Source organism: Mustelus asterias, chromosome 26 (assembly GCF_964213995.1).
Source record: "Mustelus asterias chromosome 26, sMusAst1.hap1.1, whole genome shotgun sequence".
Classification (NCBI taxonomy): Eukaryota; Metazoa; Chordata; class Chondrichthyes; order Carcharhiniformes; family Triakidae; genus Mustelus; species Mustelus asterias.
Genome location: NC_135826.1, coordinates 35144483 through 35384934, shown reverse-complemented (window position 1 = coordinate 35384934; position 240452 = coordinate 35144483). Strand labels below are relative to the sequence as shown.

Below are 240452 nucleotides of genomic sequence, written 5' to 3'. Positions count from 1 at the left end.
GTGAAAGGACTTGAGTATAGTGATAGGGATGTTTTGCTGCAATTGTATAGGGCGTTGGTGAGGCCACACCTGGAGTACTGTGTGCAGTTTTGGTGTCCTTATCTGAGGAAGGATGTCCTTGCTATAGAGGGAGTACAGCGAAGGTTTACCAGGCTGATTCTTGGGATAGCGGGTCTGTCATCTAAGGGGAGACTAAGTCAGTTAGAATTAAATTCACTGGAGTTTAGAAGCGTGAGAGGGGATCTCAGAGAAGCTTATAAATTTCTAACAGCGTTAGACAAGGTAGATTCAGAAAGAATGTTCCCAATGGTGGGGGAGTCCAGAACTAGGGGGCCATAGTTTGAGGATAAGGGGTAAACCTTTTAGAACTGAGGTGAGGAGAAATTTCTTCACCCAGAGGGTGGCGAATGTGTGGAATTCACTACCACAGAAAGTAGTTCAGTTCAAAACATTGTCTGATTTCAAGAAGAAATTAGATAAAGCTCTTGGGACTAAAGGGATCAAGGGTTAAGGGAGGAAGGGGGAGATCAGGATATTGAATTCGATGATCAGCCATGGTCAAGATGAATGGCGGAGCAGGTCCGATGGACCGAATGGCCTACTCCTGCTTCTAGTTTCTATGTGAGCTTATTCAGTGGGAGTTCAAGCCACACAAGGCAACAAGAAAGGAAGCAGGCAAAGAGCAGTGATGAGTTTGGGTATTTGGTGGATTGCAAAGTGAGGATACCTGTCATTGCTAGACATCAGTAATGAGGAGAAGGGTGAGAGAGGCAAAAGAGGAGCCAAGGGAAAAATAGAAGTAACAGAGTCAGATCCAGAGTGCCAGCCAATGTGTGCGTGTGAATAAATGCAAAGGGGTTTCAGGTTATACAGGTTCTGAAGAGATTAGGCAAATTATGTTGAGGAAGTAAACAGAGGATAGGAGGAAATGATATCAAACAGTCCAAAACTAAAGTTTCTTTACCTTCCTAATCTGCACGCTTGGAGACAGCAGAGAAAATGAATGCCGTCTCCCAAGGCCATTGTACTTGAGAGCAAATGAAAAAGTTTAATGGTATCAGGAAAGTTAATGTAAGTGTATTCATGGTTACTGTTCCTCCATAGAAGACGTCCATTTCCCACACAATCCCAGTGGTGGGCAGGGCCGGAAAATCCCACACAATGTACTACCCATAGAGACAGCATGCAAAGTGTCAGTTGTGATTCAGTTGGTCACACTCTTGCCTCAGAGTTAGCATGAGGTTGTGGGTTCAAATCTTATTCCAGGACTTGAGCAGCACAAAGTTGACACTCCAGTGCAGTACTAAGGGAGTGCGCCACTGTCGTAGGTCCTGCCTCTGGGCTCAGTGTGGTGAACCATCGTTGGTTACCACTGGGGGTTGTTATTATGTTACTGTTGGGCTAGGATGTTGTTACTGTGGGGGTTGTACAATGTTGTTGGGTTAGGGTGTTTACCTGTTATAAGTGTTATCATGGCACATTCCAGTGGGGCCCCGCCTCCGGTGGCGAGGTATAAGACCCTCTGCTCCGGCAGGACCCCTTCAGTCTGAACTGGTGTATTCGTGTTAGTAGTTCCATTGTTACACAATAAAAGCCTTCAATATCGAAGCCTTGGTTCCACGTGCTTGATTGTCGCGCATCAATTTTATTGTGTAACAGAAAACTCTCAGCTGTACAAAAAAAAAAGAGTATGGAACAGATCTTAAAACCAGATCGTCTGGCGCTGGACCCACGTGCGGTCGGTGCCGCTAACACCTTCGACCACTGGTGGAAGTGTTTCGAAGACTACCTGGCTGCCTCTGTAGCTATCACTACAGACAGTGACAAACTCCAAGTCCTCCACGCAAGGGTAAGCGACACGATTTATCTCGCGATTCGTGCGGCTCCCACTTACCCGAGGGCCGTCGAGCTCCTGAAGAAACGATACACGAAACCACCCAACGAGATACACGCTCGTTACCTCCTCGCTACACGACGTCGGCAGTCGGGCGAAACCATGGAGGACTACGCCAATGAGCTCCTGCAGCTTGCCAGGGGTTGCGATTGTAAAGACGTATCAGCCGAACAATATATGTACGACCTCGCCCGAGACGCGTTCGTAGCAGGGGTAGGGTCCTCGTACATCAGGCTTAAATTGCTGGAAAAGGGGAACCTCGACTTGACCCAAGCAATGGAGATGGCTGAGATGCTGGAAGTGGCGTCGAAGAGCTTGGCGCTGTACCCCGAGGACCACGTGCAGTCAACGTGGCAGGAGCAAGCTCAGCTCCCTCCTCGCCCCGCTAACCCGCGCTCCCAGATCGATCCGACGACGGCGGCAGCTCCAGGTGGCCAGCGATGCTATTTTTGTGGTGGGGCCAAGCATCCACGGCAACAGTGTCCGGCAAGAACGGCTATCTGCAGCCAGTGCGGTAAAAAAGGCCACTACGGTAAAGTCTGCAGGTCGAAGTCTAAAAATGGCAGTGCAGCTTGTAACCCTCCAGAACGGAGACAATCTCCTTCGGCGTCGCAGTACCCACGAGGTCCGACCACGTGTGAACCCAGGACGGCGCCATCGTGGCTGACGGAGGAGGAGGAAGACCACCAGGAGTCGCTGCGTTTGGCGCCCTCGCCCACGTGCGATTCATGGGGGCGGCCATCATGGTCCACGACGACTAGGAGCGACCAGCAGGGGTCCTCAGCATCAACATCGGCGGCATGCAGTGACGCCCAGGGGCCAACGGTGGCGTCGATCTCCCTGGACCAGACTAAGCACCACAGGCTTGAGAATTCCATGATGGATATAAAGGTAAATGGTCGAACTGTGAATTGTCTGTTTGACAGTGGGAGCACCGAGAGTTTCATACACCCTGAAACTGCTAAAAGGTGTGGACTCCGGGTTCTCCCTGCCAAGCAGACAATTTCCATGGCATCACGGTCCCGGTCTGTACCGATCCAAGGACGATGTATGGTAACTCTTGAGGTACAGGGCACAATTTACGAGCAATACAGGCTCCTTGTGTTACCTCACCTTTGTGCGCCAATTCTCCTCGGACTAAATTTTATGGTCCACATGAAGAGTGTGATCCTACAGTACGGTGGGCCACTCCCTTCACTGGCAGTAGGGAATCAGCCGCAGCCTCCAAATTGCCCAAAGCGCCCCGCATGCAATCTTTCCACTCTGAAAATCACTACACCATCCCTCTTTAAGAATCTGGTACCAGGCTGCAAGCCCATCGCTACTAAAAGTAGGCGTTACAGCGCTGAGGACCGGATCTTTATTAGATCTGAGGTTCAGCGGCTCCTCAAGGAAGGGATCATACAGGCCAGTGCTAGTCCGTGGAGAGCGCAGGTCGTGGTAGTCAAAAGCGGGAACAAACCTCGGATGGTCATCGACTATAGTCAGACCATTAATCGTTATACGCAGCTGGATGCGTATCCTCTCCCGCGCATTTCTGATATGGTCAATCAGATTGCGCAGTACCGAGTGTTCTCTACCATAGACCTTAAGTCCGCCTACCATCAACTCCCCATCCGCCCAGAGGACCGACAATACACGGCTTTTGAGGCGGATGGTCGTCTATACCAATTCCTCAGGGTTCCATTTGGTGTCACCAATGGGGTCTCGGTCTTCCAGCGTGCTATGGACCGAATGGTGGACCAGAACGGGTTGCGGGCTACCTTCCCGTACCTGGATAACGTCACCATCTGCGGCCATGACCAGCAGGACCACGACACGAATCTCCAACACTTTCTGCGCACTGCATCTCGCCTGAACCTGACCTATAACAGGGAGAAGTGCGTATTCCGTACGCGCAGGTTAGCCATCCTCGGATACGTGGTGGAAAACGGGGTCATTGGCCCTGATCCAGACCGTATGCGCCCCCTTACTGAACTTCCCTTGCCCGCTAGCACGAAAGCACTGAGGAGATGCCTCGGATTCTTTTCGTACTATGCGCAGTGGGTCCCCAACTACGCGGACAAAGCTCGTCCGCTCATCAAGTCCACGACCTTCCCACTTACGCCGGAGGCCCAATTGGCCTTCAAGGCTTTGAAAAGCGACATCTCGAAAGCCACGATGCACGCGGTGGATGAATCCATCCCTTTCCAGGTGGAGAGTGATGCATCTGATTTCGCCCTAGCCACCACACTAAACCAGGCAGGCAGGCCCGTCGCGTTCTTTTCCCGCACCCTTCAAGGCCCCAAAATTCGGCACTCAGTGGTGGAGAAGGAGGCTCAGGCCATTGTGGAGGCAGTCAGACACTGGCGCCATTACCTGGCGGGGAAGCGGTTCGCCCTGATCACGGATCAACGATCCGTGGCGTTTATGTTCAGCAACACGCAGAGGGGCAAGATCAAGAACGATAAGATCTTGCGGTGGAGAATTGAGCTCTCCACCTATAATTACGATATTATGTATCGTCCAGGGAAGCTCAATGAGCCCTCGGATGCCCTCTCGCGCGGAACATGCGCCATCATGCAGGAGGACCGCTTGAAGGCCCTCCACAATGATCTGTGTCATCCTGGAGTCACCAGACTCTACCATTTCGTCAAAGCCCGCAACCTGCCCTACTCGGTGGAGGATGTCAGGTCAGTGACGAGAAGCTGTCGGATTTGCGCAGAATGCAAACCACACTTTTATCGACCAGACCGGGCACAATTGGTCAAGGCCACTCGCCCTTTTGAGAGGCTGAGTGTGGATTTTAAGGGCCCCCTTCCCTCAACGGACCGGAACGTCTATTTCCTCAACATAATAGACGAGTACTCCCGGTTCCCGTTTGTTGTCCCCTGTGCGGACACGTCGACTGCCACCGTCATCAAGGCATTCAGTGAGCTTTTTACCCTGTTCGGGTACCCCTGCTACATTCATAGCGACAGGGGCTCGTCGTTCATGAGCAACGACTTGAGGCAATTCCTGCTCTCATTCGGGATTGCCTCTAGTAGAACCACGAGCTACAACCCTAGGGGTAACGGACAGGTGGAAAGGGAGAATGCTACAGTCTGGAAGGCTGTCCTACTGGCACTGAAATCCAGGGGCCTTCCAGTCTCCCGTTGGCAGGAGGTCCTTCCAAATGCGCTCCATTCTATCCGCTCCCTCCTGTGTACGGCAACCAATGCTACTCCCCACGAGAGGATGTTCTCATTCCCTCGGAAGTCGTCCTCGGGGATCTCATTGCCAGCCTGGTTGACGTACCCAGGACCCGTCCTTCTGCGGCGACATGTGAGGGCTCGCAGGTCCGACCCCTTGGTCGAACCGGTCCAACTCCTCCACGCCAACCCTCAGTATGCCTATGTGGCATATCCTGACGGGCGAGAGGACACTGTCTCCATTAGAGACCTGGCGCCCGCAGGGGACGTAGCAACTCCTGTCGCTCCTATTCCCCCAGTCACGAATCCACTACTCCTCATTGCTTCCCCAGACGTGGCGCGGTCAGCACCGGGACCAGTGCATAACAGTTTTACTCCCATGTACAGCTTGCCTGAGACTCGGAGATCGGTGCCACCACCGAAGGTTCCAGGATCCCCTGCACCATCGCCTCACCAGGGCCAACCGGCCCGGGAGTCCTTGAGGGGACAGCCGGACGTTGTTTTGGAGAGAACGCCACCGCAAGCACCTGCTCCGGTTTCGCAACCGGTGTTGAGGAGATCACAGCGTCGGTGCGGTCCTCCAGACCGTCTGGACTTGTGAATTCTGTATATATGACCTGTTTTTTTCTTGCACCCCGCCGCCTTTTGTTTTTAAAGGAGGGGTGAATGTGGTGAACCATCGTTGGTTACCACTGGGGGTTGTTATTATGTTACTGTTGGGCTAGGGTGTTGTTACTGTGGGGGTTGTACAATGTTGTTGGGTTAGGGTGTTTACCTGTTATAAGTGTTATCATGGCACATCCCAGTGGGGCCCCGCCTCCGGTGGCGAGGTATAAGACCCTCTGCTCCGGCAGGACCCCTTCAGTCTGAACTGGTGTATTCGTGTTAGTAGTTCCATTGTTACACAATAAAAGCCTTCAATATCGAAGCCTTGGTTCCACGTGCTTGATTGTCGCGCATCACTCAGATTCCAAATTCTGCAGCCCCAATCTGCTCTCATAAAAGATCCCATGACGCTATTTCAAAAAAAGAGCAGAGAATTTATCCCTGGTATCCTGGCCATTATTTACCCCTTGATCAGTATCACAAAATCAGATTATGTGCTCATTATCACATTAATGCTGTGTACAAATTGGTGGGGCATTTCCTACCATACTGGAGTAATGACATTTCAACAGTACTTCACTGGCTGTAAAGGGACATCATGAAGTCTGGAAAAGTACTATATAAATGTAAACATTTCTTCTTTAAGATCCTCCTTGCAATCCTTGCATAAAAAGAAAGGGTAGAATTACAGTGGGGCATAGAAATATACTCCCCAATGCAGTGTAGGCCAATGCGTAGAATAGAATCATAGAATCCTACAGTGCAGAAGGAGGCCATTCGGCCCATCGAGTCTGCACCAACCACAATCCCACCCCAGCTCTATTCCCCGCGCATAGTCCCCCTGACCCTAAGGGGCAATTAGCATGGCCAATCCACCTAACCCGCACATCTTTAGACTGTGGGAGTAAACTGGAGCACCCAGAGGAAACCCACACAGACACAGGGAGAATATGCAAACTCCACACAGTCACCCAAGCCGGGAATCAAACCCAGGTCTCTGTGAGGCAGTAATGCTAACCACTGTGCCACCATGCTGCCCCAAAATTGTATTAAATTGTATTGTATCAATTGCTGTTAATCATGTAACTATGTTATTCTTTCTTTCACAGTAATGAACGTAAGCTGGTTGTGACGGTTGTGGACAGAGATTGTCTCATGGTGGTAAAAAGATGGAGATATACAGAGAGGAGTTCTTGACTGAAGATTCGCCGAGGCTCATATTGAACTTTTAAAAATAAAGACAGTTTCAGCTAAAAGACATGAGCATACAAACCAGTCAGGGCAGGTCCCTGAGGTGATGATTTGCGACAGACGTTTTGTCTACAGAATCTGAACTAGACAATGGCCATACGGAATGTGAATGACCTTCTTTCTGCCCCGAGATACAGTCATCATACAATTGGCACTCAGCTGGAGGCAGCCCCTGCTGGGGGTGGGATATGATCACACAGAAGTGGCTCGGGTGGGGTTAATTTTTTAAAATGTTTTCCAGATTTACTAAAGCAACACACGGGGTGGACAGTCTCTAACCTATCTCCTTGCTTGTTCCAAAAAAACAATTTAATTCACGGTCCCCAGACAAGGGACATACCAGATCCAAGCTGACAAAAGCAGATATTAATCATGATCTTACGCTTGATCTTGCCAAAAGGCCAAGAAGTAATTTTTATTTGTTGCAAAAATATACTTTATTTGTAAAATATCTGAAAGAACATTTCAAACTTTTACAGATGCACCATAGAAAGCATTCTTTCTGGTTGTATCACAGTTTGGTATGGCTGCTGCTCTGCCCAAGACCACAAGGAACTACAAAAGGTCGTGAATGTAGCCCAATCCATCATGCAAACCATCCTCCTATCCCTTGACTCTGTCTACACTTCCCGCTGCCTCGGCAAAGCAGCCAGCATAATTAAGTACCCCACGCACCCCGGACATTCTCTCTTCCGCCTTCTTCCTTCGGGAAAAAGATACAAAAGTCTGAGGTCACGTATCAACCAACTCAAGAACAACTTCTTCCCTGCTGCTGTCAGACTTTTGAATGGACTTACCTTGCATTCAGTTGATCTTTCTCTACACCCTAGCTATGACTGTAACACTGCATTCTGCACTCTCTCGTTTCCTTCTCTATGAACGGTATGTTTTGTCTGTATGGCGCGCAAGAAACAATACTTTTCACTGTATGTTAATATATGTGACAATAATAAATCAAATCAAATCAAAGTGGCCATCACACAAAGTGCAAAAATATTCAGATTCCCTACATACATCATAGTTGCATAGGCGCAGTCAGAGAAATGTTACTGACATTTCAAAATGGTCATTAAAGTTTAAGTTTATTTATTAGGTCACAAGTAGGCTTACATTAACACGGCAGTGAAGTTACAGTGAAAATCCCCTAGTTGTCACACTCCGGTGCCTGTTCAGATACACTGAGGGAGAATTTATCCAATGCACCTAACCAGCACATCTTTCAGACTGTGAGAGGAAACCAGAACACCCGGAGGAAACCCACGCAGACACAGAGAGAACTTACAGAGAATGACTCAAGCTGGGAATCAAACCCGGGTCCCGAGCACTGTGAGGCAGCAGTGCTAACCACTGTGCCACTGTGCCACCCTGGGTACAAAGCTATTTCAGTTGTTTACATGAATTAAGTTGCAGTCTGAGGTGCTTCAATGCAATTGTGATAATGTAATATTCACTGTATACATTCGTACAATAAAAACTGTGTTTACTGTGCTTACCCCAGTCCAACGCCGGCATCTCCACATCATGAGTACATTCATACAACCCAAGGGGGTACTGAACAAAACCTTTCCGTTTGGGCACTATGAAGGCCTTAGACTCTGACCTTTCCCCATTGTGCCTTTGTGGCGGCTGCCCCAACCTTGAGTGTGTCCCTCAGCATGTAGCCTTGGGCTTTGGAATATGCCAGTCTGCAACACTCAGAATCACAGAACCCTACAGTCCAGAAGGAGGCCATTTGGCCCATCGAATCTGCACTGACCACAATCCGACACAGCCCCATCCCCAAAACCCCTTGCATTTACCCTAACTAGTCCACCTGACACTCAGGGTCAATTTAGCATGGCCAATCCACCTAACCCACACATCTTTGGACTGTGGGAGGAAACTGGAGCACCCGGAGGAAACCCACGCAGACACGGGGAGAACGTGCAAACTTAACACAGACAGTGACCCAAGCCAGGAATCGAACCCAGGTCCCTGGCGCTGTGAGGCAGCAGTGCTAACCGCTGTGCCACCGTGCTGCCCTAACTTGGTTGGGTACAATTCTTTGCACTGGAAGATCCACAAGTTTCGGGCAGGCCAAAGAGCATCTTTCACCGAGTCCAATAGCAGCTGATGTTTGAATGAGTATGCGTCCCTGGGAACAGCCCATAGAGCACAGAGTCCTGCATCACGGGGCTGCTCAGAAGAACCTTGACAAATACCACCTCATCTCTCTCCAGACCTTCTCTGCAAAGGTACATTCCACAAGGAGATGGACAGCAGTCTCTTCCCCACCACAGTCACCTCGAGGGCAACATGCAGAGGGAATGAGGCTCTGGGCATGTAGGAAGGATCAGACGGGGAGGGCCTTTCTAACCACCAGCCAAGATAGGTCTTGCTACTTGTTTGAAAGTTCTGGTGATGAGGCATTCTGCCAAATGATCTTGACGGTTTGCTCTGGGAACCATCCAACAGGATCCGCCATCTCTTTTTCCTGTAGGGTATCCAGGACATTACATGCAGACCACTGCCTGTTGGACTTGGGGTCAAAGGTATTTCTAAGCATACAATTTTCTATGAGGGACCGGAGGTACGGCACAGTCCAACTACTTGGAGCATTACGCGGCAGCGTGACCAAACCCATTCTTCGCAACAGCAGGGACAGGTAAAACCTCAGTACATAGTGAAACTTGATGTTTGCGTACTGAGGATCTACACACTGCTTGATGCAGCCACACAGAAAGGCAGCCATCAATATTAGGGTGGTGTTGGGCATGTTCTTTTCCCCCTTTATCTCGTGGTCTGTACATTGCGTCTCTTCAAATGCAGTCATTTTTGACTCACAGATGAAACGGAAAATGGCTCGGGTGAATGTCACAGCGCAGGAATGGGCCAGACCTGCACCGTGTGCAGCAACACCGAGAGTGCCTAACACCTGATGACCAGGTGCCTGAAATGGAGAGGGATCGTCGCTCCAACATACCCAGCTTTTGATTCATTATACCCACGCGCTCCTTCCAGTTTCTAACGCATGCCCTTGTCTCTCCAAACCATATGCCCAGCACCTTCAGGTTGTCTGAACTGATGGTAAAGGAGACAAGGGATCAGTCAGTCCAGTTTCCAATGAAAGTGGCCTCACTCTTACCTTGATTTACCAGGGCACTTGAGGTCAGTTTGGAATGGTCACAGATGTTGATTGGTCTGTGCACGGATAGCGAGTCCGAACAGAAGACAGTGACGTCATCCATGTGCAGGGAAGCTTTGAATTTAGTGCCTCCACAGCCTGGGATTGTCACTCCTCTTATGCCCAATTCCTTCCTGATGGACTTAGCAAAGGGTCCTATATACAACCCACATACAGGGCAGCCCTGCTGACTCCAGATTTAATTGGAAAGCTTTCTGATTCCAACCCAGTGATTGAGACTGCGCTACTGATATTTGTGTGGAGCAGTTTGATCCAATTGGGGATTCCCTCCCAAGCCCCATTTTGGAGTTCACATCCATCATGTAGGTGTGTGATATTCTGTCAAAGGCCTTCGCCTGGTCCAGACTTATGAAGCAGGTATCCACAACCCAGTCTCACACATAGCCGGTCATGTCTCTGAATAGCACAAGGCTCTCAGAGGTCTTCCTGCCAGGTACAGAGAAGACCTGACTCAATTGGCAATAACCTTGGACAGAATTTTATATTCCACATTCACCAGTGAAATGGGTCACCAATTTCTAATTTCTTCCTTTCCCCCTTCCGCTTGTAGATCAGATCATTGAATCATAGAATCCCTACAGTGCAGAAGGAGGCCATTTGGCCTGTCAAGTCTGCACCAACCACAATCCCACCCAGCCCCTATCCCCGTAGCCCCATATATTTACCCTGTTATTCCTCCTGACACTAAGTGGCAATTTAGCATAGCCAATCAACCTAACCCATACAGCTTAGGGCTGTGGGAGGAAACTGGAGCATCCGGAGGAAACCCATGCAGGCACAAGGTAAACATGCAAACTCCACACAGACAGTGACCCAAGACGGGAATCGAACTCAGGTCCCCGGTGCTGTGAGGCAGCAGTGCTAATCACTGTGCGACTATAATGATGCCTTTCCTCATGGATTCTTATATCCCCCCCAGCCAGAAGCATACTCTCATATACCTCCAGCAGACCTGGGCCAATCTAGTCCCACAGAGCCGAATACAACAGAGCTGGTAAGCCATCGCTCCCAGGAGTTTTACTCTTCTCGAAGGACTCAAGGGCCTCAGTAGTTTGTGGCATGTCCAGGTTCTCCCACTGTTATATATTCAAATGGTTGCATGATTGCTTTAAGAGCTGATCACACGATTTGATGATGATGTCATTAGGGTGTTGCACAGGCTGCTGTTTAGTTTCATTTCCTATTCTGAACAGGCAAGAGCTCCTAGAATAAATCTGTTGTTAGTTTGAACATACATGTTCACATCTTTTTTTTGTTTAAACCCCACAACCCCTAACATAGTTAGGATATTACAAAAACAAAATTGGTAAGAAGGATGGGACCGAGTCTCCGCACACAATTATGCCACTAGTGAAAATTGGGTATTAGCCATAGTTTTAGCAAAAACAGGTCCAATTTCTTACACAGTTCAAACTGAAGAAAATCAACTGTTATCATCTCAAAATTATTTCTCAGAATAATCTCCAGAATTACCAACTTCTTTAGTCCTTAGTGTTATGAATACTATTATGGAAGACTTAGTTGAATCTGAGTTGCCTGATGATTTTGTCTTAACTATTATACCACATGAAAATGATGCAGAAGTAGTTCCATGAGAATAAGTGTCTACTGAAGTTCCAAATCATATTTCTAGGATCAAGGACAGCCAAATTCCAGAATGTCATATACAACCAAAGGGGAACAGACATCCTCTTGATTGACTTTCCCATTGACTGTGTATAATGACGCATGGTGCATAGCACTGTGTTTAAAGTATTATTGATCCCATGTATTACATTGTAGTAATTTGTTGCCCTGACCACAGAAATGAAGGGGGGAGGGATGTTATACATTTAAATGGTTGCATGATTGCTTTAAGAGCTGATCACATGATTTGATGGTGATGTCACTTGTGAAATGTAGACAATATAGTTTCATTTTCTACCCTGTACAGTCAAGAGCTCCGAGAATAAATCTGTTGTTGTCAGTTTGAATCCACACGTGCAAATCACATCTTTCTTTTTATTTAAAGACCTCAACCCCTAGCATAGTTAAGACATTACTCGCTCACTGTCATCTAAGACCCCCCACCCCCCAGAGAGACTGGGAGGCCATGCTAGCCGTGGGCTTCATGTCATACAGTCAGGCATAAAAGGATTTGCTGATCCTCAAAATGTCAGACTGCAATGACTTTGTTGAGCCACCTTCTTCCTTAAGGTTGCTGATCACAGAGATCTGTCTGTGTACTTTTTGAAAGAGGAAATGTGAGCACGTCTCATTCTGCTCCACAGAGCAGGCTCTGAACCGATGTTAAGGATCTAATTGGATGTCTGATTTAAGATATTGCCTTATTTGCCAAGAGCCTGGGTCAGGAAGGTATATAATGCCTTCAAGGGTGGCACAGTGGTTAGCACTGCTGCCTCACAGCACCAGGGACCCAGGTTCGATTCCCAGCTTGGGTACACTGTCTGTGTGGAGCTTGCACATTCTTCTCGTGTCTGCGTGGGTTTCCTCCGGGTGCTCCGGTTTCCTCCCACAGTCCGAAGATGGTCGGGTTAGGTGGATTGTCCGTGCTAAATTGCCCCTTACTGTCAGGGGGACTAGCACGGTAAATACATGGGGTTATGGGGATAGGGCCTGGGTGGGATTGTGGTCGGTACAGACTCGATGGGCTGAATGGGCTCCTTCCGCACTGCAGGATTCTATGATTCTATGACATAGTTACTGCAGTCGGTAGAGTGGTCTGATCATGCTGGGAATTCTGTTGAAGGATTAACCACCTGAGACTGCCTAAGCAACCAGTCTCATTGTAAGTGTGTACAATTGCTCATAATAATAGTGTTTCACATTGAATGAAACGGTGTCCACGTTGTTGTGTGCCACTGACACCAAGAGTAGAGACAAGACCTTTTCGACCAAAAAAGAGGGTTCTACGGCAGTTCAACTTTCAAACCGCTAGCAGTTTTAAAGTTTTTAAAGTTTATTAGTGTTACAAGTAGGCTTACATTAACGTTGCAATGAAGTTACTATGAAAATCCCCTAGTCGCCACACTCTGGCACCTGTTTGAGTACACTGAGGGAGAATTTAGCATGGCCAATGCACTCTTTTGGAGTGTGGGAGGAAGCCGGAGCATCCGGAGAAAGCCCACACAGACACGGGGAGAATATGCAGACTCCACACAGACAGTGACCCAAGCTGGGAATCGATCCTGGGTCCCGATCACTCTGAGGCAACTGACCACTGTGCCACTGTGCCACAAGTGGCACAAGGCAGAAACACCAGGCTAATTAATTTGCAAAATCCTGGCTCTGGGAGGGAGGTAGTTGAAGCTTGAGGATGCGTTTGAGGTCCTTTGGTACTTATTAACATTTTCCTAATTGTGTTGCATTTGCAGGCAAAAGTTGTCCCAGCCACAGAAAGAGAACGAGGACAGACAGTGGTCCACCCATGCTTAACAGCCTCATATGCTATGAATTGAAAGCACGTACCCTTTACATCTGAGATTCTTTCTAAGGAATTAACGAGGGAAAGTTTGGAAACAGGGACTTCCATCCAGTGGGCATCTTCATAAATATAAAAGCAAAATACAGCAGACGCTGCAATCTGAAACAAAAACAAAAAATGCTGGAAAATCTCAGCAGGTCTGACAGCATTTGCAGAGAGAGAATAGAGCCAATGTTTCAAGGCTGGCTGACCCTTCGTCAGAGCTAAGAGCAAAGAAAATCAGAAAAGATTTATACTATGAGGGTGGCAGAGGCAAGGGGGGCGGGGGTGGGGGCGGCGGGCAGACAGCGGGGTCTTTGATAGGACAAAGGGAATGTAAATGAGGATGAAGAAGGCTGAGAGAGATGCTAAAAGTGTCCATTAAGTGATCAGAATGTGCAAATGGCACAACAGGGGTACAGATGGTTAAGGCAGTTGCCTTAAAGGGTGGGGGGGGGGCGGTGCAGGGAGGGGGGGTGTGTGTGGAGGGGGTGAAGAAGGAGAGCTGGAATGGAGATGTGGAAAAATGGAAGTGAGAAAGAAAGATGATAAAAATAGATGAATGAAATGAAAAGAAGAAACAGAATAAAATAAAATAAATGGAAATGGGGTGAAAGTGGAGGGGAGAGTTCATGCTCTGAAATTGTTGAACTAAATGTTCAGTCTAAAGTGCCCAATTGGACGATGAGATGCGGTTCCTCCAGTTTGTTCACTAGAACACTGCAAAAGGCTAAGGACAGACCTGTGGACAGGAGAGCAGATTGGTGTGTTGAAGTGGCAAGTGACAGGAAGGTCTGGGTCCTGCTTGCAGACCGAAGGTGTTCAACAAAGCGATGACCCAGTCTGCATTTGGTCGCTCTGATATAGAGTAGACCGCATTGGGAGCAGTGAATGCAACAGACCAGATTGAAGGAGGTGCATGTGAAACACTGCTTCACCTGAAAGGGGTGTTTAGGACCAGGGACGGTGAGCAGGGAGGAGGCAAAGGGGCAGGTGTTGCGCCTTTTACAATTCCACGGGAGGGTGTTGCGGGCAGGGGGTGAGGTTGTGGCTGTGAAGGAGGAGTGGGGCAGAGAGAATGGTTCCTGCGGAATGTTGACCGGGGGGTGAGGGGAAGATGTGTTGAGTCGTGGCATCATGCTGGAGTTGGCAGAAATGGTGTAGGATGATCCTTTGAATGCAGAGACTGGTGGGATGAAAAGTGAGGACGAGGGGGACCCTATCCCAGTTCTGAGAGGGAGGGGAGGGGTGTTTGAGCAGTGCCCCGGAGGATGAGTCAGACGTGGTCGAGAGCCCCGTCAGGCACAGTGGGTGGAAAACCCCGAATGCGGAAGGAGGAAGACATGTCGGCAGTGCTATTTTGGAAAGTGGCATCATCAGAACAGATATGGCGGAGACAAAGAACTGAGAGAATGGGATGGAGTCCTTACAGGATGTGGGGTGTGAGGAGCTGTAGTCAAGATAGCTGTGGGAGTCAGTGGACTTGTAATGGGTATTAGTGGACAGTTTGTCGCCAGAAATGGAGAGAGGAGGTCAAGGAAGGGAAGAGAAGTGTCAGATTTGGACCAGGTGAAGGTGATAGAGGGGTGAAAATTGGAAACAACATTGATAAATTTTTCCAGGTCCAGGTCTAGACAAGAGCATGAAGCGGCACCAAAATATTTGTTGATGTACCGATAAAGGAGTTATGGGAGGGGGCCGGAGTAGGCCTGGAATGGGGAATGCTCCACATAACTCATAAAGAGACAGGCATAACTGGGACCCATGCGGATGCCCATATCCACACCTTTTGTTTGGAGGGAGAGAGGATGAGTTAAAGGAGAAATTGTTGAGTGAGAGAACCAGTTAAGCCAGACGGAGGAGAGTGGTGGTGGATGGGGATTGTTCAAGCCTCTGCTCGAGGAAGAAGCAAAGAGCTTTGAGGCCATCCTGGTGGGGGAATGGAGGTGTAGAGGGATTGGACATCCGTGGGTATCGTCCATTTGTTATTATCTTTCCCACACACCCCTTCCTGCTGGAGCATCATTTACTGAACAGCTGCTTACGACAGAGGTGCTGAAATTCCATGGCTTCAATTCCAGTCTGCAAGCATAATGGAAAATCATTGGAAACCCCGAGCAGAACAGTAATAACAGACATTTTCAGATGGAGTTCCAATAGTCTGTCGCCTGGAACACTGATGCAATCAAAGGATGAAACTTGTGAGACACTGACAGTCCCAAATTTGAGAACTGCAATGCTTGGGAGATTGGAATCAGTGTGACAAAAACGAGACAGTTCGATCTTGTTTTAGCTTTGTAGGGGCTCTTTTAATTACAAATTATGAGCTGTTTTGAAAATAAAACTAGCTAACGTGAGAATCTTCTTGCAAGTTTCACAAGATTACAAGTTACTTCAGAATGAGGAAAAATATTCATAGAAATCATAGAAACCCTACAGTGCAGAAGGAGGCCATTTGGCCCATCGAGTCTGCACCGACCACAATCCCGCCCAGGCCCTACCCCCACATATTTACCCGCTAATCCCTCTAACCTACACATCCTAAGACTCTAAGGGGCAATTTTTAACCTGGCCAATCAACCTAACCCGCACATCTTTGGACTGTGGGAGGAAACCGGAGCACCCGGAGGAAACCCACGCAGACACGAGGAGAATGTGCAAACTCCACACAGACAGTCAATCCTTGTTTGTTCAGCCACTTGGGATCACTCGAGCGGACCTCCCCCTGCAGCACCCAACTGTTCCTTAAATGTATCCAACCCACCACTCTCATAAGTTCACCCTCAGCATTGATCATTTTCTGCAGGAAGGACTTCCTGTCATACCTCACAAAATGATCTTTTACTGGTTTGAAACTGCACGGTGGCATAGTGGTTAGCACTGCTGCCTCACAGGCCAGGAACCTGGGTTCAGTTCTGGTCTCGAGTGGTTTTCTGTGTGGAGTTTGCACATTCTCCTTGTGTCTACGTGGGTTTCCTCCGGGTGCTCAGGTTTCCTCCCCCACTCCAAAAATGTGCGGGTTAGGTTGATTGGCCGTGCTAAATTGCCCCTTATTGTCAGGGGGTTTAGTAGGGTAAATGCATGGGTTTACAGGGATAGGGCCTGGGTGGAATTGTTGTTGATGGAGGCCCGATGGGCCAAATGGCCTCCTTCTGTACTGTAGAGATTCGCTGCGTCCCCTCGTCTAATCTCACATTGCATTTTAAAATAATATTCTGGTTTTGTCTTTTCTTACGCTCTTGTGCACTTCTGTAAGATCACGTCTCAGATGTTTCCTTCCAAGATTGAGAACACAATTTCTTTGCAACCTTTTCTCAAAATTCAGACCCCAATACCAGGAATAAAACATGTGGCACTTTGTTGGAATATCTCCCTTGAATATCTCCCTTTCATCTTTGTGTTCAAAATGAGGTTGCAGTGCACTTTGACCATGAATTCCTCGGACTTAGAGTGGAACTTTGTTGAAGTGTCAGGGGTCTTGCCTGTTGGCCGGAGAGCCGGCGAGAGACCTGCGTTGCCTCTTTTCGGGAAGGCCTGCCAAGCCCAAGTGGTGGAAGTCTTGCCTACTGAGAGTTGTTAGTCAATCAGAAGCCGACAGATCTTGTGCTCAGCATTGCCAGAGGCAAAGTGTTGACTGTCCCAGTGCGACCCAGGCCACAGGTAAGTAATATGGGGGACCGGGGTGAGGTCACTGAGGGGTGTCGACAGCAGGATGTCGGCTCTCAATGGGGCCCCTTTTCCCGATATCCAGTCCCTCGATCACGTACTGTGTGCCTTTGATTGAGGGCCACCCCCAGAGTTGACAAGCTGGTATGTTGACAGGCTAGCTACACTGGATTAACACCAGTGACAGTGGGATGAGGCCTTTAGTAGTCAATAATTGACCACTGAAAATGTCCTTAATAGGTAGGGGACAGGAAGATAAGCCATGGGCATTCCTTTCCAGAGCTTAACCCTGACAAAGACGGAAATGCAGCAGGGTTGTGGCATGCCACTACCTCGCCTTCAAGCTCTACACCAGAGAGAGTGGAAGAATTTAGAGTCATAGAGTCATAGACGTTTACAGCATGGAAACAGGTCCTTCGGCCCAACTTGTCCATGCTGCCCCTTATTTTTTAAAACCCGAAGCTAATCCCAATTGCCTGCATTTGGCCCATATCCCTCTATACCCATCTTACCCATGTAACTGTCTAAATGCTTTTTAAAAGATAAAATTGTACCCGCCTCTACTACTACCTCTGGCAACTTGTTCCAGACACTCACCACCCTCTGTGTGAAAAAATTGCCCCTCTGGACACTTTTGTATCTCTCCCCTCTCACTTTAAACCTATGCCCTCTAGTTTTAGACTCCCCTATCTTTGAAAAAAGATGTTGACTATCTACCTTATCTATGCCCCTCATTATTTTATAGACCTCTATAAGGTCACCCCTCAGCCTCCTACGCTCCAGAGAAAAAAGTCCCAGTCTATCCAGCCTCTCCTTATAACTCAAACCATCAAGTCCCGGTAGCATCCTAGTACATCTTTTATGCACTCTTTCTAGTTTAGTAATATCCTTTCTATAATAAGGTGACCAGAACTGTACACAGTATTCCAAGTGTGGCCTTACCAATGTCTTGTAGAATTTCAACAAGACGTCCCAACTCCTGTATTCAATGTTCTGACCGATGAAACCAAGCATGCTGAATGCCACTCTCTCCACCTGTGACTTCAATTTCAAGGAGCTATGAACATGTACCCCTACATTTCTTTGCTCTGTAACTCTCCCCAACGCCCTACCATTAACTGAGTAAGTCATGCCCTGGTTCAATCTATCAAAATACATCACCTCGCATTTATCTAAATTAAACTCCATCTGCCATTCGTCAGCCCACTGGCCCAATTAATCAAGATCCCATTGCAATCAGAGATAACTTTCTTCACTATCCGCTACTCCACCAATCTTGGTGTCATCTGCAAATTTACTAACCATGCCTCCTATATTCTCATCCAAATCATTAATATAAATGACAAATAACAGTGGACCCAGCACTGATCCCTGAGGCACACCGCTGGTCACAGGCCTCCAGTTTGAAAAACAACCCTCTGCAACCACCCTCTGGCTTCTGTCAAGAAGTCAATTTTGTATCCATTTAGATACCTCACCCTGGATGCTGTGAGATTTAACCTTATGCAACAACCTACCATGCGGTACCTTGTCAAAGGCCTTGCTAAAGTCCATGTAGACAACATCAACTGCACTGCCCTCATCTACCTTCTTGATTACCCCTTCAAAAAACTCAATCAAATTTGTGAGACATGACTTTCCACTCACAAAGCCATGCTGACTGTCCCTAATCAGTCCTTGCGTCTCTAAATGCCTGTAGATCCTGTCTCTCAAAATACCTTCCAACAACTTACCCACCATAGATGTGAGGCTCACTGGCCTGTAGTTCCCAGGCTTTTCTCTGCAGCCCTTTTTAAACAAAGGCACAACATTTGCCACTCTCCAACCTTCAGGCACCTCACATGTGACTATTGATGATTCATATATCTCTGCTAGGGGACCCACAATTTCCTCCCTAGCCTCCCACAATGTCCTGGGATACACTTCATCAGGTCCTGGGAGTTATCCACCTTGATGTGCTTTAAGACTTCCAGCACCTTCTTCTCTGTAATATGTACACTCCTCAAGACATCATTATTTTTCCTTATATTCTGTTGTTTTTGCTTCATATTTACTTTTCTATTTATTTTGTGGATTGCTTAGCTAAGCTCTGACGAAGAGTCATCCAAACCCACAATGTTGGCTCTATTCTCTCCCCACAGATGCTGTCAGACCTGCTGAGATGTGTAGCAACCAGTCCAATCACATTCCTAGACTGCTTTCCACTTCATCTTCAGCTGATTCAACGTCATTCATGGTGTAGCTGCTTTACTAATGTTTTCATCCTCGCTGTGCGGTTACACTTGTCAGCAATATGTTTCATCTGCCATTTATCTGCACACAGTTATTTTGTTAAACTTAGTCTGTAATTTCTGAGCAGTTTCCACTGCTTATGCAGTGAATTTCCATCAGTGAATTTGAGAATGTTGCATTGAGTTTTTGAAATCCATGTCATGTGTGCAAATGACAAAAATGTGGCCCCCAAGACTTAACCATGAGCGTTCATTTCAATACCGTATTCCCCAATTGAATTCTGCTACTGAGTTCTCATTGTTTTCTACCCTTTAGCCAGTTTCTGATCTTGGGCGGCTACTGCAGACGATGCTGCAAGTGTGTTCCATGAAAATGCTGGGTGGCACGGTGGCACGGTGGTTAGCACTGCTGCCTCACGGCGCCTGGGAACCGGGTTCGATTCTGGCCTTGGGTGACTGTCTGTGTGGAATTTGAACGTTCTCCCTGTGTGTGTGTGGGTTTCCTCCAGGTGCTCCAGTTTCCTGCTACAGTCCAAAAGTACGCAGTGGTATCCAAGGATGTGGATTTTAGATGGATTGGCTGTGATCGATATGTGGAGTTATGCAGTCAGGGCGGGGGAGTGGGCCTAGGTAGTGCTCTTTTGGACGGCTGGGGCAGACTCAATGGGCTGTACGGCCTCCTTCTGCACTGTGGGGATTCAATGTATTTCTGTCTGGCGTTCTGGTCCATTCCATAGGTCAATTCTGATTTCCCACAGCTTTGAGTTTAATTTAAGGCCTTTCATGTTTTACTTTACCGGTTGCTTTTTGGAAGCCTAAATTCATTCGAATATAGGTTCTTCTTGAGCAATCGTGCAAAATAGGCAATAACAAACTTGCAGCATGCTTTGCACTCCCAATTTTTCTTTTTAATTGAATTCAATAGAATAAGAATTTGGGCGAAGTGTGAAGCAGGCTTTCATAAAAGAAGAAATACTCCCCCGTACATTTAAAATTCAAGCTCCTCCCAACCAACTCTTTACCACTTTAACTTCTGCTTTTAAAGGTGCTGGCTTTTTGCTCCCTGCTCCAACACCCTGCACTCTGCGCATCAATAGCACCATGGTGACAACGCCAGACAGAAACAAGCACTGCACATAGAATCCCTACAGTGCAGAGGCAGGCCATTCAACCCACCAAGTCTGCACCTCCAACAGAGCACGCTACCTAGGCTCACTCCCTCACTCTGTCCCCGTAACCCCGTACATCAATTATGGCCAATCAACCTAACTTGCATATCATAGAAATCATAGAAACCCTACAGTACAGAAAGAGGCCATTCGGCCCATCGAGTCTGCACCGACCACAATCCCACCCAGGCCCTACCCCCACATCCCTACATATTTACCCACTAATCCCTCTAACCTACGCATCTCAGGACACTAAGGGCAATTTTTAGCATGGCCAATCAACCTAACCCACACATCTTTGGACTGTAGGAGGAAACCGGAGCACCCAGAGGAAACCCATGCAGACACGAGGAGAATGTGCAAACTCCACACAGACAGTGACCCAAGCCGGGAATCGAACCCAGGTCCCTGGAGCTGTGAAGCAGCAGTGCTAACCACTGTGTTACCGTGCCGCCTTTGGAGGAAACCAGAGCACCCAGAGGAAACCTACATAGACACGGGAAGAACATACAAACTCCACACAGATGGTCACCCAAAGCCAGTATTGAACCCGTGGGTCCCCTGGCACTGTGAGGCAGCAGTGCTAACTACTGTGCCACTGTAACTACTGTGCCACTGTGCCGCCCATCATTTTCATGGAACACATTTACAGCATTGTCTGCACTAACTGCCCCAGACTTATAGGAGAGGGATATCATCCTTCCCGCGCTTAAAACCTGATCATACATGCCTCTAACTACATGGGCAAATCATAGGCCTGGCACTGTAAATTCCTAGCTGTAACGTAAACCATTATTTATCTAGAAAATTGTTGCTGAAAAAAACAGAGACTGACACTGATCTTGCTGACCAAATGTTTTTTTCTACTCTTTCCACACAGAACAGAATATAACTCAACATTTGAGGCAGTCAACTTAGATAGTTGTTACACATTCCAGTGAGCGTTTAAATTCTGCTTTTGAATGAACTCTGGAGTGAAATTTGTCCCAGAGCTGATTTTTTCCTGGTGCGGCAAGTGGCTGAGACGTTGCAATTTCGTGGAAGTTTCCTGGAAGCTGGTGTGTTTCTTTCCATGGATTCTGTCCTGATCTATTACTGACGGATACTGGGGAGTCTCGAGTGATGCATTGCAGGACAACCAGGAAGCTTCAGTGCTACACTACATATCTGTAAGTCTCGGTGAGAGATGAGAACACACAACCCAAACTTTCCAACACTTCCTCATTTTGAAGGAGATAACTTTTCATTCCTGAACAACCACCCAGATTTTTCCACATATCACTCACTATCTTATAACTCAGTTTACCAGATTTCTAAGTTCACAGATTAAATTAAGAAGTTTGTGACAAACAATTCAAAACTTCAGCGGGGTGGAAGGCGCTCCTTTGGCATTTTGCAAAAATCTTAATCTCCATAATTTGTTGCTGCTTCAGAAACCTGTCAGGCTGCTGTCGGCAGATGGCTGCAAGACTCGGGAACTCTCCCTGAGACGTGGCAGCACTGTGTTAAAACACATGGACCATTTGTTTTCATTGCTTTCAGCTTCCCAGCCAAGGAGCTGACCTTGGGTTATCTGATCAGACCTCATAGTTACTTCATGACATTACTTTGAATTGCCTAACCGAAAAGGGGGTTTGTAAAAAGAGCCGTACTGTCCTGTCCAGCACTTCATTTCAATGGACTGTTACTTAATTTTTTCCGTATTGCATAATCAAAAAACTGTGGCTACGCAGCAGGGTATCATATTTCTGGGAAGTGACTTTGGTGAGAATGAAAGACATAACGTGACTGAGGGAAGGATCTGCTAGCCCTGTAAGTGTAAACTTTCTAAACTTCTTTGCCGTGGCTGCGAATTTATGGCTTAAGAATTAGTTAATTTGTCTGAATGTGCAAAAGTGATTCTTGCTGCCTGTCACTCAGTTAACAGCAGCTGTAGACTTGGGGCATTTAAATTGCCACACATTTGTCAGCAATCCAATGTGATGGAGTCATAAGTATAAAATGATTTGCATAGAGTTTAATTTTGTTGAATGTGTGACTGTCTTTGGTAAACAAATACATTATACGAGAAGTGAATAGTAAAAGTGACCAACATATGTTGGAAGGTACGTTTCTCATGAATGCACACCCTTGAAAGGTTACAAATCAGCAGTGAATAATGCAGAGTTTATTATCAGTTGGCTAATAACTTTGTGAATGTCTTGGAGAGAAGGAAATGCCGCTTTTACTCCACTTATAGCCAAACAATCTCTTCCTTTGAAAAGTGAATGATGTTTTGTGTTTAAGTATTTTGCTTTTATTTATAATCACTCTGGGGATTTGTGGCCCCTGTAAGTGATCCATCTGTAGTTCATATCTGTCCTTTATTCATTCATGGGATGTGGAAGTTGCTGGCATGGTTACATTTTCAGAGTGTGTTGGTTTGACTTTCCTGAAAGTATATATTATCCGTGTTATTTTATAACATATATTCCTTAGTGAGGTTATCTTTTAAACATTTCACTAAAGTGTACTGCTTGAACTTCTCAAATAGACTCCAAATAATTGAAGCCCTTTTCTCGTGATCATCCTTGTTTTGCTCTTCTCTGCATCTGTCCCAATGCCGCTGTCCTCTTAGAAGAATAGAACTTAAAGAGCGTAATTTTAAGGGCTCACTGGTAAAATGGGCGCGAAGTTGAATAATTTGTTTAAATATATTTAAATTTTTATTTGCATGTGTTTAGTGAGCCAGGCGCTCAATTGTCCGAGCTCACTTGCCTTTATGGCCTCACTGGGAGAGGTTCTCTCCCGCGAGGAAAACATCTGCTCCCTATGAATGGGGAACAGTCTTGTTGGCCTCACAAGTGGAACCCGAGGCCATAAGGCCCCCCCAGGGAGGCCAAAGGCATGGGGGCGTGCCCCTTGGGCAATGCCAGTCTGGGCAATGCCCAGCAGGCAGTGCCGGGGGTGGGACCAATGGGGGCAGGGCCTATCAGGGCTGATTGGGGCAGGGCTTATGGGAAAGAGCCTGAAGGGGGCAGGGCATGAAGGGGGTGACCCAATCGGGAGGAAGGGGGTGCTACTGCAGATATAATCGGATTGGTGGTGGCGGGGGGGGGGGGGGGGGGGGGGGGGGGGGCATGATCGGTCTGCACATGTGCAGTAGGTGTCTCTACAAGCAGGCTGGTGAATTAAACCCAGCCCACTACCCGGAGCAGCTAGAAACAGTCTACACCATTTTTTCAATGACTAAGCACGGAAGATTGGGTGTGAAAACATGCCCAAAAACAGGCCAGGAACTCTCCCATTTTCATGCTAGCTGGACACTTAGGACCCGATTTTACCATCAAATTGTGCCCATTTTCAGGCACGAAAACTTGGTAAAGTCTGGCGTGAGGCGAGTAGCGCGATCCGTGACCACCTCCGCGCCCATTCCCTCTTTACCAAGGGCCTAAAATGGCCACCATCAGCACTGCGCCCGAAACGGGCACGAAGTCAATTTAAATGCATCGGCATGCATTTAAATTGACTTAATGTGCTGGACGCCCAAACTTATCGGCATTTCCCGCTTTACCACCACATTCGCACGTCCAGATTTGGCATGAAACAGACACGGCCCGCAAAGGTCCATTTCGGGCGCTCCAGTTTCTGAGGTGGTAAGTTCAGAGCTTCCGGCGGCTCTCTGACTCAGATCGGTATTGGGGGTGGGAGGGAGGTGGGACAGATCGCTCTCTGGTGGTGGGGGAGTGGAGGGAGGCGGGTCACGTGGCTCTCTGTTGTGGGGGGGGGGGCGGCAGAGGGAGGGTCTGCTGCCACTCTGTGTGCAATCGGTGGGGCAGAAGGGGGGTCCGCTGCCATCCTGCATGTGATCAGTGAGGGGGAAGGGGGAGGGGCCCATGATCAGTCTGGGTAGTGGGGGGGAGGTGAAGGGATAAGGGGGACAGTTATGTTGTGGGGGGTGGGGAAATGTCTGTGGGGGGACAGGGGGGAGGCATTATCCGGCCTGGAAATGATGTGGCAGGGGAGCGTTCTTCTATTTTTTTTACTGCGCATGCGCAGTTGAAGGCTCCGATCGGAGCTGCAGAGTTTTGGGCGCGTTAAGCCCTGCTCACAGGCTTTTTACAGCACGATTCAGAATCGCTGATATTTTTTCAGGCAGAGTGCGTATGGGGGCGCCTGAGAGCAGGTCTAAAAATCGGATCTGGATCACTCCCAGATTCAGCACTTAGAAGCAACATGGTAAAATCGGGCCCTCTGAATCATTCTCGTAAAATTCCGCCCATAGGGTGGGATTTTAAGGCCTCGCTTGTCCCGAAATCGCAAAACCCTGTCCGAGGTCAATGGACATTTCCATTGTCTATCCCTCGCCCGCTCCAATTCCGTGGCCGGCAGGGCAGTAAAATTCCAGCTGGTAGAACCCCTGCAGTGCAGAAGGAGGCCATTCGACCCATCGAAACTGCACCGACAATCCCACCCAGGCCCTATCCCCTTAACCGCATGCATTTACCCTGCTAGTCCCCCTGACACTGAGGGACAATTTAGCATGGCCAATCAACCGTACCTGCATATCTCTTGGAGTATGACAAACAAATTGACGCATAGCATTCCAAGTGAGACCTGACTAATGCACTGTAAGACCACAATATGCTTCCGCAAAGATCAAAGGAATATCTTGAGCACAATAGTTTTATGAATGACAATGCTGAATTATTTTGAATGAAGGAATTTAGATGGAGTTGCTCGTACCATCACTGAGTGGGAAAGCAGTTATACGTACAGACCTGATGAGTAACATGGAATTTAATATAATAAAACAAGTAATCCTCTGCCTATGGTTTGAGAGCTGCCAGGTACAGTCATTGTAAAGAGTTAAGAAAGCTTAGTATGGAACTTAAGTAAAAAAGGTACTTTTGGCTGTATTATTTACAGTTTTAAAGTTCATTTATTAGTGTCGCAAGTAGGCTTACATTAACACTGCAATGAAGGTACTGTGAACTTACTCCCCACACTCCGGCGCCTGTTTGGGTACACTGAGAGGGAATTTATGGCTAATGCACCTAACCAGCACATCTCTCAGACTTTGGGAGGAAATCGGAGCACTCGGAGGAAACCCACGCAGACACGAGGAGAATGTGCAGACTCTGCACTGACAGTGACCCAAGTGATGTAAAACTGGCAATCAGGAGGGTCCCTGGCGCTGTGAGGCAGCAGTCCTAACCACTGTGCCACCGTGCCACACAATTTCTACAGCTTTTCTGAAGTGCCCAGATGGATATACAATGGCTCAGCTGAAGGAAGATGGTTCTGACCGTCAGAGGCAAATCAGCTCAGGCCCGAGGAATTGGATAGGAGTTTCTCAGATTACATCCTTGGCCAATAATTTTCAGCAGCATCCTGGTGGCATTAATCTTTATTATAAGTTTAGGAATTTACTGATCGTTGCACAATAATAACCTTTAAAGCCCCTTGCACAATGAATAATCTAGCATGTGAATATTGCACAGACTCAGACTGACAAATATTATGTAACATTTGAATCATAGAATTCCTACAGTGCAGAAGGAGGCCATTCAGCCCATTGAGTCTGCACCAACCACAATCCCAACCAGGCCCTATTCCCACAACCTCACATATTTACCCTGCCAGTCCCCCTGACACTAGGGTCAATTTAGCATGGTCAATCAACCTAACCCGCACATCTTTGGACCATGACATCTTTGCGCCATGTAAGTGTCAGATAATGACCACCTTGCATGAGAAAAAATCAGCCACCCTCCCCTGATCTATTTCCTCATGCCCAAACTCCGATTGGTTGAGAACCCCGGAGGCGGGATATTAAATTCTTTTACTGAGAGATACGCTCAAGAACGCGCTGCACACAGGTGTCTGGGAGCACAGGTATTTATTGCGGTCTTACTCGCTCCACACTCCAATCGACAACTGCCCTCTCAGGACGGTTCCCGGGAAGATCACCCCACCCAGGATCAGCTGACCCGTTCCCTTCAAGGGCAACGCCCCAAAATACATAATATGGGATCGGTGTGAGAGACTGATAGGATTGGGGTGAGCGTGAGTGCTATCTGTTCAGATGGAGATTTGGAAAAGCAAAGACTTATGTGGACCTTTTCACAACCACTGGATGTCGCAAAGTGCTTTACAGCCAGTACTTCTTCATGTGCAGTAACTGTTATAATGCAGGAAACATGAGAGCTCATTTGCATCCAACAATCCTTTGGAAACGTAATGTAATAATGGTCAGATAATCAGTTTCCTGCAAAGTCGATTGAAAGATAAATATTGATCAGGACACCAGGGATAACTCCCCAGCCCTTCTTCAGAACGGTGCCATGGGATCTTTTACATCCACCTGAACAGGGAGCTGGGGCCTTGGCTTAACATTTCTTCTCAATGTTTAATGTTTCATCTGAAAGACAGCACCTCCAACAGTACAACACTCCCTCAGTACTGCACTGGAGTGTCAGTCTTGATTTTTGTAAGCAGGTCCTGAAGTAGGACTTGAAACTAGAGAAACCTTGTGATTCAGAGGCAAGTGTACAACCAACTGAATTGAGGAGGCAACTGGAGAAAAACAAATGTATGCAATGCGTGTTGATTGGAACAGTGCTATGAAGGAGAATGCTACAGAAATAATAGAGGGATGGCGGCACCTAGAGTGGTACATAAGAATAAAAGAACTAGGAGCAGGAGTAGGCCCCTCGAGCCTGCTCCGCCATTCAATAAGGTCATGGCTGATCTTTCTGTGGACTCAGCTCCACTTACCCGCCCGCTCACCATTACCCTTAATTCCTTACTCACCTTGTGGTCCTGTTACCTTATGGGGCGGCCCAGGTGTTGGTGTGGGTGATGTTAAACTGGCAATCAGGAGGGAAGGGGATTGAGAGGGACTGAGGGGCTGGTGGCCGGCGCTGGAGTGGGGAGGACATGTGAACGGTGATGTGGTAGTGTCGGCAGATGAGGCAGAAGGTGTGCACTCCCCCTCCTCCTTCTGGCCTCTGAGAAGTTCTATGGAAAACCTTCTGGCAGTGACGTAATGCCAAATTCTGAGCTACCAGAGCCCTAAGAAAATGTGTGGGCCATATCATTTCTAAATCTACTGCTGTATAAGGTTGCTTTCCTCTGAGTCACAAATCACGCACTCCCACATGGTTGCAAGCGGATTTTCGTCAAATTCTGATTGTTGTCTTCAATGAACCAAACCACCCTCCGCCCTCTCCTCCCCCCCCCCCCCCCCCCGACCCCCCACCCCACCCCCCCTTGCAGGTGCTACTCCTGCAAACAAGTAGCATCAGTATTGGAGGCAGCGAGGATTAAAATCCAGTCAGGCAATTAATCAAGTGGATTGCACTGAGATCATTCAAGTTATATCAAGTTTAGTCTGGTGGTACCTCCATCTGCTGCAGTAAAATTGATATTTGAAGGGCAGGATTACCCACATTTATATAATTTTGCAGAGGGTAGATATCCAAAGTGTTATGTATGTTGGGGTGTAGTCCCTTTAAGAGAACAGGTCATGTGACATGGGGTGTGGGGTAAGCTGGCTGGTAACCGCCCTGAGTGGGCAATTGTTTGGAATGTGGAGTGAGTAGACTGAATAAACATAGTAACTGGAAGCAGGAGTAGGCCATTCGGCCCTTTGAGCTTGCTCCGCCAGTTATTTTGATCACGGCTGATCATTAAAATCAATATTCTGATCCCACCTCCCCCCCCCCACAATATCTCTTGATCCCTTTATGCTACGTCTAATTTCTTCTTGAAATTACACAAAGTTTTGGCCTCAATTAAAGCTTATTTATTAGTCACAAGTAGGCTTACATTAACACTGCAATGAAGTCACTGGGATAATCTCCTAGTCGCCACACTCCAGCGCCTGTTCGGGTACACTGAGGGAGAATTTAGCATGGCCAATGCACCTGACCAGCACATCTTTCGGACTGTGGGAGGAAACCGGAGCACCCAGTTACCCAGTGGTACCTCCACTGCTGCCTCACAGCGCCAGGGACCCGGGTTAGATTCCAGGCTTGGGTCACTGTCTGGGAGGAGTTTGCACATTCTCCCCTTGTCTGCGTGGGTTTCCTCCAGGTGCTCCAGTTTCCTCCCACAGTTCAGAGATGTGCAGGTTCAGTTGATTGGCCGTGCTAAATTGCCCCTTAGTGTCAGCGGGACTAGCTAGGGTAAATGCATGTGATTGTGGGGATGGGGCTTGGGTGGGATTGTGGTCGGTGCAGACTCGATGGGCCGAATGGCCTCCTTCTGCACAGTAGGATTCTATGATTTACAGCACTGTATCAATATCCTTGGTGCCAGACTCCTGCAGCACACAACTTCTGCTACCTCCAGCCATGCCTACTTCTATAGGCTATATGGCCTCCTTCACCCATCCTCCAGTAAGAGGAATTCTCTCTGGCCCTCAAGGTAGTATCATTACCTCCAGGAATGAGTCTGAGAACCAGGGAGGGTAGACTTCCCAAGTCTTGCTTCCATTCTTCAACAGTTTGCTTTCTTCCACAGCTAATCAGAGCCCAGCCTCTGTCCCTTTAAATAGAGAGCCTTCGTTGTTGATGGCTTGTGATTTTGTCAGCTGTCTCTGATTGGTTGGGAGGCCAGGAGGTGGGATGTACATGTTGTCATGGCTGCATTAAAAATCAATGGCAAAGGTCAGTTGTTCACCACTGGAGTTCTGGGACCAGCCATCGCTTCCGTTCTTTTGGTTGTGGCATCAGTTGAAAAACGTGTCCTTTGTACCTGCAGAAGTCCAGCACATGGCACACACAACACAAGTGTGCACAATTATTCATGCATCTGTATGCAACAGCATATGTACCTCTCGTAAGCCAACCTGTGGTACTTTTACAAAAAATTCATTCGTGGGACATGGGCGTCTCTGGCTGGCCAGCATTTATTGCTCAGCCCTAGTTGCCCTTGAGAAGGTGGTGGTGAGCTGCCTTCTTGAATCGCTGCAGTCCACACGCTGTGGGCTGACCCACAATGCTGTTAGGGAGGGAATTCCAGGATTTTGACCCAGCGACATTGAAGGAACGGCGATATATTTCCATGTCAGGATGGTGAGTGGCTTGGAGGGGAACATGGTGGTGTTCCCGTGTATCTGCTCCTTTGTCCTTCGAGATGGAAGTGGTCATGGGTTTGGAAGGTGCTGTCTAAGGATCTTTGCTAAATTGCAGTGCATCTTGTAGATAGTACACACTGCTGGTGTGTACTCCCAATGTAGAATCTCCAAGAATTACCTTGGCTAGCATCCATGCTGATTGGGCTCTGTATAACTAGGTTCCCCAGGACCTGTCATTTATGTGGAGACAGATAACTGCAAACATGGATTCTGTGGTAATTCCCAACTCCACACACACACTCACACAGACACAGACATATCATATACACACAGACAGACATATCACACACACACAGACAGACATATCACACACACACAGACAGACATATCACACACACACACATATTACACACAGACATATCACACACACACACATATATCACACACACAGACATATCACACACACACACAGACATATCACACACACACACAGACATATCACACACACACACATATCACACACACACACAGACATATCACAGAAGAAAAGCATAGATGTGGCATGTTAGTATACATCCTCATCTGTTTGTAGTCTCCCCCTTTAACATTATTTCCTGATAAACCAGAGTGAATTTCTAACGACTGATTTAACACAAATTCATCAAAATTCAAGGCAATGTTTTTGGCACGACTATCGGTTTCCCTGAATGTCGCACTGAAGTATCCACTTCAGCGACATTGCTCCCTGTGGTGAGTGGAAGGCTTAGCAGAACCTCAGGCCTCTTATTAATAATTAATTCATTAATGGAGCTGTCTGCTGCTCCTGTGACATTTTGTAGCAGCTGCTCAGGTTTCCAAACCTCGGTCCTTCAGTTCAGCTTTAGCTATGGCAAAGAGTGGGCAGGCACCCGATTTCCCACTCATTATCCGCAGTCATGCAGCCAGGGCAGCTAATGGGTTGGTTTCTTTCTTCAAGGTAACACAATGCATTATTGTACATCCGTCCTCCACCAAAAGTCTTTAAAACATCAAACTACACCGTCTCAATGGAGATCAACTTACAATTGGTTCCCTTTGGTCTCGAATAGTTGCTGAGGTTACCGATTCGGAACAAAAGTGAAGTGCAATATTTCACTGGGCTGAAATATGAGTCTCCAAACTTATGAGCTAATCCATTCTTTGACCATCTTGATGAAGTTCTCACCAGTAATTGACCTGCTGGAGTTTGACAAGTTCACAGGCTTCTCTCTTCCTCTCACCTCCAGAATGAATATAGTAACAAATACACATGAAAAGAAAACAATCCTCGCAGGTAAATTAATTACAAATCTACACAGAAAGACTATGAACAATTAACAATTTGCGGTCACGATACCAGCATATTAACTGTAATCATCAGTGCCTCAATCTGGAGCACCACAAGGGAGTAAAGGTTATGGCAGGGCACTACAAAAAGAAAGACTTGCATTTGAATAGCACCTTTCACAATCGCAGGACATCTCAAAACATTTCCCTACAATCAAGTACTTTTGAAGTGTTGTAACTGTTGTAATGTCAGAAATTTATAAGCAACAAGCTTATAAACAGGGGTGGCACGGTGGCACACTGGTTAGCACAGCTGCCTCAAAGTGCCAGGGATCTGGATTCAATTCCGGCCTTGGGTCACTGTGTGTGTGGAGTTTTGATGTGGAGATGCTGGCGTTGGACTGGGGTAAACACAGTAAGATGTTTAACAACACCAGGTTAAAGTCCAACAGGTTTATTTGGTAGCAAATGCCAGTGCCAAATAAACCTGTTGGACTTTAACCTGATGTTGTTAAACTTCTTACTGTGTGTGGAGTTTGCACATTCTCCCCGTGTCTGCGTGGGTTTCCTCCGGGTGCTCCGGTTTCCTCCCACAGTTCAAAGGTGTGCGGCTTAGGTGGATTGGTCATGCTAAATTGCCCCTTAGTGTCGGGGGGGGGGGGGGGGGTGCTAATTAGGGTAAATGCATGGGGTTATGGGGATAGGGCCTGGGTGGGATTGTGGTCTGTGCAGACTCGATGGGCTGAATGGCCTCCTTCTGCACTGTAGGATTCTATTCTATCCATGGTAAACCTTCCACCAGGTCTGAAAAACAACCGTTTACAATTGCTTTTTGTTCCCTATCACAGCCAATTTTACAGCTCTGTTCCTACCGTGCCTTTCATTCAATGAGTTCTAACTTTGCGCAGAAGCAATGTGACACTTTATCAAATGTTCTCTTTTGAAATCCATGTCCACCACACCAACAGCTTTGCCCTCATCAACTCTCTCTGTTGCCTCATCAAAACATACAAGCAAGCGAGTTAAACATAATTTGCCCTTAACAAATAAATGTGGGTGACATGGTGGCATTGTGGTTAGCACTGCTGCCTCACAGCGCCAGGCACCCAGGTTCAATTCCGACCTTGGCTGACTGTCTATGTGGAGTTTGCACGTTCTCCCCGTGTCTGCGTGGGTTTCCTCTGGGTGCTCAGGTTTCCGACCACAATCCAAAGATATGCAGGTTAGATGGGTTGGTCATGCTAAATTGCCCCCTTAGTGTCCCAAAAAAACAAACAAATCCAGAGCTCCCCAGATGATTAAAGAGATTCTAGGTTAGATGAGTTAGCCATGGTAAATGTGTGGGCTTACAGGGCTAGGGCGGTGGATAGGCCTGGTCAGAGAGTCAGTGCAGACTCAATGGGCCAAATGGCCTTTTCTGCATTGTAGGGATTCTATGATTCAATTCTGACTTTCCTTAATTAATCTGTGTTTGTTCTTGATTATTGATTCTAACAGATTCCCACCATCAAGATTAACCTGACTGGCTTCTGGCTGCTGGGCTTATCTTTGTACCATTTTTTGAACCAAGTTTGCAGTTCTCCAGTTCTGTGACACCACCTCTGAGCCCAGGAAAGTTTGGAAAATTATAGCCAGAGCCTCAGCTATTTCCATTCTCACTGCCTTCAGTGTCCTTGCATGCATCTCATTCAGTCCTGGTGCCTTATCAACTTTAAGTACAGACAGCCTATCGTCCGTATCAACTACCTCCCGCTTAGCAATGACCCAGGCAGCATCGTCCTCCTTGGTAAAGACAGATACAAAGTATTCATTTAATATCTCAGCCATGCCCCCGCTTCCATGTGTAACTCCCCTTTTTCTGTCCCTATTCAGCCCCTGTCATCCACTTACCTTTTTACTCTTCACATGTCCATAGAAGACTTTAGGATTCGCCGTTATGTCCACTGCCAGTCTCTTCTCATACTCTCCCTTTGCTTCTCTTAATTGCTTTTTCAATTCCTCTCTGAACCTTCTATAATCAATCTGGTTCTCAATTGTAATTATTCACCTGACATCTGCCATTAGCACACTGCTTCATCTTAACCTCGATCTCTTTAGTCATCCAGGGAGCTCTGGATTTGTTTGTTTGTTACTCTTTGTTTGTTTATTTTACCTTTCCCATTCATCGGAATATACCTTGACTGTACTTGAGCTAACTCTTCCTTAAAGGCAGCTCATTGTTCGGTTACAATTTTGTCTGCTAATCTTTGATTCCAATTTATCTAAATCATATCCATTCGTACCCCATCAAAGTTGGCTTTTCCCTCAGATAGTGATTCTTACTCTTTAGAATTGTCCTATTCTATAGCCAATCCAAATCCTTCTGATACATTGATCACTGCCCCTGACATGTTCCCCGACTGAAACTTGATCCACTTGGCCCACCTCATTCCCAATAACAAGATTAGCAGTGCCTCTTTTCTTGTTAGATTGGGAAGAGATAGCTGTAGAAAATTCCCCTGAACAATCTCTGCCATTCACACTATTACTATCCCAGTCTATATTTGGATAATTAAAGTCCCACATTAGAAGTACTCTAATTATTTCACTTTTCTGTAATTTACTTATAATTTTTTTCTTCTACATCTATGGTAGCACAGTGGCAGAGTGGTTAGCACTGCTGCCTCACTGCACCAGGGACCCAGATTCAATTTCGGTCTTGGGTGACTGTCTGTGTGGAGTTTGCACGTTTTCCCCGTGTCTGCGAGGGTTTTCTCCAGGTCCTCCCACAGTCTAAAGTTGTGCAGGCTAGGTAAATTAGCCATGCTAAATTGCCCCTTAGTGTTCAAAGATTTGTAGGTTAGGGGGATTAGTGGGATAAATACATGGCATTACAGGGATAGGGTCGGGGAGAGGGTCTGGGTAAGATATACAGTCAGAGGGCCCAATCTTACCAAAACTTCGGGCGCGGAATTGCGGTAAAGTTGGGCGTCGGGCCTATACCGCGATCTGCACCCGATTCCGAGCAGATTGCGGCTTTACCGACACTTGATTCGGGTGCGGGTCCGGCCTGCGCCCGAATCGGGTGGCCCGACGATTTAAATGCATTTGCATGCATTTAAATCGACTTAATGAACCGCACGCCCAACTCAACCGCCAAATCCCACTTTACCGTCTTCCGGTCCATTCTGCATCCGCGCTTTAAGTGTCCTGCAGAATAAAAGTCTGAAGTTGTCGCTGCAGCTTCCGAAGAGCGGGGTCAGAGTCTGCAACGGCTCTCTGACCCAGGTCATCTTCTGGTTGGGGGGGCGGGGAGTGGGGAGGTGGGGAGGAGGAAGTGGGGCGGGACCCAGATCATCCTCTGGTCGGGAGTGGGGGGGGGGGGGGGGTGGTGGGGCGCTGCCAGTCTGCGGCCGATCCCTCCTCCCGGAGTGGACATGCGGCCATGCCATCCCACAAAACCTTCAGGATGAAGCAATTCCTCGCTACGAAGATAAAGCAGAACCGGCCGATTCCACAGTGGATCCGCATGAAAACCAGCTACAAGATCAGTACAAGTCCAAGAGGAGACAGTGGAGAAGGACCAAGCTGGGCCTGTAAAGGGATACATCATCACTGGTACACTACCAGCCACAGCCAACTCTCCCGCTCTCTTGCCCCTGCAGGGAAGAGGTTCTCACCAGAGGGGTTTACAACTGCTCCCCACCAAAGAGGAACAGACATGCCCACCCCGCTCATGGAGACAGAGGCCATTGAGTTAAAGGTTTAAAGTTAACGTGGAAGACAGTGGGGGCTGCCTCTTGGGGCTGGTCATAGAAACCATCGAAACCCTACAGTACAGAAAGAGGCCATTCGGCCCATCGAGTCTGCACCGACCACAATCCCACCCAGGCCCTACACCCCTATCCCTGCATATTTACCCACTAATCCCTCTAACCTACGCATCTCAGGACACTAAGGGGCAATTTAGCATGGCCAATCAACCTAACCCGCACATCTTTGGACTGTGGGAGGAAACCGAAGCACCCGGAGGAAACCCACGCAGACACGAGGAGAATGTGCAAACTCCACACAGACAGTGACCCAAGCCGGGAATCGAACCCAGGTCCCTGGAGCTGTGAAGCAGCAGTGCTAACCACTGTGCTACCGTGCCGCCCATGGTGGGGGGAGATTGGGGCTGGCCGTGGTGGGGCGGGGTCAGCGCTGACCATAGGGACTGGCAGCACAGTGGCACAGTGGTTAGCACTGCTGCCTCACAGCTCCAGGAACCTGGGTTCGATTCCCGGTTTGGGTCCGTGTGGAGTCTGCATGTTCTCCTCATGTCTACCTGGGTTTCCTCCGGGTGCTCCGGTTTGCACTCACAGTCCAAAGAAGTGCGGGTTAGGTGGATTGGCCATGCTGAATTGCCCCTTAGTATCAAGGGGACTAGCTGGGGCAAATACATGGGGTTATGGGGATCGGGCCTGGATGGGATTGTGGTCAGTGCAGACTTGATGGGCCAAATGGCCTACTTCTGCACTGTAGAATTCTATGATTGGAGCTGGCCCGGGGTGGCGGGGGAGGCGGGGGCGGTGGGGCGGGGGGGTGGTGGGGGGGAGGGGGGTGCGTGGGATAGGGGGTTGGGTAGGCCGACGATCAGAGGGTGTTCGGGGATGACATTAGGAATCCAGCAATCGGGAGGCCAGCGATGGGGGCTGCCAGAGCGCAAGTGCCGATCTCCCCACTGACAGATCGGTGTACGCGCAGTGACCCTCTCAGCGCTATGCTGTGGCCTCTCCAGCGAGATGAAGCCCCCCTTCCCCTGCTTTCCGGCGTGAATCTCTCTGATGCACTCTGTGTTGCACAGCGTGCCGGAGATTCATTAAACTACGTACGCCCAAAAAACGGGTGGGAAAATCTCCTTTTTTTTCCACTCATTGGGCACTTAGTTTTTTGTTGGGAGAATCCCAAAACTCCTGGCCCTTGTAGCTGGAAAAAAATTAACACCTATCCTGCCTTTATCACCACAACATCATATTTCCACATGGCTATTTGCATCAGCAACTCACTAATCTTATTTAGCACACTCCACACATTCACATTAATGCACTGTTAGATTTTATTAATGTCCCACTTACTCTGAACCCAGCTAATTCTTTCCTATTCCTGTACTGTCTGTCGCTCTCAATATTCTTTGTACCTTTGTATCCCTCTCTAATATGCCTCCTGATTTCCATGCTCCTGCCAAGTTAGTTTGAACCCTCCCAATAGCACTAGCGAGTCAATCCCCAAGGAAATTAGCCCTAGCTCTGTTTAGATGCAACCCGTGCTGCATGTACAGGTCCCATCTCCCCCAGAGCTGATCACAATATCTCACAAATGTAAAGCCCTCTCCCCCCCGCAACATCTCTCCAGTCACACATTCATCTGCTCTATCCTCCTATTTCTACACGCCCTTTCATAGAAATCATAGAAATCATAGAAACCCTACAGTACAGAAAGAGGCCATTTGGCCCATCGAGTCTGCACCGACCACAATCCCAACCAGGCCCTACCCCCATATCCCTACATATTTACCCACTAATCCCTCCAACCTACGCATCTCAGGACACTAAGGACAATTTTTAGCATGGCCAATCAACCTAACCCGCACATCTTTGGACTGTGGGAGGAAACCGGAGCACCCGGAGGAAACCCACGCAGACACGAGGAGAATGTGCAAACTCCACACAGACAGTGACCCAAGCCGGGAATCGAACCCAGGTCCCTGGAGCTGTGAAGCAGCAGTGCTTACCACTGTGCTACCGTGCCGCGTGGTACAGGGAATAATCCAGAGATTGCCACTTTTTATTGTTCATTCAAGGTGGGCTTTTCGGGTTAGGCCAACATTTATTACTGATCCCTAATTGTCCCTGAGAAGGTGGTGAGTGGCCTTTTGAACCGCTGCAGTCCATGTGGTGTAGGTATGTCCACAGTGCTGTTCGGGATGGAGTTCCAGGATTTTGACCCAGCGACAGTGAAGGAATGGTGATATATTTCAAAATTAGGATGGTGATTGGCTTGGAGGGGAACTCTCAGGTGGTGGCACACTGTTTGAGGTCCTGATGACTAATTTCTTACCCGGTTCCCTAAATTCTGACTGCAGGCCCCCATCCCTCTTTCTGCCTATGTCATTGGTACCTGTGATAATATCTCCTCCCGGTCTGCTTCACAGTGACGCTGAGCTGCTGCACTCTCCTCCCGGTCTGCTTCACAGTGATCCTGACCCGTTTCACTCTCCTCCCGGTCTGCTTCACAGTGACGCTGAGCTGCTGCACTCTCCTCCCGGTCTGCTTCACGGTGATCCTGACTACTAAGGTAAATCAACTCTGAATAAAAAAACAGAGATTGCTACAAGGAAACAAAATTGAAATAGCCCCAACCAAAGGACATGAATTGTGGAATGGAGAAACAGAGAAAATTCACTGCAGCAACAACTTATATTTATATTTACATAACAATTTGACAAGCGTCAAGAATGGGAAGCATGCGAGATGTAGTTATAATAGAAGGGCACAACTACTTGCCTCCACAGGGGACAGCCCAAAAGGAGGATAATATCAATACCAAATCAGTATACACTCTCATTGAGAAGAGTCAGAAAGGGCTCTCGATAATTTTTCACATGCTCAACATGAAAGCAGCTTTTCTAGTTAAGCTTGCAATTCCCAAGAATGAAATTAATTAGCTGCGTAAAGTATACAGCCAGGACTTTGGCAATCAGTGAATTATTTTACCACTGCCAACTTGTAAATTCCTCATGTATGCAACTGACAGATAACACTGCACTGAGAGTACATTAGATCAGAATTAAAATGTCATGTCTTTAAGAGGGGATATTATACAGAGGCATGAATAAGCCACCCAGTCAGCTAGAGTACAACATTCCACTTGATTTTACATTGATCCGGATTTTCTGGCAACAGCAATGATTGTCAGATTGCTATACGTAACTGTCTTAGATGATTATGGTTCTGTACATGTCTTTTCTTTATTGTAATAAATAGTCTTTAATAAGTGTTATACTGTGACTGGGCTGATTACTTTCTCACTGGGTTCTCCACGTGACTCCTCATCAAGGATAGATAAATTTTTGAACAGTAAAGGAATTAAGGGTCATGGTGAGTAGGCGGGTAAGTGGAGCTGAGTCCACGATAAGATCAGCCATGATCGTACTGAATGGCGGAGCAGGCTCGAGGGGGCAGATGGCCTACTCCTGCTCCTAGTTTTTATTTCCATAAGCAAAATTATACACCACCACGCCCCGGTGTTCCGAGTTGGAACATCCTCACAGTTCATGACAGTGCACCTTCAGTGGACTTGTTGTTCCCAGACTGACAAGCCTTTGTTGAGATGGTCACCTCTAAGAAATCTGCCAACAAAATATCCTCAACTTAATTCACAGAACCACAGAATATACAGTACAGAAGAGGCCCTTCGGCCCATTAAGTCTGCACCGATGCATGAAAGATCCTGACCTGCCCACCTAATCCCACTTGCCAGCACTTGGCCCATAGCTTTGAATGTTATGGCATGCCAAGTACTCATCCAGGTACTTTTTAAAGGATGTGAGGCATCCCACCTCCACCACCCTCCCAGGCAATGCATTCTAGACCGTCACCATCCTCTAGGCATAAAGGTTTATCCTCAAGTCCTCCCAAACCTCTCACCCCTCACTTTTAACTTGTGTCCCCTCATAACTGATCCTTCAACTAAGGGGAACAGCTGCTCCCTATCCACCCTGTCCATGCCCCTCATAATCTTGAACACCTCAATCAGGTCGCCCATCAGTCTTCTCTGCTCCAGAGAAAACAGCCCAAGCCTGTCCAACCTTCCTCTATAACTTACATGTTCCATCCCAGGCAGCATCCTGGTGAATCTCCTCTGCACCCCTTTCAGTGCGATCACATCCTTCCTGTAATGTGGCAACCAAACTGTACACATACTCCAGCTGTGGCCTCACTAAAGTTCTATGCAACTCCATCATGACTCTCTCCTTTTGTAATCTATATCCCGATTGATAAAAGCCAATTAATTGAGATAATTAACTGAGTTAGGTATTACTTAGCCTCCCAGTGAGGCCTCTGCATTATAGCAGCAAATTGGTTTGACCCTGTGTGACATTAGGAATTTCCAGAGTGCATTCGACACACCGAAGGTCATAGATCCCAATAGCATCCAACGTTCGTGCTGAAGATCTGATTACCAGAGCTAGCTAGTCCCACAGCAATGTTGATTTGATTCGATTTATTGTTGTCACATGTATTAGTATACAATGAAAAGCATTGTTTTTTGTGCGCTATATGGACAAAGTATATCATTCATAGGGTACGTAGGGGAGAAGGAAAGGAGAGGGTGCAAAATATAGTGTTAGAGTCATAGCTAGGGTGAAGAGAAAGGTCAACTTAATATAATAGGTCCATTCAAAAGTCTGATGACAGCAGGAAAGATGCTGTTCTTGTGTCAGTTGGTACATGATCTCAGATTTTTGTATCTTTTTCCCGACGGAAGAAGGTGGAAGAGAACATATCCTGGGTGCATGGGGTCCTTGATTATGTTGGCTACCTTCCTGAGGCAGCGGGAAATATAGACGGAGTCAATGGATGGGAGGCTGGTTTGCGTGATGGACGGGGCTATGTTCACAACCCTTTGTAGTTTCTTGCAGTCTTGGTCAGAGCAAGAGCCATACCAAGCTGTGATACATCCAGAAGGGACGCTGTCTACGGTGCATCTGTAGGAATTGGTGAGTTTTAGTGGACATGGAAATTTCCTTCACCTCCTGAGAAAGTAGAGACGTTTGTGGGCCTTCTTAACTATAGCATCGGCGTGGGGGGAACCAGGACAGGTTGTTGGTCCATTCAGTAATACAGCAATGACACTGCCTCTAGCAGACAATATGGAATATTGTCCAGGCATTTTTTATTCACAGGAAACTAAACAAAAGTATCCCAGCCAGTTCCTAAACTATGGACCTCCTCCCAATCAATGTAATGATAGAAATAGTGCAATCAAGTCACACCTTACTACTAATAATGTGTTTGGTGATGCGTAGTTCAGGTTCTACCCAAACTACATGATTCCAGACCTCATTACAATTTCATCTAGACATGGACACAAGAGTTGAATGCCAGATGAGAGGAGAGCATATGTGACAATAGCAAGGCAGTAGTTAAGGATGAGGATCGATTGGAGAAGTTGGGACTGTTCTCTTTAGAGAGGAGAAGGCTCAGAGTACATTTGATAGAGACGTTCAAAATCATGAGGGGCCTGGACAGAGTAGCTAGGGAGAAACTGTTCCTGGCTCTTAAATGGATTGAGAATGAGAGGGCACAGATTTAAAGTGATTTGCAAAAGAAGCAAATGTGAGGTGAGAAAAAATTTTTTTCACACAATGAATGGTTGGGGTCTGGAATGCGCTACTTGGAAGTGTCGTGGAGGCAGCTTCAATGCAGAGTTCAAGAGGGCATTAGATGATTGCTTGAACAGAAACAATGTGCAGGCGCACAGGGAAAAGGTAGCCGAATGATGTTAAGTTATCATGCTTGTTTGGAGAGCTAGTGCAGACACGATGGTCTCCTTCTGCACCGTGACAATTCTGTGATTATATTCTACCAAGTATGCCAAAGCTCCAATCAATGGTGTTGTGGGAGGGAATCAAAGAAAAACACCCAATGCATGCAGTCACACCTGACACAAAAGAAGATGGTTGTAATTGCTGCTGTCTGGTCGCATTCCAAGATAAAACTGCAGGAGTTTCCTCAGGAAAACATTCGCAATCCAATCAATTTCAAATGCCTCATTAGTGACCTTCCCGCCATCTGAAGCTGAGGAGCGGGTCTCTTCACTGGTAATTCCAGTGTTCAGCTCCACAAACCTTCCTTTAATAATGAAGCAGTCCACAAGAGGATCGGCATTATCTCCAAATTTGAGCTGACAGGAAGGCGATTAAAAACACAATCATTTATCAAAAATATATTCCGTTACACTCCTCAGCTTTGAATGTCATCTGCTACCTCTTGTGTTCCTCTGTCGCCTCGTAACCTACAAAACAGCAGAGATGCTGATGTATTGTGGTGGCTACAATTAAATGTAACATTGTGCTTAAAAATGATTTGAATTCTATTCATTTGACAAACCACTAGTTACCTTTTCATAGAATCATGGTATCCACAGTGCAGAAGGAGGCCATTTGGCCCATCGAGTCTGCACCAACCACAATCCCACCCAGATCCTATCTCCATAACCCCATACATTTACCCTGCTAGTCCGCCTGGCACTAAGGGGCAATTTAGCATGGCCAATCCACCTAACCCACGCATCCTTGGACTGTGGGAAGAAACCGGAGCAGCCGGAGGAAACCCACGCAGACGTGGAGAGAGCGTGCAAACTTTTCACAGACAGTGATCCAATCCGGGAATTGAACCTGGGTACCTGGCGCTCTGAGGTAACCACTGTGTCACCGTCCCTAATCAATAATGCCTTTGCTGGCACTGAGCTTTGTATAAAGGTTTGGCCAGATGTACCTCTTGATCAGACTCAGACCTCCAAATTGTGGCCACCCTTTTTCTGTTGTGGGTATGGGTGAGAGCTCGCAAACTCTGCCAGTAGCTCAGCTAGAAAGCAAAAATGCCACTAAAGACAGACACAGGCTTTCGAAATGGGATACTGCATGGGCAGGCAGATGTTTGAAACAGGAAGGTGTGAGGCATGGGGGCTCAGAAAATGCTTGTAACAAAGAGTTAGAAAATAGTTTCAGTCAAGCACTGATTGGGGAAGTGTATTAAGTATCATATTTGTAAGATTCTGCGTAAGACAAGGTGCACCAGTTGACACAGTGAAATGTTGCCCTGTATGTTCAGTTGTTGTGAAATAAAGCAGCTTCATAAATTTTTATCAAACCTTGTTTCACCAATTTTGTTCATTCACTTCACTGTCAAGGTACATTGCCAAAGTAAAAGTGCAGAAGTAATGAATGTTCAGTCCACAAGGTGTATTATTATAAAAACCCAAGGTTACACTATCGTTTCATTTGATTTGATTTATTATTGTCACTTGTATTAACATACAGTGAAAAGTATTGTTTCTTGCGCGCTATACAGACAAAGCATACTGTTCATAAAGAAGAAAACGAGAGAGTGCAGAATGTAGTGTTACAGTCATAGCTAGGGTGTAGAGAAAGATCAACTTAATGCAAGGTAAGTCCATTCAAAAGTTTGACAGCAGCAGTGATGAAGCTGCTCTTGAGTAGGTTGGTACGTGACCTCAGACTTTTGTATCTTTTTCTCGAAGGGAGAAGGTGGAAGACAGAATGTCCGGGGTGCGTGGGGACCTTAATTATGCTGGTTACTTTGCCAAGGCAGCGGAAATGTAGACAGAGTCAATGGATGGGAGGCTGATTTGCGTGATGGATTGGGCTACATTTACGACCTTTTATAGTTCTTTGCGGTCTTGGGCAGAGGAGGAGCCATACCAAGCTGTGATACAACCAGAAAGAATGATTTCTATGGTACATCTGTAAAAGTTGGTGAGAGTCGTAGCTGACATGTCAAATTTCCTTAGTCTTCTGAGAAAGTAGAGGCGTTGGTGGGCTTTCTTAGCTTTAGAGTCGACATGGGGGGACCAGGACAGGTTGTTGGTGATCTGGACACATAAAAACTTGAAGCTCTCGACCCTTTCTACTTCATCCCCATTGATGTAGACAGGGGCATGTTCTCCTTTACGCTTCCTGAAGCCGATGACAATCTCCTTCATTTTGTTGACATTGAGGGAGAGATTATTGTTGCTGCATGATTTCACCAGATTCTCTATCTCATTTCTGTACTCTGTCTCGTCATTGTTTGAGATCCGATCCACTACGGTGGTGTCGTCAGCAAACTTGAAAATCGAATTAGAGGGGAATTTGGCCACACAGTCATAGGTGTATAAGGAGTATAGTAGGGGGCTGAGAACACAGCCTTGTGGGGCACCGGCATTGAGGATGATTGTGGAGGAGGTGTTATTGCCTATCCTTACTGATTGTGGTCTGTGAGTGAGGAAGTTCAGGATCCAGTCGCAGAGGGAGGTGCCGTGGCCCCAGGCCACAGAGTTTGGAGATGAGTTTTGTGGGGAATAATAATGTTGAAGGCTGAGCTGTAGTCAATAAATAGGAGTCTGACATAAGTGTCCTTGTTATCTAGGTGTTCCAGGGTTGAGTGCAGAGCCAGGGATATGGCATCTGTTGTGGACCTGTTGCGGCGGTAGGCAAACTGTAGTGGATCCAGATAGTCTGGGAGGCTGGAATTGATTTGTGCCATGACTAACCTTTTGAAGCACTTCATAATGATGGATGACAGAGTCACCGGCCGATAGTCATTAGGGCACGCTGCTTGGTTTTTCTTAGGTACCGGGATGATGGTCGTCTTCTTGAAGCAGATAGGGACCTCAGATTGTTGTAAAGAGAGGTTGAAGATGTCTGTGAATACCTCTGTCAGCTGATCCGCGGAGGATCTGAGTGCACGTCTGGGTACCCCAGCCGCGCCAATTGCTTTCCGTGGGTTGACCTTCAAGAAAGCTGCTCTGACATCTGCAATGGTGACCCCAGATACAGGTTCATCCAGGGCTTCCAGGGTGGAGGGCATGCTCTCGCTGACCTCTTGCTCAAAATGGGCGTAGAATGCATTGAGCTCATTCGGGAGGGGTGCCTTGGAGCCGGCGATTTTACATGCCTTCATCTTGTAGCTTGTTATGTCTTGCATGCCTTGCCATAGTCGGCGGGGGTCAGTGTGGCTAGCCTGGGTCTCTATCTTGGTCCAGTATTGTCTTTTGGCATCTTTAATAGATCTCTTTAGATCGTATCTGGCTTTCTTGTATAGCTCCGTGTCACCTTGACTTGAATGCCTCAGACTGATCTTCAGCAAGCAGTGGATATCCCTGTTCATCCATGGTTTCCGGTTGAGGAACACACGGATTTGCTTCTTTGGCGTTCATCTGTGCACTTACTGACAAAGTCAGTTACTGTAGTGGCGTATTCGCAGAGTTTTTATTGTATAAGTAGATATAAGGAATTTTGGCCAGACTTTCATTAAAAGTGTAATGTTTATTTATTAGTGTCACAAGTAGGCTTACATTAACACTGCAATGAAGTTACTCTGAAAATCCCCTAGTCGCCACGCTCCAGCGCCTGTTCAGGTACACTGAGCGAGAATTTAACATGGCCAATGCACCTAACCAGCACATCTTCTGGACTGTGGGAGGAAACCGGAACACCCGGAGGAAACCCACGCAGACACGGGGAGAATGTGCAAACCCCACACAGACAGTGACCCAAGCCGGGAATCGAACCCGAGTCCCTGGCGCTGTGAGGCAGCAGTGCCAACCACTGTGCCACCGTGCTGCCCCTTGTGCTGGATGTTTATAGATGCCACTGAACTGAGATGGTATTAATGGTGGACTCAAATGTGTCAGAGTGCCTCTTGATGGATTTAATTAGTTGTGTCTCTAGACCTTTTAGCTGATATCTTGTCAGCCCAAACATCAAAGAGAAGATAGAAATGTGCATGGCTGTTGCCCCATGTTCTTCAAACTTTCTATTCCGCTGTACTGCTATTTGAATTAGGAGGACTCCTGGGGTACAACTTCTTAGGAAACTTTTTATCACATGTGTATGTTCCAAAGCTATCGAGAAGTGCTGTAACTTTAGAGCTTTATTTCATTTGGAACAAATAACCCAAATCCTCCTGTCTCCAGATTGTTGGAGACCAGACTTATGACTGAAATGTGCCTCGGGACTTCGTGGAAGTCCTGACGTGCTGACCTCTGTGGGAACTGCCCAGGAAGTTTCAACTCCCCAGAAACTTCCGCAAATGTCTCCAACTCTGAGTTAGAATTGGAGACTTCGGATAGTTCCATGGTACTTACCTGGATAGTCATCCAGGAAATTTAGACAAGTTAAAACCTAGTCTAAAATCTGGGTAACTACATAACTGAACCCTCAATCAACCCCCTGACCTCTCAATCACCCAACTTGTCTATTCGACTAATTCCCCCCCTCTTGACCCAACTACTCCTAACCACCCAACTACCCTTGACCACTGCCTCACCCATTTGCCACCTCACCCGCCTATCACCTCACCCGCTCTATTCACCTCACCCATCTGCCACCTTACCTACTTTATCAATTACCGTCTCACCCACATACCATCCTAGTCACCTGCCACCTCACCCACTTATCACTTCAACTAACTACCACCCTACCCATGTACCATCCTACCCACCCAAGAACCTACACCACCTACCATCCTATCCTCCTGCCTCCCTACTCACCTGCCACCTCACTCACTTGCCACCTTACCCACCCTACCCATTCACTCATTCACCTATCCATGAACATTATTCACTAATATTCACATTGGACCTTTAACCTTACCATACAACAGCTGGTGCTATAAAAATGGAGAGCGTCTTATCGTTGTTGTGTCTATTTATACCTCTTTTGATTCAACCAGGGGTTGCCAATGACCAGGAGCTAAGCACCCTTTTTGAAAAGGGCACCACTGATGTACAGTAACAAATGACCAAAACCTTTAAAGAAACTTAGCTAATCCGATTCCCAGGGGTAATGATGGACTCCAGTTCCGCCATTCCCCACCAATCACGGAGCATTGAGGTGTACAGATGGACATTGCATGTTCCCTCTCCAGGGATACCTGAGCATGGACACAGCCAAGAGAGGCAGACGGTCAGATCAATCACTGTCTGGACCTGTTGATGACCATCGTGGTTCTGCCAAGGAGCAGTCCCACGATCAGGAAGGTGGGACTGAAATGCAACAAGAAATTGATGAGCAGTCCCTTCACATAATGGAAGAGAGTCTGCAACCTATCACATCCTGTACATGGATGTGAAAAACAGGCTGCAGGAATTACAGGCGGCCCCAGAGTTCATGATTCAACGGAACAATTCATTGCATGGGGTCACTGCACGCAAACATTCTCCGTGCTAAACTGCCAATAAACAAAAGGAGTCTCCAGCAAAAAAAGATGCCCACCTGGGACCCCTCCTCCTTCAAACAGCAGAACAGAACGTCATAGTGTGCCTGAATGGCCAACAAGAGCAAGCAAGTGGTTGGTATGCAAGAGCAACCTATAAAGGAGACTCCTCCAAGAGTCCAAAGATGTGCGGGTTAGGTTGATTGGCCATGCTAAAATTGCCCTTAGTGTCCTGGGATGCATAGGTTAGAGGGATTAGTGGATAAAGATGTAGGGATATGGGGGTAGGGCCTGGGTGGGATTGTGGTCGGTGCAGACTCGATGGGCCAAATGGCCTCTTTCTGTGCTGTAGGGTTTCTAAGTTTCTAAGTATGAAATGATATCTGTAATGACTCAGGAAGCCCAATGGAAAGGAACATCATTCATTACAGAATGCAAAGTAAAATCACTACCCTGTTGTACACAAACTAGTCCCTGCCTGTGACTACAGTTCAGCAGGCCCAGTCCTGGCCTGCCATATAAAAGGCTCAAGTAATGAGTTCCAGATGAGCAGGCCACTGCCCGTTACCAGGGGAACTCATACTCAATTAGACCCACAAGGATTCTCCATAGACCTCTTGGGGTTATCACACCCCTCCCACTTCAGGTCCGAGGTTCCCCCTCGCTCATATGATGATGGGGCCTTCTCCATCTCTATGCCTGTGGCCTTATCGCCATCGATTTTAGGGTCCGGTCGGGGGGTGTGTAATGGATAGATGAACGCCTCTTCCAAAAGAGGATCAAACAGCCACTACAGGGGGCTCACCCTTGGTGGCAACCTCTGACTGGGTGTCCACTGCCTCTGTCTCCATGTCCGGGCCAGAATCTTCATTGTCCAGGTGACTGGCTCTTGAGTTTTTAGAGGGCAGAGTTCCCCATCCACAGGCTGGTGTGAAGGATGTCGATGGTGGTGCGTCCGTAGAAACAGTTGCCTCTGCGGATGGTTCCCTGTGACAGAGATGATCAACGTGCTTCTTTAAGGTCTGCTCCCCATCTTTTTACCTTATAAGACATCGGTTCTGTTTTCTCAAGAGTAACTCCCGGAACCCACGGAGAGCCGAGGCTGAAGTTCCTTACATGGACCATATCTCCCAGTTTGAAGCCTCTATCTGGTCTCTGACCATCGTGGGCTTTCCTGGGCTTCTTGTTTTAACTCAATGTTGCTGGCCAAATTTGGGAACATCAGGCTGAGCCTAGTCTGAAGGCATAGGCCCAGCAATAGCTGTGCCGGGGCTATTCCCTCTGTCAAATGCGACTTAGTCCTATAGTTAAAAGGGAAATATGTGAGCTTTTTACTGGAGAACCCATGGTTTATTTCTTCATGCTATTTTAAATGTCTGGACCACCTGCTCAGCCAGGCCATTTGAGTAGTGGGGTGCCATGCGGGTGTGCCTTACTCCGTTTGTGCTCATGAAGAATTGAAACTCCCCGCTGGTAAATGGGGTCCCATTGTCCGTCACGAGAACTCCAGCTATTCCATGCATCCTGAAAGATTGACAGTTTCCCTATGGTATTGTAGGAGGCAGTATAGGCCATCCAGTGCACGTCGATCCATTTTGCATGGGCGTTGATGAGAATTAAAAATATGGAGCCCATAAATGGCCCTGCGAAGTCGGCATGTTCTCGCACCCAGGGTCTCCCCAGCAATTCCCAACAGTGCAACAAGGCTGCTGGTGGGGCCTTCTGCTTTTTGCACGTCTTGACCAGGTTTTCGATATCTCTGTCTATGCCAGGCCACCAGAGCTTTGTGAGCTTTTTCATCTTCGAAATTTCTGGATGGCTATTGTGCAATTCTTAAAGTATTGGTTGCTGGCGTGGACATGGGACAATCACCTGGGCATCCCACAAGATGATGCCATCTTCTATACTCAACTCCTGATGTTTAGAGATATAAAATTTCAAATCCTCCCTAAGACACCCTTGTGGTCCACCACTTAGGACGACATGACATAGTTTTGCCAACATGGGGTCCTTTTGAGTCATGCCTGGATACTGGCCGAGCATCCATGAAACTCAGAGTCATGGCAACTTCATCCATCTTCGGAGGAGAATATAAGCTGGTGGGGAGCAGCAGGCAGCTCAAGGCATCTGAGTTGGCTATATCTCTCCTTGGATGATATTCTAAGGCACCTAATAGCAGTGCCCAGCATTGGATTTGGGCAGATGCGATGGGAGGAATCACCTTGTCTTCCAATAGAGGTTTGTGATCGTTACTATGGTGAAATGCTGGCCATGGACGTACTGGTGGAGCGTTTTCACTGCAAACACCATGGTCAAACCTTTTTCAATCTAGCCATACATCCTCTCTGCATCTGCTAGGGTTTGTGATGCGTACGCGATTGAACATTCTGTCATCATCCCAACGGTGCAATAATACCACTCCTAGCCAATGGGAGAGGCGTCACAGGTTACAATGAGTGATCTCGGGGGGTCAAAATGGGCTGGTATATCTGTTGATAGCAATTGTTGTTTGACGTTTGCAAAGGCTTTCTCCTGTGGCATTTGCCACGACCATTTCTGATTTCTTTGTAACAGCATGTGGAGAAGTACCAGCAAGGTCGCCAAGTTTGGTATGAATTTTCCATAGTCATTTATGAGACCTTGGAAAGACTTTAACTCCATTGTGTTCCTTGGAGTCAGAGCCCCTTTTATGGTCTTCACCTTCTCTTCGGCATGGAGTAATCCATCCTTTTCAACTCTGTACCTCAGGTACAATACATCATTGGCCTGGAACACACAATCTTCCCTTATTAATTGGACGCCAGCATCAGAAAAAAGCCGTACGACCTCCTCCAGGCCCTCCAAACGTTCCTTTTCAGTAGCTCCTGGGATTAAAATGTCACCCAGGTAGACTGCCACTCTGGGCACCCCTGGAAGGATGATCACCATCACCCTTTGAAAAATGACACAAGCCGAAGACATCCCAAAGAGCAAGCAAGTATACTCATACAGGCTTTGTGAGTATTTATAGTGACATACTTCCTGAAGCTCCAGTAGGAGGTAGGCATGGATCATGTCTAATTTGGAAAATATGTGACCCTCAGCCAGCTTTGCATACAAGTCTTCCATGTGTGGCATAGGGTATCTGTCAAAGTGGGAGAAGTGGCGGGGGTGGGGTGGTTGGCATTGACAGTGTATTTATATGGGGGGAGGAGGGGTGAATGCCGGCTCTGATTGGGGGCGCGGTGAGACCTCCACGGTGGGGTGGGGGGGGGGAGGTTACTTCTTGGTCTGATTGGTTCTATTCTCTCTATCAGGGCACACCAATGTTTTGAGTCTGGATGACCCTTTGTCAGAGCTTCCTGAAAAAAGGGTTTGGACCCTGGAATGGTGAGCAGGGAGGAGGTGAACGGGAGGTGTTGCATTTCCTACGATTGCATGTGCAAGTGCCATTTTTTGGTAAGATTTTGCCTAGAGTGTATCCTGAGAATGTTAAATTAGGAAAACACATGTAAAAAGACAAGAGCTGAAAATTGCAACTAGAAGTGTAACAAGTGGCACTTCAACCCATCAAACCGATTGGGCACTTGTAGCAGCTGGCCCCTTTAAGGCGCAGACACCAGGAGGGTCATGTGTCCTGATCACCCAATGGGGAACGAGCGTTGGGATCTTGGTGCAGAGCGTGGGCTTTCACAGCCAGAGTAGATCTTAAAGCTGGAAGTGTTAACATTGTGAAAGTATTCTGCATATTTACCTGCTTATAAATAAACCATTATAGTTCATTATATAATAACTGGCGGTCACCAATCCTTCCAAATACTACAGCACTGACCCTGTATCACATCCCCCATTGCTAGACAAATGGTGATGCCATTCAAGAAGCCCTCTGAGTATCTGCCCTGTGAGTTATTGGAGTGTTAGTCTGTGCTACTTGGAATAGGGATGTGGTTGATGTGGGGGCAGAGGGCACATCATTCTGCCCAAAAAAAACTTTCAATCCTTGCTCATTTTGCTACTTTCCGAATGGAAATTGATCTCTCTGATGTCAGTTACCATGGAGGAATGACACTATTCGCCCTAACTATACAACAAGTACACCTGCATTGTGCAAGCTTTCATTACGCTGGAGATAGACCCATTCAACTTGACATGTCTGGTGGGGACCATCAATCCTGCTTCTTCCTGTGATTTTATGACTAGGTGTGGGAGGATCTGAAGAAGTACCTGCCCATCCTCTTAGAAAGTTTGAACATGTGCTGTAAAGGGCAGGTAGCCTGCAGAAACGCTACCTCGCCCAGGCTGTATGCCCAAAGAGAACAATATTTCTTGACTGGAAATGTGTTGCACAGTACACAGTATTACCAGGGAGTTCCATGATTTATGTATCGCTGAGACAACTGTTTTTCACCTCAACGTAAATCAGGCTTTTCTTCATAAATATTCATCATCTTACACTGGAACATAGGAACATAGGAAAAAAGGAATTAGGAGCAGAAGTAGGTAAATTCAGCCCTTCGAGCCTGCTCCGCCATTCAATCAGATCATGGTTGATCTCCCCCTGTTTCAAATCTAGCTGCCTTCCTGTTCCCCATATCCCTTTAACCCATTTTTTTCAGAGATATATCTATCTCCTTCTTGAAACCATTTAATGATTCAGATTTCACCAAACTATGGGGCAGCCATTAATTCACCACCCTCTGCGAGAAGTAGTTCCTCCTCATCTCAGTTTTAAATCTACCGCCTCTCAACCTATACCTGTGACCTCTTAATCTAGATTACCCCTTAAGAGGAATCATTTGGTCTACGTTTACTTTATTAATCCCTTTTAACATTTTATACACCTCGATCAGATCTCCTTTCATCTTTCTAAGCTCCAGTGAGTATAAGCCCAAACTGTTTAACCTCTCCTCATGATTCATCCCTGGAATCAATCAGGTAAGCTTCCTCTGAACTGCCTCCAATGTCACAACATCCTTCCTCAAATAAGGAGACCAAAACTGGACACATTATTCCAAATGTGACCTCACCAACACCCTACACAGTTGCAACAACACTTCTCTACTTTTATACTCCAACCCTTTTGCAATAAATACCAATTCAGTATCATCTGTCAATACTGTTCCTATAGCATGAACTGGCACAAATGTGTATTCCCATCTTATTGAATTTTAAAGTTCACCAAAAATTGGCTGTTATATACCACTTGTTCTTTAAGGTCAATATTACAGGAAAGTGAAGTGGGAGGCTGTTGGAGCGATTATAACTTGACAGTCTGAAAGGGGCAGAAGGGCAATTAAAATCTCCCTTAGATCCTACGAAGCAAAGTCTCAATGTCTTCCCATGTGTCCCAATCTTAGTCTGCTCTTCTGACAGTAAGTGACAGGATACTTCTTGAATTAAAACAGAAAATGCTGGAAAATCTCAGCAGGTCTGGCAGCATCTGTAAGGAGAGAAAAGAGCTGAGGTTTCGTGTCCAGATGACCATTTGTCAAAGGGTCAGGTTGTAATCACTCCAAAGCCTCCCATTTCACTTTCCTATAACATTGATCTTAAAGAACAAGTAGTCATCTGGACTCGAAACGTCAGCTCTTTTCTCTCCTTACAGATGCAGCCAGACCTGCTGAGATTTTCCAGCATTTTCTCTTTTGGTTTCAGATTCCAGCCTCTGCAGTTAATTGTCTTTATATTTCTTTACATTGGACCCTGGTAATGTGATCAGTGCCTGATTGCAATTTTAACTGGAGAGCCTGTTATGTGAAGAGGAGCCAAAGACAGAAGAGGTTGTAGAACCTTTCCCTGCGGGGCATGCGTCATTAAATATAAGCTGCCCTTTGACATGTAGGTCACAAAGTCTCAAGGAGCGAGCCAAATGCAACTTCAGAGGCACAGATCGCAAAATCTAACAGAGACATATCTCACCAATCTGAGAGAAAGCCGTGAGACAGGTCTTCCCTGAAATTAAAAACTGAAACTGCTGGAAATAGTTAGCAGATCTGGCAACATCTGTGGGAAGAGAGATGTGACGGTTCAGATTGATTTCAGACTGGAGTATGGCGACTAGGGGAATTTCATAGTAACTTCATTGCAGTGTTAATGTAAGCCTTACTTGTGACACTAATAAATAAACTTTAAAGATTACCTTTCATCAGAACAGTTCTAACGGAAGTTTACATACCTCAAACACTAAGGCTGGAATCTTACCACCGTCCACATCGACTGGATTTTCCCATCCCGCTGCTGTGCACAGAGATTTGGCTGGCTGCCAACTTCTCCGACCTTGCTGCAGTGGGAGCGTGGCGTGAATGGAAGGTAAGAGTGTGGTGTGAATGGACGGTAAGAGTGTGGTGTGAATGGAAGGTAAGAGAGTGGCGTGAATGGAAGGTAAGAGTGTGGTGTGAATGGACGGTAAGAGTGTGGTGTGAATGGAAGGTAAGAGCGTGGCGTGAATGGAAGGTAAGAGTGTGGTGTGAATGGAAGGTAAGAGCGTGGCGTGAATGGAAGGTAAGAGTGTGGTGTGAATGGAAGGTAAGAGCGTGGCGTGAATGGAAGGTAAGAGTGTGGTGTGAATGGAAGGTAAGAGCGTGGTGTGAATGGAAGGTAAGAGTGTGGCGTGAATGGAAGGTAAGAGTGTGGTGTGAATGGAAGGTAAGAGTGTGGCGTGAATGGAAGGTAAGAGTGTGGCGTGAATGGAAGGTAAGAGTGTGGCGTGAATGGAAGGTAAGAGCGTGGTGTGAATGGAAGGTAAGAGCGTGGTGTGAATGGAAGGTAAGAGTGTGGTGTGAATGGAAGGTAAGAGTGTGGTGTGAATGGAAGGTAAGAGTGTGGTGTGAATGGAAGGTAAGAGTGTGGCGTGAATGGAAGGTAAGAGTGTGGTGTGAATGGGGGGTAAGAGTGTGGTGTGAATGGGGGGTAAGAGCGTGGTGTGAATGGAAGGTAAGAGAGTGGCGTGAATGGAAGGTAAGAGTGTGGTGTGAATGGAAGGTAAGAGTGTGGTGTGAATGGGGGGTAAGAGTGTGGTGTGAATGGAAGGTAAGAGCGTGGTGTGAATGGAAGGTAAGAGTGTGGTGTGAATGGAAGGTAAGAGTGTGGTGTGAATGGAAAGTAAGAGCGTGGTGTGAATGGGAGGTAAGAGTGTGGTGTGAATGGGGGGTAAGAGCGTGGTGTGAATGGAAGGTAAGAGAGTGGCGTGAATGGAAGGTAAGAGTGTGGTGTGAATGGAAGGTAAGAGCGTGGTGTGAATGGGAGGTAAGAGTGTGGTGTGAATGGAAGGTAAGAGTGTGGTGTGAATGGGAGGTAAGAGTGTGGTGTGAATGGAAGGTAAGGTCGTGCCCAAACTCAGTTTCTCTTTCCACAGATCCTATCCCAGCTGCTGATTATTCCCAGCATTTTCTGATTTGATTTCAGATTTCCAGCATCCACAGTGTTTTGCTTTTGTGTTAGTCTTGGCTGCCCTGGCTTTTACCTCCTGCTGACAGCATTACTCCCCTTCCCCGAACCCCACCCAATCTCTTACCTAGACAGCTCCTTCAATCCCTGGCAGTGACCCTCCTGCCAGCCAACATTCCAGTCCCTCCCGCCTGCCCTTCCCTCCGTTATCATGTGCAAAACAAAATCCTGGGATTTTTCATTTGTTGAGCCCTGCTGAAGTCAGTATGATTTATCATTGGCTTTGGCTGACAGCACCACCACCCCCCTCCCCGCGAACAACTGCCGTCCTGAGTTAAGAGATCAGGGCTTGCATGTCCTATTATAAATAGCAATACACTGCGAATATCCATTTTGTGTTCAGGTCGTGGATGTTATAATGTTCTCATTTCAGCGTTAAAATTTATTTAAATGGAGGCTGTGACAAAAGCTTTGAATGGAGGGAAATATACACTTGTTTCATAAATAGAAGCTCACAGTAACATTTTGTCTGCTTCACACTGGCATTCTGTCTTCATTATCACCCGCCCTTTGAGGTACCTCCAGCACTGAGAGCGAGAGGGGGATAATGAGCATTGTAGCAACTGCTAATTCCAGTACTCTCTGATTGGCTGACGATAAGCATCTACTGCTAATGGCCTTCCCACTTCAATCAGAGAAAGGCTTGGCTCTGCTTTCCCGAGCTCACGATGCATATTGCCTGTCCTCTGTGGAGCCATTCTAGACTGGGTGATAGAGAGAGTGAGAGCGAAAGGGAGAGATAGACCCTCTACATTCCTGTACTCTTTTACTGCTGTTGCTTGCTGAGCTGGAAGACTGCAAGGGGTGATTCTGTAACGCAATTCTGTGCCAACAGAGGACAAAAGGACAAGAAAAAAAAAATATTGGAGCCCAGTGTGTGAAGAGATTTCCCGAACTAGCTTCATTTCCCTGAACATCGTCCGCATAGCAACTTCCACCAGCAAAGATCAACAAGTGAACGCTCAGCTAATGCAACAGTTGCCTCCTGTCCATTAGCAGAATAAAAAAGAGCCGACAGCAGTGTGACTGCTCATGTAAGTAAGACTAAAGAATTAGTGACATTGTCAAGATTGCCAATGAGTGGTTTGGAAAAAAAATAACCAAATAGATGCTGGGGAAAAAGAACAAGTCCCAAGAATGTCAAGCCATTTGTTAATATTTGCTATAATGTTCAAACAGTCATAGGAATATGTTCGATGGACTGTTCCTGTTACAGTATTTACTCTGTTGTGTCCAGTCCACAGTTCACTGGTGCTACCTCTGTGTATACTGGATGGGTTTCAGCACTCTGCTGACTCTGATGATTAATGTTGAGGTCTCTGTAAAGGTGCTGACTGAATTACGTGCGGATTCAAAAGAGTTAGGGAGGTTTGGTTCCAGGAATCGAAGAAACTCTGAGAGGCAGACGTGAGAAGAGCCGGCCATCAAATGCAAGCGACCACTGAAGCGTGAATAAAATAGCGGGGACACAGGCACAGGGCACCAATTTTTAATAAAGGCTAAAAGGTTCAGGTGTGGTGTCCAATATGGATTGAGAAGAACATCACCAACACTAAGGGAGGTGAAGGTGATTAAATCCAGATGAAAAATTAAACGTTGAATCCGCAGAGTAGGAAATCTGAGAGCAATGTGGATCATCAAATCTAATGCAGATAGCAAGTTAGAGTTGTTTTAAAAAGAAAACTTCAGAAAAAACTGAGACACAAGTTGTCAAATCTAACGGACTCAGGTGCCTGTGCCTTCAGTCTAAGAGACAGAAATGTGCAGGTTACTAAATCTGAGAGCCTGTAAGATGTAAATTAAGTCCAAAGCATTATACACAGATCAATAAGCCTAACAGCCGCCCAAGCAGAGGTCATGACATCCAACAGAGACCGAGAGGTGCAGATTACAAATCTGAGAGAAATTGGGAAATGCAAACTATTCAACCAACAAACTGAGACCTACTTGTCAAATCTAAGAACTTTTATGCTGAAGTCATAATCGAATGTGGATTGAGCAGTGCAGGTCTCCAAATCCAAAAAAAAAGAGTGACTTAGCAAGGCATGGGGGAAAAATCAGAGAGACTATAAGATAGATACACAAATCTAATGCTTCCAAGGTTCCAGGTTATCAAATCCAAGATAGACGGAGGCAAGTCAGCAAATATAACTAAATCTGACATACTAGCCACCAAATCAAAGAGAAATGGAGAGGACTGAATTGCTAAATCTAAGCGAGACTAAGAGATAAAGGTCACCAAATCTAAAATATATTGAAGGGTACAGGTCAGCAACTAGGATATAAATCCTTTATTTTTTTTACTACTGCAAATTCACCAGTTCTCAACTAACTACTAGTTGGGTTGCAATTTGGATATTGTATTCATTTTGGAAGCCTTATTTTAGAACTGTCAAGGCCACAGAGACTTGCTCTGATGGTGTAAAAGATACAAGGTTTTACTTACAACAAGGGACTAGAGAAATTGGGCCTCTTTACAGGAAAATAGAAAGGGTTAAAATATAAGGACAGGTTGCATAAAGTTGGCTCTTATTCTTATGAATTGGAAGGTTCAGTGATCAGCTAATCAAAGTGTTTCACATTAATAGATGCGATTGGGTAAATATAGTGAAACTATTTCCTCTATTTAGGGATCCAGAACAAAAATACATAATGCCAGAATTCTCTGATGCTGCCAGTGAGAAGGGAGAATTTGGCGCCTGGCCAAATCTCCATTCACAGCAGCGGGACTGGAGAATCCCAGCCGTGGGCGAGGTCGGAGAATTCTGGCCATAATCTTTGGATCATTCATGAGGTGAGATCAGAAAGCACTTTTCCACATGGTGGTAATCTGGAAGCGACTCCCCAAAAAGACTTTGTATGTTGGGTGAGTTGGAACATTCATGACTATAATTGCTAACAGTGCAGTGAGTACAACTGGATGGTTGGCACCTTGGTGTTTGGGGGTGGGTAGCAGTTCTAGTTTCTTAACAAATAAAATTTTAAAAATAGAAAGGAACAGGAGTGATGGAGAAAGAACAAGGGCAAGTTAGTCAGATTCATTACAGAAAGGGAAATAAAGTGAGAGAACTTGGATTAGAAAATTGGGAGAAAAACCGACTGGGAGGAAAAGTAAGAAAAACAAAATTAAAACATTTGACGCCTTAAACTTAATGTTTCACTTTTTTCCTTTGTGGACTCGCGGTTGAGAGGCACTAGGGGAAACATAAATCCCATTGTCAGAAGTGTCTTTAATGTTAATTACCAGCCCTAACTTTCTGCGCAGAGTTTAATTTGTTTCGACAGCGCAAATGCAGCCATTTCTTGAAACTAATGGGGAGGTCATTGGCGAGTTCTGATCTTGAGGCTATAATCTCCCAGCAATTTGCTTCTTATGACGTACCTCTTGCTTGCCACAGAGTGCTGAGATTTTTGCGCACTTCTGCATTTAACCTGCTGTTATTTCCTCATCAAACTCTGGGCCATCTTGTAGGTTTTCGGTGGTAAATCCTGAATTGGTTACATTTTACTTATCACGTTTTAAGATTCTATCTAGATTGAAACGTTAACTACCATCCATCTAGACGATCAAGCATACCGAAGATAATATAATTTGTTACAGATATTAAAGAAAATAAAGCAATTTTTAGTTTTGTTTGAGGCATCCGATGACCTGAAAGACCAGAATTTGATTTCTTAAGGGTCTTGAAATCCACACGCATTAACTAAAAATGCAACAGGGGGAACCCAGGAATAAGTTCTTACTTTCAGAGTTGGTGTATGATTGCTACTTAGCATGTTGAACAGCCCAGACAGTTATGGGCTGTTTTGAATCCCATTTTCAATAATATCCTTGGTCTGGTATCCAAGGTAAAAGTAAAGAAGCATCTGGGATCTGGCAATATTATTAGAACTGATGTACTCATGAAGATGTACAAAAATAAACAATGACACAAATTATGGAAAATTAGAACACAGAAGGGGACCATTTGGCCCTCTTTGAAAGGGGAGTCGTACTTCGTTTCACATTCCCAACTTTAAAATGCGTATTTAGAAGGAGTGTAAAATAAGTTCAAAGTTTTCAAACATCATAATGAAATAAAATGGGAAATGTTTAAGGAACCACGGATGACTTAGAATAGAAATTCAGTATGGCAAAATCTAAACAGATTAAAGAACAATGTGGATGCGAAGAGCAATTGGGGATGTTTTCCACTTGGTCAGGCTAATGGCAAATAAATAGAATAGGCACTGGGTGAACCAAAAATGTGTCTGGTTTTTGTTTTTTGTAAAAAACGCTTATTTTATTAATCTAAAAGAATATTACAAAATGTTAGGTTGATTGGCCATGCTAAATTGCCCCTTAGTGTTTGGGGATTAGCAGGGCAAATACATGAGATTACGGGGATAGGGCCTGGATGGGATTGTTGCACGCTTGATAGGCCGAATGGCGGCCTCCTGCACTGTAGGGATTCTATGAAAGTATTTCAAAAATGGCTGTCACAGAAAATGCAATGATATTCCAAATTTCTAGATGCATCATGTTGCATTCTAAAGTGCTTCAATACAATAGTCATACATGTAATATTTACTGTATGCATTCAATGTGATTCATACAGCCTGAAAGGTTCTATACAATTTTAGCCCCTTGGTGCACTATAGCTGAAAGGCCATAGACAGCAATCTTTCACTACAGTGGCTGCCCTGTTCCAATATCTATTGGATCTGTACCGTGATCGAGCCAAGTGCAGTTTTCCAACAGATTTTATTTTCAGGGTAAAGTAGTCTCACTGGAAAGTAGCCATAGCTTAACTTAAAAAATAGTTTAAAAGTATTTCGGTGAAATCAGTGATTTCTTTTCCATCTGATTAGGACAGGATTATCTTGCATGTTCTCCTCACTCACCTAGATCAAGTAAATAGGGACACAACAATTCCGATGCATTGAGGGAATGGGCCCCATATAGGGCATGTGCCTTTCAATGTGGATAAATACAGCCTGATGCATTTGGATCTGGGTAATTCCAAGTAAGTACACACCTGTAAGATTATCTTCTAAAAACTGGAGAATAGCTTGGGGGTTATTGTCGAGGAAACCTTCATGCTGCATCTCGAGGCCATATGGAAAACAGATAGGGATAGTGAATTCACTGATATGACAAAGTATAAAACTTGGAATACAATTGTAATGTCCAAATCGGGTTCCAAAATTTCAACCTCGACTGCATGTTGAAGGAATCTCGCTTATTTTTCAGTAACCATCTTGTTATAATGTGGGAACAATTTCTTACTGTTGGATTTGGCTTTGAGAACTCCTTTCTGGTTTCATCTTTACCCCTCAGACTGCCTTCCTTGCGTTTGTTTCAAGGTTCCCATATTGTTTCTAATGACTTTTGTCACCTTTCTCCCTGAAGGCTATGTACAGTTTACTTGAAATGGATTAATAAGACCATTTTTAAAAAAGTAATGTTGCTTTCAGCAGTCACTAATTGTTGTTGTTTACAAATCCTACTTTCTCAGTTGAATGTTCTTAAAGGTATTCCATTTCTTGAATATGACCTCCCTGCTTTTAAGGTTTATTCTTATGTTAAGTGCAATTAGAGATGGGCAACAATTACTGGCTTTGCCAGCAACACTAACATCTTTTAAAATGTTTAAAGTTTTATTTAAAAATTTATTTGTTAGTGTCACAAGTAGGTTTAGCTTAACATTGAATAAGTTACTGTGAAAATCCCCTAGTCACCACACTCCAGTGTCTGCTCAGGTGCACTGAGGGAGAATTTGGCGTGGTCAATGCACCTAACCAGCGTGTCTTTCGGACTGTGGGAGGAAACCGGAACACCCGGAGGAAACCCACGCAGACACGAGGAAAACGTGCAGGCTTCGCACGGACAGTGATCCAGGCCGGGAATTGAACCCAGGTCCCTGGCGCTGTGAGGCAGCAGTGCTAACCACCGTGCTACCATGCCGCCAGTGAGGAAGAAGGTGATCGAGGAAAGGCTACCCAATAGTTTCCTACACCGGTTAGCTGCTGCTGTTATACATGGGGCAAATTGTTCTTCCCAACCTTCTGCATTTTTATTGCTGCCAAATACAGAACATTTCAAATACATTCGCAGCGCTCAAATGCTTGGCCTGCATGTCAATACTGCATAGGGCGGAAGTTCAATCTGCATCTTACAATTGGAACTACTGTCACAATAAAACTTTTAATGGGATTCTCACAGCAGATCCTTTTACCACAACTCACCTGCAAGATCCACGTTCACTTATTCACATGCAGAATGGGCAGATTTATGTTACTTTATCTGCTCTTTAAATTTGCACGCTCCAAAGAAAACTTCCTTCAATTTAGAATCATAGAATCCCTACCGTGCAGAAGGAGGCCATTTGGCCCATCAAATCAGCAACGACTCTCCAAAAAGCATCTTACCCAGGCCCTATCCCTGTAGCCTCATGCATTTAGCATGGTTGATTCCCCCTAATCTACACCTTTGGACACTAAAGGGCAATTTATCATGGCCAATCCACCTAACCTGCGCATCTTTGGACTGTGGGAGGAAAACTGAGCAGCTGGAGGAAACCCACACGGGGAGAACATGCAGACTCCACACAGACAATCTCCCAAGGCTGGAATCGAACCCGGGTCCCTGGCGCTGAGGCAGCAGTGCTTCCAGAATGAGATGCTGATAACAGAAAGAAGCAGGCTTAAACTAGAGGCTGCTACCAAAATGTCAAGGTCCTTGACTCCCTTTCAAGAGGTCATACTGGATACTTTGAACTTTGAGCAAAGAATGAGTGAAGTTGGTGGCCAATGCCAAACCATGGTTTAACACTTTCCAGATATTTGTGTCTCCCCCATTCACTTGTATAACCATACAAGCAGATGTGAATCTGTGTACATTGAAACATAAGTACTGTTTGGGGTCTTTTTCAGAAAGACCCCAAATAGTATCATTTCTATTTTTTTGCACCCCAGAAGATCAACTTGCCAACAATGTTAGGGGAACCTTGTCATTCCCACCAACTGTTGCAAACAAAAGCATAGTGGCATCCATCCTATAGACGTTTCTGTCAGTCAGCTAGAGGAAATGGCATCAGGAGAGTTGGGCAGTGTGCATGAGGAGGACCAGGCAGAGCCAATAATGAAAAAGCAAAAAACCTACTGGTTAAAGGACTCGCTTGATTCTTTTCACAGCTGTTACGACTACGACCTTGAACATCTCCGATTATGCTTTATGCAAGGAGGTTGCTGCTTTAACAAGATCTTCATACAGACATAGAACATTGACAGCATGAAAAGACCAGCTGGTTTATCAAGACTGCACCACACTCCATAGCTGCAGCATTACAACTAGACATTTTCCCCCTGATCCCACCAACGTAATCTCCCAAGAAAGACGAACAAAAACCCCAGGCCAATTAGGGAAAAATACTGTTGCAAATTCCTCTTCCGTGATCTCGAGCCATCCAAGCAGGTCACTTTGCCCACAATATGGGGAGCAGATGGCCTAGTGGTATTATAGCTAAGTTTCTGGAGTAATGGTCCAGCGAATGTTCTGGGGACCAGGGTTTGAATCCCGCCATGGCAAATCATAGAAACCCTGCAGTGCAGGGGGAGGTCATTCGGCCCATCAAGTCTGCACTGACAACAATTACACCCAGGCCCTATCCCCGTAATCCCTCTAACCTAGGACACTAAGGGGCAGTTTAGTATAGCCAATCTACCTAACCCACACATCTTTGGACTGTGGGAGGAAACCCACGCAGACATGGAGAATGTGCGAACTCCACACAGACGGTGATCCAAGCTGAGAATCGAACCCAGGTCCCTGGAGCTGAGGCAGCTGTGCTAACCAGATGGTGGAATTTGAGTTCGGTTTTTTAAAAAAGAGTCTGGAATTAAGAACCTACTGATGACCATGAAACCATTGTCGATTTTCGGAAAAACCCATCTGGTTCACTAATGTCCTTTTTTTACAGAAGGGAATCTGACGTCCTTATCTGGTTGGCCTACATGACTCCAGAGCCACAGCAATATGGTTGACTCTCCACTGCCCTCTGACATCTAGGGATGGGCAATAAATGTTGGCCAGCCAGTGGCACCCATGGTCCCACGAATGAAATTTTTTTTAAAAAATGCTGTAGTTTGTGACAAACCACTTGGGACAGTCAACAAACTGCATATTTGCCTGGGGCTACAGGCTTCAATGAGACAGGTGGCAACTCCAGGGTTATTCAGAGTGGCATTTGTTACATTCAAGAAAGCCAGTCAGTGAAGGATCCAATCTTTACTCAGTCTGACATTTATTTAGAGTGTGAAGCATACATCTAACCCACTACACTTGGATTTTATGTCTTTCAATTAAATATGATTAAACACAATTGAAGAATGCGTGGCATAAATTCAGTTGTAGTGTCTCATGAATGCTTAGGCTTTCATGTTCGGTTTAGGGTTTAAGATTGAAAGAAACATAAGATGATTCACAGTCTCATTGCTCACAAACCTATCTCGCAGATCAATTCCCAACAGCATGGTGTGGCTGGAGTGGTCATGATAAGGGTTGAGTCTCAAAACAATAATAATAACCACTCTGTCCAGCCTCTACCCATGCAAGTGCCAACAAGCTGGTCTACAGTCACAGCAGATGTGACTATCAGTTTCGGGTCCATCTCAGGAAGCGGCACAGAGGTATAGAGTAATCTGAATTCCAAATGACCTTCACTGAAGAATACTCCTTGAACGTCGGGCACTGGTGCAGCTCGACATAAAAGATTCCATTGTACTTTTTGATGCACCATCAATCGAGCAAAGACTAGTTTGTATGCAAGAACAAATAGGCTTTTATTAGCAAAAGACTTGGAGCACACCCATGCCAATGAACTGGTCCAGGGCCTGAGGAAGGGGGTGGGGAGCAGTCACCTTTATACCTGGACTGGGGGGCAGGAGTACCAGGCAGGGCCGGCAGGGGCATGTCCAGGCATGTCACATACACACAGGCAATAAACTAACAGTGGTTTACCACACTGTTGAAGAGCAGGAAAGTTCTTCTACTGTCCTGGACAACTGTTAGTGTTAGCTCTCAACCCACATCGATGAAAGCAGGTTTGCTCCATGTGGGACTTTGCCATGTGCTAATTGGTTGCTTTTGTTTGTCAACATTGTAATAGTGATTGCATCACCTTGCCTCTAGTGCTTAGAGCTGTAGGTTTGAGTTTTAGTTTTTTTAGAATGGACAGCAAGCTAAAAAGAAGGGTTTTCCCCCTCTTCCTACTTTGATAATTCTGTTGGTTAGCTGAAAACAAGATCTTGCTTTCCTGGAGGGTGAAAATCTGCTGCTGTTGGGGGCTGGAACAGAGTCTCTGGTGCTTTGCAAAGTTGCCTTGTCTTCAAACTGTTCGGAGTGAAATCCAGAGAACTGCAGAATTCAACCGAAGGACGTGATTTCCATTATGTGAGCAGCAGACTTTGCTGTATTAAACCTGTTTCAAGGGTTTTGTCTATGGCAAGCATTTTGGTTTGATTGGAATACATTAGATATCTTTTTTGTTAATGGTTATACATTATAGTGGTTGTTTTGTTTCTTGTTTGTAATTGATAAAAGTTCTTTCTAATTTTCTTACTATACATGTTAACTATATTCTTAAATGAACTTGGTTTGATAAAAGTTCCTTCATGGGTCATTTGAATCATACCTAAAGTGAAACATCTCATGCTTATCCTAGCCAAATTAAAGATGAAAAAATTATAATCCAGGTGGGCTCCATAGAACACTTTGGAGTTTATGACCTAAAAAGTAGTAATATTCACATTCTTTATTATGAATGTGGACATCTGAAAGGAACAGCACACAACAATATGGAAAACTAATTGGATCTTATGATGCAAAGCTGGAGAGATGAAGCAAAAGGCCAAGAATGTGACCGAGTCTGTGCAAGGTACTGGTATGGCCACCTCGAATATCTGGTATATTTCCAATCATTGGAGCAGCAAGTGTAGCCAAACATTGTAGACTAGCATAAGTGGCAATCAAACTGACAGTGAGTTGAAGGTATCTGACCTATGCAGGGAAGATGATCTTGGGACAGTTTACTGTACAGAAGAGACGGCTCAGCAAAGGTTTTATTCCTGTTTGTTACAGAAATAAATAAGATTAATGTCTGAGATTGCCCTGGGAACTCGACTCAAGCTTAGATGATCTAAGTTGCACAGGCAATTTAGATTTATTGCTTTTCAAAGAGAATGCTGAATATGTAAAGTGCTCAGTGAGGGTAGGTCATCTGGAAATATTTAGGGGAGAATGAAGTATTTGAGGGAGTGGACGACTAATGTTTTTCAGGCCAGCTGTATGGAGTGCAGATCCTTTACAGTTTTGTATTTTCAAGCATGCTTTAAGAATTTGAACCTACTGAGATAGTAGTACTTGATACTATTGCACTGAAATCAATTATGATCTATTTGGATATTCATAAAGATAACAAGTGTCTCACATTTTGATCACAATGAAATGGTTCAGCATCTGTTCTCCAGCCCCTACTGTTATGGTTCAGATGGGCTCCTGCAAAGGGGGCACCACTCACAGGGTCACGGAATGCCTAAGTTAGCCTAAATGGTAAAGGCTTGTATGATATGGGCATGTCTGGTGAAGCTGAAGCCAATGATTTAACATTTCTTACAAAGGTATCTAATGTGTTCCAATCAAACCAAAACCCTTGCCATAGACACCCTTTAAACAAGTTTAACACAGCAAAGTCTGCTGCTCACGTGATAATGAAAATGGAGTCCTTTGGTTGAATTCTGCAGTTCTCTGGATTTCACTCCGAACAGTTTGAAGACGAGGCAGCCTCCCAAAAGGGCATTGATGGCTATTCAAGGCTGGTGAACTTTTTTTGTCACAACCTACTCCCTTGTCACTCTCACAGCATGAATTCACTGGGTGGTACAAGAAGTTCTCTCAGGTAAAGTTTGGTCGTCCATTCCTTTTATGTTGGTGGAAATTGGCACTGTTCAGAGTCTCTCTATGTGCAGCATTCAATGTTGTGTCAGGAACAATGCTGTCTCAAAATGATTCCTTGTTGAAAGGAATCTAAAGAGAATCCAGTTTTTCTAAACAGATGAATGCATCCCAAAACACAACAGTAAGTTAAATGCAAATAGATGGCAAAAGAATAGGGACAGTTGAGGAGTGCAGGTATCTGGAAAATGCTACAAAGTTGTTTGAATTAACTTATTATTTTAGCAGTAGTAACAACTCAGACTCACATATGCCAACTGCATGTTTTCTGTCTGACCTAACGCTAACTGCACACAGTTTGCCTAAATTACAAACAAGTGCGCCAGTAGTATGGCATAAGCTGAGATGATGTGAATCACGCATGGGAACAGTAAGATTTATGTTGCCAGGATGATTGTGGCCGCAGGTGTGATAGTGCAAGCTATTCGTCTGCCAGTTATAGCTGGTGCTCACCCAGTCACGGCCTCTGGACTCAAGTTAATTATAATTGTGCTGGACTCCCAATTTGTGTGAATCTGAGAGATTGTCATCACTGGTGCAAAATGGGTGCTTGTTGCTGCCACAGAGATCCAGCGTCTGCAGCAGTTTAAATGGTCAAATAACACCGCAGAATAACAACTTGCTGCCGTTTCTCCTGAAGAGGCAGAAAGAAAATATATATAGAATCCCTACAGTGCAGAAGGAGGCCATTCAGCCCATTGCATCTGCACTGGTTCTCTTGACAAATTGTTTTACCCAAGCACACACTCCTGCCCTATCCCTGGAACCCCACACATTTACCATGGCTAATCCTCCTAATCTAAACATCTTGAAACATTACGTGGCAATTTAGCATGGCCAATCCACCTAACCTGCACATCTTTGGCGAGTGGGAGGAAACCCATGCAGACACTGGGAGAATGTGCACACTCCGCACAGACAGTCATCCAAAGCCAGAATCAAACCCGGTTCCCTGGCGCTGTGAGGTAGCAGTGTTAACCACTGTGCCACCGCGTTGCCTTTAAGGATGGGACTTGGGTTGGTTGATATGCGCACATTGCTCTTTCAAGTTTTTTGTGAGGCATTTACCCCATCTCTCAACACTACACACCTGCTGCAAATCAATGTGCCTAGCAACCAGCATTGCTGAGGCAAAAGTGATGAGAAATGGAACATATGGCTTTGCAGAGTTATCACCTCATTTAAATACACCCACCCAGGTACATCCAGTGTTCACTGGAACTGACTCTCGACAAATGGCAGGAATCCGAGATAAGTGCACAAGTATTTCTGCTTGGATGAGTACCTGTGTATAGGCAGCAGAATGAGGGGGGGATAGTGCCGCAGACTGTATAGAGCAATAGGAATACATAAACTGTGCATAGCAGCTTCCAGCAGGGCACATTCTCAGGGATTGACTGATAATCGTGTAGACTGAGGTACATAGACTAATAAAAATCGCAAACTGTGATTATAATAGAAACTCCATTGAAATAAGCTGTATGCCATGTATCAAAAGTAAACTGGGCAACTCCTTCTGTCTGCTGAGGAAGTGGTTGGACAGGATTTCGGCCCACCTATATGAACCTATTCGAACCTTGTGGTACGGTGGGTGTGAGGAGGGGGGGAATGTTCAGACGCCTGTAATTTACACAAGGGGTGAAGGGGTGGGGTCTTCCTCGCCCTGACTGGTTTACTGCCTGTGGAGAAGTACAGCTGCAATGTTTGAAAGGGTGGAGCCACTAGTTTTTTTCTTTCTTTTGTTGAACTTGGGCATCGCTGGCTGGCCAGCATTTATTGCCCATCTCTAGTTGCCAGAGGGCAGTTGTGAGGTCAACCACATTGCTACAGTTCTGGAGTCATGTGGCCAGACCAGGTAAGGATGGCAGATTTCCTCCCGTAAAGGACATTAGTGAACCAGATAGGTTTTTCCAACAATGGCTTCATGGTCATCAATAGATGCTTAATTCCAGATATTTTTAATTGATTTCAAATTCCACCATCTGCTGTGGTGGGATTCAATCCCAGGTCCCCAGACATTAGCTGAGCTTCTGGATGAATAGTCCAGCGATAATACTGCTAGGCCATTGCCTCTCCTAGTGGTTGGCAGCACAGGGAATTGGGGAAGATGTAGGAGAAATTCTGTTTGAGGCACAAGCCCCACGTTTCAGGAAGATTCTGATGTCTTATTGGTAAAGATAATGGCAATAAAAAAAATTTACGTCATTCTTCCTGGAGGGAGTGACTCAGGCAGTCAGTACCACCTCCCATGTTTTGCTGTAACAAAAGATTTTAAAACCTAATGGGATTAGCTAAGATTCCAAGAACATCTTGAAATGTTAAGCGTATGATTCACATTCGCGTGCACTGTGACCTCGCTGTGTAATTAAAAGTATAAAAGTTTGAGTTATCACAATGACCAGTTACACTCAAACCACTGACTGTTGCTGAAATATAGCTCTCTGCTACCTGGCCATGTGGGAGATGGGGAACTGGGAGATCAGCATGAAGGCACAGGTTGGTTAAAAATAATTGTTTGTTTGCAGTTCTTAGCACTATCCTGACCTTTAAGGAAAACACAAGGTGCCTTTTCAATGTTTTCAATCAATACTGCTTCCATGATGAGTGTTCCCACCTCATATCTATTTTCTCTTGTATATTCCAGGACATTCTCAGCAAGAAGCTGAACCTCAGTCAGAAGAACAACCTGGTACCTTCTCCACTGTTGTAATGACTGCCTCACCCACATTTTCATGGCACCTTGTGTACTCGAGCACTAACTCAGATACATCCAGATGGTTGGGGGGGGATGGTTGGGAATCCAAGAGGATATCAGTGTGATGCACAGCATACCACTGGGCAGGAGCACCTTGGAGTGAAAGGAGAGGAGGGTCTGAATCAGACAGCACGATTATGAAATGTTTGTCCTTGGCTGAGGAATCTAAAGGAGTTAGATCTCAGAAGCCAGCCGAACAAACAGAAAATGATAACAGTGGGTTAGAATGTAGATAGTTTCCATGGATGTGCTGCCAATTGTGGATAAGTTGCAAGAGTCCACTATCTAGATTTGCAACACAATGAAGGGAATTTACAAGCCCTTGCATATGGCAGTCCAGGATAGATTTGTGATTGTAAAGCAGAGGAGGGGGCCATTGCCTCTGTAAAAGCTGGAACAATATTAGCCATTGGTTCCTTGTGAGCTACCCTAACACCATAGCTCAGCAATTCCGAGATAACTTGATCTGTTTTATTAACATCTGAGAATCCAAATGAACGATTGGCCGGGTATGGTAACTGAAGATGCAGGATTGTCACTCTACGGTTCTCTCCTGGCAGCTTTTCCCTGCCACTGTATGAGGGAATTTTGTGTCCAGGCCCGGCAAGTGGGTGGCACAGTGGTTAGCACTGCTGCCTCACAGCGCCAGAGATTCGGGTTTGATTCCGGCCTCGTGTGGAGTTTGCACGTTCTCCCCGTGTCGGCGTGGGTTTCCTCCCACAGTCCAAAGATTGCGGGTTAGGTGTGATGGCCATGCTAAATTCTCCCTCAGTGTCCCAGAACAGGCACTGGAGTGTGGCAACTGGGGATTTTCACAATAACTTCATTGCAGTGTTAATGTAAGCCTACTTGTGACAATAATAAATAAAAAATGAGATTCAGCTAGAAGTGGGTCCTTCAAGGGCATCAGATTAATCGGGAAAAGTATCACTCAAGTCCTCTAATACTCCAACAGAAAATACTCGCCTCTTATCTTTCAACTTCCTGACTGTAAATACTTATATAGGGTAGGAGCTCAAATTTGCAACGCAATGTTCAGTGGATAAACTTGGCAGAATGTTGTTCCCAGAGGGAAAATGATTAATTTCCACAAGGCTTCTGGGACTCATTAATGCTCTAAAATACCAATATGGGTCTAAAATGTGAAAGGTTTGAAAAGTTGCAGTAAAAGCTTGCAGGCTCCTTTTTAAAGCTACATCTTCCAATCTGCTCCACTGTCCTTGTGAAACCATAAAGCAATGCAGTCCTTGTAGTGACAGGGCAGAAATAGGTGACGCACAACCTCACCATTTCTTGGTATTTGTATCGTTCCCAACCCAGCGTTGAGGCCTACGTTGGGATCATGATCCAACCTGACAAGTGCAACCCTACACATCTGGATCAGGATGGTGCGTGATCTGGTGAGGTAGTTGGAGATTCTAGTGTTCCCCTGACACTGAAGCTCTTATCCTCCTTGTTTCTGTGATGCTCTTGTTAAATGCTTTGAAATGTTTTCCTGTGTTAAAGGTGCTAGGAAAAACCCATTTTTGTTTTTTCTTTAATCTCTGCTGCACCAGGAGCTGGGAGTGCGAGGGGGGGGTAAAAGGTCACCCATTTCGTAAAACCTGGCTCTCCTACCTCATCCCTTCTAATGTGAATTCTGCTTTCCTCTGTTTTATAAAGTCTGTTGTTGAGACAAATTGTTGAGTGAGCCCAGGGCAACTGCTACGTCAGAGATTTCAATTGCTTATTAATGCAGCTAAAATGCTAATCATACTATTGGTTATGCTGCTCTGGATGGTCCTCTGTGTGGACATTATATCACTGCTATGAAACGCAGGAAAGAAGGAAGGAGTGGCTCATGCACATGGTTAATTTTATCATGATCCTAACCAATATTGAGTTAATCTTTCAATTATGTGGTAACAAAACATTTCTAGATTTGAAAGGTAAAATCACCATAGAGGGATGGTATGGTGGGCTGACTGGTGGTGATTTAACCTGAGGATCACCACATCGGACAGGGGGTAAGGTTGAGAAGGCAGGGCCTTCATTAATAATCTCAGCCAGTATAGGAATTGAACGTGTGCTGACGGCACCACTCTACATATCACAAACCAACCTTCCAGGCAACTGAGCTAATCGACTCCCCAGGAGTCTAGGGTTACAATAGTTTTGTAATAAATTAGGTTTAATCCCATTAAATTTAATTGTACTGTGTGTTTGGAATACCCCAGCCTATTTTATAAAATTATATGGTTTCCTGTTTAGGCATCTAATTATGGACAGGAATAACAAAGCAAAGATCAAGGGAGTGAATGTCCAAGGAGATTCCCCTTGTTCACTGGAAGTTCAGCACAAGGGCTGGGGAATAAGAGCGGCTGCCTCTCGCTTCGATCTTTCTTGTATTTGTCACTTGTGCAGCAGCAAGTCTTATCTCCTGCAGCATTCTGCTTCTCCCAAACTACTACTCAGTGTTCCTGTCATTGTGAGCTCACCCACAACCCTTTCCTCCCCATTTTCAACACAACAGTGTAACTCTGTGTGGTGAACCATTGTTGGTTCCCACTAGGTAGTGCTGAGCCATGGTCTGGCCAGTACTACGAGTCTGTATATATGTTACTGTTGGGGTTAGGGTTGGGCTGTTCTACCTGTTAATATAGTTGTTATGGTACACCCCAGTCGGCTCCGCCTCCTGGGAGAGGTATAAAGGTCACTGCTCTGCCTGGTGACCCTTTAGTCTGGGATCGTGTACTGTATATGGTAGCTCTGTTATTGTTGGCAATAAAAGCCTTTATTTCCCGAGTACATCACACCTCTTGTGTGTTATATCGCGCATCACTCTGGCTATGTAGCCTGAGTTTGTACACCCTGCACCCTGCTGAAGATTTGGGTGGAATTTTGTGACACGCTCTCGTGCAGTGGGGAGGCTGTCTGTTCTGTCAGTGGGCTTTATCATGGCTCTTTGGTTCACCCATGACATGAGCATCCTACTTCCATGTTTCCTGACCAATCACAGCGTGCAGTCTAAATTTAAAGGGACCATGGGATCAGAGGTCGGGTCAGATCACAATGGATGCAGGAAGCCTCGCTGGTGAAGGCTGTTCAAGGCAAGAACATGACAGGAAGATGTGGGATGGCTTTCCTCTTCACAGGAGGTAATATTAAGGAGGCGGTCTTTCCTCTGGGCGGGTGGGAGAGGTGAAACACCCAATTGCCAAACAGGCGTGGCTCGGTGTGTCAGAGGGTGTCAGCAGCAGGAGTGTGGTGCTTGGGGCCTGGATCCAGTGTTGGTAAAGGCTTAATTTAAAGTTTGTTTATTAGTCACAAGTAAGGCTTACATTAACACTGCAATGAAGTTACTGAAATTCCCATAGTCGCCACACTCCGGCGCCTATTCGGGTCAATGCACCTGACCATGTCCTTCAGAATGTGGGAGGCACCTGGAGGGAACCCATGCAGGCACTGGGAGAACGTGCAAACTCCGCACAGACAATGACCCAAGCTGGGAATCTAACCTGGGTCCCTGACCCATGAAGCAGCAGTGCAAACCACTCTGCTACCCTACTGCCTTAATGGCCTCATTAGGTCAGAAAGATTGAGTATCACTTTGACTTTTCCAGCATTCTCCAGCACAGCTTGACGACGTTGCACTTTCCATTCTCTCCAAGCACCTCCACAAGTCTCCATTTGAAGACAGCTGACACTCTCTCACATCTTCATCCTCTTGCCATCTCACTCATCCCCTTTCGTCACCCTCCACAACTGTTCTCAACCCCTCCCTGATACACATTCCGCTTCTCACATACATTACTCTTTGCCATCTCTCAGGGCTGGAAAAGGAAGTCTACAACTCCAGGGCAGAAGTGGGTGGACTTGCAGCCATAGGCACAGTGGAGGAAGACATCTTGAAGATGAGAATTGGGGAAGGAGTCGGCCATATGGCCCCTTGAGCCTTCTCTGCCAGTAAATATGACTATGGCTTATTTGTCTGCATGAGCTCCACTTTCCCACCTACTCCCCACATCCCTTGATTCCCTGAGACCAAAGATCTGTCTATTTCAGTCTTAAATACACTCTGACACCCTGAGTTCTCCTTGAAGTGCAGCAACATTGTCATTGATGAATAGAAGGAACTTGCGACTAATTGTTCAAAATGGAAGCAACTTGTCCATCAAAGGGCATTTCACCGAGTTGCATCTTAATGATCAGCCGAGAAGGAAAGGAAGAAAATCCTGCAGTCTGGGTTTCACTACCTCATGGGACACCCTGCCCCATGTGCTCAAAGATCTGTGGTTCGAGAATCAGCCTGTCCAACCACACAACCCAAGGCAGAAACTTGCTAACCAGAGTAAACTTCATCCTCCAATCCAGGGACAGCTGCCAATAACTATAGTCAATGTTGACAGACCCACAACCCTTTGGGGCAGAGAATGTCATCACCCTTGAGCGACAAAATTTCCCTTCATCTCAGTGCTAAATGACCCCTTATGCTGAGACTATGCTTCCATGTTCCAGATTCCCAGCCCTGGGAGGGGGAATCGGACCCTGTCGAACCCCATCAGAATCTTGTACATTTCAATGAGGTCATCTCCTCTTATAAACTCCAGAGAGAAAAGGCCTAATTTACTCATCCACTCATCCGAGAATAACCCTCATCTGAGGGACCAATCTAGTGAACCTGTACTGCCCAGAACTAGGGGTCATTGTTTAAAAGTAAGGGGTGGTCCATTTAAGACTGAGATGAGAAGTCTCCTCTTTTAGAGGGTTGAGAGTCTCTAGAACTTTCTTCCTCAAATGGCAGTGGAGGCAAAATCCTGAGTTTTATATTCATTCACGGACCATAGGCGTCACTGGCTGGCCAGCGTTTATTGCCATCCCTAGTTGCCCTTGGAGGGCAGTTGAGAGTCAACAACATTGCTGTGGCTCTGGAGTCACATGTAGGCCAGACTGGGTAAGGACGGCAGATTTCCTTCCCTAAAGGACGTTAGTAGGTTTTTGCAACAATCGACACTGGTTTCATGGCTATCGGTAGATTCTTAATTCCAGGTATTTTTTTTTATTGAATTCAAATTCCACTATCTGTAGTGGGATTTGAATGAGAGTCCCCAGAAGATTAGCTGAGTTTCTGGACTAAAAGTCTAGCAATAATACCATTAGGCCATCACCAGAGGTTGATAAATACTTAATATGCAAGGGGGTGAAAGGATATCAGGGGTAGGCGGGAATGTGGAGGTTAAAGTTCGATAAGCCATGATCTTATTGATTGGCAAAGCGGGCTTGAACAGTCGAGTGGTCGTCTACTCCTAGTTTGCATGTTCATGTGCTTCCATTGAGATATATCCTCCTTTAAATCTGGAGACCAAAACTGTGGTCTCTCCAAATCGCTGCACAATTGTGACAAGACTCCTTTATTTTAGTACTCCAGTCCTCTTGTAATAAAGTTCATTTGTCTTCCTAATTTTTTTGCTGTACCTGCATGCTAACTTTCTTTGTTTCTTCTGAGTGCATCCAACCTCTCCTCTCTAAACATCAACATTTAGAAGTTTCACACTTTTTTTTAGAAAGATTCTGCTTTTCTATTTTTACTATCAAAATAAATAACCTCAAACTTCCCTACATTGTACTCTTATTCACTGCCTTGTTGCCCACCTACTCAAGCTGCCTGTATCTATTCATAACCTCTGTGTTCTCTTCGCATTCCCACCTAGCTTTGTATCATCAGTGAACTTTTATACATTTCTCAGTCTTTGTCCAAGTCATTACTATAGATTGTAAATAGTTGAGTCTCTAGCATTGACCTCTGCAACACTAGTTGCAGCCCGCCAACCTAAAAATTCCACCTTTCTCCCAACCCACTGCTTCCTATCCATGAATCGATCCTCTATCCATACCAATTCATTACCTCCAACCCTAGTAGCCCTTAACTGCTTATTAACCATTTGTCTGGTACCTTATCGAACAACTTATAGAAATTCAAGAATACTTTTTTAAAAAATTCTTCCATCACTAGCAAGGCCAGCATTTGTTGTACATCCCAATTGCCCTTGAGACGGTGATGGTGAATGCCTTTTTGGACTGCTGCAGTCCATCTGCTGTAGGTATACCACAGCGCTGTTAGCAAAGGGGTTCCAGGATTTTGACCCAGCGAAAGGGAATGGCAATTTAGTTCCATCTGGGAATTGTGTGGGGCTTGCAGGGAAACTTGGTGGTGTTCCCATGTATCTGCTGCCCTTGCCCTTCCAGAGCTGGCATTCTCCCAAAAAAAATCCAACTGTCACATTTGCGTGAAAACTGGATGAAATCACACTGGATTTTTTTCAGGGAGTTTTTAAAAATGAATCTCCCACATTGTGTGCTACAGACTGCACTCACGTGAATCACGCTGAAGATCTGTGGGCGGGGCCTATTCTCACTGGAGAGGCCGGCAGCATAACGTTGAGTGGGTCCATGCGCATGTGTCGAGGTCAGCGCATACACAATGTCCTTGTCCGCCGCCAACCCTGTGACCCTCATATTGCTGCCCCTCTGTCTCCTCCCCCCTCCCCCCCCTCCCACCTCAATGACCAGCCCCGATCACTGGCCTCCCTCTGTCACTCGGCCCAAGTGCAGAGTGGCAGTGGAACCCCCACTGATGTGCCCTGGAAGCCTCAACCCCTTGGCACTGCCGCATGTCAGGTGGGCAGTGCCAATGTGCCCCCTGGGCATTGGCACTTTGCTCCTTGGGCAGTGCTGGGGGCACAGACTGGCATTGCTCAGGGGGCAGGGTGTCCCGATTGCCTCCCCTTCCCCCTTCACTCCAGCAGGGCCGGATCGCCAGCTCCCGGCAAGTGGGGAGCTACGGTAAACCCTGTTGGAGTGAAATACTCCTGGTGGGGTGGGAGAGCTTAGTGGGCCCGGAGAATTCGGGCCCGGGCCTGCTAATTTAAATCGGATGTACATGCCCATTTGCATGTACGTACGGCTCCATGCCTATTTCTGGCGCAGAGCTGACGCTGCCAGAAATCCGGCACTGGGAGACACTATTGGGGTGGGACACCCAGCGCGGAACCCACGCATCGAGGGCCACTTGAATCTCCCAGCTCACTGCGCTAAAACATCAGTGCAGTGGGATGGGAGAATCACCCCCTCGGTGTTAGAAGTTGCATGTTTGGAAGGTGATGTCGAAGGAGGCTTGACAATTTGCTGCAGCGCATCTTGTAGATGGTGCACACTGGATCATTGGTGGAGGGGATGTTTAAGGTGCTGAATGATGTGCCTATCAAATGGGTTGCTTTGTCCTGGATGGTATTGAGCTTTTGCATTTTTAGTGGAGTTGGACTCATTCAAGCAAGTGGAGAGGATTCCAGCACACTCCTGACTTGTGCCTTGTAGATGGATCTTGGCGAGTCAGGAGGTGAGTTACTTGCCACAAAATCTTCTGCTTCTGACCTGCTGTTGTAATCACATTTATGTCTGGTTCAGTTAATTTTCTGGTCAATGGTAACACTCAGGATGTTGATAGTGATGGATTTCATTGATGGTAATGGCATTGAATGTCAAGCTGTTACATTTTCTCTTCTGGAGATGGTCATTCCTTTGCACTAAGGTGCCAAATGACATTCATGGCACACATCAGCCCAAGCCTGTATGTTGTCCAGGTCTTATGGACACGGATGGCTTCAGTGCCTGAGGAGTTTCAAATATTATGGAACACTCTGCAATCATCAGCGAACAACCCCACCTCTGACCTTGTAATGGAGTGAAGGTCATTGATGAAGCAGCTGAAGATGTTTGGGCCTAGGACACTCCCCTGAGGAACTCCTGTAGTGATGTCCTGTGATTGAGATGATTGGGCAAAATCATCATTCTTTGTCATTTGCTAGCTTCTAATAGTCTGGGAGTATTCTAGAATCTAGTGAACTTTAGAAAATCATAACCAGTTCTTCCACTATCACTACAGCTATCTTTTTTAGAACTGTACAATGTGGGCTATCAGATCTGGAAGATTTGTCATCTTTTTAAACCCTTGGGTTTCTCCAATACTTTTCCTCTGATATTTGCCTTAAGTTTGCCTACTGTGTTGATAAGGTATCGAGATGCAGTGATGGGATGGCACACAGACCTGGTGACAGCAATAGATATCGCATTTCCACTTGCCACTTAATTATGAAATGAGTTGGTGTCACCACTAACTGAAACGTCATGATAAGCTCTTTGAGTTTGCATCCTTTCCCTGTGTCAGCACTGGCTCATGTCTTTGGTCTTCCAGCAATCTTTCATGGATGATGGAGGAGCTAAGTAGGGAACAGGCTGTGGAGTCCTCCATCAGTGCGGATAGAGTTGGTGGGCCCTCCATTAAAGATATCCCTTTATCACGTGAGCAGGAGCTGGTGTTGGAGTCGGGGACAGCAGTGGAGAGCCCCTGTCAGAGGGTGCAGGACACTCCAAACTCTGTTCAGCTTGACGTAGATGCAGACTGCTGAGGACCATGCACAAAAAACAAATTTGTAGAGCAGTATAGGGAATTTTGAATAGCTATGAGTGAGACTGGAGGAATCCATCTCCAGTATGAGTGCCATCATATCTCGGGTTGTTATACTGACGTTCAGCTCCATGGAAAGAATGGCCACCTACATAGAGACTCGGATACAGAAGGCCACCAAATGTATTCTGGCCCTGACCACTGGCCTGCACACTGACTGCCACTTTACATAAGCAGGAGGAAAGCCTCACCTTGGTGGGCTCAATACCTCACTGACATGCAGCAAAGCACTTGTCAGTGCGGCCAAGACGGGAACACTTTGGCCGTGCTGTTTTTCAGATGAGATTTGAAACTATACTCTCAGATGGGTGTCAAAGATCCCATGGCATAATCCAAAGAATCCTGGTTAATATTTATCCCTCAATCAATGTCACAAAGCCAAACAGATTTCCTGGTCAATGTCTCATTGCTGTGGAACCTTGCTGTGCTGAAATTGACTGTCATGTTATCTACATTGCACCATTGGCCGTAACACACTTTGGAATGATCTGAGGTTGTAAAAGATGCTTTATAAATGTTTGTTGGACAATGATGTGCGCAAATTGGCTGCCATGTTTCCTGTAGTACACATTTGACTATGTTTCAAAAAATCTTAACTGGCTGTAAAATACTTTGGGGCATCTTCCGATCATGGAAGATGTGTGGGATCTCATCGAAACTTATAAAATTCTCACAGGGCTAGACAGGGTAGATGCAGGGAGGATGTTCCCAATGGTGGGAGTGTCCAGAACCAGGGGTCACAGTCTGAGGATTCGACGCGGACCATTTGGGGCAGAGATGAGATATTTCTTCACCCAAAGAATAGTGAGCCTGTGGAATTCATTACCACAGGAAGTAGTTGATGCCAAAGCATTGAATGTGGCTAGATATAGCACTTGGGGCAAATGGGATCCAAGGCTATGGGGAGAAAGCAGGATTAGGCTATTGAGTTGGATGATCAGCCATGATCGTGATGAATGGCGGAGCAGGCTCGAAGGGCCAAATGGCCGCCTCCTATCTTCTACGTTTCTATGACATATAAATGCAAGTTCTTTTTTTCATTTTCAATACAATGGCATGAGGAAGTACTCCCACACACTATTTTTCCTGAAACTCCTTAGGCTGCTATTTCTTATTCATGGTGTGGCCATGAATTTATTTGGCAAAAATATTCAAAATTGTATTTTTTATCAACATTAATAGTAATGAAAGAATTGATTCTTCTTTATTTTGGAGCTTGGTAATATGTAGCCTGGATTTGTTTCTCGATAAAGATTGGTCTTTGCTTTAAGAAAACCTTGTCCCTTTTCTGTATCTTGGAATAACTAGGTACTAATTCCTGTCATTAAATTCTGAGTTTTTACAATGATAAGTAGATTATTAGGGTTGACTTTGTTCTGAGAATTTGTACCTGTTATGATTGATTCCACTATGTATGTTTAAATGCAAATTTTAATATATCCCAAAACTCTGAACATTCCTATCCCTTCATTTGCATCCTGAAACTGCCTAAGGTTCAAACGCCACCATGAATGGAATGTCGGTACAATAACAATCCATTTTCCTTGCGTTAAAGGCTTGACTGTACATTGGATTATTTTCCCATCCATTCATCCAAGAAAATCTGGTTGCTTTTGTATTTCTGTTAAAAGAAAGGTGAGGGAGAACGTGAATTTCAAGTATGGCATTCTCTTAAAGGTGAGGGTGAAAGACATTTAAAGATGGGTACCATGGTGACAGCAGTGAAATGTGTGGAGAACCATGCATATGTATGGGTGGCACAGTGGTTAGCACTGCTGCCTCAGTGCCAAGGACCCGGATTTGATTCCGGCCCCTGGGGCGTTTGCACATTCTCCCTGTGTCTGCATAAGTTTCCTCTGGGTGCTCTGGTTTTCTTCCACAGTTCAAAGATACATAGGTTAGGTGGATTGACCATGTTAAATTGCCCCTTAGTGTCCAAAGATATGTAGGTTAAGGGTAAATGTGTGGGATAGGGTGGGCCTGGGTAAAATGCCATTTTGGAGAATTGGTGCAGACTCGATGGGCCAAATGGCCTCCTCCTGCACTACAGGAATTCTGTATGTTTGAACAGGCGAAGGATAAATATGCCTGCACGAGGGAAAGTGGGAGCTGTGCAATAGGGATGGTCTTTACCTGAACCATACTGGATTGAGTATTCTGGCGAGAACATGGAGGGAGGGCTTGGAACTAGATAGTGGAGCAAGGGATCATGTTTAGGAAGATGTGATAAATGAGGCAAGAGTGCAAGGTAGGAATAAGGGAAATGGTGATCAGAGCATGTCAGGAAGGGCTAGAGTACACCAACAGATAGGGTTAAAGGTTACAAAAATAGTAAAAAGGCAGACTAAATGAATGCATATAGCACTCGTAACAAGATGGGTGAACTGGCAGCACAAATAGAAACAAATATGTATGATTTGATAGCCATTATGGAGACATGGCTGCAGGCTGACAAAGACTGGAACATAAATATTCAAGGATACATGTCACTTAAGAAGGATAGGAAGCCAAACAAAAAGGTAGGGGTTAGCTCTAATTAAGGATGGCATTGGAGAGAGATTACCTTGATCCTGGAGATCAAGACCTAAAATCAGATTGGGCAGAGATGAGAAATAGTAAAGGCAAGACTTCACCTGTGGGAGTGATTTATAGACCTTCTAACACTAACCACACTATGATAGGGTATATAGGAAGAAACAATGGGTGCTTATGAGAAAGGTATGGCAAAAGTCGTGGGTGATTTTAATCTACACAGTTTGGGTGAATCAGATTGGCCAAGGTTTCCTGGATGATGAGTTTGTGGAGTGATTTCCAGATTGTTTCTCGGAGCAACGTATTCAAGCACCAACCAGGGAGCAAGCTATACCAGACCTTGTAATGAGCAATGAGACAGGATTAATTAATGACCTCATCATTAACACACGCACGCACAGGTAGCAGTGATCTATATACAATTAAATTTCACATGCAGTTTGAGGGAGAGAGGAGTGGATCTAAGACTAATGTTTTAAGTGTAATTTAGTTATGGGGACGGCACGGTAGCACTGCTGCCTCACAGTGCTAGGGACCTGGGTCCAATTCCCAGCTTGGGTCACTGTCTGTGTGGAGTTTGCATGTTCTTCCTGTGACTGCACTTGTTTCCTCCCACAATCCAAAGATGTGCCAGTTAGGTGAATTGGCCATGCTAAATTGTCAGTGTGGCAACGAGAGGATTTTCGCAGTAACTTCATTGCAGTGTGAATGTAAGCCTACTTGTGACTAATAAATAAACTTTATTTTGTTATGGGGGCATGAAGGCAGAGTTGGCAGTTAACTGGGAAATTAGGTTAAGGCATAGAATCTGTAGAGATGCAGTGGCAAACATTCAAGGAGATATCTCCGAATACTCAAAGAAACATTCCAGTGAGAGAGAGACTCACAGAACAACACACCATCTGTGGCAAACTAATGAAGTTAATTATCTCAAATTGAAACAAAAAGGTATATAATTCTGCAAAGGTGAGTGACAAGTCAAAAGATTGGACAAAAGATAAAGGACAGCAAAGAATAACTAAAAGATTAGTTGGGGAGAGAAGTTAAGAATATGAGAGAAAGTTGGCTAGAAATATGAAAAACAGCTCAAGAGTTTTTGTAGGTATTTAATTAGGAAAAGTGTAATTAGTGTTAGTCTAGAGAATTAATAATGGAAACTAAGGAAGTGGCAGATGATTGAATAGATATTGTGCATCTGACTTCAAATGACATCCCAGTAAATGTCAATCAAGTGAAAGGGAGGGAGGAACTTAAAACAATTATAATCACTAAGGAAAGGAATAGAAAAAGTATTGGAACTAAAAGCTGAGAAGTCCCCATAGCTTGATGTACTGTATCCTAGAGTCTTAAAGGAAATGGCTGCTGGGATAATTGATGCATTGGTTTTAATTTTCCAAAATTCCTTGTATTCTGGAAAGGTCCTATCAGATTGGAAAATTGTGAATGTGACTCCAAGAAAGGAGGGTGAAAGAAAACCGGAAACTACAGTCCAGTTAGTTTGGTGTCCACCAAAGGAAAATTCCTGGAATCTATTACTAAGGAGGTTATGATGAAACACTTGTAGAATGTCTCTGTGCAATCAAGGCAGATTCAACATGGTTTAATAAAGGGAACTTATGTTCGACTAATTTATTGGAGTTTTTGGAGCAATGTGGATAAAGGGGAACCTGTGGATGTGCTCTACTTGGATTTCCATTTGACAAGGTGCTACACCAAAGGTTATAATATGAAATAAGAGCTCATGGTGTATGTGGCAACATACTAGTATGGATAGAGGATTGGTTAGCTAACTGGTAACAGAGAGTAGCATAAATGAGTCAGTTTCAGGTTGGCCAGAAGTGACCTGTGGAGTGCCACAGGGATCAGTGCCAGCGCTTCAACTATTTACAACTTGTATGACTCTGAAGGGACCGAATGTGTGGTTGCTATAATAACTCCAGGAGTCAGCAGTAAAGGAACAGTGCTTTATTGCACAAAATCAAGTAAATCAAAACCACAAACCTTTGAACACAAACAGGTTCCAACTGGAACAATACAACATTGGACCAACTTGGGGCGGGGGCTGCTTTTACAGGGCTCGGTGTACGAGCTCCACCTGATGAGTTAATTACCAATCCCCAGGGAGCTTGTATTCAATGCCTCCTACAGGGAGGTCAATCAGTAATTTCCGCATGCAAGTCGTAGGGGTTATCACAGTTGTTAAATTTGCTAATGAGATGAAGGAAAGTAAGTTGTAATGAGAACTTGGAGTCTACAAAGGAACATAGGTTACGTGAGTGGGGAAAGAATTGGCAGATGCAGTATAATGTGGGAAATTGTGAACTTCTCCACTTTGGCAGTAAGAATTTAAAAAATCAGCATATTATTTAAATGGTGAGAGATTGCAGAATTCTTGCGGCACAGAGCATTCTGGGTGTCCTGGTACGTGAATCACAAAAGGTTAGTATGCAAGTAGAGCAAGTGATTAGCAAGGCAAATATAATGTTGTTTACTGCAAAGAGATTGGAATATAAAAGTAGGAATGTTTTGCTACAGTTGTACAGGGTATTGGTGAGACCACATCTGGAGTGCTGTGTACGGTTTTGGTCTCCTTATTTAAGAAAGGATGTAAATGCATCTGAAGCAGTTCAGGCCGATACCTGGGATGGGGAGGGGTTTTCTCATGAGGAAAGGTTGGACAGGCTGGGCCTGTGGACATTGGCGTTTAGAAGATTGAGGTGATCTTATTGAAACATAATAGATCATGAGGGTAGGTGTTGAAAGGATGTTTTCCCTTCTGGGAGAGACTAGGGGGGGGTGGGGGGAGGGGACACAACTTAAAAATGAGAGTTCTCCCATTTAAGATGGAGGTGAGAAGATTTCTTTTCTCAGACGGCCGTGAATCTTTGGAACTTTTCCCTAGACAGCAATAGAGGCTAGGCATTTGAATATTTTTAAGTCTGCGTTACATAGATTTTTGACTAACAAAGGGAGTTGGGGGTAGCTGGAATGTGGAATTGGGGCCACAGTCAGGTCATCCACGATCTTGCTGAACGACAGAGCAGGAGAGGAGCTGACTCCTGCTCCTAATTCATTCGTCCATATAGATTACCATTCAGTTACTCAACAGTAAATTGCTCGATACGTCAAGTAATTTACAATTCAGGGCAGAACTGTTTTGTTCAGAGTTTCTATAGAATGGTTACGCCAAGAAGGGAATGAAGATGACGTGAGGAAATGAGGGAAGTTCACCAGGATTAAAACTAGCAAATTTGTCTGGTTTGTTACATGAGAAACCGTGTCAAATAAACATCCAGGGCTGGTCACTCAAAGTTACCAAGTGTTCTATTCCAGATTTGTCTCCCACAACAGCTGTTAGCCCTCTTTGAGAAACTAATTTGCATTCCCTGGTGATATGGAGTTAGTTTGAGGAAAATGAAAATCTGTGAAGCATGGCCCTCTATATAAAATCGTAGTATCAGAATGGGGCTGGTGGTGGGGGAAGGGGGAGGGGGGGGGGGGGTTAGTTTGGACACTGAGCATAGGAGGAGACAGATATTAAAGGTAGGAAACTAAATGAAAGGGGACAGACAGTTATATCTTTAAAGTTTATTTATTAGTGTCACAAGTAGGCTTACATTAACACTACTATGAAGTTGGTGAAAATCCTCCAGTCGCCACACTCTGGCACCTGTTCGGGTACACTGAGGGAGAATTTAGCATAGCCAGTGTACCTAACCAGCACATCTCTTGGACTGTGGGAGGAAACCGGAGCACCCAGAGGAAACCCATGCAGAAACGGAGAGAATTTGCACACTCCGTGCAGACAGTGACTGAAGCTGGGAATCGAACCCGGGCCTCTGGCGCTGTGAGGCAGTAGTGCTAACCACTGTGCCACCTACGACCGAAGCTTTGAGTCTGGAACAGTCTATTGTTTTCCAGGTACAATATCAGAAGACATCCAGAAGCATTCAGATAGGCAATTGAGAGACTGGATGTCTGGTCCTAGTATGGCTGTCTGTGGGGGAGCTAATGATTTCAGTAGGTCTGAGGGTAAAGTGTGATGCAAATAGGTAGGGAACTGGAAAGAAAGCAAAAATTTCAAAACCAGTGTCTTTGGGGTTACTTTCTATGCCATGGGTAAAGTTAGTCTTTGGCAACTGAAGGTGTTGTTGGAAGAGCTAATGTTGAAATGGTTTTGAGTTTATTGGATATTCTGGTTGGAATTTTACTGTGCCACCTGCCACGGGAATCGGAGCGGACGAGGGACAAACAATGGGAAGGTCCATTGACCTTGGGTGGGATTTTACGGTTTCAGGGCGAGTGAGGCCATAAAATCCCACCCTCTATCTTTTCTTTGTGTCCTGACTCTCTCTCTCTATCTCTCAGGTTGAACCTTTCTCATAGAGCCAGATAGAGGAGGGTACACACATTACCAACAAAAAACAATTGCAGCAAACACAGTTTCTCACTTTAAAGAATTTTGCACCTTGGCTCAGCAATTGCTCATCCAAGTTATTTATAGGCATTGAAATTTTCATATTTATGACTAACATTAATGGAGGCGAGTGATGAAGAATATGTATTAACATTTTAATATAATTTAAATCAGTATATCTCTTTCTGGCAGATTCTTCCTGCTCCTGCTCTACCCTGTCTTGAGAAATGTGCATCTTGCAGGAAACATTGCCTATAGGACTCTAAGAAATCTTTTGCCACTGGTTTGTTACATGATAGAAACTTGCAGTTCTGGTGGAACTCGGCTGAAGTGAATTGGGTATTGACTGAATGCTTGGAGACCAGTTATCAGTAGCATTTAGGGGAGGCGATGGCTTGGTGGTATTATCACTAAACTATTCATCCAGAAACTCGGCTAATGTTCTGGGGACCTGGGTTCAAATCCCAGATGGCAAAATTTGAATTCCATTTTAAAAAAGAAGCTACTGCTGACCATGGAACCATTGTCAATTGTCAGAAAAACCCATCTGGTTCACTAACGTCCTTTTTTAGGGAAGAAAATCTACCATCCTTACCTGGTCTAGCCTACATGTGACTTCAGATCCACAGCAATGTGGTTGACTCTCAACTGCCCTCTGGCAACTTGGAATGGGCAAAAAATGCTGGCTGGCCAGTCAGCGAGCTATGCCCATGTCCCACAAATGAATTTTTTAAAAAATTGCAGAGATCCATGCCCAGACCTTGGTTTTTTTGCTACTTTCATTCATGCCCTAGATATAGTTACTGGAGGAATGAGCTATGTGCATGTATTAGGACTGTAGAGGGTGGTTAGCCAGTGCAAGTAGATCCCTCCATTTTTGTCAAATGATGGACAGTGAAGAAGGTTCATCTAGGATTGCAATGGGATCTTGACCAATTAGGCCAGTGGGCTGATGAATGGCAGATGGAGTTTAATTTGGATAAATGCGAGGTGATGCATTTTGGTAGATTGAACCAGGGCAGGACTTACTCAGTTAATGGTAGGGCGTTGGGGAGAGGTACAGAACAGAGATATCTAGGGGTACAGGTTCATAGCTCCTTTGAAAGTGGAGTCACGGGTAGACAGGGTGGTGAAGGAGGCATTCGGCATGTTTGGTTTCATTGGTCAGAGGAGTTGGGAATACAGGAGTTGGGACGTCTTGTTGAAGTTGTACAAGACATTGGTGAGGCCACGATTTTGAATACTGTGTACAGTTCTGGTCATCCTATTATAGAAAGGATATTATTAAACTAGAAAGAGTGCGGAAAAGATTTACTAGGATGCTACCGGGACTTGATGGTTTGAGTTATAAGGAGAGGCTGGATAGACTGGGACTTTTTTCTCTGGAGCCTAGGAAGCTTCGGGCTGATTTTAGAGCTCTATAAAATATTGAGGGGCATAAATAAGGTAGATGGTCAACATCTTTTCCCAAAGGTAGGGAAGTCTAAAACTAGAGGGCATAGGTTTAAGGGGAGAGGTATAAAAGGGTCCAGAGAGGCAATTTTTTCAGAGTGGTGAGTGTCTAGAACAAGCTGCCAGAGTTAGTAGTAGAGGTGGGTGCAATTTTGTCTTTGAGAAAGCATTTAGACAGTTACATGGGCAAGATTGGTATGGAAGGATATGGGCCAAACATGGGCAGTTGGGACTAGCTTAATAGTAAAAACTGGGCGGCATGGACAAGTTGGGCCGAAAAGCCTGTTTCCATGCTGTAAACTTTTATAACTATGTTTGACCTGGGGAAGTGTAGTGTTCCTCAGGGTAATTTTACTGAGGTTTATAAAACAGTGAAGGGTACATGATTGTGTGTACATGGATCAATTATTTCAATTGAATAGGTAGAGATCACATTTAGAAACTATTTATGGGCAGAATTAAGTTCTGATTGTTCATTCCCCAAGGCAATCGTGGATCTGTGGAATAGATTGTGGGCTTATGTGGCAAACGGTGGTTGATTTCCTTCAGGGTGATCTGGGTCTGTTCTTGACTGAGGAAGATATCATCTTGTATATAAGAGTTAGGTACACTAATATAAATCAAGATCAATATGATCTCCTGGACTAGTTTAGATCATCTAAAAGAGTCGGGGAGGAATTTGCTAATTTTGTTTCCCATATTTGCCCGGTTTTTAGTCTGCTTTTTTTAACCCTACCAGGAGTTTTTATGGCTTTGAGCGAGTGTGCATCATGATGCATAAGGCTTCACAATTATTCAGGAACAGGCGCGAGGACCAGTTGGATCTTTTCCTGTCCATTATTTTTGCATGTTCATACCAGAAAGTAACAGGTCTCAGCTCCATTTTCCTCATTAGAATGCATTGTAGATGGATGTTTTTATATCTCCTGTCTGTTGTATTGTGCAGTGATTTGTCCCTTGGTTAACTTGAGATCTCAGCTGTGGGTCAGCTTGACCATTCAAATGTTGATAGAATCCATTGAATCTCGACAGTGTAGAAGGAGGCCATTCGGCCCATTGAGTCTGCACAGACTACAATCCCACCCAGGCCCTATCCCCATAACCCCATGTAATTACCATAGCTCGTCCCCTGACACTAAGGGTCAATTGAGCATAGCCAATCCACCTAACCCGCACATCTTTGGACTGAGGGGAAACCGGAGCACCCAGAGGAAACGCACGAGTGTTTGGGCTAACCTATGAATTTTCATAAAGTTAGCTCAAGACCTGATGGCTTTAGTTTCTGCTTTAACTGCTGATTTTCAGTGGATGCAGCTGAGAAGGCTATAAGGAGGTTCATTTTTTCCAAGTAATGTTTTGTCAGAGACTCAGATTTGATAGAGAAGAAATTCCAGGACAATGAGCAAATATTTTTAAACTCAAAGCTATAAAAAGAGTGATTACTGTGGTTCAGAGAAAATAATAAAGAATAAAATACTTTCTACAGCCACACTGATAGTAAACTGAACCAAATCCAATGATCCCATTGTCTCAAAACTAAAATAATATGGCTTTCCCATCTTGCTTCAGAATAGTTCAATAACCCCCTCGTCTGTAGCCAGGTACAAAATATAATCATAAAAGGCAAATGGAGTATTAGATTTTATAACTTGAATATTAGAATATAAATAGGCAGATGCTATGCTCCAGCTCTCCAAGGCACTGGCCCATGGGCTGGACAGCTCGGCCAGACACAGAATTGGATAGTCTAAATTGAACAACAGCCTCTGCAACCAGGCCTGATGGAATTTGGACAGGCTAAGTTGGAACACTTGGTCAGAGGCGAGCAAGGGCAAGTCTGGACTTGCCTCAGAGGCTGGAACCAGAGGTGCTCAGCCCTGACCAAATAAAGACAGTGTTTTGTGTATTCCCCAGTTTTGGCAAGACTGACACCACAAATCTTCGCCATGGAAAAGAGTCTCTGTGCACCTGAGGATGGACACCTGCAGGCCCTGGAGCCTTTCATATATGCATAAGAATCCCATTGGGTGCTGCGACCCCCCCCACCCAGTAACCACATTGGTTGGAAGCCAGAGAACCTTCCAGAAGGGCACAACAATTGCAGATAAGAGTCACCTGGAGGCCATCCCCTCGCGAAAACTCAACCTCCAGCGAAGAATCAATGTTGGCAGCAGAGGCAGCAGGTGAGGAAACAGCAAAGACTTGAGACCAACCTTCAACAAATGGAAGACCCTGAATTCGGAACTCAGCGCAGACCCAAGACCAAGATACATAGCTGGTGGAGCGAGCCTGGCCAGCTCAATCTCATGGGTAGTATCTAGGTCTTGGATAAATTAAGATAATTTATTTGCGTTGAGTGTCGTAAGAAGTTTGGTACCATAGTATTGAAATAAAGACCAAAGTATAATTACGGGTCGACCCTCATCCTTTGTCACATGAGTAAGTGCACCTGGGTAAACAAGTTTCAGTGCACACTGGTTGAAGTGTCTAATTTCCAGACAACATGACAATCACTGAATTCTCCACTATCAGCATCCCAGTAGTTACCTTTGACCAGGAACTGAACTAGCCATATAAAGACTGACTACAAGAGTTAGTCAGAGGCATGAAATTCAGCAGACAGTAGCTCACCACCTGACTGGCCAAAGCCTGTCCACCACCTACAAGGCACAAATCAGGAATGTTATAGGACACTCTTCATTTGCCTGATGAGTGCAAGTCTAATAACACAAGCTTGACACCATCCAGGACAAAACAGTTTGCTTGTTGGCACCCAGTGCATCTCAAGTATTCACTTCCTCCACCACCGGCACAGTAGCAGCAATGTGTGCCATCTACAAAACATACTGCAGCAATTCACCAAGGCTCCTTCAACAAAACCTTCTAAACCACAATATCTACCACTTCAAAGGACTAGGGCAGCAGATGGATGGGAACACCAACAACTGCACATTCCCCTCCAAGCCACTCAATCCTGACTTTGAACCATATTAGCATTCTTTCACTACCACTGGGAAATAATCCTGGAACTCCCTCCCTAAATGTGTTGTAGGTGTACCTACGCCACATGGACTGCAGCAGTCCAAGAAGGCGGTTCACCACTGCCTTCTCAAAGGAAATTACGCATAGCCCTAGCCAGTTGTGCCCACATTCATGAAAGAGAATTTTTTAAAAGTTGACAAAATGTGGCAGCAGTGTGGAACCCGCTCCCATGAAATGCAATAGATGCTAGTTTAATTAATATTGGGTCTGAGAGCAATAGGCTATTGCAAGCCAAGGAGATTGAGGGATAGGGAACCAAAGCGAGTGAATGGAGTTGGGTTACAGATCAGACATAATCTCATTGAATGACAAAACAGACTCGAGTTTGAATGGCTTACTCCCATTCTTCACACCCAGAAATCTTGGCCTGGAACTTACCAGCTCGCCCTGCCCATTGATGGGCGGAGCAAGCTGGTAAAATCGCTCAAGAGCTGGGAAATCAGGATCACTCCCAATTTCTCGGATCTCGCGATCTTATAAGACCCGGATTTCCATCGAGGTCAGCCTCTCGCTGGAAATGTGTGAGAGGCTGAATAAATTAAGATAGCGTATGGTAATGTTTATTTGCATTTGTTTAGTGAGCCTGGTGCTCAATTGTCCGGGCTCACTTGCCTTTATGGCCATTGACGCCCCCTGGGAGGTCATTGATGTACCCCGGGAGGCCAAGAGCAAGGGGGGGGATGCTGCTTGGGCAGTGCCAATGTGGCACCTTGGCAAGGCTCAATGGGCACCTTGCCATTGCCCACCGGGGCCTGAAGGAGTGGCCCAATCGGGGATGGGGGCAGGGGGCAGCTGTGCACTCTGCTTGCGATTGATGGGGGGAGTGGAGGGGGGGCCTCTGCGCACTCTGTATCGTGATCGGATTGGTATGGAGGGGGTGCGATCAGTCTGGGTGGCATATGACAGCGGGGGCAAGATATCCGTGCGTTGTGGGGCTCGGCCACAGGCCCCCGCGGTTGTGGTAATGGGGGAAGAGTTTGTGAAGCTGCCTGTAACAGCAGGGGCCTGACGGCTCTTTCTGTCTGTCAGAACTCTGCTGTTGTAATTGTGCATGAGCAGAATCAGATGTTTGCACATGTGCAATAGCTCCCTCTGCTGGCTGATGAATCAAGCCAAGCCCACTGCCTACAGCAGCTAGGAATGATCTAGCCCATATTTTTCAATGTCTAAGTATGTAAGATTGGACATGAAAACTCACCCAAAAAATGGATCAGGAACTGTCCCATTTTAATGCTAGCTGGACACTTAGAGCCAAAGAGTGGAATTTTTATGAGATTTTTTTCTAAGTGGTTTGAAATATGTATTTCTGGGAGTTGGCCATTATGCCGCCATAATAATATGAATTCAAATATAATTTGAATCTGCAGAAATATAGGGCAGGCTAGGAGGCAGGTCCCAAGTTTATCTCTGCCAGGACAGGAATTGAACCCACACTGTTGTTGTTCTGAAACACACAGGAGCCAACTGCTCTGTGGGACAGAAGGTTGAAACAGAAGACTGGAGGACGGCAGATGTCATCTCTTCAAAACAAGGAAATAGATAAAGTGAGAAATTATAATCCAGTTAGGTTTAATTGAAACAACTAAAATGTTAAAATACAGAATTAAGCAGGTGGACAAGTTGTTAAGCTAGTCAGCTTCACTCAGCATTGATTGTAGAAGGCAACCCAGACTTGATTAACCTTAAGGAATGCTTTGAAACAACACAGAAGTAGATGAAACAAAATAGAACTGATGTGATTTGCATAGATTTTCAAAACATCAAGGTACCATGTAAGAGAATTATGGTAATTATACAAGTAATAAAAATGTGATCAGAAGGATATAAAGATGGATGGAGAGTTGGAAGCAAAGGATGGAGCTTATATGTATGTTTTATCTACATGTAGAATCTTATCAGAGCAGACATAATCTGGCATGTAACTCTCCCAGGAGGGTTGGAAGTAATTCCCAGATCGAAGTGAAGCAAAGGCATATTCCAGCAATCAGCTTACATTGTAAAGGTGTCAAAAAACTGGAAAGAATGGGTTTTTTTTGCGTTAATGAAAATGAATCATAAACTATTTGACTATCTATCTAAATAGTATGTAGCATATGACAAGGAGGTGTCTGCCAGTGATTTTATGTTCAAGTGCCAACAAGAATATAAAAAACAACTATTGTCTTGTTTCAATGAGGGCGGCCATAGAATTTATATAGTAGAAATCGGTTTTGTTCTCTTTGACAAGTAGTGACAAATGTGAATTTTGGATTGTATTTGGGTTGGACAGGGAAGTTGCCTTTTTGTCATGAACAATAATTGGCCATTCTCGCACTTGTATATGTACATAACACAGCACAGCCGCATGTTTTTGCAAAGAGGAAAAAGAAAACTGGTCAGATTGCATTGCACTCGGGGCTTCAATCAACGCAAGACCGGACGTTGTAAATGACAATGCAAAGCAGCATTGTATGCCCGTATGTTCCTTGTATTGAAGACCTATTAATATTGTCTACTTTTCCATATATCGGGAGCCTCCTCCTGAAGACACAGATGATGAAATTCATCATCTTCAGCTCAGCCTTCATCCAAATGAGGAGTATTTGATGACCAGGATCTCAAACCCGAGACCAAGGTCATGGTTTGCTGGGCAGCAGTGATCCCCACTATCTGAAATGCTGTGGAGACTTGGACAATGTAGAGCAGGCATCTCAAAGTACTGGAGAGATCCCATCAGCAGCGCCTTCACAAGATCCTCCAAATCTGGTGGCAACAATGGCTGCCAAAGAGTAGACAACATATTCAGTATCAATGCACCAATCACTTGAACAACACACCCTGCATAAAGAGACTGGTTTTATGTGCCTGACACTAGACCCTCAAAGTGACTGCTTTACTTGGCCCTCTATCATGGCAGGAGATTCCCAGGAGGATAACAATGCTTTAGGGATGTCCTCCATTATATCACTGAAGTCTAATGAATGTCTTGTACAAGTTCAGCATAACCTCTTTGTTCTTAGTCTCTGCTACTGTTGAGAAAGCTGAGGATGCTGCATGCTTTATTAACCATGCTCTCCACCTGTCCTGCCAAATTTAATGACTTGTGCACTTATTCACCCAGGTCCCTCTGCTCCTGCACACCCTTCAGAGTTGTAACCCTTTTTTTTTATAGTGTGTCTCTGTATGTTCTTCCAACCAAAATGAATCACCTCACTTTTCTCCTTTATTGAACTTTTATATGCACCTATCTGCCCATTCCACCAACTTGGCTACATCCTTTTGAAGTTCTACACAATCCTGTTCACAGTTTACAATGCTACTGAGCTTTGTATCGTCCACAAACCTTGAAATTGTCCACTGCACACTGAGATCTAGATCATTAATAACAGGAAAACCTTCCTCTAGCCCGATTTTTAATGGTATATAAAGACTAACCATTACTTGCTTTTTCCTATGACTTAGCCAATTTTGTATCTACACTGCTACTGTCCCTTTTGTTCCATGAGCTATAACTTTTCTTACAAGTCTGTGGTATGGCACTGTATTGAGTGCCTTTTGGAAATCTGTAAACGCCTCATCAACCTCCTGTGTTACCACCTCAAAAAAACTCCAAGTTAGTTAAATTCTGGAAGGAATATGGTTACATCAGTTATCTTTCCATCTTGCAAAGCAGGTTGATGACCTTAGCCAAAGCACCGAGTTGTCTTTTGAACATGGGGCAGGTCATCAAATTATTTTTGGTGGTTACAGATTATGTATAACCCAATTTTTAATTTTTAAATGGGTTAGGGCTTCTGTTAAAACTTAGTAATACTGTATTATCCCTGTGTTCACTATGATCATGATGTGGAGATGCCAGCGTTGGACTGGGGTGAACACACAGTAAGAAGTCTCACAACACCAGGTTAAAGTCCAACAGGTTTATTTGGTAGCAAATACCATAAGCTTTCGGAGCACTGCTCCTTCGTCAGATGGAGTGGGAATGTGCTCTCAAACAGACACAAAATCAAGTTGCAGAATACTGATTAGAATGCGAATCCTAGAGCCAGAAGAATTCGCATTCTAATCAGTATTTTGCAACTTGATTTTGTCTGTTTGCACTGTTTGAGAGCACATTTCCACTCCATCTGACGAAGGAGCAGCGCTCCGAAAGCTTATGGTATTTGCTACCAAATAAACCTGTTGGACTTTAACCTGGTGTTGTGAGACTTCTTACTGTGTTCACTATGATCAACAGCAGCCTCGTATGTCAGGTGTATGTAATATATTTAACAAAAAAATGTTAAGATGTGTCGAAAGCACTTTCTAAATGTTAAATACTTGCAAAATCTATTTTCAGACAATAGGTTAAAAGATTACACTATTATTGTCCAACATGATATGTTCAGATTTAAAAATAATTCATACGTGACAAAGTGTTAGTGTGCGAATTTTCATGCTTTATTTTCACCCCAAGTGTTCAGCTTAGCATCATGTACGCAGTGCCCTAATCTGAAGATGCTTGGGCGGCAGGTTTTCTCTTTAAATTTGTGCTTTTGCTTTGGGTACCAACAGTTTTCATGGGATACGTAGAATACCTACAGTGCAGACCGAGGCCATTCGGCCCATCAAGCCTGCACTGACGACAATCCCAGGCCCTATCCCCGTAACGCCACACATTTACCCTACTAATCCACCAGACATTGAGCAACTTATCATGGCCAATCCACCTAACCCCCACATTTTCGGACTGTGGGAGGAAACCGGAGCGCCAGGAAGGGAAACACGGAGAACGTGCAAACTCCACGTGGACAATGACCCAAGCCGGGAATCGAACCCGGGTCACTGGCATTGAGGCAGCAGTGCTAACCACTGTGCCACCCGTTTTAGTGAAACATTGATGATTAAGTCTAAATTGCAATGAATTTTGATTCAATCATTTCACCAATAGTTTTGCCATGGCGATAAACTTGATCCATAGTTTTTTTTTACAATTACCGATAAGTTTCTTCTGTACAATACGGACTGAAATCCAAACTGCACTATTTTACTCAAGTGAGAGCTGTATACAACTTTCGCCCATTGCCTTCACTAAAAACATGTTTGTTCATTCAGATTTTTGGCAGAGAAGCTGGCTTGTTGGGGGAGATGAGAAAGAGTTTGCAAAAAAAACATTTTTTTTTGGGGAAGTGAAATTAAAAGTTACAAATGTAGAAGGTGTAACACTGGCAAGGAGGTGGGGGTCACACTGGGGAAGTACATGCTTCAGACTGGGGCACTCTGCCATGTTTGGCTTTCACAAGTAAGGGGAAGGTTCAAGATTCCGGTCCAGTTTGGTTGCTGCATGAACTCCCTTGTGGTGTTCCTGTAGTAGGGTGTGTCACAACTCCTTCTCCCCCCACCCGGTTAAAATCCACTCGTACTCTTCTGACTGGCAAACTTGATTTCCTTCTCTTTCTTCCTTCTCTCTCCAAAGTTGCCCACGAGAGGAAGTGGTCGGGCCTGGTGCTGGAGCTGAACATGAGTGAACGGCAGACTAATGTGAACAGCCTCTTCCTGAATGAGGATTCAGCCAAGCGGAGCACTGCAGACAGTCGAGTCCAGCGCTTCCAAAAGGCCGTGAGGAAGCGAGCTGGCCGGGCGAAGAAAAGCTTTAGCAACATCAGTTGGCAAAGCGTGCTGAGCTTTGTCAAGAAAAATGCCTTTGTCCTCTTAACTATCTTTGCGGTCATACTGGGTAAGAAATTCCAATTCGTAAGAACTGGGTAATGAGTATGTAGCGTTTGGGCACAAATTGCTTAAACAGTCTTGACTGAGCTACCACCAGACTTTTGAATGGACCTACCTTATATTAAGCTGATCTTTCTCTACATCCTAGCTATGACTGTAACACTATATTCTGCACCCTCTCCTTTCCTCCTCCCCATGTACTCTATGAACAGTGTGCTTTGTCTGCATAGTGCACATGAAACAATACTTTTCACTGTATACCAATACATGTGACAATAAATCAAACCATAGAATCCAAACAGGTTTTCAAAAGCTATTAACACAAATTTAAGATAGCAACTTGGGATGCCTCAAAATGTGATCCTAGTTCAGAGAACCTCAACTATTCCAGATTGGGGTGGAATAATGCCTAATGCAGCAGTATAGACACTGATTTGTACTCCATCTTTCTGCTCGTGCAGTCCAATGCTTATTAACCATTTTGTTGAAATTTTCATCAATTTGTCCTCTAAACAAATGCCTTTCCTGATCAGCACGCAATGGCATATTGCCACTTTACAAGTATTCCTCTTTTTGGATCCTTGCTGCCACACCAATTAATTTGGACACGCCTTGAGCCACAGATGCAATGTATTGGTCAAGTCAGCTAAGAAATACTTGCTTGGAACTCCATGAAGGTCTTCCTGATTTTCTGCCATCATTTTGGTGGGACCTCAGCAGATGCCACAAAGAACCGGCGGAACAACTGAAAGTGGCTATTTCTTTCGTCATTGCACTCATTTCCAGCTTAGGTTCCAAGTGCAGACTGGGAGACCTCCCTCCCGACACTCTCCTTAACACCTCCCTAATATTGCTCAATGTGACAATGCAATGGCTGACATGATAGAGCAATGTAAACAAAATGTTCAACTGCATCTGTGATATATCTGACCTAGTATTCCTTGAGGTGGTAGAATGGAGGTAACTGTACTCTGTCCACCAAGTCAATAACAGCCTGGATAGAAAATGTAGAGGGAGCTTGACTTTCCATCTGATTGGGCCTTGCCAGACATGTGACTGCTTCATGGTTTGAGGCCGAGGGAGATTAACTCTTGTATAACCAGGGTGCAAAAATCTGGTCATATTTAGTGAGACAGGATGGAGATAAATTTACTTTGTATTTCAGCTTACTGAGACTGATTTTGGACTGCTTGGAGGGACAATATGGCCAGGATTTTACTGCCCCGCACTCCATAGGAATCTGAGTGGGCAAGGGGTGGACCACGGGAAGGTCCGTTGACCTCTAGCAGTATTTTATGGTTTTGGGACAAGTGAGGCCATAAAATCCCACCCTATGTTTGTTACACTGACATATCTCCTGTTGATGGGCAGAAATATGTAAAGGTGAAATCGCCGTTGTCCCAGATGACCTATCTGTCTATCATATATTTGAAATAGGCACATGAGTTGTGAACTACATTGCAAACAACCGTACAGACATTTCCCGTTGAAATTAAAAATGTTCACACTTACCTGTGACATGTAATTTGGACCTTTCTCTGTGACTCCAGTTGGTTTTCAGCATTCATCTAATCACCGATTTATGTAATGCCCCCATTTAGTACTGCATTTAGTACTGTTCCAAATTTAGTTCTGCTGTGGATGTTGTCTTGAGTTGGTGGTTTTAGTTGTTTCTGTAAGCAGTCTTAGTTTTATAGTACAAGTTCCCCGGAATCCACTCGTATGGTCACAGGATCTGAGACGGTAAAAATGAAACTGCTTTGTCTATAATAGATGACCATGCCTCGCCTGCATGCACTTCTTCAATCTCTCTGAAGGTGGACCCAGTTAACAGTGGATGAGATGAAGTTTGGTTGAAATCATAAACTGCTTTATTCCACAGTAAGGTAAAGCACTTGCAACAAGGCGGTACAATCAGAATTCATGTAATGATACAAAGTAAGGAAAATGCAACATTATCTCCACTCTGGTCATTTCTGTTTATTTAAACAGAACACTGTCTGCATGCTGTGCCACAGCTCAGAGCGGACCCTTTCTCCCTAAAGTCGGTCTTTCCCATCTCCAACAAATGACTTTATGGTGCCTGTGTTCAGTTTTACAAAAGCCTGTCTCAGAAATTAGATAGTCCTCAAATTAAAGCCCCACAGTGCAAGCCATCTTACCAAGACAAGCTAACCAATCAACTATAGTTCAATCTCTGGGGAAAAAATAATTCTGTTTAAGTATTTAACAGGGATAGGCAAGAACAACTAGGGGTGGGCAATACATGCCCATTACGAATAAATTCGTTGTCCAGTACTTCCCCGGAGCGGAGAAGCTACGGCATCTCCTCCGGAGCCTTCAACATGTCATTGATGAAGACGAACATCTCGCCAAGGCCATCCCCACACCCCCACTTCTTGCCTTCAAACAACCACGCAACCTCAAACAGACCATTGTCCGCAGCAAACTACCCAGCCTTCAGGAGAGCAGTGACCACGACACCACACAACCCTGCCACAGCAACCTCTGCAAGACGTGCTGGATCATCGACACGGATGCCATCATCTCACGTGAGAACACCATCTACCAGGTACACGGTACCTACTCTTGCAACTCGGCCAACATTGTCTACCTGATACGCTGCAGAAAAGGATGTCCCGAGGCATGGTACATTGGGGAAACCATGCAGACGCTACGACAACGGATGAATGAACACTGCTTGACAATCACCAGGCAAGACTGTTCTCTTCCTGTGGGAGGGCACTTCAGCAGTCACGGGCATTCAGCTTTGGATCTTCAGGTAAGCGTTCTCCAAGGCGGCCTTCACGACACACGACAGTGCAGAGTTGCTGAGCAGAAACTGATAGCCAAGTTCCGCACACATGAGGACGGCCTAAACCGGGATGTTGGATTCATGTCACATTATCAGTAACCCCCACAGCTTGCCTCCTGGACTTGCAGAATCTCACTAGCTGTTCTGTCTGGAGACAATACACATCTCTTTAACCTGTGTTTAATGCTCCCTCCACCCACATTGTCTGTACCTTTAAGACCTGGCTGGCTGTAGGGATTCGCATTCTAATTGGTATTCTGTAACTTGATTTTGTGTCTCTGTGCACTGTTTGAGAGCACATTTCCACTCCATCTGACGAAGGAGCAGCGCTCCGAAAGCTTATGGTATTTGCAACCAAATAAACCTGTTGGACTTTAACCTGGTGTTGTGAGACTTCTCACTGTGTGGACCCCAGTCCAACGCCGGCATCTCCACATCAATAAATGCTAGCCAGCCAGCGACACCTATGTTCCACAGATGAATTTTTAAAAAATTAACCCTCTTATCTGTATTCCTCTTTTTGACACAAGATGAGGTTGCCCTGAAAACCCCACTATTAAAAACTAATTTTTTCCTAAATTTTCCCATTATAACTACTTGCGCAACTTCTATAGACTCCTCTTGCATGTTTGTCACTCGTCTCGCCCTCTTCCTCAATCCACGAATCCTGCTTCCACATGTTTTCCCCATCGCCTATAATGAGATCTAACATACCCCATCACCCTGAACCAGTTTCATTGCTTTCTGCTGCGGGATGTAGGGTACATCTCACTCACCTTTTAATAAAGTCTTTGCTGACTGAAATAGGTTAATGGTGAGTCTTTCTGAACCTCTAGAACTAATGACAAATATACAGTAAAGAATACAAACTAGGAGCTCTAGGTGTGGGTCATGTGGGCTGGACTTTTACTGCCATACCTGTCCGGAATTGGGGCCAGGTGCGGCTCACAGAACGGAATTCTCCATAGGCCTTGGGTGGGATTTTATGAACCTCACCTGAGCGAGGTCATAAAATACCAGCTGCGGTTTCTAACATCACTGTTAGTAGTGTTATATACTAGATTACTTCATGCCTTCCATTCTCATTGCTACATTATCACTGCCCTCCCCCCTTTTGAATTCAAAGGTTTAGGTGACCCAGAGACCTTGTAACACTTTTATATCTCATTTGTATTACTGTTGGAGGCGTGATGGGCTCTGTTGTTGCGAGTGTTTCTCTTGGTTTGGAGGTTGGGTTGGCACTTGGATATGTTTTCATCCTTTTTTTCCATTCCTTTGTGATGAACTGCTCTTGGTCAATCCAGCTGTTGCGTTGATCAGTGACTGCACCTCCAATTTGTTTCTTTCAGGCTGGATGAATATTGTGCTTGTCTCCTTGACGCTTCTTTTGCTTTTTCTGTTGCGGCGTCTGTTGTCTTGTGTGGCTGAAGGAGAGCATTCCTGTAACTAGAATGGGGTTTAGCGATATGCTCACCTGTGAGCAATGGATGGCTCCTGCCAGGTTCCAGCATCTCCTGTGACTTTGGCATGCTGACCTGGATGTTGCACCATCTGCCCAGTGGTTGCAATGTTGATCTGCTGTACCGTTGTCAGAGCCGAAGGTTCTCTCTCTCTCTCTCTCTCTCTCTCTCTCTCTCTCTCTCTCTCATATCCTCCTGGAGCCAATGTGGGTACCACCTGGGTGGTTGGCTAATCTGACCACTAGGTTTTCCAACATCTGCAACAAGAATATACAACCTTGCTCCACAAAAAGACCATGGAGACCCTTTTCTCTTTGAGTACTTGGGAACTTGCAGTTCTGGATGATGCACAACAGTGGTTATCTTGATATCTTCTGCCATTCTGAGGAGGTCCAGGTATCTCTGCTTAAGAGAGAGGAAGGCTGGTTAGGGATGACATACATCAGCTCAAAGACTTGTGGTTATGCCAATGACTGGAAGTCAGATTCCTCTAGGCCCTTAGTGATGTGTCTGTTGTTCAAAGCTTCAGTTCCTTGTCCGACAGGACGGTCACCCTGGTTCCTTTTTGTCTAATTTAACACTGGGCTGAACTGGCAGTACCTAGATCTCGCCTGTGGGGGTGCTTCAATCCACAACATTAGCATGGTCGCTCTGCTGGCCAGTTTGGATATTGCCTTCCCTGTGCCTCTGTGGATGCAATTTTCTCATCTTTCGACTGTCAACCCCGGTGGGAAAAGCAGTGTGTAGCTCGTCGGCTGCACTGCAGACTGTCCCTGACATTTTTTTGACAGTCAAAGGAAATCCTAGAGGCGGGTCCCACCACATCAGACTGGCAGGGTGGGATCTGAATGAGCCAGTCCCACCTCTGTCCCTGACAGTTCAGGGGCACCCCAATCTGAAAATAAATTTTAAAACGATTCCTCCCACGGACACAGGAATCCGCCCACCCCCACGGACATCGGACCTCCCCAGGTAAATCCCCCCCCCGAACGGAAGACCCAGGTACTGCCTGGGCATGACCCTCTGCCCCTCTTGGGGGCTGTACTTCACCAGGTCTCTTTGTCCAGACCTGGAAATTCTTTACATGGGGGATGATTTGACAAGGAGGCCCTGTTTTATTCATTCATGGGGCATGAATGTTGCTGGCTGGCCAGCATTTATTGCCCATCCCTAGTGTTCCTTGAACTGAGTGGCTTGCTAGTCCATTTCAGAGGGCAGTTGAGAGTCAACCACATTGCTGTGGCTCTAGAGACGCATGTAGGCCAGAACAGATCAAGACAGCAAATTCCATTCCCTAAAAGACATTAGTGAACAGGATGGGTTTTTCTAACAATTGACAATGGTTTCATGGTCATAAGTATTGAATTTAAATTCCACCATCTGCCATAGCGGGATTCAAACCTAGCTGAACGTTAGCTGAGTTTCTGGATTAATAGTTTAGCAATAATACCAACAGGCCATCACCACCTCTGACCTTTCATTGCAAGAACCTCTGTCATTGGCGGAGGCAAACTATCTCAACAGGAAATCTCGTTGGTGTAAATGCCACTTTGGGACTCTCATTGAATTCTCAACTTTCCCTCCCGTTTAAAAACAGGAGTTCAGCATTTTACTTTTTGACTCATGAGTCTGCCGAATTCTAGCTTCTGCTTGCCTTTCTTAACAGGATGAACAGTCACTATGTTCCAAAAAAAAAGTTATTGAATTCTTTCTCCTTTTTTTCGGACAAACTCAAACACCACGCGTTCCTGCTGCAATTCGGGGATCAGGTTTAGTGGCCTGTTTCTTTCAAAGTGCACTTCTGTCACCAAATAACATTAAAGCTTTCTCGGGGCTTGCTGCCACCTGGAACTTGAAAAGGTTTTGCTCACCCTTACAAGCTCTGCTGGCTGTGCACTCTGAGGCTGGACTTCCAAAGGAGATTCAGTGGAGTCTTCTCTTCTGCTGCAGCAAGGAATTTTAAATCTCTGCCTTCAGCTGGCTAGCCTTTCTTAGGAGCATATCCCTGGACATTTTTCCTCTATACCTCTGACTCGAGGGCTTCTTTTCGGGTCAGAATGCTTTGTTGAATTTTTCTCAGTCTTGTATTTTGGTTTGTCTCCTGCACTTTGGTGAGGTTTGGGTTTTTGTCCCTCTGTTGCCACCCATGTTGTGGGATTTTTGTTGCATCTCATAGGGTAGAATCCCACAGTGCAAAAAGAGGCCATTTGGCCCATCGAGTCCTCACCAACTCTCCAACAGAGCATCCCACCTATGCCCTTCCCCTGCAACCCCATGTATTTACCCGACTAATCATTCTAATTTACACATCTTGCTACACTAAGGGGCCAATCCATGACCAATCCACCTAACCTGCATGTCTTTGGATTATGGGAGGAAGCCAGAGTACCCGGAGGCAATCCATGCAGACACGGGGAGAATATGCAGACTCCATACAGACAGTGACCCAAGGCTGAAATCTACTGTCCTTGCCTCACCCAAGGCCAGAAGTGAACTTGTGTTCCTGGCACTGAGGCAACAGTGCTAACCACTATGCCACCTCAGGTTTTATTGAAGTTTTCATAGTCTGAAGTAGATTAACTAAGTCTTTATCAACTACAGCTATTTGCAAATATATGGTGAAAGTGTCATAGAATCCCTACAGTGCAGAAGGAGGCCATTCGGCCCATCGAGTCTGCACTGACCACTATGCCACCCAGACCCTATTCCCATAACCGCACGTATTTACCCTGCTAAGTTTGCGGACAACACAAGTGGCAGGACTTGCAGATAGTGAGGAGCATTGTCAGAAGCTACAGAAGGATATAGATAGGCTGGAAATTTGGGCAAAGAAATGGCAGATGGAGTTCAATCCTGATAAATGCGACGTGATGCATTTTGGTAGAAATAATGTAGGGAGGAGCTATACAATAAATGGCAGAACCATAAAGGGTGTAGATACACAGAGGGACCTGGGTGTGCAAGTCCACAGATCCTTGAAGGTGACGTCACAGGTGGAGAAGGTGGTGAAGAAGGCATATGGCATGCTTGCCTTTATAGGACGGGGCATAGGGTATAAAAGTTGGGGTCAGATGTTGCAGATGTATAGAACGTTGGTTCGGCCGCATTTGGAATACTGCGTCCAGTTCTGGTCGCCACACTACCAGAAGGACGTGGAGGCTTTGGAGAGAGTACAGGGGAGGTTTGCCAGGATGTTGCCTGGTATGGAGGGGCTTAGTTATGAGGAGAGATTGGGTAAACTGGGGTTGTTCTCCCTGGAAAGACTGAGGATGAGGGAAGACTTAATAGAGGTGTATAAAATTATGAAAGGCATAGATAGGGTGAACGGTGGGAAGCTTTTCCCCAGGTCGGTGGTGACGTTCACGAGGGGTCATAGGTTCAAGGTGAAGGGGGGGAAGTTTAACACCGATATCAGAAGGACATATTTTACACAGAGGGTGGTGGGGGCCTGGAATGCGCTGCCAGGCAAGGTGGTGGAGGCAGACACACTGGGAACGTTTAAGACTTATCTAGACAGCCATATGATCGGAGTGGGAATGGAGGGATACAAAAGAATGGTCTAGTTTGGACCAGGGAGCGGCACGGGCTTGGAGGGCCGAAGGGCCTGTTCCTGTGCTGTATTGTTCTTTGTTCTTTAATCCCCCTGACACCTAAGAGTCAGTTTTAGCATGGGCAATCAACCTAATCTGTATCTTTGGACTGTGGGAGGAAACCAGAGCACCCAGAAGAAAGCCATGCAGACACGGGGAGAAAGTGCAAACTCGACACAGACAGTGACCAAGGCCGGAATTGAACCTGGGTCCCTGGCGCTGTGAGGCAGCAGTGCTTGCCACTGTGCTGCCCTATCCCCATACTTGGGTCTGCATGTGACTGTCCAGTGCCACACTAACCTCAAGGTGCGGGTCATGTATTCTCTTGCATCACTCTGCACAATATTATACTCAGTCCCACATTAACCCTTTCTGTGCCACAGGGTGGCATGGTGGCACAGTGGTTAGCACTGCTGCCTCACAGCGCTAGGGACCCAGGTTCAATTCCCAACTTGGATTGCTGTTTTGTGTGAATTCTGCACGTTCTCCCCATGTCTGCATTTCCATTGGGTGCTCCGGTTTCCTCCCACAGTCCAAAAGGTATGCTGGTTAGGTGCATTGACCATGCTAAATTCTCCCTCTGTGTTACCCGAACAGGTGCTGGAGTGTGGCGACTAGGGGATTTTCACAGTGACTTCATTGCAGTGTTAATGTAAGCCTACTTGTGACAATAAATACATTTAAACCTAAGACCCTTGTACTTTCATTCAAAACGTCTTTGGGTGGGATTTTCCGAGCAAAAATCTCCCACCCGAGGTCAACAGACCTTTGCATGGTTGTCCCATTCAAAAATTATGATTCCCGTGGCAGGCGCGATTGGAAAACTCTTTTTCCCCCCCCCCCCCTTGTTTGCTTTCAAATTTCAGCTTTATTTAAAAATACATCAGATAAGTATGAGGAATGGAACCGTCCCTTTGTCCTTCTCTCTCCTTTGTAGAAGTTTCGCGCTTTCAATTTCTCTCTCCCATTGTCTATTAAAGACATTAGAGATTAGTATCTCTGACAAATCGGCACAGGTGCTTAACAATTGCCTTGTCTGTTAGCAAAACACGGGTGAAATTATTAGTTAACTTCAAAATATTTTGGAAAGTTGTAGTAATATTAATGAAGAGAAAAACACAAGTCCACATTTTCACTCCGAGTTGAGAGGACTGAATTAGGCAAATGCCCAACTTCACAAACTTGACTCAGGAGACACTGCCCCAAATGGTCTGCATTTTGTTGTGGGGGTTGGGGTGGTGAGTGGGTGCTGACTAGAATCAGGCCTGCCACCCCCAGAAAGAGTTCAGAGGCAGCCACAAGAGCTGCTGAGTGCCAAGGCAGGATGTTTAAAAGGTTATGGGATTTTATCCAGATTTACAATAGTGTAAAAATCAGCTGTCACCTCTCATTTTTCCCCCACACACCCCATGACCCATCCATGTGAACTCATACCACCTGATGGCCCCTTATACTTCTCATGTAAACGTGTTCCCCTCTACCCATACCCTTCCCCATGATCCACATGCCCTCCCTGACCATCTATGGCCTTCTAATCACCTTCATGCCAACAACATTCCTTCCACTCACCCATAGCCCTTTCATGGCAATTTGGTGACGACTCATGTCAACCCATGACCCCCCCCCCCCAACTCATCCCCACAGCCCTTTGTAACCCCTATGCAAACCTAGTGCCAACTCATGTCAGCCTTATAACCACCACCAACCACCTTACACCCCCCATACAAACTCACCCAGTATTCATCATTGGCAGACCTCGGGCACCATGATGAGATGAAAAGTGGTTTTCTATCTATTACAGACTTCAAAATATTTTTGAATACTTTCATTGATAAAAGCCTATTCAATACATCTAATTTTTTCAACTACTTAATCCCTTATAAAAACAAACATTTGTACTCAACCACACATCAGATTCAACCAACCTCTTTATAACCAATTGGAGCTGTCAGTTGAACTATGAACTTATAGCCAGCCACCTCCTATTGTAATATAAGTTGTGGAAGAGGTCAACCAGCACTAATCCTGTAATGGTAACCCTCAAGGTTATGTCAACAGCCATCTCTTGAAATTGCAACCACCAGGTTTATTTTTCAACTGAGTCACAGCCGGCTCTTTTTAAAAAAAAATATAGGGCAGGAGATTGAAATAACTTGACAGTTTAAAAGTTCCACAGAGCTTAAACTTTTATGCGCATTCATGACTCCTCTTAATGCCAAAGGAGTACCTGACCTCTCCCAAAGGGTACATTATCTCTGCAAAGAACTCCACTAGATTTTCCTCATATCTTCTCTTCAAATATTTAAAGCCCCATGAGTCATGTCTCGGGAAGTTTGATCACCAAAAGTTGCTTCTGCTAGAAACCAGTTGCGCTTTTACATGTGCAGCTACCTCTGTGAACCATGGATGTGTGAAATTCCTCCTTCATAGAAATCATAGAAACCCTACAGTGCAGAAGGAGGCCATTCGGCCCATCGAGCCTGCACCGACCACAATCCCACCCAGGCCCTACCCCCACATATTTTACCCGCTAATCCCTCTAACCTACACATCCCAGGACTCTAAGGGGCAATTTATTTAACCTGGCCAATCAACCTAACCCGCACATCTTTGGACTATCCTTCCCCCATTTCCCCCCCTCCAACACTCTCCCCAATGCCCCAGAGAAAATGATGGGTGCCAGGTACAGGGTGGGACTCTGAGCTATGGCATTACTTCTGCTAAGGTGCAGATCTGCCAGCTTTACAAAAATTCAGGCCACAATATCTCACTTTGAATCTCCCCCTCATTTTAATTCTTGCCACATCCTTACCGTTTTCAGAAGTTTCTCCTGAATTCCCTGTGTAATTTACCAGTGGCAATGTATCTTATGCCCCTAAAGTTTTGGATTCCCCATAAGTGCAAACATTTTTATCCATGTCTACTCTAACAAACCCTTTCAGAACGTTGAAGACCTCTATCAGAACAACAGTCTTCGACAGAGAGACAGTCTGTTCAATCTTTCCTGATAAACATATCCCCTCAGTACTAGCACCATCCTCCTAAGTGTGTTATGCATTTTCTCTGGTCCCTTGATGTCCTTATTGTAGATCCCTCTCGCTATGAACGCTTGGTTTTTGGGAGATGAAATGCACGATGCTTCCTTTGCATTCTAATGCGGAAGTGAAATATTGCGACAGTGTTGCTCATTCAACAATCAGGGCCATCATTGAGCACAGCTCAATGGTCTGGGGCTCTCCTCTGCATTCTCCAGCATGGGTCTACCCATTGTTGCCTGCTACTGATGCCATAATTTGGCCATGGAGTGAGAAATCCTACTGGAGGAAACACAGGAAGATGCACCTGAAGATGAGCTGAGAGAGGAGGAACGAGAGTCGCAATCGGGCCATGAAACAGGAACCAGGAGGAGATTTGGGAACTGCCTGTCCCTGATGCAGTGCATGTTCTTCTGATGAGCAAAAGCTTCCCTGACCAGTCACCTGCAATCTTCTCTCCTGAACCAATCCTCTATTTCACATATCTCTGATTAAAAGGGCTTCATGGTGGTGGTGGTGGTGGTGGTTAGCACTGCTGCCTCACAGCACAGGGGACCCAGGATTCAATTCCGGCCTTGGGCCACTGTCTGTGTGGAGTCTGCACGTTCTCCCTATGTCTGCGCGGGTTTCCTCCGGGTACTCCGGTTTCCTCCCACAGTCCAAAGGTGTGCGGGTTAGGTTGATTGGCTGTGATAATTTGCCCCTCGGTGTCAGGGGAACTAGCAGAGTAAATACGTGGGGTTACGGGGACAGGACCTGGTTTGGATTGTTGTTGGTGTAGGCTCAATGGGCCGAATGGCCTCCTTCTGTACTGTAGGGACCCTATGATTCTATGATTTCTATGAAAATTCCATTGTGTGTACACAGATGTCCTCTATTCTGCTGCCATTCCACCAATGCCCTCCGCGGTAGACTCCAAGCAGGCCAGGAGGCTGCTTCTGCTGTCAATTCTATGGTACAACAGCAGGCAACATATTAACCAGAAGTATTCTATTTAAATAAATGAGAAAATCAGGGGTGTTCCATGTAACCAAATAAAGAAACCAGAAAAAAAGAGAACCACAGCTTTTGGCTGCCCTGATTTCATTTCAGAATCTTCAATACTGATCAACAGTTGACACTTTGACGAGAGATTTCATGCACTTTAAAATAGGCAAACATTGCTACTTGCTTCACAGTGCTTCCATTGTACTTTCCACATTAAGGCTTTTTCTGCTTTTCAGGCTCCAGAGGCACTCTGACTTCCTTTCCTCCTAACTGGGCTAGTGGTGTGCTCACAGTGCCAGATATATTTAAAAATTAGTCCTGACAGGGCCCAGCTTCGATTCCCAGTTTGGGTCACTGTCTGTGCCGAGTCCGCACGTTCTCCCTGTGTCTGCATGGGTTTTCTCCGGGTGCTCTGGTTTCCTCCCACAGTCTGGAAGACATGCTGGTTAGGTGCATTGACCATGCTAAATTCTCCCTGTGTACCCGAACAGGCGCCGGAGTGCGGTGACTAGGGGCTTTTCACAGTAACTTCATTGCAGAGTTGATGTAAGCCTACTCGTGACACAAATAAATAAACTTAAACTCATATGCTAAAGTAGTAGTTTTTGTGCAGCATGCTAAAAGTTGAGTCATCTTTCACTGTTTGAACGGACTTCACCAAGGAATGGTATCTAATTGTAACAAACGGACATTTTCCATACCCACCTCTTCCCCTCTCTCCCTCTATTCTTTCTTTCCCCCATTCTCTTTCCACTCTTGTTCCTATTTGTGCCTCTGGAATATAAAGTAATTTTGAGCTTTCCAAAGCTCTTTGTTTTGCCTGTATCTGTTGAACACAAGTTGATTAATTATGACGAAGTCACCCAGAAATACAGCTGTGTTTGAAATGAATGTATCAGACTGAAACTCAGCTGACTTTTTACCTTTTGACAGGTATAATTCTCGGTTTTACCCTCCGCCCCTACAAGCTGACCTACCGGGAGATTAAGTATTTCTCTTTCCCGGGTGAGTTGCTGATGAGGATGCTGCAGATGCTGGTGCTGCCACTCATTGTTTCCAGTCTAGTGTCAGGTAAGATGGTTTAAACTACTAACTGATTTCAATGATAAAGAATATCCAGATTATTCCATGCGCTTTCCAAACCACAGGGTCCCCAATTCCAACCATAAACCCAATCAAAGAATTTCTGGAGATGATGGAGAGAAGGTGTGTTTAGAAAGGGATGAAGGGTTATTTTTTTCATGATATGTTCCATAGGATCAACCACAAAGATCATAGAATCCCTATAGTGCAGAAGGAGGTCATTTGTCCCATCAAGTCTGCACCGACCACAACCCCACCCAGGCCCTATTCCCGAAACCCCATATACTTACCCTGCTAATCCCCCTGACACTGAGTCAAGTTAGCATAGCCAGTCAACCTAACCTGCACACCTATGGGTGTGGGAGGAAACCAGAGCACCTGGAGGAAACCCACACAGACATGGGAAGAAAGTGCAAACTCCACACAGATAGTGACCCGAGGCTGGAATCGAACCCGGGTCCCTGGCGCTGTGAGGCAGCAGTGCTAACCGCTGTGCTGCCTAGATGGAGAGCAAGAGTAGCGCAAAGGGTAATTTTAGTGGCTGAACTACAGGGGAGAGGAGAAACCCTGATGCCTGGACATGTAAACAATTCTTGCCATTTAAAGAATGGAGGCAGCGGGATGAGGCAGTAACCAAGAGCAGCACCATAACACCAAAAAGCAAGGCACTGACTCGTGGAGAAACGAGGGGCATTATATTTGAGAACGGTTCTGGATTCTGACAGTGGGGCAATGGGCAGCCTGATCTGCTGCTCGTATTGGGAATTCCAAATGGCACATTGCTTTTCAGTCTCCAGTTACTGAATGAAATGGAACTTGTGAATGAACTTCTGGAAAGAGGAGAAAAAGTCTGAATTTATGGTTTACTGACACAAGGAAGAGTCTTGTGGAAACAGTTTAAAATGATTAGTACTCCTGAGGTAGCAATTGTGGGATTATTCCTGGTGCCAAATTTTGGAATACATTATATACATCAATGGATGATGAGAGATATAGAGATAAAGAGTTCAGAGTCTTATGACTTTGGGATAAGCTGGGGCAAGAGAAAGTTATATAACTCGGCTACTCTTCAGCTGAACTGTTATTGCATCCATATCCTCACTAACATGTAAACGGGACAATGGGGAGGATTTAAAATAGTGATCTGAGGCAGAGCCATTCTATGTCGTAGCATTTTTGGAGCTGTTCATGGGTGTGGTTGATGTTGGGGACATGTGGGCTTTCAAGTGAAATCCAACGTTACTGATTCTGAGTAGCAATTATACGTACACACCTGTTTTGCCCATACATTTGTTGCAGAGAGGACTGCACTTCAGAGGAAAGTGTTTCTAATTCCTGGCATCAGTGACAGGCATTCATGTTGACAGGGAACTCAATGCCCAGTGGGCACAGATGTAGTGAGTCCAGGAACTGTACGTGGGTTTGCAGGGGCATTTTCCAGAATGCAGGTGAACAACCAGGAAGTGGTTGCTGTTGCTCGGGTATAATTTCATCAAGTCTTCTCCCGTGCATTACACTCTTTGCATTGTCTGGGATTGGCCCTCTTACAGTCTCATTGACTGTGATTTTGTGGAGTCTGATTCAATAACTAATTTTGTTCTGCTCTATTTTAATGTAAGATGTATTTCCAATGCAATTTGAGTTTTTCTGTCCCTGGACAAAAGTGGAACATTGAATGCTAATATTGAGGAGGATCCGCTTATATTCATTGTGGGTGTCTCTGGTTGGGCCAGAATTTATTGAAACGGAGTGGCTTTGTTAGGCCATTTCAGTGGGCAGTTGACAGTCTATCGCATGGCTGTGGGTTTGGAGTCGCATGTAGGCCAGACCAGGTAAGGATGGCAGATTTCCTTCCCAAGAGGTGATGAGTTTTCACGACAGTCGACGATGATTTTTAATTCCAGATTTTTATTGAAATCAAATTGTACCACCCGCTGTGGTGGGATTTGAACCTGGGTCCCGAGAGCATTGCCCTGTGTCTCTGGATTACCTGTCCAATGACGATACCACTTCGCCACCGCCTCCCACTAAAGGTCGGGTAGATTCTGTTCAATAATGGTATAGATTGTGTTTAGTGAGGAAAAATTTATATCTCGACTATTGGAGTTAGACCACTTTTGGTGATTACTTTTTAACCCAGGTTCAGTATCTCCCTGCGTTGGGTCAATCGAGAAGATATTGATTAGGCGGAGAGAGAGGGGTTCCCTAGCAATTTTCAGAAAAACACTTTTTTTAGGCTTGTATGTTGCAACCATTAACAGTTCATGTAACCATCAGTGTTTTGGATCCAATGTCCACTTGCCTTTGTTGCCAGTTGAAGTCCATATGGATTTGGGCTTGCCCCACTCCGCTGAGGGTGTCCCACGAAGCACCCAACTTCAGTCCTTCTCGGGTGGACTACAAGACTTAGTGGTTCCCAAGCTTGGTGGGACAGATGATTAATCATTGTTGGAAAGAGGTTTTTCTTTAGGAATTTGACGTGTTCACTTCCTCTGTGTCCTTCTCTCTTTTCCAGCAACAGTTTTTCTTTTCTTCCCTTTCTTCACCCCTCTTGGGAGGAGCGAACAAAAGCTACTGAACCCTGAGAGCAACTTCCATCACCTCACAGTCCTCCTTTACTGAAATAGAAAATGTTCAGCAGCTGGTGAGAGAGAGGTTTTAGGTCGATGACCCTCTGCCAGAACTGTCTCTTTTTACTGCCTTCTCTTACGTGGCACTTGGCTCTGTCGCGGCATTATCACCTCTGGATTCAAAGGTTATAAATTCAAGCCCCACTCTAAGCACATTGTGTGGACTAAAGTTTCACTGCAGTGGTGACGGATTCAAATGTTCTGTCTTTGGGATAAGATAGTAACCACGCATACAAACAAGGAGCAAGAGTAGACCACTCAGCCCCTTCAGCCTTTCACCATTATTAAGATCATGGTTGATCTGATGGTAACCTCAGACCTGCATCCCGCTTACTTCCAATAACTTATCGCCCCTTTTGCTTACCAAGAATCTATCCACCTCTGCCTTAAAAATATTCAAGGACTCTGCTTCTACTGCCTTCCTGGGAAGAGAATTCCAAAGACTTATAACCCTCAGAGAAAAGATTTCACTTCTGTTTTAAATGGATAACATATTTTTAAACAGTGATCCGAGTTCTAGATTCTCTCAACAGGAAACATCATCCTCTCGACATCCACCCCGTCGAGGCCCTTCGGGATCTTGTATGTTTCAATCCAATCACCTCTTGCCCTTCTAAATTCTCGTGGATACAAATCAAGCCTGTCCAACTTCCCTCTTAAGACAATCCACCCATTCCTCTGGTAAACCTTCTCTGAACTGCTTCTAATGCATTTACATCCTTTCTTAAATAAGGTGACCAATAGTGTACACAGTACTCCAAATGTGGTCGCACTGATGCCCTGTACAACTGAAGCATAGACTCCTACTTTAATATTGAATTCCTCTCGCAATAAATGACATTCTATTAGCTTTCCTAATTACTTGCTGAACCAGCATATTAACCTTTTATGATTCATGCACTAGGACCTCTGCATCGCAGAGCTCTGCAATCTCTCTAATTAGATAATGTGTCACTCTTTTATTCTTCCTGTCAAAATGGATAATTTCACATTTTCCCTCTTTCTCCCCCATTTGCCAGAACTCTGCCCACTCACTTAACCTATCTATATCTTTTTGTTGCTTCCTTATGTCCTTTTCACAACTTACTGTCCTGCCAATCTTTGTGTCAACAACAAATTTGGCAACCAACCCTTCAATCACTTTATCCAAGTCCTTTATATAAATGTAAACAGTTGAGGCCTCAGTGCTGATCCCTGTGGCACACCACTCGTTATATCTTGCCAACCTGAAAAAGATCCATTTATGCCTCCCCTCTCATAGAATCATAGAAACCCTACAGTACAGAAAGAGGCCATTTGGCCCATCGAGTCTGCACCGACCACAATCCCACCCAGGCCCTACCCCCATTTTCCGATATATTTACCCGCTCATCCCTCTAACCTACGCATCTCAGGACACTAAGGGGCAACTTTAGCATGGCCAATCAATCTAACCTGCACATGTTTGGACTGTGGGAGGAAACCGGAGCACCTGGAGGAAACCCAGGCAGACACGAGGAGAATGTGCAAACTCCACACAGTGACCCAAGCTGGGAATTGAACCCAGGTCCCTGGAGCTGTGAAGCAGCAGTGCTAACCACTGTGCCGCCCACGTCTCTGCTTCCTGTTAGCCAGCCAATCTTCTACCCATGCCAATTTGTTACCCTCTATACCACAATTTTTTATTTTCTGCAATAACCTTTGATGCAGCACTTTATCAAATGTTTTCTGGAAATTTAAGTACTTATTTGCCGGTTGACCTTTGTCCAAAGCACATGTTATATCCTCAGAGTTCCAATAAATTGGTTAAACATGATTTCCCTTTCACAAAACTCTGCCTTATTACTTTGAACTTATCCAAGTACCCTGCTATGTTTTTAATATTAGCTTCGAACGTTAGTTGTTAAACTAACTAGCCTGTAGTTTTCTGCCTCCCTCCCTTCTTGAATAATGGAGTTGCATATGCTGTCTTCCAATCTAATGAGACTTTCACTAGGGAGTTTTAGAAAATTAAGACCAATGCATCAACTATGGTCAACTAATGCATCAACTATCTCACTAGACTTATTTTAAGTTCCTAGGATGAAGTCCATCAGGACCCAGGCTCTTGTCAAAACACAACTCCCAACATTTTACTCAGTACCATTTCTCTGTAATTTTCCTGCGTTCCTCCCCCCTTCAATTTCCTGGTGTATAGCTGCTTCTGGGAACTTTCTTTTATCCTCTAGAGTGAAGACCGATGCAAATTACCTGTTCATTTATCTGCCATCTCTTTGTTTCATCAGACTTGCTTTCCAGAGGACCAATGCTCACTTTGTTAACTCTTTTCTTTTTAAAATATTTATTGAAACTCTTACTGTCTGTTTTTTTTATATTTCTGTAAGAAGTTTAACAACACCAGGTTAAAGTCCAACAGGTTTATTTGGTAGCAAAAGCCACAAGCTTTTGGAGCCTTGAGCTCCTTCAGGTGAGTGGGAATTCTGTTCACAAACAGGGCATATAAAGACACACACTCAATTTACAGAATTTGGTACAGGTACATTGGGGAAACCATGCAGACGCTGCGACAACGGATGAATGAACACTGCTTGACAATCACCAGGCAAGACCATTCGCTTCCTGTTGGGGAGCACTTCAGCGGTCACGGGCATTTGGTCTCTGATATTTGGGTAAGCATTCTCCAAGGCGGTCTTCACGACACACGACGGCGCAGAGTCACTGAGCAGAAACTGATAGCCAAGTTCTGCACACATGAGGACGGCCTCAACTGGGATATTGGGTTCATGTCACGCTATCTGTAATCTCTACAGCTTGCCTGGACCTGCAGAGTCTCTCTGGCTGTCCTGTCTGGAGACCATACACATCTCTTTAACCTGTCTTAATGCTCTCTCCACTCACATTGTTTGTACCTTAAAGACTTGATTAGCTGTACGTATTCGCATTCCAACCATTATTCTGTAAATTGAGTTTGTCTTTATATGCCCTGTTCGTGAACAGAATTCCCACTCACCTGAAGAAGGGGCTTAAGGCTCCGAAAGCTTGTGGCTTTTGCTACCAAATAAACCTGCTGGACTTTAACCTGGTGTTGTTAAACTTCTTACTGTGTTTACCCCAGTCCAATGCCGGCATCTCCATTTATATTTCTGGCCAGCGTTCCCTCATATACTCTAATTTTTCCCTCTTTAATAATCTTTTAGTCACTGTTTGCTGTTCCTTTATATTCTGTCCAATCTTCTGACCTGCACCTGCCTCTGCACAATTATGTGCTTTTTCCTTAAGTTTGATGCTATCTTTAATTTTTCTAGTTAACCACAGATGGTGGGTCTTTCCCTTGGACTTTTACGCACTTATTGGAATGCATCCATTCTGTGTATTCTGAAATATCCCCTTAAATGGTTGCCATTGCATCTCTATCTACCTATCCCTTCACCTAATTTACCAATTCACTTTAGCCAGCTCAGCTTTCATGTCCTCGTATTTAAATTTAAAAACAATAGTCTCAGACCCACTTCTCTCTCCCTCAAAGCGAATGTAAAATTCAATTATATTATGGTTGCTGTTACCTTCACTGTGAGATTAGACTCTTGTTGGGCAAGGGAAATAAAGGTTATCGGGGGATAGAATGTGGAATTTGGCACACAAAGAAATTGGCCATGATCTTATTGAATAGCAGAGCAGGCTTGAGGGCCTAATTCTGCACCTATTTTGTATGTATGCAAGGTCTTTCTGTTCACATGGACATAAAATATACTGTGGCAATATTCAGTGAAAACCGAGATAATTTTCCCCATATTATGCCTGGCACTAATCCCATAACCCACACCAACAAGCAAGTTAACCGATCATTTATGTCTCTCATCTTTCGGGGTTTTCCTATGCACAGCTTGGCTAACAATGATGCTAATAGTGACTACACTTCAAAATGGTTAATTGCTTTCAAGGACATTAAAAGCAGTAGTTAAATGCAGGTTTTTCTTTTCTTACCAGTGTCAACTTTTAAATAAAAAAGGAGTTCATACACTTCGTGTTTCCTCATGTGTGATTTCACATCATTGTATTGTAAGAAATAATAAGACAATTTTTCTCTTTTTTTATTCACTCCACAATAGAATCAAGCAGAGGTTTTGCGTTCCTCTTCCTTTTATGTCCTTTTTTTGATCCAACAAATTTTTATAGTCACACATGAGTATTCAGAGGTGCCTAAATGCATTTTTTTGATTAGTAAATAAAAATGTGGAATAGACACCATTGCTTGTGATCACTACTCCGATTCACATGGCGTTTGCATGTGCTTTAATCGATTTTTGTTAGCGCCACACTATGCTTACATTAACACTGCAATGAAGTTACTGTGAAAATCCCCAAATTGTTACATTCCGGTGCCTGTTTGGGTACACTGAGGGAGAATTTAGCACGGCCAATGCACCTAACCAACACGTCTTTCGCACTGTGGAAGGAAACTAGAGGAAAGACACCAGGAGAATGTGCAGACTCCACACCGTCACCCAAGTTGGGAATCGGACCCAGATCCCTGGCGCTGTGAGGCAGCAGTGCTAATCACTGTGCTGCCCATTCTGGCTTTTGTTAGTAAAATGATAAGATAGAAAAGAGTGTGAGCATTTTGTGTGTATGTGTGTGTGTGCGCTTTACTTCCTTGGTTACTGTGTGTTGATTTATGTTAAAATGACACAACACAATTAAAAATGGCATTTTCAAACACTACGGAAGCACTATAGAACATTGTACAGAGAGTGAAGCTGTCATTCGTAGTCAGCTCGACCAATCAGAATAACCGCTCCCGACCAGCAAACTCACTCAATGAGTAGCTCAATCAGGCATATCAAGGTCAAGGGCAAACAACCGACCATTGGACAAAAACCTATTACTATTCCCAGCCGTTCATGTTGGCAGGATTTTCCCATCCCTCTGTAGCGAATGAATATGTGGCTGGGTGCCAAATTCTCCAGCTTTGTTGCAGTGGGAGTGTGGCGTGAATGGCTGGTAAGATCACACCCCTAGAAGCTGCACTAGGTACTGTATCTGATAAATTCATGACAAACTTACAAACATTGGTGAAACAACAAAGTTTCACACTGAATAGTGGTAAGCATTTGTGAAGTAAAGACACATTTACCTGCATTGTGTTTGAGGCATTATCAACCAAAAGTTGCGCACTTGGTGAAAACCGAGGAGTCGATCTTGGCAAAGTGTCAGGGGCTCAGTCAGAAAACTGGTGTGTCGCTCTCCAATTGCACAGACCAGAATCTCTGCAGAATTTGAGCCTCTGTAAATAAAGGAAATGAGTGGGTGTAATTTGCACTGTCACTCTGAAAAAAAAGTGTGTGTGTGTGAGAGTGACATGCGACGGTTTCCTCCCATAGTCTGAAAGACGTGCTGGTTTGGTGCATTGACCCGAACAGGCGCCAGAGTGTGGCGACTAGGGGAATTTCACAGTAACTTCATTGCAGTGTTAATGTAAGCCTACTTGTGACTAATAAATATATAAATAAATCAGAAATAAAAATAATCCCCCCCATCCGCTCTGCTCAATATAGATATTGGGGGCTTCCCCCCAACAATCATCACCAGTATTTAACGTCCCCTCCCTCTCTTCCCCCCCCCCCCTCAAAAAATCCTCATCAGTGTTTCACATCTCCCCACTCACACACAATCATCACCACCAGTTCTCTTTTCCGCGCCCCCCCCACCCCCCAAGTCAGTGACCAATCTCTCTTTTCTCCACCACTACCCCTCCCCCACCCATCCTCGTATGGGGTTCCCACCAGGGTGTGGCCTGGCACAGTTTGTTGCCAGATTGGCATTGCCAAGTCGCTACTGTCAGGTTGGCACTGCCAATCTGTTAACAACCAGGTCAGAAAGCCTGTAAATATGACTAGACCCCAACTATTTTCTTTATTTTGCCATTAGTGTGATTCTACTGACACACTCTGAAGCTTTTATCAAACTTTGTTTAATACAGTTAAAATATAACAAGTGAATTAGCTTAACTTTTAATAATTGAAATACTTAAACATGGCAAGATACAATTCTTAACTTCTAAGCTATCTCTATTAGTTTCCATTTAAGCAATATTCCTCATAGACTTAAATTCCTTTTCAAAATTATTTATCAAACAACACAGGCTTAGGTAGATTTTACTTGTTACCAGTCCTAGAGCCTTTAAATACCCCTTGTAGAGACAAACCTGTCTTCTGACTCTAAAACAACAGCCTCCAGAGAGAGAGAAAAAAAAACCTCTTGCTTCTTGCAGACCCAAGCAGAAACTGCCAGCATTTCTCTGTACGCTTAGCTCCCCCATCACATGAATACCTCTTGTCAATCAACCTAATTAAACCCCACTCTGAAACCCCAAGGGGGACAAAACAAAAATAAACCAATAATGCATCAGCTCAGATTAAAACAAACACCCCAATATCTAGGATCAGTTATCTTCTGCATTCTTAGCATGTGGGCTGCCTGGAACAGACAAATTGGCACCGTAAACAGAGCTGAACATTAAACATACCCCTCACGACGCATAATAAAAATAGATTTCTTAAAGGCACAGTTTCATCACACCTGGCCGTGCCAACCTGTGCCAATGAGCATTGCCAAGGCACTGCCTGGCCATGTCCCTTGGCCCCGGGGTGGGGAAATTGGAAATTGCGATCTTGCTGGCTAGATCCGCCATTTCCAGCTTTCTCTGGATTTTGTGCCCCCACTAGCAATCCTATCCATGGAGACTCTGGGCTCAATATCCCGCCCAGTGGCTGGTCACTGATTTCACTCTACAACATGCTTTAGGATAGTCCCAGTGTTTCCTATCGGTTTTATTCTGCAATTCACGTGTACTCTGCTAACAATATCTGAGCACAGTAAGAAGTCTCACAACACCAGGTTAAAGTCCAACAGGTTTATTTGGTAGCAAATACCATAAGCTTTCGGAGCAGAGCTCCTTCGTCAGATGGAGTGGATATCTGTTCTCAAACAGTACTCGGACACAGAAATCAAATTACAGAATACTGATTAGAATGCAAATCTCTACAGCCAGCCAGGTCTTAAATGTACAGACAATGTGGGTGGAGGGAGCATTCAACACAGGTTAAAGAGATGTGTATTGTCTCCAGACAGAACAGCTTGTGGAATTCTGCAAGTCCAGGAGGTAAGCTGTGGGGGTTACTGATAATGTGACATAAATCCAAGCGTTTTCTCCACATCAACAATATCTGACACAGTATCGATTTGAGCAGCCGTTCTAAACAGGCTGGTGTGGGCTACAGGCTGAGTTTTGTTATTAAAATATCCCAGATGTAATTAGCACAGTGCAGGTTTTGAGCCAACATTCACCTCAAAGGGGTTACTTCCCCAAGTAAATCCACATCTCCTTTGAAACAAAACTAGTAACCCGATGCTTCATGACATTATTGGGATGTCACTGAACTAATAATTATTTTTTTACACTGTAACTGCATGCCAGGGGCTATATAGGCTGCCTGCCATATCCTCCTGATCTCTTTGAAAAACTGTAAATATCACACAGTAGGCGCATTTATAATTGAAATAATTGCATAGCAGCAAAAGCATACAGAAGCTAACCACTTGCACGATGCAGGATGTATACAATATTCAAAACTCCAATTTTTTTATCATTCGTTCCAATTATTTTAACTAAATCTCAGAGGGAACCATTACCCAGCAGTGACTCCTGTAGTGCCCCCTAAATCTGCCTTCATTCCAAAGGTACAGTAGAGTGCAGACAACACGAAATCCTGTCAAAACTCCACATCTCCATCAGCTACCCGAGCTGCATTGCTGGGATCTCACAACTTCAGTTCTCTATCTGAAGGCCATTGGGACTCGGGGGCAGCACGGTGGTTAGCGTTGCTGCCTCACAGTGCCAGGGGCCCGGGTTCGATTCCCGGCTTGGGTCACTGTTTGAGTGGAGCCAGCACGTTCTTCCCCTGTCTGCGTGGGTTTCCTCCGCATGCTCCAGTTTCCTCCCGCAGTGTGAAAGATGTGCTGGTTAGCTGCATTGGCCGTGCTAAATTCTCCCTCAGTGTACCCGAGCAGGCACAGCTGTGTGGCGACTAGGGGATTTTCACAGTAACTTCATTGCAGTAAGGCATTTGACAAAGTCCCACATGGCAGGTTGGTTAAAAAGGTTAAGGCTCATGGGATACAAGGAGGAGCGGCTAGATAGGTGGAGAACTGGCTTGGCCATAGGAGACAGAGGGTAGCGGTCGAAGGGTCTTTTTCCGGCTGGAGGTCTGTGACCAGTGGTGTTCCGCAGGGCTCTGTACTGGGACCTCTGCTATTTGTGATATACATAAATGATTTGGAAGAAGGTGTAACTGGTGTTATCAGCAAGTTTGCGGATGACACGAAGATGGCTGGACTTGCGGATAGCGATGAGCATTGTCGGGCAATACAGCAGGATATAGATAGGCTGGAAAATTGGGCGGAGAGGTTGCAGATGGAATCTCATCCAGATAAATGCAAAGTGAATGCATTTTGGAAGAAATAATGTAGGGAGGAGTTATACAATAAATGGCAGAGCCATCAAGAGTATAGAAATACAGAGGGACCTAAGTGTGCAAGACCACAAATCCTTGAAGGTGGCAACACAGGTGGAGAAGATGGTGAAGGCGGCATATGGTATGCTTGCCTTTATAGGACGGGGTATAGAGTATAAAAGCTGGAGTCTGATGATGCAGCTGTATAGAACGCTAGTTAGGCCACATTTGGAGTACTGCGTCCAGTTCTGGTTGCCGCACTACCAGAAGGACGTGGAGGCGTTAGAGAGAGTGCAGAGAAGGTTTACCAGGATGTTGCCTGGTATGGAGGGTCTTAGTTATGAGGAGAGATTGGGTAAACTGGGGTTGTTCTCCCTGGAAAGACGGAGAATGAGGGGAGATCTAATAGAGGTATATAAGATTATGAAGTGGATAGATAGGGTGAACGGTGGGAAGCTTTTTCCCAGATCAGAGGTGACGATCACGAGGGGTCACGGGTTCAAGGTGAGAGGGGCGAAGTATAACTCAGATATTAGAGGGATGTTTTTTACATCGCCCCCCTCTGCCTCGCCCCCCTCTGCCTCGCCCCCCTCTGCCTCGCCCCCCTCTGCCTCGCCCCCCTCTGCCTCGCCCCCCTCTGCCTCGCCCCCCTCTGCCTCGCCCCCCTCTGCCTCGCCCCCCTCTGCCTCGCCCCCCTCTGCCTCGCCCCCCTCTGCCTCGCCCCCCTCTGCCTCGCCCCCCTCTGCCTCGCCCCCCTCTGCCTCGCCCCCCTCTGCCTCGCCCCCCTCTGCCTCGCCCCCCTCTGCCTCGCCCCCCTCTGCCTCGCCCCCCTCTGCCTCGCCCCCCTCTGCCTCGCCCCCCTCTGCCTCGCCCCCCTCTGCCTCGCCCCCCTCTGCCTCGCCCCCCTCTGCCTCACCCCCCCTCTGCCTCGCCCCCCTCTGCCTCGCCCCCCTCTGCCTCGCCCCCCTCTGCCTCGCCCCCCTCTGCCTCGCCCCCCTCTGCCTCGCCCCCCTCTGCCTCGCCCCCCTCTGCCTCGCCCCCCTCTGCCTCGCCCCCCTCTGCCTCGCCCCCCTCTGCCTCGCCCCCCTCTGCCTCGCCCCCCTCTGCCTCGCCCCCCTCTGCCTCGCCCCCCTCTGCCTCGCCCCCCTCTGCCTCGCCCCCCTCTGCCTCGCCCCCCTCTGCCTCGCCCCCCTCTGCCTCGCCCCCCTCTGCCTCGCCCCCCTCTGCCTCGCCCCCCTCTGCCTCGCCCCCCTCTGCCTCGCCCCCCTCTGCCTCGCCCCCCTCTGCCTCGCCCCCCTCTGCCTCGCCCCCCTCTGCCTCGCCCCCCTCTGCCTCGCCCCCCTCTGCCTCGCCCCCCTCTGCCTCGCCCCCCTCTGCCTCGCCCCCCTCTGCCTCGCCCCCCTCTGCCTCGCCCCCCTCTGCCTCGCCCCCCTCTGCCTCGCCCCCCTCTGCCTCGCCCCCCTCTGCCTCGCCCCCCTCTGCCTCGCCCCCCTCTGCCTCGCCCCCCTCTGCCTCGCCCCCCTCTGCCTCGCCCCCCTCTGCCTCGCCCCCCTCTGCCTCGCCCCCCTCTGCCTCGCCCCCCTCTGCCTCGCCCCCCTCTGCCTCGCCCCCCTCTGCCTCGCCCCCCTCTGCCTCGCCCCCCTCTGCCTCGCCCCCCTCTGCCTCGCCCCCCTCTGCCTCGCCCCCCTCTGCCTCGCCCCCCTCTGCCTCGCCCCCCTCTGCCCCGCCCCCCTCTGCCCCGCCCCCCTCTGCCCCGCCCCCCTCTGCCCCGCCCCCCTCTGCCCCGCCCCCCTCTGCCCCGCCCCCCTCTGCCCCGCCCCCCTCTGCCCCGCCCCCCCTCTGCCTCGCCCCCCTCTGCCTCGCCCCCCTCTGCCTCGCCCCCCTCTGCCTCGCCCCCCTCTGCCTCGCCCCCCTCTGCCTCGCCCCCCTCTGCCTCGCCCCCCTCTGCCTCGCCCCCCTCTGCCTCGCCCCCCTCTGCCTCGCCCCCCTCTGCCTCGCCCCCTCTGCCTCTCGCCCCCTCTGCCTCTCGCCCCCTCTGCCTCTCGCCCCCTCTGCCTCTCGCCCCCTCTGCCTCTCGCCCCCTCTGCCTCTCGCCCCCTCTGCCTCTCGCCCCCCTCTGCCTCTCGCCCCCCTCTGCCTCTCGCCCCCCTCTGCCTCTCGCCCCCCTCTGCCTCTCGCCCCCCTCTGCCTCTCGCCCCCCTCTGCCTCTCGCCCCCCTCTGCCTCTCGCCCCCCTCTGCCTCTCGCCCCCCTCTGCCTCTCGCCCCCCTCTGCCTCTCGCCCCCCTCTGCCTCTCGCCCCCCTCTGCCTCTCGCCCCCCTCTGCCTCTCGCCCCCCTCTGCCTCTCGCCCCCCTCTGCCTCTCGCCCCCCTCTGCCTCTCGCCCCCCTTTGCCTCGCCCACCCTCTCTCTCTCTCGCCCCCTCTCTCTCTCTCGCCCCCTCTCTCTCCCCCCCTCTCTCTCTCTCTTGCCCCCCTCTCTCTCTCGCCCCCCCATCTCTCTCTCTCTCCCCCCCTCTCTCTCTCTCTTGCCCCCCTCTCTCTCTCGCCCCCCCATCTCTCTCTCTCTCGCCCCTCCCCCTCTCTCTCGCCCTCCCCCTCTCTCTCGCCCTCCCCCTCTCTCTCGCCCACCCTCTCTCTCGCCCCCTCTCTCTCTCTCGCCCCCCCTCTCTCTCTCTCTCGCCCCCTCTCTCTCGCCCCCTCTCTCTCTCTCTTGCCCCCCTCTCTCTCGCCCCCCCATCTCTCTCTCTCGCCCCCCTCTCTCTCGACCCCCTCTCTCTCTGTGTGTCTCTCACTTTCTCTGTGTGTCTCTCTCTCCCCTTTCATGCAGAATACCAATACATTTCAATGGTGTTATTGCCTCCGCAAGGGAGAGTTGTCAAAGTGGCTGGGCTGAAAGCCAATTCCCTGCTTACCATCCCCTGGGAATGTTTGCTGAGGAACACACTAGTGTGGAATTGTTTTTTTGGCCGGAGCCCAGAATCTCATGAAACAATCAGTCTTTTGTGGGCGAGCTTTTCGCAGCCTCAAACATTGCCAGTCCCCAATCAGATGTACAGAATTCTTTGTTCCGAAAGATAATTAATATTCAGACAGTCAGCGGCAATTACTCTAATCAGTGCTGGACTGGTAAATATTTCATTCATAAGAATCAGCTTTAATTTGAATCACATATGGCGGTGATATGCCAGACGGTTGGATGCCCTGCTGGTCCAATGATCCTTCTGTCTTTAAGTCGTGAGGCATTCTTCCATTTTAACCCTTTGAACAGGATGCTTGTAGACCAGATAAACATTGGCCGGAATTCTCCGGCTGTTTACACCCCACCGTCGTTGCCAGCGAGAATGGAGAATGTGGCGCCCAGCCAAATCTCCGCTCACTGTAGCTGGAACGGAGAATCCCAGCCGCGGACAAGGTCGGAGAATCCACCCCATTGCATTCACCTTGCCTTCATATCGTTGTTTTTGCCCAATGCCAGGCTGTTGAGACCAGCAGGCTGCTTATGTGGAATTACTCTCAATGGTTACATTCTTGTCCTTATTACATATTGTAGGTGAGAGAGCTGGGACTGAGTTTTCCATGTCTGTGATGTACCATCAGGAGTGCGCAGTGCAGTTTCGCTCGCTGGTGTGGTAACTTTCCATAGGCAGCCACTTCTAGTGGGAGGGCAGAAAATCTGAAAGGGTCAAGTTGTTTGTGGCTGGATTTCCCCCTGTTTCTCAGGTTAGTCATGATGTGGAGATGCCGGCGTTGGACTGGGGTAAACACAGTAAGAAGTTTAACAACACCAGGTTAAAGTCCAACAGGTTTATTTGGTAGCAAAAGCCACACAAGCTTTCGGAGCTCTTAGCCCCTTCTTCAGGTGAGTGGACTTGTAATTCCCACTCACCTGAAGAAGGGGCTAAGAGCTCCGAAAGCTTGTGTGGCTTTTGCTACCAAATAAACCTGTTGGACTTTAACCTGGTGTTGTTAAACTTCTCAGGTTAGTCACAGGGCGGACCTTTCTCCAGCCACGCTTGATACTGCCAGGAGATCCTTCTTTCATCAGTATCCCCCCCCTCATGTTTCTTTTTGTGACTGGTTTATTGCCAATGGGAGGGATGTTTAGGTACATATCCGAAAGATGTGCTGGTTAGGTACATTGGCCGTGCTTAATTCTCCTTCAGTGTACCTGAACAGGCGCAGGAGAGTGGCGACTAGGGGATTTTCACAGTAACTTCATTGCAGTGTTAATGTAAGCCGACTTGTGACACTATTAAATAAACCTTAAACATGAAGGAGCAGAAGTGCTTCCAGTGGGAGGAGAGAAAGGGCAAATGCATTAAGCAGTTTTAATGGTAGAGGGAAGAACATTATTAGGGACATTGGGGCGGCACGGTAGCACAGTGGTTAGCACTGCTGCTTCACAGCTCCAGGGTCCCGGGTTCGATTCCCGGCTCGGGTCACTGTGTGGAGTTTGCACATTCTCCTCGTGTCTGCGTGGGTTTCCTCCGGGTGCTCCGGTTTCCTCCCACAGTCCAAAGATGTGCGGGTTAGGTTGATTGGCCAGGTTAAAAATTGCCCCTTAGAGTCCTGAGATGCGTAGGTTAGAGGGATTAGTGGGTAAAATATGTGGGGGTAGGGCCTGGGTGGGATTGTGGTCGGTGCAGACTCGATGGGCCGAATGGCCTCCTTCTGCACTGTAGGGATTCTATGATTCTATGACATCTGTTGTCGCAAGGACACCAGGTTTTCTGACAAATCAGCTATTGGCACAGTTAGCTAGTCCACAGGAAGCCTTGTTATTTTAAAGCCTGAGTTCCTGAACTCTGTGTCAGTGTAGTTTCTTCGGCAGTAATAGAACATGAACCTACCCTCCAGTGAACTCATTCCTGTGCCATTCTTTCACTTGTGTGTGCCTTCGCTCAGATCTGCTATGTCAAATCACCCCAGCTTCCCCCATCCAAAAGTACACGAGGGACAAAGAAAATCAGGTGAAAAAGCCAGGGCAACAGCAAAACTTATTCTGGACATTTCCCCTCCAAATCCCCCAGGTGACTGAAAGTAGTCCAGGCGATCGCATGAGAAAGACTTGCATGTCTATAGCACCTTTCACAACCACCAAAATGCTTTATGGGTTATGAATACTTCTGTTGTAGCATAGGAAACACAGCAAGCTTGCAAACAGCATTGTGATCACTAGGGGGTAACCTGTTAACACGATGCTGCGTGAGGGATAAATACTGACCAAGACATCTGAGAGAGCTCCTCTGCGCTTGATTGAAATAGTATCGCAGGAGATCTACCATGTTCACCTGAGGTCTTGTTTTAACATTGCATTTATCTCTGACAATGCAGCACTCACACGGCACTGCACTGGAATGCCAGCCTTGATTTGTGGCACTTGAACCCACAGTCCTCTGATTCAGAAGTAAAAGTGCCATCAACTAAGCCACAGATGACACATGGCATTAGTGTTGTCTATAAAGGCACTTGCCTTCTATATGAAGTGATCAATGTTCCAGTCAAGAACTGGTCCAGTTGCTTCTTCAAGAATGAGAGGAAGTGATGTTACTGTGGTGAACCATAGATGGTTACCATAATGGGTACTTGTACATATGTTACTCTTGTTACTGTTGGGATGAGGGTTTGGGTGTTCCACCTGTTATTATTGTTTATGTGGTACACTCCATTCGGCTCCGCCTTCTTACAGGAGTATAAAGGTCACTGCTACTTCCTAGCAGTCTTTAGTCTGGGATAATATTGTTAAGTAGTGTGCTCCTATTTGTCGTGAATAAAAGCCTTTATTCCCGGGTACATTCTAGCCTCCCGTGTGAATTAATCGCGCATCAATTTTATTCACGACAAATACTAAAAATTTTGTTTGAACAAAATGGAGCAAATGCTAAAGCCCGATCGGCTAATCTTGGATCCGCGTGCCGCTGGGGCATTGAACACTTTCGACCATTGGTTGAAGTGCTTCGAGGATTACGTTGAGACCTCGGCAGCAGTCCAGTCCGACGACGACAGATTGCGGGTCCTCCACGCCAGGGTGAGCGACACTGTGTATGCAACAATTCGTGATTCCCAAAATTATAAAGATGCTATCGACTTGCTCAAGAAGCTGTACAATAAACAGCCGAACGAAATTCATGCTCGTCACCTATTAGCCACTCGATGGCGGCGGCCCGGCGAAACTACGGGACAGTACCTGCGCGAACTTCAACAGCTAGCCAGAGCCTGCAACTGCAAGGCGGTGTCGGCTACTCAATACACCAACGACCTCATTCGGGACGCGTTCGTGGCGGGAATCGGCTCATCCTATATCGGCCTGCGGCTGCTAGAGCAGCGTAACCTGGACCTGGCTAAGACGGTGGAATTGGCCGACGCAATGGAAACGGCCTCCAGAAGTCTCGAAACCTACCCCACCGACCACGTGGGAACAGCGTGGCAAGTACAGCCACCGCCTCAACTGTACTCGGCGGCTCCTCGGAACTGCGTGATGATGCTCCCAACTTCAGACCTGACGGCTGCGGCAACTCCTGGAGGCCCACGGTGCTATTTCTGCGGTTTGGCGAAGCATCCTCGCCAAAGATGACCGGCCAGGGCGGTGTTTTGCTCCGCCTGTGGAAAGAAAGGGCACTATGCAAAGGTGTGCCGAGCGAAGACCCTTTCCAGGCCCAGCAGTGCTGCGTGCGACTCCCCAGGATCCATCTCCTCGTCTCCGGCCTCGTTGATATCTTCAGCCACGTGCGACCTGCGGGTGCCGCCATTTTCAACATCCTCGACCATGTGCGATTCATGGGCCCAGACACCTTGGTCGACACTGGCCGCAGGGGACCAGCAGGGTCCTCGTCGTCGGCTATCTCAACTGCCTGCAGTTACGCTCGGGATCCAACGGTGGCGTCAATCATCCTGGACCAGGCCAAGCCTCACAGACTCGACAAGTCCATGATGGACATAGAGGTAAACGGGCGCCTGGCGCGTTGCCTGTTTGACAGCGGGAGCACGGAGAGCTTCATCCACCCGGATACAGTAAGACGGTGCGCTCTCCGTGTGCAAACTGTCAGGCAGACAATCTCCATGGCGTCGAGGTCCCAATCTGTCCGCGTTCTTGGGAGCTGTGTGGTAACTCTAACGGTGTGGGGCACAGTCTACGAGAACTTCAGGCTCCTCGGTCTACCGCACCTTTGCGCTCCGGTACTCCTGGGGCTAGACTTTATGGTCCACCTGAGGAGTGTGACCCTGCAGTACGATGGGCCACTCCCTCCACTTTCAGTGGGAGAACAGCAGCCTCCAAATTGTCCAGCGCGCTCCACATGCAACCTCTCAACACTTAAAATTACCCCGCCTTCCCGATTCGAAAATCTCGTGCCAGGCTGCAAACCAATCGCGACTAAAAGCAGGCGTTACAGCGCTGAGGATTGGATCTTTATTAGATCTGAGGTTCAGCGGCTCCTCAGGGAAGGGGTCATTCAACCTAGCAATAGCCCATGGAGAGCACAAGTCGTGGTGGTCAAGACTGGAGACAAGCCCCGGATGGTCATAGACTATAGTCAGACCATTAATAGGTACACGCAGCTGGACGCGTACCCTCTCCCACGCATATCTGACATGGTCAACCAGATTGCGCAGTACCGGGTGTTCTCCACCATCGACTTGAAGTCAGCCTACCACCAGCTCCCCATTCGCCCAGAGGACCGCAAATACACGGCCTTTGAGGCGGATGGCCGTCTCTACCACTTTTTAAGAGTCCCTTTCAGCATCACTAATGGGGTCTCGGTCTTCCAGCGTGAGATGGACCGAATGGTGGACCAAAACGGGCTACGGGCTACCTTCCCGTACCTGGCCAACGTCACTATCTGCGGCCATGACCAGCAGGACCACAACGCCAACCTCCAGAAGTTTTTACGCACTGCGACTCTCCTGAACCTGACCTATAACAAGGAGGAGTGCGTATTCAGCAAGCACCGCCTAGCAATCCTCGGATACGTGGTGGAAAACGGGGTCATCGGCCCCGATCCAGACCGTATGCGTCCCCTCCTTGAACTTCCCCTACCCACTAGCATCAAAGCACTGAGAAGATGCTTAAGCTTCTTCTCGTACAATGCACAGTGGGTCCCCAATTATGGGGACAAAGCCCGTCCGCTCATAAAATCTACCTCTTTTCCCCTGACAGCAGAGGCTCGCCTAGCCTTTGAAGGGATAAAAGCCGACATCGCGAAAGCCACGGTGCACGCTGTCGATGAGTCCATCCCCTTTCAGGTGGAGAGTGATGCATCTGATTTCGCCCTGGCCGCCACACTTAACCAGGCGGGCAGGCCCGTCGCCTTTTTCTCTCGCACCCTCCAAGGCCCTGAAATTCGGCACTCCTCTGTGGAGAAAGAGGCTCAGGCCATTGTGGAGGCCGTACGGCATTGGCGCCATTATTTGGCTGGCAAACGGTTTACCCTGCTCACGGACCAAAGGTCCATGGCCTTCATGTTCAACAACACGTTAAAGCGAAAAATTAAGAATGATAAAATCTTGAGGTGGAGAATCAAACTCTCCACCTACAACTATGATATCATGTACCGTCCGGGGAAGCTCAATGAGCCCTCAGATGCCCTGTCGCGTGGAACATGTGCCAGTGTGCAGGAGGACCGGTTACAGGCCCTCCACAATGATCTCTGCCATCCGGGGATCACTCGGCTCTTCCATTTTGTAAAGGCTCGAAATCTGCCTTATTCCATAGAGGATGTCAGGTCAATAACTCGATGCTGCCAGGTTTGTGCAGAGTGCAAGCCGCACTTCTACCGGCCTGACAGGGCACACCTCATTAAGGTCACTCGCCCTTTTGAACGACTGAGTGTCGACTTCAAGGGGCCCCTCCCTTCGACGGATCGGAACGTGTATTTCCTCAACATTGTTGACGAATACTCCCGATTCCCCTTTGCCATCCCCTGTTCTGACATGTCCTCTGCCACGGTCATCAAAGTCCTGCGGAGTCTTTTTACCCTTTTCGGCTACCCCAGTTATATCCACAGTGATAGGGGTTCGTCGTTTATGAGCGACGACTTGAGGCAATACCTGCTCTCTAAGGGAATTGCCTCAAGTAGGACTACAAGTTACAACCCCAGGGGTAACGGACAGGTCGAGAGAGAAAATGCTGCAGTCTGGAAGGCTGTTTTACTGGCACTACGGTCTAGGGGTCTTCCAGTCACCCGTTGGCAAGAGGTACTTCCTGATGCGCTCCATTCGATCCGGTCCCTCCTGTGTACAGCAACCAACGCTACCCCACATGAGTGGATGTTTGCCTTCCCTAGGAAGTCTTCCTCTGGGACCTCACTGCCGTCTTGATTGACGTACTCAGGACCTGTCCTCCTGCGGCGGCATGTTAGGGCCCGCAAGTCCGACCATTTGGTTGAACAGGGCCATCTCCTCCACGCCAACCCTCAATATGCCTATGTGGCATATCCTGACGGGCGAGAGGACACGGTCTCTATCAGAGATCTGGCGCCTGCAGGGGATCTGGAAGCCCCCGTCACTCCCGCACCCCTGGTTAGGATTCCTTTGCCGATTCTCTCCCCTCCTGACACGGCGCGGGCAGCATCGGGACCTCTACTTAACCCTCTTACTCCCGTGTGCAGCTTGCCTGAGTCCAGGGGATTGTCGCCATCTCAAGGTTGGCAGTCGGGAGAGGAACTGGAGGAGTCAGTGGACACCACCTCGGAGAGAGGGTCGTCACCACGGTCACCAGAACCGGCACTGGAGCCAGTGCTGCGGAGGTCGCAGAGACGGTGCGGACCCCCAAAACGGCTGAACTTGTGAACATGTGGACAGTTCGTATTGTTTTCTTACCCCACCGCCCTTTGTTTTTAAAGGAGGGGTGAATGTGGTGAACCATAGATGGTTACCACTATGGGTACTTGTACATATGTTACTCTTGTTACTGTTGGGGTTAGGGTTGGGGTGTTCCACCTGTTATTATTGTTTATGTGGTACACTCCGTTCGGCTCTGCCTTCTTACAGGAATATAAAGGTCACTGCTACTTCCTAGCAGTCTTTAGTCTGGGATAATATTGTTAAGTAGTGTGCTCCTATTTGTCGTGAATAAAAGCCTTTATTCCCGGGTACGTTCTAGCCTCCCGTGTGAATTAATCGCGCATCAGTTACCTCATTAAAAGTTTCCCTTTATAGGCTCCTGGCTTGCCAAATGTTAAATTAGGCCAAGCACAAAAAAGTATATGAAGGTAGGTCACAGATCAACTGTGATCTTACTGAATTGCGTAACAGACTCAAGAGGCTAAGCGGTTAACTTCTGAACCTATGGGATCTTATGTACCCTCCCACCATCTACAAGATTGCCAGCATGGGCTCATGATGCAACGAAACCTGGAAGTCACGGATCTCGCCGGCGAGATCCTAACTTCTAATTTTCGCTGCCCCTTCACAATGGACATGAACTTGGTTGATGTACATTGTAAAGATCATAGAAATCATAGAAACCCTACAGTGCAGAAGGAGGCCATTCGGCCCATCGGGTCTGCACCGACCACAATCCCACCCAGGCCCTACCCCCACATATTTACCCACTAATCCCTCTAACCTACGCATCCCAGGACTCTAAGGGGCAATTTTTAACCTGGCCAATCAACCTAACCCGCACATCTTTGGACTGTGGGAGGAAACCGGAGCACCTGGAGGAAACCCACGCAGACACAAGGAGAATGTGCAAACTCCACACAGACAGTGACCCGAGCCGGGAATCGAACCCGGGACCCTGGAGCTGTGAAGCAGCAGTGCTAACCACTGTGCTACCGTGCCGCCAATTGTAATACTAATTGTAATACATTTCAATTTGATTAAACAGACCCCCCACCCGTACATTCACACCCCCATGTCAGCATGGTTTACAACAGGTTCACCCGGGAGCATAAAGGTGAGTGTAGCCCCTGGGGGAGAGGGACATGGCCAGGCAGTGGCCTGCCAATGCCCCCTGGCACTGCACCCAGACAGGTTGGCACCATGCCCATGCCAACCTGACAGTGTCAACCTATGACAAGGGCAAGCTTTTGTGTCCCTTCAAACGGGGTTCTTAACATTAATCTTTCTAATAAAAGCACAAGCTCTTAAAATCTTTTAAATATTAAAAAATATTTAATTTACTAAGAAACCAGTGAAAGAATAAATAGTCTGATATAGTTACTTTAAAATCATTTAGTTCTTTAAAATTCGGTTGCTCAGATGGTGAACTGGACATTTATTAAAAATGCTCATTTTTCTTTTGTAATAAATCCATTTTCAGTTGCATTAATAATTATAGATTTTCTAATGCAAGAAAATATGTTCTCAAACATTGGCCGATGAAACTGGTTCACAGGAGGTTTTACTCTGGTGATTATAAAAATCAGCGGAAAATTAAAACCTAACTTCACTTTGTCAGATTTGTCAATACCAGTCAAAATTGCAATAGTTTCCAAAGTGCAAACTACTTCCTGATGCAAATGCCATTCGGGGATTTTCACCCACTGTGCTTGACAGGGCTCTAAACCGCATTCAACCCATCCCCCGGGCCACTGCTCTCACCCCCCCCCCCCCCTCCCAGAACCAGGATAGGGGCCCCCTTGTCCTCACTTTTCACCCCACCAGCTTCCGCATTCAAAGGATCATCCTCCACCAACTCCAGCATGATGCCACTACTCAACACATCTTCCCCTCACTCCCCCGGTCAGCATTCCGCAGGGACCGTTCTCTCCGGGACACCCTGGTCCACTCCTCCATCACACCCAACACCTCACCCCCTGCCCACGGCACCTTCCCATGCAATCGCAAAAGGTGCAACACCTGCCCCTTTACCTCCTCCCTGCTCACCGTCCCAGGTCCTAAACACCCCTTTCAGGTGAAGCAGTGCTTCCGTCAATCTGGTCTATTGAATTTGCGGTCTCTTCTACATCAGAGAGACCAATCGCAGACTGGGTGATCATTTTGCTGAACACCCTCGGTCTGTCCGCAAGCAGGACCCAGAGCTTCCTGTCGCTTGCTACTTCAACACACCACCCTGCTCTCGAGTCCACATGTCCATCCTTGGCCTTTTGCAATGTTCTATTGAATCCCAATGCAAACTGGAGGAACAGCAGCTCATCTTCCAATTGGGCACTTTACAGCCTTTCAGACTGAACATTGAGTTCAATAACTTCAGAGCATGAACTCTCCCCTCCACCTTCACCCCATTTCTATTTATTTTATTTCATTTTGTTTCTTCTTTTCATCTCATTCATCCATTTTTATCATCCTTCTTTCTCATTTCCATTTTTCCACTTTCCTTTCCAGCTCTCCTCCTTGTCCCCCTCCCTCACCCATTTCAGGGCAACTGCAATAATCCTCAGGCAATCCCTTAACCATCTGTACCTCTGTTCTGCCATTCACAGATGAATTAATGGACACTTTTTAGCACCTTTCTCAGCCTTTTTCATCCTCATTTATATTCCCTTTGTCCAATTACAGACCCCTCCCATCCTCATAGTATAAATCTCTGCTAATTTTCTTTGCTCTTAGCTTTGACGAAGGGTCATCTAGACTCGAAACGTTGGCTCTATTCTCTCTCCACAGATACTGTCAGACCTGCCAAGGTTTTGTAACATTTTCTGTTTTTGTTATAGAATTCCATTCGAACCTGATAGGCAAAAGTTCCAAAATAAATGTGCATGTGACCAAAGTGCACCATTATTACACAATGACAAATGAGAGGGCTTGTTATCAAACACCTATGCAATGACAATTTTATGGCCAACCTGTATCTGTCAGGTCTCCTATTTCCCAACTCTCTCTCCTCCATATGTCTCTATAAGTGTAAAGCTTCATTCTCATATGGTTTTTTTAGTTTGTTTATTAGTGTCACAAGTAGGCTTACATTAACACTGCAATGAATTTACTGTGAAAATCCTCTAGTCACCACACTCCGGTGCCTGATTGGGTACACTGAGGGAGAATTTAGCATGGCCAATACACCTAACCAGCATGTCTTTCGAACTGTGGGAGGAAACCAGAGAACCCAGAGGAAACCCACACAGACACAGGGAGAACATGCAGACTCCACACAGACAGTGGCCCAAGTCAGGAATCGAACCCAGGTCCCTGGCATTCTGAGACAGCAGTGCTAATCACTGTGCCGCATGGGGCGAGAGGTCAGAGGTTGACGATAGGGTATCTAAAACCTGTGGCTGTTCTCTGGGTCACTTACATTATGGGCTACTTTCCCCTTCTAAAAATAAAATGCACAATGTGAAGATCCTCTATTTTCCACTGTAAGGAATTCAACCCAGGTACCTTTAAGTGCTCCTTAATGGAGTTGATTAATGCGGAAAAGCATCGACAATTCTGTAAATGGAATCTTGTGCACATTCCTGGTATGTTGCAGAATGGTGCTCATGCAATGAGGGAATGGTGGTTAGAAATGGAATATGTGCTTCTTTACTTGCATCGTCACGAGGTCTGATTGCCTCCTTGTCCCTTCCTTACCCTGGTCATTAAACTTAAAACAAAGTTGTCACATGGAGATGGCTTTGAATACCAAGCCACTTCCTTCCTCGGTGTCTGGTTGCTTCATTTTATTGGCTTCCTCCCCATAGTCATCAAAGTTCTCTCCCTCCTATCTCATACTTGGAACAATTTGCTTCCACAGAACAGTTTGTGAACTTGAAGCCCTGTGTTCCTCTTGCGGCATCCTCGGCCACGCTGCCCTTTCCTCTATTCTAAATCCATGCGCCCAGCTGTTAAGTAAGCTGGCTTCTATATAAGTGCTTCAAAAGCACCGGATTTCCCATGCGTTCCTCCAGTAGACAGCGCGAAAGGAGCTGGTAACTTGACCTCATTACCATAATAAATCTGACCTACAAAATCCAATGCTGTCAGAATGGGATCTGCCTTGACCCATTTCAAGCAGGAACCCCCACTGGAACGGAAAATCCAGCTCCAAGCATCCAAGTATTTGTCATTATTACAAAATTTAAATGTCAGCCTTACTCTCCAAAAAGCTGTCATTATTACAGCTTATACATGACAGTGTTACTGTCCAAATGATTGTTATTACTCTTTGTAGATGAGAGTTAGTGTGCTGAATAATAACTTGGCCCAAAGATGGAAAACAAAGAACACTCATTATAGGAGTTAAGGGTGGAGGAAGTACTCACTAGATGCCCGGGGCTGCGTGATGGAAATATCGCTGATTCTAATTTCCTTCAATGACTTGGATTCAGAAACTCAATGCAAATTGGTTAGATTTTCAGGAGAAATCAAACTAAGAGTGTTTGTGGAATCGGGGGAGGCAATTCGGAAATTACACAATGTGTTGTATGATATGAACTAGTGGTGGGACAATGATTTGGTTAAATTGAATACAGTTAAGTGTACAGGGCTGTATATAAGAAGGTAAAATGACCAGCACCTGCATGAAAGGCGTTGAAGGTAGCGAAGGATAGAATTGAAAAGAACATAGGTGATGAATTTTCACTTCACAACTTTAGAGGAGATAGTTGTGAAGGTTATCAATGGTGGGTGAACCCCCCCCCCCTCCCCCCTAACTGTTATTCCCTGCTCAACAGCAACATTCAAAACTCACCCTTGTGTGTCTTGACAATCTCAACATCCAACAGGATAGAAATTCCAAACTCCATCATTGCAAGTGCAACAAAGCAGCGAAGAAGGAAGCCATTGGGCTATCGAGTCTGCACTGTCTCTCTGACAGAGTATCTTACACAGGCCCTGTCTCCCGCCCTATCCCCACAACCCCTACACATTCGCCATGGCTAATCCATCTAACTTGCACACCTTGAGACACCAAGGGGCAATTTACCATGGCCAGTCCATCTAACCTACACATCTTGGGATACTAAGGGGCAATTTACTATGGTCAATCCACCTAACCCGCACATCTTTGGAATGTGGGAGGAAACTGGAGCACCCGGAGGAAACCGACACAGATATGGGGAGAATGTGCAGACTCCACAGACAGTCACCCAAAGCTGGACGTGAACCCATGTCCATGGCACTGTGAGGCAGCAGTGCTAACTACTGCGCCAATGTGCCGCCCTTCTGTCTTTGCCCTGATCCCAACCTAAATTCTGAGACTGGAGTTCTGGATAATGGGGTGGGCACCTGTATGAATAAAGGTATGACTGCCTAGTAAAGCCACCTGAAGTTCAGACCATTTGGATAAGGATCCACTGAGGAAAAGCAGGCCTGTCTGGCTTATATGTTGCAGCTCACAAATGCTGATCAATCTTTGGTTTCTCACTGGTCTGTTGCTCAATCAATCAGGGCCAAAAGTTTTCATATCAAGTTTACAAGGCTACATGTGCTCCATCAATGATAAGAACATAGGAACATAAGAAATAGGAGCAGGAGTAGGCCATCTAGCCCCTTGAGCCTGCCCCGCCATTCAATAAGATCATGGCTGATCTGAAGTGGATCAGTTCCACTTACCCGCCTGATCCCCATAATCCCTAATTCCCTGCGTCACAGTATATCCTGTCAGTGTATAGAATTACAATGCTTATGTTTCATTGAGGAGATTATTTCATTGAGGAGAATTAATGACCTTTAGAGAGATGATGTCTTGCCTGACAAGTTTGACAGAGATCACCCGACGCTACTTGGAATGACCAGTGCAAAGAAAATCAAGGCAGAGGTGATGTCTCAAGTTTTGTTTGATAATGCTGCTGTGTTGTGCCTTAGAATGTTTTCCTATGTTAAACTATGCATAAATGCAAGTTGTCATTTTTACCTCGACAGATAAATCTGTACTCCCTGTAAAAGTGAGCTGTACCTTCAGGTCTGGCACACTTTATCTGTAACCTCCTAGGGAGAGTGCCATCTTTGGAGGTGTTGAGAAACTTAATTAAGGTCTTCTGGGTCTGTTCATGGGGAGGTCTTGTGGCCCAATAGTTAACATCTCTGTCTTTGAGCCAGAGCTCCAACTTCAAGTCCCAATCTAGGGATGGGATTTTCCGGCCATGCTCTAAGACGGGAAAATCCCGTCCAAGGTCAACGGACCTTTGCATGGTCTTGTCCCGCCCGCTACGATTCCCGGAAAAGGAAAATTCCACCCTAGGACTTGATGGCCAGGAAAGGTACATTCCTAATGCAGCCAATCAGGATGAAAATCAGCTTGTAAATCTCCCCGACATATGCTAATGGCAGGCGGTAAGAGTGGGAGAGATTCCTGGTCAGCCATGTGATGGAAAGAAATTGGAACCCCTACCCTCACTATCCATGGCTCCAGTCGACAGCGTATGTTGCCATCAGGGTTGTGTGGGGGAAGAGGGGCAGTTGGCTGGACAACCAGTGTGAATCTGATTAGTGCTCACAGCATCAATCCCAATTCCAGCTGGAATCTATTGGGACACATCTACCCATAGTGGGGGTCACAGCACTGGGGGTTGGACCTTTGGGTTCAGAACACAAGAGGAGGTCTGTTTATATCTGAATGCATGTTAATATGCAGGAAACAAGTATAATGTCTCACTGTACAGTCCCCCAATCTAGCCTCTTCCATTATCTCATCCTTCTCCTTGTGAGTTCTCATTAGCAAAGTCATTTCCTCAATCCAAAATATAAGTTTCCAGTAATTGTAAAACTGGCAGGAGACATGTTTTGTGAAGCTCCAGGGATCAATGGCATAGAAGAATCATTTGCTTTGAAAATGTTAATAAATTTTAGTAAGGTGGCCTCTGTTTAGTATCCATGCCTAAGGCTACAACATTGGCTTATGGGAGTGTGGGGTTACAGAATTACATCTGTTGAATACAGTTCGTGCCAGTTAGTTCACAATATCAGATTGTGTTATAGAGGGCATTGCATTTGTAACCAAATAATGTTGGAAGTGTGATTGTAAACAGAGAAATTTGGTACTAACTCGCTTTCATAAGTTATGGGTAGATTATATGTGACAGTAGCATGATGGTGTTCACGTTGTGTTTAAAAAAGAATTAAGTAAATGAAGTGAATTTTTTAGGCAGGGATGTGTGAGGTGATGCGTTTTGGCAGAATGGATAGGGAGAGGCAGTACAGACTTAAGAGCACAATTCTAAAGATTGGACAGGTATAGAGATGCATCTGTATTCAACTTAGAAAGTGGCCATACACACTGAAAGATTGTTAGCAAAGCTGATAGAATCTTGAGCTTGAGGAGGATTTTGTACCAGTGTTCGCTACAATCCCAAATGGCAATGTGGGCACAACATCTCGCAACAGCTGGAAAACCAGAATCTCGCCAGTGGGATCTCATTTTCCGATTTCCACCCCCGCCCCCCCCTTCACTAGTGACACAATGAGATTCCTACCCAGGAAGGTTGGGAAACTCATTTCAATACATTTAAATATAATTAGCTGGTTTCCCCGCCATATCATCCCCCTAACTTGGGAATTCACGTCGGCAAGTTTCATAACAGGTTTTTAAAACGTGAACCAGGCAAAGGGAACCTGCACAGCCCCCTGATATTGCCAAGGAGTGCAGGAGGCAGTGACAAGGTGCCTGGGTGCAGTGTTGGGGTACCCTCTGGGCAGCTCTGTTCGGGAAGGTTCCCCTTATCTGTGCCAGGGGGTTTCCCATGTCGGTGGTGAGGAGGTGGTCCTGCTTTCTTTATTGGAGATTGGGGTCCCTTTAAAAAGGTCTCAGAGTTCCCGATGTTGCTGTCTTTTTCCAGTCCCACCCCGCCCGACCAGTGTGACGCCATGGGTGACGCCTCTATTTTACTTTGCACAGCATGTTGCACAATGTGGTGAGTAAAGCTATCTGAGCAACTACACACTGGTTTTCCCGCCTCAGCAAGCAATCTGTGCAGAGAATGGAAAAATTCCACTTGTTGAGTAATACTCGGGTGTAATGCTGAACCTTTAGAAAGCTCTTGTTAGACCCCAACTAGAGTATTGCATTCCGTTCTGGTGACCACACTTTCAGAAAAGTGTGAAGGTCCTGGAGAGGGTTCGGAGGAGATTTACCAGAATGGTTCCAGGGTTAGGGAGGGTTTTAGTTACAAGGTTAGGTTAGAAAGGCTGGGATTGTTTGCCTTGGTGATTCAGGGTGGAACTGGCAGGGATGTACAATATCATAATAGGCTTAGATAAGGCGGACAAGGAAAGACTCTTCCCAATAGCTGATGGCACAAGCACTAGGGGACAGAGATTTAAGATTTGGAACAAGAGATGGGGAGAGAAGTGAGGAGGAACTTTTTTACACAGCGATTGATTGAAGCGGAAACAATCACTGATTTCAAAAGAAGATTTGGTGGGTAATTGAAGGAAATAAACTGACAGAGTTATGGGGATTGAGCGGGGGAATGGGACTGACTGGATTGTCCCATGGGGAGCCAGACATGGATGGGCTCAATGGCCTCCTGCAGATGACTATGAATCCTGTAACAGCGAGTGGGTTGCTTTGGAAAGCAATGCGATGATGAATAGCTTGCACAGCAGATTGCTTTAACAGTGAGCCTTCAGCAGTAAGCAAGCTACAAGTTATTTTGTGATAGTGATCAGCTACTTCCAGTGATAATGTGTCTGTTTTATAGCTCTGCTGCTGCTATACAGACCATTCTGCATCTGAATTGTTCCCTTTATCTGTTCTCAATTAGGAATGGCAGCCTTGGACAGCAAAGCATCTGGTAAGATGGGAATCCGAGCTGTGGTTTTTTACATGGTGACCACTGTCATTGCTGTGTTCATTGGGATTGTCATGGTAATGATCATCCATCCTGGGAAAGGATCAAAGGTTGACCTACATCGGGAGGGAAAGATTGAGAAGGTGCAGGCTGCTGATGCTTTCATGGATCTAATCAGGTCAGTAAATCTCGTAATGAGAGGTATCTGGTTGTGCTGTAATCAGACAGTGGATTAGGTGGCCTTTTATTTCAAGGAGCTGGCTTTGAATTGCAGAACAGAGTCCCGTTCCTTTGTCCTCATGAATGGAATTTGGGCTGAACCTATTTCTGTCAGGATAGTGTCACCTCTTGAGGTCTTTGAGAAACTCCCAACAGGAGAGGGGCCAAGTGCTTCTTCCACTCGATCCCTTTCCATTGTCCGATCAGAATTGGAGGTTTCTCTAAAAAAAAATCCCACTAGTTCAGTGCACAAACAATGGTCATTTCTTTCTTTCACATCAACGCAAGTCCTTTTTTTTTGCCATTTGTCTTTCTTCTGCATAAAGGGAGTATACTTGGTGTACAACAGTGATAACTGGATCCCGCAATGATATACCCAAACAGCCATTGATTTAAACCAGATACATGGCTGTTTGAGAGTCAGCACACCAAAGGAGCAGGCAACAAGTTGACTTTGTCTCATTCAGCACTCTGACGAGAGTAACACGTGCCCATTTGGCGGAGTGGTAAGGGATGATGCAATGAAATCCCATTTTGCACCATTGGCACCAATGTTAAAGTTTATTTATTGGTCACAAGTAAGGCTTACATTAACACTGCAATGAAGTTACTGTGAAATTCCCCTCATCGCCACACTCCGGCGTCTGTTCAGGTCAATGCAACCAACCAGCACGTCTTTCAGACTACGGGAGGAAACCGGAGCACCCAGAGGAAACCCACACAGGCACGGGGAGAACGTGCAAACTGCACGCAGACCCAGGCCAGGAATCGAACCCGGGTCCCTGACGCTGTGAGGCAGCAGTGATAACCACTCTGCCACCGTGCCGCCCAGCCAGGAAAGGTTCCAGTTATTTCCGGTATAGGAGTAGTTTATCCATCTCAACCATTTTCGGTTATCATGCCCTAATGATATGGCTGACATGTAACTTAAAATCTTTTGAGGAGGACTTGTTTAATGATGGCTCTACATTTGTTTAATATAACTGTCCAAGACAGGTTTGTACCTCTTCGCACTGTTATCATTTTCATCATCTAAAGTATAGGGCAACAGCAGACATACCACAACACAGATCGAGGTACAAGTGCTGAATTATTGTCTCAGTACTAATTCTTCCTTCTTTATGTTCTACAGGAATATGTTCCCACCCAATCTAGTTGAGGCTTGTTTCAAACAGGTGAGTAGTTATTAAACATAGACTCAATCTTAAACCTGTGTCCAAATGATGAATAATCCTTTTGAAGAGGAGGGGAGCTGGGCCGAAGTGGTTCCCACTTTCTTGGCTGTTCAATCCAATATGTACTTTAATGCTTCAAAGGAACTCAAGCTAAAAGCCAGCATTACTCCCACTGAGACATTGAAACTTACAGAATACTGAAAGGCCTGGATAGAATGGACATGGGAAAGATGTTTCCATTAGTAGGAAAGACTAGGATCTGAGAGCAAAGGGACAACACTTAAGAATCGAGATGAGGAGGAATTTCTTCAGCCAGGGCATGGTGAATCTGTGGAATTCATTGCCACAGAAAGATGTGGCAGCCAGGTCATTTAAGACAGAGATGGATAGGTTCTTGATTGGTAAGGGGATCAAAGATTACGGGAAAAAGGCGGGAGGATGGGGTTGAAAAACATATCAGCCATGATTGAATGGTGGAGCAGACTCAATGGGCTGAATGATTCTGCTCTTGTATCTAAAGTTCATTTATTCATCACAAATAGGCTTACATTAACACTGCAATGAAGTTAATGTGAAAATCCCCTATGGTCTTATGGAGACTCTGGAAAATCTTCCAAAATCTTCCAACCAATGATAATCAATCCAACAAAAGAATCAATTATGCTCAAAAGTTCTTCTGCTGGCACCATGTGGAGCTGAAGTTTTTAAAAAATATATACCTTTTATTGTACAGTCTTAGACCTACTGACCTCAATCAGAGCAACACGGCACCACTCCAATTTTGTTATCTACATACCTGCTAATTTAGACAGGCTTGTATCTCCTGTCACCTCGCTTCTGCTGGCCATTGGTATTTAGGACCCAATATATTTTTTCCACTATAAAAATAACAAATGGAAAGTTTCTAGAAACAGAGTTAACATTTCATGTCATTGACACGTCAACAGATGCTTCAACTCTTCCATGCATTCCATGAAGGTTACGTCAAAAAATGTTCCGTAGATTTTTCTTGACTTTGCTTAGGTTACTTCATACATCCAAATTCCTTTCACCTCCCACTGTTAGGTCAAGAAAAACTTTCTTAACCGATATAATTGCGACCTGGATTAATTTAGTGTCCTCGTTGATGCTTGCCTTTGTCTATGCTCCATAAATTCCAATTTGTCCAAAATGCAGCTGCTTGTACTTTCTCCCAGATAAATCCCACTCCTCTGTCATTCCAGTTCTCCCTGCTTTACACTGACTTCCTGCCTTTCAGTATATTAAATTTACATTTTTATCTTTTTTGTACATACAAACTTTTCCTGGTTGACTTTCCTTCCCACAACCTTCAGTCTTTTAATCCTGCCCTCCAGAATATCCCACCTTCCCAGAGTTTTCTGCTACCTTTCTGCCACTCTCTGAAATGATCTCCTCTGTCCCCCTATCTCCCTGTCTTTCTCCCATCCTTTTTAACGACTTCTCAAACTGTATTTCCTATGTTATCAATCATCTCCTGCAATTTCCTCCCCTTGGCAAGGTGTTACTCTTACCCTTCTGAAAAGTCTGTTGTGACATTAAAGTACAGAACATTAATGTTCCTGCAGTAGTACCAGTACTGATAATTGTAGCAATTGTTGTAAGTAACCATGGATTAGTGCTTTAAGAGTAATACTAAACAAGTAAAATAACACAATAGTGTTAATGCAATGTTATAGTGTTGATGTGAGTCTCGTACCAAATTAGTCATAAAGATTTACAGCATGGAAACAGGCCCTTCGGCCCAACTTGTCCATGCTGTCCTTTTTTTAAAAAAACCACTAAGCTAGTCCCAATTGCCCGCTTTTGCCCATATCCCTCCGTACCCATCTTACCCATATAACTGTCTAAATGCTTTTTAAAAGACAAAATTGTACCCGCCTCTACTACTGCCTCTGGCAGCTTGTTCCAGACGCTCACCACCCTCTGTGTGAAAAAATTGCCCCTCTGGACACTTTTGTATCTCTCCCCTCTCACTTTAGTTTTAGACTCCCCTACCTCTGGGAAAAGATGTTGACTACCTAGCTGATCTATGGCCCTCATTATTTTATAAACCTCTATAAGATCACCCCTAAGTCACCTATGCTCCAGGGAATAAAGTCCCAGTCTATCCAGCCTCTCCTTATAACTCAAACCATCAAGTCCTGATAGTAAATCTTTTCTGCATTCTTTCTAGTTTAATAATATCCTTTCTATAATCGGGCTTGTGACTCTAATTGGGAAAAGAGCAGAAAGATCCTGACCTTGAAATTACACCATGCAGGAACTGAATGCACTCTACTTAAATGCCTATCTCTGCTATTTAAATAGCGGCAGTATTTAATTATTTCAAACACTGTCCACATCCACGTCACAGGAATCTTTTCAAGAAGCCACAGGGGACAACATATAACTTTGCTGCATTAAGAATGCCACTAAAATGACGATTAATTTCCTATTTGCTTTCCACTAGAGTGCACTGAGCACAAACTTAAAACCCAAAGGACTTAGCATTTCCCCAGATACTCCTAGAGAAACTTGTTGCAAACCTAATAGCCTTCATTTAACTTCAGCACAGCTAATCATTACTATGTTTAAAGCGTCATCAGCTTGCTCTCTGAAGAAGCCCTGGCAGATAAAATCACACCACTGCAAACGTGATGTGAGCAGACAAACGTAAGGTGAGCACTTAGAATGCATGGGCTGGATTTCTTTTAAAGGAACTATCTGTAGCACACTAGAACAATCCTTAGCAGTGTAAGGAGAACAGGGCACCCTCTGAAACCAGCTCTACACAAACATTCTCCTCGACAGGTTAAATCCCCCGAGGTTCAAATAGGCAAGAAGAAGCAAATTGTAACACAGGAAGAAGTTTAAGTTTAAACATTAGTGTCACAAGTAGGCTTACATCAACATTGCAATGAAGTTATTGTCAAAATTCCCTCGTCGCCACATTCCAGCGCCTGTTCGGGTACACTGAGGGAGAATTTAGCACAGCCAATGCACCTAACCTTTTGGACTGTGGGAGGAAATCAGTGCACCCGGAGGGGGCTCACGCAGACATGGGGAGAACGTGCAGACACCGCACAGACAGTGACCCAAGCCGGGAATCGAACCTTCGTCCCTGGCACTGTGAGACAGCAGTGCTAACCACTGTGCCACCATATAGCAACAAGACATTGCTGAAGAGACAAAGCCAGAAAAAATGGTAGCGGGGGTCAGTGATTAGGCAAGAACTCTGAAAAGTTTTGTCATCATCTCGGGAGGTCTAACAGTCAATGAGAAAAGAAAGTTAACTTCAGAAAATTCCTGAGAAAGCAGAAAATGGTGCTATAAAGTATCTGGTTCAACAAGATTTGGAAGAGATGTTCTAGTCTGCTTTATCAACTGAATGTTGATGAGCTACCCAACCACCAGATGTTTTGTTAGTCCATGACACTTGCTCCCATTTTCCACATCCAAAGCTGATTTCAAGAGTTATTTTTTTTGCTAGCCCAGCATTAGGGCTACGGAGCCAAGATGGGTAAATGGAATTGCAATACAGATCAGTCAGATCATTGAATCCCTACAGTGCAGAAGGAGGCCATTCAGCCCATCGAGTCTGCCCCAACCACAATCCCACCCAGGCCCTATTCCCGCAACCCCACATATTTACCCTGCTAATCTCCCTGACATTAGGGTCAACTTATCATCCACAGCCAATCCACCTAACATGCACATCTTTGGAGTGTGGGAGGAAACCGGAGCACCGGAAGGGAACCCATGCAGACACGGAGAGAATGTGCAAACTCCACACAGACGGTGACCCGAGGCCGGGATTGAACCCGGCTCCCTAGTGCTGTGAGGCAGCAGTGCTAACCACTGTGCCACCGTGCCGATCTTGTTGAATGGTGGCACAGACTTAAGGGGCTGGGTGGCCTACTCTTTCCCGTGTCCTAATATAAGGATGAGGTTCAATGAAGACGAAGTGGAAGAGGTATAAATCACTGAATGCTAACACTCGTATTCCTTTGTCTTTTACAGTACAAAACGAATTATGACAAACGGAAAGTCATGGGATCTACGGCATCACCCATCAACCTTACGACCAGCACTGAACCGTCCATGATGAACAACATTACTGATGCTTTCAGAAAACTGCAGGAGCTGATGCTGGATGAGGAGATTATTCCAGTTGCTGGCTCATCCAATGCAGTGAATGCACTGGGTCTCGTAGTCTTCTCCATTGCCTTTGGTCTTGTAATCGGCAACATGAAACAACGAGGCCAAGCGCTGAAGGAATTTTTTGACTGCCTTAATGAAGCCATCATGAGATTGGTTGCAATTATAATCTGGTACGTTTGAGCATTGTGGTTTGTTTTAGAATTAGAGTTCGGGGAGCTAGAATTGGTTAGCACCCGAACCCAGGCAACATAGGAGGACAGCACACTCTGAATGGAGTGCACACAGCATGCTGATTACTAATTGTAATGATTTCTGTCTCCAGCCAGATTTTCCCATTGGCTTCATGCATCAGCAGCAGACCCAATATTGTTAGGGACTTGGGTTTCTTAAAGCTAGCCTGCACTTCTTAAAGGAGCACTGTGGCTGCAGCAGCACTGGGCGCTGTTCTGCAACTGAATCTGAACCGGGAAAGAGAGAGGAATGTTGGCCAAGGGAGAAAGCAGGCTCCCAGATTTGGATGCTGCATTGGGGGTCTTGGTGGAAGAGATGGAAAGGGAAAGATGTTCTGTAGCCTCAGGGTGCTGGAGGCTCTCCAGGCGCATAATGAAAAGGCAGTGGGGAACAGGGAGTGACAGAGGTTAATGCCAGGTGCGCAGCCCCAAGGACCTGGATGTAGCACTGTAGGAAGTTAATGGCCTCACCTGAGTGGTCAAGGTCAGTGAATGCACCTTCAACTGCACCAGTAGCCTCAGCTACTGTTCCAATCGGCACACTCCATCACTATCATCCCCATCAAATAGGACTCATATCTAACTGTGGATGGTTCACCTCATCGTCACCCATTTACCACAGTTGCAAACTTTGCATGCACTGCTCACAACTTTCACACACCAGCAGTGACTCCACCATGACAGCCACATCACCCAGATTGCATGACATTCAGTGGCACAGTTCCTTTTCTCTTGCAGAAGAAGATGGTGCACTGGAAGCAGCAGGAACTAATCAGAGAGGGCAAGGCACGCCAGCACCTTCCATCACCCAGGGAAGAGACTGTGCTGGCTGTTTCTGAGGCTGTGGCCACAGGTGGGGTTGAATCCACTGAAGATGACTATATCTTCATCCCTAATCCTCATTCACACATCCCACTTCTCCTTCATCCCTAACACTGTTCTGACTTACAAGTTAACTTCACCACCAGCAAACAATTGTCCGTTTTTTGTATCAGATACCCAACAACTTCAACCTGCTCGGGCAGTAGGTGAAGAGCTGGAGGACAATGAAGAAGGAGGAAGGCCATCACTTGCTTTCACACTCCGAGCCAACGGTTCAGATAGTGACACTGTGGGCGGGATTTTCCAGCTGCGTTCAACCCAAAACCGGAAGATCCCACCCAAGGTAAATGGACCTTTGCATGGTCCACCCCGCCGCCCACTAAGATTCCTGTGACGAGTGAAGAAAATTCTTGTCCATGTGTGTACTTTCAAGAATAGAAGTGGTATCTGCACATGAGACGCTTGGCACAAAGAAGTTCACTACAGTCAGAACAATAGGAAAGGAGGCAGTGGGTACCAGCTCACCAGACAGTAAGCTCCCACTAGTTCTTCTGAGGAGGATCCCAATGAGCATTTTGGGGAAGGCAAATGAAAAAAGACTGATGGGCTGATGAATGTACACATTGAAATGCTAGGTGCGTTGGGAAACTTCCAGATAGCCTTTTTTAAATTTATTTCATGGGGCGTGGGCATCACTGGCTGGGCCAACTTTTATTGCCCAATCCTGAGGGCATTTAAGAGTCAACCACATTGCTGTGAATCTGGAGTCGCATATAGACCACACCAAGTAAGGACAGCAGATTTCCTTCCCTAAAGGACATTAGTGAACCAGATGGGTTTTGATGACAATCAACAATGGTTTCATGGTCATCGTTAGACTTTTAATTCCAGATTTTTACCGAATTCAAATTTCACCATCTGCTATGGTGGGATTCGAACGTGGGTCCCCAGAGCATTACTCTGGTCTCTGGATTACGAGTCAAGTGACAATCCCAGTATGCCACTGCCTGTGTATGCTATCAAGGAGCATGGAGGGGTCCAGCCCCCACTGGACTCGGCGCTTTGCGTACAATTTGGAACCCAGCTTTTCCACCATGGAATGGATGGTCAACTGTATCGACGCACTTATAGACCCAACTATAATGCAATGACTGACAGCTGATGCTTCATCTTCCCAATGCCTGAGTGCTGCGATGGGGGATCACACCACTTGCACACTGACTCTGAGAACCAGTGTTTAAAGGGTCTTGCAAGGTGTCACAGCTGTCCAGAAATCTGCCCGCTAGACTGGCAGTGGCTCTATGGAGCACATGCCTACTGCCCCCTCTCTGGATGGCATGTTCATCCTCCCACCACTGTTACTCTGTTAGTGTCCTTGACCCATCTACCAGCCAGCTCAGACTGCTGCCACCCTTCGCAGCCCATAGCTGCTTAAAGTCACCTTCCAAGACCATCCGCAGTATCCTCCTTTGAAAGTCTTCCAGCAGCAATGCTGCAACCACTGGGGTGGCAACCCAGGGACACACTCCAAAAGGAAAAGGCACACAGAAGATACACAGCAGTGATTGGCTTCTTCTTATATGAAACATGTATGATTTATTTTAGAAATTTGGGTTGTGTGTTTTCTGCTAAGAGGACAATGCCAGTGACTGAAGGAAAATAAAGTGAGTGCGACTTCTGGTAAATGGGGAATTGGGGTTGAAGTTACTGGTAGTGCTGTTAAATTAGTTGTTGACATGCAGCCTGGGCAGAGAAGGACAATCTAGGTTGCAGCTTTCCCTTGACTTCTGCTGCCACTGACTTCTCTTCCTCTTTCTCCTTGTGCTCCTGCTCCTCAGCTTATCACCACAATGGCTGATCCTCATGATGTTGCATAGTGTGAATGGCAAATCTTGAGACCTGCTGAATCAAGTATAGTAACACTCCCCCAGAACACTACAGGCAGCAGAATCATTGCTTCAGCACACCAACAGTCTACTCTATCAGACCTCTTGAGACTCCTTGGCTCTCATTGTATGCCAACAGCATTTGTGTGCGTGAGTTATGATCCATGTGAGCCATGAGTCATGTCATCAGCTTTTTTTAATTCATTCGTCGCTGGCTGGCTAGTATTTATTGCCTATCCTTAGTTGCCTGAGGGCAGTTGGAGTCACATTTAGGCCAGACCAGGTAAGGACGGCAGATTTCCTTACCTAAAGGACTTTACTGAACCAGACGGGTGTTTCCAACAATCGAAAATGGTTTCATGGTCATCAGTAGATTCTTAATTCCAGATTTTTTTTATTGAATTCAAATTCTACCGTCTGCCGAGGTGGGATTCGAACCGGGGTCCCCAGAACTATAACTGAATTTCTGGATTAATAGTCTAGCATACTACTACTAGGCCATCGCCTCCCCATTATATAAACTGATTATTATTAAGCTGATAACCCTTGCTGGTCAGTTGCCACCCTTGGGTTTGCTGTGGTGCTTGAAATGCAACAGGCACAGAGGACAGCCTCTGAATGAATGCGTTATAACTTGTGCCAGGATATCAGACATTTGCCTGCACAGTCCAATCGATGCCTGTGGTCACAGATCAGCTGTACATTCAGGGAGTGGAACCCTTCTCAGTTCAGGTACATGATAGAGTTGACTTGAGATGCATGCAAAGCAATGGACATGCAGTCGCTGGCATCCTGCACCATGGAGAAGCCTACAATCCTTGCAAACCTTCATGCTCACTCTGACTGCTTGGAGCTGATTTTAACTCTGAGCAGATGAGTGGGTTTTGAATGGGTTAAAAGCCGGCCCCTTATGTGTGACAAGATAAAATGAAGATTATCTATCCTCACACAGATAGGCTCAATGATTTCCTTTGCGTGGCACTGCACTGCAAACTGCGAGGTGTTCCTGGTAATCCCTGCAGCAGCCTGGAAGAAGCTGGCAGCATAAATCTTCATTGCCTGTGAAGATGACCGTGGCAATGTGGTCTTTGCCCTGCTCTGAGATTGGAGTTGTGGCTGCAGCAGTTGACAGATTTCAGTGAGGATCTTCTCAAAAAAAATCCAGGCACTTAAACATTGGTCATCACTGATGATCAGTTAAGAGAGTCGCACCCTGGGCAGATATGGCCTTCTGCTGAGAGCCCTTCTTCCTTTCTCCCCCTCTCTGTTCTGCCAGCTTCTCCTGATCTGTGTGACCTCTGTTCATTCGAACAGACATGTTCCATTCCTTTTGGATATCCATGGGGGGGAGGATTTTCCGACCGCACTCGCCCCAAAACCAGAATATCCCGCCCCAAGGTCAACAGACCTATGCATGGCCTGACCCCCGCCCGCTACGATTCCTGTGGCGGGCAGGACGGAAAAATTCCGGTGCAGTTGATAGGGAGTGGGATAGCTTGATCTTGGTTTCGGACAAAGCTCGGCACAACATCGAGGGCCGAAGGGCCTGTACTGTGCTGTACTGTTTCTATGTTTCTATATCTGGAAGCAAATGGTTTGTGCGCAAGCTGTGAAAAAAAGTATTTCAGGATCTGTCAAGCAGGTCCTGTAGACCGTTTGAAACTTTTATATTGAAAAACATACAAAACATGTCAAATTACAGCAACAGCCAGAAGAAATGATTAACAACTAACCCATTCAGTAGTTGGTGATCACTTGATGTAGTGCTGTTTGGAAGGGTCTTTCATACTAATGAACATGTGTTGGCTGTAGTAGGTTGGGAGAGGGGGCGGGACTGATCTAAACCGGACACTAAACTCCATATTTGTGGTATGCACTGCTTGGCATCATGAGCTGTTCGTCCTGCATATTCACTATGGGCATTGGGTGTGTGTGTGTGTGTGTGCGCAACACTAATATGGTTTCTAGTGCATTTCACAGCAGAAGTATAATGCATGGCGCTACTGCCATCTTGCAACAAAGCAGCACCCGAATAGTAGAAGCTACCAAGCCCAGTTTCACCACCTCCCCCACCCCACACCATGTCTGGTAAGTACTGAATCTTTGGTAGTATTAAGAGCAGTGTTTTCTGTCTGGTTTACCCTTAAGTAGCTAAAGGAAAAATCTTGGACAAGGAGCAATCTTCCAGTGCCTTGACTCCCAACACTACATTATTCCCCAGAGGTGACAACAGGCACCTGATGTGCCTACCCAATGATAGGCAAGCATTGCCAATTTCCAGATTTCAAGACAGGCAAATCGTTCACTGCAAAAACAAAATCTTCAGCTGGGACTGCGGGCTGACTTGTATTGCTGTAAAGGTGCCACTGTAAATTCCTTTCCACATGTTCTGAATGGCTGTTCCAGTGACACAGTGGATGGCTGTGTGCCGTACCTGAAATATTAAAATTCCTCTGACCCCCTACATATGGGTCAGCGGCGCCTAAACCACCTTAGGGGGAATGGGAGGAAGCAATGTGTAAGTGACAACCCCCCCCCCCCTACACAACAAATGGTTCATCTCAATTCAGCACACGGGAAAGTCTAGCCCACGGTTTGCAGAATTGATGTTTGAAAATGTGTCTGGCAGACTATAATATTTTGATGTAAGTAAACGCAGACGAAAGGGACTTGGTCACTCCTCCGAATTACATCTGCGGGAATGTTCATAGCCAAATGGGCTCCTGTTTTCCTTCTATTCTTTCCCACGAAAGACTGAAAACCAGCCAATGCATTCAGAGCACTGTATAAACAGATGTTAAACTTACGCATATTGTAGCTATTCCCTCAAGATTGAGGATGTTAGTGTGGACCAGGATGGTGTGGATCCATGAGGAGCCCCGTATCCAATTGAACAATGCTAATGAATATCTGAACTCGTATCCTCCATCTAAACCCAAGCATGCATTCAAATAGTGCTCAGTGACAGCCAAATAGGAAGAGACAACTGACTTTAAGCAGACAACACAGATCAACAAAGTAAATTGGACAATATATATCTCTGGTTGGAACAACAGTAGATGGAGTTAAATAGCAATAAGTGTTAAAGCACCGCACATAGAAAAACTAGTCAACAGATTGGGGGAAAAGCCCTTATTAGAAATATTACGGCTATAATTGGACAGGATTGGAATCAAAGCGGGACTAGTCAACATAGAAGGGTTGAAGAATAGTGCTGTTGACCATAGAAAAGGCTGCAGAGGGATAAAGGAGGAATAAAACATTCTGGTTGCCATCACAGATCACAAAGTCTGTGATTTTGAATAGGACTATTTGGTGGTGTGCTGTGGAATGGGTGGAAGCCTGGATGAAGATCTACAAACAGTAAAGGAGATACAGGAAGGGTGATTTGTTCAAGAACCCTGGGGAGGTAAAGAAGGTAAGAGATGGGATCCTAGTTGTGGCAAACATGGGGAACAAGCAAAGAATTTCAATGAGGACAGTGATAACCGGAGGAGAGAAAGCCATTTTTCCATTCATTCATGAGATGTGGGATTCGTTGGCAAGGCCAGCATTCATTGCCCATTCTTAATTGCCTTTGTGAAGGTGGTAGTGGGCTGCCTTCTAGAAGCACTTGGTGATTACCATTTAACTCCTATTGGATTGCAGTATGCCTGTTCGCATTAATTTAGATAAATGCGAGGTGATACATTTTGGTAGATCAAACCAGGGCAGTACTTACTCAGTTAATAGAACATAGAACATTACAGCGCAGTACAGGCCCTTCGGCCCTCGATGTTGCGCCGACCAGTGAAACCAATCTAAAGCCCCTCTAATCTACACTATTCCAATATCATCCATATGTTTATCCAATAACCATTTGAATGCTCTTAATGTTGACGAGTCCACTACTGCTGCAGGCAGGGCTTTCCACACCCTTACTACTCTCTGAGTAAAGAACCTACCTCTAACATCTGTCCTATATCTCTCACCCCTCAATATAAAGCTATGTCCCCTCGTGTTAGCCATCACCATCCGAGGAAAAAGGCTCTCACTATCCACCTATCTAATCCTCTGAGCATCTTGTATGCCTCTATTAAGTCACCTCTTAACCTTCTTCTCTCTAACAAAAACAACCTCAAGTCCCTCAGCCTTTCCTCGTACGATTTTCCCACCATACCAGGCAACATCCTGGTAAATCTCCTCTGCACCCTTTCCAACACTTCCACATCTTTCCTATAATGCGGCGACCAGAACTGTATGCAATACTTCAAGTGCGGCCGCACTAGAGTTTTGTACAGTTGCAGCATGACCTCCTGGCTCCGAAACTCAATCCCTCTACCAATAAAAGCTAACACACCGTACGCCTTCTTAACAACCCTATCAACCTGGGTGCCAACTTTCAGGGATCTATGCACATGGACACCCAGATCCCTCTGTTCATCCACACTACCAAGTATCTTACCATTAGCCCAGTACTCTGTATTCCTGTTACTCCTTCCAAAGTGAATCACCTCACACTTTTTCGCATTAAACTCCATTTGCCACCTCTCAGCCCAGCTCTGCAGCTTATCTATGTCCCTCTGTAACCTGCCACTTCCCTCCACACTGTCTACAACTCCACCAACTTTAGTGTCATCGGCAAATTTACTAATCCATCCTTCTACGCCCTCATCCAGGTCATTAATAAAAATGACAAACATAATGGTAGGGCGTTGGTAAGAGTTATAGAACAGAGAGATCTAGGGGTACAGGTTCATAGCTCCTTGAAAGTGGAGTCACAAGTGGACAGGATAAATGAAGAAGGCATTCGGCATGCTTGGTTTCATTGGTCAGAACATTGAACACAAGAGTTCGGGCATCTTGTTGAAGTTATGCAAGACATTAGTAAGGCCACACTTGGAATACTGTGCGCAGTTCTGGTCACCTTATTATAGAAAGGATATTATTAAACCAGAAAGAGTGCAGAAAAGATTTACTAGAATGCTACCAGGACTTGATGGTTTGAATTATAAGGAGAGGTTGGATAGACTGGGATTTCTTTTCCCTGGAGGGAAAAGGGCTTTGGGGTGATCTTATAGAGGTCTATAAGATAATGAGGAGCATAGATAAGGTAGATGGTCAACATCTTTTTCCAATGGTAGGGGAGTCTAAAACTAGAGGGCATAGGTTTAAGGTGAAAGGGGAGAAATACAAAAGAGTCCAGAGGGGCAATTTTTTCACTGGGGGTACTGAGTGTCTGGAACAAGCTGCCAGAGACAGTAGTAGAGGCGGGTACAATTTTGTCTTTAAAAAATTATTTCGACAGTTACATGGGTAAGATGGGTATAGAGGGATATGGGCCAAACGCAGGCAATTGGGACTAGCTTAATGGTAACAACTGGGCAGCATGGACAAGTTGGGCTGAAGGGCCTGTTTCCATGCTGTAAACCTTTACGACTCTATGTATCTAATTAGTTTCTGATAGACTGAAGTATGCCTGAAAAAAGATTGCAGACTGAATTTCCCATTATTCTGCTTCAGTTAGATTCCAATGTGTCTGAAACGTTTTACCTGGTCATATTAGACTGCAGCCTATGGTAGACAGAACACAGATTCTTTCAGAGGCTATAGGAAATCTAGAGTAACTCAACAAGCCTGTTCCACCCAACATCTATGTATTCTATATCTTCCCTCCCACACAACTTCTTCATGTAGAGTTTATTTCCTTTAATTCTCCCGATTAAAAAAGGGAAGCAATCTTGTTAAGTATCCCTGTTCCAAACCACATCCTTTAAAACATGCCAATTTAGACTGAAATCATCTACTTATTCTGTTGGGGGTATAAGATTGTTGTAATCTACAACTTTGGCCAGGGCTTCTCAGTACAGCTTGTGTTCTCTGCTCCTATATTCATCGGGTAGGATAAACAGCTTATTCACTTCAAGATCATCTTTCATTCATTTTGAAGACCTGTATTATGCCCTTCGCAATCTTTTCTTTCGTGTATACGGGAACCATTCCTAAAGGACTGAGACTGTCATTTGCAAAGTTAAGAATCTAGTTTTTTCAGTGCCTTCTTAGCTTTTTATAGCTCAAAAACTGAGAGAAGAAAAGCAGGGAGAAAGTGAAGCCTAAACACAGAGGTAGATTCGGAGAAGATCAGTCTTTATTTTGAACAGCTCTAAGCCTGAAGAAAAGGGGCAAGGGATGAATGAGGCACAGTTAAACGCAATGACAACTCCTAATTATTTACACAGCACACAGACACCACTTTGATGGCAGCTCCAAGGTTTCTGGCAAGCAAATGCTCACAGCGGTTGAACTAAACTCTTGTTTGCCAAGTTTGGTTTTCTTGGAATCGAGTCTGAAAAACATTCTCTCTGTATCCACTGAGCCAGCTGATGCACTGAAGATGTAAGAAGCAGCACAATGCAGGTTCATTGAATGGTGACAGTTCAGTGTGTGAGGTATCACACCATGCCAGATTGGAAAGAGGAGAAATAAAATGCTTAACCTTTTTTTTATATATCTATAAATCCTAATAGTTACAAATCTAACGTTTCTTATACTTAGAAGCTTTCTGTGTCCGGTGATGTATGAGGCAGACAAAGCACGTGTTTATGTCTGCTCCCGTAGCTAAATATTCCTGGAATGAGTTGCCAGCCTCTCAATAGAGGCAAAACTGCATTGCACATGGTTTATGGGGAGACCCTCCTGCTCTTACCATCTACCAGAAGTGTATTGGAAGGATGTACAGGTTGGTAGTCAACTTGTCTGGCTACATTATAAATGTACCGTCCCTGGCCATCAAAGAACAAAGAAAATTACAGCACAGGAACAGGTCTTTCGGCCCTCCAAGCCTGCACCAACCATGCTGCCCAACTGAACTAAAACCTCCTACCCTTCCGGGGACCATATCTCTCTATTCCCTTCCTATTCATGTATTTGTCAAGATGCCCCTTAAAAGTCACTATCGTATCTGTTTCCACTACCTTCCCCAGCAGCGAGTTCCAGGCACCCACCACCCTCTATGTAAAAAAAAAACCTTGCCTCGTACATCTCCTTTAAATCTTGTCCCTCACACCTTAAACCTAGTAATTGACTCCTCCACCCTGGGAAAAAGCTTCTGACTATCCATTCTGTCCATGCCCCTCATAATTTTGTAGACTTCTATCAGATCGCCCCTCAACCTTCGTCATTCCAGTGAGAACAAACCAAGTTTCTCCAACCTCTCCTCGTAGCTAAAAGTTCAAGTAGGAATTGAACCTGGAGCTTCTAACTCAGAGGCTGGGATGCTGCCCACTGTCCCCCAAGAACTTCCACTAAAGTTCCACTGCCTATATTTTTCATGGATCATGGGCGGCACGGTAGCACAGTGGTTAGCACTGCTGCTTCACAGCTCCAGGGACCTGGGTTCGATTCCCAGCTTGGGTCACTGTCTGTGTGGAGTTTGCACATTCTCCTCGTGTCTGCGTGGGTTTCCTCCGGGTGCTCCGGTTTCCTCCCACAGTCCAAAGATGTGCAGGTTAGGTTGATTGGCCGTGCTAAAATTGCCCCTTAGTGTCCTGGGATGCGTAGGTTAGAGGGATTAGTGGGTAAAATATGTAGGGATATGGGGGTAGGGCCTGGGTGGGATTGTGGTCAGTGCAGACTTGATGGGCCGAATGGCCTCTTTCTGTGCTGTAGGGTTTCTAAGATAATTTGTAACTTGAGTCAAATTCTGAAATATTTAGTCTGACCCTCCTCTTGCCCCCAGTGAAATATACCAACGCTGTTGTGCAGTTGCACAATGTTTTTTGCACTAATTGGTTTTAATAATCCTCCCAGTATGGAGTAGGGTAGAGTACGTCCTCAAACAAGAACAATGCAATTATCAATCTAGCTGTGGTCTCCAAGGAATACCTCTGCCTGGGCCTAGCAGATTGCAGCATTTATTATGGTATTTGTTCCTCTTCTTTAGATTTCCTGCTACCCCATACACCTTGCAAACTGATCAAGTTTTTCACTGGTCACATATCAGCTAGCAGTGACATCTAGGGCACACTTCCAGCTCTCAGTTGCTTTAGTCCCAGAAGATAGGGTTACATCACCTCTGGTCCAACCACCCGACACCTACAGTCCTGCCTTCGGTTGTCCAACTTATCCACACCTTTCCATGCCAATGGATTAGCAAGTGGACAGTTTATGAACGCATTGGATGATTGCTGACTATCAGTCGGACAGCTTTTTCATCAACTTCAATATTTTTATTGCTGGTAAGCAAAAGGGCTTGAAGGAAATTACAAGATTTGCAAAATTATTTTTGATGCCTCGATATTTTCCCCTGAGTTGCTCACAGCAGTGCTCTGGAGATTTGTCTCTAATCACTGGAGGTTCAGGACCTTTGGCTACCCAGTCAGCAGAAGCAGTAAGAAGGAAGCTTGTTAAAAAGGCATTAAGCAATAAGACAAACACCATGAACAGGTGAAACTGGCCTCACTTTCAGAATTTGACATTGAAAATTGGTCTTGCGGTGCACACACGTTTTGTTAGTGATCTCATCGTGAACATTACAGCCCCTTATCATCTCAAAGTGACGCACACACATTTCCCAATGCTAAGAAGATGGAGAATTCGGGTGTTTTAAAGTTTGTCAAGCGGAGGCAGAATCTGATCTTACTGGTTCACCAAGCCGGAAAGCTGTAAAAAGCAATTCCAAAAGACTCAAACCATTTTTTACTTAGGGCAGCATTTTATGGGTGGCAAGGCTTCCAGCTCCGCCATTGAATAAGACAGCAGGGAATAGGTCCCCTCTTCATACGGCAGCCATTAAACTTTCTAAGGAGCATTAACTAGCTGGAGGTGAGTCTTCTGCCCCCATCCGGAGAGGAAGTCTCCCCTCTTGGAAATGCCAGCCATCTGATTGCTTGGAGGAAGTCACCACCAGTCCTGGACATCGAGGTGAGTACATTGGTGGGGTGGGCTCTCAAAGGGATAGCGATCGGAGGTCTATATGGGTCATGGAGGCCGGGGGGGGGGGGGGGGGGGGGTGGTAGGGATCAGGGAAGCTCATGATCGCAAAAGGAGGCCCATGAGGGAGGCACCCTACCAATCTCTCCCATCTAAGGCCACAAAACCAGGCATCTCTCCCATCCCCGGCCTCCTTCCGCCATCCACAAAGTGGCGACCAGGGCAGGAAGTGGCCAATGAATGAGGGTCTCAATTGGGGCAAGGGCAGGCAGGCAGGCCCTGGTGGTGCGGTGGGGTGTCAAGTTCTGCTCCGTTTCCCAAGGTGGAATCACCCTAGTCACTCTTAATGCTTCTAGATCCTTATTGAAGTAAGATGACCAAAATTGCGCACAAATGGCGGAATTTTATGCGACCCCCGCACTTCATCCCCCAGATGTGAGTTCCAAGGCAGGAGGGGAGGGGGCCATTTAGTCAGCCAGGTAGATGCCTGATGGATCAAGCTTCTGTGCAGTGCCAGCAGTGTTCATCTCTCATGGTGGCACTGGAGAGCAGATCTCCCACTCACCTGACGAAGGAGCAGCGCTCCGAAAGCTAGTGGCGTTTGCTACCAAATAAACCTGTTGGACTTTAACCTGGTGTTGTTAGACTCCTTCATGTGTTTGCTCCAGTCCAACGCCGGCATCTCCACATCATGGCTGGAGAGTTACCAGCCTCTATTTGGCTGGTGGCTCCCAGGGAGAGGACTTCCACCCTTCTTGTGCTTAATTCAACAGGAGGCCCAGCACTGCCTGTAAGTATTCAACGCGGGGCGTGGTTCCCATTGCTTTCCCAGCCACTGGATGTGAACTCGAACATTAAATTCTGCACCGTGTTTAGAATTGTCCCCACCCAGGTGTGTAAGTCTCTCACGGGTAATGTGAAGTGAACTCGGCAGTCTGGAGACTGATGGTGCCAGGAAAATAATTAAAACTTACCTCCTTTGAGTACCTCTTGCTATGTACCTCCATCTAATACTTTAATTTATCTCAAGAGGCTTGGAATACAAAAGCAGGGATGTACTTCTGAGGCTTTATAAAGCACTGGTTAGGCCCCATTTGGAGTACTGTGAGCAATTTTGGGCCCCACACCTCAGGAAGGACATACTGGCACTGGAGCGGGTCCAGCGGAGATTCACACGGATGATCCCAGGAATGGTAGGCCTGACATACGATGAACGTCTGAGGATCGTGGGATTATATTCATTGGAGTTTAGGAGGTTGAGGGGAGATCTGATAGAAACTTACAAGATAATGAACGGCTTAGATAGGATGGACGTAGGGAAGTTGTTTCCATTAACAGGGGAGATTAGGACGCGGGGGCACAGCCTTAGAATAAAAGGGAGTCACTTTAGAACAGAGATGAGGAGAAATTTCTTCAGCCAGAGAGTGGTGGGTCTGTGGAATTCATTGCCACAGAGGGCTGTGGAGGCCGAGACGTTGAGCGTCTTCAAGACAGAAATTGATAAATTCTTGATTTCTCGAGGAATTAAGGGCTATGGGGAGAGAGCGGGTAAATGGAGTTGAAATCAACCATGATTGAATGGTGGAGTGGACTCGATGGGCCGAATGGCCTTACTTCCGCTCCTATGTCTTATGGTCTTATGGTCTTAATACAGGGTGAAGTGTACACAATACATGCTCCACCCAGTACTGTCTTAAAATGCCAATCTGGGACCTGCGTACATCACAAAATTCTGATTGGATATTATAAGGGCATAAAGCCTAACTCAAAGGCCTTTGCAAAGCTGCTGTTGACTGGATCAGGAGCAGGAATGTGGTAAGCTTTCCCCTCTCATTCCCCCACATCCTATCCCCCCGCCTGCTGCAAACCTCCATTGTGTCCCCTTTTTGTTTTAAACTGTTTACAATCATACCTGAACTTGGCTGGGACAAGGTACTGCCAGGCTGAGGAAATGCTGTGTCTTCTTCTGTTTCAGGTATGCCCCTATAGGTATCCTCTTCCTGATTGCAGGCAAAATCATGGAAATGCAAGACCTTACCGTGATGGGTGGACAGTTGGGAATGTACACTGTGACGGTGATAATTGGGCTCTTAATCCATGCACTCGTTGTCCTGCCACTTCTTTATTTTGTAGTCACCCACAAGAATCCCTGGGTTTTTATTGGTGGAATATTGCAGGCATTGATCACTGCACTTGGCACTTCATCCAGGTAAGCCTGTCCATTCTGATTATAATAATCTGTTACCATTGAGAAATCTTTTGTCTGTCTACATCTCTCTGATCCCCTCTGCATATCTTTCCATGTGTTCCCTCCTCTTCCTCTTTCTTTGTATCTTTCGCTATGGACTAAATAGTTCAATATCTATTCATTTTTGCAGTTCAGCAACTCTTCCAATCACCTTTAAGTGTCTGGAAGAAAATAATGGTGTCAACAAGCATGTCACCCGCTTTGTCCTTCCTGTTGGAGCTACTATTAACATGGATGGCACAGCACTCTACGAGGCCCTGGCTGCCATCTTTATCGCCCAGGTCAACAATTACGATCTAAACTTTGGACAAATCATCACTATCAGGTAGAGTACTAGAGGGGAATTGAATTGAAAGCAAACTTAGTCCAAATCACAAATTTTCAATTTAGTTTTAAGCTTGAAGTTTGCTGACCTTTACAGCAAACACTTATTTAATTTGTTTTTGTGCACTGATCCCTATAGGATGTGATTGAGAAATTTCCAGTAAATGAGTAAATATACTATTACAAACATATTGGTGAAATTTTGCCTTGTTGGCAATGTTATCCCAGGCGGGAAAAGTGGAGGGCAGGTTTTCCCAGCTTTTTAAAAAAAAACTGATTGCCAACAAATCAGTTGGGGCGGCATGGTAGCACAGTGGTTAGCACTGCTGCTTCACAGCTCCAGGGTCCCGGGTTCGATTCCCGGCTTGGGTCACTGTCTGTGTGGAGTTTGCACATTCTCCTCGCGTCTGCGTGGGTTTCCTCCGGGTGCTCCGATTTCCTCCCACAGTCCAAAGATGTGCGGGTTAGGTTGATTGGCCAGGTTAAAAATTGCCCCTTAGAGTCCTGAGATGCGTAGGTTAGAGGGATTAGCGGGTAAATATGTGGGGGTAGGGCCTGGGTGGGATTGTGGTTGGTGCAGATTCGTTGGGCCGAATGGCCTCCTTCTGCACTGTAGGGTTTCTATGATTCTATAAAGGGGTGGTTCACGACGTCATCTCCTCCCCCACACCCCTCCCCCCACCCCATAGTGCTTCCCCCACAGAACTCTACCGTCCATCACCATAGAACCTCCAAACAACACCACCTCCATGGAACAGCCTTTGGCAGTGCCAGGGTACTGCCCGGGCATGACCCCCCCTCACCCCTCCCCCCCCTCGCCCCCCGGGGGGGGCTGTACTCATCTGTGCAACTCTGAGCTCTGCTTGGCAGCTGCACATCATGGGGGACCCGTCGTGATTCGCGTGAATGGAAAATTTAATGTGGAGGTTCTATCAGGTGTAAAGACCTGATAATTATATTTAAATTGATGCAAATGGGGGGATTTCTATCATGACATTGGCGGGGGAGGGGGGATGAGGGGACAATCAATTGGGGAAATTCCGCCAACCTAAAAGGCATTTTGGGACTCCCATTCGATTCTCTGTGCCCCCCTCCCCCTCCCCCCACCACCCTTCTCCAACATTCCTGCCCCTGAAAACATGAGTGAAAAGTCTCTTCCTCCCACCCCACCCCCCCCAATAAAATTGCTTACATTGTTCAGAAAAAAAGTATAGTGAAAGTCACTTCTTCCCTGATTATATAACTTACTGAGAACACTAACTTACACAGTTAGGTGACAAATATAAAGGGTTGATTTTTGCCAAAGGGATCTGAACCAAGCAGATAAACTGTGGAATGATGGGTGTTAGTGTGAAGCTGTCACTGGCATGGGTTTTTCAACTGCTGCGATACATGAGGAGATTGTTGAAATTAATGGATGCACTCTGTTTCACATGCATTTTCGATTCTACTTACACTTCTACTTTCTTTACTGATTATTTTTCATGCTTTTGCTCTGCATGTACCTCTCTAGTGCCTCTTGATTTCCCCCCCCACCTCACTATTTGCACATTTGTTTGCACTCTCTATGTGGAACAAGCACTGAGACCACCCATCACTTATTTTTCATCTATGGGACATGGGCGTCGCTGGCTGGCCAGCATTTGTTGCCCTAGTTCAGAGGGCAGTTGAGAGTCAACCACATTGCTGTGGCTCTGGAGTCTCAGGTAGTCCAGACCAGGTAAGGACGGCAGATTTCCTTCCCTAAAGGACATTAGTAAACCACATGGGTTTTTAATGACAATCGACCATGGTTTCATGGTCATCAGTAGGTTCTTAATTCCAGATATTTTTTATGGATTTCAAATTCCACCATCTGCCGTGCTGGGATTTGAACCCAGGTCCCCAGAGCATTAGCTGAGTTTCTGCTTTAATTGTCCAGCGATAATACCACTAGGATATCATTGACGAAGGTGGTGAATGGGATCTGTGACAATGGACAAACCTAACCCCTTTCAAAGGACATAGATTAGTGATTTGTTTTCATCTTGCTTACAAACACATGCTGAATAAAATCCAGGATGTGGCCATAGCTTCCAGCGTCTTTGTGAGGTCAACACAGGTCAAAACCAATATAAGAAATCTGAGTTTTATGATATTCTTCAATTTCATATCAAGCTAAAACCTGCTGTATATTCGTCACAAGAGCAAAGTTTTATTGATTTGTGTTCCATGATTTATTTATCTGTCTGAGCCAAGTGCTTTGAGGGTACGAGTGCTGCCTTATCCTGCAGGCATTCACCCTGCCTTCTTTCTATCACTCCTGTCTTATTATTCCCCCCGCCTTCGAAGCAGGCCAAATATCCACAACTATAACCTGCAGTACCCCATTCAGAGCAGGTGAAATCGGTACAGTTCCTCCGAATGATTCAGTGGAACCCCAGTCTTGTGGGCAAAAATTACAGGCGCGTTGTGGAGGAACACCAAAAATGTGAGGCTGCATGAGCTGGAATTTTGTTGCTGGGCCTTGTTCCGCCAAGTAGCCTTTTCTCGTCTGTCATCTTCCCGAATGTTCGTATCATTCAAGGGGAGGTGATGGCTTAGCGGTATTATCAATTATCTATTAATCCAGAAACTCAGCTAATGTTCTGGGGACCTGGGTTCGAATCCCGCCAGGGCAGATGCTGGAATTTGATTTCAATAAGTAAAAATCTGGAATTAAGAATCTGCTGATGACCATGAAACCATTGTTGATTGTTGGAAAAACCCATGTGCTTTAGGGAAGGGAATCTGCCGTCCTTACCTGTTCTGGATTACATGTGATTCCAGAGCCACAGCAATGTGGTTGATTCTCAGCTGCCCTCCAAAGGCAACAAGGGATGGGCCATAAGTGCTGGCCAGCCAGCGACACCCATGTCCCACGAATGATTAAAATAAAGTAGTGCCTACATGAATGTTAATTCATAGAATTACATCATGCAACTGGGCATTTCTGTGCTGGGCGTTATATACAGGTAAGCACCCAACACCAACATTCCCCACCCTCTCAATACTGCCCCAACCCTCCTTTCATTGCGTGAGGAATCTGTACTCCAGTCCCATTACAGCTGAGAGAATATTCATACTGCTTGAAGGTTGTGCCTTTTCTGCATGTGGATCGTGTGATATATGTAACCTACAAAAATAATTTCTCGGGTAATATGAATGTGGTCAAACTGCCTAATTGTTTCTCCATTTATTTATTATTAAGCATGTAAATACAGCAATTATTTCTGTAAGCATAATTGAGGTAAATTGGATCTACTGAAAATATAGTAAGCCCACACCATAGTTAATGTATTATTCATTTATAAAACACTACTGTGTGGCCCACTCACCATCCTGACTTGGAAATATATCATCGTTCCTTCGCAGTCGCTGGGTCAAAATCATGGAATTCCCTCCCTGACGGCATTGTGGGTCAACCCACAGCACGTGGACTGCAGCGATTCAAGAAGGCAGCTCACCACCACCTTCTCAAGGGCAACTAGGGATGGGCAGTAAATACTGGCCTAGCCAGCAACGCCATGTCCCACGATTGAATTTTTTAAAATACCAATTTTATTCAGTGCTTTGACCCTCTGGGGCCAGTGCAATCCTTCTCTCTGTGTGCTTGGTTGGGAATGTGCCTTTTCTGTTAGGGTTGTCACAGGGAGTGATATAAGTAGTCTCATCCTCTATGACATTGATGCGTTGGGTCTGATAGGTCACCTTAGTGTCTGGATACCAGTGTCTCCTATTATTTCACAGGAGCTTTCTGTTGGCGCAGTGGATTAATGGCTTGGATCGCTACTTTTCCCAAAGAACCCTGATCCAGCCTTAGTTGCCAAAAGATAAAGTTAAAACTTTATTAAGTTTATTTATTAGTGTCACAAGTAGGTTTACATTAACATTGCAATGAAGTTACTGTGAAAATCTCCCAGTGGATAGTAGTATTGGTGCCCTACATGCATTTCAATGTGGGTGAAAGTTTTGAAGTCATGTGCAGTGTGTCTCCTATCAGACCATTCATTCATCTGACAATTGGTAATTGTGATTTACAAGTACCAAAGGCCCACACTGATTACATGTGAAAAGCCCCCTCTCCTGTGAGTGGGAGTTTCTGTTTATCTGTATTTGCAGATGATGGACAGATATCATTGAGGTCTGAAATTCTAGTAGGCTGGGAGGTGGAATATAGGGTGACACCAGCCCTACCAGGGTTTCACCCCATGTAACATCTAGCCTAAATTCCCGTTTAGGGGAGAAGAGGGAAAAATAGATGAGGCTTTTGTCTGCCCGATTTCTTCCAAAGGTTGCTTGGTTTGAGGGAGTTCACAGGCTAGCCCAGGGGATTTGGCCATTATAGTCTCCTTTGACAACAAGAGTGACAAAGAGAAAGGTAACCAATCCTGAATGTCCCTTTTCTCGATTGGAATGAATCCTTTTAAGCACCCTTGAATCATCAGCCCATTAAAGGCCTCTTGTTCCCTCCACTGGAGAGATTGGGAAGCAGTAGTGCTTTGATGAAGTAAATAATTAGAGGTTATTTCCAATGGTATAAATATTGTTAACCAAAGGACACCAATCTAAGGTGACTGGCAAATAAACCCAAGGCAATGTGAAGAAGCATTTTTTTTACATAGCTAGCTGTTGAAACATGTAAGATCCTGAGTGGACTTTTATAGGATAGATGCCAGGAAGATGTTTCCACCTGTGGGATGGACACAGTTTAAGAATAACATGGTGATGAGAAGAACTTTTTTTCTCTCAAAGGATTGTTAATCTGTGGAATTCTCTTCCTCAGGAAGCAGTGGCGGCTAGGTCATTGAATTTATTCAAGGCTGAGATAGATAGATGTTTGGTGTAGGGTACTGAGGGGTCGGACAGGAACATGGAGTTGAGACCACGAGTAGACCTTATTGAATGACAGAGCAGGCACGAAGGGCTGAATGGCCTACTCCCATTCCTAAGGCCTGTGTTCCAATGATCTGATAGCAAAATTCAAAAGAGAATTGGCTAAATACTTGAAGGAAGAAAAATTGCAAGGTTATAGGAAAAAAGCCAGGGACTGGGACTGATTAAAAATCTCTAGCAAGGAGCAGGCCATGGTGAATTGGATGGCCTCCTTCTGTTCTGTCACATTCTCTAATTCTATATGAAGAGTGCTGCTCTGATTTTGCAGCCAGTGTCAGGGCAGTCAACTGTATTGCACCTAAAAGTGCACGGTGGCACAGTGGTTAGCACTGCTGCCTCACAGCGCCAGGGACCCTGGTTCAATTCCCAGCTTGGGTCACTGTCTGTGCGGTGTCTGCATGTTCTCCCCGTGTCTGTACGGGTTTCCTCAGGTTTCCTGCCACAGTCCAAAAGATGTGTTGGTTAGGTGCATTGGCCATGCTAAATTTTCCTTCAGTGTACCCGAACAGGCGCCGGAGTGTGGCGGCTAGATAATTTTCACAGTAACTTCATTACAGTGTAAGCCTACTTGTGACACTAATAAATGAACTTTAAATTTTAAATGCACAGGCTGCTACCCTGACATCTTAATTGACCCAATTCCCAGGATGAGGTCGATGTCAATAGCCACAGGTAGCCCCAAGTACCACAGTGCTGCTCTTATCACAGGAACAGGAACACCGGTATATTGAACCGAAAACATAAGGGGTGCAATGAGAACCGGGCAGAATAATCTTTCAAATTCATGATTCCTTTCCCCCTCTGCAGCTTTTGGAAATAATGGATCTCTCTCACTCAAAAAGAGATGCTGCGTCACCTGAAATTTTCAAAAAGTGAGAGCGATAGAGTTTGATCAGGTAAGGATGTGGAGGTCAATGGAGCAAAGACAGGTCAACGGAGTTGAGGTGCAGATCAACCATGAGTTAATAAAATGGCAGAAAATGCCTGAGGGGCTGAATGGTCTACTGTTCTTCTCATAAAACATTTGATTAATTTCAATTGCGTGAAATCTTTGATCAGCCTGGATATGCTTACAGTCTCTGCTTCCTTTTTCACCCTACAGCATCACTGCCACAGCTGCCAGCATCGGAGCTGCAGGAATACCACAGGCTGGCCTTGTTACCATGGTGATAGTGTTGACATCCGTTGGACTTCCCACGGAGGACATCACCCTGATCATCGCAGTGGACTGGTTCCTGTACGCAGACTCAGTATTGTTCTTGCCTTTTAACATTACAGTGTTTGCACTAAATTATTCATTAGAAAGCTTTCGTGAAGGACCACTCAGTGGGTGGCACGGTGGCACAGTGGTTAGCACTGCTGCCTCACAGCGCCAGGGACCCGGGTTCAATTCCCGGCTCGGGTCACTGTCTGTGTGGAGTTTGCACATTCTCCCCGTGTCTGCGTGGGTTTCCTCCGGGTGCTCCGGTTTCCTCCCACAGTGCAAAGATGTGCAAGTTAGGTGGATTGGTCATGGTAAATCTGCCCCTTAGTGTCCCAAGATTTGTAGGTTAGGGAGAATTAGTGGCGTAAATACATGGGGTTACAGCATTAGGGCCTGGTTCAGAGAGTCAGTGCAGATTCGATGGGCCGAATGGGCTCCTTCTGCATTGTAGAGATTCTAAGAATATTGGTGAATTGGCTTGAGGATTACTTAATATTGGAGACGGTTTTGTTAACCCAGTTGAACAGAGCTGTTTGGTACAGAAGTAGCCAGTGATTTTCTTGGGAATGCAATTTAGAATGATATATTTGAGCTAGTTTGTTAAACTCCAAGTGCTTCGTTCAGGGAACAGAGTATTTCAATGATGCCCATTTGTTATTTGATAATAGATTGCACTCAGAAGACATTTTTAGAATACTTGTATCACAAATCAAATGCTAGCGTTTATGCCAGCTGTAACCTTAAGACATCTACTCCAGAACTAGCTGTGACTCTAGCCAAGCTGTTCCAGCACAGTAGCACTGGCATCTGCCCCACGAAGCAGAAAGTTTCCCAGGTTTGACCTGTTCATAAAAAGGACAAATCCAATCTGACAAATTATCACTCTATTAATATACTGTCAATTATCAACAGTTGGTGCAAGATGTCATCAACAGCGCTATCTAGCGGAACTTACACAGCAGTGACCTTTTCACTGGCACTCAGTTTGGGCTCTGCCAGAGTCACTCAGTTCCTGACCTCATTACTGCCTTGGTTTGAACATGGACAAAATAGCTGAAGTCCAGAGATGAGGCAAGCGTGATTGCCCTTGGCATCAAGGCAGCATTTGACCAAATGTGGCACCAAGGAGTCCTGGTAAAAGTCATCGGGGGAAAATCCTCCACTGGCTGGAGTTATATGAGCACAAGATGGTTAAGGTTATTGAAGGCCAGTTACGTCAGTCCTAAAACATTGCTGCAGGAATTCTGCAGGGCAGCCTAGAGTCAACCATCTTTGGCTATTCCATCAATGACCTTCCCTCCATAGTGAGGACAAGCACTGTGGTTGCTCGGTATTCATTACCAATCCAGGCTCTTCAGATATGGTGAAATGCATGTCCTCAAGCAACATGACCTGGGCAACACTCAGGCTTAGGTTGATAAATGAAAAGTACCATTCAAACCACACATGTGCCAGGCAATGATCAGATCTGATAAGAGAGAGTCTAAGCATCTCCCCTTGACATCCAATTACATCACCATCACTGAACGCACCAAGGCTTCTTCAACAGCACCTTCCAAATCCATGATCTGTACCTAGAAGAGCAAGGGCAGCAGACACATGCGAAAATCACCACCTGAAAGTTTCCCTCCAAGGCATACGCCATCCTGAAATGGAAAAATACTGCCATTCCTTCATCATGGCTAGGTTCAATTCCTGGGAGCTCCCTGCTTGACGGCAGTGTGGGAGTACCTTCACCACACAGATGAAGCAGTTTAAGAAGACATCTCACCACCACCACCTTCCCAGGGACAATGAGGGATGAGCAATAAATGTTGGCTTTGCCAGAAATGCTCTCATCCCATAAATTAATTTTTAAAAATCATTTTGTAGTTGATTCTCAGGCACTGGCGTTTGAACTATGGGACTAATGCACTGTGACCTTACTGTCCATCCAGAATAAAATAAACTAGTGGAATCTTTCAGAGCCAATCTAATTGAGTATAGAGAACAAGCTCCCAGCTAAGATTAGACCTCCCATTGACAACCTTTCAAAGGCATGCGGTATATCGTCGCATGGGGCTGAAACTACAGTCCAAGGAGATAGGAGTTACGAGAAAAGGTACAATAAATAGTGCAGCATGAGCAAAGAACCACTGCGTTCTTTGATACAGTTGTGGAATTTCTCATTCACAAACTATGCCAAAGGAGAGCTTCCCTGTTTGCGGCACAGTGGCACAGTGATTAGCACTGCTGCCTCACAGCACCAGGGACCCGGGTTCAATTCCAGCCTCAGGTGACTGTCTGTGTGGAGTTTGCACATTCTCCCCGTGTCTGCGTGGGTTTCCTCCGGGTGCTCCGGTTTCCTCCCACAGTCCAAAGATGTGCGGGTTAGGTTGATTGGCCGTGCTAAATTGACCCCCTAGTGTCAGGGGGATTAGCAGGGTAAATACCTGGGGTTATGGGAATAGAGCCTGGGTGGGATTGTGGTCGGTGCAGACTCGATGGGCCGAATGGCCTCCTTCTCTACTATAGGAATTATATGGTAGTGAACTCTACTCTCTCCCTGCAATGGAGCGATTGGGAATGCACAAGAAATGAGGCTGAAAGGACCAACAAGGGGCTCCAATGTTCAGATGACCTGGGAGCAGGCAAACAAGTTTGGCACCCTTTACAGTCTGGCATGGTAAAGCTACCCAGCGTTTCTGAAATAAGATGGGTCTAATGCCACAAAGTTTCCTTTCAACCAGTTACACTTTGATTGACACCACACACAAAGCTAAAAGACTGCAATCCAATCTGTTGTTTTTGTGGTGGAGGTTTCTATCCCCTAGCTGCAACTCTCATGGATGGAATCAAAGGCCAGAGTTTTATCTTCGGTTGACGCCCTCAGTGAAAGATTATTCTCCTGGTGTAAACAGAGCAAGATTACCAGAATTTAATTCACAATGTATTCCTGGGCATTGTGGCCTTTCTCCTTGCCCGGGCTCACATGAAAAAAAAGGATACAGCTTTATTGTTCAGCAGAGGTTATCAGGTTTTCCCAGGAACAGGGGAAATATAATGCTGCTTTTATTTTTCAGGGATCGTCTGCGAACTACCACTAATGTGCTTGGTGACTCATTGGGAGCGGGCATTGTGGAGCACCTGTCAAGGCATGAACTGCACACATCGGACGCAGAAGTTGGCAATTCTGTCATTGAAGAAAATGAGAAGCCTTATCAGCTCATCTGCCAGGAACATGAAAACCAGAAGCAGTTGGATAGCGAGACCATGATGTGACCCTGAGACTAAGACAGACTCAGCACTGTAGAGATAAAAACCTACCACCCATGTAAATTGTGTGTTTGTGCATTTCTAATCAAACTAGTCAACAAAGGAATGTCTAAAATAGTCTAATTACATCAGCAAGAAATTCACAAAATAGGGGCAGACCTGTATGCATGTGTATCTTCATGTGTGTGCACGTATGAGTGTATTCATGTACATATGGATGTCCATGTTTGTGTGTACATAATGTGTGAATCTTCATGTATGAATGTCTCCACCTGTGTTTGTATGAATTTCTGTGTAGGTCCACATTATTGTGATTATAGACACACATACATACATATATAGACACACATATATATATATAGTCTCCCTCACGCACATATACATAAACACACAGACACACATACAGAAAAAACACACACATAGATAAACATATACACATATTGACACAAAAATACACAGAGGTCAGTTTGAGTGTGCCTGGCAGTATTTATGCATATTCATGTGTACAGGTCTCTGCATGTGTGTGCCTTTGTACATGCATGTATGTGGAGTTGTCTTCAACTAGAATTTTAAACCAGGTAGATGCCTCAGTAGCACTTTCCTAGTTGGGACAAGATCTCACTGTGTGCTGGGTGTAATAAAATTGTAAATATGTTTCTGATTTTGCTGCACCCGATATACAGAGAGGAAATCTTCTCTCATTGTCAGGAAAGGATTCATTTTCATTAGGAATACTCGATGAAGAAAGAATTCAAAGGGACAGAGATAGGGCCAGGAAATGGGATGGTAGTAGGTAGCTCCAATATGGAGCTGAAACAGTCTCCGTCCTGAGACTTCTACATTAATATTGTGCCGTATTCCTGTGCTAAACTGGTTACATTTTGCAAAGTTTTAATGTCTTGGCAGACATCTAACAAGGAACTGATTTTCTTCATCTGTTGCAACTCATGCCTAAAAGGTTAAGATCTGGTGCCGGACCCATTTGCATGTTGAGAGAGGTTTTGATTTTACGCTATAAAGCGGATGATGGCAAATGGGAATTTTTATTCCCACTGAAAACCAGAGGAAACCCTGAATATCCAGTTCTAATGGGCATTCATTTCTGCCTTTCTAGACACAGTGTAAGAGGAGGAAAGGGACAAGTGAGGCCTCACACCGGCACGCTCTCATAGTAACGTGAAACTCCTGCATTTTTCTTACTGGGGGAGAATTTCCACCATAACCAAGCCGGAGGTGTGACAAAGTAGATGCGATTCTGAGGTCCTGCTATGAGTCTCTGTACTTCAGCATCTGCTACATCATTCCTGTCCCGTTCCCAAGACATTTTCAGTAACCTAAAAGCAGGAAGTCTGCAATATCTCTCCTTTCACAATATTGCTCTGCCCCCAATGATTGTTATTTGCGATCATGAAACCAGAGAAGTAAAATAAAACTAAACAAGATGTTATTAATTAGTTTTTGTAGCAAACACGCCCTGATTCATTAATCAGGCAGGGCGACGCAGATAATCTTAGGGAAAGCCCTGATAATAATGTTAAAATAGATCCTTTGAGTAGCTGCAGCTACATGGCATCAATTAGACATTGAATTGTGCGCACACTCATAGCATCGGTAAGCAGAAAGGGTAGAAAACTTTCAGACATTCTAAAAAAAATAACATTTCCGAATCTTCAGTTGTTCTCATTGTCAGATGATGTAAAATGTACAATATCTGTGATGTATTTCTAATCTCTAAATATGTGGCATAAGATCAGAAACTTGTACTCAATCCAAACAAGACATTGTACTTCCATATCACTGACTGAGTAAAGTCTCCTCCATTACACTGACTTTGGGTTTGCATCTTCCTACAATTAAATATGGAGTTATGACATACGTTCTGTGTTTTCCAGCATTTTCAAATCGATCCTATTATCTTTGTGGCACCCAATTTTTTAAAGTAAAGTTTATTAGTCACAAGTAGGCTTACATTAACACTGCAATGGAGTTACTGTGAAAATCCCCAAGTCGCCACACTCCGCAGCCTGTTTGGGTACACTGAGGGAGAATTTAGCATGGCCAATGCACCTAACCTGCACATCTTTGGACTGTGGGAGGAAATCGGAGCAGCCGGAGGAAACCCACACAGACACAGGGAGAACATGCAAACTCCACACAGACAGTGACCCAAGCCGGGAATTGAACCCAAGTCCCTGGCACTGTGAGGCAGCAGTGCTAACCACTGTGCCACCATGCCGCCCCCAATTAGCTTCTAATGACATTTAGACAAATATCAAATTACAAAAGCACAGAGACATGGGAAGACCCTGGAGCAGCAATGAGCTACCAAGACTGACCTTGTTTCTTTTTATTACAGTTGCATTCCAAGAGTTATGGTGAAACTTTAGAGAAAGCAGCCTAAGGCTTTCTCGATGAAAACCTTTGCTGCTGACCACAATCTCTGGGCTATTAAAGGACTACAATTGCATGGGCTTCCACTGGGATCTCACCATGAATCAAGCAGGAACCTGCCACAGGCCTTAGGGAAACAGATATTCACCAATTCTGAAGGTGTCCTTAAGTTTGAAGTTTATTTATTAGTGTCACAAGTAGGCTTACATTAACACTGCAATGAAGTTACTGTGAAAATCCCCTAGTTGCCACACTCTGGCGCCTGTTCGGGTACACTGAGGGAGAATTTAGCATGGCCAATGCACCTAACCAGCACATCTTTGTGAGAGGAAACTGGAGCACCCGGAGGAAACCCAGGTAGACACAGGGAGAACGTGCAGACTCCGCACAGACAGTCACCCAAGGCTGGAATCAAACGTGGGTCCCTTGTGCTGTGAGGCAGCAGTACTAAACATTGTGCCACCATGCTGCTCTAAAAGCAATTGGAAATGTTTCTATAGGTTGTAAGGATTTTTTAAACTGTTAGTTGTGGGCGTATCTCTCTCCAAATGAAATTTGCTTATCATATTCTTTCAATATTGATCTGGAAGTTCTGTCTATAACTTACTCTTCTGGGTGGCTATAAAAATAACTCTTGTCTGAATGGTGACAAGGATGCACGGTGGCACAGTGGTCAACACTGCTGCCTCACAGCGCCAGGAACCTGGGTTCAATTCCAGCCTCGGGTCACTGTCTGTGTAGAGTTTGAACATTCGTCCCATGTCTGCGTGGGTTTCCTCCGGGTGCTCCGGTTTCCTCCCACAGTCCAAAAATGTGCCATGCTAAATTGCCCCTTGGTGTCAGGGGGATTAGCAGAGTAAATACGTGCAGTTACTAGGATAGGGTGGGATTGTTGTCGGTGCAGACTCGATAGGCCAAATGGCCTCCTTCTGCACTGTAGGGATTTTATGATTCTGTTGCTCAGAATTTGTGGGGGCTTTGTGGTCAGGTTTTGCCGTCATTATCCTTCTGAGTCTGGCCACAACCTCAGGGTTTAGCATGAGCACAAATGAACGCAGAAATTCTGAAGTTGCAATCTGTCATTTGCTCAGCACTGGCTGAGGTTACTCATGCAGTAAGTCTTCTCAACCTTGCCCCTCACCTGAGGTGTGGTGATCCTCAGGTTAAATCACCACCAGTCAACTCTCCCCCTCAAAGGAGAGAGAGCAGCCTCTGGTCTCTCTCTTTACCTTACTCCAACACAGGCCCTGCTGTGGGCACTCCTTCCCAACTCCGGGCCAGCAACATCACCGTTCAAAACCTCATAAGTTATTCAGTGTGCTGTAACTCGATTTTTAACAGTGATCTGAGTAATAACTGCAGCTGAACAACCAATCTGGCCTCGATTAATATTTGTCATGTTGCTAAATATCTCCATTATGATTAATTACTACATTTTTAAATCAGATTTTCAAAATAATTATAATATTTTAAAAGTTTTCTCATGATATTTCAGCTTTTACACTAACCACATCTCCATATCCTCATCCTTATTTTGCTCTGTGAATTTTTTTTTCAAAGTGATTTGATTTTTTGTGCTTTTCATTTCCTGGTTGGCTGTCTGCGAGAATTCTTTAATGTGATTGGCTGCTTGTATAGCTTGTTAATGTCATTGCAGCTCAATGTTGGCAATTTCCATTATGTTACAATTGATCGCACATTGAGAGAGTTAATGTTCTCGCCACAGAGATTGCTAGATCTCTCAGTGAGGCTTTCTTTGAGGTCAGTGATAAAAACCCTTGCCTTGCTGCTGACCACAAACTCTGGGATATTAAAGGACTAAAGTTTCACAGGCTTCCACTGGGATGTCATCATGAATCCAACAGTGACCATTCACAGGCCTTAGGGAAAGAGATATCCACCAATTCCGAGGGTGCCCTCCACAGATTGTAAGGGGGTTAATATCAGGAGTTCCTTCTGTTGGTTCTCAGTTGGGCCTGGTGTTTGGTGTGTGTTGTCTCGTATATCAAGTGAGTGGAGACACACCGGCATTCTCAAGGTTGTGTGCATCCCACAACAGGTAGGATCCCTGAAAAAGTACTTTTTAAAAAAGAGTTAATCAAGGGCTCATCAGACTTGCACTGGATTTTGGTACAGGCTACCGTCTCTGTTGGCGTGGGAGAGACTGATAGAAGAGATACTTCCAAAATGGGAGTTGTACCCACCTGACCCATGCTAGGTAGAAATCCTCCTTATTAATCTGCATTAGAAGGCATTGTTGAGTGCAACGCCAATGCAACTGGTAGGATTCCAGATTTCACCAATTTTCCTTATTTTACAGTCACTCTTTCAAAAGCATAAACATAGAGTCATAGAGATTTACAGCATGGAGACAGGCCATTTGGCCCAACTTGTCCATGCTGCCCTTTTTTTTAAACTCCTAAACTAGTCCCAATTGCTCGCGTTTGGCCCATATCCTTCTATACCCATCTTACCCATGTAACTGTCAAAATGCTTTTTAAAAGACATCTCGAAGCTCGAGTAGGTCTAGCAGTAACTTTATTGCAGCAGGTTTGAAGGGTTTGGTTTTAACAGGCTTGAGGCTACTCAGGTCAGGATTAGCTTAGGTCACCTGGTGAAGCAGGAAAATACCAAAATATCTCTGCTGCTGAACGCCACTCCACCTGTCCTTCAGCTTGAAGTCTGCACTGGGAAAAGGGAAGATTAAAGCGACATGTTTCACCATTAAATCATAGAATCCCTACAGTGCGGAAGAGGCCGTCGAGGTCCATCGAGTCTGCACCGACAACAATCCCACTAACCTCTCTAACCTACACATCCTGGGGCAATATGGGCAATTTAGTGTGGCTAATCAACCTAATCGGACTGTGGGAGGAAACCAGAGCACCCGAAGGAAACCCACGCAGACACAGGGAGAATGTGCAAACTCCACGGTGGGTGGGAATGGCGGAGGGTTTGGAAAATTGAGCGGAGTCCCAAAGTAGCATTTATAGGGGTGGCACGGTGGCACTTTGGTTAGCACTGCTGCCTCACAGCACCAGACCTGGGTTCGATTCCGGCCTTGGGTGACTGTCTGTGTGGAGTTTGCAGATTCTCCCTGTGTCTGTGTGGGTTTCCTCCGGGTACTCTGGTTTCCTCCCACAGTCCAAAGATGTGCAGGTTAGGCTGATTGGTCATGCTAAATTGCCCCTTAGTGTCAGGGGATTAGCAGGGTAAATATGTGGGTTATGGGAATACGGCCTGGGTGGGATTGTGGTCGGCGCAGACTCGATGGGCCGAATGGCCTCTTTCTGCACAGTAGAGATTCTATGATTCTATGATTTCCCCGCTCGATTGTCCTGCACCCCATCCCCAGCAGTGACATAATGCGGTTCCCTCCATGCAATGATTGGAACCTATTATAATATATTTAGCTGTAACAACCACCCCCACTCCCACCACCACCCCGCTCCCCCCCCCCCCCCCCGCCCCCACCGCTGCAGGAAAGTCCCCTCCCCCCACCCCACCTCACCTCACCCACCAGCGAGATGTCACATTGGCACAGATCATGATAGGTTTTGAAAAAAGTGGAACTGGCGAACAGAACCCGCTAGGGCACACGGGTAAATACAGCCTCCGGGTGGAGTGGGTCATGCCATGCTGTACCCTGGCACTACCTCTGGCACTGCATTGGAGAGGTTGAAGAGCTGCATTTCTGTATCGCCTTTAACAGCCTCAAGACGTCCCAAAGCACTTTACAGCCACTTTCAAAGTATAGTCACTGTTGTAATGATTAAGGACCCCACGCACCCCGGACATTCTCTCTTCCACCTTCTTCCATCGGGAAAAAGATACAAAAGTCTGAGGTCAGGTGCCAAGCGATTCAAGAACAGCTTCTTCCCTGTTGCCATCAGACTTTGGAATGGACCTACCTCGCACTAAGTTGATCTTTCTCTACGCCCTAGCTATGACTGGAACACTACATTCTGCACTCTCTCCTTTCCTTCTCTATGAATGGTATGCTTTGTATAGCGCGCAAGAAACAATACTTTTCACTGTATATGAATACATGTGACAATAATAAATCAAATCAATGTAATGGATTACCATCAGCTTGCCCCTTCTTAGCACCTATAATAGCCCTTCTACCCTTTCCTCTTTGTCACATGTATTCGTATACAGTGAAAAGTATTGTTTCTTGTACGTTATACAAAGCATACCGTTCATAGAGCAGGAAAGGAGAGAGTTCTGAATATGTTGAGTAACTTACCATCTAAGATCATACGACTAACCTTCATAATGTTTTCTTGTTTCCTGTCTCTCCTCTGACTTGCTGTAATGCCTATCCTCACTATGACTGAAGGCTGGGGGTTCCGAAGAGCCAGCTACCTCCGCCAAAGTTCCAAAACTCTGAAATTCGGGCTATTAATAAGCCCCAAGTAGATTCTTTGGCCTGTTAATAGGCGCAGGTCAGTTCCATGGCCTGTGCTCTCCCCACTCTCTCACAAAAGCTTCTGAAGGCAGAAAGAGAAGCGGAACTTCCATCTGTCGGGCGGCCATTTGTTCTCCATTCCACTTTGGGACAGGAAAATGTGGGCCTGAGTGACAGGAGTGGACAGACAATGCATTGAAAGTAAGCAGGTTAACAGCGTTTGTGTTAAAAGTGAAGGAATATCATTTTAATTCCTAACTGCAAATTCTCAGCTTAAAAATATTGTCGTAGAGAAAGAAACAAGAGTTATTTTGTGGCATTGTGGGTCAACCCAGAGCGTGTGGACTGCAGCATTTCAAGATGGCAGCTCACCACCACCTTCTCAAGGGCAACTAGGGATGGGCAATAAATGCTGGCCAGCCAGCGATGCCCATGTTTCACGAATGAATATAAAGAAAATAAATTGTCACTTCATACATGATTCACACATTCTCGTTTTTACTCAGGTCAATGGAGTATATTTTCTTCTATGAACCTAGCTAGTGTGTACTTCTCTATGTGGTGCACATGTTGATGTATGAGTTCCTTTTTTTTGGCTCTTATAATAAAAGAGTTTTCCTGTCTGCAACTGGGCCACAACCCTGCAAATGAATGTCCCCATTGTAACCTGATTAATTACAGCAACTCTTTCTGTGCAGTCATGACACACAAAGAGTGGTGACAATGAAAAGTGTCATTGTGTGACACTCATAGAGTCATAGAAACCCTTCAGTGCAGAAGGAGGTCATTCAGCCCATCGAGCCTGTACTGACAACAGTCCCACTCCCAAGGCCCTATCCTGTAACTCCACATATTTACCCTGACACTAAGGGGCAATTTAGCATGGCCAATCAACCTAACCCGCACATCATGCCCGCATAGGGCGGCACGGTAGCACAGTGGTTAGCACTGCTGCTTCACAGCTCCAGGGACCTGGGTTCGATTCCCGGCTTGGGTCACTGTCTGTGTGGAGTTTGCACATTCTCCTCGTGTCTGCGTGGGTTTCCTCCGGGTGCTCCGGTTTCCTCCCACAGTCCAAAGATGTGCGGGTTAGGTTGATTGGCCGTGCTAAAAATTGCCCCTTAGTGTCCTGAGATGCGTAGGTTAGAGGGATTAGTGGGTAAAATATGTAGGGATATGGGGGTAGGGCCTGGGTGGGATTGTGGTTGGTGCAGACGCGATGGGCCGAATGGCCTCTTTCTGTACTGTAGGGATTCTATCTTCTATCTTTGGAGTGTGGGAGGAAACTGGAGCACCCGGAGGGAACCCACGCAGACATGGGGAGAATGTGCAAACTCCACACAGACAGTGACCCGAGGCCAGAACCCGGGTCACAACGTTTCCAGTCTCCGTGAAGTCATGACGAATTGAACATTCACTGAAGTTGCTAAACAAAATCTCCAACTTCCTCCAGTTTTGTTTTTGCATAGTTCCACCGTGGCGCTCAGTTAACAAGGTACTTATGTCACGGTGTTCCAAACCATCATCCCATTGTATAATCTGACTGCTTTGAAGATTGTTCCTTGTAGGATCAGCAGTAATATGATGAGGGAGGTACACAAGATATTGATAGAAGAATAACTAGTGTAAGCATGATCTTGAATCATTTTACATGCCTAGACACGGTGGCACAGTGGTTAGCACTGCTGCTTCACAGCACCAGGGACCTGGGTTCAATTCCCAGCTTGGGTCACTGCCTGTGCGGCGTCTGCACATTCTCCCTGTATCTGCGTGGGTTTCCTCCGGGTGCTCCAGTTTGCTCCCACAGTCCAAAAGGCGTGCTGGTTAGGTGCATTGGCCATGCTAAATTCTCCCTCAGTGTACCCGAACAGGCGCCGGAGTGTGGTGACTAGGGGAGTTTCATAGTAACTTCATTGCAGTGTTAACGTAAACCTATTTGTGATACTAATAAATAAACTTTAAACTTTGGGGTGATTCTCCCAGCCGTTGAGCTGGCTGCCGGATTTCCGGCATCATCAGCTCCACGCCAGAAATCGGTACGGAGCTGAATAAATTATTCAAATAAGCATTTCCTTATCATTAGCGGTCCCGGGATTGAAGTCTCTCACGCTTCCCCCCTCCCCTGCCAAGAGTGTTTCACTCCAGCAGGGTTTACAACAGCTCCCCACTAATGGTCTGCTCTCCACTACCTGACCCTGCTGGAGTGAATGGAGGCCATGGAGGGCCCTGAGTGGGTTGGGATAAGAGAGGATGCCCCTGGGCATTGTCAGTTTGGCAGTGCCAGCCTGGCACCCTGGTGCTGCCCAAGGGGCAAAGTGGCAATGCCCATGGGGCACCTTGGCACTGCCCACCAGGCCTCGGGCAGTACCAAGTGGGTGGGGCCAGAGGGGGCCAGACTATGGGGGAGTGGGGGGAGATTAGTGGGGGTGGGGGGTCCTGCTGCCATTCTGCACTTTGGATCAGTGACAGAGGAAGGGAAGGGCTCATCAGGGCTGGCCATCGGGGTGGGGTGGGGGCTGGTCTGCCAGATGGATGTCGGGGCTGCAGGAGGGGGGAGGGTCAGGGAGATCGGGACTGCCACGGAGCGGGGGGGTGGAGATCGAGGCGGGCCAGGTGGGGGGCGGGTCAGGGCTGCGGGGGGGTTTGTGGGGTCAGGGAGATCGGGGCTGCCAGGGAGGGGGGGAGGGGCGCAGGTGGAGATCGAGGCGTGCTACATGGTGGGGGTTGGGTGGAGGTGTTGGGCCTGGCCCAGTCCCATTTGGGAGGCCTTTGATCGGGCTGTTGCGGGGGGGGTGGGGGGGCCCGAGTTCAATCCCGGCCTTGGGTGACTGTCTGTGTGGAGTTTGCACATTCTCCTCGTTTCTGTGTGGGTTCCCTCCGGGTGAACAAAGAACAAAGAGAACAAAGAAAAGTACAGGATAAAAGCAAATTACTGCGGATGCTGGAATCGGAAACCAAAAGAGAAAATGCTGGAAAATCTCAGCAGGTCTGGCAGCATCTGTATGGAGAGAAAAGAGCTGATGTTTCGAGTCCAGATGATCCTTTGTCAAAGCTAAAAGGCATAGAAAGTGGGAGATATTTATACTGCAGAGTGAGGGAATGAAAGATGAGTCATAGCCACAAAAACAAGGGGAAAGGCTGCTAATGGCAGTCCACAGAGAGAATAAAAGGTGTGAAAGGCCAAACGGCAGAGAAGCTGAAATTTGAGGGTAAACTGTGACAGATGAAGATGTGGAGGGTGGGAGGCTGGGTGGGGGAGAGGTAAAATGGAGAAAAGGGGGGAAAGGGGAAGCAAAGGGGGAGAAAAAGTAAGGAAAGGGGGATAAAATAGGGGGAAAGAGTGGGTGGAGGGAAAGAAAAATAAAGAAAGACAACAAAGAAATAAAAGGTAAAGAACCATAAAAAATTAAATAGAATGAAAACAAAGGGGTCGAGGTGGGGTAGAGCAAATCATCTGAAGTTGTTGAATTCGATGTTGAGACCGGAAGGCTGTAAAGTGCCCAGCCGGAGATGAGATGCTGTTCCTCCAGTTTGCGTTGAGCTTCACTGGAACATTGCAGCAGGCCAAGGACAGACATGTGGGCATGGGAGCAGGATTGTGTGTTAAAATGGCAGCAACCGGAAGGTCAGGGTCCTGATTGCGCACAGACCAAAGGTGCTCAGCAAAGCGACCACCCAGTCTACGCTTGGTCTCTCCGATATAGAGGACACAAGATTGGGAGCAGCGAATGTAACAGACCAAATTGAAAGAGGTGCAAGTGAAACGCTGCTTAACTTGGAATGAGTGTTTTGGGCCTTGGATGGTAAGCATGGAAGAGATAAAGGGACAGGTGTTACACCTCCTGCGATTGTTTGGGAAGGTGCTGTAGGTGATGGGAGTGGTGTTGGGTATAGTGGAGGAGTGGACTAGGTTATCCCAGAGGGGAAAAGTACAGCTCAGGAACAGGCCCTTTGGCCCTCCAAGCCCTGTGCTGATCATGATCCCCTAACTAAACTAAAAAAAAGCCTTCTGTCCTTACTTGGTCCATATCCCTCTATTCCCTCCCTATTCATGTACCCATCCAGATGCCTCTTAAATGTTGCTAATGTGCCTGTTTCCACCACCTTCCCTGGCAGCGCATTCCAGCCACCCACCACTCTCTGCGTGAAAAACTTCCCCTGCACATCTCGGTTTCCTCCCACAGTCTGCAGATGTGTGGGTTAGGTGAATTGGCCATGCTAAATACATGGGGTTAAAGGGTTAGGATGGGGGGGTGGGCCTAGGTAAGATGCTCTTTCGGAGATTCAGTGCAAACACGATGGGCCAAATGGCCTCCTTCTGCATTGTATGGATTCTAAATAGAAATTAGTTCCCAACAGATTAAAGCATTATGCATCTTCAGAACTTTCATAGTGCCAGGTCCCGGATGGCATTTAAACCTCTTGCTCAGAAAGCAGTAGATTCAGAAGAATCGGTCACTCCTTCACGCTCTGCAGTTTTCTGTTTGTGTTTTTCGTTTTGCCTCATTGCATCTCCAATGGCTTTGCCCACAGGAATTCAGAATACAGTTTCCCTCCGAGCGCGTTAGTGATGCTGCACGGTACTGGTGGGGGATCTGCAGCTCCTGGAGCCAGTGAAGCCCCATCTAGAGGCAGAAGTGTTAAGCATAGTGATATAGTGACATAGCTCAAATGAAGGGGTGTGTGCCACAAACAACATATCACAGGTTTTAACATTTTCTTAACATTGACAAGAAAAAGCAACATCATCATGAAGATCTCCTAGCTTGGATCTCCAGGGCCCTCGGCCTGGCCCATTTTGCCTGTTTGGCCTCGTTCTCCCTGGTCGATTTAATTGCTTGTAATCCACTTTTGGTCCATTACTCCCATCATATCTGAATTTCTGCTACTGCAAAGCTTTACTTGCCCTGTTTTGGTATTTGGACTTTTTTTATTCGTTCATGGAATGTTGGTGTTGCTGGCTGGGCCAGCATTTCTGTTGCCCATTCCTAACTGCTCTTCATGAGGGCATTGGAGAGTCAACCACATTGCTGTGGGTCTGGGGTCACATGTAGGCCAGATCAGGTAAGGATGGCAGATTTCTTTCCCTAAAGGACATTTGTGAAGCAGGTGGGTTTCTACAACAACCGATGATGGTTTCACAGTCACCATTAGACTTTTAATTCCAGATTTTTTTATTGAATTCAAATTTCACCATCTGGCATTACCCTGGGTCTCTGGATGTTTGTCTTTTGCTGCCCAAAATCAGGCTAATAGGCTGCTCTAAGTGAATATCGCAACTCCGTCCGTACTTCCACCTCAGAGGATACAAGATCAGCTCTTTAGAACTCACCACAACTTGTTTTACACATATAATTGTCTCTGTATCCGCTGTATATCGATATATCACCATTCAATTTTTAATTGCCTTAATCTTCCTTAATAGTGTACCTTTCAATGATAAATATTAATATAATCATCTGTAATAATTAACTAAAATTTCAATTAAGAGTTAACTTTGAATACACAATTTTTGAATTTTCCATTCATAAATGTGCATTGTTCTCAATTTATATATTCACATTATTTTTAAAACTAATGCGCTTACTCACCCTAGGTGGATGACATAATTTTCTCTGTGACATTTTATCATTTTCACTCAACAAAAACTAAAAAACTATGTTAGTATTTTATTGAGTGACCTTCAGTCAATTGCCAGGCTGATGTATTCTGTATTCTCTCGTCTGGATTACTCTTATTATTGCTGTCATCTCAGAACGTTCCTGATTCCAGCCACTTGCATGTTTTCAACATTACAAAGCGATGGAGGAGCCACGGTGGACAATATAGCAAAAGCAAAGTACTTCTGAAGGAGATGATGTGAGGTTGGAAACTCAGCTCAGGGTCAGACAGAGGTTGTGAATACTGGCCCTGCCTGAAGCGGTAGCTAAGGAGATAGATAGAATGGGGCAAAGTTTAGTTTGTTCATTATCACTATACCCTTGGTGGGGCAGTTGGCACTATCTTGCTTCTTCTCTGGCATTCATCAAGTCCACGTCTCAAAGTTATCCACCTATCCCATTTTTCTTCTGTTCACCTGAAGGAAATTCCCATCCATGCAAAACACGGATGTCAAGGGTTGAAACAGGGGTCATGCTTTCCATGCCTCACCATGTCAGTGAGAAAGTGGAGGTCGAAGATAAACTCCTGGGGGTTCCGTCCATAATGTGAGGATTGGAAAAGAGCTGGTGTTAAATTTTGTTACAATCAATAGGTAATAATGGAACTAATCGAACAGTAGTCCCAAAGATCTGGATGACAGGAGAGAGACATTGGTGAAAAATGATTTGTTTCATCCAAAGATGTGTAGGTTAGGGGGATTGGGCATGCTGACTTGCCCCTAAGTGTTGCAAGATGAGTCGGTTAGGGGGATTGACCATGCTAAATTGCCCCTTAGTAACCCAAGATGTATAGGTTAGGTGAATTGGCCATGCTAAATTGTCCTTTAATGTCCCAAGATGTGTAGGCTAGGGGGATTGGGCATGCTAAATTGCCCCTTAGTGTCCCAAGATGTGTACATTAGGGGGATTGACCATGCTAAATTGCCCGTTAGTGTCCCAAGATGTGTAGGTTAGGGGGATTGGGCATGCTAAATTGCCCCTTAGTGTCCCAAGATGTGTACATTAGAGGGATTGACCATGCTAAATTGCCCGTTAGTGTCCCAAGATGTGTAGGTTAGGGGGATTGGCCATGCTAAATTGCCTCTTAGTGTCCCAAGATGTGTAGGTTTAGGTGAATTGGCCATGCTAAATTGCCCTTTACTGATGCAAGATGTGTAGGTTTAAGTGGATTGGCCATGCTAAATTGCCCTTTACTGTCCCAAGACATGTAGATTTAGGGGTATTAGCAAGGTAAATGCATGGGGTTACAGGGATGGGGTAGGCCTGGGCAAGATACTCTGTCAGAGTCGGTGCAGACTCAATGGGCCAAATGGCCTCCTTCTGAACTGTAGGGATTCTATGATTTGATCATCTCAAAGGCTGCAGGGAGAAGGAGGAGGGATATCATAAACATAGTCACAGAGAATGTCATATTTCACTTTGATTAAGCTGGTTTCAGTAATGCGGCGGGGCAAACATCTGATTATTCTTGCCCCTGATTTGAAGACATTCGAATATGGAGTTGCAAAGAAGGAAGACAAAGGCTTGGGAGACAAGTTTAAAAGAAAATTGGTCATGAGATGATAGCTTACCAAAGCAGAGAGAAAAGATATTTTATTGGCGGATAAAAGGGGCGGAGAGTGGTTACAGACAGCGGTTTTGTACCTAAGCAGAAGGAATCCTTTGTAATGTCTTCCAACATGGGATCCTGGGACAGAGTTGAGTGGTCAGCAGTTTAGTGGAAGTCGGGGAGAGGGAGGTGAGATGACCACAGAGATGGCATGACGGAAAATGGGCAAGAAAGCAGGAAGGGAGAGACAAGGGCTCAGGGTCCCATTGACCTGATGGGAAAGGACATGGGTGGGTGGGGAAGCACCAGAGGTCACTGAATGAGTGATCCCAATCTTAGGGGGAAAAAAAACAAGGGCTACAAGATACGCGGTTCTTGGAAGTGAGGAGAGAGGAGCCAAGAGAAGGACGACCATTGAGAAAAGGAGCTTTTCTATCCAGAATGATCCTGAAAAAACTGGTTTTCACCGAGAAAAGCAAAGCCTGTTAATGTTTGGCCTGACAGTGCCAGATCAACTAATCCAGTTGTACAGCAGGTATGTTCAATTATTTGCCGAGACTTATAGAAGGTTGGAGCCAAAGTAGGGCAAGCAACCAAAATGGAAGATAGTTGGGAAGGTGGAAATGAGTGGGCCAAATTGACAGCTGCAGAATGAAATATGGGAAGTCAGATTGTAGGCATTTGGGAGTTTGACAGTAACAATAGAAACATAGAAATCTGAAGCAGGAGTAGGCCATTCAGCCCAATGAGCCTGCTGTTCCATTCAACATGATGTGGAGATGCCGGCGTTGGCACTGCTGTTCCATTCAACATGATCATGGCTGATCCTCTATGTCAATGACATACTCCAGCATTCTCCTCATATCCCTTGATGCCTTTAGTCTAGAAATCTACCCATTTCCTTCTTAAATATATTCAGCAATTTGGTCTCCACAGCTTTTTGTGGTAGAGAATTGCACAGATTCACCACCCTTTGAGTGAAGAAATTTTTCCCCATCTCAGTCCTGAATGGCTTACCTTGTATCCTGAGACTGTGACCCCTTGTTCTAGACCCTCCAGCCAGAAGAAACAACATCCCTACATCCAATCTGTCCAGCCCTGCCAGAAGTTTATACAATTCAATCAGATTCAGAGAAGGTCGTAGAGGTGGATACAATTACAACATTTCAAAGACATTTGGACACATACTTGGATAGGAAAGGTTTAGAGGGATTGGGCCAAACGCAGGCAAATGGGACTAGTTCAGTTTAGGAAACCCGGCGAGTTGGGCCGAAGGGCCTCTTTCTGTGATAGAGTTCCGGCTATGACTCTATCGCCCGAATTCTACTGCCCTGCCCACCTCGGGAATCCAAGTGGGCGAGGGGCAGACATTGGGAAGGTCCATTGACATCAGGCAGGATTCTCCAGTCTCGGGTCGAGCGACGCCGTAAAATCCCACCCATCGACTCTCATTCTTCAAGGTAAATCTGTTGTACAGAGAGATTTTGGGAGAAACTCGGGATAGAGAACAAGGACATTAATGGAATATTTAGAGAGATGGAACAAAGTGAGATGCTGAAAGGAGGAGAAAGTGCCTTTAGAAATAGGTAGAGAGAGTAAGCTAGAATTTGAGTCAAAGCCAGGCTGTCAATGCCATCATTCATAGTAAGTCATGGATGTGAAGGGTCTTGTTCATTAGTGAACACATTCTGAAGGGTGATGTGGAGTGATTGGGTCATTTATTGCTCAGAGACCGGTTAGTGGCTGATGAAAACTCCCTTTATGTCTCAGGACATTCTAGAAACTAGATAGTGATAATTCAATTATTAATCATGCTATTCTGCACTAACACCCCCAAGGCCAAAAGACAAGAGAGACCCCAGGCGGCGCTGCATTCGGCGTCGCTTGCTGAAGCTGCAGTGGCGCTGGGCGCCCTGATGGAGGCGTGGTCGGGGCGGACCAGAGCTGCAGTGGCGCTGGGCGCCCTGATGGGGCGGTGTTTCGGGCGGATCCGATTCGAAACTGCAGTGGCGCTGGGCTCCCCGACGGGGCGGCGGTGGCATGAGTGGACCCGTCGTCGGAGCGGCAGTGGCGCTGGGCGTCCTGAGGGGGCGATGTTTTGGGCGGACCCACCGTTGGCTCTGCAGTGCCGCTGGGCTCCCTGAGCGGGTTTCCCTGGGCGGCGATTGAGTGGACCCGCCGTGGGAGCAGCAGTGGCGCTGAGCGCCCTGCTGGGGCGGTGTTTTGGGCGGACCCGCTGTTGACGCTGCAGTGGCGCTGGGCGCCCTGCTGGGGCGATGTTTTGGGCGGACCCACCGTTGGCTCTGTAGTGCCGCTGGGCTCCCTTAGCAGGTTTCCCTGGGCGGCGGTTGAGTGGACCCCGCAGTCAGAGCTGCAGTGGTGTTGGGCGCCCGGCTGGGGCGGTGTTTTGGGCGGACCGGCCGTTGAGGCTGCAGTGGCGCTGGGCGCCGTGAGGGGGCGGCAGTTTGGGCGGACCGGCAATTGCCGCTGCAGTGGCGCTGGGCGCCGTGAGGGGGCGGCGGTTTGGGCGGACCGGCAATTGCCGCTGCAGTGGCGCTGGGCGCCGTGAGGGGGCGGCGGTTTGGGCGGACCTGCGGCTTGTTCCCCGAGCTTTCGGCAGTTTGGCGCGGTTGGAGCAGGGCTGAGCTGAGGCAGGTTTTCCGTTCGTTTGCTTCTCATTGAAAGCGGTTTCAGGCGGCGGCCATTCCACCCCCTCCCTGTCCCCCACAGAGCCATGGACATGAAGAAGAGGATCAACCTGGAGCTGAGGAACAGGACTCCGGCCGATGTAAGCCGGGGAGCGGCGGCGGCGGGTGGGGGGAGGGAAGCGGTTTCCCCGGGACCGCATGGCCGGGCCGGGGCGGGCGGGAGAGAGAGGGAGAAACCTCTGGGCGGCTTTTAAATTTCCCGCCGGGCGGGGCGGCGGCCTGGGCCTTTCCAGTTGGCGGCGGCTTCACGTCTCCTCGCTGGCCCGGGCCGCACCGGCGCTCAGTTGGCGGTAACTGCGCCGCTTTCCCGCCCGCCCGCAGCTCGGGCCCCGGGAGTCCGGCTGGGCCCCGGGGAGCTGCAGCTGGCCTCGGCCTCCTCCCCTCCACGTGTTAGGGGGTGGGGGGGAGCTGTGTGCGCCAGAATTGCGCCCAAATTCCACCCATGGCGCAAAATCAGCCTCTTTCCCCCCATTTCCTCAGCGCCTGGAGAGGGAGGAAATTTCCCCTCTTAAAACAATAAATCCCCAATAATTCACTCTTTGTGCATCTCCCATTAAAAGGACAGACACGTTTATTTCAGCACATGGATTGCAAATGTTAAACCCGCTCTAAGCAGATAAATATTACCCCCAATAAGCAGATAAATATTACCCCCCCCATAAGCAGATGAATATTACCCCCAATAAGCAGATAAATATTACCCCCAATAAGCAGATAAATATTACCCCCCAATAAGCAGATAAATATTACCCCCCAATAAGCAGATAAATATTCGCCCCCAATAAGCAAATAAATATTCCCCCCAATAAGCAGGTAAATATTACCCCCCAATAAGCAGATAAATATTACCCCCCCCCATAAGCAGATAAATATTACCCCCCTGATAAGCAGATAAATATTACCCCCAACAAGCAGATAAATATTACCCCCCAATAAGCAGATAAATATTACCCCCCTCATAAGCAGATAAATATTACCCCCCAACAAGCAGATAAATGTTACCCCCAATGAGCAGATAAATATTACCCCCCAATAAGCAGATAAATGTTACCCCCAATGAGCAGATAAATATTACCCCCAATAAGCAGATAAATATTACCCCCCAATAAGCAGATAAATATTACCCCCCAACAAGCAGATAAATATTACCCCCAACAAGCAGATAAATATTACCCCCCAACAAGCAGATAAATATTACCCCCCCAACAAGCAGATAAATATTACCACCCCATAAGCAGATAAACCCCCCAATAAGCAGATAATTACCCCCTCAATAAGTCGATACATGTTACCCCCCCATAAGCAGATAAATTCGCCTCCAAAAAAGCAGACACATGTTACCCCTCTCAATAAACAGATAAATTTTACCCCCTCTCTCAATAAGCAGATGTTACCCCCCTCTCTCCAATAACCAGAAATGTTTACTCAATCCTTTTTATATCTTTACAGAAAGTGGACATGACTACCTGTTCTTTTGGAGTGATGTTCCAAGTCATCCTTTTGCAGTGATGACATTCAGGCTTCAGGGTTAAAGTTCATTAAAAGTAACTCTTGCTGAGGATTAGCCTTGGGAGAGCAAAAAGGCGACAAATGAACTGCACTTTATGGACTCTAATTAAATATAAACCAGCAAAACTGGTATGGGCACTGAAATAATTATCTTGGTGCAGTATATTTCTACGCTGCGAAATATGCATTGGCTCAGTTTATTAGTAAGGAAGACGTGATTATGCCAAGAATGGGATATAACTTTAAGAAAACTGCAGAATGATTAGCAATTGATAAGTTAGATTATTCCTGGGGTCTGCTGGTCAGTATTGACCAGTGAGTTCCTCGTGTGGGATTTGGTGGGAGGTTACATGGGTTATCTGATGATGTGGAAACCCACCAACCACCATGTTGGTGAGTTTTCGAAGCAAGCTACTAAAATGAGAAATCTATGAATGCAGTTTCTGTTTTTGGCGGTGTCGACCGCTCGCACATTTCCCATAGGGACTCGTTACATTGAACCAAAATATAGTTACCGGTGTCTATGAGAGACTCTGTACCCTGAGGTACCCACCAGCTATGAAAAGTATTAAGTATACTGACGGGCACTGCGCGCTGCTCTCTGGGCCCACTTGGGGACGGACAAGACCATGAGGAGAGGCTGGTAGCCTCTTTATCGGGGGAGGGGGTAGGAAAGTGGAGTTAATGTCACAGCCATGCTCTTATTCAGTCATGCTCTGATTCAATGGTAGAGCAGGCTTGAATGACACACTCCTGCTCCTGCTAACAGCCAGGGTTACAGGATCCCTGAATATGTGCAGAGGTGGCACTGTAGTTTACTAGCAGAGAACACCCAAGAATCTTCCTAATGCTCACTTAATCCAGACCACACCACATTAGAACCAGGTTATCCAAAGCTGTAGGAAGGATTCCGGCACGTGGGATCGAGGCCCTCAGTGGGCAGGAATCTGGGATATTAATAGACGCACAAATGCTCATTAACGAGCCAGTCTAGCTGTTCAATCACTAACTGTATTGCTTTGGATCTGTGTCACCTTGGAGGATGTTCACATCATTGATCATTTAAACAACTGATTGACATGTGTTTGCGAGCCTGCTCAAAGGGTCTGTTCTTTCCTCTGTCAGTGGATGCCTGATCATGCCTTAAACCACAAGTTGGAATTGTCATGTGCAGCATTTGAGCTAAGGCCCTGTTCTTATCCTCGGGTAGATATAAAAGTTTCAATGACTTTGTTCAAAACGGTGAGTGCGTTCTCTGTCCAGGACAACATTCTCAACCATACCTGCCAAAGTAGATTACGAAACAATAGTGATTGTTCTTCGAAAGTCGTTTAGTGAGTATGAAGTCACCTGACAATTCCTGAGCCTGTCAGAGACATATAAATGCAAGTTGCTTTGTTCTTGGTAGGGTGCGGGCACCAGAATTATTTAGGGGCAGTAAAGTAAGCAGCACCACTCAATTTTCTCCAAGTGTCTGTCGATTACCACATCCTGACCACAGCATGGGCACACGTCGTATCATGTCCACTAGTTGTAGATAGTGGAACTTCAGCAGCAGCTACTTGCCACCCAGTTAAGGTAGGTGCTGAGTTATGGCTAAATGTGACTGTTCTTGTACCCAACTTCAGGTGGCCATTGTGCTGAGACCGGGGCTTCAGGGAGTTGGAAGAGTTTATGCAGGACAGGTTGTGGCATGCTCGCTACTTTGAGTTTGTGAATATTCTGAGTTTGGTGTCTGTTTAAAGACTTGGTCCATGTCGGACCTGGCTCAATAGTAGCTCACTCATCGAGTTAGATGGTCATATGTTCAAAAGCTGCTGCAAAACCTTACTGCACAATGCAGGCGAAGTGCAGCACTGGGGAAATACCAGTGTTGCGTGTGTTATTTCTTTGGGGTGAGATATTTAACTCTGACCCAGTGTACTTTCTAAGAAGGACATAAAAGATCCCAGAGGCTTTTCAAAACATGAGGATTCTGGTGCCCTGGCCAATGTTTAGCCAGCATCCCGCACTACTAAAAATATTTTATTTGACCGTGTATTTTCATGGTTGCTTTGGCTCCTTTCTCTGCTGACTGTGTTGTTTCCCCATTTTGCAACTGTACTGTGTGTGGCTGTGCAGCATTTTGGGTTGACCTCGGATCGTGAGCAATGCAAGTTCTTTCTTAAATCCAGGTGCTCGTGAGCAACTTTTGGAAAGAGACAGATCCATTGTGTGGTTGTGTTCTTCTCTGGGGTACCCAGTGACTGGTCACTGTACCTCCCTGAAACAATTTCCACTTTCACCACAAATCAATCTTGCCTCATTATGTACCGATGAACCTGGAATTCACTACAGTTTGTGTAAAACAGTGGTACTTGTCAACGGACATTTGATCGGAAAAGGTGCAGACTTTAATGTTATCTCTGTAGTGGTACACTTCCTATGTGAAACAGTGGCTGAATCATAATTTCCTGCGGCAGACTAAAAGATTATTGGCTCTTACTAACGCATCTGTGCCTCTTGTCTAGAATGGTGCTCCACCCTGGGTTTTCATCCTTCGCCGTGTCCAGTTTATTACATAGACCACTTCCTTTCATTGCTTAACATTGCCTAACTCTCATTAACTTCCACCAACTGCAACTTACCCGAACAGCCACACTCAAAGTCCTTTGCTCCCAGCTCTCTCAGTAGGTTTTCTGATTTCTTGGTGGCTTTAATGCAAAGTACCTCTGCAATCTCCAGGTATACATGCTGCCACACACCCTCTGTTTCCCCCTGATTAGATTGCTTCTCATTCTCCACTCTACCTCACCATTAGTGATCATTCTTATCGAAAGCATGAAGGAAGGGTGATCACCAATGACTTTCACTACCATAACTGTCAAAACTTCTGCCACCAAATTATACATAACCTGTCAAAATATAATTAATGTATACCGGTTTTGAATTTCATTGTTTTAAATTCATTTTGAACATGAGCTTGCAGTTACCAGCAGGGGGCAATGTAGACAACAGTCACACCAATCAGCCCAGTACATTCCCGATAAAGCACTGAACAGAGTTGCAGATATCTAGACATTGGGCTAAATCTCCTTAAAACTGTTTTCTGCTAACGTTTTCTTTAGTCTTTGCATCTGAGAAATGTTAGCTCCTTCTAGGATCCAATTCCAAAGGCACTCGGTGGGTGCAATAGCGAATCTAGAACATAAACCTCGGGTAGCAATATCTGAGGTACTCTCTCCTCTCTCTCTCTCTCCCCCCCCCCCCCCCCCCCCCCGCGTGTCTATAGATACATCCATCTAGATGGAGCACAAAAGGTCTCTGGATTTCATATTCTGCCAGGTTTTAATCCTGACCCTCACCGGATACCTGATTCCAATGCAGTGGGGGCGGTCGGTCATCCTATGCCTCATTCAGTAATAACACTACAAGAAGCTAGCGGGCCAAAGGTGTCGTTCCAATTTCTAGTGTTCTCGCCTAACATAAGCTACTGTGATTCCTCCCATGTCAAGGAACTTTAGGCCTTAAAGACATCTAATGCGATACACTGAAGATAATATTGCAGAAAAATTCTGTCGTGCCGTACTAGATTAAAAGCTTAAATAAAAGAAACGTTTAACTTTTGCAAGTTGCAAAAATTGCGCTGCATTATCTTTGGCTTTTGTCTTGCAGGTTAAGGAGCTGGTTTTGGATAACTGCAGGTCAAATGATGGCAAGATTGAGGGACTGTCTGCAGCATTTGAGAGCTTAGAGTTTCTCAGTATGATCAACGTAATGCTGACATCCGTGTCAAATCTCCCAAAGTTAAATAAACTAAGAAAGGTAGGAATTTAAACTCTCATTTTTCAGATAGCATTGATCATCCTTGAGAAGTCCAAGTACAAATGCAACACTGCAGATTTACTATGTCGACTTGCAATGAATTTGGCGCAATCTTCCTGGTGGGCAGCTTTCCAATAATTATATTGTGTTAACTAGGGTGATCTTGAGTTCTGAACGTGGTTATAAAGCTACACAGCAATGGCTGAATATACTATAGTACACTCATGAAACATCTGTAACGATTTAAACTTCCAATTAATATCTGCCTGAACATTTATAGCTCTTTGTGATTAATTGTGATAGCAGTGACTGATAATCATAGACGTGTCAGTTAAATAGTCTTTGTTAATACATCTGTGTCTGACACCATCTTTCATTCTGACTATTTGGCATTGGATGCATAATTTAGAAGTGACTATTCTCGAGGTGATTGGTTGTGTCATTAATATAAATGGACTGGATAATAGACAGGGACTGAAAGAAACTAAATTTAGGCACTTACATTAGCATTCAAGTTCATACTAAATGTAGGCATCTATAATCTTTGTGGATAGTAAATCTCAATTTGTGCTGTGGAAAAGTGTTAAATGATTCATATAATATCCTTCAGCTATTCCTCACAGATGCTCTATTACAGTAGATTATTAATCTACATATTATGGTTCTTTAACTTCTTTACGTTATATTAGTTGTTTTTGGTATTGTATTTTTATTCTCAAGGTGTGGGCAGGCCTGCTTTATTGCCCAGCTTAGGTTAGTTTGAGAAGGTGACATTTAACGGTCAACCTTCTTGAACCATGACAGTTCTAGTCATTGTGCCAAGTGGGGAATTCTGCAATTTTTGACCCAGTGATGATGAAGGATCAGTGAAATAAATCCCTGTCAGGATGGTATCTGACCTGGTGATGATGCTCCCGTGACATGCTGCTACTGGTGAGTTTGTATGGTGCTTTCTGTAGATAGTATATACTGCATCAATGATGCAATGGGAGGGACATTGAGTCCAGTGGCAAGGACACTAATCAGTTGATTGCTGTGTCCTAGTTGGCAATTCTTCAAAAACAGTATTCAGTTGCTTCAAAATTTGAGCAGACGGCATCCAGCTGTTAATCTACTTGTGTTGGATGCCCTTTATTATTTGGCTAAAACACATTAGCAGCAAGGACAAAATTTTTTAAAGTTTCACTTCGGTTCTTGCTTGTCTGGCCAGAGTTCATATTCAGTCAATTACACTTTATAATTTGGTAAATTAGAATATTTGCTTCTATTAGTTGCCTTGTAAATTATTTTATAAAATATTCAACATTGCTGCCTCTGTTCGACTGATCTGAGCTTCGTAATGCTCCCAATTACTTTGAGAAGTTCAGATCCTGGTCCTGTGTGCCAGAGTGGTCATTCTGAATTGTGTGAGGGACATTAGTTGTGAAAGGTATTCGATAATTATTTTCCCTTCTGATATGAACACGTCACAGGATTCAGCTGGGATTTACCATTGATGTTTGAGACTTAGAGCATGCCAATCTCATTTTCCCTTTGAACCACCTTTTATAACCTATTCCAAAATATATTAATAGTTATTCAAACCGTAATTATTTAACACAGAATAAAATCTGCGTCAGTTATATTATTTTGTTTAATGGTGTACATGATAGCATTTCTGAGGTTAAATATCGAGTATATTTGGGTTTGATAACTAATAATCAAAATGGACACAAATATGTTGTATTTCACACCTCAACATCAGTTAGTTTAGATTTCCTTAAAGCAGTATAAGAGTTACATTCAGAACAACTTTATACAATTTTGTTTACAGTTCAAGCATGAAACCATTTTAACCTGGAGCTTTCGGTCTTATTCTTCTCTGATCCGAGCACGATGTAAAATCTCAGCTGTGTTGTAGATAGGTTGTTGTAGGCCAAAGAATACCATCCATCTGAGGTGTTCAACCTCACTTGGAGATGGGGGTCTATTGATAATTACAAGCTATTGTTTTTGTCATCTTTAGTCACCTTATCCTAGCAATTGCTGTCAACATATTTGCCATCGGTGTAACCTGACATTATGATAAAACACTTGCCATGTGGTTAAGCGCTGTCACAACCTCATGAACTTTCTCCTGAGATTCAACACACCACTTTCTTTCACATTCCAACTTGTTTTCTTACTTTCATTCCTTGGGCGTGATTCCTAAACATTTTAAAGGTGGCCTTTTATATCTTGAACAAAACCTGGTTCTAAACCTGCCAGATTCTACACAAAATCAGCCCTTGGTTCCTGATTGTCTTCAATTAGTTGTAATTTGAAGTTACTACAAACCTATTGACAGTGTGCAAACTATTTTGGAATGAAATTGTTCAGCTCTTTACTGTCTACCCGCAGACTGTATTTAAAAGATTACTTTGTCCATGTATTGCTGTGAGCAACACAGGTCCAGGGCTTTCTGCAGTTTTAATTTGTTACAAAATAGCTCCGCGTTGTAATTTACAAACATTGCAATCTTAATTTTTCAGCTTGAACTAAGTGATAACAGGATATCTGGAGGTCTCGAAGTTCTGGCAGAAAGGACCCCGAGCCTCACACACTTAAACCTCAGTGGAAACAAAATCAAGGACATCAACACTCTGGAGCCTTTGGTAAGAAATTAGTTATAGATGAGGGATGAAGCCCTGAATAATATATACAGCTCGACAAGACTTAACTGGACAGAATTGTGGCTATTACAGGTTAGCAATTATCCATTGTTACCGAGTGATATGTTGATTGGGGACATTCTGAAAGGGCTGGAGCCAGTGACAACTCAGCCCAGCCTCCTGGACCAGACACACCTGGATTCGGCTGAGTCTGTAGGAAGCTGCATGTGGTTAACATATACACCTTTGCTTTGAGTATTATTGATTATAATATTTTATAATTTTAAAAAGCAACAAGCCTTGGTAGATGAAATAAGTTGCTTCCTCTGGACTCTCCGCTCCCTTCATTGGAGACTTGTGACCCTGATTTAAAACTGGATATCTGGAATATAATTTGAAGGTTAGAAAATAACCGGGTGGCAGAGTAGTTAGCACTGCTGCCTCACAGCACTAGGGACCCATGTTTGATTCCCAGCTTGTCACTGTCTGTGCGGGGTTTGCACAGTCTCCCTGCGTCTGCGTGGGTTTACTCCGGGTGCTCTGGTTTCCTCCCACAGTCCAAAAGACGTGCTGGTTAAGTGCATTGGCCATGCTAAATTCTCCCTCAGTGTACCCAAACAGGTGCAGGAGTGTGGTGACTAGAGGATTTTCACAGTAACTTCATTGCCATGTTAATGTAAGCCTATTTGTGACTAATGAATAAACTTTTTAATTTTATATACCTTCAGACCAAATTTTGCTAATCGGGCACCAACATTTGTATGTGGAACCTGGTGGTTCATTTAATCTATGCTAACTGCTTGTCTCCGCTATGGCCAATAATATGCATTAACTTGAACACAGATTCTTTCATAGTCTGAGCTCTTGCAAATGTCATCTTTATGGCCTAAGGCAATGGCATTTTAGCAGTTCTGTGGAACAGGGTTTGAACTCTTTTTAACAAAATCTCAATTTAAATTTCCGAATCCATTTTGGCTCCTTGGGTAGAGAAGAGATTTTTTAAATGGTGAAACCGGAGGTGTTGATGTTTTCTTGTTTGTGTTAATGAGATGATGTGATTTACTTCGGCGCTGAGCGGTAGGGAAAGAGGGACAGAAAGGAGAAGGAACATACTTAAAAGACTTGTATTTAGAATTGTGACTGAGTGAGAGCCTGAGAGATAGAAATGTACTGGAGGACTAAGATAACCTCAAATAATTCAGAGCAAATTTTGAACTTGGGGAGAGCAGCTAGAGACTAGCCAATTTAGAGTCTGTTCATGAAGAGAGAGAGAAGTGCAATGCAAGTTAACAGTAGGCCAGTTAGCTTAATGTCAGTTGTGTTTGGATCCACGATACTAGACCAAATTCATGAGCATTTTTTTAAATTGACCTGTTAAAAAGGCAGGTCACATTTAACAAATTTAAACTTCGAAGAAATGGATAATTGGGTAGATAGTGGAGCAGGTGTGGCAGATGTGCTAGTATAAGACTTTAACAGGTTTTCATTAAAATATCTAAGAGGAGTCTTGTTTAGAGCTATTCATGCATGTGTAAAAAAAAGTAGTGACCTGGAAAGTTGATGAACTGGAATTGCAGGACTGGAGTTAATGGGCGTTGCTCAGAAAAACAAGGAGTGGGTGTATACTCAATGTAAAAATGTTGAAGGGTGTGGGTAAACAGATAAATGTATGGGATTAAATGCCATTCTTCGATAATGCAATTGGATAAATCCATTTTAAAAAGCAGAGTACTGCAACAATGAGGTGTGGTACAAAAGCATCAATTGGGCCTTAGTTTGGGTTCCTCATTATAGAAAGGACGTTAATGTTATAAGAAACAATAAAACATATCTGTTTAGGAATAAATGCAAATAAATCAGGAGACTGGGATCAGAAACTATCATTGAGGAGAAATTATTTCCATGGGAGCAGAGAAGGCCAAGAGCAGATCCACGAGAAATTGTTTGGAGGTTTTGATAGGGTCCCCATCATTCAAATTTATGCTGTAACCCTCAAATTTAAGCTCAAACACAAAGGGAAGTCATGCTTCAGGTGCCATTGTATCCATGCTATTGTTTTGCAATTACTGACATGTACCACAAAGCATTATAACAAGTGCCTGGTGCTATTAGTTTTAAGCTTATTTATTAGTGTCGCAAGTAGTCTTACATTAACACTGCAATGAAGTTACTGTGAAAATCCACCACACTCCGGCGCCTTAACTTCTCCAATAGAAAGGCTTCCACAGTTAATGACGCAGATTGTCTATAAACTGTTTTTTCTCCAGCAATACACTACTTGAGGTCTCCTCTCATAGTATGTAGCTTGAAGTTAGGATTCCCTTTAAAGCAATTACTACATTTCAGAACCATTTTGTGGCTGAAAGGCCTTGGAAAGTTTTGAAATCCTAAGCACAATGTAAATCTTTGAGCTGAAGTAACACAGTAACACACTTTCTGCAGCTTTAATTTTAAGTAAACTCCCCATATCTCCTGACTAAAAGCCTTTAATTAGCCTGTGATCGAAAGAATCTTGCTTTTTAAAATTTGAGATGGGGTGTCCTCCATTTTAATTTGCATCGCCATAGATTTTTCTTAAAATTTATGTGTGAAACAGAAGTCGGATTCTGTCCCACTCAGATGCCAGGTGTGAGGATAAATTGATATTTGGGGTGCATGGCGTATTGGTTACAAAATGTTAATAGTTACAGTGGGTTCTATGCAATAGACGTTCAACTTTGAAGAGATATAGCCAAATTGAACAATATCTGATATCTTTCTCCCATCCTCCTCTAATTTGTTTTCTGAACAGAATCACAGGATACTCAAATTTATTTTCTTACTCAACAGAAGAAACTTCTGAATCTGAGGAGTCTTGACTTATTTAACTGTGAAGTGACTAACTTAAATGACTACAGAGATAGCATGTTCAAGCTGCTCCCCCAGCTCACGTACCTTGATGGATACGACCAGGATGACCAGGAGGCACCAGACTCGGATGTGGAAGGAGATGGCGACTGTCTAGACGATGAAGATGAGGAAGATGATGATGAGGAAAATGAGGATGGTAGGTTTTCGCACATGGATCTAAGCTGTTAATGTGCAAAGCCTGAAGTGCTCCTCTAATATTGTATCGCTAAACTAGTTAACCTGGTAACCAGATAACTTCAATTGTCCTGCTTTATAAAGGGAGTCCTGCAACTTTCCGCAGTCTTAAAGCTGGCTTAATTGACATGTTGGCATATTTGCTGATGGGATGATAATGCCATTGTGATAATGAAATATGTTCCAAAGGCAGTTTGATTACTTAACCCTTTTGGATTAGTGACATACCCATCATGTAAATTATTAAATGTAATCGAAAAAAATTAAATATTCATAGTGGAATGTTAAAATTATTGATAAGCTTTTGGAAATATTTCCCCGTTCTCAGCTGCAAAAGTAATTTCTTGGCAAATGACTTTCAAAAGTTAGATGCAGGTATTTCATCTTGGAGTTTGTTAAAAGGCCCAAATTTTGTGTTCCCCAGTCTTCAAATTGTATTGCTGCATTCCAAGATGATAAGTGTGTAGGCTTGAAATCTACCAATTTGCTTATCTCTAGATTTTTGTATGAACAATGAGGTAGCATTTAAGTGTATAATGTGAAATTTGTACAAGACGTTTGATTACCATACACAAACTGTCCGATAGTCCAGAAATTTCAAATATTGTGCAAAATTATATATTTATTTGTAGGCTAAACAAGGAGTAAGCTATAGATTGTCAACCTCTTCAGTAAAACTTGGCTTTTCTTATTAATTTTAATTTAATTTATTTTTAACTGGTCACAATATTTATACATCCGAAATAGTTTTGCTGTAAATACAGTAATCTAAAATATTTTGTATATAAATGTTTTATCTGTGTGTATGGTCTTGTCTGTTCTTCTCTCTTTAAATGTTTTTATTTTTTAATATATTTGTTCTTCTATTCCCTTAACGTTTGGATGTGTAACTTTTTTGTCTGCTTCCATGATCCTATTTTGGTAGTGGAAAAATGCATGGGTTAAAATATGGGGTCTTAAAGTCCTGCACAGAATTAATTCACTAACTTGTATAATTGCTGCAGTTGAAGAGGAGGAGGATGATGATGATGAAGAAGGAGAGTTTGATGTATTGGATGAGGAGGATGAAGATGAACTTGACGGAGAAGATGATGATGACGATGATGAAGACAGTGCAGATGAAGATGTAAGTGACAAACTACGTTTTAAAAAACCTCCTGATTTGATTGATTTTTTTTCACACTCGCATCTTGTTTCCCCTTTTCCTTCTCTTAAAATTAGTCACCGGTATGTGCAAAGGAATTATTATTGAGTCCAGTTGCAGTTCAATCTTTGCATCGATAAGTATTTAAGTCCATAAGTAATCAAACTTTGTTTTGTGTAGGTTATATTCATAAATATTTGCATCCAAATGTATGAAAGCATTGAGTCAGGCTGTTTAGTTACAGTTGAGCCTGAAACATCAAACTGATTCCATTTTGTTTTTCATTTAGGATGATGAGGATGAAGAAGCTGAAGATGGTGACGAGGAATGCAAAGGTAAGCTTCACAAAACACTTAGCTAGTTTAAACCAGATCAGTTGTAAATGTATGTAATGCAGAAAAGATGTATATACAATCCAAATACTGAGTAATGTTTAATGTATACCTGAAGTTTTGCATAGCTTTTATCTGTTGAGAATTCTGATTTTCTATTGATCTTTTCCACCCTCTTGATCATAACTGATCTAATTCCCTCTGTCCCATTAACATTTCGTCCTGTAACTCCAAGCTATACTCTTTTTATTTATGAATATTTTAAATGCACTACCTACTCACTGTCCTTATCTCTTTGTGGCTTTATTGTTGCCTCCTTTTTCTTTAATGCTTTTTCTCCTGACCTACTCAATCCACCTCCAATATTCAACTGCAAGTTAACATATCCCAACGTATTGAAAATAAGTCTTGACATGTGTACACTGGCGCATCCACTTTTTCACATTTAATAAGGCGACTACATAAATTGACTTTCTACAAACAAACACTTCAAGTACATGCATTAATAATTTGCACAAATTGTGTTGAGTAATCGTTGAAAATAACATGCACATCTGCTTGCATTTGCACATTTCTTGTCCATCGACCTTGATTCCCATTGCCATTTTTAGTGCTGCTTTTCTGGCAACCTGTAACATTTGAACAGCCTCTGCAGCAGTTGCCTAGATCACACACAAGGCTTTTGAAGGGGTGATGAATTGCCATATTTCTTCAGTAACTGAAATTACTCATATCAAAATTACGATTTTGAATAAAATTCAAAGACCTATGTATTTTGCATTAGCAACATATAGATATATAATGGTCGCCGGATAGAAAGATGCTGTTCAGTCTATTCAGTGTCTACTCTGGTTCTATTTATCAATTATATTTCAATACTGTCTCATGTTTTATTTCGAGGAATACCAGGAACGCATTTCAGGAAAATCGGACACAGCCCATTTTAATTTTTAAGAAATAAAAATGATTTAAGGCAAAAGTTTAATGACAAGAATGAATTGGCAGTCGGGAAGGCTGAGGATGAGTAAAGCAGTTTGTGGGAGGAGAGAATGAGGTGAAGAGTTTGAAGTCAATAGTCAGAAGGAAAGCCCTAGACTGTATTTTCCATCATTCCAAAATGACTGCCTATGCTCCTTAACCCTGAGACCCCCCCCCCCCCCCCCCGAGATGATCGATTGGACTGAGTATTCTGTTCTGTCATAGCAATTAAATTGAAACTCTTTTTGGCATTGTGTGCACCTTACCTGTAGCACCTTTATGTTAAAGGGCAAACAACCTTATATCTATTAACTTAAGGTACAGCAAATTGGTTTGTATCTTATTTTTAATGTTCCTGGTCCCTTCTATAAGACCATAAGGCATAGAAGCAGAAGAGGGCCGTTCAGCCTATCAAATCTGCTCCGCCATTCAATGAGATCATGACTGATCTGATATAATCCTTAACTCCACTTTCCTGCCTTACCCCAATAACCCCTGATTCCCTTACTGATTAAAAATCTGCCTATTTCAGCCTTGAACATGCATAACAACCCAGCCTCTGCAGCCCTCTGTGGTAAAGAATTCCGCAGATTCACTACCCTCAGATTAACTTTCTCATCATCTCCATCTTAAAATGGGTGATGTCTTGCTCTGAGATTATGCCCTCGGGTCCTAGACTCTCCAGCAAGGGGAAGCAACCTCTCAGGGTCTATCCTGTCGAGCCCAGATAGTCCCGATATAATTTTAATACTTCTCCATCTCTACTTTTCACTTGCAATAATCACTTAACTAAAATTTTATATCCTTACGTGTGTTTGAACAAATTCTTCTTCTCAGAAATTGTCCAGGGGCAGAAACGAAAGAGGACCCAAGAGGATGAGGAGGAAGAGGATACTGAAGATGATGAATGAGCCCAATAAATGTATAGACTGTGACTGTGGTTGATATTCGCATCAAGTGACATTCCTCTGAGGCAGTATCTGTAGCTATGGCGATGTATATTTATGAAAAATATATTTCATGAGCTGTTTTGTTTTACAAGTGCATTTATAATAACTGATTATAACATTTCTGACACGTTGGATAAAGCATCGGATTGCTGGGGGATCTGGAATGTTGCCTTAGATTGGTCAGAGTTGCCACTGTTAAACCAAAGTTATACCATGAAAACTTGGCTAGTGGTGAGTTTTGTTCATAATCTCTCCCCTTTAACTCCCATAAGAATCAGTTAGTGTCCCTCCTGACAGAACATTACTTTTTTTTTGGCAAGGAGTTTCCCGCCAGTATTTGTATTTCTTCGCCCTTCCCGGATTGGTATTCCAAAGAGTGACAAAGGAGCTTGAGCAGCTGGCATTCCTAAATCATTAATTATTTTGAAGGGTGCAAGTGCTCCATAGCCTTAGCTGGTAGAATGCTGTGACTTCAAACTAAAAAGCAGGCTGACTCGCCTAAGTGATTCTTGTGGTAGGCATTCATTTTGTTAATAACACTCACTAAGGATAGCAGTTATACATTATTAGAAAAATCTGTCTCAAACCTACTGCATTCAGTTTGGAGTTTATGCCATTACTGTGCCTTATAGTGTAGTTGGTCCAGCAGACAATGTTTTTGTTAAATGTGGTTGGGATTATTGAGTTGTCGCTGTGTATCAGGGTGTACAATAAGACAGCCTGTGCAATCTGTCAGAAATGTCTTTTTCTTTAAACCCCAGTCTCCATTATTGACTACTTATTGTTTTGGCATTTCCATAGCAACAGAACTGATGCAAGAGTGGTGAGCAGAAGTGTTTTAAGAAGCTGTCTTTTTCAGAAACCTGAGTATTCAGTAAAAATCTATTCCACAACTACAATTAAGGTATATTTTGTAGTTGCAACTGCTCGACACTACTGGTGTTTAACTTTAGTGCTGGGCTTGTTGCTAACTAATGATTCTCTTAAAATGGATCTGGTGGAAATGTCACCAGCAGTTGAATAGAAATGTAAGAGTACCAAGAGCTTTGCTACAGGTATACCAGATTTTCTGAAAAAGGTTGTTCAGTTTTTAATTACAAATGCAAAAAACCCTATAAAGAGGAAAGTAAATGGCTTTCAAATATTTGTATAAACTCGGTCAACAGTCTCTTTGTATTATAACAGTATATTATGGAATTAGTTCTAGATACCCATTGAAAAATGGATATTTATAAACTCTGGGACTTTTTTAAAAGAAAACTAAATGTTGAGATTAGAAACTAGGTAATTTGTTACTTTTTATTTTTAGTGCGGTGTGAATTTTTTAGAGAAAAATGAATTTGAATATAAATTTTCAGTGTAGTAACTTTACAAATGTATTAAGCTTTGAAATGTTGCTGTTCAGGTTATTTCTGTACAGAAAATAAGTTCAGAAGACCGATTTCATGTTAATGTATCTAGTTTTGTTATAAATTTTCAAAATAAATGGGTTTTTAATAAAAAGTTTTTTTTTACTGCTAGTCACATATGCTAAGTGCATGAGCCATGTGTTCCCAATCCTCAGCAAGTGAGACTGCTGAATCATCCCTGAGGAAGCTGGGAATGACTCCCAATTTTCCCTATTTTAGAGAACCTGTGTGGTTGAGATCTGGAGCTCAATGAAGAATAAATATTTGGAACTGTCCTACCACTGTTACCAGTGATGATGAGTACATTGTTTAGATCAGTAAGGTGCCAAATTCTGGAGTTTTTAAAATTCTTTCATGGGATGTGGGCGTAGCTGGCTAGGCTAGCATTTATTATCCATCCCTAAAAGCCCTTGAACTGGATGGACATTTAAAAGAGTCAACCACATTACTGTAGATCTGGAGTCACATTTAGGCGAGACTAGGTAAAGATGCCAGGTTTTTCCCTCCCTGAAGGACATTAGTGAACCAGATGGGTTTTTATGCCAATTGACAACAATTTCATGGCCATCATCAAATCTTTTAATTTCAGGTTTTTATTGAATTCAAATTTCACCATCTGTCATTGTGAGATTTGAACCCAGGTCCCCAGAGTATTGCCCTGTGTCTCTGGATTACTAGTCCAATGACAATACCACTGCGCCATCGGCTCCAGTCGTTTTACCTCAATAAGAAAATGTCTGTATTGGAATGGTGCGCAAAATATTCAGAATAAATTTGGGAAATATACATTCCTGATTTCTGAGCTGCAAAAGGCCAGAAGTCTGGACTGTAACCTCTGTTGGAGTACTCAAATCTTCACTTAATTAATTTTAGGTGTTCAGTATGAGGAACTGTTTAAACATAGAAACTTGAAGCAGGAATAGGTCATTCGGCTTTTCAAGATTGTTCCGCCATTCATTATGATCATAGCTGATCATAGAATTCAATATCCTGATCCCCCTTCCCCCTCGTCCTTTAGTCCCGAGAGTTATATTTAATTCCTTCTTGAAACCAGACCTTTTGGCCTCAACTACTTTCTATGGTAGTGAATTTCACGCATTCACCACCCTCTAGGTAAAGAAATTTCTCCTCACCTCAGTTCTAAAAGGTTTACCCCCTTATCCTCAAACTATGACCACTAGTTCTGGACTCCCCCGCCAATGGGAACATTCTTTCTGAATCTACCCCGTCTAACCCTGTTAGAATTTTATAAGTTTCTATGAGATCCCCCCTCACTCTTCTAAACTCCAGTGACTATAATCTTAACCGACTTAGTCTCTCCTTATAAGACAGACCTGCCAGCCCAGGGATCAGCCTGGTAAACCTTCACTGTATTCCCTCTATAGCAAGGACATCCTTCCTCAGATGAGTTTTAACTTTTTCATTCAGTGCCCTAGTGGCTGAATGGCAATCAGTTAATGTAAATAGTGAGTAGTTGTTTTCTGACAACTGAATTATTTGGAAGTAAAGACAATACAAAAGTGAGCTACCTAGTAAAGGATGTGATTTAAGCTCCTGGGCTCCAGAATATGCAGCTTAAGTGTCACTAGGAGTTCAGTCTTTGAGTGCATAGAAAATTAGGAGCAAGTATAGGCCACTCAGCCCTTCAAATCTGCTCCGCCATTCAACGTGATCATGGCTGATCCTCTATCTCAACACCATCCTTGAGTGCTCTCCCCATACCCCTTGACACAGTTGGCCTAGAGTGATAAAAAATTATTAGGATGCTGGTCTGAGATTTTTTTTAAAACATGCTCAAAACGCACTCAGCATTCAAGCAGTATCTATGGAAACAGACTTGGCGCGATGACCTTTCATCAGGACGGGATGATGTTAGGAATAAACAGCTTTTTAGCGAGTGTGAAACGGGTGAAGAGGGGAACAATGGGGAATTGGTTGCAATGGGGTAGAGGACAGGATTAATTTAACAAGTGATGATGGTGCAAAGCAACATGAGATTAACAAAAGTTGAGTCCGGGGGGTGTAGAGCTGGTTGAAGTCACTGCATGAGGAAAGCTGACCTTGTGAAAGCACTTCTGCGGACCAAGTTGAAATACAGAGCACCCAATTTATGTAACTTGTTTATGTCCTTTCCCACGGTGTTTCTCATTGGCGATGATGCATTGGGTGTAATTTCTAAACCCCAATCTTGAAGTGATTTCCCCAGTGGAAGGAGTAAGTGTGACAAGTGAAGCTTCGTATTTGATATTTTTAATTGCTTTGAAATACATTCTGAATGACTGGCGTTTCATGCTTTTAGGCATCTATGTATGAAAAAAGAGAACACAAAAGCAAGGTCAGAGAAAGTGCTAACTGAAAGAACTGAATTTCATAAGGACTGTAGCATAATTTAAAATTTAAATCTCTGGATGCTGACATGTAATCTGATGTTAATGCAATAGGAGTGGGGTGCAGCACAGTCAGATCGCCTACAGAGCAAGCGAAATTTAGGGCAGAAAGCCGGGGTTCTATACCCAGTGCTGCTGTGTCCCAATTCTAATCGGAAAAATGCCTGATGACTTCTGGCCACTCCCTTACATTTGCAGCAAGCTGAGAGATTTGGCTGCTGCGTTACACCATGGGTGATGTGTCTTGGGCGTTTCCAGGCTATCCCAGGGATTCTGCAGTATGTCACCCAACAGATCATTGGAATCCATGACATCTGAGAGTTGGTGTGGGTCCCATACGGGGCCTTATGAAGGTCCAGATTGTACCTGAAACAAAGGTAAGTAATCCCGGAATGGATTAATCACCTTTGTAAAGATGGCCATTTTCTCCTTTTAGGGGCATTTAAAATACTGGGTGCCTTTCCCTGTAGCCCTTCCTGGGCTTCAGCATTGCACTCAAAGTGGCAAGAACACTGCTGAGCGCACGAGTATGGTCGGCTCTACAGAAACTAATATCAGAATCTCTACAGTGCAGAAGGAGGCCATTTGGCCCATCAACTCCACCAACTGTCCAACAGAGTATCTTACCCAGGCTCTATCCCCATAACCAATCTTGCCACTTGACAAAACCTTAGGGCTGTTTCTTATTCCTCATTTTCCAACGGGTTTTTTTTTAACTGGTCGGTGCAACATCGTGGGCCGAAGGGCCTGTTCTGCGCTGTAATGTTCTATGTTCTATGTTCTATGGAAGGCAGTCATTAATTGGCATAAAAGAAAAATACTGCGGATGCTGGCAATCCGGATTAGAAACGGGAAATGCTGGAAAAACATTGGGCTCGACAACTTCATACCATGAGGGAAAATTCAAAATTCATTTTGAATTTTTTTCTAACCCATTCCACCAAGGGTCACTTGTCACTTGTTTTCACGTTTTGCCATTGACACATTCTACTATCTGACATTTACACCACTATCAACCACCTGTCTTAGTCTTTAACACTATCATTACTGTTCCCTTTGTCTTGTGTCCATGACAGCTTTGTCATTTAATCTCCTGAGCTCCAATTTATCCTTCTATTTAGCTCCACCCCCCTCTCTTCAATTCGGAGGCCAGTTAGTTCACTGGGCTGGATGGCTAGCGTATGGTTCTAAAGAACGGCAACAGTATGGGTTTGATTCCCTCTCCGGCAGAGATAGACATGGGACCGACCTCCTCGCCCTCCCCCTGAGAATGCAAGGCAATGGCTAAGCTTGAAGCACCAGCAGACAATGAGCCAAGGATCTACCTTTGGACAGAGCACACATGAATGCAATGAAGCATAAACTTCTATTGAGCTTTGGTTTGACCACGCTTGAGCACTTTGCTAATTCCTGGGGAAAAAATTGCTTTTTTAAAGTTTATTTATTAGTGTCACAAGTAAGCTTGCATTAACACTGCAATGAAGTTACTGTGAAAATCCCCTAGTCAGCACACTCCAGCACCTGTTCAGGTACACGGAGGGAGAATTTAGTATAACCAATGCACCTAACCAGCATTTTTTTCGGACTGTGGGAGGAAACCGGAGTATTCGGAGGAAACCCATGCAGACAGAGGGAGAACATGTAGACTCCACTTAGACTGTGACCCAAGTCAGGGAATCGAACCCGGGTCCCTGGTGCTGTAAGACAGCAGTGCGAACCACCGTACCACCCTGAAAAAGGGTATGATCTCCAGTTGACCTGTGCACGCATTTCAAACTTTGTGCTGCCTATTAATTAAAATGATAGTAGCATGGAGCATAGCATAAATACACATCTCAACAGGGAGCTCAAGTTTGTGCAAGGCTAGCACCACATAAATCAATTCTGCACTAAAACTAAAGAGATGCAATCTGGCTGCTGCAGGTGCTGGAAGTGGCTGGGGAAAGGTATCTGATCAGGAAGTAGAGTGGGCAGAGAACGTGTTGTGGGGTTTTATGATGTCACACTGGAGTCCTTGGTGCCAGGCGTGGAAGGTTGTCTACCGAGAGGGGACCAGGAGGTCGACCAGACTGATTCTGAGTTGGCAGTGGGAATAGATTATCATTGTTGTCAATGTGAGCAGGACAGCAGTGATCAGGGTTTTGCAACAGTCCAGCAATCCGTATTTCAAATGGCCTGCATTGCTGAGGTGTGTCCTGGGAGAGGCTCCATTGAAACAAACCTATTAATCTCTCCTGGGATGACAACAGTCATCTTACATCCTCCGTCCTTGTTATTGCCTGCCAGTCAGCTAGCCCAGTCTCCTGCTGTCAGTGCTAATGCGGCACAGTCCAAAGCTGGGCCCTCTGGATTCAGAGCTGCTTGAAACTGTCCTGCAAGACAACCAGCAGTCTTCCACCCACCACACTGCAGTGACTGGAGTAACCGTGCAGAGAAGAAATAGGTCGGCAAAGGCACAAGACACACACACACGGATAGCATTTGGATGGTTTTTTGGGTAAAACTGATTTGGAATGGTTGTCCTCTGGTGGCCTTTTATTCAGGGTTGTGGCCAAGAGGATGCTGTGTTGGCCAGTGTCAGAGGAAAAGCATGTTACTGTTGCAAGATGGAGATTTGCGGTTGTCTTTAGTGGAACCACAGTTGGATGAAACTGAAGGGGATGTATTGAATGCCCAGAAGACTGGGCCTGCTGAACTGTAGTCCCAGGCAGGGACTAGTGTGTGTACACCACGGTAGTGGTTTTACTTTGCATTCTGTTATAAACTATGTTCCTTTCCAGACAGGCTTCCTGAGTCATTACAAACCAAGTTGCACATTTCCCACTGTTTAACTGTAGAACTTATTTCATCCTATATATTAAGAAGTTTCTAAGGATCAACATTGCATCAGGGAGACTCTTAAAATTGGGATAAACAACAGTTTTTAAAATACATAGCAAAATCCAAATGGGCTTTAGCTGAAACTTATTACAGACACTTCAAACCCACTTTGTTACACATGAAAGTAATTTTTAATGCAACTAACAGTATGTCATGACAAAGTTGTAAAAAAATTAATGTATCTTTCACTTTTTGTGCATTACATATATTTTAAACATATTTTGAACACATTTTTAAAAAATTAACCCATCTAAAAATGTCTGCTGCCTCTACTTGCTGCAGCTGGAGCAGGAAGTAAGTGGAAATAAATAGGCCAAAATTTATAATCTATTATCAGATAAACAAAGTTAGCGCTGTCCCATCATTTTTCTTTGCAGGACTTCAGCACAGCGTTTCAATCCTGACAGATACAAAATAAAACCAATCGGAGTTTTGGACGTGGCACAGTTTCAGCGCTTCTGTCTATGGATCAGGACTTCGGTATTGTTCTGACACGCATGTGTGTCGTATAATCTCCTTTCACCGGGATTCTGTATGGAAATTAAGGACCAATATAAAATAAATGATTCAATTATGAAGGAGCAAAGGGACATGGGGATATTTGTGCTCAATCATTGAAGGTAGCAGAAAGTAATTAAGTAATTAATAAAACATATGGAATCCTGGGCTTTATAATTCAAGTGTAAAAGCAAAGAAATTATGGCGAACCTTTATAAAACACCAGTTTTGCCTCAACTGGAGTATTGTGCCCAGTTCTGGGCACCACATTTTAGGAAGATGTGTACGTTTTGGCGAGATTTGATTCCAGGGATGAAAAGCTTCAGTTATGAGGATAGATTGGAGAAGCTGCGGGTGTTTATTTAGAGAAAGAGGGGATTCATTCAAAATAATGAGAGAAAAAAAAACAGGGAGAAGCTGTTCCCATTGACCAAAGGAGACCAAGAAAAGGTACGGTGCAGAAAGAGGCCATTCGGCCCATCGTGTCTACACCAACCAAAAAAGAGAAAAAAAGAAACTAGCTGCTCCCTTTCATCCCACTACCCAGCGCATGATCCATAGCCTTGCAAGCTACAACAGATATAGATCCAGATAGCCTTCAAATGAGTCGAGCATTTCAACCTCAACCACCAACTTAGACAGCGAATTCCAGACTCCCACCGCCCTCAGAGTAAACAGGTTTTTCTTCATGTCCCTTCTCATCCTTCTACCAATCACCTTAAATCTATGCCCCCTGATAATTGACCCCTCAGATAGGGGAGACAAATCTTTACTGTTTACCCCATCTAGGCCCCTGATCATTTTGTACACCTCAATTAGGTCATCATCCCTTATCCTCATCTGTTCTCGGAAAACAACGCTAGTCCATCCATTCTCTCCTCATAGCTGCAATTTTCAAACCCTGGCAACATTCTTGTAGATCCCCTCTCTGCACTCTCGCCAGAGCAATGATGTCCTTCCTGAAATGTGGTGACCAGAACTGTACACAAAACTCCAGCTGTGGCCTAACCAGCATGTTATACAGCTCCATCATTATATCCCTACTTCTATATTCAATACCTCACCCAACAAAGGAAAGCATTTTATATACTTTCTTGACCACCTGCCAATGTCGAGGACCTGTGGACATGCACTCCAAGGTCTCTCAGTTCCTCAACCCCTCTCAATATCTTCCCATTTCTTACCTATTCCCTTGCTTTGTTTGCCCTCCCCAAATGCCTTACTTCACACTTTTCCCGATTAAATTCCATTTCTCTGTCCACTCAGCCAAGCCTTTGATATAATTCTGGAGTCGACAGTTATCCTCTTCACTATCAACTATGAGCAATTTTTTGTGTCATCTGCAAACTTCCCAAGTTTAAGTCTAAATTTTAATATATATAAGGACTCCTACACTGAACCCTGTGGAACACCAGTTGAAAGCCATTTTCCATTCTCAAAAACATCCATCTACCATTACCCTTTGTTTCCTGTCACTGAGCCAATTTTGGATTCAAACTTCCGTCTTTCTCCATAATCCCATGGGATCTCATTTTTCTCACCAGTCTGCCATGTGGGACCTTGTCAAATGCCTTACTGAAATCTGTGTGGACAATTTCGACTGCACTACCCTCACCAAGCCAGACAGATTTAAGGTGTTTGGCGAAAGAAGCAAAGGTGACACAAGGGAAATTGTTTTTTACGCAGGCGAGTCGTTAGAATCCGAAAAAGAACGAAAAGAGTAGAATTTAATTGTTGGAAAATTAGAATTCCATCAAGCAGTGGAAATTCCTCATCCCCCCCTCCCCCCACCCCCCACCCCTCGCCACCGCCTGGGAGTAAGCTGGAGGCAGATTCAATTGTGACTTTGAAAATAGAACTGTATAATTATCTCAAGGGAAAACATTTACAGAGCTACAGGATGGTGGGTCTCGCTGAGTAGCTCAGACAGAGAGCCAGTGTGAACACGGTGGGCCAAATATCCTCCTTCTATGCTGGAACAATTCTATGATGCTGCCCCTACTACCTTCCGCGGGAGTTCACCTCTGTTATCCTGATGGCAGTTTACATCCCACCCCATGCGGATGTGAAGATCGCGCAGGATGAAATATACATCATTATGAATAGCCTTGAGACGAAACATCCTGAGGCCTTGTTCATCGTAGCCGGGGACTTCAATCAGGCCAAGCTTAAGAGCGTGCTACCATGTTACCACCACATCTCCTCTTCCACCAGGGGCCCAAATGTCCTAGACCACTGCTACACAAATATCAAACCTGCCTACCGCTCTCTCGCCAGCCCACACTTTGACAAATCAGGCCACAAGGCTGTGCTCCTGCTGTTGGCTTACAAGCAAAAACTGAAGCGGGAGAACCCATTAAAGAAAGTCATGCAAATTTGGCCTGAGGAATCGGATAATCTTCTACGGGGTTGCTTAGAGTGAATAGACTGGTCAGTATTTAAAAACTCTGCGACCAGTCTGAATGAGTACGCCACTACAGTAACTGACTTCATTAGTAAGTGTGTAGAAGACTGTGTACCAAAGAAACAAATCCGTGTGTTCCCCAACCGGAAACCATGGATGAACAGGGATATCCACTGCTTGCTGAAGTCCAGGTCTGAGGCGTTCAAGTCAGGTGACCTATACAAGAAAGCCAAATACGATCTAAGGAGATTCATCAAAGATGCCAAAAGATGTTACCGGACAAAGCTAGAGTCCCAGGCTAGCCACATTAACCCCCGCCGACTAGGGCAAGGTCTGCAAGACATAACAGGCTACAAGATGAAGGCATGTAAAATCGCCGGCTCCAGCGCATCCCTCCCTGATGAGCTCAATGCATTCGACGCCCATTATGAACAAGAGATCAGCGAGAGCATGCCCTCCAACCTGGAAGCCCTGGATGAACCTGTATCTGGGGTCACCATTGCAGATGTCAGAGCAGCTTTCTTGAATGTCAACCCACAGAAAGCAACTGGCCTGGATGGGGTATCCGGACAAGCATTCAGATCCTGCGCTTATCAGCTGGCGGGGGTATTCACAGACATCTTCAACCTCTCTTTACAACAATCTGAGGTCCCTATCTGCTTCAAGAAGACGACCATCATCCCAGTACCTAAGAAAAATCAAGCAGCGTGCCTTAATGACTATTGGCCAGTCGCTCTGACATCCATCAGTATGAAGTGCTTCGAAATGTTAGTCATGGCACGAATAAACTCCAGCCTCCCAGACTACCTGGATCCACTACAGTTTGCCTACCACCGCAACAGGTCCACAGCAGACACCATTTCCCTGGCCCTGCACTCAACCCTGGAATACCGAGATAACAAGGACACTTATGTCAGACTCCTATTTATTGACTACAGCTCAGCCTTCAACACTATTATTCCCACGAAACTCATCTCCAAACTCCGTAGCCTGGGCCTCGGCACCTCCCTCTGTGAATGGATCCTGAACTTCCTAACTCACAAACCACAATCAGTAAGGATAGGCAACAACACCTCCTCCACGATTATCCTCAACACTGGTGCCCCACAAGGCTGTGTTCTCAGCTCCCTACTATACTCCTTATACACCTATGACTGTGTGGCCAAATTCCTCTCCAATTCGATTTTCAAGTTTGCTGACGACACCACCGTAGTGGGTCGGGTCTCAAACAATGATGAGACAGAGTACAGGAATGAGATAGAGAATCTGGTGAACTGGTGTGGCAACAGTAATCTCTCCCTCAATGTCAACAAAACAAAGGAGATTGTCATCGACTTCAGGAAGCGTAAAGGAGAACATACCCCTGTCTACATCAACGAAGTAGAAATGGTCGAGAGCTTCAAGTTTTTAGGTATCCAGTTCACCAACAACCTGTCCTGGTCCCCCCATGCCGACACTATAGTTAAGAAAGCCAACCAACACCTCTACTTTCTCAGAAGACTAAGAACATTTGGCATGTCAGCTACAACTTTCACCAACTTTTACAGATGCACCATAGAAAGCACCCCGGACATTCTTTCACCTTCTTCCTTCGGGAAAAAGATACAAAAGCCTGAGGTCACGTACCAACCGACTCAAGAACAGCTTCTTCCCTGCTGCTGTCAGACTTTTGAATGGGCCTACCTCGCATTAAGCTGATCTTTCTCTACACCCTGGCTATGACTGTAACACTACATTCTGCACTCTCTCATTTCCTTCTCTACGAACGGTACGTTTTGTCTGTACAGTGCGCAAGAAACAATACTTTTCACTGTATGTTAATACATGTGACAATAATAAATCAAATCAAATCAAATCAAATGTTGTACTATCCAACACTCTCACTTCTTCACACACCTGAGCAAACCATTCAGCTGTCAAGAAGGTGACTCACCACTACATTCTCAAGAGCAGTTTGTGTTGGGCAATAAATGCTGGGCTTTGCCAATGACGCCCACATTCTATGAATGAATAAAAAAAAGTGTTTATTAAGGCACACTCACCTTACACCTCCGACGCCTGCTTTGATACAGCATGCACTGCTTCTCAACAATGAAACACAGAATGGCCGAACAAAAAAGCAGGTTTGACGAGACCAAAATTCCAAAGGACACAGCCTTTTTCAGCTGGCACGTGAGGTTTAACCTTTTTAAAACTTTTTGAAGGCCAAAGCTTTCTATCTGAATCGTGGTTTTGCAAAAATAGAATCCTGAATATTGCAGTGCACAGTCCCAGCAGCCGACAAAACACCTGATGCCTGCAGCGCACATCTGGGACAAAGTGAAAAATTCTCACTTTTAATTCGTTATCTCTCGTTATCTCAGGAATGGTGTAGATATTCGCGTAGCCCTGTAAGGGTTAGGGGGTGGGTAAGAGAATTAGTACCATTATTTTGGAATGTAATAAACTGACTGGCATCTAGTCCAACCTGGCCTCCAACTATTTCACCATATCTGCATCTGTTTATCTGAATTCTTTTTTGTTTGTGAGCTGGAGTTAAAATTCCCTGGACGGATTGTGGGTTGACATCACACGACAATAGTTCTGATTGCTCTAAATACCTGCAAGGTTGATCTTAAATAATTCATACCATTTGCTTCTCCCTCTCTCTCTCTCTCCTTGTTCCAGACACACAAGCTTTTTAAAAAAAATTTGTTTAGTTTTCCTTTTGTTGCAGATGAATTTTATATTTTATTTATAAGCGCACACAAATCTTTCAGCGAAGACTCGGGATGGCCAACATGTTTGCATATCAGAGCTCTCAGATAGACTGGTGCGAAGACAATTTTCAGTTTTCGGAGAAAGTCGCTGAGTTCTACAACACGGTGAGCGCTGACTTTGCAATTTCATGTTTGTGTGGGACAGTTTGGAAGGACGAAACATGTGGTAGCATTTTAAATCTTAGAATTGGAACTGGCATTTTCAACTGTATCACAGACAAGAGTAGAAACAAGTTGTCTGAAGCAATGTTAATATTAAATCCTGAACCTGTCAGTCTCCTTTGACCGATCACAGATTTAGTGAGAGTTTAAATTCATTATTTGCCAGATGTGGTGTACCTGATCTCTGTACCAGAGTTACCAAGCAAAACAAATCACTTTATCTCCCCATGGAGAACATACAGCCCATAATGGCTTCATTCTGTTACTTTATTCCGCATTTGTATTGCTGATCTACCATAGTGGCACAATGTTAGCACTGCTGCCTCACCGCACCAGGGACCCGGGTTCGATTCCTGGCTTGGGTCACTGTCTGTGCAGAGTTTGCACATTCTCCCCGTGTATGGGTGTTTGCTCCGGTTTCCTCCCACAGTCCGAAAGATGTGCTGGTTGGGTGCATTGGCCGTGCTAAATTCTCCCTCAGTGTACCCAAACAGGCACCGGAGTGTAGTGACTAGGGGATTTTCACAGTAACTTCATTGCAGTGTTCATGTAAGCTTACTTGTGACACTAATAAATAAAGTTTTAAACTTGATGCCACTGTTGAAACTAGGGCCAGGTCTATAATCTGGGTTCTCAGACGGATTTCTAAGATAGTGATCTCCAGATAGAGGAGGCATGGTCTTTTTCTGCTGCTCATCATTGAGATGCCCTTATTGTCACTTGGAAAGCTATCAGGGCAAAAGAAACAAGGTTTTAAAATGTTTCCGAGACAAAACCACGTGGTCACATCACTATCGTTTAAATTATTTAGGATCATGGAGCATAGCAGTAGGTTGTTGGCCCCATCATGCCTGTGCTGAATTTTTCAAAGTGCTGCCAACTTCTTAAAATGATTTTTTAATATTGTTTGGATAACTTCTGAAAAGGCTGGGGAAGCTCCCAGCTGGGGAACGGTAGAGAAACCGATTCACTACCCGTATGGAGGGTAGGACTTAAGCCTGGCAGCAGACGTATTTGCTTGCCATTTCTTTGTGGTTTTAATGTCTCCTTGAAATGTAAATGGAGTTTTAATAGAGGTAGGTGGTATTTAAATGCAGTACATAGAACCACTTTGGAGGATGTTCCTGTTTTATATAATGACTATGAACCCGTCCGCACAAGGGGCAATTTGCTTCGAAGAGTTTCAGAGGCTGCTGAAGCTACCCATGAACATCATTGGTGATAATCCATCAACATTCTCTGACTGGTACAAATATCACAGCAGGAGCTCTCAGCATCTCAGGCATTAACCTTGGTGTCTAGTTTCAGCACCAGTGACTCTTCCACTTAATCTTGGGTTTGCAGAATCTGGGCAGCGAGCTTACTTTTCTATCATGTTAAAATTGATGGAGTCTGTCCAGAGTTGGCCATTCTCATCCAGTCCATTTGTTTTAAACTTTTTAAATTTCACTGAGATCATGAACAAGAGATTCTTTTGTTTTTTTTTTGCTACATTTTTAAATTCCTATTCTGGAAGAGATTGTCACACCAAGTGTAAAACACTAATCAACAAGTTCTCATTTATATAGTAATCTTTATATAATAATATCAACATTCATTAATGTAGCAGAATATCCCAACGTCATAGAATCCCTACAGTGCAGAAGGTGGCCATTCAGCCCATTAAGACCCTCTGAAAGAGCATCCCACCCAGGCGCTCAAGTCCGCCCTATCCCCATAACCTGCACATTTCCTGTGACTAATCCAGCTAAGCGACATGTCTTTGGACACTAAGGAGAAATTTAGCATGGCCAATCCACCTAACCTGCATATCTTTGGACCATGGGAGGAAACCGGACCACCTGGAGAAAACCCACGCAGACACGGGGAGAACGTGCAAACTCCACACAGGCAGTCACCCAAGGCTGGAATTGAATCCAGGTCCTTGGCGCTGTGAGACAGTAATGCTAACCACTGTGCTGCCCTGAAGATGCTTCACTGCAGTGAATTTAGACAAAATAATTGACATTGAGCCATGAGACAGATCACCAAAGGTTTGGTCAAGGCACATCTTAAAAGGAGAGAGAGGGGTTGTTTTTCATTAATTCATGGGGTGTGGGCATCACTGGCTGGGCCAGCATTGATTGCCCATCCCTAATTTCTCTTATCTGAGTGGTTTGCTAGGCTATTTCAGAGGTCATTCAAGAGTCAACCACATTTCTGTGGGTTTAGAGGCACGTGTAGGCCAGACCAGATATGGACGGCAGATTTCCTTCCCTAAAGGATATTAGTGAACCAGATGGGTTTTTACAACAATGGCTTCATGATCATCATTAGACTTTTAATTGCAGATCTTTATTGAATTCAAATTTCTGGTGGGATTTGAACTTGGATCCCCAAAGCATTACACTGGGTCTCTGGATTACCAGTTTGGTGACAATACCACTATGCCACTGTTTCCCCAGTGCTGCAGCAGTATATATGCTAATACCTTTATCTCAAATATCAACCTGACTTCCCGTCCTTGTGAAGAACTATCCGCTGAGTGTGCCTCCCTAAAGTTATGCAACAGCAGCATTTAAATGGTAATCATTGTGATAATTAAATGCAACCGATTGCACCCAGGAATTAATTCCCCTTTTCCTTCCTGAAGTGTGGAGTGCTCAGTTTACCTCAAATAAAATGTACGATAAAGGACAGTGATGTTTTTGACTATTTCTGGAAGCAGGTGCTGAAAGCACTATTTTTCTTTGCTTCCATCTATTTTTGGATGCTGTCACCTAAATTCTGCATACGGGGATCGTTGCGAGAGTCATGTGCAGCAAACAAACACGGCTTCATCTATAGGGTTGCCAACTGTGAACGTATTCCTGGAGGATTCATTGCATGGCTTGTCCTCACAATCCAGCCACCAGACAGCCAACACATCCATCCTTGTGACGCATTGCCCTCCTACGCCAATTGGAAAGCAAGAAGTCTCATCACCCAATGGGGTGATGCTTGACTGACTGTCAAACTACCTCCCCCAAATCTCCCCTCCCCATTTTTAATCTTTTTCCATCTGGTTAATCAAAATATTTTTTTAAATGACAAAAAATAACCATCATTTCAATAAAGATTTTTCTCCACGGCTGCACACAGCAACATCCTGGAAATTGATCTCTGATTCCTGGAGTCTTCAGGCCAATCCTGGAGGACTTATGGTTGTCTGATGACCGTAGCCTTGTCAAGTTCCCCAAAATGTGCTAACTTGCTCTAAACATAGATACATAGAAAATAGGAGCAGGAGTAGGCCATTAGGACCTTTGAGCCTGTTCCGCCATTCATTTTGGTCATGGCGGATCATCGAATTCAATATCCTGATCCCTGCTTCCCCTCCGTATCCCTTGATTCCTTTAGTCCCAAGAGTTATACAACAAAGAACAAGAAAATTACAGCACAGATGGGACCCCCAATCTTGAGCCTGCCATGGTCAAATCCCCCCCGATTTCTTCAGCTATTCGGCCCTCAGGGGGCAGTGGAGACCATGGATTTCCATTGGATTGGTTCAAGATTATAGTTGATAAAGTACTGCAGTGGATTGCCATTGTCCCTTGCAGTAAGGCTGATAGAATCCTTACACTGCAGAAGGAGGCCGTTCGGCCCATCAAGTCTGCACTGACCATAATCCCGCCCAGGACCTATCCACATAACCCTACAAATTTACCCTGCTAATCTCCCTGGCACTAAAGGGCAATTTAGCATTGCCAATCCACCTAACCAGCACATCTTTTGGACTGTGGGAGGAAACTGGAGCACCCGGAGGAAACCCATGCAGACATGGGGAGAATGTGCAGACTCCATGCAGGCAGTGACCCAAGCTGGGAATCGAACCCGGGTCCCTGGCACAGTGCTAACCACTGTGCCAACCTACCTCCCCTATTGAACCTGACCAGGAAACTCTCCCACTCTCACTACCTGCCATCAGGTAAATGGGAAGGAATAACAATCAAGCTGTCTGGTCACATTACGAAGACACTTTACTTGGCCAACAAGTCCTGAAGTGGGACTTAAATCCGGAGCCTCTGGCCCAGAGGTCAGGATCCTGCCACTGTACTACAAGACCCCCGCCCAGGATAAAGTACCAGCATCAATATATTAAAGGTGTTAATTGGCCAGTTAAGAACCTCACTTGGTCTAATGGCAGGTCAGCTGCCACTTTCCCTATCGCTGGTCAATGCCAGCGGCAGAGAGAAGGTGACAGAGCATGCCAACACCCTCTCTCTCACCAACCTTTCACCTCCCCTGTGTCCCTGGGGTCCTGTAAGATCTCAGGCATTGTGTCACTAGCTACAGAAGAGGACAGTCAAATCTATTTGTTATAATGAACTAATGACTTTAATTTACAGATCAGCAGTGTGAGTTTCTTTATATCTTCTCCGATAATGATATATCTATTACATCCGTACGCCCAGAGGAGGAACAGAGCCGTGTATCTCATCTGGGTCATGATCATGTTAGTAGGTGAGTCGCACAGTATATCTCTTGGTCAGTGTGCATGAGCGCAGTTTGCCACTGAAAGACGAGATGTATCTGCCTGGGTTATATTAAGCAATATAATGATTTCTGCCTTATCTTACCCTATTTCCAGTATTACCAAGGAAATATACCCATATCATCGGTAAGAAGTGTGATGAAGGTATTCAATACTGCAGGTCTTTTTAAAATGACGATGAGCTAATTTAATTTAAACGGAGCCACACACAGCAGGCAGGCCGGTGCTGGTGGGTCAGGAACTCATTTGTTTTGTCAGCAGGCTTTGCTATGACTACCATCCCCTTTCGTGAATGCCCCAACTACTCACAGAGTGCAGCCAGTCCGCACCCTGGCAATGAAGGATCTCTCTTTAGAGGAACCCAAGTGGAGGTTGGAATGCTAACAGGAAACCTTGATTGTGAAGGCTTGTGGATGCAAATACATGGAAGGAAGAAGTGGGAAGGTTGTTCACAAATGGGGCGGCACGGTGGCACAGTGGTTAGCACTGTTACCTTACAGTGACAGGGACCCGGGTTCAATTCCAGGCTTGGGTGACTTGGGTGGAGTCTGCATGTTCTCCCCATGTCTGCGTGGCTTTCCTCCAGGTGCTCCGGCTTCCTCCCACAGCCCAAAGATGTGCAGGTTAGGTGGATTGGCCATGATAAATTGTCCCTTAGTGTCCTAATATGTATAGGTTGGGTGGATTAGCTGTGGGTTACAGAGATAGGGCGGGCGAGAGGGCCTGGGTAAGATAGTCTGTCAGAGAGTCAGTACAGACTCAATGGGCCAAATGGCCTCTTTCTGTAGGGATTGTCGGGATTCTATGATTCTAGGAAATGCCCACCCCCCCTCTAATTCTCTGATGATTTGTAGACACTAGAAGTGTCATGGGAATGAGGAGAGAGTGAGAAAATGGTGTTGAGAAAGAGGATCAGCCATGATCATAATCAACAGGTTCGAGAGCCAAATGGCCTACTCCTGCTCCAATTTTCTATGTTTCTCTGCTTCCCCAGAAGTCATGCTGGAGGTGGGAATGGTCAGAAATAATATGCTGCTTCCCCTGGATGGGAGGGAGCGGACAGCCGCCCAGACTAATGGCGTGTGGCTGGATGGCCTGGAGACAGCAGGAGCGAGGCGTCCAGAACCCAGATACTTTGCCGGGAAAAGGGAAATGACCCCATAAGGTCAAGAAAGCTGGTGGTGGATTTAATCACACTCTGACCTCACATTTTTTCTCACCCAAAGGGCGGATCTGGAACTCACTGCCTGAAAGGGTGGTAAAGGCAGGAACCTGTGCTTTAAATGTCAGAGCATACAAGGCCACGGACCAAATGCTGGAAGATGGGATTAGAATAGATAGGTGCTTAATGGCTGGCGCAGACACGCTGGGCCAAAGGGTCTCTTGCTGTGTTGTAAAACTCTATTCTACACAGCATGCCTTATGTGACTGATGTGCCTCACAGTTCCGCACATTCCTTCTTCTCCAGACAGCTCCTCAAATTTCAGTTTCTACAGCCAAGACACACACACACACCCTTGTCCTCTTGCCCTCTCGTACCCACCCTCCCCGTTATCTTATATAATTAGAAAATCAAATTACTGCGGATGCTGGAATCTGAAACTAAAACACAAAATGCTGCAAAATCTCAGCAGGTCTGACAGCATCTGTGAGGAGAGAATAGAGCCAAAGTTTCGAGTCTGGATGACCTTTCGTCAGAGCTGAGAGCAAAGGGAATCAGCGGAGATTTATACTGTGAGGATGGGGGACGGGGACGGTGGGGGGTGACGGGGAGCATGGAATGGAACAAAGGGAATGTCAATGAAGACGAAGAAGGCTGAGAAAGATGCTGGAAAGTGTTCATTAAGTGATCAGAATGCGTGAATGGCAGAACAGAGGTGCAGGTTGTTAAAGGACTGCCTGAGGAATGTAGCAGTTGCCCTGAAGTGAGGTGGAGGGTGGGGGGGCCAGAAGGAGAGCTGGAATGGAAAGTGGAAAAATGGAAGTAAGAAGGATGATAAAAATAGTGGCGTCACGGTGGCACAGTGGTTAGCACTGCTGCTTCACAGCGCCAGGGGACCTGGGTTCAATTCCCGGCTTGGGTTACTGTCTGGGTGGAGTCTGCACGTCCTCCCCGTGTCTACGTGGGTTTCCTCCGGGTGCTCCGGTTTCCTCCTACAGTTTGAAAGACATGCTGGTTAGGCGCAGTGACCTGAGCTAGCGCCGGAGTGTGGCGACTAGAGGAATTTCACAGTAACTTCATTGCAGTGTCAATGTAAGCCTTACTTGTGATGAATAAATAAACTTTAAATTTAAAAATGGATGAGTGAGATGAGAAGAAGAAACAGAATAAAATAAATGGAAATGGGGTGAGAGCGGAGGGGAGAGTTCATGCTCTGAAGTTATTGAACTCAATGTTCAGTCCAGAAGACTGTAAAGTGCCCAATCGGAAGATGAGGTGTTGTTCCTAAACAGAGCAGCTGGGTGACATGTGCTCTTGGAGTCGATGATAATAAATCTCCTACCCACAACCAAACCCAAATCCCACTCCCCCGCAAGGTGTGGCAGAAAATCTTCTGCCCAAAGTATCTCAAGATTTCTTAAGTAAAATCATGAACATCTGAAGTTTCCACAGCTTGTAAGTCTCTTCCACTCCCCGTTGTCTGAATATTGGAGGATTCAGCATTGGTATGTTTTGGGATCTATCCACAGTGAAGATCGCTTTCTTGATTAGTTCAGTGGGGTTCTTCCATTTAATGTGAGTGTATGTTTGAGTCTTTACTTAACTAGTTTACACTCGCCCACTCTGAACCACACCTGCCACCTACTGGCACAGATACATTCAAAAGATTCAAATTCTTCTGACTGGAGTTCTATGATTCAGCATTGCACTGCAACCTGTTGTTGCATCATCTTCAAATTCCTCGAATCCATTTCTATATTGTAACAGAAACGCCCCAAGATTGGTCGCTGGGGTGGGGGGTGGCAGGGGGATGGCATGGGACTCCAAGTATGACATTTTCCATGTTGAAAAGTTATTGATAATTTTTTGGGAGGCGATGGCCTAGTGGTATTATCACGAGATTATTAATCCAGAAACTCAGCTAATATTCTGGGGACCTGGGTTCGAATCCCGCCACGGCAGATAGTGGAATCTGAATTCAATTTTTAAAAAGAATCACGAATTAACAATCTACTGATGGCCATGAAACCATTGTCGATCATCGGAAACACCCATCTGGTTCACTACCTTTAGGGAAGGAAATCTGCCGTCCTTACCCAATCCGGCCTACATGTGGCTCCAGAGCCACAGTAATGTGGTGGGCTCTCAACTGCCTTCGGGCAATTAGGGATGGGCAATAAATGTTGGCCAAGCAGCGATGCCCATGTCCCACAACTTCTTACTTTAGCCATTGATTACTGACGTAGAGCATTGTCAAAAGTTTCACCACTATGACAAAGGAACTATCGTTGCGCCGAGTTATCCCCAGACTCTTAAACTGGAACAGCATTTCACGATATTGCTACTATGTGGATGGAGCAAATCATGGAGCTTTGCAAAACGGGCCGTGTAAAAAATATAAAGCCAAGGGTTCTACCAGCCCCCAGGAGATCACTTCCCCCTTTGCTGCTCTTTCTACCGCTTCTGGCTGTGGAATGTGGAGGGTTGACAGCAGTTGTGAGGGTCACATAAGATCTGCCCATGTTCTTGTCCATTACATCTAACAATTCCCTCCAAGCAGAGACAAAAATATTAGAATGTGAGAGAACAAACTTGGGGGCGCAGACAATCCCTGGACTTAGTTTAGTTTAGTTTATTTATTAGTGTCAAAAGTAGGCTTATATTCACACTGCAATGAAGTTACTGTGAAAGTCTCTGAGTTGCCACACTCCGACGCCTGTTCGGGTAGCACTGAGGGAGAATTTAGCATGGCCAATGCACCTAACCAACACGTCTTTTGGACTGTGGGAGGAAACTGGAGCAGTCGGAGGAAACCCACGCAGACACGTCGAGAACATGCAGACTCCGTGCAGACAGTGACCCAAGCTGGGAATCAAACCCGGGTCCCTAACGCTGATAGGCAGCAGTGCTAACCACAGTATCACCCATTGCTGTAATTCTGATGGAGATGGAATCTATGGATTTCTAGGCAAACATAGTTCAGGGCAATGGCGACCTACATACAGTATCTGGAAGGGAATTGTGAGGTTAACTGCAGAAGCTCCCAATCTCATCCGAGATCAACTAATGCAGCCTAGATCAAAGACTGACATGGGTCATTTCTAGTCACATGTAGTCCAGACCAGGTGAGGATGGCAGATTTCCCTTCCCTAAAGGATATTAGTGAACCCAGATGGGTTTTCCTGACAATTGACAATCAGTTTGTCATCAGTAGAGTTTTAATTCTAGATTTTTTTTCTACTGAATTCAAATTCCACCATCTGCTGTGGTGGGGTTCGAACCCGGGCCCCCAGAACATTAGCTGAGCCTCTAGATTAGTAGTCTATCAGTAATACCACTAGGCCATCGCCTCCCCTAATAATTGAAGTGCTTCTTTAATTTGATACATGTTTCTATCAATCTATCTTCACAACAGGATTTTTTTCTGCATACTACCACATGACTCTAAGTTACTTTGGTCAGTTGCTCGATGAATTATCTATCCTGTGGGTGTTAGCGATTGGTTACATGCTGTGGTTTCCCAGAAGACACTTACCAACATTCATCAAAAGCAGGTAATAAGTGTTCTGTTTTTAATTACAATTGCTATTTCATAGTCGACTGTGCAAACCCAGTGAAGCAATAGTTGAGACAGAAAGAGCGTATCAGAAATTTCAGTGCACGCTGCCCGCAAATTCTGACAAATTGTTCAAATGGCCAAATAATGGTCATTCAGCGGCCCTAGAAAATTCTGAATACTAAGGAGACATAAACATCTCTCACATCCAGCATTGCTGAGGCAGCAGTGAGAGGAAACACGCTGTATGACTATACTGTCCCATTGTACCTAATGATGCAACCACCCTCAAATGCAGCAGAAACTTTGATAGATGGTAAAAGGGGCAGGGACCTGCCGTCCTCACCTGTTTGACACAATACCAGGAGAATAGATTGTTCGTAAACCACGTGCTCCATTATAGAACTGCCTGATTATATTTTAATCATCTAAATTTTCTACATTCACTCGTAAAGGACTGAATTACAGAAAAGGCTGTCCTATAGAAATACTTAGTGCTTTGTTTAAATTTATTTATTGGTGTCGCAAATAGGCTTACATTAACACCGCAATGAAGTTACTGTGAGAATCCCCTAGTCACCACACTCCGGCGCCTGTTTGGGTGCACTGAGGGAGAATTTAGCACGGCCAATGCACCTAACCAGCACGTCTTTCAGACTGTGGGAGGAAACCAGAACACCCGGAGGAAACCCACTCAGACACGAGGAGAACGTGCTGGCTCCCCACAGACAGTGACCCAAGCCAGGAGTCGAACCCGGGTCCCAGGTGCTGTGAGGCAGCAGTGCTAACCGGTGTACCACCATGCAAACTGTTTGTACGACACCCTGTGCCATGATTTTGAATAAACTTTTTCGTCAGGCTTTACAATGAAATTTGAACCCTTATAAATGGCAACTGCCCTGTAAACATTCACCTATCATACTGCAGTTGCATGTCTTGCACCACAGGTGGCACTGTACAGCCTCCCCATCCTAAAGTGCTAAACCTTTTCTCCCTTTACCGCTTATAAATGTCTCCTCTAGCTTCTGGCTGCCTGCAACCTAACCCCTCCCCCTCACCCCACCTCCCATCTCCATTGCCTCCCAGCCCCAAGCTTTGTCCCTGGTGATTTTCCTCATTGTGCTCTATCAACTTTATCGGTCTTCCCTCGTCACAGATTCATGACCCTAACCCAGGCCTGACTTTAAAAAAGGCACTCCACGGGTTTATCTTGGCCCTGGTCCCATAGAGGCAGCACGTTTTAATTATTTTTGGCCTCTTTTGCCTTTGGAGCCTCCGTGCTTTCGGCAGAATTTTACACCCCCCTCGCACCGGTGGGATTTTCTGGTCCCCGCTGGGGTCAAAGGGATTATTGAATGTCTCGTGGTCAGACCCTCCCCCCCCCCCCCCCCCATAAAATTCCGCCCCTTGTTTTTTTGTATTTACTGGGCCTCTGCTCCCCCCACCCCCCCCCCCCCCTCCCCCCCACCGTTCTGCAGCTTTTCCCCTCCGCCTAAACCCTTCCTCAGCCCCAACTATTTAAAATTCCTCCCTCTGCGCATGTTCCCTATAGTATAAGGGTGTTCGGCATAACAAGGGTTAATGTGGGAGTGGGGAATACAGTATTGCCCACAGCATTCCCCATCCAGAGGTCACTCCTGCTTCTCGATCCATCACTCCAGCCCTAATTGCTTACACAAAAACAAATCCTGTTGACTCCAGGGCACATTATTTAAAAATTCTATTTTCTCAAGAATGGTCATCAAATGTTTCCTTCACTCCCATCTAATTCTCTGTCATATCCTCCAACTTGATAGATATAGCTCCGTTACATTACTGCAGTTACATAAATGCCAGCCTTTACCCAACATGTAGTCTTCTGTACTTTAGGAGATTCCTTACAGTTTGAACCAATCTAAGGTTGCCTGGCAGCTATTTATAACTTGAATGTAGGCTGTATGACATAATGCTCTATAATGAATAATTCTCAGTTGCTCCATTAATTTTTTTGGCCCAGCATGTTGTCACGAATACAGCACAATGTAGGGCGAAAAGTCAGAATTAAAGGAAAAAGAACAGAACGCAGGTCCAATTTGGGTTAGAGTTTCCTCATTGGGCTTAGTCTGGAAGTTGCACCCATGAACTGTAATGTCCCAACTATGTTGGGGGTTTCTGGGTTTTAAACAAAGAGAAAAATATGTGGGGTGCGATTTTTAAGCGAGGGTAAAAAATCGGAATTCGCGGCTGGTCCATTTTTATGGTGTAATCAAACCCTGCGCCTGGGAACGACATGAGGCTGATTATGCAAATACTAATTTGCATCTCTTTAGCAAGCCAGGGACTCAATTGTCCGGGTTCGCTAAGGTTTCTGCCGGTGGAGGTCCAAACCAGCAGGGATCACATATGGTCCTCGTCAAAGAGGATCAGGCCTGATGGCCTTGCTGGTAGGACCAGAGGCCATTGAAGCCCCCCCCCGGGAGATTGGGGGCAGGGGGGTACTCCTTGGGCCGTGCCAGCCTGGCACCCTAGCACAGCCCAGCAATAGTGAGGGAATGGCATTATATTTCCAAGTCTTGATGGTTTGTGGTTTGATGGGGAATCTGCTGGTGGTGGTATTCCCATGTGTCTATAGTTTTGTAATTCCAGATTTATCAACTGAATTTAAATTCTACCATCTGACATGGTGGGTTTTTGAACCTATGTGTCCAGAGCGTTAATCTTTGTCTCTGGATTACTAGCCAAGTGACATTACCACTATGCCACTGCATTGAGTTAAAAAGACTTGGGCATATTGTAGTTAGGCATGTATATCACTTGAGGCTAAATTTACATGCTCTTTAAAGCCACACACAGATATATTCTCTCACTTCCGGCTGCCTAAAGAACAGGGTGTCCGAAAGCAGGACATTTTTAGAGTGTGCCTTGCATCATTTTTTTGAAAACTTTTGCTCCATTAAAATGAATGGACAATTCAGCTATGCATTACATGGTGTTAGATTTATTATCCCCTTTGCCATTTGCGCACTGACCTATTCCTGCGTTCATAGAATCATAGAGTCCCTACAGTTCAGAAGGAGGCCATTTGGCCTATCGAGTCTGCACCAACCACAATCCCACCCAGGCCCCATTCCCCTAACCCTACATGTTTACCTTGTTTATCTCCCCGACATTAGGCTCAATTTACCATGGCCAATCCACCTAACCCATAAATCTTTGGACTGCGGGAGGAAACCGGAGCACCCGGGGGAAACTCCACACAGTCACCCAAGACCAGAATTGAACTTGGGTCCCTGGTGCTGTGAGGCAGCAGTGCCAACCACTGTGTCATCCATCTGAGCAACCTTTGATCCCACTTGACCTGGATTGGTCTCAACTGCCAACTGCCCAAAGCACCTGGCCCAGATACTGCCCAAAGCACCTGACGCAGATACTGCCCAAAGCGCCTGACACAGATACGAGAAAGCAGCTTACGACACCCCTTAAATTAAAAGAGAAAAGCGAGAAATACTAAAAGTCCAAAATAAAAATGGTAACCGCGGGACCAATTGAATTTCAGTAGCTTTTTGAAGCAAAAATTAAGCTTGGAAAGTAATGCGACAGGCCAGAATTAAATAAAATATGATCCCCCCCCACCCCCCAACCTCAGGGCGGCACAGTGGTTAGCACCTCTATCTCACAGCGCCAGGGACCCGGGTTCAATTCCTGGCTTGGGTCGCTGTTTGTGTGGAGTCTGCACGTTCTTCCCCGTGACTGCGTGGGTTTCCTCTGGGTGTTCCGGTTTCCTCCCACAGTCCGAAAGACGTGCTGGTTAGGTGGATTGGCCGTGCTAAATTCTCCCTCAGTGTACACGAACAGGTGTCGGAGTGTGGCAACTCGGGGATTTTCACAGTAACTTCATTGCAGTGTGAATGTAAGCCGACTTGTGACTAATAAATAAACTTTACTTTACTTTTTTTTTCTCCAGGAAGTCTTTTTCACAGATTGTCTTTATTACTGGACTGCTGAGCACAATTCTGTCGTTTTATAAACCAACCGTGAACGCTTATGCACTGAATTGCGTCGCCTTCCACATTATCTATGTGATTTCACTTGAATTAAAAATGTAAGCGCTTTACAACAAGTCAGTATTAAGCCTGAAAACTAGATCTGCATCGAAACTTATCATTAATCAGGCGTGAATCAAGTTTTATTTTTTAACAGCTAACCAAAACATCCCAACAGAAAACTGGGCCCAATTTGAACTCTGTGCATTGGATGGGATTTGAATGAGCTAAAAGCTGGAATTAAGAGTTCAAAGATGCGTGGGTTAGGTGGATTGGCCATGCTAAATTGCCCCTTAGTGTTAGGGACACGAGCTAGGGTAAATGCATGGGGTTATGGGGATAGGGTCTGGGTGGGATTGTAGTCGGTGCAGACTCGATGGGCCGAATGGCCTCCATCTGCACTGTAGGATTCTATGATTCTATGGAGAATGTTGTATGGTGTGTCTGGAGCAGGTTCCATTGTTTCACAACCATCCCAGTGCCTCATGTGACCCAGCTCTGACAAAGGGTCATCGGGATTCGAAATGTCAGCCCTTTTCTCTCCTTACGGATGCTGCCAGACCTGCTGAGATTTTCCAACATTTTCTCTTTTGGCCTCACGTATTAATTTTGATTTTGTGCCAATGTAAATGATGATGAAAATTCATAAGGATAAGGCATGATTTAAATAAGATGGATCAGATATCGTATATCTGCTATCTATATATCTTCAATCATAACAGCTGTTCCTTCACAGTCACTTCACAGCTTTGCAGTGTAGTCATTGTGGTATTTTCAGGAAACATGACTACCCCGAGTTCTTTGCAGCATTTACCAGGTTTTTTGTAATGATGTTGACTGAGAGATAAATATTGAATTCTCCTGCTCTTCCATGGGGAATCTTTTATATCCATCTAAGAGGCCAGGTGATAGCTTAGTTTAAGTGCAAATCCAAAAGCTGGTGCCACTGACTGTGCAGCACCCCCTCTGCACTTGGTTATCAACTCTCTGGTGAGTCTGGAAACCCACAATATTCTGACTCCGAGGGGGAAGTTCTACCACTGAGCCACGGCTGACATGGAAGGTGAAATGATTTGTTGCTCACAGAATGCAACAACTGAGAACTCCTTTCTCAGTTTCCGGATCACGCAACTTTACTGCACTTTCCAAATGCAGTGAATGCACATTTGAGAAGCCAATTGAAATGCACCAGTAATAAAGATGCAGTAACACTTGATGAGTACAGAAACAGCTACTTAACTCATAGAAAGAGTGCACAGTGCACCGTACGATGTTGTGGACCGGTTGAGGAGGACTCATTCTTTTTATCAATTCTGAAGTTTGGGAGCTTGCAGTAGATTGCCACTTTAGATATTCTGGGCTCCCGTAGCCATCTATTGCATCTAACGCTGCTTTGGAAGTACTGACAGAAATTGTAGGATGTATTCAATATAACGGAAATTCCACATAGTTTACTCACCCCAAATGGACCCAGCAACCTAAAGTCATAGGGTCCTAGAGATACACAGAACGGAAACAGGCCCTTGGTCCATGCTGACCAGATTTCTGAAACTGAACTAGTCCCATTTGTCTACGTTTGGCCCATATCCCTCTAAACCTTTCCTATCCATGTACCTGTCCAATTATCTTTTAAATGTTGTAATTATACCCACCTCTACTACCTCCTCTGGCAGCTCATTCCATACGCGCACCACCCTCTGTGTGAAAAAGTTGCCCCTCGGGTCCCTTTTAAATCTTTCCCCTCTCGCCTTGAGTTTATTTATTAATGTCATGAGTAGGCTTACATTAACACAGCAATGAAGTTACTGTGAAAATCCCCTAGTCGTCACACTTCAGCACCTGTTTGGGTACACTGAGGGAGAATTTAGCCTGGCCAATGCGCCTAACCAGCACGTCTTTCGGACTGTGGGAGAAAACCGGAGGAAACCCACGCAGACACGGGGAGAACGTGCAGACTCCGCACAGACAGTGACCCAAGCCGGGAATCAAACCCGGACCCCGGCGCTGTGAGGCAGCAGTGCTAACCACTGTGCCACCCTTAAAGTGCTTGAGTCAGAACATCTAGGGAATCAATGAACATTTTGGCAGGACAACAAACACAGAGAGTCTTAGAGCTGGGGAGAAAAGGCAAAGTACATCAAAGATGTAGGGGTGAGGAGAGCTATTAACATTGGGGCAAGCACTGAGTGTGAACTTTATGATCTAATTGGGGCAGGATGCAATTCCAGTTGAACACATTGGGCTTTTGTGCTTATCTTTCAGATGTACAGATCAGAGAATAATTAACCTAGCCTTTGTGACTGTGGCTTGGTGGCTTGTGGCGATTTCCTGCTGGCTAAGCGATCGTTTGCTCTGTGCTTTCTGGAGACAGATAAACTTTGACTACCTCCACAGCTTCTGGTAAAAACTGCTTTAAACAAAAAGTTTTCTTTAAAGACTAGTTTAAGTTTATTTATTAGTGTCACAAGTAGACTTACACTAACAATGCAATGAAAATAATGTGAAAATCCCCTGGTCGCCATACTCCACCGCCTGTTCAGGTACACCGAGGGAGAATTTAGCACGGCCAATCCACCTAACCAGCATATCTTTTGGGAGGAAACTGGAGCAGCCAGAGGAAACCCACGTAGACATGGGGAGAACGTACAAACTCCACACAGACAATGACCTAAGCCAGGAATCGAATCTGGGTCCCTAGCGCTGTGAGGCAGCAATGCTAACCACTGTGCTGTATTGTTATTATTTGGGAGCTGTGGTATTTTTTCAAAGTAGGCATGATAGATGATGATAAGTGCCACATTTTTGGATCTTTCCCTATTTTTTTTAAGGTACTTTAAGGTACTTTCCTTGGCGATTTCCAACTTCATTTTATCTTGCACATTTCTTCAGAAGCATTGAGGTCTGGGTTAACTTTTCATGATATTCCCAGGGCATCACACTTAAAACTCTTCCTGCTAATTAACTGTGGGAATGATCTTTCTTCCAGCTGCAGAAAAAACATACTCAACATCATTTTCAATTTGGACAGTCACAAAAATATATTTTAAAACCCCTGGATCTTCCATGGCAATGCTCTGAATGTGTCAGAAGATCCACTGGTGTGTAACATTTTATTATGTTGGATAACAGAAAGTGCTTTGTAATATACTAGAATCTTCCTCAGAGGAGGACTACAGGGGAGCAGGGAATGGGGTGAGAAGGATGCAAAGACAGGTCAGGCCTAAAGAAACAGGCCTCCCCGGGGGTCAAAATCCTGGAACTCTCCCTAAAGTACTGTGGGTATACCTACATGAACTGCAGTGGTTAAGAAGCCATTCACTGTCACTTTTCCAAGGACAGTAAGGGATGGACAATAAACGTGAGCCTTGTCAGTGGTGCCAATATCCAATCAAGAGTGTGATAGGCAAATAAAACAGCTGCAGAGGTAAAATGGAATTCGAAGTGAAAGGCCATTAAAAACATAGAAACTAGAAGCAGGAGTAGGCCATTCGGCCCTTCGAGCCTGCTCCACCATTCATTTTGATCATTACTGATCATCAAATTCAATATCCTAATCCCACCTTCCCCCCCATATCCCTTGATCCCTTTAGCCCCAAGAGCTATATCTAATTCCTTCTTGAAATCACACAATGTTTTGGTCTCAACTACATTCTGTGGGAGTGAATTCCACAGATTTCCACTCTACGGGTGAAGAAATTTCTCCTCAGTTCTAAAAGGTTTACCCCCTTATCCTCAATCTATGACCCCTAGTTCTGGGCTCCCCCACCATTGGGAACATTCTTTCTGAATCTACTCTATCTAATCCTATTAGAAGTTTATAAGTTTCTATGAGATCCCCTCTTCTGAACTCCAGTGAATACAATCCTAACCAACTTAGTCTATCCTCATATGACAGATCTGCCATCCCACGAATCAGCCTGGTAAACCTTCGCTGCACTTCCTCTATAGATAGGACTATTAGGGCCTTGATATTCTCAGGTTAGAATAAAAGTAAAATTTTGTTCAATATTCATAGGAAAACTTACAGCATTTTGATAAAACTGATGTAAAGATTGAGACTGACGAGCTTCTGGGCAGCCCAGACTGAGCAAAATGGGAGCCTGATATCAGCACTTAGTGGTGACTGTCATTACACTGTGACAGGAAGGTACAGACATAGGAAGTTGCCATTATAAGTGTTCAACGTTTTAACATTATACATGTTGGATTCAAAGACCATTTAGAAGTCTTGATTATAGAAAGTAAGGTTCTGGAACAGGAAGCACTAGCCAGTCTCCAATAGCAATGTATGTGGACAATAAAGATCGAGTGTAGTCTTCAGTTGAAGTGGGGTTACAGAGCAGAGTATAATAATGCTAGGGTGAGCCAGATGTAGCTCACTCACCATGCAAGGAGTGTGCAATTACAGCAAATTTTTAAACAGGCCAGCATTTATTGCCCATCCCTAATTGCCCTTCAGATGGCGGTGGTGAGCCGCCTTCTTAGAACCGTAGGACCATGGAAGTGATACAGCACAGAAGGGGGTATTCAGCCCATCTTGTCCATGCCGACCCAAAGACACACAGGTGCTCTTTCTAAACCCATCTTTCTGTACATGGCCCATAGCCCTGCAACTTATAGCACCTAAGGTGCAGATCCAGTTGCTGTTCTGCAGCACTGAGCCCCGCAGGACACCACTTGAAACAGCTTTCCATTCAGAAGGGCGGCCATTGACCATTGGTATGTGAGGTCACTCAGCGGCTCCAAGAGAGAGCAGCATGGAGAAGGTAACTGACCATGTTTCAAGCACCAATGGCCTGATTAGTGCCAGGTGAGGAGAGGTGTCTTGACATTTTGATGAGAAAGTAAAGACGTGCTGGTTGGGTGCATTGGCCAAGTTAAATTCTCTTTTAGTGTACCCGAACAGGCACCGGAGTGTGACGAGGGGATGTTCACAGTAACTTCATTGCAGCGTTAATGTATACCTACTTGTGACACTAATGAATAAACTTAAACTTAAAGCTTATGTGGTGATTGTCCCTTGAAGGGCATCACAGCAGAGTAAGGGTCACCTGACCAATCGGGACTCAGCTTGGGGAATGCCGTAGTTCTCCTAGGCAGAAGTAATTTAGAGCTAGCTGCAAGCTCTCGAAGATCGCTAAATAAATCCGATTATGTTTACTAATGAACTCTCTGGGAGTACATTATTACAGCTTGTTATTACTGTACTGTTTATACAAGACTTATACCTGTTTAATAGTTGATTAATTTGTCCAGCAGTTTATTGTCTGAGCCAGAGTCTATTACAGTGCATATTTCTCTTTCTCCAAATTCTCGGAGAACATGTTGTGACAAGTTGCAGTAATCCAGAGAGCAGTAATAAAGGTTCTCTGTTTGACCCTTGGGACTCTCACTAGATGTTGAACAGGAAATGTTTACTCTGGTTCATACGTGATGTAAGATCTTCTTCTGGGAATGATCAGCCACATCAAACCCAATACTTCAGCCTCTCATTCACATGCAAGCTCACAGTAATGCTAATCTTATGTAACTGGTTGAATTTTGTTTCAACCCAACCACATATGAAATAAAAGCTGTAAACTGGATGCTGGATCCTGAGCTATAAGCAGGGAAGGCTGGGAAAAGCCAGTACGTCTGGCAGCATCTATGGAGAAATAGTTTAACGGACTCGGAACATTAACTTTGTTTCCCTCACCCTTTAATGTTCATAGGATCCCTTTTTAATCATAGAATCCCTACAGTGTAGAAGAGGCCATTTGGCCTATGGAGTCTGCACCAACACTCTGACAGAGTAACTACCCAAGCTCTTCCTCTTCCCTATTAACCCCACACATTTCCCATGGCTAATCCACCTACTACATGTCTTTGGACACTAAGGGGCAATTTAGCATGGCCAATTCACCCAACCTGCACATCTTTGGACCATGGGAGGAAACCGGAGCACCCGGAGGAAACCCGCGCAGACACGGGGAGAATATCTGGAATTAAGAATCTACCATTGTCGGATTGCCGGAAAAACCCATTTGATTCACCGATGTCCTTTAGGGAAGGAAATTTGCTACCTTGACCTGGTCTGGCCTACATGTGACTCCAGAGCCATAGCAATGTGGTCGATTCTCAGCTGCCTTCTGAAATGGCCTAGCGAGCCACTCAGTTCAAGGGCGACTAGGGATGGGCAATAAATGCTGGTCAGCCTGTCCCACAAATTAATTTTTTTTAAATGTGCAAACTCCGCACAATCACACAAGGCCGGAATCGAACACGGGGTCCCTGGCACTGTGAGGCAACAGTGCTAACCATTGTGCCACCACGCCTCCAGAATCTTTCCAGCATTTCCTTTTTTTATTTTAAAGCAAAATGGTCACTGATGTTATTCATCTATTTTGGTGTTAGACAGCAGCAGTCGATTGCTGCACTTCTCAAATGCTTTGTGTAAATACCTCCAGGAGAGGTTGATCTCATCAGTCGATGCTGAGACGTTCCTTGTGGTCTATCTCCTTTTCCAGCCAATTTGCAGATGAAATTGTCACACACTTCTGTGGTCTATCTGTTGATGTTAATGGCCAGGAAAAGCAGGGATTGAGTTTGATGTTTGCTTTTATTGTGTGAAGGAGACTGAGATGTAAGAATAAACAAATGAAATCATATGTGTTACATACCTTATCACATTTCTTTGGTTCTTTATGCAGGCATGTGCTGATTAATATCGCAGTCGTCCATGGCACAACACTGTTTGCATACTTTGATGCATATTACGAAATTCCAGAGACCAACCCAGAAGTGAAATATTGGCCCGTAGACATGCAATGCTTGGGGCTACCGTACCTTGCAATACAAACTGAAGATCATCTCCGAAAGTCCTGCTGATGGGAGTTATCAATTGTGAAATGATGCCAAACACTTTATTAATCAGTGCCTACCTATAATTTATTTAAGGTGCTACTGTGGGGTTTTAATGATGGTGGACAGATAGAACCGAATCGGAAACAGAATACTTGTTTAGTTATTTACACAGTTCACAGTATTGTTGGTCATGCATTGTTAACTTGATAGAAGGTTTGGGTCAAAATTTGGAACATTTATTTCCAAATTAATTATTTCTAATTTATTTATGTTTTTGTAAAGGCTGGAGAATACATTTTAAAAATCTTTACATGCCCAACGTCGATATAATGCACTCCTCGGCAACCTAAGCATGGGTTGTCAGTGGATAGAAGTTCCTTCTCAAAGGGTGTGATATTCCAGTTTCCTTCTGGAGGTCAAATGGCAGATTAATGTGAGTTATAGGTCATTTGGACTATGATCTCTTGTTCATGGAGAACTTAGTGGTTAGCACTGCTGCCTCACAGCACCAGGGACCCAAGTTCAGCACTGGCCTCGCGTGGCTGTTTATGCGGAGTTTGCAGGTCCTCCCCGTGTCTACGTGGGTTTCCTGCGGATGCTCCGGTTTCCTCCCACTCTCCAAAGATGTGTGGGTTAGGTTGATTGGGCATGCTAAATTGCCCCTTAGTGTCAGGGGGATTAGGAGGGTAAATATGTGGGGTTATGGGGATAGGGTTTGAGTGGGATTGTTGTTGATGCAGGTTCAATGGGCCAAATGGCCTCCTTCTGCACTGTAGGGATTCTATGATGATTCTATGTATTTAGGAGACCAAACCTTCTTTCCCCAATTTGGGGAAAAATAGCTAAATTATTAATTAACTGCAGATATGTCGGTATGATTGTATCTTACCTAATTGCAATATGGGACTAATGAGCCACAAGCATGAATGTTGAAATGTGCTTTTTTACTCAGTGTGCAATTCATAGAATAACGGAACATACAACACTGGAGAAGACCATTGGAACCATCCGGATGCATTTACTCTATTTCCATACGAAAGCAAAATCCTGCAGTTGCTGTAACTTTGAAATAAAAATCAGAAATGCTGAAAATATTCATCAGGTCAGGTCGAAGCTATTTCCAGCAATTCTTCCGTCCTCCACTTCCACATTCCGGAAACTTCCTTATGTCCTTCTATGTTTATCCAATTACACTCGAAATGACGTTCTCAATTACCACTCATGATAAAACGTACTTTGTTCTGATTACTATTTTGCAATCGTATCATTTTTCTGATAATTGTTTGTGCGGAAACAACTCTGAATATTTCACTTTTATCTTCTTGTGATAACTTGAGACCATGTCCCCTTAACACTGATTCACTAACGTGGAAACATCTTTCACTGCTTGTCACTGCATAGCTGTTCAGAAGGTTGGGAACCTCAGTACAACGCCTGCATTAATCCTCCTCTGAGCTGGCAAGTGATGAAAGTATGTTCTGTCAGGCCAGCAGTTTTGATAAGATAAATTCAAAGTGGGAGCAACAGAAAATATATGCCGGGATTCTCCCCAAAAAGTTCTAAGTTCCCAATGTGTGAGAAAATGGAAGTAAATCCTGCCGGATTTTAGCCAGAGCGAATTACTGACACTCTGAGAATCACTCAGCCTGATTCACTCTGGAAAGTAGGGGGCAGGACCCGCTGATCATATGGAAATATCAATTTGAATGACACTTCCATATGATAATCAGCTTCGTGCTGATTTCCAGTGCGGAGCTGATGACGCCAAAAACCCTACCTTGGGAGATGCATGGAGGCCGTCACGCCCAACGTGAATCCCGTGAAACGGCCACTGCTGATGTCCCTCCCAACCCGCTTTGCTACTGGAGCAGTGCAGCAGCCTGGGAGAATCACCCCCATAAACCTTGGCATGTGATTCAAAAAGTTAAAAGCCGTAAGGTTACAAGGAAAATTGCCTGGTTATGGGCATTAGAGTGTACAAAATTATGACGGACGTGGATAGGGTCGATAAGAAGGAATTTTTCCCCTTAGTAGAAGGGTCAATGAGCAAGGGGCATAGATTTAAAGTAAGGGGCAGGAGATTTAGGGATTTGAGGGAAAATCTTTGCACCCAGAGGGTGGTGGGAATCTGGATCTCACTGCCTGAAAGGGTGATGGGAGGAGGAACCCTCACAATATTTAAGAAGCATTTAGATGAGTGCTTGAAATACCAGAGCATACAAGGCTACGGCCCAAATGCTGGAAAATGGCATTAAGATAGGTATTTAGAATCATAGAATGCTACAGTGCAGAAGGAGGCCATTCGGCCCATCGGGTCTGCACGGCCACCATCCCACCCAGGCCCTATCCCCGTAACCCCATGCATTTACCCTAGCTAGTCCCCCTGACACCGAGGGGCAATTTAGCATGGCCAATCCAGCTAGCCCACATATCTTTGGACTGTGGGAGGAAACCAGAGCACTCGGAGGAAACCCACGCAGATGCGAGGAGAACGTGCAAACTCCACACAGACAGTGACCCAAGCCGGGAATTGAACCCGGGTCCCTGGCGCTGTGAGGGCAGCAGTGCTAACCACTGTGCCACTGTGCCGCCCGTTGTGCCACCGTGCCGCCCCTGTACTTGATGGCTGGTGCAGACACAAATGGGCCGAAGGGTCTCTATTTTGTGCTGCAAAAGACTCCAACAGACCAAGAACAACCGAGAAAATCAGCAAAAGTTAGCAACAGTTTAAAAAGTCCTGAATACAATACCAAAAAAACGGACAAATTGGATGCCAAATGTAGGCTTTTAACTGGGGCCATGGATTTTTGATAGCCGACTAGCTTGAATTCTGTATTCCAAGAATTTGACTGATGCACTGGGAGCTAATTCCACAATTCATCTCAAACTGCAGTCCAGTGATACTGTTAAGATGTGATAACAAGTAGCTGCACTGAATGTGCAGTGGGACAGAGACATGTTATCATTAAAGTTCCAGGGCAGACCTACTTGTACCACTACTACTTGTACTGCAGGACAGAAAAACAAACAACTGTTATTTTTTCAGTTGCAGGCAAAGACATTTCTGAAGGGAGTGTAGGGAATAAAATCAGGTTATTTGTTGAGGGAACCTGGAAGTGTGTGTTACCAGAAATGTTGATTTTTGGCTCTTTATTTGGTGCATTTTGGGGCTGATCTTTCCAATTCAGGGCAGGAAACAGGGGCTGGGTCTGTTTCCATGTCCTGAACAGTTCCCGGGAGCAATACATGTTAGGATTTTGACCGGGCTATCCCCTTAATTGGCATGGAGACCGATTCCCTGACAAATTGAGAGCGGCAGGTAGGCTTTCGAAACCACAGGCCCAATCAGAGGCCATTTCAGCTTCAGAAGAGCACGGGGCTGCAATAAGTGCTAAGTAAATAAGAGGGCATTTCAACAGGAAGGTGAGGTGGGGGAAATCCCTGTACAGAGAAGTCTTTGGCTGCACCCCCTCCCAAGAGATCAGAGGTGAGTCTGTCGGCCTGCAAGGAGTGCTGGCACCTCAGCCTGCTGCTCGGTATCCCCCTCCAGTGTCTGCTCCCTCCATTGCGTTAGGAAACTGGAGGCCGATTGGGAAATCCCAGTTGACCTCCTTAACCTTTAACGTGAGCCTAATTGGGTTCCCGCTTCATGGCAAATGATTAATGCCAGCGACAGAATTGGGAAAGTGGCATGCCAGCCCATTTCCGGTCCCCGTTCCTGATCTCAGCAGGGCCCAATAATCCTGACCTTGGAGTCTACTATAAACCCAGAAAAATAAAATCCCAAAAGGTAACATCCCTTTTAAATTTAGAAACAAAATGGTGACTTAGATTTCAGTATCAACATCCTGGCGTTACCATTGAACAGAAACTGAACTGGACCAGCCATCTAAATACTGTGGCTACAAGAGCAGATCAAAGGCTAGGAATCCTGCAGCAAGTAACTCAGTTCCTGACTCTCCAAAGCCTGTCCACCTTCTGCAAGGCACAAGTCAGGAAAGTGATGGAATACTCTTCACTTGCCTGGATAAATGATGCTCCAACAACACTCACAAAGCTTGACACCATCCAGGACAAAGCTGCCTGCTCGATTGCTACCCCTTTCACAAACATTCACTCCCTCCACCGCCAATGCATGGTAGCAGCAGTGTGTGCCATCTACAAGATGTACTGCAGGAACTCATCAAGGCTCCTTAGACAACACCTTCCAAACCCACGATCACTACCATCTAGAAGGACAAGGTCAGCAGATAGCTGGGAACACCACCACCTGGAGGTTCCCTTCCAGGTCACTCACCAGCCTGACTTGGAAATATTTTGCTGTTGCTTCGCTGTCACTGAGTTGAAATCCTGGAATTCTCTCCGTAACCGCACCCTGGGTGTCTCTACATCTCAGGGGCTGCAGTGGTTCAAGAAGTCAGCTGCTCAAGGGCAGATAGGGATGGACAATAAATGTTGATCTAGCCAACGATGTCCACATCCCATAAATGAATTCTTTAAACAGTCGAATTTGTGAGGGTATAATTCCTTGTATTGTGAATGCAATCCAACCCCCCATGCACATTTGACACGGACAATTAACACGCCAGTGCTTTGACTTTGTGGTTTCATCTGTTTCCCTTCCCATGAAAGTTAGTGGTGAGTGGCCATCTATATCCATCCTGCTTCTGATCTGCTTGACAACTTTTATATGGCGTCTAAATGATTACAGAACCTTCTTATTCTGGACTCTCTTCCTCCTATTTCTTCCTTCTTTCTTTCAAACCAAATAAATTCACTTCAACTTATCGGCTGTCTAAAGGGAAGGAAAAGCGTGGCTTTTACGCATCTTAAATTTCCCAGTTCCATGCTGGGATTAAATGTCCTTTAATAACAATGTCATCTGGGATATTTCCGAGGTGTCAATCAAATAAACAAGCACGCGTCAGTAACTATGATGGTCAAATTTCAAATATTTTTGATGAAAGGCATATCTTCCTGCCCAGTTCACATCTCTTAATGTTTCCTACCCATGACAGCCTGAGGGTCATAAACCAACTCATTTGTTTATCTCTTCACTGACTTCACAAACAACTGTGACCCATTAATCTGTCTCTTGCAACGCTGCCAGATTTATGACATTTGTAGTTTTGCTGTCAATCAACCAATCGTGGTTTCTGATTCCCTTACTTTATTTGTGATCCCGAATTCCCCAGGATATTAATATTAACCCTCTAGGTCTCCTCAGTATTCAAGGCTGTCTTTCGATATCCACCTCTTTTGCAAAAACTGAGACAAAATACTTACTGTTTGTTCTTCTCTCTCTCACAAACTCGTGCCCTCTATTTCTTTATTAATCCTTTGCCCATCTTATTTTGTTCTTATTCTACAGATGTGCCCAGATAACATTTTGGGTTTTGCTGACATATCTTGGGCAGAATTTTGCCAATTTGTAATATTTATTATTGAAGCCAGCTGTCTGGGATTATTCTTAACAATAGAGACCTGGAGTGTTAATGAGTTATCAAGAGACAGCTCAAAGCTAAGCTCTCATGGATGTCTCGGGAATGATGTGGAGATGCCGGCGTTGGACTGGGGTAAACACAAGTAAGAAGTCTCACAACACCAGGTTAAAGTCCAACAGGTTTATTTGGTAGCAAAAGCCACTAGCTTTCGGAGCGCTGCTCCTTCGTCAGGTAAGTGGGAGTTCTGTCTCGGGAATGGCCAGATACTTTGTTACGGTGAGCTTGAACAGTAGTTTTGATCCAGAATGGCAGTGTGGATGCATTATTGTATTGATGGCACATGACTAGTAGTAAATGTATGACTCTCACTGTGAAAACTGTAATTAAATATCTTATGTAAAATAAATTGTAATTTACAATGATGCCTCGTCTTGCTAACATGCTTTACACTCTGCCTTCCCTAAAGATGAGGGAACCCAGAGGCGGCATGGCAGCACAGTGGTTAGCATTGATGCCTTACAGTGCCAGGGACCCGGGTTCGATTTCAACCTTGGGGGTGACTGTCTGTGCAGAGTCTGCATGTTCTCCTCATGTCTGCGTGGTGCTCCGGTTTCCTCCCATACTCCAAAGATGTGCAGATTAGGTTGATTGGCCATGTTAAAAATTGCCCCTTAGTGTCCCAAGATTTGTAGGTTAGGGGGAATTAGTGGGTTAAATACGTGGGGTTACAGGGATAGGACCTGGGTAAAATGCTCTTTTGGGGAGTCGGTGCAGACTCGATGGGCTGAATGGCCTCCCTCTGCACTGTAGGGATTCTATGATTCTAACCCAGGTAGCAGCATATTTCAGGATTATAGTAGCTGGCCTACATGTATTCCAAAGGGCCGCGATGCCATGTTATTGCTCAACGAGACATTCATCAGTAAGCGGCTCTCCCAGTTGTAGACGATGTGAGGTCCACTGGCCTCAAACCTCAGGGATTATCTGATCAACACCAATTAAATTTTTAACTTCATTAGTGCCCTTTCCACCTCTTGTTTAAATATTTAATGTTAATGATGCAGTTCTTGTTGTTATTATTTTCATGCCATTTAACCTGAACAAGGTGCCCATTTTTCACATCCTAATTTGTTATTCTTCATTCAAGTGCCCTTGTCATCATTGACTTTTCTTTTCCCTTTAACACTGAACCTAATTAAACAGTGGTCATATACCAATTGTTGCACTGCTATTAGATCAGCGATTGGCTCTGCTGCATTGTCTGGAAGCAGGTCAGATTGTATTTTCTTTCCTGTTGGGAGTAGCAACATATTGGAGAGGGTTTTAGCACCTCGCCGCCCCCAGTGACCAGCGAGGCGAGCTGGGAAAATAGCGTGCGAAGCTAAAAATCCGATTTGCGCCCAGCGCCAAACGGTTTCCGATCTTCCTGGCCCCTTCCGAGTGGCGTGAACCGCTTCGCACCCGAAAAGCGCGCACAGCGCATTGACATGAGATTGACTGGATTTCAATATTATTAGGGAGTTTGGCGTACATGCTTCACCCCCCTCCCCCCCCAAAGGATGCTTCTCACCTCCCCGGTGAGACATCACTCCAACGCAAATCACTACCGGTCTGCACCAGTGCAGATCTGGCAAGCTGGTCACACCTGGGGCCTCTGAGGCCGTTGAACCCCACCCCCACCCCCCAGAGTGGTCAAGGGCATCGCTGGACAATGCCTGTCGGGCAGTGCCCATCAGACACCCCAACAGTAGACACCAGGCACCCCAACAGCAGACATCAGGTACCCCAACAGCGGACATCAGGCACTGCCAGTGTGCTAGGGACAGTGCTAGGGTGGTGGAACCTGGCTTGGGGCAATGACGGGGCAGGAGGGCTGTGCAGATGGGGGTTATGCAGAGGTAGATCACCAATGGCGATGGGGGGACATGTCGTAGGTCATGATGGGAGGGGGACAAGTCATGTCAGGGGTCAGCCAGCAGACCCATTGGGAGGCCCTGATGCCCCAGTGTAGTGACCCATGTCGGGGGGAGAACATGCCATCGATGAACAGGAGGAGGTGGGGGGAGGTCTGTGGAGTGGACGAGGGGGTCTCCCGGTACATTGTGAGATCGGGACACCCTTACAAAATGGTGGTTGAGCGCTCCGAAGCCGGTTTCACCAGCCTGTTTAGGATCCACTCCCGTACCAGTGCCAAGCTCACAACTCTCCAAATATGTGACTGAGTGTCAAAGGATTGCAGTGCGGAGCACGCCTGAGAGGTTGGCATGGTTCGCCTCATGCTTCTTGCTGTTATGACACTTTTGGGACAATTCCCCCTATTGACTCAGAAAACTACCATGAACCCATAACAAAAAACTCTCCACTCTCTCAATACAAGTATTTTTGCCATCCCAGTGTATTTTTGGATAATTAAAATATGCTATTATAACCATATTGCTCTAATTTATCCATAAATTAAACTTCCACATTTAGAGACTGGATTAATAATCCTGTTTACCTCACCTCCCCGTTCCCACACAATTATCTACAGACCTGACTCTGGCTGCATCAAATCACAAAGGTCCCATTTATACTCATTCAAGTTTTTTCTAAAATCTTGTCAACAATACCTGGTGCAGAAAAAAAAAACCCCTGTAATTTTATAGAAACTAATGTGTGTATGTTTTTGCCTCGAGTTTCTGACAGTGGTCCTTTCCTTCCATGCCAGTGTGCAAAGTAGAACGGTTAAAAACTAATTTGGTGTTTCTCCCTGAGTAGCACAGTGGAATGAGATAGCTGGCATCTGACTGTTCGTATGAGCCTCTTGGCTTTAAGGTCCTGGTATAATCTGCACCTCGTATAGCACCGCATGCATCAGCTGGGTCTGCTCTGCTTTGTATCCAAGCAGCTAGTTAGCGCATTTATGATGGTGCTGATATGCTGCCAGACAGTACCATCATCTGGGAGGGCATTCCTGCCAAGCTATTAACACTGGACGCATGGTCATGAATCAAAGTGAAAGAAACCCTTAGGTGAATCCCTGCCGAATAATTATCTTTCCAGGAACTCTCGGCAGGGTTTTCCAGCCCTGATACCAGTGGCCATTGTGGGTGGGATGGGAAAGTAAGAGGAGCCGTTGGCTTAATGGATCTCCAGATTTTCCTGTTCCGTCTGCGACAATGTCTGTCGATGTCAAAAGGCTGGAAAATCCCACCCTGCATGTTTTAATCCTCATTTCACTCTTGCTTCCTTTACTAATTACTTTAAATCTGTACCCCCTCGATCCTTTCACAAGTGGGAACAGCTTTTCCCTATCTACTCTGTCCAGAACTCTCACGGTTTTGAATACATCCATCGTATCTCCTCTCAATCCTTTTGCTGTGGAAAACAGTCCTAACTTCTCCAATCCATTTTGCATAATTGAAGTTCTTCTTACCTGGAACCATTCTTGTGAATCTTTTTCTACACCCTTTCTAATGCTTTCACATACTTCCTAAAGTGCGGCACCAAGAGCTGGATGCAATATTTTAGCTGAGGCTGAACTAGTACAAATTCAACAAAACCTCCTTGTTCTGTGACCATATTAATAAAGCGTAGGATATTGTATAGCCTTATTAGGTGCTTTCTTATCTGTCCTGTTACCTTCAATGACTTATGGACATATGCACTCAGGTCCCTCTGCTCCTGCACCCCATTTAGAGTTGTACCCTTTATTTTGTATTGTCTATTCTTGTGCTCCTATCACTTTGCATTTATCTGCATTGAACTTCATCTTCCACTTGTCCGCCCATACCACCAGCTTGTCCATGTCCTTTTGAAGTTCAACACTATCCCCCCTTACAGTTTACAATGCTTTCCAGTTTTGTATAATCCATAAACTGTGAAGTTGTGCCCCGTGCACCAAGGTCAAGGTTATTGATATATATTAGGAAGAGCAAGGGTCCCAACACTAGTCCCTGGGGAACGCCACTGCAAGCTATGGGCAGCACGGTGGCATTGTGGTTTGGACTGCAGCTTCACAGTGACCTGGGTTCAATTCTGACCTCGGGTGACTGTTTGTGTGGAGTTTGCACGTTCGCCCTGTGCCTGTGTAGGATTCCTCTGGATGCGCTGGTTTCCTCCCACAGTCCAAAGATGTGCAGGTTAAGTGGATTGGCCATGCTAAATTGCCCCTCAGTGCCAGGGGATTAGTAGGGTAAATATGTGGGGTTACAGGGATAGGGCCTGGGTAGGATCGTTGTTAGCTCGATGGGCTGAATGGCCTCCTTCTGAACTGTAGGAATTCTATGCTACTTTCCTCCAGCCTGAGAAACATTAATTGCTCTGTTCCCACAAAAGGAAATGACTGCGGATGCTGGAATCTGAAACAAAAAACAGAAAATGCTGGAAAACCTCAGCATGTCTGACAGCATCTGTGAAGAGAGAATAGAGCTAAGATTTCGAGTCTGGATGATTCTCAGTTTCCTGTTGCTTAGCCAATGTTGTATCCAATTCATTACTATCTTTTTTTTATACTTTTCCAATTCAATCAAATCAAATCCAACGATCCAGGCTGACAAGACAGAGCGAGCGACCAAACCACCCTGTCCTGGGCCTGATCTACATGAGCCAAGCTGATTGGAGAAGGGGGAGGTTCCTCCTCCAAGACTTGAGCTCATTTGCATCTTAGTCAAAAGGCCGAGATGCTGCTTTAAAAGATTGCTTCATATGAAACATATGAAGCCTCAGTGTAACCTAATGACCTCAACCAAGTGCGGCCGACCATGGGCTGCCGACCATACTACACTTGATCTTAGCCAAAAGGCCGAGAAGCGATCCAATTCATTACTATCTCTTTTATTCCAAGAGCTATAACTTTGATCACAAGTCTGTTGTGTGGCACTGTATCGAATGCCTTTTGTAAGTCCATGTACACCACTTCAACAGCATTACCCTTTGTGTTACCTCTTCAAAAAACTCCAGCATGTTAGTTGAACATGAAGAAATACATTCTGGCTCTCCTGAATTTCTTCAGCCAGAGGGTGGTGAATCTGTGGAATTCATTGCCACAGAAGGCAGTAGAGGGCAGGTCATTGAGAGTATTTAAGACAGAGATAGATAGGTTTTTGATTGGTAAGGAGATCAAAGGTTACGGGGAAAAAGGCGGGAGAAAGGGATTGAGAAACATTACAGCCATGATTAAATGGTAGAGCAGACTTGATGGGCCGAATGGCTGAATTCTGCTCTGATATCTTATGATCTTATGTAATTTTGCCCCCCAGTTATTTATTTTCCAGAGGTTTCCCCACCACGCTGCTCATCACTGGAACTTGACTCAAGAGTTGTGTTGCCTGAGGATGAGTTAATTAATCATGGCTTGACATTGTCCCCCGTGCTCCCCCCACTGCGTATTGCCAGTGGCTCTGTGCCAACTCCTGCCCCACAGAGAATGGGGAACATGAAACTGTGCACAGCCCCTCCGTCCCACCTGCAGCACTCACTGCCACCCCCTGCACTCTCTGCCCCCCAAATGCTCTCTCCCAGTGCTCTTTGCCCCCCAACATTCTCTGCCCCCAACACTCTCTGCCCTCAGCACCCTCTGCCCCCCCAGCGCACTTTGTCCCCCCCCAATGCACTCTCTCTCCCCCAGGAATTTCTCTCTATCCCCCAGCAATCTCTCTTCCCCACCCCCAGCAATCTCTCTCTCCCCCCACCCCCATCAATCTCTCTCCCCACCCCCCCAGCAATCTCTCTCCCCCAGCAAACTCTCTAACCCCCCTCCTGATCTCTCTCTCTCTCCCCCCATATCACTCTCTCCCATTATATCTCCCCCATATCTCTCTTGCCCCCCCATATCTTTTTCCTGCACCCCCATTTCTCTCTCCCCCATATCTCCCTCCATATCCCTCTCTCCCCATATCTCCCTCTCACCCCCTCATATATCTCTCCCCCCATCTCTCTCTCTCACCCCCCAACTCCCAGCAATTTCTTCCCCTCAGCAATCTTTCCCACCCTCCCAGCAATCTCTCTCCTCCCCAGCAAGCTCTCCCCCACACCCCCAGCAAGCTCTCCCCTCACTCCCCCCACCCTCCCATCAATCTCTCCCGCGACCCCTCCAGCAATTTCTCCCCCCAACCCACCACAATCTCTACCCCGACACCCCAGCAATCTCTCCCCTCAGCTATCTCCCCCCCACCCCCAGCAATCTCTCCCCCCCAGCAATCTTTGTTACCCCCAAGAAATCTCTCCCCCCAGCAATCTCCCCTCCCACCCCAGCAACCTCTCCCCCTCCCCAGCAATCTCTTTCCCCCAAATCCCAGCAACGTCACAATCTCTCCCCCCTCAGCAATCTCTCTTCCCCAAACCCACCTCCCCCCCAGCAATCTCCCCCCCCCCAAGCAATCTCCCCATCCCCACCAGCAATCTCTCCACCCCCACCACAATCTCCCCCCGACACAATATCCCTACCCACCCCAGC

The 240452-nt window shown here is 45.5% G+C and overlaps 3 protein-coding genes and 1 pseudogene across 6 annotated transcripts; 3 read left to right on the top strand and 1 right to left on the bottom strand.

The window, feature by feature from the left end:
• Positions 1-7132: 7132 nt before the first annotated feature.
• Positions 7133-7334, bottom strand: LOC144479802 (U2 spliceosomal RNA; annotated as a pseudogene).
• A 15028-nt stretch (positions 7335-22362) lies between these two features.
• slc1a6 (solute carrier family 1 member 6) lies at positions 22363-166701 on the top strand. 3 transcript variants are annotated; one of them, XM_078198448.1, is made up of 11 exons: positions 22392-22446; positions 54227-54425; positions 92520-92780; positions 105594-105731; positions 135453-135657; positions 136831-136873; positions 140894-141204; positions 154858-155091; positions 155261-155455; positions 161471-161605; positions 164635-166701. In XM_078198448.1, the coding sequence occupies exons 3-11, from the start codon at positions 92564-92566 to the stop codon at positions 164831-164833; spliced, it is 1677 nt and encodes a 558-aa protein (XP_078054574.1). In that variant the 5' UTR covers positions 22392-22446; positions 54227-54425; positions 92520-92563; the 3' UTR covers positions 164834-166701. The 3 variants fall into 3 exon arrangements, with proteins under 3 accessions (XP_078054575.1, XP_078054574.1, XP_078054573.1); XM_078198449.1 differs by lacking the exon at positions 54227-54425 and having other exon boundaries at positions 22363-22446; XM_078198447.1 differs by lacking the exon at positions 22392-22446 and having other exon boundaries at positions 54088-54425.
• A 14111-nt stretch (positions 166702-180812) lies between these two features.
• Positions 180813-197480, top strand: LOC144479561 (acidic leucine-rich nuclear phosphoprotein 32 family member D-like). Its single transcript, XM_078198424.1, has 7 exons — positions 180813-181626; positions 186710-186859; positions 189370-189492; positions 192319-192535; positions 193578-193699; positions 194007-194052; positions 195865-197480. The coding sequence occupies exons 1-7, from the start codon at positions 181573-181575 to the stop codon at positions 195936-195938; spliced, it is 786 nt and encodes a 261-aa protein (XP_078054550.1). The 5' UTR covers positions 180813-181572; the 3' UTR covers positions 195939-197480.
• A 10228-nt stretch (positions 197481-207708) lies between these two features.
• acer1 (alkaline ceramidase 1) lies at positions 207709-231966 on the top strand. 2 transcript variants are annotated; one of them, XM_078198786.1, is made up of 7 exons: positions 207709-207727; positions 208272-208419; positions 212844-212958; positions 217567-217705; positions 221651-221788; positions 223992-224129; positions 228419-231966. In XM_078198786.1, the coding sequence occupies exons 2-7, from the start codon at positions 208327-208329 to the stop codon at positions 228594-228596; spliced, it is 801 nt and encodes a 266-aa protein (XP_078054912.1). In that variant the 5' UTR covers positions 207709-207727; positions 208272-208326; the 3' UTR covers positions 228597-231966. The 2 variants fall into 2 exon arrangements, with proteins under 2 accessions (XP_078054912.1, XP_078054913.1); XM_078198787.1 differs by having other exon boundaries at positions 207719-207727; positions 208297-208419.
• The last annotated feature ends 8486 nt before the right edge of the window (positions 231967-240452 follow it).

Coding starts and splice junctions, on each gene's coding strand:
- acer1 (XM_078198786.1), top strand. CDS start 208,327: ATGGCCAACATGTTTGCATATCAGAGCTCTCAGATAGACTGGTGCGAA. Junction 208,420..212,843: donor TCGCTGAGTTCTACAACACG/GTGAGCGCTGAC, acceptor TTTAATTTACAG/ATCAGCAGTGTGAGTTTCTT. Junction 224,130..228,418: donor GACTACCTCCACAGCTTCTG/GTAAAAACTGCT, acceptor TTCTTTATGCAG/GCATGTGCTGATTAATATCG.
- LOC144479561 (XM_078198424.1), top strand. CDS start 181,573: ATGGACATGAAGAAGAGGATCAACCTGGAGCTGAGGAACAGGACTCCG. Junction 181,627..186,709: donor GGAACAGGACTCCGGCCGAT/GTAAGCCGGGGA, acceptor TTTGTCTTGCAG/GTTAAGGAGCTGGTTTTGGA. Junction 186,860..189,369: donor AGTTAAATAAACTAAGAAAG/GTAGGAATTTAA, acceptor TTAATTTTTCAG/CTTGAACTAAGTGATAACAG.
- slc1a6 (XM_078198449.1), top strand. CDS start 92,564: ATGAGTGAACGGCAGACTAATGTGAACAGCCTCTTCCTGAATGAGGAT. Junction 136,874..140,893: donor TTGAGGCTTGTTTCAAACAG/GTGAGTAGTTAT, acceptor TGTCTTTTACAG/TACAAAACGAATTATGACAA. Junction 155,092..155,260: donor GCACTTGGCACTTCATCCAG/GTAAGCCTGTCC, acceptor TCATTTTTGCAG/TTCAGCAACTCTTCCAATCA.